Below are 224,959 nucleotides of genomic sequence, written 5' to 3'. Positions count from 1 at the left end.
GATTTGCGTGATTTTGGAACCGCGCGCAAATAGCACGTTGGCACATGAATTGAACTTCCGCCCCACCAGTAGGTGGAGTATTAAACCCCGCCGACCAAGCAGAAAAAAACATTTCAACAAGAGAAGAAGTAGTCGCCAAGGATAGTCATCCGATAGGCATCCATCCCTGCCTGACGGACCTTTCATCTTCTTCTTTGGTAAAAAATGTGTCTTATGCCCCGCGTCCAGACTTGTACCGCCACCTGATGGTGAAGTCAGATACTACAGGACCCTGACGAGTGATATATACCAGGGAAGCATACTAGGGCCTTTATGATTCGATACATTGACAACAACTGCTTTGCTCGTCACTAGTTTGCGTGTTTGTGTCACGTATAAAACAACGATATGACGACCCCACCCACGTTGAGGAACGGCTATCGTAACAGAAAATTATCCAAACTGAGTAGAGTCGAGCCAAGTAGTGTTAGAATTATTGTATTACCGTGCTGTTCATGTCTTGGGCAGAGCTGAACTGGACGTTTCTCCCGGGCCTCCTGCAGTGGAGGAGGAGGACAGGTTCTCTTTTTGTCTCACGCAGTGCATCTTTAATGAACTATGATTATCAAGCTAATTGTACTTCGTGAGACTTAATGATGCAAAGACCACTTCAACACGTCAACATATTGTGCCACAGTGGGGCCCAATCAATAATTATGAAGGGAAAAAAAAGCTTGTGGGAAAGAGGTTGTGCTCTTAGATTGTAACCCACTCTTTAAAGATCACAGTCCAGTTGAAACACAAAAATAAATAATGACAAATGTGTGCATACAACTAACATTGTTTTGAATAGGTAATGTAGCAGTTTTCAAGGGATGAGTTTGATTGCATGGAACAGGATATGAAGGTCCAGAGAAGGTGCATGCAGGTTGCAAACCATTTTGCAGGTGACAGGGATCTCTCACAGGTAAATATTGATCTTGTTTTTCTCGAAGTGCAGTTCATTTGATTGATTATTCCTTTATATACATGTTAAAGGAGTATGTTAGAGAATGGAGTATGTTAGAAATGTATTGTAAGTCACACAGTGACCATGATATGTCACCAGAGATTAAGGAAACACGCTTCAGGGAACGACTAGCTTCACTGATAACAAATGTACAAGTAAAGGTCTTTCTGAAAATGTATTTCATTTAGATGTAATTGATTTCTTGCTTTGAGTATTATTTTGGATACTGTTTTAAACTGAATCCGATCCGTACATTTTAGAGCTTGAAAAAGTAATGAACAATATAAAGTATGTCGTGCTTTCTGATTGAGAACATTATGCCTCGTTTTTCCCACAACGGCAATGCTCCATGCCAACTTCCCTCCAACTTATTTAACGTGTGGTTTCCAACAGATTCTGTGGCCAGGAACTTTTCATGTATGTTTACATTATCAATACTTAGTTATCTATATTTCTCTTGAAACTGAAGGACTGCAAATTCTGTTTATGTTTGCGTTGCGTGTGTGAAAAGTGTAGCTCCTCATAGACCTGTGTTTTGTGCCGTGCAGGGCTGTCTGCTCTCCCACATTTTACATTTTACACATTATACATTAATTGGAGCTAATGATGTGAAACAAACAAGGGGGCGGGGGGGGGGGGGGGCAAACCCGTACTTTGACTCAAGCTGAAGCAGAGGAGCAGTGAAGAGGAATGTCAGTGAATTAGAACGTGAATGAGGGACAATTGTCTACTTCCCCCCCTTTTCAGATACCATGCGCTTGACGTTGATGCCGATGGACAATCGGAGCAATTTAAACATTCATGTATTTTCCAGCCAGGGTGCAGAGGATTTCACTGTAATAAAAGCAATGTGACAGCTTCAGCGGGGCGGGGATGAGGCTGAGGACGGTGAGGAAGGCTGTCTGTCTGATGGTATCACCGCACAGCCAAATGGACACACCGATACACAGATTCTTCAAAAATTGAGTGGTACAAAACTGCAGCTTATCCCCCCCCCCCCCCCCCTCCATCTGCAGCCTCTGTAATCGAGGACCGTCACTAACACACACTGTGTGAGCGCGCACAGTCCTTTGAAAGCTGACCTTCACAATTCTTAAGGACCCACTCACACCCTCTCTCTGCCTGAGAGGCCTTTGGTCAGTGTTAATTACCCCCCCCCCCCACACACACACACACACACACACAGTACCTCCAGCTGCCGACTCATCAGGCCAGCACTTCCATATGGTCCTCCAGGAGGCAGGGAGGCAGGGGGTGGGAACAGTGCTGGATACCTGTGGGACGCTGATTACATAAGCTGCCGCTAATGAGAGAGAGAGAGAGAGAGAGGGAGAGGGGTTGTTTCAAAAAAAATGGCTGCGAGTTCAAACGATCGGAAACAGTGACTTGCACACTTGCAGGGTCACATGCGCGTGCACACCTGCATGCAGCATCACTTTAGTAACACAACACTTTAGCAGGCACACACAGCAGGAGAGGAGTTCCTTGATGAGCCAAGACTAGAGGTTGATGAGAGGAGGCACTGCAGCCTGATTCAGCTGGCTCTGGGTCATCGGAGAGTGTGTTCATTAGCCACATTGTGTGATATTATAATAGCGGCTCATTTGGCGCACACCTCTCAACAACCTCTCACACACACACATTGACTGAAAGGCAATTTTTTTTTTGAAGGCAAAAAAGAAATACATGCTTATTTCTGTCCAATAAGCTAATTTCCATCCCCGCAGAACACATTTATTTCATCAGATTTAATTCATGTTAGAGCTTGATAATGAAATCCTCGCCGAAGTGAGGATCAAAACAGAGATTAATGTGCTGTTCGGGGCTCTCGAGCCCTGCTGTCATGTCATCTGTTATTCTCAGACGAGAGCATCGCGGTAATGTGGTTTAGACCTCACAACAATACTTAATCACAACAAACCACATTAGGTCAAAGGTAATTGTGTTTGCTCGGTATATGCGTGGGCCAATCTGTTTCGCTGCTGCCAATGAAGTGGGGATGGAGAAGAGGGTGGAGGTGGTGGGGGCTTTCCACTTTGGGGCAGGGAGGGAGGGAGGGGGGGGGCAACCAAAATAGTCTTGTTTACCTCCAATGTCTGGCTCCACCTTATCGAGTTAAAAAAGCTGCCGCTGCAACTCAGACTGGCCCTCTGATCGATTTGAGCTCTGATGGCGAGAGGCAGCATGACTGACAGTCTGACAAGGATCTCAGACCAGAGCTGGATAAATGCATGTCCAGTTATTTTCCCGGAGACACCAACGGTTCAGTTTCTCGTCCAGATGAGTTTAAAAAAAAGAAAAAGATTTTATCACTCTGCCATCTGCAGTGGAGTAAACTAGGCATTTTCCACACCGGCGGCGAGGACATTAAAGGGCAGTAAATGTCACATTTGAATTTTGAAGGCTTCGACAATTCATATGAAATGACTCAACATTTAGAAAAAAAACTCATACTTTTATTATCCTGTTGTGCAGCCAAGTCGTTTAAAAAGTGATAGAATCCGAACGTTCACACCCGCACTGTTGCTTACATGGGTCTATAGAAATCCTCTTCAAATCTGTTGAACACAACAGTTATAGGCACCTGATACATTTATCAAACACAAGCCGAACACACCTTTAATCATCAGCTCCAGCGCTAGTTCTTTACAATAGCATAGATTTGCTGTACATATACAGATATTATACTAAAAAGGTGCAGAATGATTCAGTCCGTTTGAATCCCACACAGCATCAGTTTATGTAAGAGTCCTTGTTGATCACATGGGATAGAACTGCGAGGCGGCCTCAGACGACTGGATCTCCACCTGCGCCATCTTGAACTGCGTGCACTGCAGCCATTTGCGCAGAGCGAACGGAGGAGCTCCCGATGTTTGACCCTGGAGACACTGGTGGTTTACCCTGTTCTGGATGGCCTGGAGACGCAACTGCAGCCCCGCTGACAAATGCTAATGAAGGACGGAGGGAACAGTGACAATGTCTTAGTTGGAGATCAAAGGTCAAATAGTTGGCAAATAAGGGCAGAAAACACCAAGGTCTTACCTTAAGGTTTGACTGAATCATGGGCAGCCACATAGGAATTAACTAAAAAAACACATGTGAACATGGAGACGTTGCATTAGTATAATTCTTATGTTGCAAGTAGGATTCAAAACAAATACGGCGTTTATAGCAGACCTTGACAAATATGGTTGAGTTGCACTCCTGCAGGGCTTCCATCAGACTGATGACGTGAAGACACACCATCTCCACCATCTGAGAAAAGCCAATCAAAATGTATTTATTTATTTATAACATTAATTTGCTCAATAAAGCATTTTAGAACACATATTTAGGCAAGGAGAAGACGGAGCACTCACCACTTTATTGTGGGCCATGAGCTGCAGGATGCTCGGTGTAACCCGACTCCAGAACTCTAAACCCGTGAGGATGGCGCTGGAGGAGAACTCTGTCTGGTTCTGGTTCTGCAGCGACGGAGCGGCAGCTGCCTGCTCGCAGTAAATGGTCCACAGTTGGGCAAACATGAAGGCGTGGAACAAAGAGCACATGTGCAACACCGACGTCTGCGGGGATCAAAATCAGAAAAAGAGGTCAGTGAGGTGGAGTATCACATTCATGTATTATTAGAAGAGATTTTTATTTACGGCACCTTCGATTGTTCTGGAAAACCAATGAGTATGACAATTAGATGATCTGCAATGTGGGAGCCAGCATCTAGAGGGATGGGCATGCAGGAGGTGGAGCCCTGGTGCAGGGCACAGTGGGTCAGGGAGCCCAAAAGTAGCCAGGACAGCTGACGGATGTGGGACACGCACTCGATGAATTCTTTTGGCCTGCGGTGAGAAAAATTCAAACTTTAAAATCTAAGATCAGCCCTTTATGATCTCTCACTTATGTCTAATGATATTGTTTCCAACCACTGAAGTGCAAGTCAAGATATAAGAATAAGTCAAGAGATAGAAGTCAATAGCTATATTTGGGACTTTTTTATCAGTGGATACAATTGTATTGTTTAGTTTTAGATGTTTCCTCGCTCTAACACACCTGATTCAAACGGTCAGCTCGTCAGTAAGATCTGCAGAAGCCTGATCACGAGTTGTTCATTTGAATCAGGTGTGTTGAAGCAGTGGAAACTTCAAAAACATGCAGGACAGTGAGATTGAGAAACACTGGTATAGTGAAAGGTTTGCCAGGTATTGTCGGAGAACATTGAAAGCTAATTCAATCCAATAGGAAATCACAATTTAAGAGAGGTAAGAAAGAGGATGTGTTACTTATAGTATATCAAGTGAATGACTGACTGTGTTCTCATTCTTACCCTTGCTGCATGGTGGACGGTGGGTGATAAAGCCAGGGAAGATAACGGACCACAGCTTTGTTATCCCGGTGGTTCCCTTTACTGATCTCCATGGCGGCGACTTGTGCCAAGCCTACTTTCAGGTTCCCCCCGAAAGTGTCTTCATGCAGCGGCTGACAGCAAGCCTTCATATGGCTCTGGATAAAAGAATTTAAAAAACAGTAGTAAAACAAAAACTGTAAACAAAAATAAAAAAAAGACAAAGAAAAAAGATGTAGTGTAGATGTTGTAGCATTGGCAGCAAGACTTACTTTAAGTTTGGTTAGCGTGTGCATATCTGCAATGAAGTCCAGGAGCTCGCTAACGTATTGCCTCATGCATTCCATTGCTGCAGTTGTGCACTAAGGAGAACAAAGGCAGTTTATTCTTTAGAAGGAATCGCACACTGGGTTCTGTCGTTATTTCCTGCTGTTTTATAAGGATGAGTTTAATGTAAGCGACTAAAGTCTCACCCCCTGCAGCGTCGAGATCATGTGCTTTTGGATGATGGTTGATTCTGCGAGCCGTGTGCCAATATCTGCACAAACAAACTGACACGGGCCACATCACAGGTTTTAGTTGAATGCAAAGAGAGAGTGTGTGATATATGTTATTTGTACATTATAAAAGTGTTTGTTTTTTTTTTACCTGGACCAGCAGTAACAAGTTTGTGTCAGGCAGAGGAGACTTGAACTTGAGAGCCTGCAGAAGCTCTAACACCACAATGCGGGACATGTAGAACTTATCTCTCTCCTGGATGCGAGGAGATAGAGAGTGGTGTAAATGTACTGATGCAGCAAGACTGCCTTTTTCTATTATCACTCTCCCTTACTCATGCTGCGAGGAGAGCACAAAACTCAGTAGCCTGAATAGAGGGGGGGGAGGACAGGCAGCCAGGGAGGGAGGGAGGGAGGGGAAGCATGGAGACAGAGAATAGACAGAGAATAGTGAAGCTGAGGAGTAGATTTAGGCCAGTCCAGATCTCTTCTCCCAGAGTCCCAGGCAGCTCAGATGAGGCTGTCAGGCTGCCTTCTCCCTCCCTGAGGACAGGCTGCTCTCTTTGTTCATCCCTTCCACACAAAGCCCAGCTGCCTGTTTACAAACCACACTGTCATCTTCTGGCTTCCACTTTGCCCGTCTCTTTCTCTATGCAGTCATGTTTTCTTATGTTATGCAGAGGCACATCTGAGGGCTCCTCTCTCTCTCTCTCTCTCTCTCTCTCTTTTTCCTCTCTGCTCCTGACATTTCGCACAGTGTCGGCTTGTTATTGTGCGTACCTGTGCGCGGCACGCTCATAATTAAAACTTAATGGAGCGTGTCCGTTTGGTAAAGAGCAAATCATAAGGCCGCTCTTAAGCTCTGGGGACGAGACCCATTATTTTGCAGTGCTACTGTGACAAATGGTGTATGGGTGTGTGACAGACAAACTTCAGCACCTGAACTGTGTGTCCTTAAAAAAAAAAAGCTGAGAATAACTGAAAAAGAATCCTCCCTGTGCTTCACAGCGCTCATGACAGGTTCCCAAAAGCAATCGCTCATCGTGACTCTGGGTTTAGAAAAGCAGATATTATACGGCGAGAAATTAAAGAGGGTGTAGAAAATCAATACTGCAGGAGACATAAAGCATGCGGCGTTGACAGTGGTGGAGCACGGAGGATCCATCTGGCCAAACAGACAGTGCAGACAGCGCTGGCTCCATCTCTGTCTGAGGCAGCCACTCCGAAACACACCATACATCCTCGCCCCTCGCACGCCGACTAATCATGTTAATCAATACTGGCTGATTGCCTACTTAATCATCTGTGACACACGGGCACATTTCTGGCTGACTAGAGAGTCCGGGAAGTAGGTGTAGCGCCCGAAAAGAGTGATGACCGGGAGGGTCTGCGAACAACAGCTCAACATTTTTAAACACTGCAGCTTAAAAGGTTCGACGACATTAATTAACCAGATATCTGTCAACACACGAGTTTTTACCAACATATTAAACTCAACGCTTTACCTATGTGAAATGTTGTTGTGTGATAGATAGATAGATAGATAGATAGATAGATAGATAGATAGATAGATAGATAGATAGATAGATAGATAGATAGATAGATGCTAGTTAGGTAGCTAGCTACCGAGCGAGATGGATGGATGATAGATAGATAGATAGATAGATAGATAGATAGATAGATAGATAGATAGATAGATAGATAGATAGATAGATAGATAGATAGATAGATGGTTTAAACATAGAGAGCGTACCTTGTTGAAGGTTTTGTAACACAGTCCACACAGTTCTACGAGGTAGGAGAGACTGAACGTGCCATACTGAATGACAAAACTCAGCAACTTGGAGAAGGGCTCCAGCAGACTCTGCAAGAACGGAAAGAAGAAACAGCCAAGGTCAGATATTAAAGAGTCATGGATTTGAACAAATGAGGAAGTAAAAACCCTCTCCCCTTGGCTTACCCGGGTTGCATTTGTGGTCGGGATTTTCAGCAGACAAATGATAATCCTCAAACTGGAATCCATCGGGCACTAATGAAATACACAAGTTTTTAAAATTTCGTCTGCAGTGGGGGAAAAAATCGATTTGCGTATACACAAAGTTTGACCTCCCTCAGAATCCAATCAATCACAATTTTTAGAGTCTGTCCTATTGAAGCTGACAAGGGCACACTGCTCGATGCTACTTTTCCTCCAGTCGTAATCACATTAAACCATATCAGACCATGACTGAGTGAAGGGAAGAGTCAATATCTTACCTTCAGAGGAAGCACAGAGGGGAGTTTTGTCAGGAACGTCTGGAACTGGTTGCAAATGGTTGTCCACAGGTTGCTCGGGGAGTCCATGGGGAGAGCCTCCATGAAGGTGGCAATGTTGTCGAGGCAGTGAAGCATTGTGCCCCCTGCTGGCAGACTCTTCTTGTTGTTCAAACCCTGGAGGGCACACAGAGGCATCGACTGTAACTGAGGCTTATATAATGACATTCTATGAGCGAAGATATTTCCATTTAAGTGATCATTTAGTCCTGATCTACCACGATGCTCTTGAGGAGAGGGGGGGGGGGGGGGGGGGGGATTTAGGACACTGAAGCACAGATGATTTGCTTGGATGGGCTCATGCATCACTTGTTTAGCTTTACAATAACCATAAACTTGTACAGTGTTGTGGGGCAAGGCAGGTTTTCTTGCATGCTCTGGTGATTTGTTGTTTTTAGATGGGCTTATGCTCCCCCCCATGTAGCCACGAAAGATTAGGCAAGAGCTCCTCCTGCTGGTTAAAGCACTCAGCGCAGATGAATAAAGGAGAAGCCTACCTCCAGCAGCATGTTGAGGGCAGCAACCGAGCTCAGCTCGTTGAAATCGATCAGGGAAGATGCAAGTGTTCTCAGAAAACTTCCATCTGCCCAAAAAAAAAGAAAAAGGCATGAAAATAGTTTGTTAATAATTTGTCTAATAATTACGTAAAAGAAATAAAGTGCAGGTACACAACACTACCGTATCAAACGTTTGGGGTCACAGATACAATTTTTTTTCAAAGTTTTCCATTAAAGCTCACACTTTTATTAATCAAAAGAGTTGAATAATAAATAAAAAGTTTGCCCTTCAAACTTTGCTTTGGTCAAAGAACCAGCAAAACTGTTTTCAGATGTGCTAACATCATTGCACAAGGGTTTTCAAGGGTTTTCTAATCATCCAATAGTCTTCTAACGCGATTAGCAAACACAATATGCCATTAGAACACTGAAAATGGGCCTCTATACACCTATGTACATATTCCATTTGCAGCTAGAATAGCCGTTTACCACATTAACAATGTATAGAGTGTATTTCTGATTCATTTAATGTTATATTCATTAAAAAAAAAGTGATTTTCCTTCCAAAAATAAGGACATTTCTAAGTGACCCCAAACTTTTGAACGGTAGTGTATATTGAAAAGAGTTTTTTGTTCCGCAGTCACATGAGCAGACCTTTGATGTTGCTCTGGAAGAGTTGGGGCAAGATGCCATTGGGGGCCAGCTGGTGGAACATGCAGCGCAGGAACTGCTTGGCTACACCTGCTACGTTCCCTGGGATCAACATGCTGCAAAAACATCACAGGGCAAATAGTGTTTGACTTGGACAGGCAAGGCACTCACGCTTCACATGAATTATTAACAGTCAATGTCTGAGAGCACTGGGTGTGTGATGGTTTTAATGTCTCATACCTCTCAGCTTGTCCAGAGAAATTGGCACTGGACACCAATCTGAGAAAAAAAAGTTAGAGCAATGGTTGCATGGGTGAGTTATGAAACTTCATTTAAGGGTGAAACGCTGTGTAGAATTGCAGGATCGTCAGTGGAGCGTGGCCCGTACCTGCCCACAGACTGCATGATGTCGAGGAGCATCGGAGCGGCCAAATCAGGGCTGAGGTGGACGAACATGGACAGGACGACCACCGCGAGGCCAAGAGTCTCCTCGTCGTACTCCTCCAGCACGGCCGCACAGTCTCGACACCTGGAGATAGAGACGGAAAGATAAGTTCTTTCATTACACACGTTAACAATGACCAAACAATGCAACAGAAAATAGATTTTATTTTGTATTTTGATTTAAGTCGCAGGGTAGATTGATGTGCTTCAATCTGATGCTAATGAATCGCATGTATCTATGGTTTGATGATCATAGTTAATATTAAGAATTGTAATGTTGTCAGCCACTCTTATTTAATATGTTAAATGGGATTTCCTTCCTTGAAATAGATTCTCTGTTTTCATCTTCTTACATAGATGTATACACAAGTGCAATATAAACATATAATATCCCATGCGCAATCTCTGATAATAATGTAAATATGTAGTCCAGGCTGTATATATTCTGAAAATTGTCTATAATGTACACAATACTTTTTTTATACTCTGAGTGTACCTTTTTCGGTAATGCATGTTTACAATCTATTATCCTTATCTTTACTGTCTTGCTGCTGTAACGATGTAAATTTCCCCACAGCGGGACAAATAAATGACTATTTAATCTGATCTAATGTAATGTACATTGGGGTTGTTTTACATCTTACAAACTACATGTTATAGTAAAATTATGGCTACCTGTCCGACATTGTCGTGGGCTGCTCGTCGATGAACTCTTCAGGCGCGGGAACGAACATGCTCACCGTGCTGGGGGCGGAGAGCAGACTGGTTTTTGTTGGACCTGCAAAACAAGAATATCATTAAAGGAAGGTAGGTCATTTTTCCTTTGCATTGTACTGCATACATTCACTGTTATGTGAATGTATTGCTTTTTTGATTTTGTTGTATTTTGTTGTACGTCTGAAGCACTGGACCTGTTTCCCAGGTGCAGATGTTGTGCGGTGCGCTGGACTGATGCTCCAGCTGTCTCTTCATGAGCTGGCTCATGGTCAGCGCTCCCAGAGAGCCTCGCTTCACCTGACGGTACTGAGCTGCAGGTCAGACACACACAAAACAACACCTTGGTTCAAATACCTACATATATAACTATACTCATCCCAACAACAACAAGGTTGCATATGGTCACATGGAAATAGGGAGGACAGTCAGATGAAAGGAGATGGCCAGGTGTTTACTGTCTTCTGAGGAACTAAACCAATGTATTTGTTTTGTTTGTTTTCTTAAGTAAAACTGATTCAAAAAATGATTAATTCAGTAGTAAAATCTCCAGCTCTGATATACTGCAGATGCGATTGTACACAAGTAATGTATGGAAAAGTTCATCTTCTGTACGGCAACCACACAGTTAGATTGAGGTTCGTGAAGAGATTATGTAACAGAGTATTTGCATCCTACTTGACACTGAAGAGCGGTGGCTTGTTTCAGGAATAGCAGCTTCAAGCGTTGGGGCTGAGGCAGATTCTCGTGGCATTTCCAATGTTGACAGAACTTTGTGATCTGCAAGGCAACACGGGCGAATGATGGGAAGGGCAATCGGCACCAGAATATATGCCATTATATGCCAATAATAATCAGCACTAATGTCTGCCAGCAAGGACGTTTATTTATATATCGTCTGTTTAGTGCTAATCTAATTATTTATTTGGCTTCCTTTAAATGTATTGTATTTGTAGAATGGGCAAAGTGAACACAGAGATAAGAAAACACGGCACAGGACGACGTAACTGACACGTGTTAATTACAACTGCATTTACACTACTGTTGAAAAGTTTGGGGTCACTTAGAATGTCCTTATTTTTGAAGGAAAATCACTTTTTTTCAATGAATATAACATTAAAGGTGCATTATGTAATAAATCTAAAGCAACTGGGCGTAAAATCCTCCTAATATGTCACAGAGACTCAGGAATAATGCATATAACAAACTGAACTCACCAACAACAACAGTACAGCCAAAATATTTGCATTAAAAAAAAACTTTTGCAGACTGCAACCACAGATTGCCAGGTACATCTGAGCTACAATGGCGGAGAAAACGAAACCTAAAAGACCTCGGTATTTTGAATTTGAGTGTGGTAACCGTTTTTGGCCACATTCTTACATATGGCACCTTTAAATGAATCAGAAATACACGCTATACATTGTTAATGTGGTAAAAGCTATGGTATGGTACTAAATGGCACTATTCTAGCTGCAAACATCTGGTTTTAATGGATATATATTTAATATTATAATAATAATAATAATATATTTCTTATCTTGTCAATGTCTTGACTATATTTTGTATTCATTTTGCAACTCTTTTGATGAATAAAAGTGTGACTTTTAATGGAAAACACAATAAAATTGTATAGGTGACCCCAAACTTTTGGTGCAAATCCATTTTGTGAATGCAAATCTGACTTCCAATCTACAAATCATCCACGTGATTTTTCGTCTATTGAGCCATTTTTTTGGAATATTGTGAGGAAATCTAAAATCAGACACTTAGACATCATGTCTACGTGTTATTATTATAATAGCACTGAATCGAGTTGAAAAGTCCTTTTTAAATATATACTATCTGTTAACAGTGATAAATAACTATAAAATGAGATAAACACCAGTAAAGTAAACTATAATAACTATCATATCTCTGTACTGTGTGAGCTAAGTAGAACATTGAGTCCATGTTACATCACAAAATGAGTGCTGGTCACTTAAAGGAGGTCTAATCTGTGGTTTCCTCTTACCGGTGTCTGTGTTCTGCTCACCACCGAGCTTGTCGAACATGTTGAACGTGATGTCCAGGTATTCCCTCTGGATGGCGCTGACCGCTATCTTCCTCTGCTTCCGTTGTCGGGGAACAATTTGTATCTTAAACTCGGCCTCGTCGTTGTCGTCCGCGTTGTCGGCTTTGGGGTCGCTGTCCACGTCGTCGCCCATGTCGTCGTCCTCTTCGTCGTCACCGTACTCTTCTTCGTCGTTGCTGTTGTTGCTCTTGCTTTTCTCTGGCGACGACAGAGGCTCTGCATTGTCTTCTGGGATGTCCAAGAAGATGGTCCTACCAGAGGGACTGGTCCCGGGTCCCATCCCGAGTTTCACCTCTTCGGGGGCCACCGATGTGTCGTCCACTGAGGTGTCCGGAACATGTGGGGTCTTCCTCAGCATGTCTCTTTTCTGCTTCAGGGTCATGGGGCTTTCATGGCAGATGTTCTCCAGTCGGTCAGGAAGATCCAAAGAGGCGCTGGGAGTCACGCCGGTTGTCTTTCTTTCCACGAGTGTTTGCACTGAGCTTCTCTCTGTGGTCTTTTTGTCACCGGAGCAGTCCTCCACACTCACCTGAACCATTGGGGACAACTGTAGGGTGTGACTGCTCACAGGGGAAGCAGAGAGCTTTGGACTCCCATTGAACTTGGAGTTAAGGATAGTGGTAAGGTCAAACTCTTCATCGCTCTCAACAATCCTCAAAGGAGGTAATGGTTCAAACACCAAGGAGTCGCTGTCAGACATCGAGAGCAGCGAGTGTTTCTCTGGAATTGAAGTGCAGTCAGAGGAGAGGTCAATGAGGTCCTGGTCTTCTTTTCCCTGAGCTGATCCCACTGAAGAGCTCTGGTCCAACTTGTCCTCAAATGTCTCCATGCAGCTGAGGCGCACCTCAGGGATGACAGGTTTCAAGATGTCAGAGTGGCCACCTCGAGAGCCTCGTCGGTCTATGGGATCGTTGGCCTCCGCGCGAACCGAGGAGCCGTCTGAAGATCCTTTGCCCTGACGCCTGGTGTGGGACGCGGCCGACGACGGCGGCAGAACCACGGGAGGCACCTGCATGTCGCATCTGTCGATGCAGGACTTGCGTCTGTGCTCGTCGAGGTTGAAGAGGATGGAGTCTGTGTTGGAAATGTCCAGAGACTTCTGCTTGTGCATGGCCTGCAGACGCTTCTTCCTGGTGCTCTCCTCCCGAACACAGTGCAGGATGCTGTCTTGAAGGGCACTGGCTTCACGGTACTCTGACAGCTCAATTTCACCTGATAAAAATAAAAAAAATACCTTTTCTCAGCGAAGGAATCAGGACTTCTTCAACCCCAAGAAAATCCATTGCAATGTAAAACATTCAATTTGTCATGTTATGATATATTTGACCCAGGATAAACCTATGCTTCTTACTTTTTTTGGCATTCAGCTCCACCGGCTGGTACTTCACAGACTTGCTACCACCGATCCTCTTTAGGCGAGCAAAGAAGGTCTGTGACTCCTTGTTAGCGGCACCAGTTGGAGTGTCGTGGACATCTGACTCGTCGAAAACACTGTCCTCTTCTAAAACGGACACATATAAGGAGAATCAACTTCAGCAATGAATTATAAAAATAATTATTTCTAATCTTGTCAATGTCTTATGTCTATTTTCTATTCATTTTGCAACTCTTACGATGAATGAAAGTGTGACTTTTAATGGAAAACACAAGAAACTTTTGAACGGTAGCGTATTTTAAATTGAAATCACTTCAATGTCTCAATTGCAGTTATTTTAAAATTTAAAAATTGCACATCACCTTTTTCCTTCTCACTGTAGCGGCTCATGTTGGAGTTGTCACTGTAGAGGGGTCCGGCCGTGGCATGGGGGCGACAGCTGTGATACTGGGCGTTGAGTGTGTTGATGGTGATGTGGATCAAATGGAGGACCACTTTGCTGCCGTCCATGTCTCGGTAAGGGTACTGTGGATAACAGCAATGTATGTTTGTCATAGTCTTTGCAAAATAATCTGTTTATACACTACCGTTCAAAAGTTTGGGGTCACCTATACAATTTTTTTTAGTTTTTTCCATTAAAACTCAAAATGTTATTCATCCAAAGAGTTCCAAAACGAATAGAAAATATAGTCAAGAAATAATGATTGAACGGTAGTGTAATCACATCTACACCTCGTGTCATTCATCTCATGCAGTTAAATCATACTGATACGTACCTTATAGAGTATAACTAGCAAAGCCTTGAGCCACATCTGTCTGATGTGTGGTTTCAGTGCCCAGAGAGAGCATCGAGGCGGCTGCTGGAAATAGTGTCTCAGCTGGGGACATGTGCAGTACTTCAACACCTGGACCACCAGAGGGAGCAGCTGCTTTCCTAAACTGATGTTATAGTCCATCACCTGGGTGAAGAAGCATTTCAATTCATTAATTTGCAGGTTTTATTTGATATTATCCAACAACACAGAATATCTAAATGAGCTTTTATTTCAGGTACTTGTGCAATTCCAGCGATGAAGGCGTTGAAGCAGGTGGAGGTGCGCATCTTCTGAGGTGCGATCATGAAGCAGCCTTCCTGTTGGTCGTAGCCCAGCAGCACGTACAGGTGACGCTTCACGGTATTGAAAGCCTTGGCACTGCCGAGGTCAGCCTCGGCGCTGCTCTTGTCTTTGGCCATGAATTTCATGAGCACCATGATGAGCTGGTGGACCGTCTGGTGGTCGATGCCAGCGTCCTCAGGGAGCAGGTCTTTGATGATGGAGTCGTCCTCGGGAGACGGGGTCTGGCCTACAAGAGAGCCTGAAGCGTCAGGGTTAAAGTGAGGGTGGAAGCGTGCTGCACACGGGTGAGAGGGATGGGACGAGGTTTGGATGCAGGAGCGGGGGGGGGGGGAGGTAACAGCATAGAGGTGTCAACTCTTTTTTTGTTAATTTCTCTGTGATAAGAGGTGCTGATATCATCGTGCATTATAAGTTCATGGAATATGTAAACAGGGTAAACTAAACATGAAGAGATGATTTTGTTTATGTCCACCTTCCATGTAGAGTAAGGGATGAAAAAAACAATGATTGTCAGTAGAGCTGAAACGATTAATCGATTACTAAATTAATCGTCAACTACTTTTATAATCCATTAATCGGTTTGAAGCTTTTTTTCATGATTAAAACAAGATTTCTGATTGTTTTAGCTTCTTAAATGTGAATATTTTCTTAATTTATTTGCGCCACACAACAAAGAAATCATTCAAACTGAATCATTTTGGTTTGTGGACAATACAAGACATTCGACAACATCGTAATTTCCAGGTTTGAACGTTTTTTAACAAGTTCTGACATTTTATGGACCAAACGATTAATCGAGTAAATAATCGACAGATTAATCGATTACTAAATTAATCGTTAATTGCAGCTCTAACTGTCAACACAGAGCAAACATTGCTTTTTCATGTTTCACGTTAGATGTTCATATATGAGGTCAATGTAAGATAGTAATACTGCACTGTATGTTTCAGATTTTGGATTGGCATTTACCTGGCAGGACTTTGTCTATCATATCTCCCAGTGTCGGGGCAGACTGCTCTTGTCTCGTAAGCCTTAGAGCTAAAAACCACATATGAAGAACACGGTTTAGGAGAATGCACAGGGGGGGAGGTCGCACATCAACACATGCACACGGAAAATCTGTGAGAAGACTGTGAGGCCTTGAAACAAGAAATCTCTCCCAGAAACTTAGATAGTCTTTATATATATAGAGAGAGAGATCCTTCTTTTTAAAACCAAGTATGCAGACAATCAAGCAAAATGAGCACCACATATCAACAAATGAGTGGAGAAACATTAGGGAAATGGGACCAGACTGTAGTCAAATAGTATTTGTAAATAACAAAGGAAAAGAAAGGCTCTTTATTGTCATTATACAACCAGAATGTTTTGATGGTTTAAAAGCTATTTGCAAACACTGTTTGACTACAGACAGTATGAAAGTGACAAATGTTAAGATTCAGAAGTGCTTGACTGATCTGCGCTACTCACGAATCCGGTTGCTCACTGACTCTGGGAACGAAAAGGCCCGTTTAAACTCAGCGGGGTCTCCCCTCACGCTGTCACGCAGCGAACGCACGCTCTTCTGCTGATTTCTGGCAAAGCGAGCGCGCCGTATCTTCCACATGGCCGCGTCGCTGAGGTTGGCCACGTTGGTTCGTACGGCTGTGATGGCTACAAGAGGAGAGGTTATAAAAAAAACGTTGCAGTGCCACAAAAAAAAGTGGTGAAAACAGTGTAGAGATCTGAAGGGAGACAATAGAGATTCTACTCACTTGTGGGGAAAGGGAACTCCTTGTTGCAGTCCAGGTGTAGCTGGGCCTCCAAGGACAAGGTTTCAAAGCGGTTGACAAAAAACTCCCAGCTCAGAGCGGGGACGTCTTTCTTCAGGAAGTGCAGCAGCAGGAGTTTGCTGAGAATGATCGGTCGATCCCTCACGACAGTGTCGAATTGGAAGTCCAGGCACAGACACAGGCCCTAAAAAATACACAGTAATCAAGTAAAGCACACAAAAATTTGAATTAATCAATGGATGAACATGCCTTGTGAGCATAAACTACATAAATACACATCTTTGTGAACATGTACACTTTCCCTATGTGGAAAAGTTTGTAGCCTCTCAATGTTTGAGCTTTTCCTGGATGATAATAACACATTTTTGTTCTCTGTGCTGTGTGACAGTGTGACGCAGAGCACCTGCAGGGCCGGCCTCTTTATGGTGTCCAGGAGCAGTCTCGCTCGGGTGGCCACGGCCGGGTTGACGTCCTCCACGGACGCCAGGAAGCAGCAGAACGCGTGAGCCAGGGAATACTTCAGCAAGTGGTTTTTCGTCACCGCGCCGATGTCCAGGAAGCGACACAGCACAGCCACCTTCTCAACTGGGTTTCCATGAGAAAAAAAAACACAGATTACACAGTAAGCTAAATCATATATAGAAGTCATTATTTTTCTGTATCAACATATTTGGTAAGCATAAACTGTGTGTAGTGTGATGTTGTACATTACACACAATGATCCAATGTGTGAAATAAAATAAGAATGCATTACTCCTTTCAAAAGAATTTCCTTCCCAATTAAAACCTAATCGAAATTAGATGCTTTATTCTGAAATCCATCAACTCTCACCCTTGTTGTGTTGATTGGTAGTGACTAGTGTTGACCATTAGGTGGCAGTGTGGGAGTGACAAGACACGCCAGAGCAGAGAGCCTCAGGAATACAAATGTTTTCATGTAAATTTGTCCTTTTTGACAAAGCGAAAAACCGTTATACATGTATTTATACATGTAATTAACGTATATATATATACTCATGTTCATGATAAAGATTGACAGTGTTTTAACCTGACATTGTGACAGCCTATATTACAAAGTAGACAGATAAAACAACTGAATTTATTCTGTCACGTATTTATTTACACAATAGTCTAATAAATGTGCTCTTTCTGAGATAATATTCCTCATTGTGTGCATTGGGTCAACCATTAATCCATTCCAATCTGCAGTTTCCCTCTATCTATACACAGAGTCAGAGGACCTGTCCTCTGCCTCTGTCTCAAGGTCATAAACCTCCTCTCTGCCAATCACGAGGCGAGAATAACCTGATTAATCCCACAATGGCCCTTTGCTGCTGGTTTGAGCCACACACGGTAACCATGACAACGGAGGGAGCAGTAGTTTAGGTAATGCATTGCGTAAATGGCTCCTCTCATAATTCATTCACCACAATTCGACCGCAGTCACTCACAGTAACACATCACTGAGACTAAAAATAAGACTGGGGATGATTTGGTCACACCAAGATGAGCTTGGTGCTGTGTTTACACCTTAATATGAGGCGAGATAGACTCACCAGCCACTCAATTATTTTATTACTCCAGTGTATGTAGCCCATCTGCTTAGAGGCTGCTTTCAGAGATGGTCTTCTGCATTCCTTAGTTGGAACTGTTGGGAGCTGCTTTGGACTTTCAATCATTTTCAAACTCCATTCTCACCTGAACTCTGGCATTAGTGACATTTTGGCTCAATGCTTAATGATTACTAATAAAGGTGCTTGTATGCTACTTATATATGTTAGTAAGCACCTAGTTAATGGTGAATATGTGTTCCCTAATCTAAAGTGTTACCCAAAAACGGTTGTGCCATTGATATTCTCTGTCTCTCACCTGCTTCAAAACGTATCTTCCAGTCTTTGCTGTTGAAATTGGAGTTGATGTGGTTCCAGAAGATGTCGGCACCGTGAGACAGGGAGAGGGCGTGCAGCAGCAGAGGCACAGCCAGCGAGGCTAACTGGCAAAACTCGGACTTCAGCATGGACCATAGACTGAAACCACACATGAACATCGATAAGTTGCAGATATTTTCATCCACTTCCATCCTTTTTCTGCAGCAGAAATGGAAAAAATATGAGGAAAACACACCAAGGGATGAGCATCTTTTCTTGGATGTACGCCAAAAACTGATGGTGATCCTTGCAGGCGAGGTACAAACACTCTCCGTGGAGACACAGCGTCTTCAGACAGTTCAGCATGTTGAACAAGATGTCAGGCTCTTCAAACTTGGACATTTCCTGGATAGAAAAAGAGATATTGACTCCGCAGTTTGCAAATAAATCCATCCTGTCTGTCCTCTCAGTTACTGAACACAAATACCTGCAAGATGGTGTATATAAGCTTCAGCGACACAGGGAGCTGGTGGTAGGAGAATTTGTTATCAGAGTTGTTCTTCATGGCTGGAAGGAAAAGGTAATGCTTTTTTAAACATGTCACTGTTTGAGTTACTGAGCATTACAACAGTTATTATGAGTTATTATGGTATATACACCGAGGAACTAATTTCTGGCTCTAATGGAGGAAAACTATCTGAGTGTTTTGGGTTTGATATGAACATAATTGCACAAGGTTTTTCAAGGGTTTTCATCATCCAATAGCCTTTTAACGCAATTTGCACACACAATGTACCATTAGAACACTGGAGAGAAATGGGTCTCTATACACATATGTACATATTCCATTAAAAACCAGACGTTTGCAGCTAGAATAGTTGTTTACCACATTAACAATGAATAGAGTGTATTTTTTTAAGTGACCCCAAACGTTTGAACGGTAGTGTAGTTGCAGACAAGTTAGCTCAGGATTAGGGTAAAAAGCTCATGGTGTTTGTCACTTGTTTCCTCCTGTTTTTTTGTGTATTTTAGTGTGCTTATTTTATTCTTTTTTTAATTAATCAAGATCATGTGCAGGACTGAAACATACGTGCGTCATCAGGAGAGTTGTTACTGGTGTTGTTAATGTGCGTGTCCCTCGGGTTTTCTCCTTCCTCGCTTTCATTTTCCGTCCCAATGGAGAAATTTGGCTGAGGCAGGAGCAAAGTTTCCTCCAAACTATCAGTGGGTTCCTGCAGAAGAAGGACATAATTCTTCTCAAAATCTAAGGTACTTAGATGCTTTCTGTCATGCACATTTCAGATTCAAAACAGATGTATATTTAGTGCATTTAAAAATTGTTTCTCACCACCAGGCGTATCTCTTCCTGGGGGGTCAGCCTCTCCAGGAGCTCACAGCCAAGCTGGTAGCACAGGATGCTGGATTGGCACAGGCTGCACTCCAGCGCCTTCTCGTCCTTCTGGCAGGTGTGCGAGCCCCCCCACGGGGCCTGAAAGACATTGTTGATAATGCCGACAATATCCTTTCCCAGGCCACTGTCTAGACCCAGCATCACACCGTCGTCCTGGAGCTCCATCTGGGACAGCATCGGGGAGACGACAGGGGACAAAAAAGTGGGACATATATAAATATAAAGGTCCCACATGTGTCACTTTCCGTTATGTGAGTAAAACAGTTTTCTTATTTGGCTTATTAGTATACACATTTGGCATTTCGGTAATATCATACATGCAAATAGTTTTTTGTAGAATTGTAGAAATATTATCACGAGTCTGCTCAGTCACCTGCTTCAGAATGAGGTCAAACATGAGGATGAAGCAGCCGAGGTTCATGTCATCATCGTCACAGTCCAGATCCAGGGCACAGTGGCCGGTGGCGTGACCCAAGTTTTTGAAGGGGCTGCAGCGCAGGGGGCTGCGGAACGGGCTCCTGAAGGGACTGGGGAACGGGCTGAGGGTGTTGTGCTGCCCGCGGCGTCCTGGATCTGACACCACACTCACCTGAAGGCAAACAGCACATCGTTGTACAGTAAGTAAAACGTATACTAACGTTCAAAAGTTTGGGGTCACTTAGAAATGTCCTTATTTTTGAAGGAAAAGCACTTTTTTCCAATGAATATACTACTATAAATGAATCAGAAATACACTCTATTCATTGTTAATGTGGTAAACGACTATTCTAGCTGCAAACGTCTGGTTTTTAAGGGAATATGTACATAGGTGTATAGAGGCCTATTTCTCTCCAGTTCTAATGGTACATTGTGTTTGCTAATCGCATTAGAAGGATATTGGATGATTAGAAAACCCTTGAAAACCCTTGTGCAATGATGTTAGCACAGCTGAAAACAGTTTTGCCCTTTGGTTCTTTGAACAAAGGGCAAAATGATTATTATAAATAAAAATCATTATTTCTAATCTTGTCAATGTCTTGACTATATTTTCTATTCATTCATTATTCGCAACTCTTTTGATGAATAAAAGTGTTCATATTAAACCCGAAACAGTTATGTTTTCTGATAGTTTTCCTCCATTAGAGCCAGAAATAATGACACATGACGACAGAGTTCCTCGATTATAATTTCAGTGATAACTTTAATCCTTATCCTAAACGGGCCTCTCATCATTTGACACAAATCATTTTAAAAGGTCTATTCACAACTCTTAAGTCATGAGTTGACAGACTGTTTATTATCTTTATTTTTGGGGTAAATTTAGACTGATTAGATGCACATTTTAGTTGTTTTCCTGCTCCAACACACCTGATTCAAATGAATGGCTCGTTGTCAGGCTTCAGCAGAGCTTACTGACGAGCTGACCATTAGAATCAGGTGTGTTTGAGCAGGTTGCGCAGTTGAGTGAGAAAGCCTGAGGTAGAGAGAGACTCATCAGGCTAATCAGGAGAGTCAGAACACCTGAGGAAGCTTTGAATAGGAGGACATCTTGGGCAGGTGAGGCCCTTTTGTCTGTCAGAGCGTCAAGCTGGAGAGATTTGTGTCAATGCTTGAGTGGCAACTGAGACACTATTGGTATGTATATATATATACATATTTTTTTTTTATTAGTTTAATAACATTTGTGATATGCAGTTCTGTACTTTGACATATTTGACATAATATGTAAAATTAGAGTTATTAACCTTACGCTACTGCTGCTTGTTACGTCAAAACTGTCACGAGTTACGAAAAAAAGAAAAAAAATATTATTCTGTGGTAATGGGGCGGGACTAGATAAGCTTTGCTTCTCCCGCTTTCCCTTTCGGTCATTTGTATGAATTTAAATGATGATGTTTGCAGATGTTGATTTAACTGTCATGCCCAAAATAAACAAATCATTCATTCATTCATTCATTTATTAATACATATTTTTACCCCTATAGTGGGTATACTCTGCAAATAGACAATGCACTGTATTAATAAATGGCGTAACTTTTATTTCACTCTTTAGAATTTTGACTTTTCGATTAACTAAGTTAATTTTGTTTCTTTCTAGGATCTCAATCAGTGGCTGAAATTGTACGGAGTTGGTTAGCGTCCTCTGTTGCCTTGTATGCCTGGTCGAGAATGTGAAGACCAGAATAAACTCGACAACATCCATTCAGGTAATGTTGTTTTTGTAATATACAGTACTTTAAGCTGTGATGTGACAAGTGAACTGGAGGGAGAGAACAGTTGAAAAATGGCACTGAGCGATTGCAGTCCCCTTACCCTGCGAGCCCCGGTGTTGCCAGTTATATCGGAGGAATGTGCCTTCTTCTGATTGGCCAGCTCCTTCAAAGAGTTCACGCCATCGGAGAACATCCCGATCAGGAGCTGAATCGGCACCACGATGTCCAGCTCTGACAACACCTTCATCCAGACAAAACACACACAGCATCAGGTCACCACAAATATGAAAAAAACATGTTTTTGCACCAACAGTATAGATATATTTGTTATTGGAACTGAGATTTAATAATATTGTCACCTAAATAATTTATAATGATTGACCCTGAAACACAAACCTTACTTTTAAATTACCTGCACACCACACTGTGTGAAGACAAACATGTAGCCTCAAACTATGCTCCACCTTCCAGTCTGATATGAATGTGACCTATTTACTGAGGGTACATTTAAGGGTATACTCCATCTCATTTGTGACATAAAACTTGAAATAGATCCATGTATACAGCAGGGCAGCAAGCTGTGATCGCATATGCGACGAAAGGGGAGATCGCTCCCGTCTCCCTCAGTGTCATTCAGCGATCCAGGGCTTCACACTCTGTGACAGCCTGTTCAATTCACACTCACTGTGGACAGAACCACAGGATGTGAACGAGACCTGCGAAGATGTGTGTGTTCTTGTACTGTTACTTTTTTAGGAGCGTTTTAGGACCTGAACTGATCTTATCACCTTATCAGGACCAGTAGTCCTTAAGGAGACCAAAACTTGGTCCTCATCTCTGGGGTTAAGTTCTGGTTAAGTTTAGGGCTAAGATTTGAATTGTGTTTGTGTTAAAGTTAGGGATTAGGCTTTGGTTAGCTGTTGAGAGACCTTAAAAGGGAAGATGCATGAACCTGTGTGCATGCGTGTGTGTCTTACATGAAGCCACAGCAAAGCCTGCTCTTGCACGGACGCTGGGTATCCAGAAAATCTGCAGCTGATGAAGCCAAACATTTCCTCCATGGAGAAAGGCAGCGGGCACAGCTCAATATCAAACATTTTGCTGTAGTGAGAAAGAAGATGGAAAATAACTTAAAATAGCTTTGGCAGGGTTGAATACATCTATATAATATTATTATGTGTTCTTATAATCAGTGTGCCAGTTAATTGTGTACAGGGTACACTGAAATTCTACTTTTAACAGACACAGGAACATGTTGCACCTTGTTTGTGAGCAATACAAAAAGTCTATGAAAGGAACTCTGATATGCAAACATTCCCTAAGAAAATCCTGTACATGGATGAAATTGGAAAGAAAACAAAAGGAAACTAAAAGGCAAGAGAAAGAAAAGGTGGATGTACCTGAGCACTTCTCTAAACTCTTTGAGCTGGTGGTCCGGCACCTCGGTGCGGATGGCCTCCAGCCACTCTGGCATAAAGCACTCCCATAGCGGTTGGCTGATGACGTTGTAGGGTATCAGACACAGGATGCGGTTCAGGCCCTCTTTCAACTGGGTCACTGTGTTACATGACTTGTCCCAGTAGCCTCCTACCTGGAGGGAAGTCCAATCATTTTGTAATGAGTGTCAGTTGTCAGTGAGAGCCTGATATTGTTATTTTTCTTCATAGCTGTTACACAGTACAAACATGTGCTAGGTGGCACAATGGATCATGATTTACGACATTTGTATTGTACTTTATTCATCACTTAACCACATAATGTGTGATTAATTACCCTTACCCTGGCAAATTCAGCCGGTTTGGGCAGCAGACACATGACCATGACATCAAAGCGCACTTCGCACACCGTCTTTAGCCACTTGGTGACAAACTGAGGCTTTAGCTTTTCCACCAGGCTTCCGACCTCGTCGTCCATCATGTAGGCAGTGGAGTGAAACCACTGAAAGACCATGCTGACAAGCCGCGCCAGACTCTCTGTGGGTGTGTTCTCGTTGGGGGTGCACAGGCTCACCTGCACACATGTCAGAGTAATCGGTACAGTAAGAGTGACATTCTTATCTCAGCCCTCTCAGTTATTGAAAGACACAGCTGCTTAACAGCCTGCGATTACACACCAGGAACCAGATGCCGAATTGACTGAGGAGACGCTGGTCGTGCTGGTCGTCCTCCTTGTTGTCAAACTCGATGTTGTCCAGAGAATGGTGAGAGGTGGACAAGCCCATCTGACGACGCTTGTTCATCTCAAACTCTCGCTGTTCGGCATGAATTTCTGCCTCTTTGAGAAGACTTTGTGGACACAGAGAGGACGAGAAGAGACGTTGAAAGAGCAGGAAGGACATAAAAGGACGTGACACCACATTAGTGATATAAATCTTCATGTTTTGACTCATATGTCAGTGTAAACACTGTGAATGCACCTTATAACAGCCTCCACGGTGCAAACCAGCTCCTCCGCGCCGCACTCCCGCGTGTTGATAGGAGGGGGCGAGGTCTGGTACAGATGGGTCTCCGCCGCAGCCCCCACCTCGCTGCTGTGATGGTTGACATGGCAACGCTTGCAGTAGCGGACAGGCCGGTTGCCATGGCGCCCGCAGCAGCCGGCTGAGAAGCAGGTGACCACAGCCCTCCTCACATGAGAGCTACAGTTCTACAGTGCAAAGCCAAGAAGGAGGTAGAAATAACGAAGAGGCAGAGGAGGAGGAAGGAGGAGGAGAAGAGATCCTTTTAATTTCTATTTTTGGCAGCAGGCAACAGTAAATCAGCCAATAATGATGAGTCTCTAAAAATATACATATCTCCAGGTCTCAAAAACCAGCTAACTGATCTTATTATTTCCCTCTGCTGTATATACTCGTTCAGCAAAGTTGATCTATGTACATCTGCAGCAACGCAAATGTCTTTATGTGTCCCGGTGGTGTCTCAGGTTTCTAAAAATAAATAGCACGGCACTAGGGGAGCATCCTAATCTGATCAGCCTCTAATCTCATGCCATTAGAGGGATGCAGTGCACCCTATCAAATTAAGATATCTGTCCTCTGATGGTCAGTTCTCATTCTCTTATCCAGCTGTCGGCAACACACAAAAAAAAACCTTTTCAGCTGTTACTGGTGATGTTGTTACTTAAGGTGTCTTCTATCTTCAGTGCTGTGGCGTATTTATAAATAGCTTTTTCTCAGATAAAGAGCACTGTCTAAGTTAATGACGGCTCTGCCATAAAATAAAATAAAACCCACGTGAGCATTTAAAGAGCTCTCAGGAACAGGTGGATCGATGTCTGATAAGAGAGGAAGCTGTTGAATAATAACCAGCATAGTGGCCAGCTGTTTCCCCTGACAACATCAGTCAACTGCTCGGCCTGACGGGAATACCTGAGACTATCTCGGCCTCAGTTTCCCACCTGTGTGTCTCTGGAAACCATTAGGAGGCCGCTGTGCCCTTGGCAGTGCATTCATCAACAATAAACTAACATCGCACACCCAGGAGCTTCATTTCAGTCAATGTGGCCTTTATCAAGTCACTTCAGTAAATTAACTCCACAATGGAGAAAGACTAATAATTTAACTTGCTATGGATCACCGATAAAACTAGTTTTTACAAAATATTTGCAGGATTAATTCAATTTGTTTCCGTTTTCATTGATTAACATGTACAGTTTAATTTAATCCAGCAGTGAAGCTGAGAAGTGAAGCTATACTTATCAGCAATGACAACATAATGTCTGCAAAGGTTTTATTGTTCAAAATAAAGAGAAACATTGCGAAAGATGTAGTGTAATATCATGCAGTAACAGGGAATACATTAATATAAAGTTGCATTTTAAATATCTTACCTTCTTTTGACAAATGGCTGATATCTCTGCTGTACAAAAAAATGGCAAACATGTTCAATTTGAACAGGATAAAATCTGCTTTTAATGTCATCAGTGCATCACATTTTTGTTCCAAAAAAACGCCCTTTTGTTTACTTTGGGTACTGAACATATATTCTAAGTATATTCTAGATAGTCTATATTTGATTTGCAGTTTAAGTGACGGATTGAAACATATACTCAAACACTTTTTTTGTTTGTTTGCTCACCTTGAGGAAGGAGTACATCAACAAGCCATTCAGCATGGTCTCTGAAAAAACGATGAAAGAGGAAGTATATAAACAATGCTTTATTTACAGTCAAGGGTCCCCCTCAAAACACATGTATGCTGTAGGTCAATCTGTTGTACACACACATTTCTTCAGAGGAATGCAATGTGCTCCTGTGAGGAAATAGTTTGTTTTGCTCTTGTTGCTGGTATGACTTCCTGATTGTCCTGCTTCATTTAGCTGCTCCCACTGAGTTCTTGCACTCGTTCATTTGTGTTGTCCCAACATGACTGTGTAACTGCTTGTTGTTCCTGACCTTTCTATTCTAACTAAATCTAAAATCTCATCAGATCATCCACCCGCCTGGCCATAACCTGCTTTTGTGTACTGTGTTATTAACTCAAACCCTAAATGTTACACACTGTAGGACAGAGAAACAATTGCCTGTGTGGTTTTGCGATGATGATCTCATTATCTGAGCGAGGGTTTTATGTAACCATGGTGATGGTGTTTCCCTTGGGTTAAAGAGAGCAGTAATGAGGCAAGCAGTGGGTGATGTATGTTTGGAATGACATCTTATTGAAAGAGGATCTATCAGTTGGAGAAAAATAAGATGTAAGAAACATACATACCCTGCTATCCTCTGGCTGCACTCCTCACATATATAAAGAGGGGGGGGCTTGTCTCCCAGGGCAACCGATAGAGTAGGATCTATACACATCTGCAAAATAATACAGGATTTAAAAGTTAAACCTATATATGCATGTCAATGTTTTATTTTTGTCATTTATAATCAAAAGTACATAAAGTCTCTAATTAAGTAAAAAAAATGCCAAATCTACTATATTTTGTATTTTTTTTATGAATGAAATGCAGTTCCTTAGAGTACATGTGGTACATGCTGTGGTACCGTCTAGTATATCAAGTTATTGCCAGAGAAACCATATAATACCTACATTGTGTGGATGGCTGCGTGCATATGTTACACTGCACTCTTTTGCAACCTGTGCCTGGCCCCTGCGTTAAACTGCGATGCTCGTGGCCTCGATGGTCAGATGGTGCGCTGTAATTTAGTGCGCTCTCACTTGATGCCACCCTATCCTCAAGGGCTGCGCGGGGTCAGTACTTCCAATTACGCCCCCACCCCCTCCCCCCTTTACCCCCTCCGTGCTCTTGGTAATTGAAATCAGGCTCCTGTCCGTGCACCGCCTCGTACTCTATTTGTCAGTTTTGAGTACAGTTGAGTAAAGGCAGACAGAGCAGATAAAGCAGCAGCAGCAGACACTGTGTAACGCAGCACTGAAGCTGATATCATTACCGTTTTCACACAGCTGCCAGGGGCATGGACTGATTTATTTACTGAGGGGGCTCAGGAAAGTAAAAAAATGGCATCTCGCATGGTTGAACTTGGCAAGGCAATCTGGCACATGCTTCATGCATTCCCAATGAGGTGTTCCAGGGAGGCAGTGCACTCTGCTAATCTATCCTCTTTAAGTAGCAAGGTGTTGTGAGCATAAAGAAATGAGGGATCTGTTTTATGCATGGTTTATGTTTAAAAGGCTTCATTTCCGTGCATATATTTAAGACTGAATTCACCTTGACAGCAGGTTTATTGATTGCATTGTGGCATTCGATATGTTGACAGTGGATGGGATTCCAGGCTGATCCAGGAAAAGAGGCAGAACATTTGTTGGTGGAGGAGGAGAAAACGGGAGGAAAAAATGAGGGAGATAAATTAGACCCATGGACAGTTCAAGGACAGATAAAGCAGCAGATGTGACATTAAGAGCATCTGACCAGTGTACTGCAGTCCTCTGTATTCACTGATGGCTCCTGGAGGCTTCAGGTTGGGCCAGTAATGAAATAGCATTTGCACAGCGGGGGGTTTTACTTGGGATGGTCCATATGATATGACATAAAGAAGGTCCTGCATACAAAGTACACACACAACAGTGATTATTGTACAGTGCAAATGATCAGAGACGATAATTAAACACTACCAAATGGAAATCAACAAGTCTAACATTGTTGTTGAAAACATATTTTATATCCATCTGTAAGGACTGATCTGAGTATGAGAGCCAAACTGAAGATGATATAAATATATGTAATATAAAGTCATGATGATATTATGAGAATAAAGTAGAAATATTAAAAAGAAGTCATAATATTAGTATTATTATTACCAGCCATTTCCTCCTCCACATAAGAGATGATTTCCTCCAGGTTTGTGTGATTCTTTCTTCAAAACAGACTCAGTTTCTAGCAAAATCTCCTTATTGTCCTTAATGATAATGTGGGGCTCATGTGCCACACGAATGTCCTTATTTGTGAAGCCAAAACCAAAATATAACCAAAATGCTCTGCGTTCCTCATCTTGATGCCTCATCTAAGATTTTGCTTGAATAATAATTACAACTTCACATAAGATGATACCATTATTCTCATAAGACTATGACTCTATTCACAAAAGATTGAAAACAATATGTCTTTAGTTTGGCTCTAAAACTCTGTTGTAAAGACCAAAACGAAAATGAATAAATATGAAGCTAGTACTAGCTAACCATTAGCTATACACAACGCTGGCTTAAAATTAAAAAGGGTGCAGTTAACAGTAGTTAACTGGATTTATTTCTTCATAAACTAAGTAGAATGTTTTTATTACATTTTATTTTAACTTTTGAATAAAACAGTTTAGCTTTTTGTTGTTTGTTTCTACTGTTTCTGCCAGGCTAACACTGTAGCTTCATACTTAGCTACCATAACTATTCTTATACAGGGTCAAAGGGAGCTATGCAACATTCAGTAAAGAGTCATCATTTTTGGGCAAATTAAATTAAATGATTCAAGATATCTTTATCACTAGATATCTAGAGAAGAAATACCTTCCACACTTCCTGTTTGTGCTTCATCAGACACTCCAGCAATTGACAGTGATAGACTAAAAAGAAGTAGAGACCAACATACTGTAAGTAGAGTGTCATGACTATACAACTTTTCCATGTAGTTCACATTGACATTATTCAAAAGTGACTAACTTTGGTGGTTTACCTGGATTTGTGGTGTACTGCATTGCTATCATTAGCATGGAGGAGGCTGAAAAATTCACATAAGCTGGAACGCCGCCATCTCTTCTAGTGGAACCCACTACAGACGAGCAAGGGAGAAAAGGAACCAAACATCAGCAACTTCGACAATGGTTATGATATTAAAAACATCGGTTTATAATCCAGAGAGTGCATGGTGGCTTTTAAGGCTTAAGTGCCTAGAAGCTGCAATTTCACGGTGTTTTTGTTCATTTATCTAGACATATCACAGATTATAGGTTGGGTTTTATTGTTGCAGGAGGGGATAGTGTTGTGTTATTTATCTTGTGATAGATCGTACTTACATATGGCCATGGGGAGGAAAGATGTGCTCAGGTACTCGATGATGTCTTTGTGCAGGAAAGGGGGGAAAGTGGCTAAAGTGGAGATCATTGTATAGGGCAGAGTGCTGAGAATATCATCACTGAGAAAGGGCAGGAGGCAAGTTGTTGTATAAAATATGGACTGTCCCAGATCTGATGAGAAAGGAAAAAGGCAAAAAAAGACAGAGAGAGATATACAGACACTCATTCAATAAACAGCAAACTACATACAGTATTCACATACTGTATGCAGCCACATGATGCAACGTGAACATTCAGTCATTTCAACAGTTTAAACAGTGGAGGAAAAAAAAAAAAGAGAACATCTGGACTTTGAGCTTCTGGTGTGGGCACAGAGCTTTCTTTAAAAGCCAATGAACTAAAGTTTGCCCTCAGGAAAAGCACAGCAATCTAGTCAAGGAGATGGGTTTCATGCTTTCGAGCTTTTTTTAAACAGTGGTAAAATATTCATGAAAAATAAGAGCACAGACTGTGATGTAGACATCAGCTCGTGGAAAAACAGTGAGGAAATTCTCAAACGTACTCTAAATGCATCAAAAACACATTACATTTAGCTGTGTGCAAGTTTCATTGGACTTATATAATTTGCAACATGACAACAGAAGTGAAACATTTCTCCCACTTTACATAACGAACATGCATTCAAGTATGATACACAGAGGAAAAGGCCTATGTCTGGTGTATCCAATGGCTTATGAACGATTAAGTTGACAGGAATCCAGCGTGCTCCCAATCACCCCATGCATCCCTCAAGATCCTCAGCAGGACTTCTCTCTTCCCGTTACAAAAGAGGCCAAAAAAGCAGCAGTGGCTTCATGCAGGGCCAGACGGCTCTGGGATGATGATGACAAACAGTGGTGCACTGGGCCTTGACTCACCATGCTGACCGTGCTGCAGCAGGGGCACCAGGTCAAGCAGGGTCACGAGGGTCACATAGAGGCCCTGATAGTCCAGAGAGGGGTACTCTGAGAGCTGCGCGTCCCGACTCTGCTGCCCCTGCCCCCCGCGGTCTGATGGGGCATCGCGCAGAACGCTGTAAAGGAGGGAGCGAGTAACTGTAGGGTTGATGGAACTGACTTGTGGTCTTAGAGATGGGGTGAGTGGGAATGGCACAGGAAAAAGACACATGGTCATGGGCACGGCCAAATTGGAAGCTTCCTGGTTCTCCTTCCTGCCTGTGCGGGACAGAATGCTGCTCCGGGGCGGGAGGGGAGGGAGGGTAGGGGAGGGGAACAAGGGAAAAAAAGAGACAACAAAGACACAAAAAAACAGCACATTACATTGAAATGGCACTACAGAGACAGCGTAAATAGAAAAAAACAAACCCAGATAAACCCCACATAGGATGCAGTGTCTCACTATTTGACTCTATCGCTGAAGGCACAGGCAATTTGTCCCTGCTTTGTCTGTTCAGAGTGACTTTAATTCAATTTATTTAGGTTTTTTTTTTGTCTGTCTTTGCACTTGGAAAAAAAAAATAAAAAAACATGAGCACAAACTGATATGATCACTGCATCTCATGCGTATCTGGTGACAAGGAGCAAAAATATAAAAAATGGCATGTTTTCAGTGGCAACCCCATACTTCTCCAAAAAGAGACAGCGCAAGTGACTGTCCCTCAATGGCTGCCGTTGTCCAATCAGTGAGGTGGCTACCATGCACATGGGCCAATGAGCCACACCCTTTTTGTTGTTGTTGTTGTTTTTCAAAAAGAAATTTCCTTGTCTTTGGTGGGGCTGTCAAGGATGGGAGTGACACCAAATTGGTTTGGGAAAATACAGAGGTGACACTTTTGAAACATGCTTCAGCCAGTAATAAACATGTGTGTGAGGTTAGATCCAAATGCTCCGAGGTCACAGCACATGTTTATTGCACCAGAGAAATAATGTCCGTATGCGTACGTTATGATACTGTACCAGTATCATCAGGAGAAATAATGAGATCCAACAGGCATATGGATTCAGGTTTCTAAAATAAATGTAACAACTAATCTACGGTAGAGGAGAAACTATAATGACAAAGGAATAGGTTGTATCAGGGGGAGATGACTGGTAGCATTATGTTTGTGAGCTAATGCAAGATGGACAATTGTGTTTGCTGTCCCTTGGGGGAGGGTGGTGGACATAATCAATTTTAAGAAAGGGGGGAAAACAAAAGCAAAAAGTAGTTGGGTTGAGTGTGGGGTGTCTAGGGAGAAGGAGGGGGGAGGGGTGGCCAGAGAGCATTGCTCTTTTTTTTTTTTTTTACTGCACTTTATTAAATATCTAACTGTTCTAACAAGCAATTGATTGGGATTTATCATGAGAGCCCAGATCATTAATGTTCTTTTTTTTAATTGTTATTATCGTTGTTATTATTGTAAGAAAGGTCACTCAAAAAATAGAGTTAGAACATTATTAGCAAGTGAGAAAGGGGATTTCATAAATCAATATTTTAACATAACATTAGATGCATAATGTTGAGTTTCTACGTCAACAGCAGAATGTAACATGTTCTTGTCTCATCCCCTCAAAGTTATACTCTGCAAGATTTAAGTCAGTGCCGATTGGTTGATAAAGCCCCGCTATACGTCGCAGCGCGTGTGCGCTCAAACAGGACTGTTAGACAACAACAGACCGTATCTCAGAGTATGACTTTTTCACTGCCCATTTCTCATATAGAAAACATCATTAATTTGAACAATGAACATAGACAGTAACACAGAAACGCTCACACGAACATGTACACACGTAATGTGCACACATACATACGCACGTACATTCGCACGAACGAAACGACACGAAAATTACATATACGACACATAAAACACATGTAGAAATGCACTGATACAGACGTATGACACACATTGACTGTCACTGACTATGTGAGTGTCATTAATTCATACGGTAACACAATCAGACTCATAGAATAAACACTTTTTCACGTGTGTGTGTGTGGTGTGGTGTGTGTACATAAAAATATGTCTATATCTGAAACAACAGCTCTCTGTGTTATTCTCATGAGTGATACACTTTGGTATGGAGTCAGTGAGACTCACTGGTGCAGAGAGCTCACTTCAACTTGGAGAAATATCACACAGCTGTGCCTTTAAGGAGGCCTGTCTGTAAATATTCACTGTTTTCTGTTCTAAAATTAGTATATGAACTTAACAAAAACCCTCCTTTGGCTATTTCACCTTTTTTCCTTTCTATGAACATGCCACATGCCTGCTCTGGATTGTTAAGGCTCACTCACTCTCCCTCAGCTTCTTTACATTTTCTCCTTGCACTATTTCCTCACCCTGGGCTTCAGAAAGCACAGGTGTATGAGTAATCTCTCTCTCTGATAGTGGACAGAATGATTTCTGCATATCAGAGGCGAAGAGGCCTGTGCTGTGGGGAAAATCCGTAAGTGCGAACACCATGGCACCGCGATGAGTGATCGCACGGCACTGCCTCTGAGAAACAAACTCGCCATCTGAGTCGCCGCTACCAGACGTGCTTCTTGTAAGCATGTGAGTGGCCGCATGTTTAAAGCAAGATTAACGGTGCTGGTGCTGGTGTAGGACAGCCCTCCAGCAGAGCCACTCTGTGAACATCACTCAGCAAAGGCAGAAGAATATAAAGAGTCACACCGAGGCTGACTAACAGTCTCAAATAGATGACACCCACCAAAAGTGGGTCTTCAGTAATCCCACGCTTTATGTAAATTAGCTAATAACCTAATGCGTGGCTGTAAAAATCAACCACATGACATACAAGCATGTCCTATCTCTATTTTTGGTAACACTTTAGATTAGGGAACACATGTTCACCATGCATATAAGTAGCATACTAGCCCTTTTATAGTACATATAAAACACGTATTAACACCTTATGTAGGAAAAATCTTAATTCATGTTGAAATAGAGGTAGATTGTATGAATATATGTAGAATAAGGTGTTAATACGTGCTTAATGATTACTAATAAAGGGCTAGTATGCTACTTATATATGTTAGTAAGCACCTAGTTAATGGTGAATATGTGTTCCCTAATCTAAAGTGTTACTCTATTTGTATATGCATAGAAGCCTGAAAATGAAAAAGGGAAATGACACCTAATGAGATAAGATGTGTTCAAAATGGCTGCCTTCTTGGTTTGAGGAGGAAATAACATGTTGTTCCTTCCTCGGTCTTTCACAGCACCCAGAGGAGCAGCGTGACCCCTGCATCTGCGGAGCTGGAGGACCTGCCCGCCCCCCCTGCTGGAAAAGACACAATAGCCCACCCCCCCCACTGGAAGAGCTCATCTCAACAGGCCACCGTGGAATCAATAACACAACCCTGTTACTTCATAACTGCTACGGCCTCAAATCAGAACAGGCAAGGCATAAACAGGTACGTGGTCCTAACTTCCTGCTCCCATACTGTCATCTGTTCTCCGAAAAGTGTGCCAGAACAACCTACTGTGTACTGTGAGTAAACTCTCCTGATCGTGACGGGAAGCTAAATGTCAAACATTCTGCAAATCTGTTACTTCACCTGTTGGCTCCAGAGCAGGGTACTTACCTGAGCAGGGTTTGGGAAAAGTATTTCAGTGTGTTTGCAATGTCTGTTCCCGAGGGCACAGGGTAAATATTGTGTTGCACACGGTTGTGATACTCTTGCAAGTATCGTATCTTAGAGGCAACTGGACAAAATAAAGAGCAGAGTAACAAGCAAATCAACACGAGTCAGACTTTAATGGTTAGGAAAAATGTGTACTATATCAATAGAAAAGAGGCAAATATTTGAACATGCATAAAAACACACCGAGCAGCATGCAACATGGACACTCCAATCATCAGTTAAATAAAGACTCTGTGTTCCCATGGCTCTCTGGCCGACACCAGATGACCTTTTTGGTGTAACAGTGAGGTCACATGAGAGCCCTAGAGGAGCCAGTAACCTATTGCTTACAGAAACAGGCTTGTGCACAAAAAGGTTGCCAGTTTAAGTCCCAAGACAAACTGGGGAAAATCAAGAAGGGCTCACACATGTCTTCACAAAATGTCACAGAGAGACATTTCGGAAATCGGTTGCTGCACGTTGATCTGCTCTCTCATAGGTAGAAATTTGATATTTTTTTATTTGTGCCTGGTTAAACAGGAGCTCAATTTAGTTAGAGTGGGTGATCGCTGACCCATTTTCTCCGTGTGTTTAGCTTCCTCTCCGACCTGTAAATAACAAACAACCTATAATTAAATATAACAGCTGCCGACTTGGGCAAATGTGACTATGCTGTCGGACAGAAAGGACTGAATTTTGATTCCATTTTCTTGGGATGTAGGTTATAGTCCAGGGATATATTTGTATATTTTGGTGGTACTGATACATCGAGAACTGAATGGCCTTGGTGCAGGTTTGTGCTCTCTAAGGACCAGGTCTAAGCAAAACTGGATTTGATCCTCTTTACCACCACAATACAGCAAGACTTATTTGCACGACTATTAGCTGTTGCCGTAGAGTAAAATTGCATAACTCTATGATTACCATACTATAGTATTTTACAAAATGCTCTCCTGTGACGCTTGTGAGACATAATAAGGTCACATGGGCGCTCCTTTGTGGTAAGGGGGACCACAAATGAGGTAGAGGTCCACAACAGAGGCATATGAATACAAATCTGCCTATAGGTGCCTGACTTTGCTTAATAAATAAACACAACTAAAAAATAATCATAGTTAAGACAGAAAAATAAATAAAAAAAAGAGTGTATGGAAGTTCAGTGTCAAATTTAAACTGTAATGCAACAGTGTTTTGTTTACTGTTGTCTCTCTATATATATTTACTTTTATTACCATGTACTGTTATTATTTTCCAGATTCCAGACACTAAATTGTACGTGTAGTGTCCTTACCTCCACTGTAAACATCACTGTTGACTTCCATACTATATGGAAGTGTTTTTTTAACATGTTTACTCACGTTTCAGTTGTGGAAAACTAGCTTTGTTTGTTTGTTTGTTTGTTTGTTAGTGAGGAGTTACTTCAAATTCCAATCTCACCTCAAAAAAAATGCATAGGCCCAGCCCTGGTCACCAATACATTATACATACAACAAATGTATAGGAGACATAGAGGTAACAGATGCCAATTTGTGAGTATATGAGTTATTGTTTTATTGTTGCTATTACTAAATGGTCACATGCAAGTTTTTGATCACTATATATTTTGTTTTTGTGTGATTTAAGCGAGCAAAACATGTTTTATTATTTAGTGATGGGTTGAAAGGATGGAGGGGGGGCTGTTTTCCACCTGTTCAACAACAAGCCGATAAGAATGAGGAGGATCTTAGCCATAATATTGATCAATCTAACACACAACACCTTATTTTATTCTGTAAAAAAATAGTCTTTTTAGGTCGACCTTGGCAACAGCAAATAGAACACCCTCCCCTTCTTCTGATCAAGCAGCCACGTCAATCAATCAAATCAAGAAGAAATAAGGAATTAAACATCCAGTAAGGCGACGTGTCTGAACGTGTTCCCCCCCGATTATGTAGACGCGTAAATGGAGACATACGGTGCGTTTCTCCCCGTGTTTCAGTGACTGACGGAGCCTCCAAACCTCTGCAGTGAGAGGAGGAGGAGGACGTGTTGCAACCTGCCTTGGCAACCGCGGTTTCATCACCAAGGACAGCTCCCTTCATTTTTACGCCCCCCCCCCCCCCCCCCCAAAAAAATCTAATTCCCAGTTTCCAAAAAGAACAAAACACCCCCCCATGATAAGACATTGAAAACACCCCCCCACGCAGATATTCACACACACACAAAGCCGTACTCACACTGCTCTGCCTTCGTGGACATCTTGCAGACTCTTGTGGAAACATAAAACCCAGACTGTCAGTTGTTTTAATGTTTTCTTCTTCTTCCTCTTCTTTAATTCCTCCTTGTTTCCCCGGCGTTGCGTTTTCCCTCAGTCGTGAAAAAAGTGAAAAAATCTCCACGCAGCTCAGGCTCGGTTTGAATGTACCACTCACGCTGCGCTGTAGGTTTAAACACTAGGTGGCTTTTTCCAGCGGTGGTGATGGTGCGGTCCTTTTCCCCCCTTCCAGCTTTTAGCGGAATTAAAAACCAGGAGCCATTTCGTGAGTGTGTTATTTTTTTTCATTTTTCGCTATTTGTATTCGTTTCGGTGGCGGAGAGGAGTGATTGTGTAAATCTCCCACGACATACCTTTCCAAATGGACTGATCCGGCTTTGGGGAAAATTGTCATTCAACAATTCCAACAAGCTCGATGATGAATCTCATCTGCTGATGGCTGATTAAAGAAGCAAACAAATACACACCTCGTGATTTTCTTCATATGATTTGTGTTGGAGGCAGAAAATGAAAGGGTGAACGTGCAACAGATGGTTGTTGTCACGTTGTCACAACAATGAAGTGCCTGAAACTCAAAATGACCTGGGGGCCGGTGAACTTCTAGTCTGGTCAGGAGAGGGGGGGGGAGAGATTTAAGAATTCTGAGGAAAAGGTGAACAATATATGTAAATATGTGCACACACAACAACAAAAAACAAAACATTTTTGATGCAAAATTAATCTGTAAACAACAAAAACTAATGTAAATACACTTTAATATTATTGTATGTATGGTGGATTCATATTTTAATGTGATAAATATAACCTAATGTATTATTATTGTTATTATTATTATTATAAACTGTTGTTCAATATTGGTCAGTTTGAACTAATTTTTATGATAATTTCAAAATAAGTGTAGGGCCGCAGGACATCGTATTATTACATATTTACTTCATTTTAGTCTGTTTATGATATTATAATAGATTTATTTTTGCATCATGAACATGTTGTTATTATTGTGAAGTATGCACCATCATGCCGATATCAAAACAAGCACTTTTACTTTGAAATTCTGTGAAATAATATCATGATGAATATCTTTATTGCAATATCATGAGGGGAATAATGTGTTTATTTTTAACTCTAGACCGGCCCGCTCTTGACCAGACTAGATGCTCATTGGCCCCCAGGTCGTTAGGATTGTAAATAAAGTTAAGTATTTTTTGAAATGTTAAAGTGTTGTTTGGTTTAATTTGTATTTTTTTTGTGGAAAACATGACCTTCAGGGCCACTGTACCTTTATCACCCTCGGGCCAAAGAGTAAACTCTGATTAATAAGCCATTTAAAGTCTACTTTAATGTAGTCTGACACCTTGTCTTGTTTACTCGGTGCAGAACTGGAGCAGTGAAAAACCTTTGCCGTTATAGTTGCTGGATTCTGTTCATCACATCTCCACCAACATCCATATTCACCATTATAGTGAACATAAAAAACATCACACACTAGATATTACATTCAGATCTTTATACCGTTTCAGCATCAAACCTAACCAAGGTTTCACTTGCCTTAATGTTTTACATAATGGTTTCAAACGTGTACAATATTGCAGGTGTTATTAGATAGTGACGGTGTATTGTGAGTTGACTGAACGCAGAGGTCATGGCCCTCTCCTCCGGTACTCTGGAAGATGATACATGATCCATCCAGCCGGGGCCAGGAGAGACAGAGCAAGCACACACATGGCAAAGGCAGATTTCTGTAAGAATGTCAGACAGAACAGATACAGACAAAGGTTTATTAACAGACATTTATAGTATTTACAGCATTATATCCCCACCAAAACCTCTGCTGTCAGCAGCAACAGGTAGAATAGGGCTGTGTTGTTTGCATTTTTCTGCCTTTCACTCTGACATGACCTTTCACTGAATAATACAAAAAGCTATATTAGTGTATAACACTTTTAATGTGCAGTAAAGATCCAGGCAGCTGAACAAATGTGCAATAATCATCTGTGCTGGCTACCACTCAGTTATCCTTGCTGAAATATTTTACACATATCAACTACGATTATTACATTTTTAGTTTGTAACCCTTAGTGCTCACCACAGGTGCACCCACGACAAATTGCTGTGGGAATAATACACAACTCCTTATATGGATGGGCATCCTGTGTGTGTCTGTGTGTATAGGTCACATATTCAGACTTTAAAACATTTTTTTTTTTTTTTGCTCTATATTGCACGTTCTTATAACCTCTGTATACTGTATGTTTTGACATAGTAATAGAAAAAAGCAGGTAAAATGCTTTGTTTTCTAAGGCTTAATTTTGACCTTTTCATTGTGTTGACCTTTTCATTGTGCTGTTGACTTACTTATTTACTTATCTATTTATTTTTGAAATGTACCTCTGGGGTTTTAGTTTTGATATTTAGTTTAGTTTAGTTCGGTCACAGGTATATTCACAAATATTTGCAGATACATTTGTGTCGACACATATGAAACACACATTCTTATAAAATAAAAAAAACAGAATTCTGCAGATGAAGAAATAGACAAATTTGACAAATTTTGCCTACTCTGAGTACTGAGTTACCTGTCAGCGTTTGATTTATGAAACAAAAACCCTTAGAATCAAAACAAGAAAGTGAATTTCCAAACACAATATTACTCTGTCTTCATATATGTATAATAGTCAAGGTTTTTTTTTTTTAAACAGTGACAATAAAGTGCTTGAATCTCATGACTCATCGGGTGCTATATCGGCAGCAATCCCCCATTTATATTTCACTCCGATGATAGTCCCTCAGTCCCTCTGCGCTCTGGTATTCTTAACCCGAGCCAAGCTTGGTAAAAGCCCTTGCGTACATCCCAGAGGACAGATCAACAGATTTATAGTGGCATAAACACTGTCCGCTGTGTTTCTGTTCCATCACTGGATCCCTTTTCAGAAAGCCAGTGCTTCTTACTAACTTATGGATAAGAAATAAATAAAACATCTCTCCCATTCTGCAAGCTGAGGGATATGGTGCGCTTCAATTCCTCACATTAGAGGCGATAAAGAGTAGTATGACTGAGCTTTCAAGAGTGACACTGCAGCAGTATTTTTTGCAGAATGCTCACCAACACCATTTAGACAAAGTGCATGCCTGCTTATTAAACGTCTACAGTACAACTACTGACAAAGATAATCAGTCCTACCACTGCCCCAATCTCTTCCTTTGGTGGTTTGCTGCAGATCGTTGACCTGTGACCCTGCTGAACAGCTCTCGTCAACATGGACCTGGTCAGTCCTGGTGCCTGAAGAACAGAGAACATCCTTCTTCTCGGTTCAGTTCACACGGTGCCACTCGTCCACTCTTCCACCAGTAAATGTTTCTGTGGAAAGTTTCTCGACATATACTGTGAGGTATGAACCCAAAAAAAGCACTTCTTTCATCTGATTTCCATCACTTCTCAGGGGAGGAGTCGCTTCCGTGGGCCAAAGACGCTCATGTAAACACTCTGACTCATCAGGACAACATAAATAAATAAAAATAAATGGATAAAGTAACAACCCTCTGCTCCTCTACACCTATATATATATAAAGCAGGGCAGTAGAATGTACATTATTTAGACAATCAATGTTATTATTGTATTTACATTATGTCACATGTGAAGGAGCCACGTTCGTTTCAGTGTATAATGAGAAAACAGGAGCAAAATCAGACAAGGAGCCAAAGTATTTTCTTTCACCAAATAACTTCATCTGCATTCATGCAAAATATCTTCAATTTGAAAAATGAGGTTCATGCATCAGCTCTTGCAGAAAGAGAAAAATGCACATTTCTTGCACAAAACTCTACTGACAAACTGTTCTTAAACTGGACTTAAATGTTTTCATCTTAAGTGTATGTATGTTTTTATTCTGAGTGTCGGACATCCTGGTAAAATTCATTCTTAAAGAAATAAATCCCAAAAACATGTATGCAGAGAGCTGAGGTGAAATTATCAGATAGATAAATAGTAAATCCACATATTTCTTGGATAGAGAGCACAAACCCCTCAAAAACATCCTTATAAAGCCCTTAAATTGAACATCCCACACAAACGAAAATAGCTGCTTAAGCCACTTAAGTGCAGAATTTTAAAAAGCTGCTCAAGTTGTAACCGTTAAATGTTCTATTTTATTTTATTAGATGGTGCATGTTATGATACATGTTTTTAAAAATGCAATGAATCTATATGTATACATATACAAATATAATATTATTTGATTTAAAAAATATTATACTGTATGTAGACTGCACTGTATGAGGTATAGTACATTTATTAGATGTATTGTGTCGCCCTCAACAGGAGGCCAGAAGAACATCAACTGGGGAGCAACCACATTTTTATTCCTTCAAGATTAAATCATCTGATCTCTGATAGTTGTCTAGTTGGTAGTTAGTTTTGTGTTCATCATGGGGATCAGCTCAACTGCAGCACTGTACTGTTTGAACTGCTATAACACAGGCACTGTATATCTATTATGTATTATGATGTCGTCGGCATGATATGAGAATTTCCAGAGGAGGTTATCATTATTTATTATAAGATTCTTTAAGCACATCTTTATGGCTAATATTAATGATGTTGACGTCAGTGATCTCTGTGAAAAAAGGGAATCATGTATAATAGTTATATGACACACATCATTTAAATGTGTATTATAATTGTCCGCTGTTGCAGTGTTTTCTGCCTGCATCGGCAAAGTGAAATGGAACTGAAATTCTCACCCAAACAGCGACAATTCGAGTGGATTTCTGGACACGTACTTTCTGGCGCACTGCCCCTAACACGTCGCTAGAGGGCACTGGCGTGTGCATTATTGCACAATCTGGGTCTTCTTGATGACGGGCCTCTCTTGACCAGTCGGCGCAAAGCCGTTGAAAGCCTGTCAAGTTAACCAGAATAAAGGAATTACTGTCTTTTTTACTTCCTAATTAAAGGTGTACCAGTACGAGAGATTTTACTGTATGTATTATTTGTGTTTTCATTTTATTTGCAAATGCATGATTTTCCCTAACAGCCTTCAATGAAAAAGCAGCACATTATATCCGTGTAATTATTGTATACACTTAGGATCGTGCATCAGGGTAAAGAGAAAAGATTAAAACGTTTTTTTTCTTTTCTATTTTACTTTTTTCCCACTCATCTGGTAAAATATAACTTTAACGATGATGACAAATGATACACAAAATGCATTGAACAACACTTGTGGTCTGTCTCTCTGGCTCCAATCTGTCGTTTTATGAAAATATTATTTTTTCTGAGTTTCTGAGAACAAAGTCGGCTAATGCTGATGATCATAAAAATTGCTAAAAATCATATTTAATGAGAAACATGCGTCTTCCTTTCATTATTTTTAGTGTGTGAGGTGAAAACTTGTCACCACTAATAAAAGGCCTTTATTTTGAAGGTTCTGGCCGGATGTAACATGTGTCACTCTGGCTAGCTTGCAGGGGGGTAGCGCTGGGATAGGCCATAACAACCACCCAGCCAGGCGTTGTGCTACTATGAGGGAAATACCGAACCGAACCGAGAGTAGAAAAAACGGTTCTTGTCTAGATTTTAGTCGAGCTAAATGCTGAAAATCCGGCGAAAAGTCGTGTAAGTGCGACCGCGCGCGCCGTGTTCGGGCTCGGATGTGGACGTTGACGTCGAGCCGTGCGTAATGAGCAGAGTTGGAAAAAGAAGGTGTTGAGCTGCATTTTTTTCTCCCTCTCTCTTTCTGTCAGAGATAACTTGGGTCTGAGTGCTGACTACACTGCGAGGCGACGCGAGGAGAATCGAAGACTCCCAACACTTTCTGGTAAATATATTTCGCCACTCGCTTTCAACAGTTGCATCGCATCCTCCTCCGTGAAAATCGCTCTTTCCGAGGGTTAAAGTCAAAGCGACACAGCGGCAGCAGCAGCGATAGGTAGTAGCCTAGTACCCTAGCCTCTCAGGATATGCTACTAATTACAGGGCTGTACTGAACAGGACTCCGCTTGCTAGGCTGCAGCGAAATATATGGGCAGTATTTCTCGGGGTTTTTTTCAGCCAAAGCGAACAGCCCGCTCGGTTTTTGTTCTGATACGCACTTTTAACCCAGTTTTTATGCCGCGGAGCAGCGATAGTATAGCCCACCAGTCCAGAAGCCCCGAAGAACCCAACAATAGCTCCGCGTTAACGGTAGGCTAACAAAGCCAGAGCAAATGATTGCTTTCTGCTCAGTTCGGTTCACTTATATCTTGTTTGTTGGGACAGGTCGCTGGAAAAGTTGAGTTTGGCTGTGTATGTTCACTGTGTGGACCAAGTCAACATGTTGCTGTTGTATCTCTTGTCAAATAGTTGTGGATTTGATATGCTATGGCAACAGATTTGACTGGCATCTTACCTGTTGTACAGGGTTTATAGAGGTGTATCAGTCGTACAATTTCAAATGTGAATTAATATCTTATATGAAGTAGGGCTGCAATGAGTATATCAGATAACCGGTTTGAATGTGGTTATTTATTCAATACAAACAACGGATTTCAGGTTCTTAAATATACATCATTTCCTCTCTATGTCAGTAGAGTACTGTATTTTATTTTTGAATAAAACATCAGAGGACTTAAACATGTTGTGGTTTGGGAAACAACATTTTTGGAAGCAGAAACTGATTGATTTGTAAAGTAAATATGGGAGATAAAAAATGTGGTCTTCTTCCTTGTTTATTACCATTCGTCTAACTAATCCAGATAACGTTTTTTGTTTGACTGTCTCAAAGAGTTTCCCTTGTAATTTACATCATTGTTGATATCGCCATCTGCTTACATGTTAAGGAGCCATATGCACCGTGATAATCCTGCAGTAATCTCAAATTGTGTGTGTGTGTTTCTTTCTCTTTTGGTTTTGAAAGCCAGTGTGTCCTCATCAGTATTAATGCTTCTTTATTTACCAGGTTAAGTATTTGTGTCAGTGCTGCAGGGGCATATAATGACATGTTATTATTGGTGTTACATGCTCAGACATCTATGACTGGCATGAAACTACGTGAGCTTGCAACTACTTGCCACTGAGTAACTAAATGAGCTGGACTTTGGCCTGAATGCTGTTTACCCTGGCCAGCTGGATGGGGAATTCAACAGGAGCATTGACAGCCCATTTAAAATATGCACTCATTGTTTCCTGAGTTGACATTCATTCTCTGGAGATTGACTGCCAGGTCATGTTTGTTAAGTCATTAGTGTGCACACACTTAACATTTCTTTATTGATACGATGGCCATGTTAAGAACTGGTTTGCAAACAGTCCCAATGAATGCCAGTCATCCATGCAGTCTTTGTCACTTAAGGTATCGTGATATTTTTACTCAGGGGTTTGGAATATGGATACATTTAAACCTATTGAATAATGCATTAGTCACTGTTTTGTCTATGATGACCTCCAGAGCAAAAAGGTAATAGTCATTGTAGGTTGACACAGGCTAATCCAGAGGCTGCCCACCATGAGTCATCATTGTGGGTACTTTTGTTTCCTCTGTGTGTCTCTGTCATTTCAGTCAACGTTTTCAAGCCTTTTCCAATTCCTGTTTTTTCCTGTAGTTTCTCCTGTTAATAACTGATCCGTTATGATTCACTGTTCTGCTGATTGACCTGGTTTGCACTGAAATCACTGAAGGGGTAAACGGTCTGCTCTCCCTCTGAATGTTATTCTCGTCAACTATCATTGAAGATAAATGATGGACTTATATTTTCAGGCAGTCATTTGTTTTCCACCTGCAGTCCACTTGCAAATCTTACTGAGGCATTTGTGCAGACACGTCGATACCGTAGAGGTCACTGTGTTAGAAAGTCCTGGTTTGTGCTCACCGCTGCACTGCTTATTATGACCCTTTTAGAGCGCCTCTGATCGTATCAAATATCCAAAGAGTCCAACAGTCTATAATTACTAGTCTGAAGCTGTATTTCTGGCCAGCTTGGTTCGCAAAGCACTTAATGTCCATCTCTTCCCACAGGTCATTGAACAGGTTTTGTGACTATAAAATATGTTTTAGGTTTATTTACAGCAATTATAGCTGACATAATTTGTTTCTACTATTTAACAAGACTGACTTGCATCTTTCTTTTTCATTGTATGCGAGTCAAGAAAAGAAATTGTCGCTCCTTCTGGGATTAGTTTGACAGGAATTCATGAGATATTAAAATGCCGTCAATGGACTAAAAAAACCCAGATAAGCACTTTATTTTGAAGCTTTGACATATAACATTCGTTTGGTATCATCTTTGTTATTTTAGACAACTACTCATAGGGATACACAGTATTTCATTGCGTCTTCAGTTGCTGCCCTTTCATTAAGGCCTGACTGTGAAATTTGCATAGTGATCGCTAATCTTCAGGAGATTAGGTCATTGAGCATGTCCGTCAAAAGGTGAAGTGGTGATTTCATCATTCCATTCATGGGATACACAGTCTTGCCAAATGAGTGCACAGCAACTATGCTTCTTTGCACCAGTGCAGAATAGCAATGGGCGCAGTAATAATGTTTATAAACTGTCACTGAAATAATCTAAAATGCAAGAAATGAGAAATACTGAATTACGCGCTACACTGCCCAAGAAAATCTTCACATCACTTTTGATTGTTGAAGTCTTGCCATTCCACCCTGGCATCATTAGGTCTTACCCTTTGATTCAGAATGTTGACTTTGTGCCTTTTTATTGGCCGAGCTTTGGTTTTGGGAACGGACTCGTAAAATTCAAAGTGAAACAATGACAACATCTTTCTGGAATTTGGAGTTGCTGACAGAAATCGAGACCCATATACCTTCCTCTTTCCTTTTCTCTCACCATGATGAGGAAACCCACATAAATGATTGATAAAGTGCCCTGACTCCCATTTGAATAATACATTGGTCCTGTTCATGTGCCATTGTCAAGCGGTTTTTGTAGTGTAATGTTCTATGGCAGGCTGAGGCTCTGTCTATTAAACCTCTTTAAATGGCTAATTTTGAAAAATAAAATTAAATAAACCAGACCACTGAGGTGAGGTGGGCAGTTTGAAAGCATGTTTGTGAGTGTATGTGTGTGCAGAGAGAGAGGGAGGGAGTGAGAGAGATAGGTGGGGGCAGGGAGTGTCTCCTGTCACCTCTCATTAGAGACGAATAGTCCAGCTCGGTCAGCGGCTGCCTTCTCCAGTCTGTGGCACTGCCCTTTTCTGCTCCCAGTCTGAACACAACAGAGCCTCTCACTGTTTCAGTCTAAACTGCACAGAAGTATCCTATAATGCTCTGCATCAGAGAGATTATGGCAGATATGCTTCCTATTGACCGGGGGAGAGCCAGGTCTCAAGGAAGTAGCTGTCCTAAATTATGCTGTGTGCTGCAGTTAAATTTGGTTCACTCGTTTGAACGGCTTGAAGAGAGTCTTCCAATCGGGGAGTCAGCATATTGGTTCAATTGATGTGTTGGTTGCTTTGTTTTATTCTGCTGCTGCTGCTGCGTTCCTTTGAGGACCCCCTACTCCTCTACCCACTGTTGTAAACAAGACAGACTATATCTCGGGGGTTTCTTATATTCAAATCTAATTTCTAATTTTGTCCAAATGAATTCCCTTTTTTAAAGCAGTCTAATGAAATAAACATCTACTAACATTTTACAGGGGTGCTCCAGTGTGACACTGCTTGGTGGCTGTGTGTGTGCATGTATGTGTAGAAAAAGGCTGTGGGTTTCACTGAACCCATGGGAGACTTTGGAGTCCTGCTCTACAGGGGCAGACACAATGATTTATTAGTATGGTCGACAGGGAAAAACTACCCTGAGATAAAACAGATCTCCCATCACGCTCCATTTCTCTGTCTGGTTTTACACAGAAAAGAGAAGAAATGTATATGTATACACTCCAGAGCAGTTATGTTCCCAAGTGTCTTAAAATGGCATATTTATGCAATTCTGCCAGAGACATAAGTGGCAGAGAATTATAAAAACTGTACTGTTGGATAAATAGCAGTTAGTAACGAATAGTCTGATCGGCTGACGGTATACTGCGCCTAGTTAACAACATGAATTAACAGCTACTTAAATAATCAAATGTTTTGTCCTCTAGTATTTTTAAAATGGTAGGCAAAATGGACTAATTCTCCATCATGTTTCATGTACTGTACTAAACTATATCAAGATATTGTTAGTTTAAACTCAATATGCCACATTCACAGTAGATATTCTGAGCCGCGGGAAAGCAGAGGCGTTATTAATAACATTAATAACACCTCTGTTTTGTTTAAGTGTGCGTGTACCTCATGACAGTATAACTGTGTGCCAGCTTGCATATCACCGAAACCCTGGAACTGAAATGGCTAAATATAATGTTATGCCCTATTATGAAAATGTTAAACAGCAAAATAACAAACCAGGAATATGTTTCCAGTGAGCTAATAGATGACAAATCAAAGCACTTCATCACATGAATGCAAAAATCCAGTGTTGCCAGGATTAGATGTCCTGCTCACTGCAACATTGACCACAGTGACCCACAGCCATTAAAAGGGAAATCTACTGCCATAAGTCAACACATTCATATCTTCTCACTTTGCCATATTATTCACCTTTGTGAATATGCATATTGTGCATATAGCATTTAAATGTGCAATGAAGACATAACAGTAGTTCAATCTGTCTGTACCAGCTTGAAATAAACAGAGATGCTGCTCGAAAAACCACTTGGAGATAAACTTTTAAAGTAATTTAATTTGAATTTAATATGAAGCTGCTTAACCTAAATTGGTCTGCCCTTAGTCAATGAGTTGCCACAACAATTGCAGTATAATTACACTGATTGACTATGCACTTTAGTTTGCATACATATTCTCTCTCAATAATGGACAGGATTGGCACAAGTGAGAGTGTTTTGTGCCTCTGTACAAACATCAGTTTACATCTGCATTAGATTTATTGTTAACTGCCAGTCAGAGTTTCCTTAGGGCTGAGCAGAGAATGTCTTAGATTATAGATAGGAGCCTGGAAACACAGTCTTCTGATTAAGACTATCTCTCTTTTTTATTTTTAACATGTTTTTGGTATTTCAGTCCTGTAAATTTGCTAAGACGGCAATGATTCATGTTTGCACTGATGTGGCTGAAACATTGGCATGGAATGGCATTAACATGGTATTTGTCTTCTCTCTCATGTTCCTTCTCTTAGGCATGGCAGGCTGGGCCTGGGGCTCTAACGATGCCTCAGTGGACCCGTGCCTTACCCACCATTGAAGACAAAGAGGACGACGTCGTCTGAGCAGAATGACTCGGCGAGAGGGGGCACCCCCAGATAGCAAGTGAAGAGAAGTGAGGATGGGTGCCAATGGATCTAGCTATCCACACTCATGTTCCCCACGCACTGGGGGGAATGCACAGGCCCAGCAGACATTTATAGGTATGTATTTATCACTGATATAAGGAAATGTGATTAGTTGGTTAGTCAATTCTGATATCTGTTAGCATATGATAAAATATCTGCGATCATCCTGAACAATTCTGAAATTAAGGGTGTGTTTCACACCAGCCTTGATTAGAGTGTTTATCCCATTAGCACAGTTTGTGTCACTGTGAAATCTTTATGCGAAACAAGAAACCAGACTCTGGTCTTTGACCTCTTGCAAATTAACTCTTGAGTTGTCCTTCATGGGTGTGAACTCTACTGGAAGCGTAGTATTTATGGCTACAGCCTCAGGGTCTTCATCTACATCAGTCAATAAGGAGAAGGGAGAACCGGGAAGAGAGTCAGTGATGGAAGGAAATGAGAATGCCATGTCCAAGCTCTGTGTCTGGCAGGTCCCATCTCTTCCTCCGCTGCAGGTAAACTAGCATAAAATGCCAGGAGGCCGCCAATGCCAACATGCTGCCAATTCTCGACTGTGGGCAGTAGAAGGCAACACCTGTGGCTCAGGACTATCCTGCCAATACTCTGTGATGTAGAAATGCCCAGGTATTCGTCTTAATAGAAGCCTACAGTTCGTACCAATAACTGAGCAGTAGGTCGGCTCACATTCCTTTTGTTTACAATTTATAGTGCGTTTGAGATTTGCCTAGTATGTGAACTTGAACCGAACCAGCTGAAAAATTACAAAGCAGACTATAAGGTGTGAACGCAACCCAAGTGTCTATGACTACCGTCCTTCTGAACTCAGTTTGGCATGATACTGCCTTGCTATTAACACGTAATAGGGGTCTAGCATAGCCAAAAACCACACTTAAAATTAAATTAATCTGCTTCCATGATAGCTAATGCTGCAAAAGGGGGATATTTTTGTCCACAAGAGCCCTTAAACTGGGTAACTAATTCAAACAAGTAACTCGAGTAACTGCTGTATGGATTTTATGAAGTGTAATGAGAGCACATGCTTAGAAACCTGTGTCCATTATGGGTGGATATCCAAAATCGTATTTCTGTCTTACTTTTCTGTAGACTGGCATAACGACTACACAGAACATCAGATCCTAACAACACTGCAATGCTAGTGACACTACAAAAGACCTTTGTTTGACCTTTGATTGTTTCCCTTGGCCTGTACAGCTGCTCTGAACATTTTGTACCCACTTACACTGGGAAAATCAGCTTGGGCTTGTGTGTTGCTTGTGCTACACACACTGTATGCATTATGCTATACATAATGTATGTCGTATCGTTATGTTGTGTTTTTGATTGGGTGTTGTGGATCAAAGACTATTACTCTGTTAGGAAAGATGCTACAGGACATGTTATTTTTCTCTGTAATCTTCCTGCTTTACAGTCATTAAATGCCTTTCTACAGCCCCCACTGCCAGAGGGTTTTTGATACTGCATCGTAGGTCGACTCAAATAAATCTGTTAACAAAAAATGTCAATTTCAGTTTTTAAAAGACTTTGGTGTGAGGTTTTTAATGTATTAGCCCCTGACACCCTAGCAATTGCTGTGTGCTGAGGTTGCCTGGTTCAGCTATCCTGAGCCACAGATGATTCACGGTGTTAGAATAATTACTATTTGGGTCACACTGATAGAATAGCACAGAGGATCTCCTTGGCAGAACCCCCTTTGACGTATGAATCCTGTCTGTTCGGCCAAAGATAACTGAGATTCAGTGTAATTTGTGGGACCCAAGTATGTGAATGGACTGAAGTTCACTGAGAATTGCTAAACAGGACAAAGTTCTTTATTAGCTAATTGGCACTCTGTGACCCAAAACAAAACAAAGGCCTTATACTTTTTTTCTACTTTTGGACTAGATCCAGATGCAGAGCCAGATCCAATGTGTTCTTGGCCTGACAGAGCTGGCCATACCACAGGGGTGCCAAAGACAGATTGTGTTCCTTGTAGTGTGGCCTCAAGAGTGAAATGGTGTTGGAGCTATGGAGTTTCATGTCTCATCAGATGACCAGGTTTAAAATGAAATGTCTGGAAACGGATATAAGCAGATTATTTTCACTCTTGTGAGTGTTTTATAGGCCTTATTTTCGGCAAAAACATGAAAGTAGACATCCGCCGTTATTTGTGTGAGATGTTTTTTTAGAAGCAATGTTATGTGTGCAGTCAGGGGTTTCTATAGCAGCAGTTGGTTTACGTGGAAGGCTTTAATGGAACGGAAATGTTTTGATCATCTGCTGCAAATAAAATGGGAATGTGGATGCAAAGTGCGATACAAAGTTTTATCCTCCTCCGAGAGACAAGGAAACGAATACCAGAAGTGCCACAAATAAGTTGGAAGTCTGACCCTTAGTTACTTACTTCCCTTTTTAAAAATAAGGTCGATACGGCAACTATAGATCTTGCAAAGCTAACTTGCATGTGTTTTCATTTCAGGGACCTCGTCCTACTCTCAGCAGGGGTATGGCTGGGAATCGAAGCTATATAGCCTGGAGCATGGCCACGAGCGGCCTGCAGATAGGAAGAAGAAGAGCCTTGGTCTAGCAACCCTCAAACGGAGGTTCATCAAAAGGAGGAAGTCCAGCCGCTCAGCAGATCATGCTCGGCAGATGCGGGAACTTTTGTCAGGATGGGACGTTCGTGACACAAACGCCCTGGTGGAGGAGTATGAGGGCACAGCAGCCCTCAAAGAACTGAGCTTCCAGGCCAGCTTGGCACGCGCTGAAGCTCCTAGCTTGCAGCGGGATCTCGCTGCCCTCTACCAGCACAAGTACTGCACAGATGTCGATCTCATTTTCCAAGGGACTTGCTTCCCAGCTCACCGGGCTATTTTGGCTGCCCGCTGCCCTTTTTTCAAGACTCTGCTCTCCTCATCCCCTGGATATGGAGCGGAGGTTCTCATGGATGTTGAGACAGCTGGTATTGATGTACCCATGTTCTCTGCCCTGCTTCACTATTTGTACACTGGGGACTTTGGGGTGGGTGGTGCAGAGGATACCAGGCTCCAGAATGTGGATGTACTGGTGCAGCTCAGTGAGGAGTTTGGTACGCCCAACTCCCTAGAAGCGGATATGAAGGGCTTGTTTGACTACATGTCTTATTATGATGCTCTGCTCAGCTTCTCCTCGGACTCTGAAATGGTCGAGAGTTGTAATGAGAGAGCGGCTGTCGCAGCACCAACAGGGGGCTCAGCAGGCAATGTTGGGCCCATGACCCCAGATGAGGACCTCAGGGCACACAAGGCAATCCTCTCTGCGCGTTCCCCTTTCTTTAGAAACCTTTTGCAGCGACGTATACGCACGGGAGAGGAAATGACTGAGCGTACATTGCAGACACCCACCCGCATAGTGCTGGATGAGTCCATCATTCCACGGAAATATATACAGGTTATTCTCCACTGCATGTACACGGACGCGGTGGAGCTTGGGTTGGTCCTGCGAGGCAGCCCCTCAGCAAGCAGTCTTGGTGAGGTGCAAGCCCTGGTGTCAGGAGGCCGTGGGGCCAGCACACGCACAGAGGAGGCCATGGAGCTCTACCATATTGCTCTGTTCTTGGAGTTTAGCATGCTGGCTCAAGGTAAGTAAAAATCACACACAACACACAGTTGAGAAGCACATTTATTTAATTAATTTTAGGTATGGTGTGACTACAGCATCTACACTTTCACTTTCTACTGTTTGAGAGTATGCGTGGGAAATATGACCTTTGCTGTGTGTGTGTGTATAAAAGAAAAGAACATCTAATAGTGAAACAGCAAGTTGTGACACAAGGAGGACTCCTCCACTCACCCCTCCCTTTTGTTTTGTTAGGGAGTTATGGTGGCCTTCGCATACCAGAAAGGATGTTGTTCTGTTGCCTTGGCTTCTGCCTCAAAACTTGAAATGCACATTCTGTTTTTATTTTTTTATTTAATTTTAAACTTTTGAAAACATCATTATGGGTAGTATTTCTGATTTCTGCCAAGAAAACTTGAGACATGTTGTCAGATTACGCGTCAACTGTGAATTTGACAATATTTATACATGAATGCGTCTATTTTCTTTTTAATACCGGTTCACCTCAGAGGTGTTGGGTTAGGGTTTTTAGGGTTAAAAATAATGCTTTACATAGCTTTTGTCATTTAACTTGTGAAAGTAACAAATATTTTGACAGTAAATGATTCAATATGTTTTGATGTTTGTTTACTTTTCCAGCTGTAATTTGGGAGCACAGTCCAGCAATATGAGGTTTAATAATTTAGTTAAATAGACTTCATTTAGAAATTTCAAAGTTAATTTCTCGGTCCCTGCTGTCATAATTACAGTGTCTGTTTCCATGGGCGCGATAATGCGTTTTAATGTGAAATGGCTGGCAGCAGGATCTTTGTGATTTCAAACCTTGCAAGATTCTGATTCTGTTCTAATCTCTCTAATGTCTCACACTATGCCTTAACACTAAACCCTCTCTTTAAAATTAAATGCATATGTTAGCATATAGGCTGTTGTTAACAGCTTGGTCGGTTAATGGTTGCTCGCGCTGTGGCTGCCACTAGCAGATTGGTACAGGCTGCAGGGTTTGTTTGTGTCTCCAGGGCAGACAGCTTAATGCCTGATACATGCAGTGCATCAGAGTCTTTGTCAACACTTCCTCACTGATCATCTGTTTAGTCCCTGGTCTGTCTTTACTCAGATGACACTGGCTTTTTGCCACTGCCACTGTTTCTGAATGGCCCCAGGAACATACCAAACGTCACAGGCATTGTCTGACATGTGCCAGTGCTCACGTTGTCAATCTCGCCTCGTCCAGAGTAGTGTGTCTTAAGTGCTGTCCAGTTTTCCTAAACGCCTCACAAAGTTCCCCTTGAATCAAAATAACCTTTGCTATATACAGTGCATGAAGCAGCCTATTTCTAGTACACACGAGAAGTCCTGGGAGTCCTCTTGTCCCCTCTGCCTGGACTGTGGATCCATGGAGAGGTTATATGACAATGATCCCACAACCATCTTGAATGTCATTAGGGCCATGAGGAAGATAATTAGTTTGTCAAATATCGAAGTGGTGATATCAGATCCATTATATTATTTATACACTGCCGTGTGCCTGTGTAATGAAATCAAAATGGTTAAATCATCATATTAAAAGCCAGGTTACATTGCTATGAAACATGTCATTTTACTTCCCCCATGGTTGTTTTGATGTAGTATGTATTAGAAGACTGAATGTTTTTCTTATAATTCTCCAGTGATACCACCTCACACTCTGCCTTCCTTTCATTGTCAGATTACGCGTCAACTGTGAATTTGACAATATTTATACATGAATGCGTCTATTTTCTTTTTAATACCGGTTCACCTCAGAGGTGTTGGGTTAGGGTTTTTAGGGTTAAAAATAATGCTTTACATAGCTTTTGTCATTTAACTTGTGAAAGTAACAAATATTTTGACAGTAAATGATTCAATATGTTTTGATGTTTGTTTACTTTTCCAGCTGTAATTTGGGAGCACAGTCCAGCAATATGAGGTTTAATAATTTAGTTAAATAGACTTCATTTAGAAATTTCAAAGTTAATTTCTCGGTCCCTGCTGTCATAATTACAGTGTCTGTTTCCATGGGCGCGATAATGCGTTTTAATGTGAAATGGCTGGCAGCAGGATCTTTGTGATTTCAAACCTTGCAAGATTCTGATTCTGTTCTAATCTCTCTAATGTCTCACACTATGCCTTAACACTAAACCCTCTCTTTAAAATTAAATGCATATGTTAGCATATAGGCTGTTGTTAACAGCTTGGTCGGTTAATGGTTGCTCGCGCTGTGGCTGCCACTAGCAGATTGGTACAGGCTGCAGGGTTTGTTTGTGTCTCCAGGGCAGACAGCTTAATGCCTGATACATGCAGTGCATCAGAGTCTTTGTCAACACTTCCTCACTGATCATCTGTTTAGTCCCTGGTCTGTCTTTACTCAGATGACACTGGCTTTTTGCCACTGCCACTGTTTCTGAATGGCCCCAGGAACATACCAAACGTCACAGGCATTGTCTGACATGTGCCAGTGCTCACGTTGTCAATCTCGCCTCGTCCAGAGTAGTGTGTCTTAAGTGCTGTCCAGTTTTCCTAAACGCCTCACAAAGTTCCCCTTGAATCAAAATAACCTTTGCTATATACAGTGCATGAAGCAGCCTATTTCTAGTACACACGAGAAGTCCTGGGAGTCCTCTTGTCCCCTCTGCCTGGACTGTGGATCCATGGAGAGGTTATATGACAATGATCCCACAACCATCTTGAATGTCATTAGGGCCATGAGGAAGATAATTAGTTTGTCAAATATCGAAGTGGTGATATCAGATCCATTATATTATTTATACACTGCCGTGTGCCTGTGTAATGAAATCAAAATGGTTAAATCATCATATTAAAAGCCAGGTTACATTGCTATGAAACATGTCATTTTACTTCCCCCATGGTTGTTTTGATGTAGTATGTATTAGAAGACTGAATGTTTTTCTTATAATTCTCCAGTGATACCACCTCACACTCTGCCTTCCTTTCATCGGTGGCTGAAAGGCTTTTATTATGAAGCAACTGCAGATAAACAAGACGATGAAGTGTTTAACATTTGTGCATGCTTTGTTAGCAGTTCAATTTCCATTACATTCATTGTGTGAAGTGGGACAAGTGCCAGTACGCCCCTTATCTATATGAGGCGTGTATTACTAAATTATGAACATTTTCAGTGAATAAAAGATACCATAAGATGTTGCACTTTTTGCCAACTTGTATATTATCCTAAGCATTTCCAACAATGATTTAAAGTTTAATGGAATGGTACATTTTATTTAGTGTCCTGTTATTAGCTGTCCTCCAGGACACAATGTGGCAAGAAGATCTTTCTTCTCGTTCTTAAAATAAAAACTTAAGACACTTGACTCTCGCGAGTGGGTAAACATCACGTCATAGTGTACCAATTAGTAAAATTAATTAGTAAAAAAAGAAGTGCTTAAAGCACTGATTATATTTATTCACTATACAAGAAAAGATTAATCACCAAGCAGCAGACCTGTACAAATTGTATACAATACAGTAATGTATGTGGATATTTAAGCCTGCAAATTATTATTACAAAACTTATCTTGCACAGAATCTGTACCAGGCAACTGCTGAATTGTTGTATTGACAAAAGAGCAAAGAGTCATCACCTCGATCTGAATAGCCCTGTACATTAACACTGTGCACACAGCTGGTGTGACACTACACAAGCAGTGGTGTCGCTCTTCGGGTCAGTCTGGAAGCTTAAGCTTGCCAGCAAGCAAATAGTGTCATCCCCACACACCATCACCTCGTCTTCCCTCCCATCCCCCCCTTTCAACAAACCCCCTACTGGAGGGTATTTTTATCCCCTCTCCTCTCTCTCCCACTGTGTTGCACAGCTCGCAACAGTTCCCATGAAACCTCAATGTGGAATGCGGTGAGATGGTTGAGGTTGAGGAGTTTTATCCAAGTCTGTTCTTTTTGTGTATTCTGTAACTTCCTGTTATCATTAACCCCTTTTTGAGATATCTCTTCCACACTTTTATGTTATTCTTTTCTCTTTTACTATGATTCTTAGGCACTACAGAACATCAGATAATTCTGATTAAGAAACATCAAACCATTGGGGACCCCGGTCGCTGAGAAGGATTATGATTGGGGTTTGATACCTTACCTAGTTCACACTCCTTAACTGCTGCCCCCTGGCTGTGTGAAGTTTCAGCCCAGGAACGTTTTTACAGAGCAGTTGAGCTCTCTGTCATTCCTCCTTATTAATTCTCAGTGTGTGTATCCCTTTATGACTCCATCTCACTCAAATGGAAACCAATATTAAAAGCCTTATTAATTTTTCAAGTGCATCACGGCAACAAAAAACAGTTGGTGTGGTTTCAGTGTGTGTGCACTGTAGCATCATCTTTGTGTGCCCACTGGCAGAGCAGTGTTTCCAGTACCCTGCCTTGTGTTTGGAGTAAGTTGACCGAAAGCTTAGTCTATGAATGAGCATCAAACGTAATTTTCATCCACAGGTTTGTTTATAAGCCGTTGAGTGCAGTAGATGTTTAAGTGGCTCTGGAGACTGTACCCTGTAAACACAGAGCTCCAAATAATAACAGCAAGTTAAGATGCATCCGTCCTCTAAAGTTAGACTAGTGTAGTGCTGGTTTTTGCTGTCCCTGCTGTTGTGCTCTTCCCAGTCTGCTATGCTCCAGTAAATGTGGTGTACCTACTGTGGAGACGATTAGAGGTGAATTAGTAATAGGTGTAATGATGATTCAGATATCCAACTCATAATGAAGGTGTTGCATTCCAGACTGGTTGTGGCTATGAATTCTGATGGGCTACTATAAAGTCCAGCTGTTCTCTTTCATGTGTCACTGGTTCTGTATTGCCTGTTTTTGTTTTTGTTTTTTTAAAGGGCAAAGATACAAAAGGCGACAGTTGGAAGCTCACTAAAGCACTCTTTCTAAGACAGACAGCACAGGGATGAGCAGTGGAGATGGAGGCACAGATGTTGCAAATCCATTCCCTCTTCCAGTCTGTTTATAGCAGATAAAAAAGTCAAAAGTGCCTGGGTCCACATTTCAAATTGGTCTGTCATCTTAATGCTGCAGAATTCACATCCATCTTTTAAAACACCATGGGTGTCAGCTTTGCATTTTCTTAGCTTGCTACTACATGTGAACATCCCCAAAATGGGAAGTACATTACATATATTTGTCTGTGCATGTATGTTATAGCTCACATCACATGTGTTAGTTGTGCTGAAGAAGGATAGGAAGTCTCATATTCAAAGGCAAAAGCATCTCTGGAGTCATAGCTCTCAAGTCTGGTTTCCAATATCCCAGAAAGGATGTTCAAAGTGGTGGTTGGGGGGGCTGGTACGCTTAGTTCTTCTAGTTGAAGATAAGAGATTCCCACAGGAGTGTTGCTGCTGGCCCAACTAAGAGCTGATGGACAGGATGGCCTGGAATGAGGAAGTCGGCAAGCTTGTGTTTCATTTCGGAACAGCTTTGGCCAGACGTCAGTCAGTCTGGCGTTATCTCCATGGATGTCCATTTAGGACCGAACATCATTGATCTGACAGAGACTAAGAATAAAAGCCATTGAACGTGGTTGTTTTAGACATCCTGATAGCCAGCCTCTTTTATGTTAATCTGAGTGGATGTGGATACATAATAAAGTCTTAAGAGTGCTCATGTACAGCCAAAGGAGATTTCTGTGGCTTCTTTTGATTCACGCACACATGTGCACATATTTACAAAGCGTGCGTGGATGTGCAGCGCACTCGCAGCACATTTCCCCAAGGCTGTTGTGTGAATGTATCAAGGTTAAGAGGAGGCAGCTTGTGACTGAAACACATCAAGGTATCAAAGGCATTTCTGTGGGTTGGTGTGTTGCAGAGTTAAACCGCTGCCTGCTGTTCTGGTATGTGCTCACTTAGGAAATGCAGTACGGAGGATGTGGGGCCACTAGAATTGGACTCCCTGGGTCAATGAATACAAGTCAAAACTACTGATGATCTTGCTAAAGAATGGCCTCTTATATTCCAAGTTTCCAACATTTGTTTAAATAAATTAATATGAACTGTTTTGTTTTGTTTTTTCAAATGTTACACTGAGGGCTTTTACTTTCTTGGAATTCGAGTAAATGTTGGGGTGTAAATCATCTTTGTCTATTTCCCCGACTCCTTCAGGCTGCGAGGACATAGTTGTGGAAAGCTTGGCTCTGGACTCGCTCGTCCCCATCTTGAAGTGGAGCTCCCAGCCGTATGGATCCAAGTGGGTCCACAGGCAGGCCATGCACTTCCTCTGTGAAGAGTTCAGTCAGGTGGTCTCTTCTGATGTTCTCTATGAGCTTAGTAAAGACCACCTCCTCAGTGCAATTCAGTCCGACTACCTGCAGGTAAGGAAGCAGAACTTGTTAATCTCTTGCCACCCGAAATTCTTTTTTAGGTGTTTTTTGTTGTTGTTTTTGTGGCTCGTGAGATAAACGCACTCGCACACAAACGGATGACACCACAAGTCTCCAGAGTTGACGTTGAACAATTCCCGGAAGAAACATGCCTTCAAAGCCAGAGTCCTAATGAAATCTGTGCTGTCATCTGCTCTGCCAACCTACTTGAGCATCACACCAGATGGTCGAGGGGAAATGTTGTAATCCAACTACTCAAACAAATCAGCCGGGCTTTAGCTATGCACCAGAACATATTGTGTTTTCACCTTAGCCTCATTTAACAGCTTCCCAGTTTTGTCCTTGATGATACCTAACCTTGTCCTGTATCTTGCTTTTTGTCTGTCTCTTTCACTGTACCTTGCTCTCATTCACAGGCGAGTGAACAGGACATTCTCAAGTATGTTGTTAAGTGGGGCGAGCAGCAGCTTATTAAGAGGATGGCAGACAGGGGTAAGATAATACACTCTATAATTACCCTCTGAGCAGCCCCCCTAATGACTCTGAGGAAATTACCCACTCATCAGTGCCTCCAAAATACACTTAAAACCATTACAAAAAGGAGCTAAACTTTAACCTAGAAATATAGTCAGAAGAAGTGGCTCCATATTTGATGTTATGCCTTAACCAAGTAAGAAACTCTAATCTATAGGTTCATTGGACAAAATGCATAGATTCAGGAGTAGCAACCTGCAAAACAAAATGATATCTATTCACAATTTGATCGTCAACTCCATGAACAATGAAAAATAGCCAGCAGGTTCACTTCAGAGCCTTGAAAGCATAATCATTGTTTCATAAATAGGCTACTAAAGGCTTTTCTTGTCCTTATTTACCCAGAGCCCAACTTGTTGAGCGGCACAGCCCATAGCGTGAACAAAAGGGGTGTTAAAAGAAGAGACCTCGATGTGGAGGAGCTCAAAGAGATCCTGTCTCCCCTCCTGCCCTTCATCCGAACTGAGCACATCTTGCCCTCCAGCAGTGACGTCCTCGCTGACGCGGTCAGTACTAATCTGTTTTTTCTTTTTCTTTTTTCAGCTGAAATGTGCTCCTCTCGTCATTTTGACCTGATTAAGCAGATCATTGATCCACAATCTTCCCTCTGTTCACAGCTTAAAAGGGGTTTGATAAGCACCCCTCCCTCAGACATGCTGCCCACAGCTGAGGGAGGAAAAGCCAATTCCTGGTTACGGCAAAAGAATGCGGGTATATACGTGCGTCCCCGCCTGTTCTCTCCGTATGTAGAGGAAGCTAAGGTAAGGCTCATTCACGGTGATAAATTGAGCTTTCAGACAGTGCAGAAAGTAGGGTATTATTTGTCCCATATATCATCAAAGAGAGTCGAGGGTCTGTAAGAGGACAGACTCATTAGTTAGAGTCTTGGGCAAACCTGTGGACCTGTTCACAGCTCAGATGTGCTACAAAAAAACATCTATGTCCAATTGTTGCGATCCATATGCACCATTTTTGACGTAGTTGGTTCTTTCATCTTGAAAGAATTTGATTTCATGTCCATTTGCACACTTTCCTAATAACATTAGCTCTTCCTAGTGCCATGAATATTTATGAACATATCCACAGACCAGGCGGCGTCATGACTAGATTAAGCGTCAGTCAAGTGGAACTAATTTACTAACATTTTCCATGTCCTTGAGTTGTATATAGGACATTTACTTATTTTGGAAATGTTGTTCTCACATGCCCTCGTCTGTCTCTATGTCCTCAGGCTGTACTTGATGAAATGATGGTGGAGCAGACCGACCTGGTGCGTTTGCGATTAGTACGCATGTCCAACGTCCCAGACACGCTCTACATGGTCAACAACGCTGTGCCTCAATGCTGTCACATGATCAACCACCAGCAAATGGCAGGCAGCTCAACAACAGCTCCATCAGTTGTGGCCAATGAAATTCCAGGTAAGAGAATTGTCCGACGGACAATGGTAACACAAATGTGCTCGTGTCAGCGAATGTCTAAGCTGCTCAAGTATTCTGAAACATGAAGCTGCTCTGTGGCCGATTCTGAGCTCCCAGAGTGGCCCAAAATAATATTCTGAATCAATAAGGTACTATATCAACTAACATCAAATAATAAAGAATGTAATTGTGTTGTTTGTGTCTTCGCAGTGCCTCAGCTTTCTGTGGTGAAGGAGATGATCCGAAGGCTACAGGAGCTGAGACACACAGAGCAGGTCCAGAGAGCGTATGCCCTTAACTGTGGGGAAGGAGCCACCGTCAGCTATGAGCTGCAGCTGCGGGTGCTGAGGGAGTTTGGTCTGGCAGACGGAGCCACAGAGTTACTGCAGGTTAGCAGGATGTGGAGAGAACCCATCCCTGGGGATTGGAGGGGAATGAGATTGTCTGTCCTGGCATACTAACAGGGAGGGTGAGGCTGAGGACACAGACCTCAGGAATTCACTAGACACAGGCCTTAAACAAACCCAGGCAGTTAAATCTTTATAAAAAAAAATATCTTAAAATAGGGATTTCTTTGTCAGCTTCACAATGGAAATACAATAGATCCCTTAAGTTTTTATGTTTTTGTCTCTTCAGAACCCGTACAAGTTTTTCCCCGATGAACGGTTTGGAGATGAGAGTCCAATTCTGGCTCTGCGCCAGGTGGGTCGATGTCGGGTAAACAGCAGCCCAGCCATGGATAGCATGTTCTCAGAGCTGGAAGGAATAGCTGGCTTCCACCCACCCCTACCTCCCCCACCTCCCCCTTATTATCCCCCCGCCACACCCAGCCATACTCAGCTCAAGGGTGCTTGGCGACCTCGCGTGCCCATGCCGACCCCCACCCGCTCCTTCTCCTATCCCTGCAACCGCACCCTGATCCAGCGCCATGCAGCTGCCAAGCATGGCAGCTCAGAGTATTCCTCTGTGCCCAGGCCCCAGCCCCCAGACTGCACCAACCCACAGGCCATGGGCCGAGCTTTGCTTTCAGACCAGCAAGCGGTGAGTGTGTATGCAACTTCCTCGAGCCCTTGTCCTGCTTTTCTTTGTTTACATCCTGCTTCATGATTTATGCCTTGGCACATCCGCAGATCAGTGTTCAGGTAACATCACATATTTGTGCTATGTGTTGCAGATGAGCATGGAACCTGTTATGAGGGAGTTCATGCCTGATATTGCACTAGGTGTTTCAGTCATGTCTCTGAGGGAGCAGCACATGGTAGAGATGGACAGAGACGGCCCACACAGCCCCATGGGCCCCCCGGGCCACCATCTGCCTCACGGGCCCTGTCCCGCTGTTCGCCTCAGCCACGGCCATGGTCCTGGACATGGTCACTCTTGCAAGAGACATGCTCCTGAACCCAAGCTGGAGGCTCAAGCCGAGTTTCCCGACCTCTACGACTTCTCCTGTCGACCTGCAACCCCGACGTCCGCTCACCCTTTACCATCCTTTGTAGGACCAGACCTCTACAGCCACAGCTGCAACTCCTCCAGTTCCTATCCGACCTCTTACATTTCAGACTCTCAGTCCCAAGGCCACATGCAAGGGCGGACTGCTCCAGACCCAATACGACTGGATGTCCTTAGTATGACCTCACAGAGGCACGACGGAGTTCTTGCCAGTCCCTCTGGGGTCCAGCCTAGGATGGCACACATCCCAAGAGGGCGATCGAATGAGACAGACCTGACTCATGGCTTGGGTCATCTGCGGTCTCCCAGTGGTAACATGGACAGTTATGAGGAGAGACACATTGGACCTAGAGATGCCCCAGAGGATATGGTTCTTGCTGGAGAATCATCAGGTCCAACTCCCCTCCAGCAACCTCACAGGAACAGTGTCAGTGAGGAGATTGCCAGAGACCGCAGGTCACCCAGCAAGCCTGACTACCCTTATAAGAAATCAGCACTTTAACCCCTGTTGAGGGCCCGGGGGTTGAATTAAGAAAAGGGAAAAAAAGTGATGTGTGGCTGTCATAATAGATGGCTCAGCGCTAAATGTGTGTCTGTGTATTCAGTATGTGTGTTTGACAGGAGCAGGGGAAAAGGGGGGGTAGTCGATGGTTGCTATTTATAGGATCTGTTCTTTTGTCCTACCTCTATCACACCGTGCCATCCATCACACAGTCACAGTATCGAAAGAGTAAAGGTCTTTGCACACCAGACTGTTTTTTTTTTTTGAGAGGGGGTGGGTTTTTGTGCGTATTATTCACACATGAACCTGTAGGTCAATGCAAGCTTTTCACATCGGAGAAATTCACTGATCAGAATGCGTGTTTGTTGATGTTGTTAAATATATTCACACTAGACTAGACTGTTTTTAAACAAACCGTACCTTCCTCAAATCCTTTAATACTAAAGTCTGTCCTGAAGCGGTGACGTGTAAGCTCTCGTCTCTTCTTCTTCGTTGTTGGCTTTTTATCCAGTAACGTTACTGAGCACTCGTTCATCTTCGCTGCACGCTGACACCACCTGTTTCTTTCCATGATGAAATATAGAGGGCGTTATCGAAATTCACCTCCCAAATTATTCACAATTTGGTGCTTTTTATTTGTGTTGCTGTTGATGTGCAAAGGCCTTGAGAGCTGTACGTTGGCTTTCGATGCTTGTAAATGATCAGTCAATCCCGTCGTCTTAAAACGGCCGTTTTAAAACGACGGGATTGACTGATCTCTTGAGTTTGACTGCAAATAAGGGTCCGCTTTTGTGCTGTGTGAATTTTGCATGATGAGGTCAAACCACACTAGATGTAGCTCAGTTATGGTGGTTTAACAAAGACTGTATTCATTAGCTTTGCCGTGCTGATGATCATGTTCGGGACAGAATGAGGGAGACGGCTGTGTGGGAATCTCAATTTACACTCGCAAACAATGGCACACAGGCTGGGACAAGAGTATTGTGATGAAATGATATGTAAATACATCTGGCTGTACTCTTTCCTCCCATGACTTGGATTTTGATTTCTTCCTGTAGCTTGCCTATAGCAACACACACCTGACTAGTTTTTCCTCAACTTGCCGTGATTCTGCAAGTGCTGATGAGTAACAGGCCAAGGCTTGGTCACACAAAGCGGGAATTGGATCTGACAGGAAGTAGGTCATCAGAGCTCGTCATTCTCCGGTAACTCAGTCTGATAATTGTTTCGGGCTTCAACTATCACAGCCTCTCCGTGTTTAGCTTAGAGGCAGGAGCCTGGTGTTTATTCGGAGGAAAGGGAGGGTGCATTGTGGACGAGTCTATTACTGCGATACAGTTGACAATATAATGGTGCCATCGTCGTATAGTGAGGGAGGGGTTTGGAGCAGGAGTTTGTGTGTGCTCACAAGGATAACTTTAATATACACAGGTGTTTAGACAATCTCAGTACTGTACACTCCCATGTTTAGTCAGGTCTGTTTGTATATATCAAGAGAGTCTGAGATGAATAACAGAGCACAGAGTGGTGGTCGGTGTGAGCACCCTCCTGTTCCTTTTTAACCCAATAGCATCAAGTAATCGATTCTAAAGCCTGAATCAGTGCTTGGAATATTCAGTTTATCTACATTTCCTCAATTTAATACGATGTCATAGTATCGCACCGCTCTGTTAATAGCTTATTTGACAGTTCTGTCCACTACAGATTTGTTCACAGCAGAGGTGGATTTCATTTCACATACAGTATACGTTTAAAAAAAAAAAAAAAAAAAAAAAACATTGACGCACCATTTCACCACCTCCACGATAGATTTGTGGACCACCATATTCAGTGTTGATGCTGTCAAATATACCGTATAATATAAGAGCGCCTCAACCCTGTAAGTACATGCATAAACAGCCTGTTACAGCCAGCAGCTGGCACACGACCTCACGTATACGCATCGTTGCACTGTAGGAGCCACCTGTTAATTAGCAGAAGGGGAAAAAAGAACAAATGAATTTCAAAACAAAAGAAGAGAAGTTGGCGATTGCAGGCTCATATCTCCAATGGAAACATGTATATAATGAATTTAGCTCCACTTGTCTTGATGGATTTTTTTTTTTTTTTTATGGTTTCTATCACATTTTAGTGGTTGTTTGAAAGTTTGTGTTTTTACTGTAGTGGACAACACTGTGTACTCGTCTTTATCATGAACTCTCACTACGAATGTGTGGTATATAACGAACAAAAAAGATTGTGTCTTCAGAAATCTATTTTGTTATTAAATGTTGCGCATTTAGAGCAGTCTGTTCAATATCGTAGGTGGTGTGGATTACCATGTTTGTAGTAGAGATGTCCCCGTCCCCTCGTCCCCCTCCCACCTTTTTTCCCCCTTAACTTTATAAGTGACAGGATCTGGGGATAGTAGCGCTCTGCTTAGCAGTGATGAAGTTGCCAAGCAGAAACATTATTTTCCATCGACATTGCTTCATGGGGAAAAAATGCAAAACTCTTGATTCCTCCCCATGTTCATGTTGGGTAGCCGTTTTATTTTCCAGGACAATGTTCCATTGGATTAAAGTCCTTGTTTTGCTTTTTTGCTGTAGAAAAGTCAGTGCCTTCCCCCGCCTGTGGCTGGGCTTTTATTGGAGAAGTGACTTTGATGTCTATGCAAGCTCTTTTCTACCAGCTTTACCAGCCTGCATCAAATAGTTCTTTGAAATCTCATGTAGCTCGTTTTGTGTACAGTGTTATTTAGCACCTTTTGGAAACTGAACCATCTTTAATGTGTGATTGCTTGTGTTGAATTCTAACAGGTACGTTGTACTTGTGTCGTAGAGAAAAAAAAACATGTTTGTAGATTGATATTAAGTTCCATTTAGTTTCACTGAATCTATTTTTCTACTGTCACCTCAAACGGTGCATAGCAGTGGTCAACTTGGGCATCCTTAAAACAAAATAAACTGGTTTGATATTAAGGAATTCACTCGATCTCATTCTGGGTGGTTTGTGCACTGCAAATGTGTTAACTTTATTATGACCATGAGTTCACACGTACAAAATTAAACTTTTTACAATCAAGTCACTGTCAGAAAACATTCAATGTAAACACACTGGTATATATATATATATATACACCAGTAAAAATGACTGAACATGTTCATAAAAATGAACATGGCAGTGTCATAGTCGCCTCATCATGAACAAAGTTTAAGGCATCATGTTAATGGACAAAAACCTGCAACAAAACTCAAAATCCTCAGCCCAGTTAGAAGATCTCGAAGTAGCATTTTTTTTTTCACCATCACCAGAAATCAGTTCACTTTGCACTAATTATTCAAGTTCTTATTCAAAAAGCCCCTTTATTCTAAGGGTTGTCTTGCATATGGCACATTCATTTGTAAGCACCATATGAACCTTGCATATGATGGCAGCAGCGTAGCCTTCCTTGTTACTGGCACCCTGCGTTGACTCTGCTTCTTTTTCTGGCACGCAGTTCCTCGAAGAACTGATGGACCGCTTCGACTGTGACTGTCTGATAGAAACGGGGGGAAAGAAGCGAGTCAGGAAAACCAAAAAAGAAAGAAGTTAATGCTGTCTAAAAAAAGAAGTTAATACTGTCTATGTCGAGATAGAATCAGCATTTCTAACCTTTCCTTCAGCAGCGCACTGATCAATGAGGGCATAAATTGAAGTTGTCAGCTCGTTGAAACCTGAGGGAAGAACGTGATTAATTAGTTTTCATCAAATCTCTCCCTTTTTAAATTTCGCGTCGTATGATTACATCCCAGTTGTAACGCTGTACCCCCCTCCCCCTGTGCTCACCGTAAGCGATCTCCAGCTGCTGCACGCGGTCCATGGAGCTCATCAGCGCCGCGAGCGGGTGCTGCCCAAATGGCTCTTCCAAACCTTTATTCTCGTAGGCCAGGATGGTGTCGGACTGATCCATGAGAAACGGCACCTCAGCAGCCACGTAGGTCCTCTGTGCACAAAAACAGTCATTAAGAATAGATAATCGTACCCTGAGCAGGGTCAATGTGGAAAAACAAAACACAGGCGAGTGACATTCTGGTGACCTTGGCCAAAGCTTATATTATTTGTAACCCACCTTGCAGTTTGTGCAGGTGCAAAGCTCAGAGCGCCAGCTGTAAGGCCAGAACACTGCTCCCTGTCTTGGCCTCTGAAGTCCCTGGACCTGCAGCTCCTTTAGCCTGCAGGCCACACTTTTGCTCACGGCCTTCGCGGCGCCGCCCGTCATTTGCTGGTGGGTCCGTTTGCAAGGTGAACTCCGGTCGGCCGCTTCCTGTGATGTTAATAAAACGGGGAGGACAGAGTGAGTTACTGTTGTCGTCCTGGCAGCAGGGACAGACAATAACACCCGGTGGACTTGGGGGGGGGAAACGAACGTCACTGCGCGGAGGCAGCACAGTGCAGACTCATCTGGGGGAAGTCTCAGGGGGGCGATGAAAATCACCAGTTTACAGTAATCTGTCCTGTGAAGCCTGGCCAAAGCTGTGTTACAGAGCAAGAGAAGCAGCGCCTCTTGGGTCATTCCTCGTCTAATTGCTCAGACCCAGAGGAGGGAGGGAAGGCACAATAACATGAGCGGGAGGCTTCTCTGTGGCCTGTGAGCTCATCTTTACACTCCAGCCCCACCTAGTGGCAGACTTTTGGCAGTAAAAACACAGCAGCAAATCATTACAGTGAACAGCACAAGAGTTATCAAAGAGTTAAAATATTTGAAAGGCAACGCTTCACTTCTTGATTTATATTATTGAAAAAGACAAAGAACTATATCAGGGATTTTTACCCAATAGGTGGTGGAAAAAATGAATTGTTAAATGCTGAAGTAATGTTTTATCAGTGTCCTCAGACTGAACTCTCTCTTCGTCGAGGAAAATACTGATGATACAAGGAGTACTGAATGAGAATAATCTCCCATAAATATATAATTATGTGTTTTTAGCCGTCAGCCATGTGCTATTTTTAACACTGATTTCTTCATTACTCAATTTCTGAATCCTCCATGAGCTCAGTTTAACTCTCCATTGTCCGTTTTTTTCTCAGTTCAACAAGTGGAGTGCAAACACATTTTCCTGTATGTAATGTAATGGTAAGTGTGTACCTCCTGCTTTGCAACACTGGTGGACGGTTCCTCCTCTGCACTCTGACTGCTCTCGTGGGCTTCTTCCATTTCACCTTGTTCCTCCACCTCCTTGTCTGGGTGACTGACGCTGATAACAGGTGGCGCTAGAGGGAAAGAAGAAGAATTTAATGTTAAATGATTAGGTTATAGGCACATTGGTTTAGTTTTGCTGCCTCTGACTAGGGTCACGCATTCCATGTAAAAAAAAATATCCAAAAAAAAACAATTCGTTAAGTTATGTCATATCTTCATACACAAACCACATTTTTAAATTCTAAATGACTAATTTCCTCGCCTGGAATTATCTCAAAATTATCTCAAAACATTTCTGTGGCGTTTCACGACAGAAATATTTTGTTTCTGGTTGTTTCCCTAAATACTCCATCTTAAGTATAAACTCTCTATAAATTCTATTAAAAATGTGCAAGTGAGACAATATAAAAACAACTATAGCTCCCCTATATACAGTATATACAGTACACTTTACTAATGTTTTATTTGACATATAAGTTAAGCTTTTTCTTTTCAGTGCACTGTGTTCACTATCATTGGAACTTTATTTTGAAAACCAGAAATGCCACTGCTCGGTTTGGACCGTTTGACCCATCCCGACCTCTGACAAGCAGCTCAGGAGAATCAGTTACCGGCAAAGTGAGCAGCGTACGTCCATAAGGAGGGAGTCCTGTTCATGCAGGCCTCACACACCATCTCTTGCAGCTCCTCGGGTTCCAAGACATCGCAGCCCAGGTGCTGCAGAAAGGGACAAAACGCACTGGAGTTCAAAATGTGAATCAGAAATGAATTTTTCTTGGTGATAACCTGACATGTGCTCACCCTGCTGTGAAACCAGTCCTCGCAGACGACGCACTGAATCATTTCGTCATCCTCCTGTTGGATAATACGCAGTAACAGATGAGCGAGAGAGAACATGAACAAAGAAATTTATGCATGAGAAATTTGCGAGACGAAACTATACCCTGTCGTCTACGTCTGGGTACGGCCGGTCACACGTGCAGTAGAGGCCACTGAAGTTGTGATTGTAGTGATTTCGGACATTTTCGTCATCTTTGGCCTGTGAAGACAAACGGGAGGAATGACTCTTGTGTACATGCGTGACTCGGATTCAGCCAGAAACGATGATTCTAGGACTCACAGTTATCAGCTGGCATTGGAAATCCCCGAACTTGCTATTTCCACAATCGCAGCGAAAGTTTCTACACAAGGAAATAAAAAAAAACGTTGACTTCAGCAACTCATTTGTATTATCATCAGTATAACATAAAGAGATCGGCATCTTTTATATACCTTTTTGTATACAGTTCAAAAATATCGTGTCCGTCGTGGCATTTATTGGCACAGGCCAGACAAATTCCAGCAGGCTCTGCTGCACTGGGAGTGCAAGTGTTGCAGGCAAACACAGCCTGTCTCTTCACGTAACCCTGCAACGACAAATAAACACATTTAGTTGCCTTTGCAGCAAAAAGACCCAGGTCCACAGTCCAAAAACATGCAGGATGAGGCAAATTGGACACTTTGAATTGATGATAAGTGTGAGTGGATGGCTGTTTGTCTCTGTGTCCCTGTGATGGACTGACAAACTGTCCAGGGTGTACCCCACCTTTTGCCCTATGCCAGCTGAGATTGACACCTTGTGACCCTCATATGGAGGATAGAGCGGTAGATGAGCATTGATTGTCCTATAGTGTTCATATATAAGTAGCATACTAGCCCTTTATTTGTAATCTTTAAGCATGTATTAACACCTTATTCTACATAACCTTATTCTACCACTATTACGACATGAATCAAGATTTTTCATGCATAAGGTGTTAATACATGGTTAAAGGTGCCATATGTAAGAATGTGGCCAAAAACGGTTACTACAGTCAAATTCAAAATATAGAGGTCTTTTAAGTTTAAGTTAGACGGCGGTAGGTGGCGCCACATGACAAAACATGATTTAAAAAAATAAACATGATTTGCAGTCTGCAAAATATTTTTTTTTAGGCAAATATTTTGGCTGTACTGTTGAGTTCAGTTTGTTATATGAACATTATTCTCTCTGTGACATATTAGGAGGATTTTATGGCCAGTTGCTTTAGATTTATTACATAATGCACCTATAACATTTAATAAAGGGCTAGTATGCTACTTATACGCATGTTCGTAAGCACCTAGTTAATGTGTTCCCTAATCTAAAGTGTTACCTGTTTTTCTGTTCTAATCTTTGATGACAGGCCGCTTCCACTACTAAATCTGCTTTAATTGACCTGTATCGTAAAAAATATCTTGATTATTATGATTATGCATCAATGAAATGTCAAATTTTGTATTTATTTGGACACTTTTTTTTAATGTGTATGTTGTTTTATGTGATTGCCCTTGTTTTTGTTGTTCTCTGGTATATAATAACTTAATAAGTGGTGTATAATTATAGAATTTCACAATAGAAAGTAATAAGGGACATATGTATCTATAGATACATATATAGGGGACATTGGTATCGATAAAAGTGCAGTATATGTGTATTCGAGGAGAAACCAGGGTGAATGGATGGTTGCGCAGTGCAGGGGGTTCGTCTTACCCGGGAATAGGAGCAGTTTTGCGCGTCGCTTCCGCCCAGAACACACAGAGCTCTCTCCATCTCCTCCTCGCTGACCACAACATCGTCGAGGACGCAGGAGTCCGCTTTGTTTTCTGCCATTCTGGAGGATAGAAAAGGTTTAAACAACAACACACAAAGACTCCGCTGCGCGACAGTGTTGACAAATCACCACGGTGTCTGTGTTCCGGGCGGGAGTTTGCGCCAAGACCACGTGGAGGAAGTGACGCAGGGTAATGACAAAAGATCAACACAACAAGGAACCTGCAGCACTTTAGGAGGTAGAGATGTGAAGAAGACTGTTGTTATGAATTCATATTACACTTTAAATAAAACGTTCTAAATGATTTTTAAAAAATGTAATATTATACCATATTACAACAAATATTGTTCAGAATAGGTGGCATTAGTTTTTCTCTTATGTGCTATTATTTAAAAATCCCTGTTAAAATGTCAGCCTTCCTTTACTCCACAATTATTTAATTTGGAATAACAAGGACATCCTATATAACACCATTCTCTCTTTATGAAATACTGGTTTCAAAATATTTTATTTGTCTGCTAAATGCTTAAATGTAAATATTTGGCGTCATCACCTCCAGTGTATAATCAAAAGAGTCTTGATGACCTTCTTCTTTTAATCTTCTGTTAAAAATACTGTAAATTATGTTTGTTTGTTTGTTTTTTTTAATCTATGGAATTAAAACTAAAACTGTTCAAATGTTGTTCAGAGTAATCTATTGATTCATTTTGGGAACCATTTTTAGAAAACCACTTTCAATGAATAATGAATTTTAAAAAAAATGTCATGGTAAAAAATGTTCCTTGACTGTTCTTATAAAAAAGCAGCTTGAACTATTCACCACTGTTTCTGTATTTTATAAGTGGAAGATAAGATAAACAGAAACTGAAAACTAATTCTATTAAAACCTACATTTTTAAAAAAAATTAAAAGTGAAAACAAACAAACCTGTGCTGATGGTAGATGGTCCAAAGAAGAACTGTGCCCCCCACAGCCTCCAGCAGTGTCTGTGCTTTTGTTTACTTTCCTTTTTACTGGTTTGTTTTGTTCTGGGTTTTTCAAAACATGGTCATTTTTGGAGCATTCAGAATCTTCCGTTTTTCCGTTTTTCCGTTTGCTATTAATTGTATTTTTACAGATAAACATTATACTCCACATGAGTGGATTAGTACGTCAGAATAATGGTTAAGTTTTGCATTATTGTTAGATAATGGTTAAGTTTTGCATTATTGTTAGATAATAAGTATGAGAAACGTTCTCATTATTATAACAAATTATCTTATTATTATGACAAAATATCTTATTATTATGAGATAATATCGTATAATTATGTGATAGTATCGTATTATTATTATGAGACAGTGTCTTATTATTGTGAGAGTCACTTTTATATGTGATTATAAAACAAAAAGAAAGAAGAAAAAAAATAGAATGCAGGTTACGCTGGTTTTCCAGACGGTGGCGCCACTGTGCCAGAATGTGTGCTCACTGTTGCAGGGTAACAACACACCACTCGTGGGCGCTCTCGTTATGTAAGCTGCAACGTGCCCAAAAAAAAAAGCCCATGAAAGATCACTTCATTGTGCAATAGACATTTGTTTTGTATGAAAACCTGCTCACCGAGCCACGTTTCGTCTTCATCATGTGTGTTCTTGTGCTGAGTAAACACACCGTGAAACACACAGGGAAACACACGGTGAAGAAGTTTCCTGACCACTTTATTCATGACAGTATGAAACAATGTCAGGTAAATGCACAAGAAAGTTCACTATTGTCTCTGATAACAACAATAAACAACAACAAACGATACTTGTTCATATGCAGGATGTGCTTTTAAATATTTTTGAAAGAGGCTTAACAATTTCAAATAAATTAATTTAAAATATATTTAAACAGAAATATTACCAGAAGTCACATTCATGTCCATCAGAACAGGATATGATACAATTTGATTATCACTTATGTACTTTATTCTCATAGTATTACGACTCTTTTCCTCATAATATTACGACTTTATTACTGTAATATGACAAATTTTCCCTCATAATATTACTTTGTCTCATAACATGACGACTTTATTATTGTAATATTAAGACATTTAGTCTCATAATATTATTTTTTTCATAATATTACAACTTTGACAACTATGACAAATTTTCCCTCATAATATTACGACTTTCCTATTCAGTTTGACCCTAATACTAATAGTAATACTACTATTGTCTAGACAATAAATAGACAAGAGCATACATTTGTTTTTGAAATAATGATGATTAATTGATTTGGAAAAAATCTATTCATTGACTGAGTAACTGCAAGTTGGTCGATAAGGAAATCGGGAACGCGCGTGAAATGACGAGAATGAGTGAGTCAGTAGTCGGGAGTGGTACTTTCCGAGGCGCCCGTGAAGGCAGCACCAGTCTCCGGGCTCCTGGGTGTGTGTGTGTGTGAGAGTGTGTGTGTCTGTGTGTAGTCACTTCAGCCTCACAGACTGGGAGCGAAAACACCAGAAACCACAGTCCGCGTGCCTGTCAGCGAGTCCCCGTGTTTGAAAACTTCTGCTCTTCCTCCAGCGCAAGGACAGAATGGGAAACTATCCGAGCTAGTTTCGTGAGGAGGACATACATTCAGAGGGGAACTGTGCTAAAACTACCAGGTTAGTTTAGCTCACCCCACACACACACACACACACACACACAGCTGTATTCGCGGTCATGTCAGTTGTTGCTTCATCTTTTAGCCAAGTAGCCTTTGCGAGTCTCAATGTGTTAACTCGTTTTAACATTTTTGAAGTGATACGACTCGGTTGAGTCATTTCGCGGTTACCAGCCCTACAGTGAGCTAGCTTACGTTTCCTATTTGCGTGCCACCGCTTAGCTAGGTAGACTGTCACTGCCCAGTTAGCGAGCTAACCTTAGTAGCTCGTGTTAGCAAAAGGGTTGTGTTTGTGTGTGTGTTGGGAATTGGTGTTCAACATAAGGACATTAAGGTTTATAAGAGACAAGAACGCTGCCTTTGAGTAATGTCAACATCGCACTCGAGTCTTGCCCCTGGTTGGTTGCTGTGAGACTCATGGTTTTTCACTCGGTGTCGTGTTTTTGTGGGTCCAGTTTGAGCATTCGGTCCACACCATCTAAGTCCAGTGAAGGACCAGGAGCACAGTGGACATGCAGACCTTTCTTAAAGGCCGGAGAGTCGGCTACTGGCTCAGCGAGAAGAAGATGAAGAAGCTGAACTTCCAGGCCTTTGCTGATCTGTGCAGGTATGTGGCCAAAATAAGTCAAAATCTAATTTTATTATTCATTTCATTTGATCAAGTTAATCTCAATGTGCGTCACAGCACTAGATACAAACACTATCTAGTCACTTTGTAAGGCACACCTGGTCCACTCATATCTAATCAGCACAATTCACATTCCAGAAGTAGGCATGGAGACATGATCAAATCAACCTGCTGAAGTTCAAATCAAGATAAATACTACATTGGGTACATGTGTGTATATTTTAATGATGCACCTACATTTTAATATGAGGGGAAAAGTAGTGAATCACTCACCCATCCTAATAGATCCAGAGCAGCATACACAACAAACCAATAAATCAAAGTTGTGGTACATCTAATTTCCTCTGGCAGTTTTTTCCACAGAGTGGGACTGTAATGACTGATTGGGTGCACTCTTCAGATTCAGTTGGGATCATGGGTGTATCTAGGAGTCCAGAGTCTAAAGATCTGAGGGTTTGTACACAGTGAGGCAGGCTTACATGTACAGTACAGACCACTGAGCAGTACTTTGTAAAAAAAAAAATTGACTTTAAGCCAGTGAAGACATCGAAGTATTGAAGTAATAATGTTCCGTTTTTCAGTTAGCCAGAACATCAAGAGCAAATCAGCTTGACATGCATTCACACAGTGGGCCTCAGTGATTAAAAATTCATGCCACAGAGAATTAAGAGGTGAGTTGTCAGAGAGTGACAAACAGGACTAATGATCGTCTCTCCTACTCTTACAGGAAATGGCCCTTTTGCAGTTTTGTTGAGCTTTCTCTTTCACGCAAGGTGCCAGTGATTTTTCTGCTCATGTTTGTTAAGGTTATGCTAAAATGACATCCGATAAGAACTTTGGCTGCTCTAATTACTTTATTTTTTGCTGTAATTTAAAGATATTTGATAAATGCCTCAAGTGAAGGTGGCCATTGAAGGCATCAAGCCCTGAGCTTGCCTTCTGTTATGTTTGTAATGTCTCAAGTCGGTGCTTGTTGAGACGTGGTGCGAGGCGGGAATGTGTGTAGGTTGAACTGCTGATAGTGTTTTAAGGTTCTCTGTAACAGAGCAGGCTGTTTAAACAGGTGTTATTATTTCCTGAAGCTCTAAATGTCATGGCAGGTGTGTGACGAATGAAGAATAACAACATTTAAGTGCTCTTATTCTATAGAGTTAATTTGTTAGTTGTTATTGTGAACATGTGATTTCACATATCAGTCTTCTTGTCTCTCGGTGCGAGATGACGCATTTATCAACAACAAAACATACTTTAGAGCCATAACACAAGTTTGTTCAAGGGTGTGTTTTGTATTGCAGAAAAGATTTGTTCTTGCTTTAGCCAGCTTTATGTGTGTGTTTTTATGTTATAGCTCATCCATCTCCATTAGACCAAAACTAACAAAAAGAGGGCAGTGATTTCTGAACAAACTAGACTTCAGGATGAGTGAACTCTCACTCATTTTCTATAGCTGCTGCACAGCTATAATAATAGCTGTCTGTGTGCTATATGAGGGTTTCAGATTGCTTGAAAACTTCTCAGCTTCTCCCTTTAAGGGTAGTCGCAGCAGATCACCTGCCTCTGTCTTGCTTTATCCCTTATGTCCTCCTCTGTTAAACTAACTGCCCTCATGTCCTCCTTCACATCTATGAACCTTCTCTGTGGTCTTCATCTTTTCCTCCTGCCCGGCAGCTCCACCTCACATCCTTTGTCCAGTATACTCACTGTCCATCCTCTGCACATGACCTAACCATCTCAACCTGGCAAGAATACACCCTGATAGGTCAGAAACATGTAGTGTACATGATGGCAATGTTCACCTTTTCCAAGAGAGTTGTTGCCTGATCAGCCCTGCACTGATTACCACGCTGTAATCCACCAATCATGTAATAATCACATCACAAAATAATCCCTTCACTCCCCTCTCCTCCCAGAGCTTCACTGTGTTCAATACAAAAAACTTTAAGAAGAGTTTCAAGAAAGGGTGTGTGTGTGTGTCAGTCAGTAGATTAGGACGATTGGGTTACATTTATAACCTTCAGACAATAACCACAAATACAAGTACATGTCTCAAAGTGGATTACCTTGTCATGCACATGATCATTGCCACATGGCTGCATTTTCACTCACTTCTCTCTTGTCTTTTGTTCTAGGCCTTTTTTGATATATTTCCTCCTTTTCACAAACAAAAAAGGTCATATTTAAGAGGAAGGAAAAGATGGAACTAAGATAAACTCACATTTGGGGCTCCTCTATGTACGTTTTAGAAATCAATTGTTTTGTCTTAAGACACTGGGCTGTGTCAGTCATTTGTAAGATGTCCAACGGCATGCTGTTTGTGAATTGTGCCAAAGCTTATCAAATACTGAGAAAAGGTTTTATTAGGGTCCGGGGTTACAATGTGTGAAGGACCCTGTTGTAACTGAAGAAGTGATTTCTAAGCATGTCACCTCGATGTTTAGTATACTTTTCTGGCTATATGGTCAAAGATTAACCTTGTGCCAGTTGTAATATGCTCTGGACAATGACCGATCATGTTTTCTCTCTGTTGTCATGTGGCATGGAGCTGACACTGCTCCACTGCCATGTCTTGTGCAGCTGGACTCTAAAAAGGTGCCTGCTGATCAGAGCAGCTGGGAGTTTTTGTCCCTTATGTAGCAATTTACAGTTTCCTCATTAAGTAGACTAAACCTGATTTTAGAAAAGTGCAACACCCTTGAAAATGGTCGTCCCTGGGCTACAGTGAGTGACAGGAAAATATTGTCATGGCAAGGCCACTGCTAACTAGGGCAACAGCACTGATTAGATTTCCTTGAGGGACTGTTTGTTATCTTTCACCCAAACGGTATGATTAATGGAGGAACTTGGATACTTTGATTATTTAAACAACTGTTCACATGCAAATAAGTCATTACATTGATTTTTCTTTTTTTGGAAATGTTGGCAACACCAGCCCAAACCAGTAAATCTGCTTCACCTGGTTGGCCTGACTTACTGCTTACATGTTTTAACATAATCACAATAGTATCTATCATTGTTACTGCTTTAAAAGCCTTGGCCACTCCTAGTCAATCAGTGTGATGTAATAAAAAAAAAAAATAGAGAGAGAGAAGTCATGCCATGTCTTGGGTCACACCTCCATGTCCTTGTGTCAAGCTCAGGCTATAGGCTACCTCTGCGCTGGATCGTATGCTTAATCCCCTTTATTCTTCTAGCTGAAAAACATTATAAGCAAGCAGGCGATTACCATGTCTGAGATGGGACGAAACCAAAGGCCTCATTGACACCACATGAAACACTCCAGCTGCAGTATTAAATATCCACATTGTTGTGAAGAGCTGAATGGCTGCACTGCTGTAACCATGGAGCTGTAACCTCAAAAACAACTGCCCACAACACGCTGTGTTGGTGGTAGTGCTGGACTGATTTAGCCCTCATTGTGAATTGCCTTTAACTAGGAGATGGTTGTTTTGTCCATTCAAGTTTTACTTTAGTTTTTTTTTTTTCTTTCTTCCAAAGGACACTTGACAAGCTAGTTTAACCACAAATATGCTAATGCCCTCTGTTCTACTCTCTGTAAGGGTTCTTGTTTTTCTCTCAGTGGAGAAGTTTGTATTGATAAATACAGCATCTGTAACTCTGAAAAGTTTTTTAAATACTGTGGTTTGTGTATACACCTGTTAACAATGTGGTTCTTCAGCTAAACAGCAAAATACACAAGTGGTTCATTATGTTATAATTGTCACCTTTTCTAACAACTGCACATTTGTCTGGGTCTGATGGTTGCCAAGCAACCACTTTTCATCTGAAGATAAAATTTCTTTGCTGTCTTTGAAAAGCACAATGTTCCCAAGAGGGATTTGGTATTTTGGCTGCCTTGCTATGGGACTCATTTATTGGATCATGATGGTATCATTTATTTTTGACATACAGGTTCTGGAAAGTGTGTAAATCAGCAGCCTGTGTCTTTTTCAGGTGTAAATAGAACTATTGAAATTCCACTATTCTCTAAATTGCATTCATTCCACACCAAACAGTGTTAATGCTTTCAGTGACTGGTAATGTCTGCTTATGACCGATCAACGTCACATTAGGTTTGGTCAATTTAATGAGTTTTATTTTTTTTTCTGTTGCAGGAAACGAGGAATAGAAGTTGTTCAGGTAAGTGGACGACAACAAAGTTCTTTTATTGTAGGTTTTATTCAAATTTAGTGTCTTTTGGTAGAGTTCAAAGTCAAACCACACCATTCACAACATGTACATAAATTGTTCACGTTTGTGCAATTAACTACAACAAGATTGCTGCCTCCTACATATCTTATGGAGCCACTTCACAGTCTTGGTCGTGTCATTTATTTTCCAAGCACCATCAGTCACAGTCTACCAGACCAGATTATGGTCACTGTTGAGCTGTGATGCATCATCTTAACACAATACTTCTGCTCCCAGTCCAAGCAGTCCTAGCTCTGTTGAACCTCAAAGCAGTTAACTTGGGTGTGCATGTGTGTGCGCGCCCAGAGACATATTCTCTCGAATCAAAAAAAATGTATGAATGCATGCAGCTACATAACTTGTAATTATCATCATTTGAATGAGTCATGTGAATGGTCTCTCTCGTGAGTGAGCTCCACTTAAATTTGGGTTGGGTGCTCATGCATGTTCAGGTAAATGCAGGCCTCAGGGAGCCTGCTGTCTTTATTGGAAGACGTACAGCATTCTACACTCTGTGAGTAAACACAGCACATACAGCCACATAGAGGAGCTCAGTGCTCAGAAGTACATATCAGTTAAAGTGGTTTCTGCAATTGAAGAGGAAAGTATCCCAGCCTTTTCTCTATTTTAATGCTGTCTCTTGTCTTCAGGGGAGGTTCTTCTTCCCCTCGCTTTGAGGTTATTATTTTCCTCTCCCTCCATTATCAGCGCACTCAGAAAGAGCCCTGTCGTGGGAATGGTCCCAAAGTAAGCACGGCTTTGTTTCCCACTGTACTCTCAGCCTCTCCTGGGAGAGAGAGCAGATCCTCACAGACCATCAACCCATGGACTTTGAACAGTCCTCCAGCCAGACTACCTGTTGTACACAGAGTTCCTTGCATTCACCAGGGCCTTTCTTAGAATTACGCTGGTTGTCACTGCCGGCTGAGGAAAGCTCAGTTTACCCTGACACCCAGAGGTATTTTTCTGTTCACTCTGGTAATTTGGTAGCTTGGGATGCACCCAATGCCAGTCAGTGCCCGTACCGTCATGACTGTATCACAAGCGAACATAATAGTAGCCTTTGTAATGGGTTGGCCTTGTTATCCAAGTCTGTGTACAAAGCTGTCTTCTCCTATTGCACAGTGGATTCTGTGCACAGCAACACTTTCCTACGAGCAGTTATTTGGACTTTATGGTTTAAAAGCTGTGGTCAGTGTATTGTAATTCCTCCTGTATGATCTATAGTTTGTTGTTGGTTTTGTCCAATCATGCGAAATCACACAATCTTCCTCATCGATTTATGTACCGAAGAAGACAAATCATCCATGTCTTAAGTTTATACTGTGACGTGGGATCCTGTAAACAATATTACTTTTCCATTTGTGTTTTTTTGAAGCTTGAAAGATGTGTGGGAGTTTTGCTGTTACATTGATACATTAAGTGTATTTAACCTTATAGCACTTGATTTATCTCTTCCACTGACCTTGACATACCTTAACTTAACCATGGCTATCCAAGGATAAACTAATCCCAGCCTTTTCATCTTGTAGAAATTATATTGCTTATGTTCTTAACATTAAAATAAAGGTTAATGGACGCATTTGTTTTTTGTCAAAAACAATGGAGCTGCAACTAACGATTATTTTTGTAATCGATTAATCTGTCTATTTTCTCGATTAACCGATGAATCGTTTGGCCTATAAAATGTTAAAAAACATTTAACACGATCAGTGTTTGTCAAAGCTGGAAATGACGATGTTCTCTAATGTCTTGTTTTGTCCACAAACCAAAATGATTCAGTTTGAATGATTTCTTTGTTATGTGGAGCAAAGAAATGGAGAAAATATTTACATTTAAGAAGCTAAAACAATCAGAAATCTTGTTTTAATCATGAAAAAAGCTTCAAATCCATTATCAAAATAGTTGGCGATTAATTTAGTAATCGATTAATAATCGATTCATCGGTTCAGCTCTAATACAGAATAATAGTATAGTATAGTATAATCTTGAATGTTAACATTTTGAACATTCTGAAAATGTTTTTCTATTTTCAGATATGTTACTGACCAATTTAATAACCAATTGTTGAGAACATAATTACAAGATTCATTGGCTGTTGGATACAGGGAAATGACATAATCGATAATTAATGCTGACATGCCACTGAGCTGGTATGTTATTTGCTACACGAGGGTGGGTCATTCAGAGGGTTGACAGTGGTTATGTTACTCTGCGTGAACAGATTTTAACTATATCTGGCTGCCCGCAGGAGGACAGAAGGTTCTTTTGTTTGACATCATGTGATTACATGTTTACCCTTTTGTGACGTTTAACTCAAGTCTTTCTTCAACTACAGTTCATTATTACTCCCACCTATCCTCCAGTTTTTCCTCCTCTGATGTCTCTGTTCCCTCCACTAAGTGATTTTTTACCACATTGTACCGAACCTTAAGGCCTGAACTCATGAAAGCCACCCGTGCTATGCTTGGTATATTCACCGGACTTTATCACAGAGTTACAGTAAATAAAATTAACTCGCTACCTCATCAAATGGCGGTTGTTTGAGTGGGGTGTCCAGGGAAAGTTACTTAGTTATCACTTTTATAATGTGGTTAGTCTTTAGGCATCTCTACATATTTCCTCCTTACAATTGTATCTCGCCCACAAATTGAATCTTTGGAAGCTGACAAGCAAGAAATGACCTTTCAAAGGCTTTAACAATCCTCCTATGCACCGTGATTCAGAGACAGCTGGCTATCATTGGGAAATAGCGTTTAGTCACATACGATAAGGGCCAAAAGAAATGCAGCCATGATTGTGTTTATCAATGTATGATCATCAGTACATTTTCTCTGATTAATTTGACAGAACTGACCTCGTTCGTAAGATAAGATGTGTTTGGCGCATGATGATGATGATGATAAATGAGATATGAAGCAGTTTGACTAAGTCGTCTTCACCATTACTCTATCAACTCGGGCTCCTTTTCTCTGTTATGCTTTAAAGCATACATTTTAACTGAGAGATAATGTTCATACTATGAGTTTTATTGCACTCAACTAGTATTATGATGATAAAAGTAGCAAATAGATTGCCTCGCACGCCACCAGTGAACACACATTAGCCTAATTAGCCCCCCGTTTGACTACATGTGGTTTTTGACTGGAGATTCACCTTTGAGTTGATCCAGTCTCATGTTTTTTTCCATAACTCATGTGAGGTGTGGGCAGCAGCCACATGTTATCTTAGAGACATATGTTTCTTTTATACAAGGGTGTCGAGTGCCACACAGTTTACAAGATAAATCATTCATCACCTCTGTCTGCACTGTACACACAGTCATGCACTGGTTTAGTCTGACTACAAAGCAAATCCAGGTGAGACTTTATCTAGCCAACGGCAATATGGATGAACATATAAAGGAAAAGCAGAGCCACATAGACAAAAACAGAGGACCAGTGTTGAAAACTGAAATACACAATGAGCTTTGTCTTCACTGTTTGCTCAAAATCACCATTCTTGTTCTAAGATTTCCCAGGGGTGTAGCTTGGCTCCAGTGTGAAGCTGCATCAAAAGCTGAAACTATATTGGCTCTGACCTGCCCTGTCCCTCCAGGATCCAGCATGTTTTCTGTCGTGTTCATCAGTGTCACGGCCCACTGCTAGCCCTTAGTCCCACAGGGACACGCAAAGACGTCAGCTGACATTTCTGCTTTTAGCATTTAGCAGGACATCAGTGACTTTACTGCTGGGTTTTTGGGTGAGCTCTAAAGCAGGGTCATTGTAGACTCACACGGAGTGGAGAGCCTCCTCCCCTGTGATGCGTCTTTGCCAGTGGGTGTTGACCCCCATGATGTCGAGTCCTGTTTTTGTTGAGGGGCCAGACTGTGGATGGGCCCTCTGTGTTGTGTAAGCAAGAGATTAAAAGCCTTACCTCACCCGAGTACACACAAAGTCCCATCCACCCAGCCCTGTTATGCTGTCATTGCTGGATCGACAGAAAACCAGAGCGACCGGCTCTGTTTTAGTGACTCGCTGTACCTAACACCTCTGCTGGGGACATGTCACCTTTAGCTGCTCTCAGTAGGTAAGTTGCTTTGATGCAGTAATAGTCTGTCCACAGGTGACAACTCATTATAAGTGTTGACTTTCCAACATAATGCTCTTATGATCATACAGCACGTATGTGTTTAATGCCATATGCTCACGTGTGTGTGTGTGTGTGTACGTGTGTGTGAGCACATGCTCAAACACAAAGCTCCCCATAAACCAGCTGGACTGCTCAGACCTCTATTCAATCCAAGATGGTGTCCTTCTAGTTTTTGCAAATAAGGTTTGAGTTTTACCAGTTGTTGTAATGCTGCAGTCCTCCTGAAATAACATTAGGATTATCCCAAACTGTTGCAATTTCCATGATGTTCAGCAGGATTAAGCAGCTTTTGAAGTTATTATTTTACATTTTGACAGTTAGTTTAAAGACTGAAAAACATTATCAAAGTCTCTCTCATTTTCCTGTGATTGAAAATATCAAGCAACTAACTGTGCTTGCACTGCAAACATTATGCATTATGCATTAGCCTGTATGTTGAAATTTTGTTAAATATGCGATTAAAGAATACTTTTGCCATTTTAAGCTCTACTTTTACAAAAATATGTTGAAATTGAGTTGCATTTTCCTTGAGTTACATATACCTAGACACTGAACATTTTAGGCCTCTTTGACATTTATACATTTTTGCAGCTCGTGTTGGCATGTGACTTTTGTGGGATCTGCTGCAACAAGCAAAAGAAATAGAGCATGGAGGAGAATGAAATCCAACTGCTTTAACATAGGCAAGGGAAAAAAATGCTGCATTCATGTAGCATCATGAACTCTGAAGAGAATAGAGCTTTAACAGTAGACATTGTGTGAACCCGCTAAACATTATTGGGGCTAAACTAAAGGGTTTTTTGTCTCTTTAGTACACATATATGTAGAGACTAAATCCAAATCAACTTACCTTAAATAGGTAAACCGTTCTGTGTAAGTGACATTTTGGGGCAGGGCCAGGTATACTCTAATTAGTCATCTATCTCTCAGACATCCCATAATCATTAACTCGAATGTGGTGGCTCTGACTGCGGCCAACCCTAAACCAACTGAAACTCTGTACAGTTTTACAGTTCTTATATTGATCCACGCCCATTTGAGTGAAGTGTATTGCGTAATGTACGAGCAGCACAAAGACAGTGGGTTTCCTACTGGCTCTGGCTTATTTGAACAGGTGTTGTTGGTGGTGAATGCTGTCTTTTGTCTGGCATGATCCACCTGATCATGCCAGACACTGAAATAACAATTCTCAGTAAAGTGTTAATGTCTGTGCACTGATTTTATTCTCTTAAAATCAGTCTATTCTTTTAATTTTACCCATGAAGTGGTGCACTGTTGAATTGTCAGTGTGATAAACTTATACATTTTTTAGCTAGAGATTTATGATTAGTTTATCTCAAACTATATGTTTCACTACCTCTTTGCCTCATACTCAAGTATAACTTGAAAATTGTCTCTTACACACAATCCTTACTTAAACCCTCGTCTTACCATCTGGTTGTCGCTGTCTCTTTTAATGTTCTCACTTGTATTTGTGTGAGCACAAACGCTGACCCACATAAGTGGTTCTACACTTGGAGAGCTGGCTGGGCGACTTGTAAACTTCGAGGCCAGTGCAGTCAGACTTAGGCTGTGGTGAACTTCAAATGACTACTAATGTTATGTTTTCCCAGAGGCTGTTGAATACGCTTAGTCAGAGGTCAGGCCTTTGAGAGATTGTTTGTAACCTGCAATAAAAGAGGTGACACTAGAAATAAATTATTATGGTGTAATTCAAAAGAAATGCAACAGTGCACTCTAATTGTGCCAAATTGTTGCAATTGTTTTTGTGCTCGCATGACAACAAAAGAGCAGGAAAGAAATGTTTCTTTGAGCAGAAATATTATTAGATGGAGAAAATTCTATTTTGTATGGACAGACTGTTATATAAATGTTTAGGGCACTGGCAGATTAATGTCGTCCTAAAATTATTAAATCTGTCTTCAGAAAATAACACTGGAAAAATAAAGAAATATCAAATTTTTTGAGGACACTTCTCATAATCCTCACTGCACGGTGCATGTATGAGTTCCATCCATCATTTAGCAGGGCGATACCTTAGGTAAATGTTTTTATCTTGCAAATAAGATTACTGATGGGAATAAACAGTTGGTAAAACAGTAACAATCCACCCAAAGGTCACATGTTAAAATAGAAAGCGTTTGTCTTTGTTAACAGAATACAAATAGGGTATAGATGGATAGATGGACAAAAAGTGATGATCACAATAGTTTGACTGCTGACATAGTGATTTATGTAATTGTTAATGAAAGATCAGGGAATCAGATTTATGTTGAGTGTTTTCACTTTTCTATGACATTGATGAATCACAGCAGGTCTCGACATTGTTACTAAAAGCAGTGCACTCTGTTTGAAATCGTCACCTCTTAGAAATAAATGTTTTTCATGGATGATTGCTTAAGGTCTAACATTAATAAATGTAGTAAATCAATGCTTGAGTGTACAAAGGAACCTGTTTGCACTATAATTCTTGACCCATGGTTGTTCTCCTCTCTCCTTAGCTTGACCTCAGCCAGCCTCTGGAGGAGCAGGGTCCTTTGGATGTCATCATCCACAAACTGACTGACCTCATCCTTGAGGCTGACCAGAATGATTCACAGGCCGTGCTGCTCGTGCAAAGAGTACAGGTATGCGCCGTTCGTCTGCCATTGTATCTCCTGCATATTCAAACATAGACAAGGGAATGTGATCACAACGTTTATGTTGACTATCCTCTAGCGCACACACGACCACTTGATAAATGTTTTTTTTGTCATTCTTTGCGTTTTTAATCTTTGAATATTGAAGTTTCCTTTTGACCTGTTGAACAGTTGGTGCAAAACTGATAGATGTATCTTTGTGTTGACCTTATTTTATCACACAATTGGTTTAATCTTGGCCTTCATCGATAAATGAATTTTATCTTCGTTTGTCGTGTAAAATGATGTTGCATATGATCGGTTATTGAATTGTTTATTATTCACTGACTAACTCGAGACAGATTTTTTATATTGTGAGTACATATTGTAGTTCCATGGTTAAAAATAAAGAAAACCATTTTTAGGTCACTATTGACTTATAATACTTTACAGCCCCGTGTTGCATAATATACAAACCACAGTCAGCATACTGTACATGAGATGTGACCCCGAGTAAGATCTTTAGATTCAACATTAAAATCAATACAAATACATGTAGAAACTAATGGATGGTCATTGTTTTTAGCATAGCAACTTTAATGCTCTAAGCGTAAACAGTGATGTAGTTCTATGTCTATAGACATGCATATCTCAGTACAAGGAATCAGACAATGTGTTCAAACAATTGAACTGACCAGACCATGCCATACTATATTTGATCATGTGAAAACATGAGAGCTGTCACTGCAACTTCTCACATGGTCAGCAGGTCAGAGCTCCAAAAGTGGTACTGTGAGCACACTTCACAAAAGTGTTGTCTTTTTGTTAATCTGGCAGCACTATGGATGGTGTGAAAACAATTTCACGCCACCATCTCACTCTCTCTCTATTTAAATGACTCGGAGAAACTGCAATCGTGGTCAGCATCACTCAATCCTGTCGACATGTTTCTAACTGCTCTATTAGCAAGGACAAACAGGATGTCGACGTGAAGCAATCACTTATACAGAAGAACTTTTGTCAATATTAACACATGGCTGCGTACTGCACACACTTTAAAGGTAAACCTCGCTCATTTTAAAACAAATGTGCACACCTCTTTTTTTTAAAGCAACGTAACTTTACCCAGGTAAACTCGCTGGGTAAAGTGCAGAGGTTCGGCTCTTCTTTTTCTGTCCGTAGAATGATTTAAGTTGGATTATTTACGAGCTGTGGCTCAGTCCTGTCTGTACCACTTCAGTCATGGCTACTTACCCAAACACAGCTGTCATCTGTCGTAACATTTCCGATAGAAAATGTAAGTGGTGGCTTTCTAATATCACATAGCTGTGATCACAAATAACCTTTTGTGTGGAGGAGGGAGAGTGCCTTCCTCTCCAAAATAGTTTTATATTTAAAACAAAATGTCAAGCTGGAATGCACTCTGGATGATTCAGTGACCCGAGATGTGAGCCATGCGCACAACAGACATGAGATACACTTGAATATTGGAATAGTGATAGATAATTAGTCTCTGATAGAAAATTATCTCTGATGAAGGTGGATATTTAAGGAAGTTAATTAAGTTGAAGACCTTTGTATCCCTTTTATAAAGAGTTAATAGAAGTAAATTTTACCTTGCTGCTAAAGAAGTCGACATATTTCAGATTCAGACCGATGTGGTGTCTCAATCTTCTGGTTGTGCTTCGTGTAAGTGATAAAATGTATTTCACACTTGCCCGTTACTTGTGTCATCACAGTCAACACATTATAACCTCTACAGACCATATTTATTGAGAAAACACATTTCCTTATGAAAGCGGATATGCTCTGAAAAATGAGCAGATTTTGTATCGCCTTAACACTCACATTAACCTACGTCTGGCTCTTCTCCTCGCTTCAAACCTGCTCGTCTGTCTGTCCGTACTTAACTGAACTTCCTTTGAGATATAGAAAGCAGGTGATGGTCCTTATCAGCGGTGTGTTCCTCTAAACTCCTGGAAGATTAGTTTGGATTTATTTTTTGGCGACAGCCTGTTTGACTTGTATAACAGCTCAGCTCGCTTTGATCAGCTTTGTCCATTAGATCCTGGCAAATCCAAAAGATGGGTTCTTCTTGTCAAGGCAAGGCATTTGTTTACATGCTGCGTGTGCATCAGTCGGTGTACTATAACCCGGGTCAAGTCACAAATGGGCATTTTAATGTGTGTTTAGTTCCATGCAAACATCAATTGACAGTGAAACATAAAAGGAGTAAAATAGGGTGAATTTATTTAATTTAATTTTTATGTAAAATACTGTATAGACATTTAATAAACAGATGTATAACAAGTAGAATAGTATATGTATATCGATAGGACAGTCAACACACCACATAGGGTATTGAAGCCATCTAAGGTGGACTTGTTTTCCTCCACATCAACTCAAAATAAAACTCAATGGTTGGATTATATAAATAGTTATCAGTGGTCACAGTTCAACAAAAGTTTATGAAGAACCGTTAATGGTGAGTCAGAGTTTCTGTTATCCTCATACGTGCTCGTACGTAATAACTCTTGAGGTGTGTGTTCATCATGGGGCTAATAGTTACTTCCTCCTGGATGTAATGATAACTTTTGTTATGATGGAGTTACTCCATCACTGACAGCAGGCAGCATGCATGCGCACGTGCACACACACACACGCAGATACTTTTCCACTCTCCCTCTCTTCCTACTTTCCCGTAAATTATGGGACAAGTCAGAATAGCTTTGGCTTACTCTTACTGTCTCTGGCTCCAACAGAGAATACAGTATTCATGTCAGGTTCAGGATAGGTTTGGACAAAAAATTTGGGTCAGGTTGGGTCATTCTCTCATGCTCGGTTTGTAGTAGAGCCCCACTCTACTGCACACACTAAAAGGTGTATAACTAATGTCTATTTCCATTATCATGCCCAATGCTCAATAATTATTCAGTGTTTTCTTATACAGCCTTTGGATTAATTAATGTTTCAGTCCTCCACACAAACACACACACACACACAGGATTTACTGCTGCTTGCATTGTAAGGTTTGTTTATCTGTCAACTGAATCATGTTCCTTGATGCTCCGGAGCAGATGTTTCATTTTGTGCACCGTGTTGATATTGTGATTAATATCCTTGAATTTATGTGCCAAAAGTGATGTCTACATTTCCATTTTTTCCACCTGTTTTTCATCTCAAGTTTGGCTCGTGTAACATAAACGAACAAGCCATGTGGACACAATAACTTTAAATGATTTAAATGCCTGCGTCTTTGTTTTTCAGGACTATATTGATGCCCACCCTGAGACCATCGTTCTTGACCCCCTACCAGCGATCCGAACTCTGCTGGACCGCTGCAAGTCCTATCAGCTCATCCACAGGATAGAGGGCTGTATGCAAGGTAAGACATTTACAGAACATGGGTCAGTAAGATTTCTGCAAGAGAATCATTTATATAAACAAATTTGGTTAAATCTCAACCACAAATTCAAATCAAATCAATCACAATGAATCAGTGCTGAGGGAGTTACAAAATAGGAAGGAGGAAACTGTGTTCCGTATCTTTATTGTTAGCATTGATTTCCTTGGAAATAACCAGTTTAAATACGTGTCCCTTTTGAGTCATCATTATGTCATAACCAAGAACATTAATAATTAATTCTGCTGTGTAATTTTGACCGAGCCCTATCTCTATCAGTAGAACCATGGGTTCCTATCAGGTAAACATTATTAGTCTCTCGCTCTCTCTCTCTCTCTCTTCCCCTCTCTCTCTTCCCCTTCCAGTCCTTATTGGTATATAAAAGCAGAATTTGTTTGAAATAATAAAATAATAAATTGTAAGAAAAAAACCTTATTTCCATAGAGACAGCCTTCTACATTACTTAATGTTATTAAGAGCAGTTGTGGTAACCGGAGGATCTCTGTCTTTCTTCTTCACCTCAAGAGAAGACACATGGGTAAAATATGAGCGTCTCTCAATTGAATTACGTTAGTTGATGCTTCTGAGCAGATGTTTAATCCTTGCCAGCAAAGCACTATGCTTATAATCATAATTCAAGTGAGACAGCTGATCTCTCTGTCTCATATCTACCTGTTGTAACCCAATATGAACCAGGATTTGTGTATTTTGTCAGCATTGGATCAGAACTGTCTGTTCCGTTTCCCTTCCATTGAATCGGTAATACAAATTAGCCAACATTGTCGTTTGGCTCCAGGCTGAGAAATGCAGTGACGACAGGAGCACATTTTCTGCCCACACACTGTAAACATACCTGTGACTCATCCACGTTTCCTTTTTCCCCCTTACATGGCAGGGAATGTAAACCTTTTAAGCAATACTTAACTGAGTGTCTATGACTGTGTGTGGGGTGTCAGAGCAATGGATCAGAGGAGTGTCGGCCTGTAGGCAGTGTCAATGGCTTCTTAAAATAGGACCACAAAAAGACATCTTTTTGTCCAAACAGGCACGGTTGCTGTTACGCCACAAAGAGCATAAGCTGCGTTTCTCTGTGTCATTAAGTGTATTTGGTTTGAAGACGAGGACGGCTCATTTACTGCATTTATTGGAAGCTTTTTTTTCTCCCCACTCTTCTTCCATTAATGCAAGTGCACTTAGCCCTGCATACCAAACCTCCTTGACAATTGCAGTCAGTTTAGACACACGCGTATAGTGTAAGCCATTATAATCCTTCACCATGCCACCATGATTATGGGAAAAACACTATGTAGCCAAGGGTGAATGTTGTTTCTTCTGTCAGCGTTACAGTCAGAATAAAATTGAGGATAGTGTGACAATGTGGCATCTAAGTCTACCTTGCTTTCTTAGGCACAGGCACTTCCTCCTCCTTATCAGCAGAGGCCATGCAGTCCTGGAGCAGCTGCTAAGGCAACCTAGTACTAAAAGGCCACAGCCTGCCATGCCTCACAGTCTCCATGGCTCAGAATGTGCTCAATAGGAGGAAGCACTCGAGGTGTGCTGGTGCTTTCGGTGATGAAATAAATGTTATTTTATCAGTTGAGTGGTTCCTCAGTGTCACTCGGCCTCAGCCACGTTACCCTTTGTTCTTCTGCAATTAATTGTAAAAATTCTAAACTGGATCACAAGAATTAGGTCATGTTAATGTTTTCTTTAATATAAAATAGCCAGACAAGGGCCACAAGACCACTAATGGGTCAGTGTCACTTCTTCATAGCTTTTTAGGGCTGCGATGTTTTCCCACTTGGTTTTGTGCGTCTTATGTGAGCAAGATCAAGGTACATGTTGCTGAGTGGACTAGAGCTGCAACTAACGATTATTTTCGTAATCAATTAATCTGTAAATGTTTTTCTCAATTAGTCGTTTGGCCTATAAAATGTTAAAAAACGTTGATCAGTGTTTGTCAAACCTGGAAATGATGATGTTCTCGATTGTCTTGTTTTTTCCACAAACCAAAATGATATTATTATACAGAATTCTCAATGCAAACACATTCCGCAAGATCAAACTGAAACTCTCCTGCATTATGGTGATGACAAGTAGTTTACTAACAGTAATCCACACCTCTATAACAACCAGCAGAGCAAATGTCCCATTTATCAAAGTGATCAGATTTGTAAGACCCAAACCGGTCCATTGTGCCAAGTGTCAGACAGGATTGCCCAGTTTGGAGAAGTGATTTTGGAAGAGATGATGGAGGGAATTATCATTGTGAGGAAATAATCAAAAATGTATTTCCAAAATAAACAACTCCGTAATTGTAATTGGAGAGTAAAGCCTTTTAGAGCACGATATTGAGAATTGCATTCCTCTCAGGGCATAGCTGTGCTTTGGAGTTCAATTTAAAATATTGAAAATCCTGCAGACTTGCCTCGGAGGGATGCAGGAAGAGCAATGAGAGAGGATGCTGGGGTTTCTAGGAAACGAGCTCTAAATAGCAACAGTCGAGTCCAGCCTTCCACCTAAACATCACAGCATTGTACGGAGCTTAAGGCAACTTGGCTGTGTGTTGCACTTAATGCAGAGAGAAAGGCCTTTGGTGTTACAACATGCCTGGTGAGGCCTCTCTCTCAGGCACAGAAGTCATTGGAGTTAATGCATTTGCATAGTTATGATGACATACCAAGGACAGATGGTTGGATACAGCAAATGATCCAGTGAGTTAAGAGAAGAAGAGAAAGAGAAAAACAGTGTAACTGGATAATGGCATTTAAAAAGCATTTCATCGCCGAGTCCCATAAACATTGCCCTCGGCACCGCTGGGTCTGCAAGCATGCAGTGTTTAGACAGAGCTAGAGATTCATCCTCCTTACACTTCCCTCCACCCTGCTAATCCATGAAGCATATACTAAAACCAAGCATGCACAAGATCACAAACTTTGCCACACCATTCTCCATCTCTTTATTATAAACTTGGAGCTTGAAATGTTTTCTGCTTGACATGGTTTGGGTATTTTGGTGGCTTTTGTTTTTGACAAAAACTAGTGCCGTCAGTCTTTGGGAACTCAGTGACGTAATGTTTTCCCTTCCAGACTCTTTTCTGAAGGATATTATGCGGCTATTATTGGCCTAATAAAATAACATCAGCATGATGAACGTAGTTGTAGCCCTGAGATGATTGAAGGCTTACCACTCCCAAAAATGGCTATTCCGGTGTTTACTCTACAAGCAAAGGTTACACAGTACAGCCCAAGCGTCTGTCTGTAAAAGTGAGGAGTGTTCTGTCTGTCACCTAAGTGCAAAAAGCCAGAAAAATTCACACCACGTTAGATGTGTTTTGTTCTGCTTCGGTGGTGCAGAGAAAGTTTTTTTCTAGAAGGGAAAACGTTTTGTACTCAAAGCTGGTCAAAGCTCATGTTCTGCTGCTGTGGAGCAATCCTGCATGATGATATGGATATGGGAACACTATGAGACGGTTAATAAATACATAAAGATAGTAGATGGACTAGAGTATGTGGGTTAAGTGGATTAAAAACTATTGCATCAAACAATCAATGAAATGATGAAATCGAGCCTCATAGATGATAAGAAATAGAGACAGTGTATTAGATACTTTATCCTGCAAATAAATGTCTTATAAAAACATTTATGATCTTGCTGACTCTTCGTGATAGTTGTCTTGTTGGATTTGTTTTAAGTTATTTTGCTATTTTCTCATTATATCCGAGTCCTGACTGTGTTGAATGTATTTTCATTTATAAAGCAGGTTATTTGTCGATAATAGAAAGCACTTGATTTCTACACCCCAGTGTCCAGCAGACACCTCAAAACAACACATAATAATGACATGATACAGTCTAATTCCAGTATGACAACATGCTTTGTTTGTTTGTGTGAGTTTTACTGGAACCTGGTTTGCCTTGTGCTTTGCCCCCCCCAAAAAAAGTAATTGTGTGAGTCTGTGTCTGCTGCATTATGTGGCTGTTGTGGGAGCAGTTGAAGTCTGTGGGGCCCCATGCACACCCAGCGTTTAGCACTCAGCACTGGAGCTAATGTCGGCAAATTAGAATTTCCTGACCTCAGCACTAGCGGGGAGCAGAGAGCGCTGCCACTGCTGAGGCCCAGAGCAACAAAGACCGGCATGTTTCTATTGTGTTTTTGTCATTAGCAGTTTGCCAGCTTTTGGTTTGGCTGCCTCGCTGATTTCCTGTGGTGATATCTCCAAGCTGCTCCCGTATCACCCCCCGGGTTCTATTGTACAGGGGAAATTACAGAAGGCAGCACATTAATTTAGATGCGTCCTGAGCCCCTGATATGGTGAAATATGACAGAGCTGCAGGATGTTTTGTTATTTTCAGTCTTATCGGAACTGACTGAGCTGCCACTGCAGGATGTGATGTAAAAAGGCACTGTAGACAAATATGACGAGAAACATGGTGGAGAATTAATGTTCAGGGAGTGCATCAGTTGCAGTTTAGCCTGCTATTGCAACTTGTGTCTGACTCCTACACCTTCTTTTTCCCTAACAACATTATTTATCGATGGCTACATTACTGTTCAAAAGTTTGGGGTCACTGAGAAATGTCCTTATTTTTGAAGGAAAAGCACTTTTTTTCAATGAATATAACATTAAATGAATCATAAATACACTCTATACATTGTTAATGTGGTAAACGACTATTCTAGCTCCAAACGTCAGGTTTTTAATGGAATATGTACATAGGTGTATAGAGGCCCATTTCTCTCCAGTGTTCTAATGGTTCATTGTGTTTGCTAATCGCGTTAGAAGGCTATTGGATGATTAGAAAACCCTTGGCAAAATGATTATTCTCAATAAAATAATTATTTCTTATCTTGTCAATGTCTTTACTATATTTTCTATTCATTTTGCAACTCTTTTGATGAATAAAAGTGTGGCTTTTAATGGAAAACACACAAAAACTGTATCGGTTACCCCAAACTTTTGAACCGTAGTGTATTTGGACATGAAGACGTGACGCTCGAGCTTTCATGGACATTATAAAGCAACATAAACTTGAAACATGCACTGCAGTGAAACCAGGCGATCTGTTTTTGTTTTGAACAAGGTCGTGCTCGACACTTTTTCTCTGTCATTGTTCTTACTGTTAAAGTTTTCAAGACGTCGCTCCATCGCAACTAACCAATCAATCAATCCCTTTTTTTTTGTTCCTTTACTTTTTGATTTTATTAGACAACAGGATTTGCTCTCCTCCATTCATGGTCCTGAACACCGAGTGCAGCCCAGATGTGCTGGAACAGATCAGGAGACAAGGACTCACATTCCCCTTCAGTAAGTATTCTTTCATAATAGATTGACCTTTAGATGAACTTACAGATTGTTAGGCGTTTTTTAAACACGTAGACCAAACTACTCATTTTAGTTTTTTACACACTAAAGATTGATGTCACTTTTAAAGGTACAGTGTGTAGGAATTTGTGAATTTCTCATGGTGAGACTGCAGATTGTAACAAAGGACCTTCACATACCAGAACGGATGTTGTTCTTTTACATTTGTGTGGTCGGCTTCTGCTTTAAAATGCCACAGGCAATGTCACTGGGTTAGTATCAGTCAAAGAAGTGGATAGAGATATTTTTACCCTGCCTTTTTTCACTTTTTCCATTTCATTGGTGCTTTACAGTATTGCATCAAGTTTGACCACCTTGTTAATACTTTGTTTGTTTTCCCACACCTTAATTTCTTCCTCAGTTTGCAAAACACGGGTGGCTCATGGCACCAACTCCCACGAGGTAAGAGGCCACAGGTCACTCACACCCTCCAGTTTACTTTGTGTAAGCAGTAACACTCCTGTCAGGATTGTCGTTTAACTCCAGTTCAAACAACAAAACCAGATAATGTGCTGCAGGAACTTGTGTGTCAGCTGAAGTCAATACCTGTCAGTCCTGCCGCATAGTCTTCATTCCTCCAGACTCATGCAGAGTCGAATGAAGTTAGGTTTTAACTAGCCTTGTGTCCCAGAATGAAGTTATGTGTCTTCTTGTCCACAGATGGCTATCATCTTCAGCGAAGAGGACCTGAAGGACGTGAAGCCTCCATGTGTGATCCAGAGCTTCATCAACCACAACGCAGTGCTCTACAAGGTGTTTGTGGTGGGAGACTCCTACACTGTGGTGGAGAGACCTTCGCTGAAGAACTTCCCTGCTGGACCAGCAGGTGAGGAGACAGACAGAGTGGCAGAGAGGAAGACGGGTAGGGAAGGACTGCCAACAGCCACATAGACTGGTCTGTGGCAAGGCTTCTCCAAATAACCCAATAAAATATCTAATAAAATCACTTTATAGTCCCTGTGATGGGACTTATTCACCCTTGTAAGAGGTGCAGCAAACTGCTTTTGAGGTTTGTCCTGTAGGTGTACGCTGTTGGAAAAAAACACGAGGTGTGCTCTTTTTCTCCATAAACATGTCAAGAGACTTAACCCGTGATGTGGCATTAAATACGAGCTCTCTCTCGCACACAGATGGCTCAGGTATTTACATGTGATCGACTAAATGTTCTCATGCAAAGCAGTCTTGCCACCAGTGCAGTTGTCTGCTTTGTTTATAGTGTGGAATTCTGAGTGGTACAACAGAGCGGCTCGGCCCGCGTCGAACACGCAAAGCGACATCTGTACAGAGTCTGAACTTTAGCGTTGTCCTGTTGTCCAGAGAGTTGAGGAAAATGCTGGATGAGTGAGTGAGCTATGTCGATTCTCCTCATGCACCTATCAGCGTTAAAACTGGCATTGTGTTCCTCCAGCCTCCATCTGTCTAACTTCATTAGCATGACCCTGTGCTAGCTGGGGGGCATATTTATTTGGACAGCGATGGAATTTACTTGTTCCCTCATACCCCCAGCCCCTCGTGTCTCCCTATTACACGCTCCAATGTTAATCATTGCAATGATAACAAAGAAAAACATGAAGCAGACCATCATGTCACATTTATCACTTATTCAAATAAATGCAGTCGCCTGTTACTTTACACTTTAACTTTATAACAAAAGACAATCATTTAGGTCTGGTGTCGCCATGTAACCTACGGAGCTTTGCTGCCACCTACTGCCTCGAATGGGAAACACTAATAGATGCTTGTTTAAGGAAATCATGTGTTCTAAAATATTGTTCTTTCTCTTTCTTTTCAGACAGGAAAGCCATTTTCTTCAACAGCCACAACGTGTCCAAGCCAGAGTCCTCCTCAGACTTGAATTCTGTACGTACAAAACGACTCCGACTTCACGATCTCACAGCAAGTTTGGTTTGCTGATTCAAATTTTCTGTTTCCTTCTCAGAGAGAGAACGTGGAGGGAGTGTCTCAGCCGCCCAGTGACGATGTCATCAGGGAGCTGTCCAGGTCTTTGCGGGAGGCACTGGGCGTGTCACTGTTTGGCATCGATGTCATCATCAATAACCAGACAGGCCAGCACGCCGTCATTGACGTCAATGCATTCCCAGGTATGTGCAGGTGCAGCCTCTCCTCCACAGAGCCGGGTTATTATAGAGTTCATATTTCCTGCTCATCAGGTGGAACATAAGCTCTAGTTTTGACGACAAACTTGTCTGTGGTGACGTGTTTCTCAGGTGACTTCAGGTCCTTTTTTATTTCCTGCTCTCTGAAAACAGAGATATGGTGATGTCATTTTCTTTTGTGCAGCCAGCTGTGTTTGCTCTGTGATCATGACCCAGTTCCACTCTGAGCGTCACACCTGCCTCTGGTCTTAGTATGTGTGTTAACACACCTAAGACCTAAGGCCTGATTTTATGCTGTAGAGAGGGATAGATTTTTTTAAAAATGGTTGAATGAGGTTTGATTTTTTTAACCTCAAACATGCCTGGAGCTAACTCAAGACATGGAGGCTCAAACTCACTGAAAACATGGCTGCCAGAAGGGACACATAGTAAAATGCCCTCCTTATTAAGTGTCATTAAATAGTGTCATCATTAAATAGCAGAGGTGGGAGGAGTACTGAAATGTTCTACTCCAGTAAAAGTACTGGTCTAAATGTGTACTCAAGCTAAAGTAAAAAGTAGCTTGTTTAAAATATACAAGTAAAAGAGTAAAAGTTACTGAGTTACTTTTTAACAAGGTTGTGGTTCTTTCTTGTGTTGTGAAAAAAGGACAAGGGGACACAAACCTAGCATGAATTGTTTTTAATTAAAAGGCAAACCTTTACAAACTAAAGTGCTGAGAAAATAAAACATGTCAACACATCATGTATCAGTCCAAACGGGTCAAAGGTCACAGAATTAGCGCCAAATCACCTGTCCAAAAAGGAAAATTACACATTTTAAAAATACTTTAAAAAGTAAAAATACAAAAAAAAAAACCCTCCTCAATAACAGTAATTCAAGTCATTACTTTCCACCTTTTCCACACATTGTCTATTCAGTGTATAGCAGCTGCAGCACAATCCTCACAGTTTGTCTAAAACATACATGTATCCAGGTTATGAGGGCGTTCCGGAGTTTTTCAATGACCTCCTGAACCACATCAGCAGCGTGCTCCAGAGCCACAACCCCGACTTCACCTCCGCCAGCGAGCAGCCCAAAGCTCTGCCCGCGAACACCACGGTACCCCACAGCGCCATCCCGTCGGCCCCCGGCTGCTGCGGCATGCTGGGCAAAGACGCCGGCGGCAGCCCCTGGATTGTAGAGGGTGACGGCGGCCTGAAGGGCCCGCGTCAGAGACTGGGCTGCAACTCGGCAATGTCCCCCAACTTCCAGCAGCACTGTGTCTCCACGATAGCTACCAAGGCTTCCTCCCAGTGACTGTTCCCCTCACTCCATTTAATGCCCGAACAAAGGAGCGGACGACAGTGGTGACAATATTAATGAATAATAATCATAATAATTATGATGTTAATGACGATAATATATCTAATCAACAAAACCTTTTCCTATATAGTTATTGAAAATGGTGGTGATTGGCTGTAAACCTCTTTTTTTTCTCTCTATCTCTCCCTCTGCCTTTTTGTATTTTTTGGTTTTGTCTAATGAGACTTAACAGTACTGTAATGTGAACTTTTGCCTAATCGCTGATTTATGTTTCTTTCTTGTAATTAATGCAAGGGTCCAGATGAGGTAGCTAAACGGGAATGGCCGAGTCATGATGTGCCACTAAATGTGCAATGTATAGATCCCTTGTATCTCGCGTATACACACACAGGTACGATCACATTGCGACAGACCGTGCCAGTGATGTGTGTCTGAATTCTGGTCGATAACCACTGACTCTTCTGCACAAAGTGAGGCTGAGAAGAGACGACTGGGCATTTGAACACTACAGATCCCCCGGCTGCTTATGTGACGGTGGCCAACCGGCGTCAGGCGACGATTGATTGATAGTGAAAGTGAACGACAAAGTAACTTCAGGCTGTTAGATTCAACAAACGGTAAAACTGTTTACCTTTCAGAGTGCCATCTAATTTACTTTGAGTAGGAAAGCACATTTTTAACAAAAGATAAAAAAACAGAAAGTGAATCTCCATTATCACGTGACCAAGATCTTTTTTAAAAAAATACATATACATATATATATATATATATATATATATATATATATATAGAGGTCTTTGAGTGTTTTGGTGTATGTCGGGTGTTCATCAAACAAACCGCGTCCTTGTTTTGTTTTGTTTCGGAGTCCCAGCTTGAATCTCTCCAGCGCAGGAAGGACGAGAAACACATTCCTTTCTATGTTCTGTGGCCGTTTTCCGAGAATTCCATGATTTTTCTTCCAAATTCCAGTGGGATCCTGAGGTTTTCCCTAACGTCAGGTTTTTTTTTTTTTGTCTTCAGTGTTTTTTGTCTGTAATGTGAGCAAACTACTCACCTGAGACCTACTTGACCTATCAACAGACCTGCTGTCACTTTGTATCACGTTGTTAGGAAATCAGTCATGTCAGTGAGGTCCAGGTAAATTGTCTTTGAGCGCCCACCGATATCGGGTGTTGCTGTTGTTTTCAAAAAAAAAAAGAACAAATTGGGAGTTGGTTGAACTTAATTCTCAGTTTAAATGAAAGTCAAACAGCACTTATTAGGGTCCGAGCACACAAATTGTGAAGGACCCTCTTGAAACTGCTCTGTTTAATATTATGATTATTATTATTATTTTTCTGAGATTTTATGGGGGGGTCGGGTGTTTTATATAAATTAACTGAAAGCATGTGTTTCTGAACAAACAGTGGACATTTACTATGTATGGAATAGTAAAATGCTGAATCTGGTTTTCCGAGGGACAGAGGAACCTGTGGTTGTTGCTGTTGTCTCTCTCTAGCATCTAGTGGGAACAACCACCATCCCTCAGTGCATGCGGTTATCGCGTTCCCCCGAGCCTTTTCATCTTCTCTTGTCCCAGAGAGCTTCTCCGAGCAGTTTTCATTTCCTCGCAGTATCAGCTGTGTATCTGGCTGTTCTCTCGCTTTTGCAACCCCGCAACAAAAGATCACTGCGGCCATCTCACCAGCATCTCTCCGGGACAAAAGAAAACCAATGAGCTATCATATAGTTACACATCATTTCATGGGTGTGACATGGATTTTAATTCCATACACTAAAAGTGTATCCTGAAGGGAAAACAAATGAATTCCACCATGTATTGCGACAGGCTCAGGGGGAAAAGTTCCACATCCTTTTCTCCTCATCTAGGTGTTTCTTCACCCAGAAAAAGGGTGGGGGGAAAGTCGAGAATGCACTCCACTTCAAATTGGAAAGACTGGTATCGATGTACACCACTATACTGTGTCCTATCTCGTGTTCCTAACTGTGCTTCTATATTGGAAATAAATGGTAGTAATGGTTAATCCATATTCTTGATTTTTTTCAACACAGACCTGTAATCCTAACCCCGGTTTCCCTCCTGAATGTTTACTTCTTGGGTGTCTTGTACAGTACGTGTATATATGCCTCGGCTTACATCCCGTACAGTATATTGTTTTGTATCGGTTCTGTAATTGAGAGAAATCCACAATTTTGTGACCCTTTTTTTTAATTAAATGGCCAAAACAAACAGGGCAAAATAAACATGTGAAACATCATCTGTCTCCATGTTGTATTGAGCGCTTGCTTAATTGATCATTTGTAGAGGAAATGGCGATTTAGAAATTCTGCATTACCATGAAGAATCTAAATCTAAATACTTTAATTTCCTTTTTATGAAATGTAAAAGACTGCAATTCTTCACCCAGCCACTAGAGGTTTATTGCTCGAGCATTTATGAATTAGACATTTCATAGAAGTGGAGTCAACAAAAAGACAGACGGACATAAACGTTTCCAAGTAGACCAATTGATTGTATACAAAATAAAAATATATATTCATAATCTTCATAGTCTTCTGTACAAGTAAAAAAAAGACATGCAGATATTTACAAGGACGCCAGACAAAACATTACAGTTACTAATGCTATTTTCAGTTCTATGCTGGGATGTATTCTTTTTAAATGTCCACACAACGTTAGCGAAGTTGTCTGTGATGCGCTGTCGGGTTCGCCAACAGTCCGAGGATGGTCGAGAGACAGTGGAGCTTCTCCTTCACATGCTCCGGCAACTTCTCGTTCTCTTTGTACCTGTGGAGGAAGGTGGAGATGTCACCTACCGACTGACTGACTGACTGACTGGCTGAAGAGCAACAATCCTTCTCACAGTACGTATTCTCATTTTTGATTTATATTTACACCTTTTTTACATTTTCATACCTGGTGATTTTTCCCTCAGGAGATGTGTAGGTGATGCACGAAACCCCCGCCTGGACCACCAGCTGAGAGCCGTCGTTGAACTGCACCCACACCTCCCCGCTCGTGAGCTGCACAAACGAAACACAACTGATCTTTAAAACCACAAAGACAAAAACGGGAAATTTCGTTTATGTAAATCGCCGCGTACCTGCGACGCCCATCCGACGTTGGGCACAAATATCGACTTGACCACTTTTCCTGCGCTTTGTACCAGGTCCTGTCGTAGTGGAGAACTTTTCTTAGTCAAGCTTGCGGTGGTGAAATCAGAGCCATCGTAGGAGATCATCTGAAAAAAACATATTTTAAATATTAGAGATAAATATCACAAAAAAAACGTCTAAATTTAACATTTTACAGTAAAAGTAGAGGAAATCATTTAAATGTAAAGGTTACAGAACACCTGAACTTCTCAAAACACAGTCAGATCTCACATCTAAAACCAATATAACATGTAGAAATTAAAACGATATAGTTAAAAGAGTAGTTTTATATTATAATAAATATAATGTTGATAATAAGTGTACAAAAATAACCTACTTAATGTAGATTAGTTAAATGTACACATTCGTGTGTGACTTACTGAAGGAGTGATCTGTGGAGGACGAGGAGGTGAAGCAGCATCAACAGCCGCTGGGTGCGACGGCAGGGACGACGTGCACGGGGAGTCAGGGTTGGTGGGTCGCCTAGGAGAGATTAATGTAAACAAAACAAACCCTTAGCCTCACAAAATTCAATTAGGAAAAACGCATGACGAGCAATGTGACTCTTCCTCTCACCTGCCAATGGTGATGGGGAAGAACGGGACGTTCTTGGTGCTCCGCTGCTCCTCCGCTGCGATGGCGACCTCTAGTGACAGACACATGCTGTGGCCCTCATCAGACATCTCCACGTACAGCCGACTCTCCGGGCTCAGGCCGCTCAGCCCGGCCTCCCCCTTCACCGTGTACGACTTCCCGCTCTTCTCCACCACTCGCACCAGCTCCGACGTCTTGTGGGTCTTTGCGCCTGCGTAAAATAACGTTCCATGAAAGCTTCACGCGTCCGTCCATCGACTCGGTGAGTCTCCGACATCATTCTAACACATAGTAAACTCACCATCATAAAAGCAAACCTCCAGGTCTGCGTTAGGAGAGTTCTCCATGAGCATGACCTTAGCGTACTTGGTGTAAAGGGTCACTTTTGGGGTCTTGGACTTCACGAGCTGAACAAACTTGGAGGCGTATTGGTATTTCTTCCAGTATTTTTCTGTGACAACAACAAAAAGATATCGATAATTAAAATAATTTTAATTGTAATAATAATTTTTCCTAGTAGTTGGTGGTATTGGGAGTGAGAGGAAAATCATAATAATTACCTGGAAGATCCTCATAGCTGCAAATAAGAATGTCCTCTGGAGGAGCAGGAGGACAGTCCAGGACAGGGAAGCCCTTACCATTGTTAGGCTGGTATATCGTCACCTAGAGGACATGATGAAAACAGAGATGACATAAGTATAACAATAACTAGGACAAGACTTTTCAAGCACCTTCACTGCCCATTTTATAGTGTGTACTCCTATACTGTTTAAAAATACATTACAAAAGATGGTTTTGCTAAAAACAACCAAAATTGTGCTTCTGTAATAGTAAAAAGGCCTTGTTTCAAAATAATTCTATGAATACTCAGCCAGAAAGTCAACGTACAGTTACACTTTCAAGCATTTTATTCATTGTATTGCATTAGATTTGACACACAATAATGTTTCTTCTTCAGACTGAGCTCACCATTGAACCATCGCATGAAATCCGAAGCACTTCTTTGACTCTCTCTTGACCACTGATGCATTTTAACAACTCCATGCAAACCTCGCCCGTGTCCAAGATGCTCACCTGCATGAAAAAAGCAAATGAAATGTAAATGCATGAGACACTTAACAAATAACTCAAAATAAAAGTTAAAAAATTTATCTTACAACAGCGTTTTTGGTCTTTTGTCTGATTGACTTCAGTCTGGACGCACACAGAGGAGGAACCACGTCTTTCAGGGTCTTCTTCTCCTTCTCTGTGCCTGAGGGAAGCTTTAACTCTCTGCCGTGAGGAGGCTGGAAATCCGCTCCGGCTTTGTTCTCCCTGTACGAGTCAGCATTGGAGGGAAACAGCTGGTGCAGGTGGTGCTGGTTGTGTTGCGGCACACCGCGGCCTGTGGGCTTCTCCGTCCAGGAGTTGTGGACCCCTAAAGGTCCTCTGCTGCTGCTGCTGCAGCTGCTGTGTGTGCTGCTGTCTGCTGCTCTGTGTCCTGAGCCTGAGAGAGGAAAGAAGACGTTCATCAGCTGATGGTTTCTAATTGTTTATCAAGTTCAATCATATTTTTATTTACCGTCGTTATTCAGCCAGTTAGTGACTCCCTCCAGGTTTTGAAATTGGGGGTTTGATGTGGATAATGAATACCCAGAACTGAAAAACAAATATGTTAGTCTATATTCAAATGTGCAAAGAAGGATAAACGGATAAATGGAGAGCTCACTTACTTTGCTGACTGTTTAACAGGAGGAGACGGGAGCCTTCCATGTTCTGAAAACGGCATGGAGAAGACCGGTCTTCCTACACCAGTCAGCGCATCTTCTGAGTGACACCTGCCCAGCTCATGACTCGACCCGTGTCCTGACGCACAGGAACCAGAGCGTTCTGAAGATTGAGCTCTCCTCAGGTATCTAGAATTGGGCTGTGCAGTCTCTCCGCCGTGAGCCGCCCTGCTCCTACCCTCTCTGTGAAATCTGTCTTGTGTTTGCCACTGATCTCCGTCCTCATAACAGGCGCTCGCAGGTTGACGTGGAAGACCTGGGATGGGCATCATGCGATTAGGAAGGGCGGGGCCAATCACGTGCCTGGCTCTCCTCTGGAGGCGGCTGCCGCTGCTGGCTGAAGTGGAGGAGGTACACGCCGTGGAGATGGTGGCGATGCCACTGTCCATGGAGCAGTCATCCGCCAACACCAGGTCCTTGGTCCTGACCAGCAGGCTCTGGGTCATGAACGGGTGGTCGAGCACTGCTGAAAGACTGGGCCTGTGGGCAGGGTCCCTCTGAAGCAGCTGATGGATCAGGTCCTGAGCCTCTAAAGAAACATGAGTCGGCATCTCATACTCCCCAAGAACCACTTTGGACAAGGTGTGCTTGACCGTGTCCGTGTCAAATGGAGGGCGCCCCGTCAGGAAGGCATAGAACATGCACCCCAGTGACCACACATCTGACTCCAGGCCGTGAGCGCTGCGAGTGGCCACCTCTGGGGAGATGTAGTTGGGTGTTCCACACATGGTGAAGTGCTTTTCATTCGGGAGTTTGAGCTGCGTCGCCAAGCCAAAGTCTGCGATCTTAATGTTCATGTTGCTGGTCAGCAAAAGGTTGGACAAGGTCAGGTCTCGGTGCAGGATGCCGTGAGTATGTAGATACAGCATTCCTTTCACTATTTGATGCATGAAATGTCTTGCTGAGGAACAAAAAAAAACACCAAAGGTTTTAGAGACTGAATTTTACTTAATGTATTTCTCTTTCTTTGTAAAATTGTTCTGCCTGACCTTCATCCTCAGAGAAAGAGATCTTCCGCTCTTTGAGGTACCGACTCATCTCTCCATTGTGGCACATCTCCACCACCAAGTACACATAGTTGCTGTCCTCAAAGTAGTTGTACAGCTTAAATAAAGGAAAAATAAATGGGATTTAAAACTAAAATATCCAGCAGTTGGACATATACAATTGCTGATGAGTATCAACAGTAAACAGAGCAAATGTTAATCTTCAATCTGTACATAATAACTAACCATGACAACCTGAACGCAACGCTGATGACTAAACACAGACACAGTAAACATGCTGGTTTGAATTCCTTAAAATTAGCTATCCAGTTGTCTTTGAGATCATTTTTTATTGTATATTTTACAGCTCTTTGTCATGTCTAGCAAATGTTACCTCAAGAATTGAAGGATGTTTCAATCGGCAGTGAATCTCCACCTCGTTTGTCACTCGCTGGACCATGCCAGCTTTGTGCATTGCTTTTTTGTCAATCTGCAGATGAGAACAATGGAGATAATTATACACCTGCAGCGTGAAATATGGCACAGATCAGCCGCCCGTTGGTTCAATCTGTTCCCCACGAAGACGCCAAAACCACCGCGACTTCATTTGTGAGGAGACGAGGGACCACGATAATCCCATGGGAGGCAAACAAGGTCTAATAATCCCAACAGTCCCAGTCCACACTGGTGTCTACATTACAGCTAAAGCATGCTACAATTAACTCGTATTGTTCACTAAAAACATAAATGGTGATTGAAGGGGATTCTTACCGTTTTGATCGCAACCTCCAAACCAGTGTTCACCGATTTTGCACGATAAACACATGCAAAGGAGCCTTTGCCAAGGAGTGTGAGGACCTTAAAGTCCTGTGTAAAAAGACAGAAAAAATGGATATTCAGTTGTGCAAATATAGAAATATAATCCAAAGCAGACATGATTATTTAAAAAGCAGGATACCTCTATCCTGTGCTCCTGAGCATAAAATAAAGCCCCCTCCTCATCTCTGCAGGATTTGCAATCATCATTTTTGATTGAAAAGTTTTGATAGAAATAGTGGAGGACTCGATCAAACGTCGTCCCTGTCGCCTGCGACATGCTGGGTGTACAGTTATAATGACGCAAACCAGGCTGCCACAGACCCCCTGAACTTTCCACAGGAGGACAAAATCCTCCCACAACAAACGTTAACTGTCAAACAAACACCCCCAACACCTGACGCTGTCGTATGTCCAACCACAACCCTCAATTATCCCGGCTTTCCTCCCGCTAACCACGGCCACTTGTAGCCGTTTCCAAGCAGCATGTTGGGGATTAACAACAGACTGATGTGCTGCCGAGACACAACACTGTTTGTCCCGAGAGAGAAGGGATAAGGTTACACACCCAGACACAATAACACACAGCGATATAACTACTAATAAACTCACTGTTATAGCTGCAATGATGATAATATAATTATTAAACATAGTTTAAAGTATCCGCCACATTAGGGTTTCTGTTTTGATTTTTGGACAGGTGGAAGTGGACACGACAAGAGATGTCCACGAGACATTTAGTGGGAACATTGATCTACGTTTCAAAATATCCCGTAATAGGACAACACTGGTGTAACCAGATTTTACTGTCCGTCTTAAAACTCAGCACTCATTGCGCCTGATTACGCTTCATCGTTCCGCCCCATAACATTACACACATGTAATGCGCTTGTAACGCGCTGATAACTTATTACGCGACTTTAATTCGCCCAATTGTCCTGAAAATAAACGTGAATACACTGATAATAATAACTAGTTGTTATCTTGCGGTAATAATAAATGTTTCATTGAAGACCGACCGATTTTCGAGACATGAAACGAGCTGTCGCGCAAGATACGGTAAGACTCGCGATATGAGCGATTTAAATGGCGTTTTGTTCCACGTTAGTGAATCACAAACGGGGTGATTTTGTTCAGTGTCAATGCGGAGGGAAACGCAATTTTACTGTGAGATTAATTTCCCATTAATACACTGGCCTTATTTTGTAATATTAACTTACAGCTCCGCTAGCTTACTGGTTTGAAGTTAGCATGTGGGCGTTAGCCCAACAAAAACAACTCACCTCGATTTTATCTCCGATAGAAACACTCATGGTGTCTGTTTTTCTGCGTGCAGATTCATGCGGGAGTGTAATATTGCCCCTCGACCCGCAGCGATCGGTGCGGGAGCCCTCAGAGGGCGAAGGATTGTTTTGGTTGCGTTCCCCTCCAAAACTTTGCAATTTCTTCCATTTTGAAAATATCCGCCCGTTACTCCCCTGCCTACGTCACGGCTGCAACGTCACATGACAACAACTACAACACACCACGCCCCTTTAGAGTGTTCAGACTGTTGGATTTACTCATGGGTGAATAAGAAAATAATAGCAATGTAATATAATATGTACATATATTATATTACATATATATATACGTATGTATATATATATATATATATATATATATATATATATATATATAAATACATATACATATATAAATATATATTTATACATGTATATATGTATTGACATTTTATGTGGGACTAAGATGGAAATACTATTAATGTGTCTCATTTAATATGGAAATGTTTCATGTAATTTTTTATTATTTTTTTTAACTATGGAAGGGGATTAGGGGCCCATATATGATTTTTTGGGGGAAACAGGATTACCAGAACTGGCCCGAATCCTCCTCCGTTGAAACCCAGTATTCATCACTTTTAAAATGAAATGAGACCCAAGCATTGTCCAAAAGCCTTTAATTCCTGTTTGTTTTGTTTTGAATTTACATTTACAGTCTGTCCTTCATATGTATTGAATTAAAATGTTTTATTTTCATTAAGGCTAAATTAATGGGTTTTTTTTATTATTATAATTGTAACAATAGCCTATGTTTCATCTTAATTTGATGTAGAATATTTTCCATTTTAGTCCTTCTATTAGACCCTGAGCATATGATCAAATAATGTCTCATAGATAAATGTATTATTTTGGCATCTTTTAATTCTTGAAATATGAAAACAATGAAAACAAAGATTTGGCGCATCTAAATCTGGGAATGTTGTCTGCTTTGCTTTACTAAAATAGTATTTACATTTTCTAAACAAGGACATCAGTTCACACTCATTCAATGCAAATGTATATAATTTGCACACAAACTATTTCCACAGTAGCAACTATTTTGACTAGCACTTATTATTATTTAATAAGTGAGATGATTTACTGCTGATTCTCGACCGCAAACACAGTGTACAGAAAAGAGTTTCACTTCCAGGTCACAGTTTTTAATCTATTGCATCATTCTTTAATTTATTTAAGTATTTCAAACCTTTGAGAGGTAAAAGCACACTAGTGTCACACATAAGGAGGTAAGGGTGAAAACAAAAAAAATAGCCGGGGGGGGGGGGGGGCATGGAAAAACAAATCCACAAACGCAGCTGGTGAGGGTTGAGAAATGGTCCCAGGTGCCAATGTTTCTACTGTCTACACGATCAGTGGTGGTAAATGCAGTGATGGTGGCAGAGTTCATGTCTCAGACACTGATCTTATTCCAAATCCATCTCTTTTGTTCCAGGCTTTGTCTGCTGGCTTCCCTTTGCATCTCCCTTCCCATCTGCTTTCGGGCCATTATGAGCTCCGATGTCTCGGTCGTTGGCTTCAGCTGGTTCCTCCACTGTGGGCTTAGGTCTGTTAATCACTGTGTTGCATACTCCATCCAGTTCCTGGTGAGAGTTACGGGGTAAATGTAAGCATGTCATCAGATCTCATCATTTCTATTGAAACCACTGATTGCATTTAATCACATACCTGTATTTTGGCAATGATGTCTGCTACTCTAACCACAGGATCTTGAGTTATCGTGAGTTTGTTCTGTGCGTTCATCCTGTTGTTCATCCAGCCCATGCTCTCGGTCACACACTTCTCCACAGAGCTAATTTCCTCTGCATTCAAATGGAGGTATCGCTCATCCTGGGGGGAAAGAAATGATGACATGTGTAAGACATAGTTTTATTACAAGGCAGCATATTACAAAAACGGTACTTACCTTCTGTCTATAGGAGTCTATAAACTTAATGTAGAGTTGCAGTTTCTTCCCCAGCTCCTCAAAAGCTCTCGGCCTGTCCCCGTGCTCTCTGTGCCGATCCTGAATGGGTTGACCCAACCTCTGGAAACCAGTACAGAGTTTTTGATGATGATTATTGACACTTAGATGCATTTTCTAGACCCACAAGCAAACTTAGGCCCATGTTTTTGGTGTTAAAGCATCCTTAGCCTCAGTAGAGCCAAGTATTTGATCGAGCTTCTGCTAGTAGTGTGCAAAATCTCATATGAAACATATGAAAAGTAACCTTGAGTGCATCGAGCTTCTCCTCATAGACTTGTTTGGGTTGGTCCTCCCCTTCCTCGTACAGCCAGTTCTCCGTGTCCTCCAGCATCAGTGTCACCCGATTACTGTCCTGTAATCAAGTGCCAAAAAACACGGTGCATTTATTCATCATATACGTACTAGCAGTGATTACATCAGGGTGACTAACTCGTGCACTTACATCCTCCGTGATATACTTTTCATAGATGCCACAAAGTTTGTCGCGCAGGTCGTACACATATTCCTCCACAGCATTTTTAGCATCGTTTAGCTCTTTCACCAGTTTGTCCTGTATAATCATCTGACGCTGTGATGGGGGAAAGGACACATGAAAATAAAACAAATGGTTACAATCACAAAAATAACAAAGTGTGTTGAAGTCTACACCAGGGTTCCACTTGATAAATAGATCATATACAGGTCAAATGATCTATTTTATTTTAACTAGCATGTGCCAAAAGGTTTTGAGATCTAAAACAGTCACATTTTCATTCTGTTAACTAAGTCCAGGAACATAATTTCTAGCATATGTAACAGGATATTTCTGAAAAAGCACACATTAGACCAGTTACCAGTGCAAGAATGAAATAACAATTGTAGCGCACAGCATATATCAAGCTTGAATTCCTGTTCCTGGTCAGCATTTCAATTAGACCATGACTCAGCTTTTCCCAAACACCAGCCAAACAGCACTTACTTCATACTCCACAAAGTTGTTAAGAACGTCGCTGTCGAGCTGTCGAATGGTTCTGCCTGCGATGGGCAAATCAATACTCTTCACTTTGACTTTGGTCTTGCTCCCCCCTGCTGCTGTGTCCTGCTTTTCCCCAGAAGCACCGTCCTGCATGGAGAAAACAGAACGCCAATTCCACTGTTACATCTACTGCAAAACAACTTTCCACACTGTCTGATACAAACAGGGAATCGCAGGATCCTATTATGTTATTGTCTTTATTTAAAAATGAAAATAATAATAATAAAAAAGGCCCACTGACCTTACAGCTGGAGCTGTTTTCCTCATTCTGTTGTTCCCCCTGGCTTTGGCCTTCCTGGTCCACCTGCATTTTGGTCTGAGACAACATACATTTAGATAATGTTTTATTTCAACCAGGTTACTTGTAAATAGCACATGTGATACAAATGACATAATACAAATACACAAGTATAATGCTGCGTTCCAGAGCCCATCCAAACCAGTTGGACGTGGGACTTATCCTACCTCCAACGGGAAAAAGTGCACTGGAATGCCTGTCGAAGTGGGACCTCCTACTCGCTGTCTGGGCTGATCGACCTACCCCGACTTCACCAAAATGACGTTGGAGAATAATGGCGGCTCCCATGGAGTCACATGAATAGGCTTTAAACTTATGAGTTGAGTTATTTTAGACACAACAATTTTATCACAACTTGTTTTTCATGTTATGGCGTGAAATTAGGTGTGCGGTTGTTGTTATCTGTTAGCATGAAGATATGTAGGGCTACGGTAAAAGTATACTCATGACGTTATATGTATCGCTTTTACATATACGGCTTGCTTGTTTATGTAAGTAGACTGAATTGCTGACAGTCAAAATGCCTCTTCAAACATAAATCTAAAGCGCCGTGATCGTCCATGTTTTCTAACATTCGACTTCAATTTCTGGAACGCTTTGAAGTAGGAGCTAGTACCATTCAGGTAGGATAAGTCCCACATCCCATTTGTTTGGATGGGTTCTGGAACGCAGCATAAATATGTGAATACCTGATCCTCTGCTCTGCCGTCATTCTGCACCATAGGCTCACAGTCGATTTGCATGTCCTCTCCTTCTCCCTTCTGCTTCTCGATCAGAGCCGCGCTCGACACGCTGAAGATGCCGTGGACGTTGACGCGCACTTTGACCTTGACTTTAGAACTGTCGCCGTCCGGTTGAGGAACCACGTTCTGCACTGAAAAACATCCTGGCAATGATGGAAGACAAAAACAGCATGTTAGCCCACTAACAGACAGACAGACAGACAGACAGACAGACAGAGGGGCTGTTGATGGCAAATTACGAATTGAAACCCAACCTGAGAGTGCACGCCCCTAACACGTTTATATTCACAAACAGGAGCCATCTGTACTAAGAACACTAAGTACTGTCATGGCTTTAGATCCCTAAGGGACTAAGCCACAACGGGCCACCCAGAAAAACACACATTTGCACAGGTTAACTCTCAGGCTGATATTTGGAATTAAAAGACAGATATCATCATAATGATCCATCCTAAACTCTGGAAATTATGCACAGGCTTAAGGAGCAGTAGTCAGAGTCACTTGCGGGAAAGAAACCAGTACCAATTCTTTGATCAGGGTACGGGAGATTTGCAGGGCTGCTGTAGAAGGCTTCAAGGTCAAAGGGCTCCTTCTTGTGGAAGGTGATTACTTTGGAAAATGGAGCCACGTGGTTCTTACTGAACACCTCACACTCTCTGTAAAAAAAAAATGATGTAGCAAAATAAAAAGCAAAGTCAGGCTGTAGAAGGTCCACATGATCAGCAAATACTGTATCATCAAGCGAGGTGACCTAGTTTTTCTTCTTAGTACAGGAATTACTACTGCATGAAAACACATATGTCTTTACCCCAGTCCCTCCCCGTCCGTTGGCGACTTCCAGCGAAGAGTAATAGGAAAGGGAACCACGTCGGTGATGGAGAACTCGCGCACCTTAAATGCTGGGGACAAAATTGCACACTGCACACGCGTGCAATAAGCGCACACACGTTTATTACACTGCAGTGCAAAGAAGCACACATTAGTCGCTTTAGTGTCGAGGAGTATTAATCATACCTGCAGGGCACAGCCTCGTGCTACAGCTTCGTCTGCATTGAGCGTGGTACTTATGTCTTTGCCAAAGAACTTGGCAATCCTCTCTTTGATGGCTGGCATTCTCGTTGCTCCTCCGACTACCTCTACTGCATAGATGTCATCTCGGCTCAGCTCTGCAACACAACAAGACTTAGCTGATTCTTTCATTGTATATTAAGCCACACTAGAGGATAATTGTCAACAATTCCCCCCCCCCCATCTGGCCCAATCATTGGTGTCTTCTGATTTTAGGCTGGTTTATCTGGCCAAAAACAGCATGAAAACACATGTCTTTTCGCTACAGGATAGCAGCATGACGGGTTAACATACAGGATTTTAACAACATCGTACAAACCAGTCTTCCCGATTTCAAAGTATTAAAAATGTTTTATGTCTACGACTGAACAGCTCTTGACTGGATCTTCTCAGGATCAAAAACGTTGAAAATCGGTTACAAAGTTGCTTCTGTGGTCTCCCACGTTTTTTAAAATCGTGTCAGATTTGAAAATCCTCTAGTGTGCGGCAGGCTTTACGAATAAATAAAAAATCTAATAATAAGCAAATCTGAGAAACTTACTTGATTGCTCAAGAACTGCTTTCAGTGGCATTTCGACCCTCATCAGGTATTGAGCGCATATTTCTTCAAAATGGCACCTGTAGGTTTACAAGTGAGGAAAATTAGCTGCAAAGTGAACACAAAGGATGAACGCGGACGTTTAGAAGAGAAAACTTTTCCGTACTTGTTCATCCTGCCGGAGACATCAATGTCATTCATGAGACACTCTATGTTGAGGGGCAAGTCCGAGGAGTTAGCGCTCATGAGCTTCTTCAGTTTCTCGCACTCCTGCTGGAGCTGCAGCATCGCTCTTGATTTGTCCCTCACGTTCAGCTTGTACTTGCCCTTAAACTCTTCGCAGAAGTAATCGACCAAGGCCTCGTCGAAACAGCGCCCACCGAGGTAGGGGTCAAAGGCTGTGGCGAGGACCTGACAGAGCACACAGATTAGCGTCAAGGTTGTAGACAAACTGATGGATTTAAGAGGAAAACATTGAGATGCTAACCTTGAGTTTGCCTTTGTTGAAGGCTGTGATTGAGACCTGGAGGGATGAATGTCCCATGTCCACAAACACCACATTTCTAGGACGTTCTTCTGGTGTAGGAAGGTCCTGTTTGTAGATCCCGTACGCCAAAGCCACTTTTCATAAAAGATTTTTAAAAAACAATTAAAAGTGCTGAGGTTTACGATTATGACACGTTTCCTTTTTTACGATTTAACCAAAAACACTGACCCGCAGTGGTGTCGTTGATTAGCCGTAAACAGTTCAGCCCCGCGATCTGAGTCGCGTCAAACACCGACCGTCTCTCCGCATCTGTGAAGAAACTCGGGACCTGTGTAAAGCAGAGCACAGATCAAATGTTTCACTGAGCCGCTTTGTTGAATAACGTTGACCCTCTTTCCGTCCTCCATCACTCACAGAGATGACACAGTCCACCACCGGCTTCTTCAGCGCGCTCTCCGACGTCTCCTTCAGCTTGGTGAGGAGCATCCCTGTGATCTGCTCAACCGTGAACACTTTTTCCTCATCCAGATAACGCACCTGCAAACAGGATAACGGTCAGCATCTAAGGTGAGCCATGACCGCAGAAAAACGATCACTGTCAGAAAACAAACATGCTATACCTTAATCCCTGTGTTTCCATTGGCCAGTTTATGTAAGCTGTAAGGCAGTTTGGGCTTTTCCACTTGAACAAATGGGTCATCAAATGCTCTGCCGTGGAACTTTTTGAATCCGTGGACTGTATTTTTGAAGTTTATGATAATCTGTGAAAATACGAAGATACATTTTGTCACCTCAATGAGAGACTGACTCGCGGTGAGTGAATTCTCATTCCAACAGGCAAGGTTGCTTTTATTACAGAAATGAGACGAGCTGCTTACTTGACTCTTTGCCGCATTTCCAATCATGCGGTTTTTGGAGGCCAGCGATACACAAGCCCTTGATGGAAGACATGAGGAAAATGAGGAGGGCTTACAACAGTAATAGTCCTGTAACAGACAACTGTGACGGAATGACAAATCTGAGGAAGAGCCACAAAAACTAGGACAGTGAAGTGGTACAGTTCACCTTGTAAAGTAAGCTCTCCCTGCTCAAAACATTGAGTTTCTTATTCGCACAGGCTGCAAGGATACATTTCCCACGTCACTCTTCACCTTGCAACAAAAATCATCCATCATCACTTAAAGGTGCAATGCACATTTTCTTCCCCTACGGCCTTCAAGCTTGAGTGAGAAAATATCCCAATCTGAACTCACGCATTTCTCAGTAACGTAACATAATGATAGGTATGTAGATCAATATTTAAAGGTGCCATATGTAAGAATGTGGCCAAAAACGGTTACTACACTCAAATTCAAAATACCGAGGTCTTTTGGGTTTCGTTTTCTGACGTAACTGGCAACCCGTGGTTGCGCGGCAGCTGAGACTCTACTGACTGCAATGATTGGTAGACGGCGGTAGGTGGCGCCACATGCCAAAACATGATTTCAAAACATAAACTTGATTTGCAGTCTGCAAAATGTTTTTTTTAATTCAAATATTTTGTCTGTACTGTTGTTGCTGGTGAGTTCAGTTTGTTATATGAACATTATTCCTGAGTCTCTGTGACATATAAGGAGGATTTTACGGCCAGTTGCTTTAGATTTATTACATAATGCACCTTTAAACTAACAAATTAAATTAAATTGACTTTATGCACTCTGTACTCCATGTAATCTTTTGTTTTCTTCGGTTAGACAGATATTGTGATGTATCACGCAATATGATAGTCTCGCGATATATCGATTGACTATCACAGAACCGTTGTATCGTGATATTATTGATATCACTGACCATGCGTCACGTATCATGAGGTCCCCTATAATCCCCACCCCATAATAGATAGATGTTTCTGTGCACTTAAATCTTGCAACTGTTTACAACAGAAACAAAACGACTTACAGCAAAGGTTAGGTGCTAGCTAAAGGAGAAACAGAGCTGCCACATTCATCGTTTTAGGTAAATTTGGTTTATTTGACTTTGTTTTAGTGTACTACCGAGTGCAAGTTTTAGCAAGCTTTATCATATTATATTATTTTACTGATTAAGTTGTATGTTTATTATCATTTGACAATTGTTATTGTGTGTAATGTAGTCTCGCTTGTAGTTGTGATGTGTGGCCATAAACTCTACATACGGCACATCAGTTGCATTATCTGTTATAATTTGATTATTTAATGGAAAAATTGAAAATGACATAACAATAAATACACAATCTCCTGGTTCTTCAGCAGAGCTGCTACATGCAACTTCACCAATAGATGTTGCTAAAGTCTACACACTGTACCTTTAAAAAAAAAACACACGCACACATCAGCAATTCAAATTAAACAATAGCCAGTAAGTTGTGCTAATACTTGTGCTACATTACACCCTGACTTCTTTGAGTGCAACTTTGAGGCGCAGTTGTCAGGAGAAAAGGTAAATGTTTTTGACCCAGTAATTACAGGCCTCATCATCATCATCAACATCATCATCATCCCTGTCTCCTCTGTCTGTTCCATCACTGCGTAACAAGCTCACAGACCAAACCACAAACACACCGGTGCTGCTGCTGTCAGTGTCGATACTCACGGAGTGCATCTGTCACTGTATTCATTGGCAACGGTCTCGATGCCTCCGCTCCTGGCCACAGCGATGTAACAGTTTTGGAAACCCAGGTCAATGCCGACCACTGACATGACTGACTCGTTGAGCCGCTCGTCACTTCTCCTCCCCCAAGTTCTTGCTCCGCGTCGACCGCACCTGACACCTACTGTACGAGGAGATTATTGACACAAAGATGGCCGTGGACTCTGGGGTGACACGTTAATTCAGAGTATGTGTGTGTGTACGAGGCAGCGAGCCGAGAGTGCGCGGACTGACTGAATTACTAGCTGTTATGTAACTCGAGCTGTTTATAGCAAACTCATTCAGAGTAAATCCCCGGCAGCGGTGACGATGATGATGATGATGTCCGAGGCGAAGTTGCCCGAACGTCATCCAGCGGCTCTGACAGAGTGATGCTTCTTGGTCCCGCCCCCTCGCGTCTCTGATTGGCTTCCTCGCACACACCGGCCTTTCGTGATTGGTGCGGAAACTAATCAATACCAGAAGAATCTAGAACCCGCTGGAAAAGCAGCTGACCGTAGACTGCGTAACGAACTGCACGAGCGGCACGGGTTCACTTTTGCCCTCAATTTACTCAAGATACTACGGCCGCTTGTATATGAAATGTATGTTTTATATGTGTCTTGTAAGTCTTGAATTAACTTTTCAGATACGCACAGTGTCATATTCTATCATAACTTCAAAAACTTCATAGCGAATGACGTCACATTTTCCTTTAAGGTTTAAGCTATATGGCTAATTCCATTTAGAACCGTGAAGGGCACCAGCATTGCTAGGATAGAATAGGATAAAACGGTAGATTAATTATTTTCAAAATATTTTATGCAACCTGGATTATTATTTTATTTTTTTGCAATGTCACATTTCATAAAATACCCAGTGTGCTCATAAAAATGAAGCTATAAACATTGTAGAAGTTTTATATTTTCTTTCTTTTAATATCAAACAGTTTTTGTAACATGCCTCAAAAATAGTGATTTGAACGGGTTTCAATTAGCACAAGGTGTGCGTTGGTGTGATCATTTATTTAAACAATAAAACAATACATGAAAAAAACATTGAGAACCTGTCACACTTTTTTTTTTACAATATGCATTTAAAAAAATTACATATTATTAGAAGATGTGCACCAATCAAAAAGTAGGAAGGATTAAGGAATGAGGATGAGAATGGAGGAGAACTTTGCACTCCTGGCCCTTGGATGTATTTAGTTTTCCTCCTCACTTAAACACTTGCTTCCTTGCTGAGGATACGAGGTTACTGGCTGATCCTGCATGTTGGTACGCGGACTGAAGTTCAGGGCTTGACAGCAGAAACAGGAAGTACTAGTAGTTGGACGAACAGAGCTAACCAGCTAGTTCCAGCCAGGTCGGTCATCTCGTCATTTAACTCCATAGTCAGGATGGGGCTGTTCGGCAGATCACACGATAAACCACCAAAAGACCTGGTAAGTATCGACAGACCGCTGACGAGCGTGTCACCTTCGTCCGCAGCAAAGAAAACACAGGTGCTTTTAGCTAACCTTGCTAACGTTAGCATAGCTGTTGCTGTTTTTTACGAATCGTTTAGCTCGATACAACAAGCAGTAGACTCGTCGTTATACTAACACTGCCGCGTGTAACGTGTCACGTTCGTCACTACGCCTTATAAACCGATTAGTAGATCGTACTTTAGTGTGTTCACCGGGGGGCTAGCTAGTTAGCATGCACGCTAGCATACACAGTGTAAACAAACCCTGATTTTGTTCGCTCACGCTGACTCACCGGCCACTTTATTAGGTACATACTATACTTTTACTACAGGTGTGGCACCCTGTGTGGTCTTCTGTTTCTGTGGCCCCCTCCTGTAACTCTCATGCATCATTATTTATGGAAATTTGTGTCAATTTTGAACAAATTTGTCCTCTTGATGTGGCCATCTTTTTGGCTGTTTGTGCACATGCAACAACTTTTTTTGCAACATATTAATGAATAAAAACATATTTATCATATTTTTAAGCCATTGACAAAAATAAACACTTCATAAACTATCATAAAAACATTACTGGTTAATATTATTTTCTGAAACAACTTCTGCGCTGCTTAAAACTGCCAAACATTTAGTCATTTGGGGGATTTTAACCATTTAAATGTCAGTTTGATTTCTCCATGTTACTGTTGTGTTATTTGCCATATAACAAATGGGTGGATGGAGTCTTCTTTGATGTGTATTAAGTTCTTGTCTTTGATGACTTAATAGATTATTGATCCCAATAGTGCATCAAAGTCAATATTTTGGGTAGTCGTCGACACATCCACTGAAAATCCCCCACCCACCCAACATGTGTAATAAGGAAAGTAACACTATTTAAAATCTTCAAAATAATTCAATGTTAGTTTTGCACAGGGCTAAAGTTGTGTGATTTGAGCAGAAAAAGTCCCACCGTTCCATTCTGATTCTCAGGTTGAACTTCAGCTCTTAATCCTGACCATGGTTACATGTGTAAATGCATTGAGTTGTTGCCAGCCATGTGATTTGTTTATTAGATATTTATAAATATAATATATATATATGTATATATATATATATACATATATATATATATATATAAAATATAATATCGAGGTGGACAGTACACACTTTCACTGGTAAGGTCGCATCAACACAATACTTGAATAACACGGTGTGTCATTGCAGGTCCAAGAGTGGACTCAGAAAATCAGGAAGGAAACGAGAGTGATTGACAGACAGATTCGAGGTAAGATACTGTCATCAGCATCAGACCACACCACAAAACAACTAAACATAGATAAAAACAGTGTCAATTACCTATTTGAAGTTGCTGCTGAATTATTTTATTTTACTTCTAGAAGAACGGTATTACACTTAGAGGTAGTGACTTCCTTAAGCATATATAAAAACCTCTGTATTGTTGATAACGGCAACCCTCTTTGTTTCAGATATTCAAAGGGAAGAGGAAAAAGTTAAACGATCCATCAAAGATGCAGCTAAAAAGGGCCAGAAGGACGTGTGTATTATCCTTGCCAAGGAGATGATTCAGTCAAAACGAGCCATCACAAAACTCTACGCTTCCAAAGCACACATGAACTCTGTGCTCCTCAGTATGAGGAATCAGCTTGGTGAGCTTTGGAGAGTATAGTAGCCAAGAAATTAGACAGGAGCATATTTAAATGTCATCAGCAATGAAGGAAATGTGTTTGCATGTCAGTGATGGAGACGTACTTGTGCATTTCTAGCTGTACTTCGTGTAGCTGGGGCTCTGGAGAAGAGCACAGAGGTCATGAAAGCCATGCAGAACCTTGTCAAAGTCCCTGAAATCCAGGCCACCATGAGGGAGCTGTCAAAGGAGATGATGAAGGTCAGTATTCACACTTCAATTACTTCAAGAAATGTAACTCCACAGCTGAAAAACAATATGCCGGGGAAACTTATTAAACCACGGCACCATATATGCCTATTCGTATTTCAGGCTGGCATCATTGAAGAAATGCTGGAAGACACGTTTGAGAGCATGGAAGACGGAGAAGAGATGGAGGAAGCAGCAGAGGCAGAAGTTGACAAGATCCTCTTTGAGATCACAGCAGGTAAAAGATTTGTTCAGGATCATCGCTTCTTTGTTTTAAAAAGAAGGTTTTGGTATCTAAATCATTTAAGTGTTTGAATCTGAACCGCAGCTTACATGATGCTATGAATTAGTAATGCTGTGTCTTGACTGTCTGCTTTGTCAGGTGCTCTTGGCAAAGCACCAAGCAAAGTCAACGATGCCCTGCCTGAAGTGGAGCCTGCAGGAGCCACGGCTGCCTCAGATGAGGAATCAGAGGAGGACATTGAAGAGATGCAATCCAGACTGGCAGCTCTGAGGAGCTAAGGTGATCTGTGACTGCTGTATTAATGTCAGATTGGTCACTCCATAAAGGACGCAGTTAGAATTTCGGTGCAGGGTTTACAGGGCTGAGATTACGCTTATTTCATCGTATCATTTTGGATTAACTTTCATCTTTGAAAGTTTGTTTTTTAAAAATCTCATTTGGTCTTCTAAGCCAGAGGAAAGGATGTTTTTGCTTTTTTCTTTCATCATCAGGGTGTGATCCTTTGTTAAGTCTTTACTACCCAAAGTCAAATGGAAGGTTTAAGAAAGTGTATATAATGTAAAGTAGGAAAAGCCTGCTGTGCCTACAGTGCTTCATCATATTCTTCTCCTGTCCTTAATTGTGGAATGGTAGACGTAAAGATACTTGGGTAATAATGATCCAAACAAATAATTGAAAAGCTGCTCTTGGTATTCACACGCCGCACGAGTCACATCAGAGTAAATTATTATTCAGCAGTAGTTTAAATCCCAGAATATGTTTGGGTTTACCAGTGCTTTGTCTGTATAATTTGAAACACTAATGGAGATCGGTGGATATATCTTTTGATTGTTTATTTTCTGTACAGTCAAAATGTGTCTTTTCTGTATTTGGTCAGACACAGGAAATACACTCATCAGAAAACTGCACACGTACTACCATAACCCATTCTTAGCTTGTTAAAAGTGTTGTGTCATTATTGAGTTCCTTCTCAGTGGGAAGATGCTCATGCAGAGGAAATTAAGACTTAGTGCCGAAGGGAATGTATCATGGAAGCGTCGTGTGTATACTTTTTTTTTTAATGTGAACATGGTGGGGAGATACAAATAACAGAATAAACTTTTAAGAAAAGAATTTGCCAAGAAGAACGCTGGTTTCTGCTCTCAGTATTGACCGCACTAACTCGCTCCACATTTTGTCATTGCATAAATATTTGCTCATCAGGAATGAGCTTTTTGGGAAATGGGAACAGCCCAGTCAGCAGATCAGAAACTGCACCGCACTGACAATCTAATGACATCAGTCAGGTAGATTAAACCGTTTGCTCAGCAGCTCTTAATTCAAAAGGAGTACAACTGTTGACTACAAGAACCATGGAAAATAATAAACAATAAAATGAGGTGTGGGTCAAATCAAACAGTCCTAAGCTAGTGGTTTAAATGCAACACTGTGTAGTCGGGTTTTATTGTATTTTCTAAAAGAAGGAGCATCAATGTAAATCACATAATTTGCCCAAACAAGCAAACTTCAGGAAACCCTTATTTTTCAAGCCATTCCCCGTTCTTTGCATTTGACAAAAGGATTTGATTTCCACTCGCCAACCCTGCCTCAGCAGCTTTTGTTGTTCTGTAACAAAATCTTGCCCCTGTTTTCATGCTTTGGTATGTAGGCCAGAGGCTGGCACAGAGAAGGTGCTGTTGTTATTGTGCCTGGTGTGCACAGGTAGAGCTGACCAAAGGCTGAGAATTTATAATGCCAAGCCTGGACATTTAAATTCAGAAGTTTTCCCAAATGAGAGACTTATCTGAGCAGATGACTTGAATTCATCATGTAAATGTTGTGTTTATTTTAAAGTCTTGCTCAATGTTAACTGGGTTACAACATTAAAAATCGACTTTTTAAAGAACAATGACACAATGACTATTATTTTAAAGATAAACAATGCCACGTAAGGCAGTCCTGCACTACATTATATGTCACCAAATCTGCAGATGACAGATTTAAGTAAAACCTTTTTAATAATAATCAAAATAGCTTCCAGGGCTCCTTGCTCCACATGTACATATTTCGTTAGTTTAAAAAAAAACCAAAAAAAAACCGATAACTAACTGAAACTAAATTGTGTGTTTCCAAAACTAAAACTAACTATAATGGTGCATGAAGTGGATTAAATGTGTCTCTGCCTGCTATTTTTAAAGGTTTTGCTTGAGACTGCCTTATCATTCATTCATCCATTCATTCATTCATACATAATAAAATGTTTTTAATTTGTTTTTGTGGCACATAAGGCTGTGGGTTGAGTTGGTTCATTGAAGCAAATCTCGCCTCGCGTCTTTTAATTTTGCTCACCTGTCACAGTAACTTTTGCACTTCAGTCTACTTTGTTGTTATATTTGATACAGGCATGGTTGTTCATTTGTCCTAATACAGTTTTTTAAAATTTCATCTTTTTGTCATCTCTGGGTTTTTATGACCCAATATTTATTATGAAGATAAAGATAGTCCTTTATTTGGCAGGGGGGGGGGATTTACATTGTCACAGCAGCAAAGACAGCAAAGATAATAAATAATAAACATGCATGTACAATACATACAATACAAAGATATTAACAATTTCAAAAAAAAAAAATTATATTATAGTTTCCAGAATAAACAAGGAATAAACATGAGGTGTTGTAAACTAGACTTGAAGAGCAGTGCAACACTGCCATCTATAGGTGACAGCGCGTAGTGCTCCGCTCATCACGTTGCTGTTTTTGCCTGCTGTTGCTGTTGCGTCCGGACGCAGCCGTCGCCTGGACGCTCCTGCTCCTGTCATCTGGAGGAAACTCCTCCCCGCAGACAGCGCGTCCTGTCGGTCGCCTCTCCAGCGCAATGGTCTCCTGGATAATCTCTAGACTTGTGGTGTAAGTCGTATTCTTTTGTTATTATCGTCATTATTACTGTTGTTGTTGTTGTTATGATCATGTATGTGCATGTGTTCGGTGTCAGAGTGGAACAATGGTGGTCGATGCAGGTGTTCGACGCGCTCGGCACAACAAGCTGTGCGCTTTTTACGAGCCCCCCTCCCTTGGTTTGGTGTAATGTGTAAGCAGAAGACGCAGAAGACGCGGGCGTCAGCCTCAGATTTGTCTTATTAATCTTTGACTTCCACAACACTGTGTGGATTCCTCGGGATTGTACTTTGCCATATTTACAAAGCAGGGAGCGCTGAGCTGGGCCTGTGCAGCTTTTACTCTGTGTGTGTGTTTATCAAGTGGCTTTGACAGACAAAGAGCTGACGTGTTTTTTGTGGCTGAAAAAAATCCACGATCACGCGTGAGGTGATACTCATATGAGTCAGCTCCAGAAATCAGAGGCGGTTGTTGTGTCTTTTCAGAGAGGCTTAAATGTCAGTGAAGTGTCGGCAGGAGCGGGCTGTTGATGTCCCACATTGAAAAGGGACCAAAAACAATAGGGATGGGTCAGCCTATACTCGGGTTACAAAGCAGCACTTATTCATGTAATAATGCGCGAATGAATGCACATCCGAAATCGAAATGCAATTTGAACAATAACACCGCACTAATCAAGAGTAGGTGACTGCTATTTTTAACCCTCCACAAAGTATGAATCAGCGCCATCAGGCTGGAGTGGACCAGCAGCAGGCCCAACCTCAAAATAGTGAGGCAAATAAATTTAGATGACAGGATCTTGTTACATAAATCGTATCCTTTCTGAGCTCCTGATGATTTAACACGTTTTTTTTTAAATATATATATATATAGTTTAATAGTATGTGCAGTCTCTTAAGATAAGGGTGGCTCGCAGCTGATAAGGGTTTATTTTAAGTGCCTTTTTTTAAAAACTCTTTGAGTGAGCAGGATGAGCTGGTCAGGCCTGAGCTGCATGTGCAACATGATGTGGCTTCTGTAACATGATCAGGTCACACTCTCAGCTGTTGCTCCGGCCTGTGCCACTTCAACAGGGTGCTGGGCTGTGTCTGCGAAGACACAGGTGTCTGTCAACACAGGAATAGAAATGTGCACATGCGAAGTCGTGTTGGTTCAATTCAGTTAGTTTCAATTGTTTAAGGGGGAAAAAAAGCTGCTGTGCACAGAGGCGATTCTACAGTCTGTAGGGGCCCTAGGCAAAAATTCCCAGGGGGCCCTTCCTTCCAACCAGTGTTCATCACCATTTTGTTATGAATAATCTGACATCAATGAAAAATGTATGACTTCAAAATATATATTTTTTTCAAAATGAATGAAATAACATGGAAAAACCGTAATTAAAAAGTATGTGAAAATATAAATGCTGTAAATAGCTTTTAAAAAACTATATAAACTTAACGTAAATAACTCACACTATAAAACAATATAAATATATAGAACAATAAAATACTGTAAAAAAAACACATATATAAACTGAGTAAAAAAGATATGCATTACACTGCAAATAATCCTCTTCATTTTCCAACTTGCAGAATGACAACTTCACACAGGTTAAAGTGAGGTGGGGCCCCTTTAGGGAGGTTTCCTACTGAGATGTCATTGCAAATTGTTTTTTAAGGGGGACGGGGAGGCGGCTGGTCACTGCACATTTCAGTAAAAAACAGCCCTCGGGCTCCGAGTGTCGGGGGCCCCCTATCGGCTCGGGGCCCCAAGCAGTTGCCTGCCTTACCTGTTCACAAGCAGCGCCTCTGGCTGTGCATTTACCTGGATCTCACCTGTCGGCCTGTTTTGTCGTGTCATATGTGGATTATATATAAAATGTGTATGTGTATAAAATAAACTATGGATAGAATGGATGGATGTCTTTCAGCTCATTTTAACCTGATGGTTATGGTTTTGTCTCCCAGACTCGTGTTTGGTACACTATATCCTGCTTACTCGTCGTATAAAGCTGTGAAATCGAAAGATGTGAAAGAATATGTGAGTATATACATGTTTTTTTTTTCTTCTCTAAATGTGATAAAGGTGTCGTCTTGTGTTAACAAATCTTCCACTGTCGCAGGTGAAATGGATGATGTACTGGATAATATTTGCCCTCTTCACAACCGTGGAAGTGTTTACAGACATGTTTCTTTGTTGGTAAGCGACCTTTAACACAGTTATCCTGCTGACTTTTATGGTTTTAAGACATGTTAAACATTGTAACATGGCATTAAAGTTGAGCTGCCGGTCTGTTGTGTGTCTGTTGCAGGCTTCCTTTCTACTATGAGCTGAAGATAGCTTTTGTGGTGTGGCTGTTGTCCCCGTACACGAAAGGCTCCAGTGTGCTATACAGGAAGTTTGTTCATCCCACACTTTCCTCAAAAGAAAAGGTGAAACCCCTTCCCTTTGTTGTCGTAAATCAAGGAAATGCTTAAGGGGGAAATATTCAGTCTGAGCGAAGTTAAGTCTGCATGGCTTTTTGTGACTAATTAAATTTTTTTTTGCTTTGCTACAGTCTAGGAAACAGGGAACAACAGTGCTGTTGTGCCGATTCACTTTTGCACTCAAGCTGTTTTTTTTAAAAAAAGTGTATGTTTGACAAGGGAGTGGAGTTATCTTCGGTTAGGTCACAGTTGTCTTCCTGCTCCTTCTTAAACAACACATTATTCCTGAAAAAAAAAGGATATAATGCAATCAATCAATTCAAAATGCATTTGTCAACACGGCGTCACGCGAATAACACAGTGAGAGATAATACGCTCACCGTGATTTTTTGCTTCCTTTGTTTCAGGACATTGATGACTACATCTGTCAAGCCAAGGACAAAAGCTACGATACGCTGGTTCACTATGGGAGAAGAGGGCTGAATGTTGCCGCCACAGCTGCAGTCATGGCGGCGTCGAAGGTACCGCACACTCTGGACATTTGTTTCAGTCACCTGGGGCTTTATCTTCGTAAATAATGCCGCTTTTCCACTACACGGTCCCGCCTCGGCACGGCTCGACTCTTTGTGTTTTGGCTGGTTTTCCTTTACTGCGCTCAACGTGGGGGAAGTCATCACAGCACGGCTGCGTGAAACTGCTGTGATTTAGTTTTATACGCGACACGCACAAACTAGTGACTTGTAAAGCAGTTGTTTTCGATGTACTGAATCATTAGAATCAGTTAATTAATTAAGATTCGTTCACTACTTCGCTCGCGATCGCAGGCTTTCAGCAGTGCTGTCACTAAATACACCATACTTAAATTAAATATTGAGATTTCCGTGCTAAATGTTAGAGATTAATGCATGCTTTCAGGCTTTTAACTCATCTACAGTTCAGCATTGTTCGGTTTGATTCCCGAGTCAGATGTCGTGCTCATGCCTCTTCCAGTGACGACACTCACTGACCAATCAGTGGCCGGCAGTCTGACGACGTCACGCATACTTTCGGCTCAGCTCTCTTGGAATCTCACCAGAGCAGGTGCTAAAAAAAAGTACCAGGTACTATCGCTAATGGAAAAGCACTATAGCCATGCCGTGCCGAGGCGAGCCATGTCGCCCCGGGGACCATGTTGTGGAAAAGACGCATAACAAGAGTTTCAAGCCTGTAATTCGGTTTACTTTCTATACAATCTGTTGATGTTGACATTTAAATAAAGATGTGTTGTTGTCTTTTTGTCCGTGTCTAAGGGCCAAGGAGTCCTTTCAGACAGACTGAGGAGTTTCAGCATGCAGGATCTGTCTTCCTTCCAGTCTGACACGGATAACAGCGGCTCTGGCACGACACAGCCCACAGCAGCAGCAGCAGCAGCAGCAGCAGCAGCAGGAGGAGGAGGAGGAGGAGGAGGAGGAGGACAACATCGAACCAGATCTATGATGCGTAGCAAGTCAGAAAGCTACAGCAAAGGTAAGGAGAGTGAGCTGCTCTCATCACAAGAGCATGGATAAGACTAGAGTTGTTTGGTACATGACTGATGAACCTAAGGCATCTCTGAAAGCCATGTTTTATTGCGTTTATCATCTGATTTAATAGTGGAACACCACAATGAGATGGATTATTGTTCCATAAGATCTGTTTTGTCTCCCCTGATGATAGCTTAAGGCCGAAACACATCATTACATGTGTATTTTTAAAAGGTCAATTTGAATTTTTGACGTACAGAAACATTATGAACACACTTAACAAGGCCAAAAAAAATAAATGACTCACAGTGCCATTGGTGTTATTCATCTCTCAAAGCACAGTGATGGCTGCTTTTCAAACACACATCTAAGCTGCTCCTTCATTAAAGTCACTTTAAAGACTTTTGTTTCCATGTTTCCATCCCTCATATTAAGTTGATTTAAAATGATTTGACCATTCAGCGCAGTGTCACTATCTTGTAAGAGCAGGCTCTGTTTGCTCTGGGTCGGACCAGATTATCACGCATATCTTTGTCTTCCTGTTCATCATGACATATATTGTTCAGTACCTCTTCGTCCCTGCGTGGCCTCCCAACCTTTATCCCCCTGCTTTCCTGTTTGGAGACGACGGCGAGGCCTCGCGGCGCTGCCAGACTTAACTAACCCATCCTGTGATAAAGCTCACATGTTGCTGCGGGGACTTGTTCCTCCTTTAACATCACGTGGACACAGTTGTTGTTTGTCTCGGATAGATGGTGAAAATTACTCCATAGTAGATTAAACTAGAGATATATCTGTGTATTTAAAGTAGTATTAAGTGTTGCACACTTAAAGATAAGATAGACCTGTATTAGACCAGTTTTATTTTCCCATCTGTGGATGTACAATATAGAAAAATATCGACAATAATACTATAAAAAGGTAACACAAATAGGTAAAATAGGTGCATGTGTGCATTTGCTGGGGGACTATTTTCAGATGTAGATTAATCAAGTGGCAACTGGCTGAAACATGATTCATGACACCCTCCCCCTTTAGAAGCCTCCAGAATCAGGAGTTGGCTGCTGGACTCATGTTGACGTTCAGAGGAGTTACCTGCAGCCAGGCTCCATTATTATTGGACGAGTTCACCTGTCAATCACACTGTGATCCAATCCACTCATATGTGCTGTGCCTTATGGTCTGTTTTCCTCTGAATGGGAACATTATTTTGAAAATTGACATTGTGTGCTATTGTTGAAGACCTGAAACTAGTGGTTCAGACTATTAAGTGTTTACTAATGTTAAATAAAGTGAGAAATGGTGGCTATTCAATACGGTCACTTCCTGTCTGACTTGAGGAAACCGGAATGGATTGTTTAAGTCTATGAAATTCATACAGTGTTGATCTATAATCGTGGATCTAGTCTTCTGGTTTGCCAGTTGAAGCTAATCAGGAAGTGCTGTTGTATCTCTCTTCATGTTATGTTGTGGTATTTGATGTTTAAATGAGACTCTAAATGCCTCGAAACCAAATTGATCCTCGGGGGAATAATAAAGACACCTTGAATCTTTGAAGAATATATTGACTAGCCACCAGGGGGCGACTCTGCAGGTTGTAAAAACATAACTGTCTGAAAAAATGAAATTCTCACTTGATTTCAATTAACATTTTCTGGAGGAGTTAATGTCAGTGTTGTAAACTTGCTTCCCATTTAGAGGAAAAGAGACAATAAAGCACAGCACGAATGAGTGTGATTGACAGCTGGTGTCACAGCGTCAGCTTTAAAATGGGTCCAGTTTTATCACAGTGAAGGAATGCTGCTCATTGATTTTTTTTTTAATCATGTTGTGACACTAATGGGTCTCTATTATGTCACAGAAATCATCATATTCTCCATAAGATAGAATAAAAAAGATGCAATATTTAAACAAATAATCTGCTTTTTAACATATATTATGTGTTGGCTTTGTGCTGTTGCTTTGCATTACATATAAAAAATGTCACATAATTCTGCACAGAACAGGGAGCCATGAGAGCAGCTTTGTCGTGCTTTGTTTGTGCTAACACAAAAACAATTGTTTCTGCCTATGGTGCTCTGTGGTCGTGCTTTAAACTTTCCTAATTCATTGACCAAAATCAATTACACATAAAAAATGCATTTGGCTGATGATCAGAGTCAGGATTAATTGTGCAAGCTGCTCATCCCTTCCACCGACCCCTTTTTTCTCATGGTGCAGGACAGGATTTTGACATAGCTGAGTTTGAGGTGTTGGGGTTAGACCAGTGGGACTCCAAGGAGTCGCTGTCCCAGACCGTTTCACCCTCCGAGTCCGAGTCGGCACCAATTACGCCCTATCTGACACCGGCGTCCACACCCTCTCCACCACCTCCCACTCCACCGGTGACGGAGCGGTCTGAGGGGGTGGGGAAAGAGGGGCGGGCCGCCATGAGCTCTCCACAGCTCAGGCTGATTAAGAGGAAAGCTCCTGAGGTACACACCGCCCTCTTCAGAGTGGCTGCACAGCTGCTGCCTGATTCTAACTGCCCCCCCCCCCCCTCCCCTTGAGAGTGACGCACTGATTCTTTCATTCTCACGCCTGTGTGGCTAAATACATCACCGTGGATCAGCTGCACTCATGCAAATGTGGAGAGTCCCGTGTGCTGCTCACAGAGGTTTTTCTGCACTGAAGAAGCTGAATCGTGCACTAACTGTGGTGGAATTTTGTGTTTTTGTGTGTGATTTTTTTTTGAAACGACTCACTTTGTCTTTTGCGAGTGTGGCATGGGGGAAAGGTGTCCAAAACACGGCTGGTTTTCCACGTCAATTCAACACACGCTTGAGCACTGCATCCAGATATAAGTCCCTTATGTCAGTGTGACAGACATTAAAGCAACAAAGCTTCTACTCAGCGCTGCACGTGAATATTAATACATCCTTTGTGGCCTGAGGCTGAGCACTACACAGCCATGCTTTGGAAATCAGAAAGTATTGAGACATGTGTGGACATGTATAGTTGGTTTGGGGTAGACGGACCCGAAAAGGAGTTGGCAGAAGTATACATTTACATGCATCTACCCTCATTCCTATTACACACAACTACATGTATAAATGACTTTATCCCCATCACCAAATATTTACATATTTACAGTGTTTTATACAGAGTTCTTAATGTAACACGACCGTTTCCATTACTGTCCTGGATTAAACTGCTGTTCTTCATCTTTATGTGTATTTAAAATGTCTATGTTGTATATTCTCTAACTGATTTATGTGTTTAACTCTGCTTTAATTCATCTCTTAGACTGTTCCATAATTTAAATTAACCCTTTTTACACTGCGTTGTTAAGTTTAGTTTCCCTCTTCAGTGATATCCATCCCCCTTGTCTCTCTGAAAACAATGCCTTTATTTTGAAATGAATTCCAGAATAATAATGTGTGTGCATTATTATAAGCTGACTAAACACCACCTCTCTCTCTCTCTCTCTGCTTTCCTCCTCCTCCCCTTTCCCTTCCAGCCTCCTCTTAGAGTCTTAAGGCCTCTCACGAGATCCAGGAGCGCTCTCTCTTCGAACAATGAAGCCATGTGAAACTGTCCTCAAACATAATCCAGCTGCCTTTGCTGCAAGAAGTAAAAAAAAAAAAAGAGAAAAATACTGAATGGCCAAAAGCTACATGACTGAAGCAGCCCTGCTTTGGAATAAGGTATTACCAAAGTGACCTACGATGCCCCTTCTCTCTCTCTCTATAGTAAAGTGTATAGCGCGTGGCTCATGATAGAGGTTTTTGTGAGACCCAGTAGGGAAACGTGAGTGAATGAGCTCCATGCTGATAGACACTTTAAGTTTGTGGCTTCCTGAATATGTATTTATGTACAGTTTGAGTGAACGTCGTTTCTCTGATTTGATCATTTTTTATATATATATATATCAGGTTTGGGACGGACAACTGCATGTGTCTCCCCCCCGGTCATTGTTAGTCCACAGAATGTGCTGTCACTGAGTCCTGCAGCTGGTGTTAGAGAATCACATGGTCACACCCCACAGAATGTGTTACAAGCCAAGGATCAAGTCATCTTTTTTTCTTTTTTTCTTTTTTTTTTAACTTTCAGTTATGTTCTACTCTCGCTGTTTCTGGAGATTCCTCCAAACGACAACAATTTACTTTGTGAAAAGTCGGTCAGGCAGCAGTTGCTGTTATTTACCTCAATTTTAAAGCCTTACAGAAAAAGACTTCATGTCCTCGTTCTCGTCAAAACAATCATGTTTGCACTATGTTTAGAAATATAAATTACTGCCCTCAATACTACAAAAAAGTTATCATATTTAAGTGGATGATTATCATTAGCAATTTCAGCATTATTATTATTATTATTATTATTATTATTATTAGTTAGTTCCTTTGTGGTGAATAAACATTTGTGTTATAGGTATTTACATAAGATAAGTCATCTTTATTTCTCGAGAACCAAAGTGCTTTACAGATGTAAAGGCACAGCAACATAAAAGGTATCAGAAAAATAGTGACATTAAAAAAGCAAAATGGTAAAAACTACACAGAAGTGTCCGGATTGACTATATTTATCCTGAAGTGAGGGCTCAGGAAGTGATTTAAGGCAGATTTAATATCCATAAATTTCACATATAAAAGAAAGAGATGTTTTCTGAGTGACGCCAAATGTTTTTTGACAATCTTCGGGTTAGTTTCTTTAAAACAAACACCTTGTCATGTGTTTTTAAAGTAAAATAGGATCCTCTCCCTTAATGCTGTAGCATAAAATAAATAGAATCGATATTCACTTTATGTAATCTATGTAATTATGGTTATTATTGTTTTTATTTCTATGGTTGCAATCACTGTGTAGTGTTCTGTTAACTGAGCGACACTAAACCCAATGATCCTCACTAGAGAGAGAGAGACTCTGGCTGCAGCAGGTTTACAATATTACGTTCTATGATTCTGTTTTCATCTTGTACTTAATTACACTGAGCCCACGACGCCACCTTTGACACAAGCTATAACTGTGTCTGTTTTAAATGGATTCATGCAGTCGACTTTCCCAGCGCTGTATCCGTGTCATTTCCGGTGCGTTGAAGTTTGAAACAAGAGCTTCTCAGGTACAGCCGTTCTGTTTACACGTCGTTCACTCTGTCGTCTTTCTTTTACATAACTTGTATTTCAGCTTCTGTAGTATCCGTGCTCGTGTCGGGAGATGATTTTTTTTTTTCTTCCATTAAAACTCATGCAAAGTAAAACTGAAATATAAGATCATTATAAGACTTGTGTACTTGTGCGTAGACGGGCGAGCTCATCGTTGCATGTTTGTTCATTTGTATGAAAATGGAATTTCTTATGTAATTTAAGTGTGAATCTGTTTAGCAAAAACATTTACACAAAATCATCTTTTGTCATTTTCAACAGAAAGAGAGTGAAATGACAAAGTTGGCAAAGTCTTATTTACTGTCAAGTAAGCCACTGTGACTTCAGTCATGAAGTGACACTTTAAGTTTTCCTCAGCAGTTCTGTTCTGGCAGGCCAGAATGTCATTATACGACTTATATTTAAACTCGACTGCGAAATATAAACTAACAATGGCAGTGATGTGTGTAAAAAAAAACAACAACAATGTATCCAAAACTGTTCATGATCAAATATTTGTGGACGATGCCATTTTTTTTCTTGAATAAAAAATGATAAATAAAGAAAGAAAACGCCACATGTATCCCAAATAAAAGACGGTTACTTAAAAAACTGTATATGAAAGGACAGAAGTAGCCAGTTGTTTTTTGTCATCTAAAAAGGAGAAATGCCGAGGTAATAAAGAATGTGAACTCTAATTCATAAAGAAAAGTATATACAGTGCTGAGTCAATTTATTAGACCACATGTCATTAACATTAGAAAATACAACTTGTTTAAAACTAAAAATAACAAACTGAATTCACCATTTTATAGCCACATTTGAGCTGGCTCACTGAGCTTCTCTGAGAAATTAATCATTCAACCACTAAAACTATTTTTTCTTTTCCAGGAATGTAAGTAACTATAATTTGACATGTTATGGGTGGTGTTCTAATACATTTGTTAAGCACTGTATATTAAATGTTGAACTTGTATGTCTTTTCATTTTGTAGTAAAAAAAGAAAAGAAGAGAAAAATCAGAGACATTTGATTTTATTGTGTATGTTACAGCATTACATTATATTCTAACAAAACAAGACGCCTGTGCTTAAATTAGACTTCGAGGTTGACCCGGTCGTGGTACTTCAGGTACGGATCATTGAGATACCAGTTCCTCCTCTTCCAAAAAGACGTTGTCATTTTATTCATAAGCTTGCTCTGCGTTTTGTTACAGAACACGATCTCCCTCAGGCGATTTCTCCTGGCAGGAGATTTCTTCCACAGCTTCTTCTTGTGTCCAGCCTATGTGGAAAAAAACAAAAAAAACAGATGGTTGAAATATTGCATCGAAGAGTCCAGTGATTATAGTGGTCAACAGTCATACAAACATACTTTGCTTCTGATCCAAAGTCCACAGTGCAGCCTCATGAACCTCTGCGTGACCGATTTTACCGATTTCCTTTTTCCCTTCCTCAGGCTGTAGTACGTCAGACTCCTGCTCGACTGTAGAGTCAGACAGGGAACAAGAGCCGACACCCTGCAACAACACAGAGACACATAGCCGTCTTCTTTTTTTTCTAAACACCCAACGATCCCAAACATCAGAACAGAATAGAGGACAGTTTAAAACACTGCCGTGAGAAGCTGTTTCCTGTGTTAAATAAATGGGGTTGTTCTGGGTGAAAACTATTATGAAAGGACAATCAGGGTTCAGATTAGGGCTAAAACAATTAATGGATTAATAAATCACCACCTACTTTGACAACAGCCTAATCAGTTTTCGTGAGATGTTTTATAACTAATAAGTTCTAAGTAATAATGTTTTTTATTTTGTTTGCTTATCTACAACCATATTGAGTGTCTTTAGTATCTAAGGCAGATCAGGGAAGCAGTCTGTTGTGGCAACGCCAGAAGCCGCAGCTTTTCGATTTAGCTCCTCCACGTCAAGGAGGTAGTTTGGGTATCAGGGTTATGATGCCTTCTGGAAGCCTCCCTGAGGAGGTGTTTCCAACAGGTTCTTCTGGGAGGAGATCTTGGGGCTGACCCAGTACACGTTGGAGGGATTATATCCCTCAGCTAGCCTGGGAACACCTTCACCTTGGGATCCCCTACAGAGGAGCTGACGGAAGTGGCGACCCGAAACCAAATAAGTGGAAGACTACGACAACTTTCAAGGAGTTCTATGGTGATTATATTATAATATTAGAATTTCCATCACACTCTTACTTGTTTTCTTTAATTAATGTGTTTTATCTCCTAAACATTTTAATGCTTGTAAATAATAAAAATAAAAGGGGCTGGATTCATTTTAAAGCCTGTTAATACAGCACTTTAATTAGATTTACTTTCTTACTTAAACGTCTGATTTGCTTACTCTTAACCACCCGTTTTGGCCTGAAGTTAATGAGAGACTGTGCTTTCTTCATGTTCGATAATAGTTTTTGTTTGAGTGAATTTAATGGGTTTGTTATGTTTATAGCTACGTCTTTACCTTTGTAGGATGCTGCACCGCGGTGTCAAACACCCTGCAGCCCGCAGAGGAGCGCGGACAGCGGCTGCGGCGGAGCTCCACAGACACGGAGGAGGAGGAGGAGGCTGGAGGAGGCTGGAGAGCTGACGGAGCTGCGGTGTCCCCGCACGCAGAGCCGCAGAGAGCGGCCTGAGCAGCGCTGACACATGAAGGACAACGCCAAGTGAGAAACATGCATCACATACAGTTCAGCTAAAGTCTTCATTTTACCTGCACAACATACGTGTTCGGTAAATTAAAAACACCGAATTCCTATTATTTACTGACGCAGAGGAACTATTTAGAGAGTGAAATATAACAGTATTAACATGTAAAATTGTTTATACTCACAGGGCAACCTTTTCGCCAGGGTGGCGGCCATGTTTTCCTGTTGAACTAAGTACGGCGGCCTGTAAGAACAAACTCTTCTTTTCTACGAATGGGTTGATTGGCGGCTTAGATGGACAATACTGCCACTTACTGGACTGGAGTAAAAACGAATGGTTATATTAACCATAATGGGTATTATAATTATACGTTAGCTTTATTTGTAAACCACCTCTACAAAAACAGTTGCACAGCAAATTTGAACTTTATAATAAAATACAAAGCATAGCAATGAGACCAAAAAAAAAAAATCCTATTCATGGTTAATATTCAATGGAATTGTTTTTTTTTTTAATCATCATAAAAGTACTTAATGTTGTCATTATTTTCTTGGACAATAATATATCAAATCCCTGAGTTCTGTGATTTTTGATTATTAGCATACAGTATATCAATGAATGGAACGTCAACATTTTATTTGATTTATATAAGGGAAATTAGGCAAAAACAATATGATTCCTGTAACAACACATGTAAACTAATAGCAATAAAATAAACCATTAAATTGATACTTTTAACCTCTAATGACGTCATTATACTTTTCCGTTTACTGTATTCACTATCGTTGGTTTTGCCTTTTATTTATAGTTCGAATTTCATATATTTATGTTTTTGTTGTTATGTTTTGTGATTTGCAGTAGTGCTTAATTTGCATTTGTGTTTTGTTTGGTTTTTGTTGGTGTTTTCGTCCTAATTTGTGGTGGTGATTTGCACGTCAGGACCACCGTAGAAATGTCTACGTGGAACACAAAGAAATATATGTAATTCGAACTATAAATAAAAGGCAAAACCAAGGATAGTGAATACAGTAAACTGAAAAGTATAATGATGTCATTAAAGGTTAAAATGATCAATTTAATTGCTATTAGTTTATGTGTTGTTTTTGCCTGATTTCCCTTATATAAATCAAATCAAATGTTGATTTTCCATTCACTGATATACTGTATGCTATTAATCAAAAATCATAGAACTTACGTCACTTCCGTTATACTTCCAACATGCCACAGACAGAATTTTCGCTGTAACACCCTCTTCTGCCCATTATTGTACATACACTGTATCAGCACAACGAAGTTTGTTTCTCATAGCCCAGATTTAAGTATTTTATTTGTGCTTTTTAATCTGTTTAATGTTTTGAAGTGGAAAATTACTATAGAACAAATAACTCAAATATACTATCCGGTAAATGGAAGTGATCCCACATGACTCTTACACACTTGATTTGTGACCACAGTGACATTACCAGGCTTAATTGACTGATATTAGATTTGTTCCTTGATGTGAGTCAGATGGAATTGTTTTTAAATTCCTGGTCTGTTTTTATCATGAAAACAGTACAACTTCATAGAAATGTTTCTTTTAATGAATTTATACGGTAGGGAAAAAATTATATCAAATAACTTAGACATCAGGCTCAATTCAATACTTTGTCTTTCAAAACATACAAATACAATCTTTAAAAAAGCAGAAAAATGTTAAGCAAAGGTATCAGTAAGTAAAACTAAAGACATTTACTTTTCAGAAACGTACACACAAAATTCAGTTTACACCTCACTGTCACGGAGGAGCTACAAGGTTAATGGATTCACTCACAAGTCCACAACAACACGAGTGCAAAGTAAATCAATTACCTTTGTAAAAAAAAAAAGAGAGAGAGTAATTCCCATGTAATTTTCACCATTCCAGAATACCTCCCATAATCCAATAACCTACCTTATCTCTGAGTAGAACAACTGATACAGTGTTAAACTACAAGAATTTACACAATAAAGAACTTCTGTGTCCCACAAAAAAAAAAGAGCTGATGGATCGTCAAAGTGCTTAGACACGGTCGAGAATTTTACCATATCTGCGTTTTCTTCCGTGTCTTTAGAGAAGATCTGCCTTCAGTTTGTTGTACAACCACTCGCATAATTTCTGTGGGAAAATCTGCACCGAGGTCCTTCAGTTCACCAGCCGGCGTATACAGGCTCTGCATCACAGGGGATCCCGTAGTATCGACCTTGAGGTCGCTCTTTGCATAGCAACGGCGCCCGAGCTACAGTCAGCTCTCCGTCAGTGTCTCTCTGTCGACGTACGATCACTAAAATGATGAAGAGTAAGGCCACTGGACGAGGAGAGAGGAAAAACCCAGAGAGATTACAGGAAGTAATCGTCTGCACGTGTTCTAATGAGATACACACACGTATTGATATAAGGCATGATTCTTGTTTTGGTTGATTATATCTTGTTTGTGCATATAATGTATTTGCAGTGTAAGGACAAATGCATAATTTGTTTTTAAAAAATAGTTTTAAAACTTTCCACGAGGACAGATTAGTAAACTAAATGAAAGAAATCAGTGTCATGCATCGCTGACGTGCACAGAGTTATTAAGTTAATAACTCCAGCCTGGACATTTGATATCGTCTTTCAAACCTCTTCTTAAAACACATCACATGGCTTTTGCTTAAGGGTTGGTACACAAAAATGTATTGTCTTATTTGTTGTGTATTATTTAAAAAAATAGATTATGTATTTATAAAATGTTATTGTCATTACTAGAAGTAGTAGTAGTAGTATTACAGTGTGGAGTGGAAATTACTTAAAAAACAGGTGCTTTCCTTTCTGTACCGGTCTGGATTTAGGTAGAATATGGGTCAATTCTGCAAATTCAGAGGGCTTTTATTTTGTAATGCCACATCAGAATGCTCCGATATTTTGTGAAGGTCACCCTGAGGTTTTTATGACAGTTTTTAAAATTGCACACTCTTATGAAATATCTCTAAATTCAAAAGTCTGTGTTATGATTAATTCCCCTAAACATGAATAGCACCTGTAGTTACTTTTAAAGTGCATCCAATAAAGTCCTCTTCACAAATAGTTTTGAATGCGCAGCAGCGCTGCTACTTACCTCCGCCTCCAATAACCAACAGAGCAATTGTGACAGGAGCCAGTTCACAACTGTCCCCTGCTTTCCTGAAGAAGGTCTCCATGCAGTAACCTGGAGCCGAGCTGCCTTCTGGACAAAAGGCGTCACTCGGACAAAGAACTGGGTTCACGTCGGGACTCTGAGAGAAAGAGTAAAGTAGTCTAAACCTGGACTTGTCATGGGATGTGCAGATTGTGGAGGTGTGCAGCACTCACAGGACAGTAGTGGTTCTCCGGGCAGACATCGCAGCTTTCCTGACCCCAGTGGATCTGGAAGAAGCCGCTGCCGCAGATCTGACACATGGTTTGGTGCGGAGTTTTGTGCATGCCTGTCGGAAAAAAAAACAACCCATATACACTCCTGAACAGAATCTTAAGTGGGAAAATGACAAGTATTCACATTTTGTGCTGGTGGATCGTAACCAGACTGTAAGCAGAGCTTCAAAAGCAAAAAAAGAAGTAGAAACCAGAGCAAGAAACAAAAACATTGAGTAGGCAATTTATTAAAAAATTAAAAACTGCATTTAAACTCAAAGAGGCTGTTCATCAGCTGATCAAAAGTTTAAGACCATAGTCTCAAAAAGTGAAAAACAGAAGTGTCAAAAAAAACGTTCTTGTTGATAACTTAAAAAATTGTTTTGGCACGCTCGATGCAAGTGTTTCCAGGAGGCTGGTGGGAACATTTCTCCACGTGGTGAAGATGGTTTCACAAAGGGAATCCACGGTCTAGAACTTCCCTTGCCATCCATCCCCAAATATTCTCAATGGGATTTGAATCAGGGGAACATGGGTGGTCCCAAAGAGTGGCGTTATTCTGCTGGAAGAAGTCCTTCGCCAGGAAGGCATTGTGAACTGCAGCATTGTCCTGTTGAAAGACCCAGTCATCACCACACAGACGAGGGCCCTCAGTAAAGACAGATGCCCGCTCCAACATCTCCACATCACAAGCCACAGATGGGCACCCCTGCACAACCTGTAACTCCGCTGAAGGAAAAAGCTCCTCAGAAAACATCTGCATCTGTCATGCCAGTAACATTGGAAGCCATCAGGACCATCCAGGGAAAATCAGTTTTCACCAGATAGTGAAACTTTCTTCCACCTTCCAATGTCCCATGTTTGGTGCTCCCCTGCAAAGTGCAAACTGGCAAGTTTGTGGCCTTTGAAGACTTTTTTGTTGTTGTTTAAGCCATTATGTCGCAGATGCCGTCTAATGGTTATTGGGCTACAGTCAGCATCAGTTATGGCCTTAATTAATAATTAATTATAATTAAATTGACTTTTTAAACTGTTGATGATCTGATGTACAGCCTCTGTGAGTGTAAATGCAGTTTTCAATAAATTGCCTACTCTATTTTTTTTCCATCTCTTTCTCATGTTTCTTCTTTTAGCATTTTGAAGCTCTGCTTACAATCTGGTTAGGATCCACCAGCTTCAGGTTTGCGTGGTGTTGCGTGAGCTACCTGGTCGACACGGTGTGCAGTCTTTAGCGGACGTCTGCAGAGCCTCTGTTCCTCCAGGACACACCTGGCAACGTGCACAAGCAGAGGAGCTGTGGAGTGATGTCAGACAGAGTCAGATATATATATATATATATATACATATGTATATGTATAGTGCTAAACAAATGTATTAGACCACCACATAGTTGCCCTAATACATTTTTAATGTTTCAGTAACAGTTAAAACACCAGTATGTAGAAGCTCTTTAACCAAAATTATATTTAAAAAAAATAAAAAAAATAATAATAAATAAATAGTAAAGCATATTATTATTACTTCCTGATGAATGTGTCCAATTATAGTTATTTACTTCCATTCCTGAAGAGAAAATGTTGTTTTAGTGGTTGAATGTTGCTTTTGATTAATTTCTGACTTTTCATAGAAGAAGCCCAGTGAGTCTGCTCAAAGTTGAGTATAAAAAGGTGAATTTAGTTCTCTGGTCTAATAAATCTGTTAAGCAGAGTCCATAGATGGAGCCACTAAGAGCTGTTGTGTGACTGCATCGCATAATGTGATTTCATAATACTCAGTATATCGCAATATCGTGATAACATCGTGTCGTGACTTAAGTATTGTGATAACATCGTGTCATGGTGTCTCTGGCAAGTCCCACCCCGAGTAGATATAGATATAGACAAAGACATAGATAGAGGCAAAGACATAGATATCGACATACAGTAGATAAAGGTATAGACGAAGACAGACATAGATATGGATATAGACATAGATATAGAGGAAGACATAGATCTAGACATATAGATATAGACAAAGACATAGATATAGACAAAGTCCTCTAAAGTAATGGAAACCAGACTTTGTGTGTGTGCCTACACTGGCAAGCAGAAGCATGGGATATAAAAGCATGTGATGTTTTTTTGGATTAGTGATTTTTGCAACCAGAGATAGACATACAGTAGTGAGGAGTTTCACCCACACACTGTCAAAACAATGCCTTACTTGCAAAAAGTCCCTCTGACACATGGCGTGCATGACGTGGAACTCAGCTGTGATGTGAAGAAACCTGAAAGCAACAGACAACAGTTTTTTTATTGTATGAAATCAGTCAAATTATTTTGGCAGCAAGCAAACTAGGATTGATTTTGAGTGTGACGTTCTCTCACACACACACACACACCTGGTGAACAGCCTGTGCAGCTGTCAGCACCAGTGTTATTGTTGAAGGATCCAGCAGGACACGGGTGACATAATGGACTTCCGGTTAAACTGTGTAGTAGAGGTAGAAAATACATGTAAAAATAGACAATGAAGTATCAGTCAAAGTGGAAAAATTAACTTTGCCGTAATCGTACTTGGTGTAGGAACCACGGCTGCAGGGCAGACACTGCTGCTGTCCCGCAAGTGGCTGATAGAAACCTTTGGAACACGAGAGGCAGGCGCCAGGAAATAGACACAGCCCGGGGTCAGGACAGCACGCACACAGCAGGGTGTCTACAGGAGGCACAGAGAGCGAGAGACAGAGAGACAAAATGCGACCAGATGTCCTGTAATTAAGTGCTTTTGTCCATTTTTCCAGAATAACTCCAATATCTGGCAGTTATTTACAATTTGCTGCATGTTAAAATACAGTTTTAAAGGTGCCATATGTAAGAATGTGGCCAAAAACGGTTACTACACTCAAATTCAAAATACAGAGGTCTTTCAGGTTTCATTTTCTGACGTAACTGGCAACCCGAGGTTGCTCGGCAGCTGAGACTCTACTGACTGCAATGATTGGTAGACGGCGGTAGGTGGCGCCACATGCCAAAACATGATTTCAAAACATAAACATGATTTGCATTCTGCAAAAGATTTTTTTTAATGCAAATATTTTGGCTGTACTGTTGTTGTTGGTGAGTTCAGTTTGTTATATGAACATTATTCCTGAGTCTCTGTGACATATTAGGAGGATTTTATGGCCAGTTGCTTTAGATTTATTACATAATGCACCTTTAACAATTTAAAATGTAGGGAAAAAAAATTGGAAATTTGGACCAGTATGAAACAAATTTACAATAATATTTGTTTGTCTTTGTCTCTCAGTGTGCAAAAACAGGCCAAAAAATGGAAACATCTCAGCTTTCAGAAACTGCTGCAATTTTTCCCCAATAGCGCAACTCACGTAACTACAGTCATGCAAAGTGGCAACGTGTCATCAGCGATATGCTCTGTGTTAAAGGGTTAAATAGGTTATGTGCATGGAAAAGATTTCAGAATCATGGAAACCTCTGTTTCCTAGAACCTTGGAAAATAAGCTTTTTCCTCAGCCTCTCAGTTGGGGCCAAGCAGGAGCTGAGGCCACTTGCCAGAGTGCAGCCACTGAAAAGTCGTACAAATGTTGTTTCAAACCGCTGTTCATGTGATGCTGATTAAGCCTCTCGGCTCAAAGCTCCACAACAAACTTAGAATAGCAATATTTAGATCGTATGTTGCCCCGGCAACATTCCCACACTGACTACACAGGAAGTGATTCATTTTATGTCTGTCAAGACGGACAGCAACTGAAAACCAATACACAAAAATGTTCAAAAATGAATTTTTCTGTTGAACTGATCGTTCAGGAGTTTGATGGGATAAACACCCTCCCTGCACAGCTGGAGTACACCCACATACACTGTGATAGTTTTGTACGGTGGCCTGGAAGTGCAAACCATTATTGAAATGGTTCAAACACTTTTACAAATCCTGGAACACCTTCACGTTAGTCTCATGCTGGTCACTGGTTTCATGTTTTTTGTTTTCAAAGATGTAAATTTGTTTCAACCTCTTCATTTGTTTTTTGGGATGTGTAAAAGTGTTTCACATTCTGTAATGATGGTTTGCCACTTCGATGCCACTTCCAGGCCACCGTAGTTTTGGCTCGACAGACACAGGGACATTTTTTAGCACGGCAAAGAAAAGGATTGTTTACTTTTTGTGCCGTTTCTGTGTTTGTGGACAGAGTCACTGAACAAAATGAAAATGTTTCCATGATCAAACAAAGTTGCAACTGTCTGCAGCTCTGAACTGAGAGAGGGTCTTGTTTCAGTCTGGCCCCCCCCCCCCAAAAAAAAGGCCCTAGAAACGCCTCTGTCAATAATCCATCCCCCCCCCCCTCCCCATATAAAAGTCAGATGACACGCTCGTTGACTCACTGTTGTCGTATTGCGATCCTGGCGCACAAGGCTGACAAGTAGTAGTGTTGAATGCAAAGCAGCTCGGGGTCGTGCTGCTGAGAATCACGGGGGTGAGAGTCAGACTGGTCACATTCTCGATGAACGCGGTGGTGTTCATCACAGCGGGGGGAAGTGTGCTCTGACTCCTCACCAGGCCTGGAAGAGAGGTACACTGACAGTTTAGAGTCTGACAGTCTGTGACAGTGGACACACGTGTTGTAATATTTAAGTATTCATGTATTGTGTGATTAAAAACCCAACAAAAGATTTTCACCCTTAGTGCTCACACGGCACACTACACAACTCCTTATGTTATAAAAAAACATATAAAATTAATTTATTAATTTAAGACAAAAACTAAGCGCACTTTCACTACAATTTCAGTTAGTTTTTATCAACACAGTTAGTTATCATTATAACTCTAGTTTTTTTCTAGTGTTTTTTTATTTTCATATCAGCTAGCTAAAATGTTTCTTTCAATTTTAGTTTTCGCTATTTTGTTAGTTTGCCGATAACTATAATAACCTCATGTGCAACAATTTGATTTGCTGAGAATGTACAGTAATTTCGACAAAAGGGATGATTGGAATCACGGGGTCAGCCTGAGCGGTGCAAACATATGTCTCTATACCGCCATTTATATGTTAATGTGATTTATTTCAGTACATAAATTAATCTCATTTGAACGATCTAACTAGTTGTCTTCTCATCAAGTAGGAGGGTGTTGCTGGCTTTTAGGAAAGCCAAGAAGCTGCGATGGCTCCTTATCCAAGTACACGACCTGCGAAACAGAAGTCCTTCTTGATTTTAAAAAATGTTTTCCCTGCTAAAAACCTTATAATAGTTGTGCATTTTAGCACAACCCCAAAACACATGACAGTGGTTGTGGCTCTGCAGAGCCAGAGGTTCTCCAGCATGAAGTCTGACTCTTTTCAAACTCACATGACCTGCGGGCCACTGGGTGTCTTTTCTTCTTGAACGTGTTAAACTAATTTGAACCTGTAGTAATTCTAATTATACCCAGAATATTACTTTATTGACATTGGTGTGCTACCCTGAAGCTAAAAACAAGTTAGAAAAAAGAAACGGTAAAAAAAACAACATTACTGTAATATTATCTCGTCATGACCACACTACTACCATTGTTTATGCATATACATATATAAAATTCACACCTGTCTCTCTGTGTTGTTGTGAAATCTTTAGGTCACGCCCCAAAAAATCACACACACACACACACACGCACGCACACACACACACACAACACACACACACACACACACGTGAAGAACACAGCATACATTGTGGTTGTAATCACATTAGCCGTGTATTAAGTGCTTTCCTGAGTACGAGCCATCCTGTTCATGAAATGTAATTAGTCAGAGAGGAGAGGAGAGGAGAGGAGAGGAGAGGAGAGGGGGGTCATGTGATTCCACTGGTTCCGTCTCCTCTGGTTTGGTTCTCATCATGCATGTTGTCATACTGACACTGAACCTGAATCACATATACACCCTCCCTGGCCTGTATGGAGATTAGATTATATACTGTATTATACACACATTTACTTACGTTGCTGTAATTGAGTAGGTTTTTTGGTGTACTTGTACTTTTAAAAATGTTGTAATTTGACTTTTACTTAAGTATGTTTATGTTTATGGAAGTTACACAGTAAAACAATGTTGGCCTGATTTGAAGAAAACACATTTAGGCAGGGATTGATGAGAACATCATGTGCTTATGTATTTTATTTTGCCAGCACTTTAATTTGTAAAGGTTCGCTCTTAATTAAAAACAATTCATGAGAGATTTTTCCCCTTGTCCTTTCTGCACAACACTTGAAAGAACCCCAGTAAATTTTAAACAAGCTACTTTAACTTTTTTTTTTTTACTTTAACTTATTACATTTTTAGACCAGTACTTTTATTATTATTTTGCCCACTTGGTCAAATGAAGAATAAACTTAAAATAACAATGATGCTGCTGTGTTTTGTTTAATTCACATTCTATTACAGAGTGTTTCAGATTTTTTCAGATCTTTTACTCATCAAACTTGACTGAAACACAGTCAGTATGTGTCAATTTTGTTAATTCTTTCCGACCCAACTTGTTGCGGGAATGAGACATGTACATCAGATACACGGTCTGATGACCGAATAACACATTTAACTCTGGAAATTAGTTTGTTTGTTTTTTTTAGTATTTTTTTTGTATTTTTTGGGGTGAAGTGGCCCTTTAAATAAAATGGTATCAAAATAGTGGTACTTTTCCTTGAGTAGAATATTTCAGTACTCTTTCCACTTCTGCGTAGTACAATACATGCATTTACAATGCATTTACAGTGTTGTGTACTTTTGTTTTCAAAGCCGAAAAAGTCGCTTGGTAATGAATCATCTGCTTGTTATGAAAGCCTCTGTAATAATAAAGCTCACAGTGTGTGCAGTTATAGAAGAGATTAGTACTCACCTATGAAACATGCGGCAGCTATGACAGGCAGAAGCTTATTCCTCCACTCCATCCTCCACATTTGCTCGAGCATGACAAACCAAACAGTGTCAGTCTACAGCAGCATCTCATCCCTGACTCTTGTCTCTGTCACTACAGTGAACGTCTGCGCAGCACTGGGTTTTTTTTTTATTTTACTGCTCCCATCAGTGTCATATGACAAAATACAACATCATGTGATTTTGCTTTGGAGGAAAAAAAAAAAAAAAACCGGGGGCAGATCTGAGCGCTTGTCATTACGCTCAACAGCCAGCAGGAGCGCTACTGCACCTTGTATAGTGGACATGATCTGACATGTCTGCAGTTTGAAAATGTTATATATTGTTTAAAAACAAGTTTATGATTACTATTGATTCACTGATAATGTGTATTTTAAAGGGTCATATGACACTATACTCAGTGTTCTTACACAGTGGCGTGCACAGACTTTTTGAAGGGCAGGGGTCTAAAAGAAAAAAAAAAGGGCATGCGTTTTTGCCTCCCAAGAGGGCACTTTAGCACGTTTTGGGTCCAAAGAGGGCAGTTTATCATGTTTTCACCAGCCATGGGGGGGCAGTTTAGTGTGTTTTGCCAACCAAGAAAGCACTTTAGCACACAATTTGGCTCCCAAGAAGGCCAAAATGTGTGCATATTTTTTAATGCAAATATTTTGTCTGTACTGTTGTTGTTGGTGAGTTCAGTTTGTTATATGAACATTGTTCCTGAGTCTCTGTGACATATTAGGAGGATTTTATGGCCAGTTGCTTTAGATTTATTATATAATGCACCTTTAACCTAACTTTTTTTTTAAATGTCCCCATAATGTGACTGTGTAAACAGATTTATGTCCCCACAACATAAGGAATACTAAATAAATGCCAGCATAAAGACCAGGTTTTGGTTTCCATGAGGTCCTGACAAGAGTAATGTTTATGCCATAAAAGACAACACAGAGAGAGAGGGGAAATGAAAATGGCAAAGCACTAGTAAAGATGATAGAAAATACAGGTAGATGTATACTACTGATGATATCAACAATGTATTTATTATTACAGTTATCATTTTTTATCAGTTTCCTCCGTTTTTACACACACTGAGCACAGTTCCTTTGGTCTCATTTAAATATCATAGCTTTTAAATCTTTCAACACACATACATTGGACACACTTTGTTCACCCCCAAACACTGTGACCATCAAAACCCCTGATCAACAATTAGATCATCGATTAAATGCCATTTTGAGACAAAAAAAATCTTATCAGAATTATGTGCAATGTTCAGTTTTGTGTGTAAAAAAATGGGGGAAACTGTTATTTACTGTTAAAAATTATCTACAGTAAAATCACAAGAGCAGTTTAACGTATGTTTCCCGCACCTAAAATTTGTACATATGTAATATAACAGTCATTTCCATAACATTTTAATATTTTTGGAGAGGTAAACCAGCCACTTCCAACACTTTGTTCTGGAGCATCCTGTTTTCTAAGAAGCCTCCTGGTCCTGGATATGACGCTCTAAACTCCACTGCAGCTCCTTCCAGCTTTTCTTCGTGTTTGTCTGGTAAAACAAGAAATAGTGAGATGAATAGATGTATATAATAATAATCACAATGTTTCCTGAGACTCAAATAGAAAAAACCATCCAAAAACACAAAGTAAAAGTTGCGAGAAACAAAAATAAGAAAAGTACAGATAGGTGAATTTTGTACTCAAGTACAGTCACAAAGTATTTGTACTTTGTTACACAGTGTTGCAGTGTAGGTAAGGTACCTCTTGTACAGGAGTTGTTTTTGAGATGTGCCGAATGTTTGTGGCTTTGCTTCGGTCAACGTCTTTCAGTCTTTGCCTCTCCTGCCGTAACTCCTCGTGCTGCTTCCTGAGGGCCAGGATCTTCTCGCTTGGCATGGTGTACTGCTTATTTTTGCTTTTCATGGATTTCTCCTCCTCCCTCCTGCAACATGCCCAAAAAATAGGATTACTATCTGTGGGGTGCATTTGTGCATTTTTGCATGTTGGTTCTTCTTCCTCTGGCATCATTTTCCCTCTGCCTCAAACATTTCTTCCTAACCTGGTGATGGCAGCTTGTGCCATCTCTTTCCAGTAGAGGTCGTTGTTCTCCATGCGCTCCAAATGCAGACGCTTCTTGGTCTCCTTCACCTCCAGGATTTGCTTGCGTTTCTCATGCACCTCCGCGTCCTGGATCACCTTCAGGCGAGACAGTCGCTCCTTCAGCTCAGCCATGGACATCTCTCCCAGCAGCTGATGTCCGGCAGTCTGGCATGGAGCAACAGTTTGAGAGACAGTATTAGAAAAGCACGTGTGAAATGTAAGGCACCCTCCTTTCCTTTTGACTCACCTCAGTTTCATCAAAATAGTTTATTCTAATGTGAGGCATCGCCTCCATGATGCGGATTTCGCGGATGATTTCAAATCTTCTGCTCATCTCGGCCTGTGCGTCCTCCAGTGCTTGTTGAAGGAGCTCTTGAGTTTGCCCCGAGACTTCTTTCACTGTGAGATTGGCATGAAACGACAGGAAAGACAATCAGGAAAAAGAAAATACTAGCCTACTGTTGATTGCCACACCTGCTCAGACTGTGACAAGTGTAATGCAGCTTTCTAATATACAGTACGTTTTAAAATTCATGCACAACAATAATAACTAGGGGTCCGTGCTGTCATGGGTGCCCCACACAAGTCGGGCCAAGATGGACGCCAAATTCACAATGGCCGACTTCCTGTTGAGGAGAGGTCATGGTCCCAATAGAATTTTTTGTTCATCCTGGGCTGAACCACATACCCATCAAATTTTGTGAACTAATTTTCAGCCTGTTCCATATGAGATTGACCTGAGGGGTAGCGCCACCTACTGAGCCATTTTACATTGTTTTTTTTGCACTTCCATTATTTTATCAATTTTTTTCACCAGTTATGATTTGCGTGCCAATCTTTGTCCATTTTCATGTACCGTTAGGGGTCAAATTAGAGATTCTTGAATAAAATAATAGGACGTACCTATACTTTGTTTGAATTTCTGTATCTTCTCTTTGGCTGCTTTTGAGTTCTTGTGTCCCTCTGCCACTTGTTGCACTAAGTCTCGAATTTCTTTTTCCTCCTGCAGCCTCTTGTCTGCATATTTCCTCATCATCTCGGCTGTCTGACAAAGCACAACAAAGCAAAGCCGTAACAAAAACACATTTACCATGCATAATTGCAAATTACAAAGTCTGGTCTGCAGAGAGAACAAACATATATACGCCGTACTGTGACTTAATGTACAGTGTAATCCTCTGTAAACTAACAATAGGGTATTTCTCACACCTCTTCTTTCATCAGCTGAGCAGACTTCTGGTTACGCTCCATGACGAGAGCGCGAGCACGGACCGCAGCGTCATAGCTGATGTGTCCCTCCAGGCGCCTGCACTCGATCCTCTCCAGCTCATCCTGGAGGTCCTTCTCGCGCATCTCCTTCTGCCACTGGTAGAAAGACGAGGCCTCGAGTGCCCCTTTGGCCAAATGCTCCAGTCTGTGTCACATGTAAATATTTAGTTCAAAAACATGCAGAATGTAACCTAAAAAGCCTCACTTCCCCTCTCAGAAATGTCTTGACCCACAAAAATATGTCAAGGGAGGTTAAGACTGAGACGGAAGCCTACCTCTGCAGTTCCTTCTCCCTCAGACGGTTTCGTAGCGCCTCCTGCCTCAGTGCAGCTGCACTGTTGAGCTTGACAGGACAGCTGCTGGTCTAACGGCATCAGAAAAACACACACGTTAACGTGATGGACGGAAAATAGAGATATAGTCAGACCTCACCTTACTACTGGGAGGAAGTCCCGAGGAGTAGAATTGGAACTTGTGCTTTGAAGCCAGCTCTTCTTGTATCTGCGACATCACTTGCTGTAGAGAAGACACAGCCGATCAGAATAAAAATAAATGCTGCACGTGCGAGGGCTTAAAAATGCAAGGTAAAAGCAACATATCACAGAAAAACAGGCCTTACCACGGTGCGTTCAGACTTCTGTGGATTTCCGACTCGGAACAGTTTTGTGTTCGCCTCGTACATCAGCTCCTTTGGTAAAAGACAGATTGCCATTACGGTGGAATGTATAATGTTAAAATACATCAAATCAGCACATAAAATGTGTTGTTAATAACATTAGATATATTGTTTTGAAACTAAATTTGAATGTTTTAACTGGATTTTTTAAATATAGTACTTTTTGCTCAGGTGCATTTATATAGTTGGTGAAATTGCCGATTGGTTGTGCTGGAAAACAAGGATACAAGACACACATAAGCAGCCTAAATGCTCCGTGTTCTAAGGGTTAACATGGTTTTCTGTTGTAGTATAGCGGCCGTTTTGTGTGTAAACGCACACATTGTGTACCTCCGTTCTTTGATGGTTCTTTTGTTTCATCTCCTCTATTATTCTCGCCTCCTTCGGGGCTTGGTATGTGCTTTGTGGAACCTTAAACAAAAAGAAAAAAAGGATTCTCTGCATTATGACCCAGCTCTACATTCCCCCTTAAGGATATAGTGTAGGTTTAGACAGTAATGTAAACTCACCGGTTTGCTCTTTTCCTGCAGTGGGATGAGTTCAGGCATAGGTAGAGGTCGTGCTTTTGGTTTGGTGAGAGAGAACTCCTGGGGCTTGGTGATTTTGACTGGAGGTTTTTTGACTCGACTCATACAAGACATTCTGACTGCAAGATGGTCCACGAGAATATGAATATCAGCGTGCCGTCTAAAAGACAAACAGACATTTGTCTTAATATGAAATGTGTTAGTCAGAGATGGAATGTCTTACTGTCTTACTTCAGCAGAGGAACAATCCAGTGTTTCTCCACATAGCTGGCGTCGTAGATTTTATTCCACTCCTCTTGTATCCACGTGGTGAGGTTTGTGGAGAAGAAATTCAGGAACTGCAACAACAGTGACACAGCGGAGCTCTGATTGATGTTTGTTTACAACACACAGTGACAGAGTGAGACGCGTGCTCATTCAAACGTCACTTACCGTGTACATCTTCTTGGCGTCCAGAGATTTGATGATGTCGCTAAAGCACTGAAATCCAATGTCGTTCAGGACAAACGTGGCGAGGTAACAGATAACTGGAGATATTTGAAATGGGAGGGATGAAAGTGTTGTTTTAACTCAGTCTGACAGAAATCAAAAAAAAATTCTGATTCATTCTTCATGACTGACTGACCCACAAACTGGCTGCGATCACGTCTGGATATCCATGTGAAATTCTGGCCGTAGAAGACGTCCACAACGGCGTCCAGTACCTTTTTGTACTCGGAACATCCAACGATGACATCGAGTATGAACGTCTTATCCTGAGCATCCACGTTCTGCAACAAATAACACACGTTTAAGTGTTGTATTCATCTCTCACATAAACTAAAAGTGACTTTTTTCCTTTCTGTTTTGCTACTTATATCTGTCATAATGACTGTGAAGCAAGGTTATAATAGTTTATTTTGTTTTTGTATAATTGTTTTGTTATATGTATTTGCCAGGTGCAATATGCAAAAATATTGAGTCATAAAACCCAGCAAAAGATGCCATTTTAAAAGTGAATTAGGACAAATGAACAACCTCGCAGTGTTTGATATGACAGTCAGTGCGTTCACATGCATGTTAAAAGTCCGATTTTAGTCAGACTAAGACAATAATTTGGTTTTCTTAATGTCATGCTTTTTCCTTGTGTGCATGTGTCTGAATGCTGAGCATGAGCTGGGTTGCAGGTGTGCATGTTTGAGTGAAGAGGCGAATCCTGCGAGCTGATTGGTCCAGCACAGGAGGAATCTGAATAAGAGGCTTGAACATCCCTGCTGCAGTGGACATCCTCAAACCTCTGCCAGCAGACATTTTGTATAAGGTGCTGTTTGGAAAGCAGCACATGCTGAAAATGACCGCAACATTTTGTCCCCTTTAGCTTCAAACAAGGTTTGGAGGAAAAAAAATGTGAATTTTTAGAGTCACTTTTAGCACATTTACAACAATTTTTGTTAACTTGGACATTTGTCTGATGCTAAATATAAATCGAAGTGTTAAATCTTTCAGGTAAAACTAAATATTTTTTGCTAATGTGCAAATTCACACTGCCAGTAACTGGAACTACCAAAATAAAAGCTCAACAAGGTCAGGCTGTGTTTATAGCATCAAATACGGAATTAAAACCACCTTAGTGGGGGAAATGAACACTTGAACATGCATTATTGTGATGACTACCTGAAATAACAAGAAACCTGAAATTAGTCATTTTCAAAATGTGGTTTGTGTATTAAGATGTGATGTATTTAGTTTGGCAGCAACGTTTATCAAACTATTATTGCGTCATATTACACAACCCACGTTTTTGATTTCTAAATGACTAATTTCTTGTGTGAAATGATCTTGAAACTGTGTTCCGGGACACAGAAAAATATATATTTTTTTTCCTCTGCTGCAGTGTTCTGGCGTAAAACGGATGGAGCAAGAACACTTGTAAACATGTTTCTTTTGGTAGTCGTCACAAATGTATGTTCAAGTGTCCCTTTCCTCCTTCTTGGGAGTTGGGAAGAGGGAGTCTGATTATTCATGTTGCGATCTGGCTTTTCCCCTAGGCCTGGTCGTAACACATAAACAAGTTCAAATGGAGCTAGTCTTAGTCGGACTAACATACCTGGACAATGTGATTCATAGTCCAATTACTCATCGTGTATACACATACTCTGACTCTATTTCAGTTAAAGGTGCCATATGTAAGAATGTGGCCAAAAACGGTTACTACATTCAAATTCAAAATACCGAGGTCTTTTAGGTTTCGTTTTCTGACGTAACTGGCAACCCGTGGTTGCTCGGCAGCTGAGACTCTACTGACTGCAATGATTGGTAGACGGCGGTAGGTGGCGCCACATGCCAAAACATGATTTCAAAACATAAACATGATTTGCAGTCTGCAAAATATTTTATTTAATGCAAATATTTTGGCTGTACTGTTGTTGTTGGTGAGTTCAGTTTGTTATATGAACGTTATTCCTGAGTGTGACATATTAGGAGGATTTTATGTCCAGTTGCTTTAGATGTATTACATAATGCACCTTTAACGGAAACGTTTTGATTTAAATGTTTTTTTTCAATTATGATAACCTTACTAAAACAATGACATTATAAAATGACCTACCTGCAGGTCTTCTGAGGCATTTTTAATGAAGTCATCCAAACACTGTTTGCTCGTGCTGAACTTATCAAGCAACGCAATGGCTGTCTTGATAAGTGATTGTTGTTCTTGATGTTTTAAGGCAGCAGACATCCATAATGTAGCAGCACTGCTCTCCTTTGCCTCCTCTCCATTTGACACATACCTCAGTGTCATTTTATGATATCAGTATCTACAGAAAATATTAAGTTTTGTTGAATTGTCTTTTACAGCAGTTGCATTACTGCTCTCCTTCTGGACTCTTAGTCTCTCTCCTCTTTCCTCGGCCTCCTCCTCTTCTTCTCCTCCTTCCTTTCGTTTCAAAAGTTCCTTCAAAATGTTCTTCCACCCATTTGTTCCCTTTCTCTGTCCCTGTTTTTCAATAAAGTTGGGTCAATCCACTATCCATCCGCACTGACTTTGATGTTTGGTGATGACAGAATTAAGAGAGATTCACTAACAGCTTGTTTTCGACGCCGTTGCCATGTTCATTCGTTGCTAGGCAATACTGGTGGTAAACATACATGCATCGCAGCTCGAAAACACCCATTTTAACTCCTCCCAAGTGCAGCAACGTCAACAACAGTGAATTATAGTTATGCTTTCTGTTGTCATCGTGCTGTTTTTAATAAAACACTTTTAAAAAACATCAATGATTTGAAATGAACACCGATCCTTTGTTTTGTTTCCCCCCCCCAACAAAAAATGATGACGTATCGCATAGGAACGTCTACGCGAGACAGACGCTGCGTTCACGCGCCGTCGGAAACGCTGCAACACTAAACGCTGCGTGTACACAAATTGTCTAGTTGTCTTTATCATTTTGAGAGAACTTTACAAGTGAATGGTAATTTAAACAATAAGCATTCACCTTGAACTTTGTGTAAAACCATGACAAACTTGAATTATCACAATGTAATAAATTGTTGGTTGTTTATATGGCTCTAAGTATTATTATTATACATTTTTATAAGCGTAGCTAGATAGGTAGACAATTTAGCCCTTGCCAAAAGTACATTTAAAATGCTATTGTATGGCCACGAAACCTAACAGTTATATAAGGAAATACTACAAAACTCACGTATCTGTACTTTACTTTGTAATTCATATTTCAAGTAACTTTTACTCCACCACATTTCCAAATTAATGTGTTCTTTTACTCCACTATATTTCCCCGAACTATCTTTCTTAGTTGTTTACGACCAAAACAAATCAGAATAAGAAGAGTTGGTAATGGTTTTATATATTTATAGTTTCTAGTGTTGATGAGCTTGATGATCTTCTTCGGTGGGAATACAGTTACTTTACAGTAGTACAGCAAATTATATACTTTCAAGACTTTTACTTAAGCAATATTATCAAAAAGTGACTTCAACTTCTCCCAAACTAATTTCTGGTAAGATGCTTTTACTCTTTTAGGTACTTTATACAAGACTGAGTGTATTCACTTTCTGTTCACTAAATATTACACACTCTTCTGGCTCTTTAATGGTCTGTTTTGTGGGATCTCCGGTGGAATCTCGGTTGGACGTACAGTAATTATGAGCCGCACGTGAAGGCATCACTGCCTGGGAAAATGGGAGGTGAGTGTTTTGTCAACGTGACTGTCATCGAGTGAACGCTCCGGGGGCAGAGAAAAGCCGAGCCTTCGCTCCTCCTCCTCCACTTTACGTCGTCGGGACCTGGGGAAGTGGCCGGACGGGGGAGACAGTCAGGCAGCCGAGCCCAGGATTCTGGGGGGGAACGATGGGAATACAAGTCACAGTGTTTGTACTCCTCCTCTGTGCAGTGCTTCCACACAGGTACCAGAACGTACAGGACAAGTCGTCGCATTGTGTGTGTTTGTCCGTTTCTCTGTAGTGGAAGCCCGCAGCAGCAGCGCGAGCTAGCTTAGCAGACTCCCGCTGGCAGTGCCAGACACCCAGGTACAGGAGGAGAGGAGGAGGGGGTCGCTGACAAAGAAAGGTGGCGAGGGAACGATGAACCGCTTCCGAAAGTGGCTCTACAAGCCCAAGGTAAGTTATCTTGAATTGACGTGGACTCTACGTCATTTTTTTTTTTAAATGTCGAGCTTTGGATACAGCTAACACTAAGAGCCAGTGAATGTGGCTGCTAGCCTGGTTAGTTCACACACTGGCACACATCTGCTAGTGTTAGCCTGTGTACCTGATGTTACTGTACCAGACAACAGCAGCAGCAGCCTCAGCCTCAGCCTCTTTGTTGTTGTTGATGCTTTTGTTTGCAAGCTGAGCCAACAATGGCACAGCTTCATTCATACATACTGATGTATACTGACAGACACCCGGCTCTCCTCAGATGACATTCATTTATTTTAAATAATTGCTTTGTTTCAGTATTGCATCATAATAATTACACAATAACGATAGCAATAACACACAATACATTAGATTATTGTCTAACAATTATAACCACATTATTCTAAATGAATATATATTCTGTTTAAATGTTTCATGTTATTTTTTTGACTTGACTGAGTCAAAGAAAAATGTGTTTTGTTTTTGGTAGAATTTGTTTTGGAGCTAAAAGAATAATTTCCAACCCAAAGCGGTTGGGAGTAGATGTATTAAGGAGTTAGAGCAGCATTGTAGCAGCAGACACACAGCAATATAAACACTATCTAATATTTAAATATGAATTGTAGTATAATTTGAAATATTTTATGTATATTTATTTTTATTTCACTCTTGAAAATAATATTAAAAAACAATACAAATAAACAAAAACAATGTCATTCATTAGTAATCATTAAGCACGTATTAACACCTTATTCTACATAATCTTATTCTACCTCTATTATGACATTAATTTAGATTTTTCGCATATAAGGTGTTCATTTATGCTTAATATTTAATAAGTATACTACTTATATGCATGTTAGTAAGCACCTAGTTAATGGTGAATATGTGTTCCTTAATCTAAAGTGTTAGCAACACTCTACAAAACCTGTAAAAATAAATAAATAAAACAAACTAGTGAGACTGATATAAATAGCAATACTATTTTAATCATCCTTCTTAAAATGCTAATTGATTCATCTGTGTTCAGTTAACAATGTCTTAATAAAATAACACATAAAAGCATAGTTTTAGCTTGTTAAGTGTGTTTGGACAAATGTAAATGTGGCAATCTGTCTAAGGCTGAACAATTCATTGCAAATGTTATCAATAAAATCACAATATGGCCTGCTGCAATTTTCAAATTGCAACGTCGCAATAATTCTTAAATCTAAAATTGTCTACAAAAAAATTGCAATTAGATATTTATTAACAAAGCTGGAAGGGAATCTGTGGGTGATCCGCTGTGCTGTGCAGGGAGCAGCCGAAAGACTCACACACACATATTTATTAAAACATGTGTCATTATTGATTAATCCGCATTTTTCCCCCCTCAATTACTTATAAAATAAATATTTAGATCTATGAAATATTAAGAAAAAAAAATGCTGCGGCGTATTCACTGTTTGGTTTTTGTCTAATAGAGTCCATAGAAGAAGTCAGTGAAAAGTAGCAAAGGTTGCCATGTCAGAATCATATTGAAAGTTTGGTATTTTAATAAAAAATTAATGCCTGATTGAAGTACTCGTTCATTGTGTTGTGAACTGGTTCACTGCTGCTGTATTGGAGGAATTTAATGCCACCAAAACGCATCAAATCAGATGCTGTCCGGGCTCCCTTGGCAACATCATCACTTTTGGAGTGAGAGCTTGTTGTGGATGTTCTGTAATTTTTTTTAATCAGGCATCACACAGTGAGGGAACAGGGCTGACACAGCAGAGGACGTATTGAAGGCTCAGTGGCCTTGTTAAATCAACATTTAATATGTGTCATCCGCATCACTTTTTAGGATGACTGACTGCCAATGTTTTTTTCTTGGGGGAGTCCACTCTTGTTAACTTGTTGGTTTTAGGGAGAGCAGAATTGTAAGCTACTGCATACGCCCACAGAACTGTATAAAGCAGGTTGTAAATGATCGATATACAGTAATTTATTTGTGCTGCATCATCACAAGGCATCAGCGTTTCTGTAGTCATACTGTATATAAATAAAGAGTCACAGCTTTCCTGGCCATTATGGATTGAGAAACTCTTATCGGGTTTGCATTCTAGAATAGTCTGAGCTGTGGAGTTTGTAAATTTAATTAGGGGTTTACAGTCTATACGAGTTCCTCACCCTGTCTGTTACCCATGCTTCACTGGAAGTTCACTGTTCACTGGGAAATTTGTCAGCGCAAATATTCCATTTAAAGCACTCCACAAAATGATGCATACCACTTACACCACACTGTATTCTAATGTGTCCTCTTATGGAGGATTGAAAGAAAGTGGTTATAATTAGGAACAGAGCATTTACATACATATATTAACATTTTTTGCAACACCGAAGGATGACACTGAGCTGGATCATTGGATGGGATTTGATCCAAAAACATTAAATAAACTTTAAATATTATGTGACTCCTTCACTATAGCCATGTGTTCATCATGGTACATTTCAGGTTTGGTACAGTACGGTACACTTTGGAACGGTAAAGCCCTTTTATTGTACATTATATCCTTAAAGTATATTGACATAACTGCATAATAGCTGACCTTGCTTTGAAATTGTTGTACGTGTTAAGTCTCCAGAGCGGTTAATAGAAACTGAGGAAACAGTTCCACAGACAGCCTTATAAACAAGATGTTGACTGTGGTGCAGTCAGTGTTTTCATTCTTGGCATAGAAAATAGAAGTTTTATACTCTATATATTAGAGGTCAGCCTTTCCAGCAATGGAAGACTGAGCAGAGTTGCCGTATCAACTATAATTGGAGTTTTTGCAACAGCAGTGTAAGACAAGGCTTAGTTGAAATGCATCTGATTATATATTATCCTCCCTCTGTTCACCACACACGCACACCTGCGTCATTCCCCTTTTCTCTATTAGACCGCGTTTGCCATCGCAGCATTTTTGTGGTCTGTTGTTGGGGTTTGGCCCAAGTGTTTGGGGTTCACCAGAGTATTGTTGTGTTCACGAATGACTACTGGTGCTGAAGCTATTACATCATTACATCAGTGCGTTTTCTGCCAAATCACGGTCATGGCAGGAATCAACACAATTACACATGAGTCTGTGGGATTTAAATGGCCAGCTCTGTCTCAGAGGAGTGACGAGAAGAGTGCTGAAAGCCGAGGTAATTGTCACAAATCAGTACGAAAAGAAACGGTAATGGAAGGGTTCATGCTCCTGTTACTGAGAAGCAGCTCAGATAGCCAATAGTTTTACTTTTGTACTAAGAGGAATTATTTCTGTGATTGAAATAGTTGCCCAAACTGCATATTTTGGCATTCACTGTTGAACACAGCGTGAGGGCATTGTCATTTTGCATCAGCAGTGAGCGCTTTATTATTGAACTCTGTTCTCCACGAGATAGAAAAGTGATGAATCAGCATGTTCCCTTGACTGAAGCAAAGCTATTCATATTTCCAGAGCTGCTCTTTACCAACACAGATACGTCCCTGTGAGGAGAACTTTTATTTGCCCCTGCTACACAGGACATGATAATATATACATGTATATTCTGCCCGGCAATGTCATCACAGTGCAAGACTTGATTGTCCTGGTCTTCCTTAAGGCTGTTATGGAATGGTAGTAATGGTTCACTCATTAACAGTAAGGAACCTAACATTAGGTTGCGCTATTCCACATTCCTTTTAGTCCTTAAACTGGTTTATCCATTTTTATTTGTTGATGTTAATATTTATTTTACCTTACATTGTCGTTCAAAAGTTTGGGGTCACCCATACAATTCTTTTTGTTTTCAAATAAATGGTCCACTTTTATTCATCAAAAGAGTTGCAAAATAAATAGAAAATATAGTCAAGACATTGACAAGATTAGAAATAATGATTTTTTATTCCAAATAATAATGTTGCCCTTTCGTCAAAGAACCAGCAAAAGTGTTTTCAGCTGTGCTAACATCATTGCACAAGGGTTTTCAAGGGTTTTCTAATCCTCCAATAGCCTTCTAACGTGATTAGCAAACACAATGTACCGTTAGAACACTTGAGAGATGGTTGCTGGAAATGGGCCTCTATGTACATATTCCATTAAAAACCGTTTGCAGCTAGAATAGTCATTTACCACATTAACAATTTATAGAGTGTATTTCTGATTCATTTAATGTTATATTCATTTTAAAAAGTGCTTTTCCCTCAAAAATAAGGACATTTCTAAGTGACCCCAAACTTTTGAACAGTAGTGGATCTCTACAAACTTGCGACAAAGTGTTGTTGTTTTTGGCCGCTTGTTGCAATTATAAAGGGGAAAGATTTAGATGGATAAAGAAGTAATGGGAGAAGTAATTTTGGTTCATTGCACTTCCTTGTATTGTCAAACAAAGACCAGACCTGGCTCAGGTTTCTCAGCTGCCAAGATGGCCACTCGTCTACTCACCTCTCATTCATCAGCTGCAAACTTAGTGAGTGACGGATGGCAAGAGAGAGGTAGATGTCAAGAGGCTAAACCTGTGTTCCGTTGTGGCTGTTGTTCCATCAGGCATTCAGGAACTGACCTTCAGCTCCACACCGACTCATCCGTCAGCGTGATGGGGCTCACAGCTCACATCAGGCTGCATGCTCTTGCCTCCATCTACAGTGCAGGATGCTTCTAATTTGTCTTTTTATTTCCACCTCCCCCTGCCGGGCAGTTTAGTGCGTGGGTACCCGATACTTTCCTCACTCCTCCTTATCAGAATGTCAGATATCACTGTGTGCGTGTAACAATGTACACTGTTGGCAAGTGTAAGAACATACGTAACACTGATGCCTTATTACTCTGATAAGGTCATCCAGCATTTGATAGTTCACTTGTGAGCTCGACACCACAAAGCAATTATTTCCGGGCTTTAAAAAGCCGCCTCACGACCGCTTTTCAATATTTTTCTCTCAATTTTCGAATTCCAGCTCAACAGTTATCCATTTTATTGTATTGTAATTTGTGCATGTGCAGTTTTTTTTGTTCCCAAGTTAATATGTTAACCGCATTTAACGCAAAGTTTTTATTAAAACACGTCTGTTTTTAATGAGAAAAACTGTCACAGTTCATTCACTAACTGGTGAATTATAGCTGGGATTTTCCTCAGTGGTGATGGAGGGACAGACAAACATACTTTATTGATCCCAAAACAGGGAACTTATTATACTTATTGTTATTCTTAAATTGTGAAATGATTACTGAATAGAGCTGAAACAATTCTAATCGGTTTGAAGCGTTTTTTCATGATTAAAACAAGATTTCTGGTTGTTTTAGCTTCTTAAATGTGAATATTTTCGTTGTTTCCTTGCTCCACATAACAAAAAAATCATTCAAACTGAATCATTTTGGTTTGTGGACAATAACAAGACATTCAAGAACATCGTCATTTCCAGGTTTGACAAACACGGATCAATGTTTTTTAAAAAAATTTGACCAAACGATTACTGGTAATCGAGAAAATAATCGACTAGGAAAATAATCGTTAGTTGCAGCTCTATTGCTGATTACGACTTTCTGGTTTTGCCATTGTAGCTCTTGCTTTCTTGTTTATTTTAGCGATCTTGTTGATTTATCACTGCACTGACTTGTTTGTGTACACTGCTAACACGCAAGAAGAAGAAGAACCAAGAGAAAGTGGAGCGATTTGGTGCTTGTCTCTGTCCCATTCTGCTTACCCACCAGCCATGGGATAATTGATTTGGTGTCAGCTGCCTGGATTTAGAGAGCTGACCTGAGTGCAGATTGAAACAGGTCGGGTGATTGAAGGCCTTTTAAAATTCATCGCAGGATTGGGGGATCAGGGTCCGCTGTCCGAGATGTGGGAAAGCGATGATTAAAGGAAAGCAGCTGTGGGAGAAGAGTGATATGTAAAGGTACCATATAGGCTGCACTCATTTGTTTTTACACCTCATTATTTATTGGTGATAATCGCTACCCACTTTTACCCATCCTTTTTCAAATTCCTCTCTTAGTTGTCACTGACGATATACGTCAAACGTGGATCCAAGGGACTCCTTTGTCTATACTAGTGTAAATGTCACCTTCCTGCTCTCAGGAGAATGACAGTAGAAGTAGAAGACGAGGAGAACAAGAGGGGGGCCTGTAATTTTAGGATTAGATTTGGCCTTGGTTGCAGTTGGCAGGATAAAAGATAAGATAAAAGCATATCAATCTGTAGCAGCACGAGGTCAGGACAGGTGCCTTAGTTAGGTCGTGTTAGTGCATTTTGACTGTATTATGTTATTTAGTTGGTCTTTATTTTGCTTCTTCTTTCCAACCCGTACTGTAACATGATGGAAACACAGCATCAGTCACTGTTAATTAATTGCCCTGAAAGGTTTCTGGACTACAGTGGTTGTGAGCTGTTGGGCGAAAGTGCATGGAGGGATCGTGACAATGCATATAAGTTTGCTTGGCTTGAGTTGAATTTTTTGTTCGGTATGGCTGTATTTTCAATCACTGGTGTTTTTGTGTAAAGATGTCCACTCGCGCTTTAAGAACAACAGTTTTGTAAATCTTAAATATTGCCCTCACCTCTGTCACTTCAGTGTTGCAGCCATTTCTGGTGATTTATAGCATAAGAACATCCTGGCAGTTGGTGTGAAGAGAGGTGTTCCCCCACTTGTTGCCGAATCATATGCCAGTCAGTCCAAATGCCAGATTAAGGAAAGTCCCAGAGAAGGGACAAGCACACAGATTATGCCATCTGTCTCCTCTGAATAAACGGAGTCAGAAGACTGAGTTAAGTCAGACTTGTTAAAACCATTATTTTGTTGTGTGTGCATTTGAATTCAGTTGAATACAGTTAGATCTGATCACGTGAGTGGACATATTTTAACCCACAAATATCTACAGATGTATTAGTTTTGAGTTATAGGCACGTGATTGCTGAGCGTGATTTAACGGGCACAACTATTTAACAGAAAATCCAACACCCTAAAGTGTTTCCAGAACGATTTTAAAGCTGTTGTTGTTCCTGCCTGAGAGATCCCATCAATAACTTGACACTGGGGTTGAGGAGAGAAAAGTCCTGATGCAAGCTGCGCACGAAACAAATGACTCGACACAAGCGAACCTGCTGGAGCACGGCATTGCGTTGAAAGATTATGCTTTAATTCTGCCAACTTAATATCAATAATGGTTGAGGAAGAAGTTTCCTTGTTTGTTACCAAAATGATTGGCTCGCTCTCGCTCGGGCTTTTATGCTGAGTCCTGAATAATGAATGAGGTGATGAACTGTATCCGGCAGCTTTTTGGTCAGTCTGCCAACTGACTGGGTGAAGCAGAGTGAGCTGGTTCCCCCAACAATATTTGCCTCTGATCATTGGAAGGCAGCCAGCAGGCAGCAATTTGAGCCTGGAATAGAGTATAGAGGGCAGGGGCAAGGTTTCTTATAAGTCCCTTAAGTGGGCTCATTGGATGTGCACTCATGCTATGGACGTTGGTGAAGAATTATCCCAGCAGCGTCTATCATCATATCAGCACAGTCTGAATACTCCACAATAAGTAACTCAAGGAGAAATATGCATGAGAAAAAATGAAAATGTTGACCGTACAGTTTCAGCGCGGTTCACCTGTTATCGATTCGACGTTAAACAACGGGAACAGAATTTTCCCTCAGTCATTGTGAAATGATGTGACGTGAGGTGGCTTAACGGTAATTGTCACTCTGTGTGAACGTACGGGGAGCTTAATAGTCTGAAATGATGGGTTTCTGACCGCAGTGCATAGAGACTTTAAGTTATCTGAGCGCGAGAGAGAGAGAGAGAGGTCACCCAGGACAACTGACAGCAGGAGTATAACAGGAGAGTGGTGCACCACAGGGGACAAGAGCTGAATCTGCTGAATCATTTCCTCACTTGTGCAAGGTAGAGCTGTCATTGTTGAAAATGACACAAGACGAGGAGTCAGTGATTGGTGTTGTTGTTTTTTTTGCCACTTTTAAAACCTGAACTTTAAGTATTGTCTTTGTAATGTAAGCAGATGTTTCTGCAGATAGTTTGCCTTTTCATCTTTTCAGAGCAGAGTCTATTACAGACTCATAGTCCATATAACTTGGTAAATGTTGCCCGCACAGAGCAGTAGTGTGAGTGTTTTATGACTCTCACAGACAGCTGCCATGTTGCTATCCTTCTAACCAAAGCTATCAGCTGGGTGTAATTTGATCGTATCGTACTTAAAGTGATAGCTCAACCACAATGAAAATACGACTTCCAGCTGTGACACAAGGGATAACAGATTTTAGCCACTTAACAAAAGACACAATGATTAAAACCTACACCCGCTTAAGTCCACAATATTTTAAGTCTGCCACTTGATCTCATTGTTAGGCAGCCATGGGCCATGTTTTCATTATAGCATGATATTAAGTGGAGTTGGTGGGGTGCCTGTGGCCCGCAGGCTGCCAGTTTGACGCCTCTGCTTTAAAGTGTGTGCAGAGCAAATGCGGAGAATCTCCTCTTCAAACATGTTGGAAAATAGTGGCTGAGAACAAATTAGCAACACATGTGGAGTAAAGGATTATGAAGTAAGACTGAAAACTGTTTCTCTCCAGTCTTCTTGAGGATTTTCATTGGATATTTCCTCGCAAAATGTTGGAGATTAACGCACATTTTGAGGATTTATTTTGACCACGTAGTGGAAAAGCGGCAGTAGTTGGCATAATTCCTCCTGTGGCATTCATTCTTCGTCTACTGCTTTATTCTCCACATTAGGGTCGCAGGGCTGCTGGTGCCAATCCCAGCTGACATCGGGTGAAATGTCCTGTGAGAAAAGGCCGTGTCACCTGTTTGCTTTTCACTTCTGGTTTCAACTCCTCGCACTTTTTTGTTTCCTTATATCTATTAAAAGATCATTCCCTTGACAACCAAATATCTCGAGCAAGCAACTCAGGCAACTACTGCCTATCAAGTAGTAAAGTAGTAAGTAAATCATTGTGTCTCGAACATTGCCTGCCTTTGAGTTTTGCCCTCTGATACAATCCTGCAGGAATGTTCCCTCTTGTGTGAGGAATGCAGCAGTAGGAGGCTATAGGATGGCATCTGTCTCAAATGCTTCTTCTTTCGTTCCTCTGACGGTCTGTACGCGTCTGAAAAAGAATACCATCACTCTCTGTTTTCTTGTTATGCCTTAACAAGAAAAGGGTCTTTCACTGTCTCCCACTCCTGTTTCCTGTTTGGCTCCCTTTTTTTTATAGAGAGTCACTCACTACTTTGTCGTTTTGACTAGGGATATTGTTTCATTCATAGATTTAGGACAGAGAATGTAGACGGTGAAATTACCTCATTGCCTCCTTATTCATTTCCCATTAGCCTACACATTAACCCAGTTAAATGTTTGTCCAGCATCGTATTATTATACTGTCTGTGGCTGTCTGTTCCCAGTCTTCACACACCATTTCTGCTGTATGTAGAGCACGTAAGTGACCTTGTTAAAAGACTGTGAAACATTTACTATATCTGTCTGCGAATGGAGCTTCTGTGTAGCCTGATTTACCTGTGGTGCCTGGATTTTTGTGCATTGCTCTATGTAATGTATCCCGTAAACAAGACTAGAGCTGCAACTAACCATTATTTTTCGTAATCGATTAATCTGTCGATTATTTTCTAGATTAATCATTTGGTGCCTTAAATGTCAGAAAAAAAAAAAAAAAACGTTGTTCAGTGTTTGTCAAACCTGGAAATTACGATGTTCTCGAACATGATTCAGTTTTAATAATTTATTTGTTATGTGGAACAAAGAAACAACGAAAATATCCACATTTAAGAAGCTAAAACAACCAGAAATCTTGTTTTAATAATGAAAAAAAGGTTGAAACTGAATAATCGGTTATCAAACTGCGGCAGCTGTGGCCTAGTGGTTAGGGCTTCAAGCTTGAGACCGGAGGGTAGCCGGTTTGAACCCCGAAGCTGAATTCGCAGCTGAAGTGCCATTGATTAATAAGGGAATCTTAAATCTTAAATCAAAATAGTTGCCGATTAGTTTAGTAGCAGCAATATCACTGACTTTTCTCTGTGAGATCCAGACTGAGAAGTTTCCACTGCCATGTAGTGGAAAAGCGGCAAAAGTTATGGTTTTATGATTTATCAGGATGTATCTGTTCTGTCTAGAGAATGAAAAAGGCTGCCCAGGGTTGCTGTGAATCACCCAGCTGTAGCTTTGATTTAGCTGTGGGCAGAAGACCAACATATCACACCTTTAAAGGACCATATCAGCAATTATCACCCGACGAAATTACATTTTAAGTGCGATATGCTTCGTCCTACAAACAACCTTCGACATTGAGAGTAGTTTTTTCCCCAGCTCACAGAAATCATGCGACAACTATCCTCGGTTTTGTCTCTGCGTTGTCTCCTCGCAGTTTGTTACATTATTAATGAGAGGGAGAGTGAGGCGACGGCACCGTGTATTATATTCGGAGAGAGAAGGCGAGGGCCGACTGGGAAATCTTCACACAACAGGAAGCACGTGAAAACTTGAGGGAAAAAGGTCCCGTGAGAGGTTTTTTTTCGGTAAATACAAACAGAAATATTTGACTTCGTGAAATGCACTTTCAGACATTAGATGCCCTGCAGCAGAATGAGTCAGTTTATCAGTGTAATTTACCTCGTCCTCCAGTCTGCACAGTCACGCTGCCCCTATATAATCTCCTGTACCGTCATTGGGTCCTTGTGGTTTGTTGTTGCTGATGCATATTGGCCTGTGGTAGACATTTTTTCAGAACCGTTAACATTTTGATAACAAGAACCCTTCTCAGGACGACGTTAGTGTCTTGATTTCAAATTTGTTTCTTGATTATTCTATAAAATCTGCGCTGGTCGAAAGCAGCAATTCAGATGATGAACTATTCTGTTTACATTTACGCTAACTTGTGTGTTGTGGCTACACGTGCTTCAATCAGCAGTGCGGTGATTTGCTGTGCTGAGGGGAGCACGGTGTGAGATAATGACACAAATCCTCCACCAGGGTCAGACTTTCTAATTACACCCACTCTTCTGGGGAGCTATCGCCTTGTATTAACCTCTGTTAACTCCACTTCTCAGGTTGGAGTTGAATCTTTTGTTTATTTGCCCTTAAAATGCCCTAACTTGATGATTTTCAGTATGTTGCCCGTGTGTTTCAGCTCTGTTGCCTTGCGTTGACACTGTCTGCCTTAGTGTCTATTTGCCTGAGCTGAGGGTTCATGTCACTGAAGCAGCAGATGACACCATGCAATACACCTCGTAACACCATAGTGCTGTAGTGACACAGTGCTGTTTTAACTGGGAGGCTTGGTTGAGCAAAATCCGTAAATTCATGTGTTGACTTGTCCAAAACTTTGAGCATCAAGCTGTGCAGTCTTTGGTCTTACAGCTGTTCATTCTTGACCCTGAACTTCCCTCACACTCAGCTACAAATACAACACACACACACACAAAGACCAGTTGGCCTGATGGCCTGATGAAAAGAGATATTTGTGTTGTTACCAGATTTCATAAATGCTTCTTTTTTTTCACCACATAAGATGCTACAGCATTTACAGTCAAATAAAACTCAAAATAATTAGATTTTGTCCCAGTCATTGTCTGATAACACTGCAGTGAGCAATGAGTTATCCTGGCTTGGCCTGTACTTTGACTAGAGTTAAGCAGATTTTTGCTTTGATATTGTGTTACACCCTCTACAAATCTTTGTCTCTGCATTCTTACTATTGTGTTGTTCCTCAATGTAAAAAAAACAACACCCGTGTGCTTCCTTGTTTCTGTGTAGAGGACGGACCCTCAGCTCCTGGCCCAGTTCTACTACGCTGATGAAGAGCTGAACCAGGTGGCCACTGAACTGGACAGCCTCGACGGCAGGAAGGACCCTCAGAGATGCACCCTGCTGGTCAACCAGTTCCGATCATGTCAGGTCAGTTGGGTAGAAATGAACGTGTTTAAAGTTATCATCCGTACAAGGCTTAAAAGCTGTCTGTGAATATCCTCAAACCTTTGTCAAATGAGTTCACGCAATACTCTTCGTACCACACGACTCCCGCTGTATAGCATGTTTTATGTCTGTGGTGACATTCCTATGCTGCATACAGAGTAAAGAGTTTTATGTCACGACCGAGCAGGCGAGGTGGAAGAAGCTTCATGATGCGGCAGCAGCAGCTGAAAACACCAAGCACTGCTTTAAACTTGGATGTTTACACAGACATATTTTCTTCCCGATCACGATTTTAGCTGCTCATCCGAAAAGCAAGTGCTGTCTGATGGGGCAAATCACAGTTGCTGCTGTTTCCTGCACCATGCAGCTCCACTTGAGTTCCACTTGGTGGCCTTGCTTCTTTCTCTCTTATCGCACTGTCACTGTGGGCGTGGTTAGGTCATAATATAGACCATAGGGTCATAGAGACCCCATTATGTTTTCGTTTTCATTTCACACAGTCACCTGGGCTGACCTTTCTTTTATGACTGAAATCTGAAGAAAGACACCGCTCTTATCATTGCCACCATGTCGGATGCAAGCGCGGTGATTACGACTATTGCTTTACCAGACATTGTTTGGCCTGGTTCTTGTGTCAAACAGTTCCCTTGATAAGGTGAGATTAGTGGACTTTGTTTTGAAGCAGCACATGGACACACACACACACGCACGCACTGATAATGAGGGGTCATGTGTCATGTAGGTCATTATATGAGAGCTGCTTCTTAAGACAGAGGTGTTTTAACTGTTGAAGTAGTTCATACTTTTGAACAAGAATTTATTTAAAGGAGACATATCATGTAAAATCAACTTTTTAATCATTTTAATACTTATATTTAGGACTCTGGAGGCCCTATGAGTAGGCAGAGTGTGAAAAAAGATGACTCACTCATGTTTTTGTGGTCCGCCTCAGTCTAAGTACAAGAGATAAAACATGCAATGTTCACGTCCGTGCTCATTGTGACATCACAATATGCAAATTCCTGGAATTGTTGTCTCACGGAGCTCTGCTTTTTCCCTAAAATAAAATGCCAGAGTGCAGGTGAGGGCAATAGTATCCAGAAGAGTCAGCAAAGTGTTCTATTCTTGGCTGCACAGTGCAGCACAGAGTTCTACACAAGCTTCCAGCCTCAGAGGATTTACGTGTCCTGGATTTACTAGTTTCCTGTGTCTCATTTGCATTTAAAGAGACAGGCACTCGATTCCGAGCGTTCTTAACAGGGCTGTTTTGGCAGGGTGATTTAACTGCTATGGTGCTTCATCCTTAAAAGTATTTTGACCAAAGCATGTCACAGACATAACTATTGAATGAAACACAAATTGAGAATCTTATGGTGGGTACATGCAGTAAATTATGACATATAGTGACACAAATTATAGTTTTATATATTCGTATGAGGTCAGGGGAGGATAGGAGCTTTAAAGGTGACGCTGCACATGAGCGATGGCTGCCTTGCTGCATCGTGCTGTGAGAGCTGGAGGTGGTCATTTGGCCCGTTGTGTCTTAGCCACCCCCACTGCTATAGCACTCAGGGGAGAGCCACTTAATAAGGTCATTGCTCAATCCCCGACTGTTCTGTCTCTTTTTCCTCGATACTTGTCTCTGTAAATCTGTCACCATTTTTACCGCCGCGCTTTCTTTCTCTAATTATTCGTTTGCTCCCTTTTTTAGTATATACCCTGTTTTTCTACCGCTTTATCCTCCACATGAGGGTCGCGGGGGTGCTGTGCCAATCTCAGCGGACATAGGGCAATAGGTGGGGGACAGTTCGCCAGTCCATCACAGGGCCACATAATAGAGACAAACAACCATCCACTCTCACTCTCACACCAGTGTTCAATTTACCTAATCCCCATTTTGCATGTTTTTGGACTGTGGGAGGAAACCGGAGAACCCATGCACACATAGGCCCTTGTTTCCGACCTGTCGCATATCCGGGTCTTCTTGCTGCAAAGGCAAGAGTCACCGTGTGGCCCTATACTCTGTTTTATTTTAAATAATCTTTTCAACATTGTCATGTTGTCATGTTAAGGCATCGAGGAAAACCTGGACACTTGATATGACAAGAATGTGCTTTATCTCAGTCTCCGATTCATCACTGCATGAGCTGCTGTAAGAAAGTATTAAAGCAAACTCTTGGTACTTAGAATTTTGGAGAACGAATTGAGCAGCATTGTATCGCGGAGCCTTGAGGCCCCAAGAATAGAAGGCAAGTGCACTTGAACGTGTCACGCAGCTATCATGGGCCTCTGTGTGGTGGCATTGCCTTTGTTACAGTGAGGCAAGCATATGTGCTTGAGATGGACAGAGATAGAGACAGATGGTATACACAGGAGACAGAACAAGGTAAAGGGTCATGGATAGACGGTGAAAAGAGCGAGAGAATGTCGGTCTTTTGACAGACATGAGCATCACACCTCAGCTACTATCCCTGGATGATTGGAACGGGCCGTACTAAAGGTTATCACTGGTCTCCCCTACCGGGAGACGCTCACAGACAGGGGGGCGGTGATCAAACTGGACCGAGACGCATGCACACAGCACACAGCCATAAAGGACTCTGTGGTTAAGCTCTGCCTCTCAAAGCTTTTTAATCTTTCTCCTCGGGGTGAGCAGAGAAAGACGCAGTGCTGTGCCTGACAAGATTACAGTGCACAGTGCGGCTATGGTTGAGTGAAAGGCTCATTGTAAGTCATTGTTATGGCTGCTGTACATGCCAGCAGCACATAAGTCTTCCTCAGCTCTTGCTGTGTGTGACGCTGCATTTTCACTGCTGGAATTATGCGCTTTAGTTTTATATTTTTATTGAGGCCCACAATTGTCTAATGTACTTGTCCAATAATTTTCATTCTGCTTCTGATCCGTGGTCTTTAAATTCTGCAGTGCAATTACTTAAAATGCGCATTATTAAACAATGTCAGTTAAAAATTAAACTTGAAAACTGCTTTTTTGAAACAGATTTCTTACCCCTCTGACTCGTTTGCTCATTTTCTTTTTCTGACACTCTCGTGCTCATCTGCAGGACAGTGTGTTGAACATCATCAATCAGATCATGGATGAATGTATCGCCAACGACCGGGCCAACAGAGACTTCTGTGTCAAGTTCCCAGAGGAGATTCGTCATGACAACCTGGCGGGGCAGCTGTGGTTTGGGGCCGAGGTAGTGTATTCCCTCCAGCGTCAGTGTGAAGGAAAACAAATGAACACACAAGTCTTACACATGCATAGATGTACACTTTTAAAACTGTGGTGTTTCCGCTGTTTAATCGTCTGTGTGAAAACGTATCATGCATATATCGTGTGTGTGTGCAGTGTTTGGCTGCCGGCTCCATCATCATGAACAGGGAGATCGAGAGCATCGCTATGAGACCTCTGGCTAAGGATCTCACTCGCAGCCTGGAGGAGGTTCGGAACATCACCAGAGACCAGGCCCTGAGAGACCTCAACTTGTACACAGACCGCATGAAAGACGCATTGCGACATTTTGACAGCCTTTTCGCTGAGTTTGAGCTCAGGTAAACGAAGGAGCGGGGCGTTTAATGGCAATCGTATCAACAAGATGAAACCACATTTATCACTCTCTCAATTATTTTTGGTGCACAGTTTGCAAGAAAAAAAGCCAACGAAAGATGCTGCAATTGTCATTATATTCCTCTTCCTGCTCTTCCTTTGCCAGTTATGTGTCAGCCATGGTGCCTGTGAAGTCTCCCAAAGAATACTATATACAGCAGGAGGTGATTGTGCTCTTCTGTGAGACAGTGGAGAGGTGAGTAGACGGAAACATATACACTACCGTTCAAAAGTTTGGGGTCACTTAGAAATGTCCTTATTTTTTCAAGGAAAAGCGCTTGTTTTTTCAATGAATATAACATTAAATGAATCAGAAATACACTCTATACATTGTTAATGTGGTAAACGACTATTTTAGCTGCAAACGTCTGTTTTTTAATGGAATATGTACATAGGCTCATAGCTGAAATTATTAATCGATGAATCAACTACTTTGATAATCGATTAATCGGTTTGAAGCTTTTTCCTCTATTAAAACAAGATTTCTGATCGTTTTAGCTTGTTAAATGTGAATATTTTCTTCGTTCCTTTGCTCCACATAACAAAGAAATCATTTAAACTGAATCATTATTGGTTTGTGGACAAAACAAGACTTACGAGAACATCGTCGTTTCCAGGTTTGACAAACACTGATCAACGTTTTCTGACATTTTATGGACCAAACGATTAATCATAAAATAATTGACAGATTAATCATAAAATAATTGACTGATTAATTTTTTAATACATTTTTTTATTACTAAAATAAATAATCGTTAGTTGCAGCACTACATAGGTGTATAGAGGTCCATTTCCAGCAACTATCTCTACCGCTTTTTAATAGTACATTGTGTTTGCTAATCACGTTAGAAGGCTATTGGATGATTAGAAAACCCTTGTTCAATGATGTTAGAACAGCTGAAAACAGTTTTGCTGGTTCTTTGATGAAAGGGCAAAATTATTATTTTGAATAAAAATCATTATTTGTAATTATGTCAATGTCTTGACTATATTTTCTGTTCATGACCCTAAACCTTTGAACGGTAGTGTATACATTTCATTCAACCAGAGACTATATGCAGAGATAATGTCTTGTCTTTTTTCATCATGTGTCTTTTTCTGTCTGTTGTCTCAGGGCCCTAAAACTGGGCTACCTCACGCAGGACATGATCGATGACTATGAACCTGCACTAATGTTTACAATTCCCAGACTAGCCATTGTGTGGTAAGTGTTGCCCATCCTCTCTATTCTTCTGCCTCTTTCTTTGTTTTCGACTCTTTTCCACCCGCTCACAGAATTTTAAACATATTTTTAGTGGGCTGGTTGTGTATTCAGAGGGGCCTCTCAACCTACACCGAAAATCAGAGGACATGTCTGAGCTCTTCCGACCTTTTCGCACTTTATTAAAGAAAATCAGGTACAGTACAACTTCACAAAATTATTCTTTTCTTTTTTTTGCATTAAGTTTAAGCTCCATTGTGATGCCTTTACAGAGATCTGCTGCAGACGTTGACTGAAGAGGAGCTGGTGACGCTAGAGAGGAACCTTTGTATCTCTCAGGACTTGGAGTTGTCCACAGGCCAGGGGCTGGCGACAAACGGTGCACCAGCACCAGTCCAAGAAAACCAGTCATCCTGCAGTCACGGTAATGACACTTCCAAGGGGGAGAGCGAGGTGGAGCAGGAGCATCTGGCTCTGTATGTGTGTCCCAGCCAGGAGGAGGAGCTGACGGAAGTGGGAAAGGGCTGGGAGGAGGTGGAGACTGAAAAGGGAGAGGAGGAGCAGGAGCATGGCCTACTGTGTGAGGAGGCAGAGGAGGCTGAGCTGGCCTGTTCCATGCAGTACGATGAGGAGGAACTGGAGCAGCTCAACATGATGGTGTACCTCGTAGGCGATGAGATGTCCACTCTGCTGTCGCCTCCCAGTCAGGGTCAGTCCCCAGCTCGCACTCCCAAAAGAGGAGAGGCTGGAGGCTCCAGTGGGGCGTCCAGCACTGATGCGTCTCCCCGCAGGCTTCTGGTGGGCCGCGGAAGGACACGTGTCAATGTAGAGGAGGAGGACAGGGTTTTCTTCATGGAGGACTTGGAAGCAGCAGGAGACAACATCACCAGCATCTCAAGAGAGGCATGTAGTTGCGTCGCATCGCCTTTTAAAGCACCAGAGTCTGCTCCTATTGTGCAACGGAAGCAGGGACCACGGCCAGACTCTGTCAGGAATGGCTGGTACACTGAGACCCCGTCAGAGCAGCCATGTCCTCAGCCGCGTGGCCAGAACGTGCTTTGTCATCACGCAAAGCTCCCGCCATGCACCACCGGTCCAGGCTCCGAGCCTCTGCCTTACACTAACGGGTGGGAGATGGGTTTGGAGGGCACGGCTTCTGAGACTGCAGAGGTCACCGGCCATCGTATGGGCGGCATGAAGCTGTCTGCGACAGTCATCTTCAACCCGGGCTCCCCGAGCTTGACGGAGTTGGCCGTGGACAAGCTGTTGCTGCCACGGCCCGCTCCCTCTGACATTGAGACCTGTAGCCCCCTGGTGGCCACTCACTGCCTTCTTAACTCGTGTGTCTGTTGCGGGAGCTGCGAGGACGGCCATGACGACGTGCTAACCACTGAGACCACTGGACTGGGCTTGGGACTCGGCCTGGGGTTGGACAAACACTCCAAGGCAGCAGCCCCCTCCAGCACCGTCATCCAGTCCTCTGCTTGCCGATTGCCCCTGCGAGGTCACGAGCCTCACAGTAAGGGCGAGCTCGCCCAGGTGACTCCCCCGTCCTCCTGCAGCCCTGCAGATCCTCTGGAAGAGGATTTTAACTCCCAGTTCTACGAGAAGTGCCTGGTGTTGGCTCCCGGGCCTGGGCATGCTGCACACGACTGTAGCTCGAGCAGAGATGAACAATCCCCATGCAACCACCAGCTGAGGACTGACAAGAGGCAGCAGGCCAGTGGACTCCGGCAGAGGGATAAGGAGACGGATAAAGACAAGACAGGAAGTAAAGAGAAGGACACCAAAGGGGACAGCAGGAGGAGCTCCAGGTGTGCTTGTATTTCTTTATTTGCAGTTAATTTGAACAGATTTTTCTCTCATCATATTTACTTTCTGATGTATTAGCTCCATACATCAACATAAAAATTATATATTTACCACATTTCATCACAATTTTTTAAATGATTGTGTTTGCTTTCATGTTTTAATGTTTCTCAATTCTTGCTGCCTTCAGTTGCCTTAATTAGATACATTTATTGTTTTTATTTTATTTTTTATTTTGCCATTTTCATCGTTTATTTGGGTGTTGTTGTTTTTTGTAGTTTTCAGAACTCTCCCCTCAGCTCTGTGTCAGCTAGTGACTGTGAAAGTGTGTCGGTCACCACATGTAGTCTGTCGAGCAGTGCTTATACGCCCAGGTAAATCCTCTCTTAATAAAACAGTGTCATATGTTTGTCCTGCTCACACTCTGGTGGTGGGTAATTACAAAAAGACAAAATAATAGACTTAATGTGGAAGATTTGAAAAAATAATAATAATTTAAAAAAATGGTTCCATTTGTTTTCAGCTTGTTATTCCAGTATTTGTTCAGATTCAGCATTCAGTCACTTATTTTCTAATGAGCTCCAGTTGAAGCTGTAGATAAAATATTATCTATCCTCTCAGACTGTATTAAGCATTTGCTGCTCAGTGAATTGAATATTTAGGAAACGGAGTATTTGTTTTCTATCACTGTCTTCACACCATGTTCTTCATCCATTTGTCATTTTATTTAGGTAAAATCGAAAAATTCAGTGTATATGACCTGTCCAGCGTGTATCGCGCTTTTCGCCCTACGTCAGCTGGGATCCCACAAATGAATATATTCAGTGTGTTAAGTCGTGGGTGTATATTTGGTAAAGATGAAATCACTGTTTTTCTCACTTCCTCTAGCCCCGTGAGCAGCCTGACTCCCAGCTCGTCAGAAGACCTGGACCAGCAAGAGGTCCAGCTGGCTCTTGAAGGTGCCAAGTTGGCCGCCAGGAACAAGATCCGATCACGCTTCCACAGCAGCAGTGACCTCATCCACCGTCTCTTCGTTTGTATATCAGGTAAAGCATATCCCTCTCTCTCTGACAGGAAAAGTCATACATGGAGAGGTGGAGTCATGTAATTTTGCCACAGGTCTGTATTATTAATGACCAATTTACACGGGATAAGAAATCTCAGTAAAACTACCACAATTGTGGTAAATAACTCACACATCAACAGCAGCTCAATCCATGCTTGAAAATCCACGGAAAACTACTTGTACATGGAAGTTGACCGTAATATTTACGCACATAATGTCTATTCACATGGGGTTGATATTCCCTGGGCATTCAGACGGCACTAAAATCACTGAGAAGCACTGGTAATAATTACTTTACCTTCACCACCTCACCTAAAACTTATCCTGTTCGAATATGGCTTTTGTAACACTCATTCCCTCTCTCTCTTTCTGACTCTATTGTCTCACTTGATTTCACATTGTGTGTCTGCAGGTGTCGCTGATCAGCTGCAGACCAACTATGCCAGTGACCTTCGCAGCATTCTCAAGACTCTTTTTGAAGTCATGGCAACCAAATGTGAGGAGGGAGAAGACGAGAAGAAAGGTAAAGGACATGCATAAGACGCGTTGTCTTTACATTATATATTATTCATTTTATTATGATACAGAAGTGGGCACAACGGGATGTGATATACTTTATTGTGTGCCACTTTATTTAAGGCACAAAGGACACCTAATAAAATGGAGGGAGTGGCACCTGATGTGCTCTGCTGATGCAAAATGTCTTCTGCATACCTGGGCTGTAAAACAGTTATTGTATTATAAAGGTCATTATGGTTATTTTAGTTCCCACCACTTTAACCACTGCCATGTGCTGGGTATACTTTCATCGCTTATGTCTGTAAAATCACCTTTTTTTCCATTTCAATACTCGGTTTGAATTCATTCTTGATCATGTCTACATGCCTACACATGAATAATATATTTGCATTGCAGCAGAACAAGTGTACCTTTTTATAAAGACACCGGTGAGTGTCGGTTCAACTGAAGTAATGGATCCATGGTCGAGTGCTTCTCATTGACCCAGATGCTGCCTCATTAATTTACATGCCTGTTCTCTCAAAATAGGAAATTGTCTCATGAGGGGGTCGGGAAAGTGTGACCCCACTCAAAATTCATTCAGTGAAATTGCTAAAAAAAAAACAAAAAAACAATCTGATGTAGTAAAAGTGAACAATTCACCCAATTCTGCTTTAATTAGATGATTTCACATTAAGTATAATTTATTGACTCACCACTTGTGTTTCTTGTCCTGTGGTGTCCAGCAGGTCCTGTTCTGCGCAGTGCCGTGCTGGAGGATTGCGCTCTCTGTCAGGAGACCATTTCTTCTTCAGAGCTGGCAGCCAAGGCACGTGAGGGCCAGTTTGAAGGTCAGCTAACCTGCAACCTACCACACACTTGAGTGTAGCAATAATGTGTGTAACCCACTTATTTTGCCCTGCTGATAGAAGCAAGTTTGCTTCTCTGTGTTTGACGGTTTCTCGTTTGGCTCCATGTAGACCCTCCTGACTGGGTCCCTGATGAAGCCTGCAGCTCCTGCATTGCCTGCAAGGCACCGTTCACTGTTATCCGCAGGAAGCATCACTGTAGGAGCTGTGGAAAGGTATGATTGCTCTCCTCAGAGGTTATAATAGTTTTGATTTTTATTTAGTTTTTACTTTTTGTTTTTAAAATTTGTTTAAATTAGTTTTTAAAGCGGGTTTGCTGGTTTTTATTGTTTTTTTTCTTAGTTTAATGCATTTTTTTGTAATATGGAGTATTTGCCAGGTACATTATGCAAAAACTTACCACACACTTGAGTGTAGCAATAATGTGTTTAACCCACTTATTTTGCCCTGCTGATAGAAGCAGGTTTGTTTCTCTGTGTTTGACGGTTTAAATTAGTTTTTAAAGCGGGTTTGCTGGTTTTTATTGTTTTTTTTCTTAGTTTTTATGCGTTTTTTTGTAATATGGAGTATTTGCCAGGTACATTATGCAAAAAGGTCATAATAAGTATTGTGTCATAAAAACCCAGCAACATATGCCATTTTAAAAATGTATTGGAACAGATGAACAACCATCTCTGAATCAAACAGTCTACAACAGTGTTTCTCACTGAGAAACCCTGGTCTGCAAGTAACTGTGCATTATACTGCTGGGGTTGGTTGCAGTTGGTGTGAAAGGTAAAAAATCAAATAGCCAACATGACGAAAGACACATTTTTATTTCAGTCAACGAAAATGTTCAGTTTTGGTTTCCGTTATTTCGTTAATGATAATAATCTTGCTCTCCTCCTGTCTGAGGAAGTCCAGTTTGCAGTAGTTGTTGCTGAAACAGACAACTCTACACTTACACATGGTGAATAAAGACATTGTATACTTCATTTCAGATCTTCTGCTCTCGCTGCTCCTCCCACTCTGCACCGCTGCCCCGATACGGCCAGGTGAAGCCCGTCCGGGTTTGCACACACTGCTACATGTTCCATGTCACGCCCTTCTATAGCGACAAGGCCGGCATCTGACCCTATTTTATATGACAGAAAGCTCTCTCCGTCCGGCATGACAAGATCATATGCAACAGATAAAGTAAATGCCACACTACTCTGGTCTTCATTACTCCTGATAAGGAAGGCTTCAGAGTGATGACTGGAGCCGCTTGTGAGCGATACCGGCGCCTCAGTGGGAACCACAGGGATGATTTTTGTGCCCAGCTAACACAAATCATTCACAAATGCCTGTGTGATTAGAGGGTTGCAAAAAAAAAGAAAAAGAAAGGGAATGAATGGGCAATAACATATTTTGGCATTGTGCAAGGAGTGTTCTGTAGATTTTGTTCACAAAATGGGAACAAACTACTTTTTTTTTTGTTGCTTTAGGTGTAAATTAAAGGACTTGTGACATATTTTCTTATGCTTTAGCGAGCTTCCTACATTTGTGCCAGAGCTCCCTTGGGACTCGGATTACTCCTTAAAAGAATGTAAGTCATGATAACCATGTAAATAAGGATCATTCTGGTAACAGCTACAGATTGGGAATTTGAAGCCAATTTTCAGGCCCAGTGAAGCAACCACTGAAAACAGATGCTTTTATATTGGGAATCCTTCATGTTTTAATGTCAATGAATGTGTAATTCTGTACCACTTTGAAAAACGGGGTCTAGATTCCAACAGGACTGACTGTTCAGCTTTTGGCGCTAATGGGCTGTGCCCGTTGCATTTACAGTTGCACCATGGCATGTTTAGTTTTTCCTTTGGACTCTGCTGCACACCCGATGGATAAAAGGGATTCCTTTGTCATCACTATCAGGTCTTGAAGGCCCCCTAGTGGAGAGTTGACCTCTCTGCATGCAGTGCTGTAATCACCTCGATGCGAGCAACACGCTTTGAATCGTAGTCCTTCTCAGGGGCCGGCCTTCAGACATTTTTACCATATTGCCCTGATGGTTTTCCCTTCCTCACACTTATTTATAGTGCAATATAACACCTAACTGCAGTGGCTCTGCACTCTTAAGAAGTTGTTTTCTCTTTTAAATTGTAGTTTTCAGGCCATTCCTGAAGAGAAAAGCTGTGCCGATTTTTGTTTACACTAAATTATTATTTTCTATTGTTGGTCTGAAACAGACGTTTGGTTCCCAGACTGACGACATTTACATCGGACTTCCTTTTTGCTCTTCAATCTGCTTCCATTGCATTGAAAAACAAAGTATCTTCCATGCTCTCAACATATTACACTTGTTTCATGTGAATGGTCTTGAGACGGAGCAGCGTCACTGTTTGTATCACGTTACGTCCATTCTGCTCTGACTTAAAGCAGGCTTCTCAGGCAGTACATCATCAGAAACTACTGTTGGATAAAAGCTTGTTTTCACCGAAGAACGTGCAAAATCACTTCTTTTATAAAGAACAAAAACAATGTATGCTATGATTGCTTTTGTGAGGAAAAAGAAGAAGAAAACATGGAATCATTATCACAAGGGGCAGGATATCCTATTATTATTATTATTATTATTTTTATTTCAGAGCTTGGTCTTATTTTGTAAAATTCCAGTACATGTCCATGAGCAGAGCTGTGTAAAAATATTCATCAAACAAATAATGTTATATAGTTTTAAATGCAATGTATATTGAAATAAATTACTTTTTCCTGATTAAAAAAAACAACAAAAACAAATGATTGTATGTGCTTTTACAGCAGTACTGCTTGACATATTTGTAGTTTGCATAGTTGATTTCTAAAAACTAGTTGGTATTTGTTTCCAAACACTTGAGTATATTCTTGAATATTTACTGTAAATATGAGAACTGTAACTGTTTTTTCAGACCTGAGTCGGTGGCGTGGGCCACACTCTGATGAGCAACACTCTGCTGAACTGAGTTTTCTGAGTTTTGTGTGGGAGCCGGAGTGACGCACTGCTACATTCAACATTTCCATATTGTTTAAAAGTCACTGCAATGTTTTGGTTTTTTTTTACTCAGAGGGGGTTAGAGAGTCTTACTCACCCAGAAAAAACTGTTAATGTCATGACTTTCTAAAGTTTGAAGAACCAGTACATAGTGGGTGGGAATGTGAGTGTCAATTCAGTGTCCAATTTACCTAATCCCTATATTGCATATTTTAGGACCGTGGAATGACACCAGAGAACCTGGACCGCCTTATAGGTCCACTTGTTTGGATTTGGCAGAAGTTTAAATTTTACAAGTGTGCAAATCACCAATTCCTTTAAGGAAAAAAAGGCATCTTCACTCATAATTGTGCTGCTGTACATTTAAAAAAAGAAAGAAAGAAAAAAGTTTCTAGTAAGGATGTATTGAGAAATTGCTGTGATTTCATTTTTCACAGCAGCCTACCTGCGGTCCACTAGGTGGCAGCACGTGCATATGATGTGGTACGCTGTCTTCAGTTTACGTTCATATATATGTATATTATATATATGTTTTACTATATATAACATGTATTTCAAATGTGACTTCAGGAGCAATTAATTAATTTTAAAGTCAGTTTTGATAATTAATGCGGGGGGGTTGAGTATGTGATGTGGGGATTATAACCATACAGGAGTTACACTTCATTTAAATACTTAAAAAAACACATTTAATAGTTATAATATATGGCAAGACAAACAAACAAACAAACAAGGTAGGGGCAGTATAGTCCAAAAAGGGTGCAGATAGCGCCCTCTAGTTGACAAAAGGCAGTCCCGTTAGTCACAAAGCTTGGCCATCCGTGGACCTTACTTTGTGTTTATGCTCCCGAGCCATTATATTAGGTACACCTGAGAGAGAAATGTGATTTTTAGTGAAGAAAAACAGTATTTTCCCCTACTTTTTAAGGCTTAAAGTTGCATGTCTGGACCTCGGAGTAAAAACAGTGAATATATTGTGTATTTTGTGTGATACTGACCATTTGTCCGTCCATTGTTTAAGCCTTGAAAACTCAAATTCTGTTTTTTTCAACAGATCAGCACTTTATAGTCCAATAACCTCTTTTGTGGACATGGAATATTGTAGTTTTTATGAAAACAAGAAGAATTTTACTTTGAAAAAGTACTTTGACTGCTGGTGTCCAACAGACAGACAGCGGCTCTGTGTGTGTGATTAAAGTTAGTGCGCGTGCGAGTGGTGCGCGTGCGACCTCTGTCCTCGGCCTCTGATTGGTCCACAGCTGTGTGTGTGTGAGAGAGAGACGGAGTGAGAGCGCTGTGCACTGGGAAAGTCACTTCATGGACACAACGGACTACCACAGAGCCAGCTCCACTCACCGTTTCTCTCTCCCCGCTGTAACTTGTTGTCAGAGAAGTTGTTGTTTTTTGTCCGGCGTTTGAACTCGCTGTTCGGGCGCGTGTTGCTGGCGCGTGCGCGCGCGCGTGTGTGTGTGTTGTAGATGTCGGTGAGCAGCAGCAGCAGCAGCAGTCGTCGTCGACCACTGTCACTTTTGATTCATGGACTCAACACGGACTTCAGCTAAACGCGTTTCTGCCAAGAGGCTCAGACGAGGTTGACTTCATTCATTCGCTGTCCAGGTACGTGACAGTCACGACGTTTCACTCCTTTTTTTAAACACTTTCCCTAAACCTTCTGTTTAGAGACACACGTGAGACGCACTAAGTTGGAGAAATGTGACAGCGAGCTAATAAAGTGAGGGGGGGAAAGGGAGACGGTTACATGTAAGAGTTAGCTTTGCTGTTCGTTTTTTAGCCGTTTACATTTGAGTTCAACCAGCAACTAACTTTACTGTTTATCAATATTATTTCATTTTATACTCATTCGCTTTCCTCGGTAGCTGTTAAAAATGGTACATTACATATGGACGTGAATTAAAGGTAGACATATAAACTGTTGTGTTATAGATAGATGACAACACGTTTACATCTCGTCACGTGTTTGTAAAGGTGTACATTATATGTACCTACCCCATTCATATTATACACTCAATTTAAAGACTGCTTTATGCCCTCACAAAATGTACAACACAAGAATACGTCTGGCTTTAAACACGACCATTTCAGTCCTGATTAAACTGCTTTTATGTTTTAAACTGATTTATGTTTTTACTCTGCTTTAATTGTTGATTAATCTGCCCATTATTACCCCAGTTATTATCTTGGTAATTGGCCTATTACTTATTTATTATGATGACACTTTTTTTTGCTCTCAGAAACGTGATGAATACGTTTAGTGCACTTTATTTTTCATCCAAAAGTTTATTTGACAATGTGGTTATTATTACTTTATTCAAAGTATATACATGCACAAACACAACATTGGCGAGACAAGACCGTGAGTGTTTTTAAATGAATGGTTATTTAAGTGAAGCAAGTGCATGTATCACATATTTATTGAGATGGAGGGAAAAGCCATAGAAAAATCCTTATTGGTCAACGTCGGATATGCTTTGAGCAAACACACTTTGAGACGTCACACATACACAGTAATTGCTTTGAATGTTTTACCCCTGATGTGTGAAACGTTTCTCTGCTCAACAGAAAAGTATTTGTTCAGTTTGAACCCGTTTCTTCAACTTGCCTTCAGGAGCAAAAACCTATCTATTTTTACTTACCTGACGTATATCAATATAGTTGTTGCTATAGGCAGATTTGGAAATAAATCTTCTATTGTGGTGACATTGTTCTAGCCTTAGGAACCATTAAAAAGCAAGAAAACGTTTTTCAGTAACAAGGAACCACTTTGTAAACTTGTGTACGATCTTTTTTTGTCATTCTTTAGAACATGGATGTCTTTGCGTTCCCTTAAACCTGTGGCCGTGTGTCTTTCAGATTAAAGGAACATGAAGTCGTCTTTGGACGGCATGAATGTCCTGAAGATTGTGTTGTTCGTCTTCGAGGCCGCCCTACTGACAGATTGCGCGAGAGGTGAGAGCTGCTTCACACACTTGCTTCCTCCCTCATGTTTAAAACATGAAAGGTGACACCAGACTAGTCACGTTGACTGCTTGGTTTCTTGTGAGCATGAAGAGAGCCTCAGTTGGCTCTTAATGGTTTCTCACCAAGAAGAAGACGGAAAACTAAAATGTAAAAAAACAAAAAAATCTGAGAGAGAGCCCAAAATCAACACAGGGCAGGGGGGAGCGAGAGAGGGCAGGACTGCCCCTACCCACAGTTTGTGTGCTTTTCAGTCTTGGCTGCATATGTGTGTCTGTGTGTGTGTGTGTGTGTGTGTGTGTTCACATTCAATTCAGCTGAACCAAACAAACATCATCCATCAGCTTCCCAGGGTGCAAGAACACAAGTTGGTGTAAGAGTCCAGCTCTCCCGCGGCTGGTCAAGGGAACTGCCTCACATCACAGCATCTCTGTGTGTGTGTGTGTGTGTGTGTGTGTGTGTGTGTGTGTGTGTGTGTGTGTGTGTGTGTGTGTGTGTGTGTGTGTGTGTGTGTGTGTGTGTGTGTGTGCGTGTGCGTGCACACTCATGACCAAAACACTGAGAGGAGAGTGGGAGACCTCAGCCTCACCGCAACTCACTGCACTGTTTGTTGTGCCAGTATCAATACTTTATATAAAGTCAACCTACAGTCAGCGTGTCAACAGGCTTGTGAGTAACTGTTGAGGCAATTGCTATGATTTCATCCGCCGCCATCCCGGACTACTGCACCGTGTCTGATGCGATCCAGTAGCATGATTGAAAGAGTGAGCCAAAAGTTGAAACTCTTAGAAGCTCTTTGACTTAAACGAAAGTAATCTGAAAGCCAAGTCTGAAAGCCAGTCTCATTTTCCCGTAAGATCTTGCAATGGGAAAACACGCAGCCCTCCATAGCCTTCTGTTCATCCTCCAGGTCAACGTAGACGTTAACTCGAGGCGTCGGGTAGGTAGAATTCCTGCATGTTGCTCTCAGGGCTTGAGGTAGAGCAGGTGATGGTGATGGTGATGGTGGGGTTGGCGGCAGTTTAGAGGTGGAGATTAGATCGGCGGGTCTGTATACAATGCCTCATTCACAGCATGGCAGTCGTGCCTTACCAAAAGTAAACAAGACGTGAAGGATAAATAAGATTAGACTGGCAATTTTGTATGTTTACAGATGAACAGATGTCAGTGAAGCAGACAGCCAAAGGGGAATCTGATGGTATGTTGGAGAGCGGAGGTCTGATGGCTCTGAACTCACTCTGTGTCAGACTAAAAGGAAGAAGTTAACAGACTGTTGGTCATAGTTTTACTGAGAATTGGTTGCAGATGCACAGACGGATAGACACATTACAGTTGTGGGGTTGGCAGTCGGTCTGAGTGAGATGATTCTGAATGATGCTTGACAACGTGTGAAGTGTACATACTTTATTCCACAGGCCTGTCAGCAGAAGCACAGTGATGCCGTGTTGCAGTTCAAATGCAATCGCTTTCCTCTGACACACTGTAAAATACAGTCAGGGGTTTTTTTGACTCCAAACGTGTGCTTTTATAGCAAAACGAAGGCCAGAGAGGCTGTAAAAGTGTGCCCGTAAATATTTAACAGCATCTTTTGACAAATTTAAATTAAATTTGAAAGGACATGCCATTTTTGAATTAGGCGTTACTGCTCTGTCTACATGTAAACAAATTCAGACAGAAAACAACATGTTTGGGTGAACAAATTTTAAGCCTGTTGCTGTCAATCGTTAGGTGACATCTGACCCAGGACCCCGGCTCTTGTATGACACACACACATGGCCCGCCCTCTCCCCACTCAAATTTGCGACTGGCCAAGCAAGAATTATTTCTTAAGAAGCCCCCCCCCCCCAACCCACCGACACCCGGAACCCCCGGCACTTCCTCCAAACCCAGTGACTTCTTTCCTCCCCCCCTGGTGCTCTGCCACCCCCAGCAGCTGAAGGAGGTGCTCAGTGATGTGTCCCAGCAGAGCCTCTAATGTGGTGACAGGCCCGGGGACCGCCGGGCTCCACTAACTGAGGAATGCAGCCGTCTGGACATATGGATCTGCAGAAATGCACCCTGGGAGAAACAGAGAGGCACCAGGTGTCCCTGTTACGCACCCACAACTAGCAAACAATGATCTCTCACACACACACACTTAACAATTGTGTTTTCATGCATGTTAATTAAAAGCATGAAATGCAATTGCACAAGTGCACACAAGTACATTTACGTGTTCAAAAATCTGCTGTAGCTTCAACACACAGAGCCATCTGGTGAAGTTTAGCGCATGCAAACTGCTCTGCAACGAAAAATGCAAATGCAAACTGCTCTGCAATGGAAAAATAAATACATTTTATAGCGGAGTTACGTCATAGTTTCATTACAAGAAGGTACTATGAGATAAATAGTATGCCAAGGGCTCTTAAAATCACAAGGCCTTTTGGCGCATAGACAGGAATCCATTTCCTTCAACCTTAATGAGGCTAGTTTCTCACTAACCAAAGGCCCCAAAGTCCTCTTACTAAAAAAAAAAATAGCTGCTGAATAGTAAGAAGGTGTTACGGGGTGATTTTGGATTGCAGGCCAAGCTTATGAGTACTTGTGGGGGGGCTGTGCTGAATAAGGTCTGCTGTACTCTTCAGCTCACACTTTAATGCTCTATCTAGTCATTGTAAACTAAATGACATTACTTTGTGTGTGTTATGTTGTGTTTTTCTGCCTGAAGTCAGCAAACTCAAGGAAAGTCAAACACCACACACCTTTTACCTCAGCTCTAATCAGCGCAGCTATCCTAACACCTTCAGCCTTGTGTTGTGTATTTATCCAACCAGACAACTAGCACCTTTCTTACTTTTCTCGTTGCCTCTCTTTGCGTTTCCTCCCATTTATCACCAGTGTAAAGTTGAAGGAAGTGAGTTAAGTTAATGTTCTGTCGTTAAAACAAGGCATGAGCTGACCTTTACTCCCACCCAGCCTTTCTTGGCTGGATGTAGCCCCTATTTACAGAGTCTGGGTCCACTGGTGGAGAACAATGGACGGATTATTACATGCGGTTGTCCCCCAGGTTGAGCAGGGCAGCAGTAATTTATTTTAAACACTCTCCATCCCTTCGCGCTTACAGCAGACCGGGGACCCGCTTTACTGAGGTGCTGCCATTTAGAGGTGCGTGAGAAGAAGTTACGAGACTGAATGAGCACTTTCATGCGCCTGAATATATGTGTGTGTTTTATTAAGCAGGCTGGAATTACCCTGAGAAAAGTCATGATAATGAGACATCTAAGGAGCACAGAGCAATTTGGAAAACCTCAGAGGTATACCAACCACGATTCTTGCTCCACCACCTCCTTCTCCTTTTAAACCAGGTGGAAATAATATTCTCCCTGTTGTGATGCTTCTGTTTCTATCACGGAAATAATGTTACCACCACTACGACAATCGGTGTTCCTCATCTATCAGCGCATAGTGCTGACCCTGACAGTTCAGGAGGAAACATTCGCAGGGTGGAATGTGTCAGACTTCACCCCTCAACAGGGGAAAGAAAAGAAAGGGCTGTAGCTGTGATAAGTAGTCATAATGGAGGTCAGTTGATGTTTGTTTTAGCAGGGTCATATAATCCCTGCGAGCAACACTCCCCTCATTCACTGACCTTAATGGCCACTTCAATTAGCATTCATGTGGAATTTCAACAAGGTATTGTCTGCTTTCACTATTTGTCACTGTCAGCTGTATGCTAATGCTCCAAGCTACATGAGGGGAATTTAATTTAATCCTTTTTTCGCATGTTTTTAAAGAAAATCCCACTGACTCATATGTCTGTGTGTGTGTGTGTGTGTACAATGCTGATTAGTTTGTTTGGGCAATTGGCTGCCGGGGTGTTTTCAGACCACACACTCTCTTCCTGCCGGCTGAATGGATTTGGGCTCCGTTAAATAGAATTCCTTTTGCTCCTGTTAACTTTCACAAAACCCATGGCGTGGTTTACAAAGTGCACATAAAGGTGTTGTTTTGTCACCATTCAAATATTAATCAAACCTTTTCTTCTCCCTGGTTTGACTTCTCTTGTTTAAGCAGACATGTTGATAAAGAGTTGTTGTTAATTGACAGCTGTTTGATGTTAAATAAGCATCTGGTGATACTTGACAGTTCAGACTCCACACTTCAGGCTGCTGTGTTACACCCTTGGCCAGAAGGAGAGAGGACTAAGCGACTGGAAGCGAGCCTGTAGGAGGGGGTGAGGGTCCGCCTCTCTGGAACCTTACAAGTGACCTTACAATAACATTTCAGTCCCACAGTTGGATGTGTTTGTCTTGCGCAACCCCTTTTTCTAAGCCTCCTTCATTTCTCCAGTCCAGCTCTCTCTTTTTCTTTTGAGGAGCCAAGTCAAGAGAGAGAGACCCACCTCCCTCCTCCTCCACCAGCCTTTCCTTTTGTGCCCCACAGCTGTCCGCTCAGTCACTTCTGAAAGCAAAATGATGAGATTCCTATTGCTCCGCTCTTTCACCCCTCAACAGGAGAGGCTGTTTTTGGTTCACTATAGATTGTAACTTGTTGATTTACGATTTGATCTACGAGTGTGCACTCAGCAGCAGGTTTCGCTTTTCTTCTCCCTGCTTCTCTAGGTCTTTCCCGTACCACTGGCTCCCTGTTGCGTCTCTTTCGCCCCCAGCAGCGAAAACATGTGCCACAACAATCTTTTGTTGTTTGCACAATTGTACAGTATCCACTGTTTTTATAGGAAGTTGGTCCTCAGGATGTGGCTCAGACTGAGCAGGTTTGGACAAGTCCAACAGTTGTCATTTTGATGTTCGTGAATAAAAGGCTGATTTGAAGGGCAGAAATATTATCTGTCCCATCTTCTTGTACTGTACGTGCTTGTTTGCTGTACTTGCCACAGCCTGCTTGTGCCACTGAAGTCTCATACTGACATATCACAATACCATATCAGGCAGCCATGAGGTACCTGTTGCATATAATTTCAAGATATGTTTCCTCATCATCAGGTCTTTCATTGTTTTCCCTCTGTTTATGCTAAGAAAGCACTTCTTAGTCATCTTTGTAATACAAAAGTAGACTTGTTTTCTGATACTCCCTCTTTACTCTGGGGGTTTCAAACACACACACGCGCACATGCAGAGTAAAGCAATGGCTGGATAACGTGCTCTGAATGAGGCCTCCTTTGCTTTTGACACACATGCCCTCTGTCCCTCCTCTCAGTTCACCTCCAATGAGCTTCAATGAGACCCCACATGGCTGAGTGGCTTTTTCGCTTCCACTTTGTTTTTCATTAGGGGCGACCCCAGGAATTCTTACTGTATTGTCCTCATTGACTGAAGTTATAAAGAGTCTGGTCTGGGCAATTGCTTGTCACAGAACCTCAAAATAGGAGTTTGCATTGCCAGCAATACAGGCTGTCGTGATGGAATTTGTTTGCTCCCATTTTTGGCAGCAGCACTCTCAAGGCATGAAGCGGAGTCGCGGATGCAAAGAGGCCCTGATTTTTCATTCAGGGGACCCATGTTGAAAGGAAAAATTTGTCCCTGCTTTGACTTTGAGAGAGGAAAAACCATTTCAAGAGCAAAAAGTGTAATCGGTCATATTTTATAGCTGAGCTACTGCTATTCCAGACTGGAATTCTTCTGCATTATGCAGTGAAACTGATTTGATTTCCTTATGCACTGAGACTCGAGTTTGGACCTTGGATCAGCCCCCAGCCTTGTCAGGCTTGGCAGACTGGAGGACTTCTATATTCATACACTGTCTAGGTTGACAAAAAGACAAACTTGACTCATAATATCAACAAGTTGACTATGGAGATGACATACAGTGCGTTAACATGCATTTTAAAAGTCCGATTTTAGTCAGACTATGACAATACTTTGGTTTTCTTAATGTCATGTGAACAAGTTAGTCAGACTAAAATCTAATCTAATCTTAATCGGACTAACATACCTGGATAATGTGATTCATAGTCCGATTCATAGTCATTTAATACTTGCATGCAAAACCCTGTGTTCTGCACGGTGGACCTGCCAGTCTGATTTGTGTGGACCCTGATCAAGTTTTTTACAATCTGAATGAGAAAAAGGTATTTTCTGTAATGACATGAAATCGTCTTAGATGTGGCTTGGCACACAGTATACAGCTGAGACTCATTCGTGCCTATTTGTAAAATGAATAAAATATGCAGCATAAAATTAGTTGCATGTAAGGTGGCATAGTGTAGACTCCACTTCGTTTCCACCAAGTGGTGCAGCACAGTTCAGCTTTGCCATGGTACTATTTGGAATAGTACAGCCTGATCTGACACAGCGTTTGCACCATGGGGTGTGTGGGCAGGATACGTAAATGATGTAGCTATTTTCATTAGATGCACCAGCCACACAAATAGCATAACATAATACCAATGCAACCCAGTGTACCTCACAAATGAATTAGACAAAAAAGAAGAAGGTTACACAATAAACAAAGAGCAACTGTAGAAGACATCCAGCATCCATGTTGTTCCTTCTTGGCATGTGATTTACCAAGCTTTGTTTGAGACTATGTTGCAGGTTGCACGGAAAAATGCTGCTGTTTTTCTCTACCAACAACAGACTGCAATTTATGCACCTTCACCCTGCAGTAGCCAGACCACTGTGCTTGGCACCTCAACAGGGTACCAAGAAGTGGGATGTTATGGATCGGTTATTTTGGTACTCTGCTCAACGCTTGGAAATGCGAATGGGGTGACGTACTTTACTGAAACAAACTGTACCACTTGTGTGAATGTTCTTAATTGCCTATTGTTTGTTTCAGACGTTTATAGCAGTGGTAATTGAGGAGTTGCGGAAAATGTTTTTCTTGTCCAGTGGGACTTGTGGCCTGAGAAACTGGAAAGACTTGTGCAGGGCTTACTTTCAACCGTTGGATAGAGAGTATTGACATTATAGTTGGGTTTTGCACGTTATTTTACTTGCTTGACGAATTATATGGGGGATTTATTCTTGACAGTGATTTAGTTGAACCAGAATGTGATGTTAAAGGTGAGCACAGATTTAATGATTGATTGGAATTGTGAACATGTCCTTCCTAAGGTCAAAGCCTCTGAGTTTTCTCAGGCTGGCTTTCTGCGTGTTCAGATACCTGAAGCCCCCCAACCTGCTCCACCATCTGCCCATTGAAGTAATTGTACCTTGACTGAAAAGTTGACAATATGGAGGTTCAGTGGTGTAACAGCAGGTTATCTATTCTGGCCACCTGCCATCAGCTTTTATACATGTCACCTTGAAAAAAAGGACTGTTGCAGTTCTGTGTGGACAGTTCATTAACAAAGAAAGAGAGCGCTAGACTGGCAGACAGACAGGATAGAGGGCAGTGACCTTTGTGCAGGCGAGTAGGAAGGTGAACTGGGAAAGCACTGAACAAATTGTCACTGTGAAAGGGTGAGTACCACATGGTAATGACAGGCTCAACAGCTCCACGTTGACAGATTGATTTCAGACAATATTCCTGGATTGTCAAGAGGCCCCATTGCTGTCAGTGAGAGCTTTGCCAGTTCCTCCACCCCTTGGCCTGTCTCGCCCTGCTGTCCCCCCCCTTCACCTCTGTCTCACCCGCCTTTCTCTTTTCCTCACCCACCCGTCTGCTCCTCTCTGAATCGCTCCATTCTGCCCAAACTCTCTTGCTACATCACAGCCTGTCATTGGCCAATCCTGAAAAGACCGTGATAACAAAGGCACTGGTGTAAAACCAGTTCCCAGTGTCATGGCTGATCCTTTGACTGTAGTACAGGCACTCAGCAACTGACTCGGCTATCTTCACCATCATTATCATCATCGTCTTCATGAGATGTGACCACAAGAGACACACTCGTTGGTCTGTTGGTGACAGCATGTCTGTCATAAAATGACCATGTTTACAGGCTCTTTGATGGTCTAATGTTATTCGTATGTCAGCATAACATCAGACCAGCACTGAGCAACTACGACTTCCCCGTAATAAGAACATCTGTATCTCATTCAGCACCTTCGGACCGGACTCCGACTGTGTCAGTTGTACACAATTAGCTGGTTGGAGTTGTTGTTTTTTTCCCACTGTGGAATGCAGGAAGGTTGAAGGAGGAGGCATGCTGGGAGTGGTGGGATGCACCTCACTGTTGACAGATAGAGGCCATGAAACGACTACAACAGAGTTCTTTTCAGAGGTAACAGTGTAATAGAGTCTCCAGAGTATCTTGTCTTGTAACAAGAGCAAAGGCCGGCATCAGAGCTTGTGAATGATCTTCTTTTAAAAAAAAATATTAAAAAATAGGTTCTCATATGGCTGATTGTGCTTCTGAACATTAAACATTTAAAAGAAAAAAGGTAATTAAAGTAATTGTATTGAAATTCAGGTATTTAGTATCAAATCTATATTTGAATGATTAATTGAAAATCAAAGCTATTAGTTATGTATGACCCTTATCATTGCTCGTGGTCCTAGTTTACTATGATCAATGAGCTGATATTCCAAACCCACACAACTTGAAGCGACAGTGTGCAGTGTTTTCTACCTCTGTTTGTGCTCTGTGTACAGAAATGAGGTAACATAATTTGAATGGCACTTCCTTCCATCTGAAAAGAGGCTCTGTCAACCAAAACTGTCAGAGCTGACTGAGGGAATGTTTGTGTGTATATAAACAGGACAATAAGCATTTATCCTGTCAAACTGCTATGAACAACCAGGATTTTTTAACAGTAGAATTTACTTCTGAAACATCTGAAATTATGTTTAAACTCACTCAAAACTTGTGTTTAAAACCTGTCTTGGTATGTAAGACAGGTGCCCTAACATTTATCTTGGAAGAGCATGCAGTTTAAACCTAAGCTAAAGCTGCAGGCTTCAATTCTCTTTGCTACCAGAGGTGGGTGGGTAATAGTAATGATGACATTTTGCTGTCTATACTTGCTTCATCTGCGTGAGACGTAGTAGAGAGTAAAAGACGTGACACAGATGGTCCAGAGCAGTGTGTAACATGTGTAAGTATTCACACAACATCCTACTCGGTGCCAAGTGGTTGGTCAATCTCCAAATGTAAGACAAGACAGTAATAGACAGGTGCTTGTTGGTGCCCGGCTCTGTGCTGCAGAGAGAAAAGTCTGTCTCAGTGTGTCATATTGCCGAGTCTGAGCCCGGGCCAGGGAGTGGGGTGTGAGATTGTTGGGATTCCTGGTTACTGCCGCCTGGCCCACCTAATCCCTGTTCACTCCCCCATGCAGCCCTCCTCTGCTCATGAGCTGCGTGTTAAAGGAGGCCTCTCTGCCATCTTAGCCTCTGCTCCCTGCCACTCTCTAAATCAACTCTTCTCTCTTTAACCTTCATCCCACTTCTCCATCGTTGGCTTCAATCTCTCTCCCTCTCTCTCTTGCTGTCCCCGTCTGTCACTGTATCTGGCCTTTCTCTCTCCTCCGAGTCTTTGTCCTTTTGCCTCTTCCCTGATAAGTGGCCCTAAGCACACACTCAGCCCCTGTGTGCGCACCAGGCCTTAGCCTAATGGAGTGAGATAAAGTGACGAGAGTGCCACTCACTGTGTGCTCTATGTGACTGGGCAAGACCAGTGAATTGTTGACTCTCAGCTCCATAGTTATGCAACTGGATTAGGGTCAGTCTATTTTGAAAGAAAGTTAATTTCTTTGGTTGTCCTTTGCCTTTTTTCAGTTAAAGCATAATGGCTGTAAATCTAACTAGAAACATATGATCACTTTATAAATTGATAAAAGAAAGACCAAAACCAGGTTGACACAATATATATTATCTTAACAAAACTTTTCACAAATATTTGATTAAAAAATGTACGTTTAAAGTAGACTTGATTGTGAAATTACTAAGTTTGATTTGATAGTGATTATTTACAGTAGCAGACGTTTGATGACACCAGATAAATAACATTGTCCTACCCATAAGTACATTTGTATAAATTAATGATTATTTGGTTTTTGTAGCCTCAGAATAAGCTATGTATATATATATACATATACACACCCACGTTGGGCAAGGGCCTTGCTTTAGGTTGCCATGTTTCTACAACAGCCCAAACAGAGCCTGCATTTTGCATTATGAAGCATCCTTTCTGGTATGTAAATGAAAAGGGGAAGGTAGATCGAGCCTGTTTGTGCTTCACTCTACAGTTGTACCCTTACAGTACATGTCACTTACAATTCTTACACACTGGACCTTTAACTAAAAGCCTAAGAAACCGACTCCTGTAAAGTTGTCCAATTTCTGTGCTGTGTTTGAGCAGGTAGCACACACTGGAAAGCAGGCTATGAACTGTTCCACTGCAACTTGTATGAAGTATCCAGTAATAAGACAAAACAGCCACTCCATAAACATCATATGAAAGGCCTCCATTAATTCAGGTCAAAGACTTTCCATAAGGTAGACTCGATACTTTTCCGTGCTTGTAGAAGTCTGGAAAAGTACAGATGCCTGACCCTGAACTAAAAGAGATCTTTCACATAATCGGAGTATCAGTAAATTATACACTGTAGGATTTCTGTTTTTCTAGGAAAGTTAAGGAGCAGCCTGGTTTGAGACTTGTATTGTCATGACCAGAATTTAGAAACATTGATGAATAATTATATATAACTGATTTATTGTGGGTGCAGCCGGGATTTTCGTTGCACTCATTGCTGATGATAGCAGGAAAGAGATCATGCGCCCGCACACACATGCTCCTTTTCTCTGACAGAGGTAGCTGGGGCTGGGTGAAGGCAGTCAACTTTAACAAAATATAGCAGCTTAGAGTTCAAAGGCTCCACAGCAGGGGCCATTAAGGGTAGGCCATGTGATGGAGATGTTTCCAGAAGCTTTATGACGCTGGAGTAATTTCTCACTGTTTCTTTGCCATTTCTTTTGATGAGGGGTCAGCAGGAGCCCGTTGTTCTGGAGCCACTAGTGAAGGAGGCAGATGCGGATTCACTTTTAACAAGCTGCACTGTTATTCCAGTGAGTCTGCTTCAATCAGATAGACCAGCGAGAGCATCTTATCCTCTTTTACTCCTTTAATTTTTGTTCCAGGCCCCTCCTGCTGTTTCTCTAGTCCCTCATGTCACCCAATAGCTCCTCCTGTACCATTCCCACCACCAAAGAAGTTGCTATTCAGCCCACATCAGATGGTAACGAAGAAAGAGCCATTGTCCTGACTGGTCTCACCCCACTCTTATCTATTGATTGGAAAGGCGGGAGGAAAAATAGCAGGTATTGATTGCCTCATTGGGTGAAGTTGAAAAGCGTCTGAAAGGGTAAGAAAAGACGGTGTTGTTCACCCTCCGCTGCCCCGCTGCTGTCAGAACAGCCCCTACCACCACTCCACTCATATCCCATCCCCTTTCACCCTGTCACTAGTACCCACCCCTCCTCTTCCTCACTTCACCTTGCCTCCTTTCTTGACTTGCCAAGGTGACTCTCCCCCTTCTCTCACTGTTTTACGCTGATTTTTATCTCTTCTTGTGAAATGTATAGCCGAGCGCAGCAGCAGGCTCAGAACAGAAGCTCTGGCCTTTCACACACTCCCTGAGCTGTAGTGTCGCCTTCACCCAACTTCTCTGGTCTCAAGTGAAGTCACAAACTCTGGATTTGGTTTCTAGCTTTAATGTTTTGTTTTGCCCATTTTTTTTTTTACATTTCTTTTCTGCTCTCTTGTGTTCTTTGATCTCTAGCTTTTTTTCCTCCAACCCTTTTGAAGATTTGTATTATACGTGTTCTCCTAAGATGTATGATCGAGTATTTCCCTGCAGCAGAGGCTCCATTAAACCTGTTGCTGTCTGCTCTTGTAAGGTCTACTGAACTAACACAGTGTTGCTGAGTAAGATGAGGTATTCTCCAGCTTCTATCTGTCTCTCTGCTTCTTATCCTCTATATAAATACTGCATATTGAAGACACATTCACTTGGATCAGTGTTTATCTAAGCAATGAATCACTACAGTCTGGCAAAAGCCTTTTGATGTGTAAGAATTTCTTGCGTTTGGCTGGAGATTAAGGCCCGGTCCCTTTTAAAAGAAGATGTTTACATGTGTGTTTGAATTGCTGCGAGCTGTATTGGGCAGACGGTGTTGCATGCATTGTCAAGTAAGTCTCATTGTCGTTGGTTAAGTTCCAGGTGTTCACTGTTGGTGCTGCTGTCAGCAGCCAAGTCGGCCTTTTATTGACATGTTTGTAAAGACTAAGACAACCCAAAGCGCTTTGAATGGGAGGGGAAAAAAATGCTTGTACACATCATTACAAATCCACAGGTGTTTTATAAAAGAGAAAATAAATGAGGAAGGAGGTGCCAGCACATGTGATCATTGCTCAATCCTGGCAGCTTTTGTAGTCTGTGTTTCCCTTTCATTTACATTCTGACATTTCTGAACATATTCATTTCCACGGATGCCTGCACGCTGTATCAACACTTCATTACCTTGCTCACAGATTTGTAAAAATGGCTATATTTAGTCTGAATCTCAAGAATGCCTCTTATTGAATGTGCCCCTTTCTCTTAAAAATAATCCATCACCAAATTGAGCAAAGAAAAACAGAGCTAATTCTGTGAGTCGCCAGGCGTCCTCCTCCTTTTCCTGTGCTATGAAAGATTCCATTCACACATGGAGCTGCACTATAATAAGTAGCACTGTGCCACTGCGGCACTATGGGGAAGCCCATATGGGCTTGTATACCATTTTCCATTTACAGAGCAGCTAACAATTCGAACAATTTGTGTAAACACCATGAAATGTGCAGCAGTTTGTCAAAAATCTGGCAGATGCCCATTCATCACAGTGCCTGTAAACCATAATGGTAAGTTCAGCAACCGCTGGAGAGCCTCCGAAGACTGGAGTTAACACAACAGAGAAAAGTGCGGCCACAGTAAAAGAATGATTGTGATTACATGTTGCATTTTGCGCGTCTTGAACTGTGCATCTCACAGTCAAACAGATAAGAAAATAATTCCCCTTTTCTCAAAGCTGGATTGACCACAGAAGGCCTCTGTGTGTTTTCAGCTTTCAACTCCAAGATTAAGAGAACCTGTCCTTGAGAGAGGAAGAGGAGGTGGAGGAGGAGAGTCCCTGTTGAAGGAAAGGATGGTGGTCATGCACACAGCACAAATACTTATTAAGTTATTCAGATGATGTCCTTGATTTCAGCACCTCTTCATGTCTTGTTTTTCAAAAGAACTTCAAAAGGTTTTTTTTTCTTCAAGAGCGGAGATGGAGGGAGGAAATCAGTCGTTACACATTCCTTGTGCTTGAAGCACCAGCCAAAGCTTTTTAGTTTATCAAGCCAGAACGCTCAGGAGCCTAAGCATGAGCTTATAAGCCAAATTCAAGACCTTCATCACAGTTAAAGGGACAGTTCGTTATTTTGGTGCTTTTATTATCTATTTATTTTATTTGTTCATTTATAATTCTGTTTGCTTGCTTATGTTTTTAGTGAACGGCAGTTTAAATGAGCATAATGTTGTAGTTTTTTTCAGCAGAAATAAGAATCGAGCAGAGAAGTTTAGCAGTTTAGCACCTTTCTTTCAGATGTTACCCTGAGAGGTGTTTACATTCTCATGAAATATTTTTTGTTTGACAGACGCCGGAACCATGTCGGCTCAATGTGTTTTGACACTTTGCATCATCTCAACCTTTGACGTGAATCAGGCCTTGTTTTGTATTCCGAGTCACCTCCATTAATCCGGAAGAAACATGCTGCTGAGTGGCTCTTGGGACCATAACTCAGAAACGATAACTGAAGCCTGTTTGTTCACGATTTGGCAGAGACATATTTGTGTTTTTACACGGCAGCTTAGTCTTTAAAGATCAACTCAGTCCATATGAGCCCCAGAAGCAGCAGCAGCAGGCCAACGCTGTTACCGGCTTGTGGTCCTAAATCAGAGTCTGCAGAGTAGAAACAGTGAGCCCCTCTGTTCTGCCTTCCTTTTAGGTGAGGAGAGAGAAATGGGCCGTCTGACAACAGCCAAAAACACAGCAGTTGCGTTTTCTCCACAGACATAAACAATGACACTTCCAATTTCCTGTGCATGATGTGGGCCAAGAAAGGCCATCCACAATGTGGAAGTAGAAACCCCAGCACAACATAGTATATGTGTGGTTACCTCTTTAGGACTTTTTCTGGCATACAAACTGACCTTATCAGGACCAGTTAAGTATATATATATGTATGTATATGTATATATGTGTGGGTGTTTGAGGTCAGCAGTCTACATGTTTTTTTTTTACTACCACTTAGTTACATCTGTTTGCAATGTGATGGATTAAACAACCAGATGGAGTTACCTGTGTCACCTCCTCCACTGTGGCTTCATCAGTATAATGAACTTGTTGTTTACCATATGTGTGAAATGCACCGGAGGAATGTGTGTGTGTGTTTGACCGTGTGTGTGTATGTGTGGAGAGAGGCCATGTGTACTTACCCTCCCCATTGTTTTTACTGCTACCAGACCAGCCATTTGTTCTGAGGCACAGACCGTGCTCTGTGTACCTTTGACGGCCGTTGCGGCAGCTATAGGGTTTTGTTTGCGTTTTCTCCCCCCTTTTCCCCAATCTCCTGTTTCTCTTCGATGTCGAGCCATCTCAGTGATTCAGAGTTCTGATTCAGGTCTCCTAACACATCACACGGTGTTTCGACCCACTTCACTTCACCAGATCTGAGGGCGCAGACCTGAGCCAATTACGAGCAGGGAGAACAGGCTGCTGTCCATCTCACTGTGACCCGCCCCCCTCATTGCTTTGATCTCGACGCAAAAAAACAGAGCCAGAACACTTTACCCTCTCCGTTTAAGCAGTGGCTGATGGGGCTTGACCAATTATTACAATCTGGTTTCAACATATCTGGGTGATCAGAAAAAAAGATGACAAATTACATCTTCTAATTCTAATTTGTTTCTCAGCCTGTTTTTAGTTGGGAAAATCAGGGTTCAAACTTTATTTTATGTGCTGATTTCAATACACTGTCCAAAATATTCTGGAATTTGTCCTCTTACAATAATTACTATTTATGATCTTATTACTATTTATTTTATTATGTTTTATACTCTTTTTTTTTTAAGGTACAGTATATTTACAATTATTGAAAGTAAAAGAGTGATAAGGATTTAACCTGTGATAAGAGGTTGCAAGTACATTGCTTTGTTTTTGGGATTATAGGAGTAATTTTATTGTTGTTTCTGTTATGAGATGGAATCCATGGAAATTACTGGTGTCCAGTCATGTTTTAATAACACTATGCAGATTAATTCAAGCATACAATATGAGCTGTTTTCGAATGTCACATTGTATGCATGGGTTAAGAATTTACCTTTATGGTGTATGTGTGTCTTCAGGACCTCCAAGGGTTTCAGACAAGGTTGCTCACAGACAGTCCGCTCGCCTTGGGAGTGCCATTAAGCTACCATGTCCGGTGGAAGGAGACCCTCCACCCCTAATCATGTGGACCAAAGATGGGCGCAACATCCACAGCGGCTGGATCCGTTTCCGTATCCTTCGCATGGGCCTGAAGATCAAGGAGGTGGAGGCCGAGGACACGGGCACCTACATCTGCAAAGCTACCAACGGCTTTGGTAGCGTCAACATCAACTTCACCCTCATCGTCATTGGTGAGTGCAGATGGAGTAAAACCTGTTTCTTTGTTGATCCTGAAGATGAGATCATTTGTTTTTGTGAAGTGCTTTCAGCTCAATTCAGTCATAAAATGTGAAATCACCTGCACTGCAACTCAAAACAGACACTGTGTGTGTGAGAATATACTGTTAGATCATCACATCACCCTCCTCTGTGATGTTGTAAGGACACGGTTGTAACATTTGCCTGCAGTCAAATATCTCACCGCAGTTCAAATGTTAAAAGACAGCATCACTCTCAGAGGTCAAAGTCTTAAACAAGTGGATTTATGGAGATTTAGTGCTTGATCCGCTCATCTATTGTGTTACTGCCCCCTACCTCTCCGTGCCCAAAGTCAACAGGGGTGGGATATTGTTTCATACTATTTCATCCTCTGTGACTCAACTGGATCTCCAGCTCTTCCTCTTCCTGAGGCTACACTCTGTGCAGGCTGGAGCTCCACATCCCCACAGAAAGAAACACATTCATTGTTAATAGTGCCGGTCGGTCGTCAGACACTGCTCCTGAATGGGGCCTGGGGAATGAATCACACTCCACTGACTGTATCGCTCATTTGTGCTTGTGCATACAGTGCATTTCCTCTGCTCTGGAGCGGAGCGTGATGAATGAGCAGAGTGGAGCGTGAAGGCTGTGTTTAGTCTAATTACTCTAAGATGCCTAATTAGGGCCAGAGTCTGCAGCCTCTCTCATCGGAGGAGGAGACACAGCCCGGCCTTGTGACAGCTGTGCTTCAGAGGAAGAGCCATAATCAGGCAGATGTGGAAAACACAGGGCACTTCAGAAAACAGCAACCGTTGTAATAAACCGGGCTCATGTGATGGGAATAGACGGGACTAAAGTTTATTTTAGTCTCCCTCAATATGAAGTTGTCATTGAGTTCAAAGAGAGGGTGTCTGCTGATTGTGCTAAAATGAAAGGCTGGGGGATTGAGGCAACGAGCCAACTGTAATATCAAGGTTAATGCTACAGTTGTGCTATATATTATCTCAGTCAGACATGGGTATGTGTGTCTGCATTGTACTCACAGGGCATTTAAAATAGATCATATTCAGGATCAATTATGTCATGAATAACCCAGTGCTGTCATTTTATTTTTGATGTTTTGATTGAATACTGTGTTTGCCTGTAATGATTTTGCACTCCAGATGCCGTCCAGATTGAAACTTAAAAGCAGCAAAAAATACACTGGCCAATTGGTTACAAGCGCAAAAAGCTTGGGATTTTGTGGGAGGGTTTTTGAGTTGTTAAGAAAACATAGATGCATGGCAGTGTGTAGATTTCAGGGATGCAAGAGTAGAAATAACATGGACTTGTGTCTGACTCATCTGCTTTTAAATGAGCAACTGTTAAACTTCAACTAAATATAAATTAATAATGTTCATCAGTATATTCTGGTGATTGTGAGTGCACTTACACATATACACAAGGTATTACACAAGTCATTCATTCATGGCTTAGAGCTTTATACACCGTAAAAATACGGAATACGGAAATCTTTAGGCTGTGAGAAGGAGTTTATTAGAAGGAGTTTGAATAAACATAACCAAATAGAAATAAAGGAAAAGGTTTTCCTGAGCGCCATGTTCTTTAAACATATGAGACAGATTATTTTTTTAAATGAAGTATTTGTTTCTGCAGCACAGACTAATACTGAACATGCACATGGATTTTATTATTGGATTTAAATGTTGATTTAAAGCTGGGAGATAAAGAGGAATACTTTAGATAAATGCAGGCCAAACTACACACACACACAGATAACCCTCTCCCTGCGGTGTGTTTATGTGACAGAAAATTTTGTCTGTTGTAATGCGACAAAGTGAGAATGAAGACTTTACTGAAAACACTGAGAGCTCATCAGCTCAACCTGACTGCAGGCGTCACTCTACTCTCATGCAGAATTTTCTCTTTTTTTTTTTACTGGAAATAATTTCTTGGAAGCACATTTCTATGAGATTCCTATCACAAGTGTTTTTGCCCTGAATGGAGGTACATATAAAGTTCCTGGCCACAGTCTCAGTCCTGATCTGGATTGTTTTATTTCCCTTTTGTCCTCTGGTGGTTGTATGTGACTCTCCTCCCTCCTTCCTCTTTTATGCTCTCTTATCCATCGGCCATAAGACTACGGCAGGCCGTCATACAGTGTTTGTTTATACACTCACTCCGTGTGTTCCATAGTCAGCAATTATCATGAGCCACACTTCCCGTCAAGGTCGAATCAGCCAATTATTCAGTTTAATAGAATGCAGTTAACCTGCTGAGAGCTGTACTATGGTTGTCAAAGAAGATCAGAGGAGAGATTTATTTGTTTGAAACAAATGAGGGGTAGCTCCCAGCAAATCTCTATATATACAATATCCATCATCCCTCAGTTTGTTGTTTTTAAATGGAACACCAAGTGAAAAAGTACTAGGACAAACCGCTTTCATCGCTGGTTCTGTGGTAAAGGAGCTCAATGTGTGCATAACGTTTTTCAACAGTGCATGAAACACAGCACAGAAAGCAGAAGAAAGACACTAAGATGAAGATGCAACAAAAACTTGAAGTGGGAGTGGTGGAGAGAGAGAGAGTGAGTGAGGGGTTTTTCAGGGTGATGTAAGGAGGAGGTGGGAGAGATAGCCCTCTTCCCATCTGCCAGTGGACAGCCTGTCCTCCCAGGAGCTATCTGAAGAATCTGGTCAGCCGGTGCAATATGGCGCCTTCTCAATCCCTCCAGCTGGTTGTTTGGGCCCTGTTTAGGGTGGTCTCCTGACAACTGGTCCCCTTCAGCTCCCAGCACCACACCAGGATAGTCCAGCACAAGCACCAGCTTCTCCGTCCCCAGCTGCTCACGCTGCAGCAGTCTTCATATTAGCATTAACGTGGGATTGTCATATTAACATTTACAGGGTCGTATTTTAATGTTTATGTCTGCGTAGATATAACAGGGCTAATACAGGGGCTGGCAGGACTTGTTATTTCTACATGAAGACGTTGGCTCTCGTAGCACATTTTTCATTTTTGCTCCTCTCCAGAGACTTTGTCAGGCCAACAGTTGTATAAACTGCCTTGTGTGTGTGTGTGTGTGTGTGTGTGTGTGTGTGTGTGTGTGTGTGTGTGTGTGTGTGTGTGTGTGTGTGTGTGTGTGTGTGTGTGTGTGTGTGTGTGTGTGTGTGTGTGTGTGTGTGTGTGTGTGTGTGTGTGCGTGCGTGCGTGCGTGCGTGCGTGCGTGCGTGTGTGACTGATCACATGTGGTAGATGTTTGAGATTGTCAGAGTGTGATGCAAGGCCACTACACATCACTTTCCCTGGACATTACACTGTCCCCAACAACATCTGGAGCTCATTGTGACCCCCGAATCTTCAGGCCTTTTTCCTGCGATGCAGCTGGCACAGGAGGCGAGTGGATAGAGTGTGTAGTGACTTGTTTCCTGTGGCTGGATTTGTGAATGAAGTGGGAGGGGATGGCGTCAGACCCCTAAACACTGTGGCGAGACTATGAATGGATGAGAGTTATATGGAAGCAGGACGGCTGCATTTTTAAACAACTTGATAGTTTTTCTTGAGTTATTTACTTGCATTAGCAAGCACTTGAATGCCAGCCCTTGTAATTGAATTTCCGTTTGCATAATGAACCTTTGATTTCATACAGTATGTAAAGTATAAAGACCTTTTTGATCATTGATTGCATAATAAGTTGCAGATTTTACTCACTTCTCAGCACAGCCCTCACTATTTCGAGGCCTTCCAGCCTTCCTCTGTGTTTGTTGATTATTTTGGTTGTCATCATATTGCAGCCATGAGATGTCTTAGCTCGCCCATGTCTGCAGCCTATAGTGCGATAACATCGTGTAAAGACAATAGTGGAGACAGAACTGATGTATAAAAGGTACCATTGTTCCCGAAAATCACCAACGAGCAGAGAGGAAATAGATTCAGAGGAGAGAGAGAAAAAAAAGTCAAAAAGAAAACCCCGGCAGTGTGGGACCATGTTCTGTTTGGATTGGGAGGTTCAGGAACCAGGAGGAATGTTGAGAGCCCAAGTGAGCAACAGAGAAATATTTCTTCCAGTGGAGGCTGTTTTTTAAAGGAATGGGTTATTATAGTTGGCCAGTTAAACCCTTTCAAATAGCCATGACATCATGGCTGGGCTTGGTGCTGCAGGGGACAAACAATGGAGGGTTTGTACCCAGAGAACCCGAGAGAGCTGTGAGCGTTTCGGGGGTGGTGGTGGGGCGGGGGGGCACTCGAAGGGAGGCAGAACGAGGGGGTTAGAAGTCACATCTGGTCTCTTTACCTGACCCAATCAAACCCTGAGAGGGAATCAACTGTGCCAAAATGCATCGAGAAAAATCCGACACAAGGCCAGACTGGAGCAGAAATAACATTGAGACACGAAAAGGTAGAGATCCTGTCTGGTAGTTTTCCCTCTTTCAGCGTTTTTGAAACATACAAACCTGGCCTTATTCTAACATAGTGGTATCTTTCTCAGGCTTGAAATGCTGAGCATAACTTAAACAGCTGTATATAATGTGAGTATTATATTAATCATTTAACAACAGCCCTTCTTCAGTAATCATCAGCTTAATGCCCCCCCCTCCCTCCTACAGAGTGGCACATATTGGCGAGGAACCTGATCTGCCCCGTTAATTCATCAATGCTGAACTCCAACAGTTGATACGGATCACACACCGATTATTAAGTTTCACTCATTATATTTCCTCTAAGCCCCCGTCTTAGCGCCGCTGCATGATGTCAGCCAATGACATAAACTCCACAGCTGTCTTCTGGAACTGGGCTTATGAAAACCGATCGTATTACTTCCAAAATGCTTGCAGCATTTGGGAGCAGCGACCCGGTCCAGAGGAGCCTATCTCTAAATGCCAGATTTGTTCAAATGGAGCCTAGAATGCTTTGCAAGCGACTGCCTGGAGTTGAGTCGCTGCCATCAGAGCTGTGACCATTACACTGTCAAAAAATTAAAAACAGGATAGTAATGGAAAGTCAAAACAGGCTTTAAGGTAGCCAGTTAACTCACTCTGAATATATCTCTCTCTGGCATTGATCTGGCTCTATAATTTAAAAAATACATCTCCAGTTAAGTTATTTCAGAAACATGTGGCTCGTGATGAATTATTACTCTAAGCTGCTTCAGATGGAGTACAAGGCAAACACTAGTTTCTTTTTCTAGTGATAGAGATTTGACAGCTCAACAAAAAGCCAATGATAAATTATGGACGGTGCACAGTAAGACACAGATCTGTCAAATAAACACTTTATACAGATTATTATAATGTGTGTAATTTTCTGTTTAAATGCAAAAATATCAGACATACAGATTCTGTACTACACTGAGTACTGTTTTCACCTTTTTAGTTCATCGCAAAAAGACTTTGCACCTCTGTTTTTTATTCATTTATTTATTTTTATTTTTAATTTTAACAGATGACTCCAGTTCTGATAAAACTGGACCTGGAGCAGCTGACGGAGCAGAGTCTGAGCTGGGCATCGATGGCTTGACAGACAAATTTGGTAAGAGCTCTAAGTGTTTGTTTCAATGCTGCAGTGGGAAATTGCTTAAAAATAAATATAATTTTTATAATAATAATAATAATGTTTTAGTCTATTAACTACAAATCCTATACACCTTTACTTCTAATTGCAAAGCATGTTGTTGTGTTTTTTGGATTTTAAGTAACGCTATTGTTTCTTGGTTGTGCTGAATGAGGTGAAAAGTCTGAATAGTGTTGAATAGTGATGAAAAGTAATTAACTTTTAGTTTTCTACAATTTGATTTTGAAATCATATAGAGATCAATAAAAAATATACCTTAAACTTTTAAACTGTGATTTATAAGAAAATTAAATCAACATGGTCCTATGGTCCTGAAAACTGAAAAACAAATTAATTGTTTTCTTCTCTCCCACTGAAGTACGTCCTCGCTTCACCCAGCCCGCTAAGATGAGGAAGAGGGTCATCGCTCGTCCTGTCGGCAGCTCCGTGCGGCTCAAATGCACGGCCAGTGGGAACCCACGGCCGGACGTCATGTGGCTGAAGGATGACAGGCCGCTGACGGGGCGGGAGGTCGGCGAGGGACGTCAGAAAAAGTGGACTCTGAGTCTGAAGAACCTGGTGCCAGAAAACAGCGGCAGATACACCTGCAGGGTCTCCAATCGAGCTGGAGAAATCAATGCCACGTACAAAGTTGAGGTCATACGTGAGTATTCCGCATACCAAACACGGTCAAATGGAAATACTAATGCAAGCACATGATACAAATGAATCTTAAGTGATTCCTGATGTTTGACATGCTCTTTTGTACATTGCTGTGTAATCACCATAATAGTTGGTCTGATTTCAACCGAGGAATAACTGAAACCTTAAAAAAAACATCTCTCAGATCTACCTACCCTCGGTTCGTATCCATGATGACTATGCTTGTGTAATTATGTATATGAGAAGCATATTGAAGAAGCTGACTCCAGGCTGTGTGTGTGTAGTTGAACATGTATTTGTTACCTTTTTAGGACCTTTTCTGGCATAAACACTGACTTGTAGTCTTTTAGGAGGCGAAAACATGGTCCTAATGAGGCAGAGCTTCATTTCTGAGGAACTTGGTCTTTAGATTTGAATTGTTCTGCACTAACTGGTTATGGTTAAGTTTAGGGATAATGCTTTGTTTAGCCTGTAAAGTCAATGCAGTTTCTTTCTTTCTGTGTTGCAGTTTTTTGCACTTTTCTGGCACAAACACTGACCTCGTCAGGACCAGTAGTCATTTTGAGAAACAAAGCCCAGCCCTAATAAGGCAGAACCTCATTTCTCAGGCTCTGGTTAATGTTAGGATTATGATTTGAATTGCTAAATTGTTAGGTTAATTGTTTAGTTGGGCTGTCTAAATGAATGCAGTGTCTTTGCAAGGATGATTGTGCAAACTGTTGTGTGTTTGTGTGTGTGACTGAGAGACAGAGAGAGAGAGAGGGAGAGAGAGGTCCAACTCATAGACCCTTCACCCAATCTGGAGCTGATTAAGGCCCAGCTGTCTGCCAGACACCCCCCTCCCCATGAGAAATGTGTGCTGTACAACCAGGAGCAAAGAAAGAGAGGAAACTAATCACACATACTTCTTGTGTTACATGTGGTCTTCCTCCTTCTCTGTCAATTATAGGTTCTAAGCCTGAGGCTAATAACGGTACAGACATCCTCTTAGACCTCTTCTCTCCAGGCTGTCATATCAGAAGGTGTGTGTGTGTGTTTGCGTGTGTCATGACAGCTTTTCACTGTGTGTCTATGCAGAAAGGACAAACTCCAAGCCGGTTTTGACAGGCACTCACCCCGTCAACACGACAGTGGACTACGGAGGCACCACATCGTTCCAGTGCAAAGTGAGGAGTGACGTTAAGCCTGTGATTCAGTGGCTCAAACGCGTGGAGACTAACGAGGAGAGCCGCTACAACTCCACCATCGAGGTGGGGGACCACCGGTTTGTGGTGCTGCCCACGGGCGAGGTGTGGTCGAGGCCCGACGGCTCCTACCTCAACAAGCTGCTTATCACGCGTGCCAAAGAGGAGGACGCCGGCATGTACATCTGCTTAGGGGCCAACACCATGGGCTACAGCTTCCGCAGCGCCTTCCTCACTGTGCTGCCAGGTGAGGCTCACACAGTCACGCTGCAATCAACAGCCAGATGATTCACATTAGTGCACAAAACACAGACAGCGATAGATGACACAACACTCAAAAACAACATTGCACGTTGATTTGTCAGAGTAAAAGTGTCACTATCAGCAGTCGCACAGATGGAGAGATTGCCTCAGGTCATCTGTTGTATATGAAACATGCGACTGAGCAGGACAGAGAACGATGATCCCAAAACATAAATATTTTTATAACCTGCGGAGGAAACTCTCAAAAACAAATGAGCAGCGATACTGCCTACAGCAGTGTTCAGTAGATGTTCATTTTAGATTTCATTTATCATTCATTTTAAGTAGCTTGTCATGTTATGAACATGGAAGATTGAGCTCAAAATCTGTTTAACATTTAAAACATAGAGCATTTAGGCTGCTTTTTGCCAATACTATGTTAAAATGTATACACAGAGGCGATAAGAATGTGCAGTATACAGTCATATCCTTTAGACAATCTATAGGCAATCTGATGAAAGTAATTCATTTATTGTCACCAAATATTAACATATCTGAACAAAAGGTACAAAAGATATTAAAAATCAGATTGAATGAAGTTCACTTCACTCGTTTTTAAGAACAAAAATCAAAGAAAAACTGCCTATTTTTGTGACTTTTGCACAATTATCCCTAATACATAAAATACATTTAAAATGAATCAAAACTTTGAAGATGAAAAATGCATTTTGTAAAGCCTGAAGATGTGACCTATAAACACACACCACCAGGATGGCCATGTAAGGAATTGTGTATTATTCCCGCGGCAATTTACCAAGACTAATGGTTAAATGTTGAAACATCTTTGGTTGTTTTCTGAACTAAACAATGACATGAATCCATAATGAAGGAAGTCAGAGCTTATTTAAAATATTTGTGGTCATTTCTCTCTTTTGATTCACTCCTTTTTTGCAGACACAAAGCCTCCCGTCCCACCCATCTTCCCACCAGCCTCCAGCTCCCTGCCCTGGCCTGTCATCATTGGCATTCCCGCTGGAATAGTGTTCATCTTTGGCACAGTGCTGCTGTGGTTCTGCCAGAGCAGAAAACACTGTCCTCCTCCCAGCGCTCCCGCCACAGCAGCAGCAGCAGCGGCACAGGTCTCCCACCGGCTGCCGTATCGAGAGCGGGACAGAGGCTGTGTGGCTGCTTCTTCTTCTTCGAGCCCGGAGAAAGACTGCGTGAGCTCCATGAACTATGAGGAGTATCTGGCACAGCAGCAGCTACTCCTCAATCAGGGTGGACCAACAATACCCCCTAAAATATATCCCAAAATCTACACAGACATTCACACGCACACTCACTCCCATGTGGACGGGAAAGTGCATCAGCATCAACACATCCATTTTCAGTGTTAGCCTCAGTGCCAGCTACTTTCCATTAACTGCTCTGGTGTCTCAGAGGGAGATTGAATTGTTGACAGAACAGCAGTGTCAAATACCTGGCGTTACACCTAATAATAATAATAGTAATCATAATGATAATACAAAGGGACTCTGAAACAGTGGCCAGTGACACACCTGGTGTTCTTGAATCCTGTCTTCCATATATGGTGCTTTTTCACCACTAAAACCCATTAATCCTTGTTGTGCACATGAGACGAAAAAAGAAAAAATGGACAAGGAGATCTTGAGCTTGTGAGTTGTACTGTTAAGACTAACGGGACAGTCTACCTCCTCAGCAGCTGATTTATTTTTGCATTTTTCTACTTGAGGTTTGGCAGAAAATGGGAGGTATTTTACCTTTCACATCATCAGCTGTTGGAGCGCAGAGGTTTTTGTAAGTCCTGCGTGGTGATGAAGACATAAAAAAAGAAAATGGTACCCAAGATTTACAAAAGGGCTGGTTTTATGCTCCTACTCAGGTATTCCTTTTGTTGTTTTAAGATGCATAATGTTTCGGATTGCTGACCACTATCCTTTATGTTACCATTCTCCATCCCTCACTTATGCACCATGTTTAAAAGTGATATAGAGTAGGCTGGTTACACGTTTATATAGCCTGTTTGTAGCGTGTGCGAAACATGCCTAAGGACTACATTAAAGGCTGCATTGGGATGGAAAGACCTGTGACTGTCGTTTAGCTCCTGTAGGTCGGCTCCCATCGCTCGTCAGTTGCATGTTGAGATGAACCAGCAGAGGATGAGTCTGCTGCTTCGACCGCCGCCGTATCCACCCCCACAGTATATGAAGCTGTAGTCATTCATAATCAAAGTGAGTCACAAATATTTAATTTATTTTGCTAAAAAAATGTACCAAAAGTTTATTTTTCAAAGTAAGGTGTTTTACATATCTGTGTAATGTTATTAAAGTATACTGTTGTTGTATAGTGCATTTTGAGTACTCTTTAAATCACATGTGTATTTATATTGTAATGAATCTCCAGCATCTTCTGGAGGACGCCGTGAACGTTCTTCAAAGTCTGTGATTTGAAGACAAAAGGCATAAAAGTCCTTGTGAACATCTTCAGTGACAGTTCCCGTCCTGAAGAATTGGGTGCTGTGGTGGTGGTTGTGGAGCCCAGACAGGTCAGCTTTCTTCTTTTTGTGCCAGGTGAAGTGTCTGCTGAGGGTGACACAGAGGGCAGCCAGCAGCAGGACAGAAGTTACCTGGGCTGAATGACTGAATAGATTCAGCAGAGACACAAGAGCAGCCTCACAGTCCTTTTTAGATGAGTGATGGCCTCTGCAAGACTACACCCAAAGACCAGCATCTTTTCTCCATTTAAGTGAATCAGCCCTCTCTGCCTCCCCCCCTGGTCTGCATTCAACTCTGATCTAGGTAGGATTTCCTTTCACCATTTAGCAGCGTATTGTCCTGCTCTGGGAGTGATTTGACAGGAGCCTGCGTTTGCTCAGGAAAGAAGGGGAGCATTGTATCGGACAAGCTCTAGTTTTGTTGGAAACGAGGATGAGCTGTGGCTCCAGACGGAGAGGCGAAGTGTATCGTGTGTTTAAACGACACAGAACAAAACATTTTATACTTCAGCCATGTTGGTACCACTGGTAATATTAAGTCAAGTTACAAATAATGCAACACTGCCCCCTAGTGCTGGAAAAACACCAATCATGCAGGAGTTAAATCATCATCATCTTTATTAACAGTATTACAGTATTTTTAAGAACATTGAAAAAGACGTGAAACATTGGACAAACAAGGAAAAAAGTAGTCAGGAATCAAAAGATTATTTACAAACAAGCCTAAACTCTCTGGACTTTGGTGATAAGTTCATCACAAAGTTTGGTCAGCTCTTGGACCTCCTTTTCCTGAGAAAAAAAAAAGAAAGAAAGAGGTGAGACGAGAGAATACTAAATATTCCATATAAAAGATTTTACAGCTAAACACGCTAAACTTACCTTTTGGTCCAGACACTGATCTAGTGACTGCACCTTCAGCTGTTCTCTGCGCAGCTGGGCTTGTAGAGCCGAAACCTCAGCCTTGTACCTGGACTGTACCACTGTGATTTCCGAGTTTGCGCTGAGGACGAACGATAAATTAGTCGAGTCACTGCAAGTATATTTAATTTAAGTCTTAACAAAACAGAGTCTGGTTTCTTACCAGGCAATTTTCTCATCCGCGTGGGCTTTGAGGGTCTGGTAGCGCTGCTCCTCCTTTTTGATCCGAGTTATGTAGTTCTGAGCTCCAGCTTTCAGGTTCTCTTCATTCTGGGGGAAACGGGCACACAAAAAACAATTTTTAAAACACCGAACTCACCACAGCTTTGGCTAAATCACGATATGCGCTCGGTGTTTGTGGTAGGGATGTAACCTTTTTGTAGCCCTCGATGATATCCTTGTACTTCTGCAGTCTGTTGAACAGCTCAGAGCAAGATCTCTCCATAGAGTTCAGGTCACTGGCCACCTGCTCCTTCTCCAGCAGAGCCTCATCGAGCCTCACCTGTGCCACTTCTTTGTCCTTCTCCTGATCATCTGAAGAGCAACAGAAAAACAAGACAATTTTTTTTAGTCCCCATTCCCTGCAAAAAAAACCCCCCATAAATATATAAACTTGTGAACACATTTTAAACTTACCCTTCAGTTTTGCCACCAGAAGCTCATATTCTGCAAGCCTTTTCCTGCAGAGAAAAATAACAAAAATGTTTTAAAAACACTTCATCACTAAAAAAAAAAAAAAAAAAAAAAAAAACAGACAAAAACACACACCTCATTTCTTGACCGTCGTCGAGTAGATCTTTATACTTTGCACACCATTTCTCCTCGTTTTCCTTTCCCTTTTTGAGAGAATAAATAACGTTACAGACAGTTTATTGTGGTTGATTAAATATTGTTAGGCTTTTTGAGTTTTCAGCTGTGAATATTTAGTAGTTTCTTTGTTCCTTTATGTCAGTATACTGTGAAAATCACAAAAGAGTGTCATTTAAGCAGGACGTACTTCTGCCCGGACTCTGGCGACGATTGCGTCCATGTCTTTCTGACTGTACTTCAGCACTTCAATAATGGCTTCCTCTGTGTTTGCTAGTTGTGGGAAAGGAGGGACGAGGTTCTTGAGGATTGGAGACTGGAAGACAGTTAACAGGAATCAGTTTAGGATGTGAAGCTACAGTGTTTTCCGGATTCACAGTCGTATTGGTTTAAGAGCGGCTTACTGGAGATGCAGCGTCGATCAGTTTGAAATCGCAGTCACGTGGCCGATATGTTGCCTCTCTTTCTGTCGTCTGTGGAGCGTCAAGTCTGAAATATATACGTAAATTGATTCAAGTGGTTATACATAAGGAGTTTCAGTTGCCTATACATGCAGCAGCAAGTAAAAGTGAAAACATAAGTACGTTATACCGTGAGGCAAAGGCAGCAGGACGAGGGACGTGGGTCAGGCTAGCAGAGGCAGCGGACTTCTTTGGACTCTCTCGGAGGAGCGGGTCGAATTTAAGATACAAGGATTGTTTCCTCAGCGCAGATTCCTTGAACTGTCGACAGAAATGTTAGTATTTAAATAGCTTTGGGTCATACAGTTAAGATTTATTTAACAAACGTGAAGTAAGCACTCACATCGCTGGATCCAAACTGTTCAAGGTAGTCGATTTGTCCATCAAAATCGTTGGCCATGACTAGAGACAAAAATCTGAGGTTAACTTTAATAATATTAGCTCTCAGTTTACCGATCACCCCGTTTCATTAATTTTGCTCCATAGAGAACAATCTCACTTCAATGGACTCAAGGTGAACCTTTTTAAAACTGTGCAACTCCAGGTGAAAAGGTTCAAACATTTATACGTTTTTTTTAGCGTGAAATATGAATATGCTTCCATAAAAAAAGAGAGAGCGAAGCTTTTACATTCAAAAGCCTTGCTTTGTAGAGGCTGCCGAGTTTAAAAGTGGACAGAGTTGTGGAAGAGTGTTTACATGCTTGGTTTGCAAAGGCCACAGGAGTTTTATGATGCTTTTGGGAAAGGGATGCATGAGAGGTAGAGTCTTCCATTTGCTGCACTCTGTTAAACCATTAGATGTCACTAATTCTTGAACAATGGGCCTTTTAGGCAATAAAAATTAATTTTTTTTCCTTTACACCGACTGCAGTTTTGGCCAGAGATACTTACAAACTGTTCCAGGAACAAAGCTGTCAGTAAAATCCAACAGCGTAGCCTCTGACTTCAGCTCAGGTTGACGCAATCCGGAAAGCTCGGGAAGACTCGGCGCAGTTCCTATGTCATGATCGGGGTCAGCAAGTCTGGGTTCATCGCTGCAAAAAAAAAAAAAAAAATAACATTGAGGAAAAATAAAGCACTGTTGCCAAGTCAAAGTGTGCACTGTAAATAAATGCTTTGCATACAAAGATAAAAAACAAACACATACCATGCTGGTGGTGACACAGCTTCCTTCTCTATTTGCTCTGGAATGGCAGCTTCCACACGCACAGGGCTTAGTTTCTTGCTGCTCTTGGGAGAATTGTCCATGTTTGCTTTTGTTCCAAATGGGTTGAAGTTTGGGTCATCAAATTTGTCAATGTCAAATGAGTACGAGCCTTTAGGGACGGGGATTTCATCGCTGGCATCGGGCTTCGCCAAAGTCTCTTTTGGTGTTTTGACGGCGTCAGGTGCTGGATTCGCTTCTTTAGATTTCACACCAGGTGGCCTCTTGCCAAATTTCTTGGGCGGTCGCCTCTGTTTAACCTCACCTCCATCGTCAAAATTGAACTCAAGTTTGATTGGACCTTCCTTGACAGGGGCAACAACTGGCTGGGATTCAGCAGCTGGAGCCTTGGCTGTGTTCGTGGATATTGGCACCACTGTGGCGATTGGTTTCGCCTCAGGCTGAACAGGCAACTTTTGAGCCACCACTTCAGGGACATCAAAAGTATCTGCACGTTTCACTTCCTGCAGTTGTGGCTCCTCGACAGGTTCATTATCGTCTCGCAATTTTCTTTCAAGCACGGGTGAATTCTGGATTTTAGGGCCACCACATTGGAAAGGGTCAACTGAATCAAGGTTGTCAAAATCCAAGTTATACAAGCCTTTGGCAGGCAGTGGGGCATCTTCCACAAAGCTGCCCGATGCTTTGTCTACATCGGTGTTTGAAGGTGTGAGAGTGTGTTGTTCTACGTCCGGTGTGGCAGTGCGCGAGTCTTGCTCTTCAACTGTTGTGACGGCTGCCACTGTGACCACGCTGCTCTCTGTGGAGCTGATGTTGGCGGAGACGTCAACCAGTGACGCAGAGAAAGGAAGCGTCTCATCCAAGGCTGGTGCCATGTCGGATTGCTCCTCCACATTATTCTCTGGTTTTGTGTGTTGAGTCACACTTTGATCTGCAGGAGGGCTTGTCACAGTTGGTCGTGCAGGAGACAGAAGCATCTTATTAGAGCACTGAAAAGGATTCATAGCATCGAGGTTGTCAAAATCCACTTGATAACCTCCTTTGCTTTGTATTGGCATGTCGTCATCAGGATAGGACGACGCTTTTGTGGAAAAGGTTCAGGGGTTGCGAATTAATTTTTCAGCTTTAAAAAAAATTTGAATTAAAAAAAGAGACATTCAAGTTTAATCATTTCGATAAATTACCAGTGTCCTGCTGTGGCAAAGTCCTTGTTTTCTCCAGATTTACAGGCTCCATTGCTTTGGTACACTCATCCACACTAGTCATCTTCATGGACTTACTTGGAGATACAAATCTCTTTGTCACAGGGTCTCTCCTCGGAGTCTGAAAACAAACCTGCACATGACAGAAATCGATGAAACATTAATTAGAATGTCCAGTCATTCAAACAGATTTGCCAGTCTTTTTTCTCAAGGTGATTCAATACCTTTGACCCCTTCGGCACAGTCTTACTGGGCAGGTTCTCAGTCTGACGCAGGATGGAGGGCCTTCCAGTCAGCTGATCCAGGGCAAATATGTCGTTATTTGAGCTGTTGTGTTTTCCTCCAGGGCAGAACCCACGATTCTCGTCATTCACTTCGACTGAACTCATCCTGTGAAAGCAGAAAGATGAACTGGGTTGACTTATCTGCACTCTGAGGGAGGCGTCGACCTGAAAAGCTGCACGCGGCTGATAAGAGACATTTGGTGATGGAGTTTTCTGACGGCGCTTGCAAAACATTATCTCCACTGAAGTATGTGACGCAAACACAACAGCATCAGGACAAATGTGATTCCACCATTATTAACTTAGTAGTAGTATTTGCAGAGTAAAAATGTGGAAAAGTAAGGGCATATAGATACTGAAGCATGATCACTTGAGTTAATTTTGTTGTTGGCCTGTGTGAGCTTATTGCAAACACTGAGGCATAATAAAACATTTTCTTGCAGCTAGACTGCAGCATAAAATTCAAAATAATAAAATACAGTACACAGTCTCTCCACCAGAGAGCAGTGTCTTTGACTTGGGAGTTCAGTTCTTGCCTAGTCATCATTGATTGTTCTGCCCAACATTTAAATTGTCACACTCTTGTCAGGTGGTCCGTGAAGTTTCCAGAATAATCCAACAAAAAGTAAACACATTTATTTTGTGGACAACACAAGACATCCGAGGAAGGTAGTACTTACATATACATATTCACATACCTATCTAAGTAGGTGAATGTGTATGCATGTATGTGGATAAAATGGAATTATGATATATGTGACGTCATTTTGATTATTTAAAACGGAATTACCATATTTGTGACCTCATTTTGACAATTTCAAACAATTACGTATATCTGTGATGTCATGGTGACTAATTAAAACGGAATTACCGATAATTGTGGCGTCGCTTGGACTAGTTAAAACGGAACGTAACTGTCGTCAGTGAATATTATGTCCAGCTCTTGGTTGTGTTCGATTGGACGTGTGCAGCAGCTTAGTAAAGATTAAAAGACAAGTAACTGTTCAGGAGGACTTAGTAACCAACAGAATTTTGGCAAAAAAATTACTCAAAACAGGTTCGAGGTTACTTTACACTAACCGACGGTGAAAGTCACGCGCACAGTTACATTAGCATGCGCTATAATAGCCACGTCGCTGTCAAGAGAATTAACGTTTGGACCCTGTAAAATTACGGTAAATGGAAAAATTCGTTATTACGTTTAGAAAATGACAGTATTGTATTTGCGAGGCGTATACGAGATAAATGATCACTCATTGTTCCCCACCTACCTCAAACAAATTGGAACGCAGTTGGCAGAGAGTGTCGAGGAGCTACACGCCTGGTCGAGGAAAAGCGACCCTTTGATTCACTCTTGCCTCCTCTCCTCTGTTTGTCAACCGTTTGGAATTTAAAAGTCTTGAACTGCACCAATGAAATCGCGGGCAGCGTTCAAAGCAAACGCGCTTCCGCGTTGAGCGGCAAATCACGATGAAGAGTCGATATGCGGCTGCGCGGAAACTCCAAAGACGATACAAACAACAAGATGGTAAGCGCATTTAAAACAAAATGACGTCTATCCTCCATCAAAGGCTGAACCTTTTTTCTTCTTGAAATTGTCTCTATTATTTTTCAAAATGTCTCCATAACTACAACATAAATTTCATATTCATAAATCAAAATTATTATTATTATTATTATAAATACGCATTTTGTTTTCTTATGTCCCCCATACTTATTTTTTGTATACGTATTTTTTATTGTAATAGGCTTTGTTATTGTCTTTATCTATTTATTCATTTCATACTGTGTAATCTGTTGGTCAATCTTTAATAATAATAATAAAAAAATACAATACAACACAAACTTGATTTGAGCCCGGAAACGCATCTTTGACATGACCTCGAGTTATTGCCTTTTTGCTCCAGTAGATGTCGCTGTGTAAACTGTAGTCTGTAGTGTTAAAAAGCAAAGAAGAAGAACCTACTTGGAGGATCTGCCCGCCAATTTTAAAGGATGTAAACAGACTCCTAGTTCCTACCCACGATCGAGCGGCTATGACGGCGGCTAATTTCTCCGCATAACAGCGAATATTTATCTGTCAGAGATGAATGTATATGGAAAAGGTAGCGCATTAAACATGTCTCTAACACTACTCTATTTTTATTTCGCTATTGCGAAACCCAGTCGTAGTTTTTCAGCAGCGTAAACGATGCTAGTCCGTGTTGTTGGCTAATCACTTACAGTTGTGTCGTATTATATTTTTTTACAGGGTCTGGCGATTCAAGCCACCTCGCTGCCAGGTAACGTGTCTTTTTGTGGATTTTCGGGGGAGGGGGGGTCTGGGATAATATGCTACGTTGCTAACGGTAACTTTACGACAAGGGTACACTATAGTTGCACTATAGTTTTGCTGCTTGTACTGAGGACAGTGTGCTACGTGGGAAGCAAGCTACAGTCCCCTACAACTTAACTTAAAGGGGTAGTTTTGTAGTAATGCAGAGACAGTTCGGATAAGGGAAGACAGTAGACAGTAGAATTGCACGTCTGTCAAACCTGGGAGGGGGGGTCTCTCCTCTGAGATTTCTACCATTTCCCCACAGTACACTGGTTTTTGTGAAATTTTCCCTCTAAGGGCAGGGTGTCTCTTGCTTGTTCAGACTGTAAAGCCCTTCTATGCAAACTGTGTATGTGATGTTGGGCTATAAAAGGCAATGCACGTTTATTCTTTATTAGAAATACCACAGCAGCAGCATTAAATATATAAATGGCATAATAAAACACAGCAAAACCATTTAGAAAGGTAAAAGAAAGAGGAGATTACATATATGTAAAGAAACTAAAAGTTCCAGTTGTGGCTGAGGTGCAGCAGTGATAATATTTTATATTTATTTAAAAATGCAGTGGCAAATGGGTAGGTTTTCAGGCTAGATTGAATTTTTAATTTTCATTTACCAGACTGCACTGCTCTGGGAGTTTATTCCAGATATTTGGGGCATAAATGCTGAAGGCAGCTTCCCCATGTTTAGTCCTGACTCTGGGGACACAGAGCAAACCTGACCCAGATGAGAAAGTTGTTGATCTTTTATATAAATAGACTTGACTTGAACATTGTTTTTGCTGTGAATGGGGAGAGCAAAGAAAATATGCTGTTTATCTGCTGTTCTTGTTAGCAGCGAAACGATCTGTGTGTAATTTGTTTTCTGGTTATCTCCCTCTCCAAATAGGCAGTGAGCTGAGTCATCTGGTTCTTTTTTGTTTGTGTTTTACATTTCACATGTTTTAATATTCTTTTCTGTTTTTGCAGTGGTGACAGTGATTCCATCAAAGTTTTTGTGCGAGTGCGACCTCTGACCCAGGGCCTTGGGCTGACCACAGATGGAGATCAGAGTCTGTGTCTCACAGTCACCTCCCCAAACACCATCCGTCTGCTCTCAAAACCTGAGCCGAGAACCTTTACCTACGATTATGTTGCTGATATGGACACATCTCAGGTTGGTAGCATATAGTTATTCACCAACAACATACAGTTATACAACATACAGTACAACTGACCTGGGGCCTGTTGCATGGAAGTAGAAATCCAGGATGTCCGAGAAAGCTGACCATAACCTGTGCTACTAGGTAAATTCTGGCTTCAACTGTTGCACAATCGTCAAACCAAAATGAGAAGGTGCGGCTTGGTCAAGTCAGGTGTAGCTTATCCTGGTAATACCTCTGACAATGCGAACACCAGTCTTTATGAAATCCATATAAGCATAATAATGACTATAAGAAATGTAATCCCTATATTCACTATAATCACTATATATATTTTCATGCAGTTGTATTAAACGGAGGTAAAACACACAAGAAGTTCATGTCTAACTGCAAAATACAATCGGAGTGATTGATGACTGAACAAATTGAGCAGCAGGATTAACAAATCCTTGTTTACCAGCCTAACCACACAGAATACATCGCCATGGTAACTTGTGCAACCAACTTGAGGCTCATCTCAGCCAGGATAAATGACATATCCCAGCTTAATTTCTTATCGTAGTTTTGTGCAACAGGTCCCTGGTTGAACCAGCTCAAATGATTAATAATAACCTGATTGTGGTTTATTTGTTATTCTTTGACAGGACTCTGTTTTCTCCAGTGTGGCTAAGAATATAGTTGAGTCTTGCATGAATGGGTACAATGGTACCATATTTGCCTAGTAAGTGGTCTTCGTCATTTTTTGCTGTATGAAATGTCGAACAATATTTCATGAAGCACAACCACATGACATTCCTCTTGTTTCTGCAGTGGACAAACTGGCTCAGGGAAAACGTTCACCATGCTTGGTATGCATTCAGTGTATTCATTTGTACATTAAGCACTATATACATTCTTTTACGTGAAATTGTCAATTAAATAAAGGTGACACTGACTCTTCAATCTCTCACTCCAGGGCCATCTGAGTTGGATAATTTCACAGACGAACTCCGGGGGGTTATTCCTCGATGTTTTGAGTACCTGTTTTTTCTCATCAACAGAGAAGTGGAAAAGGTGAGCATGCATCATGTCATGTCAAATAAGTGTTGTGCTTATTTTCCATCTATCTATTTTAATGAACAATTTATCTCCCGCTCTCTTTTTCAAAAGTCCCCCCAGTCCAAGAGCTTCCTCTGCAAATGTTCCTTCATTGAGATCTACAATGAACAGATTTATGATCTCCTGGACACAGCCTCGGCCAGTCTCTTCCTCAGGGAGAACATCAAGAAGGGCATGTTTGTTGAGGGAGCTGTGGAAAAGTTTGTCAACTCTGCTGCTGAAGCGTATCAGGTCAGTATCTCTTACCTGTTGTAGAGATGAAACACACAGTTCCTATGCACGTTGTATCTAACTTCACCATGTAAGAGTCTGAAATTCTTGACAAAAATAAGGTAATAAGATAATATTGAGCTGTAGAAAATGCACAGAACTTGTTATTGAAACTCATTAGGTGCTGTCTATGGGCTGGCGTAACCGACGAGTGGCCTCCACCTCGATGAACCGTGAATCTTCGAGATCTCATGCAGTGTTTACCATGACTTTGGAGTCCAAAGAGTGCATCAATGAAGTGGTGAACATCCGAATGTCTCAGCTGAACCTGGTGGATCTGGCAGGATCTGAGAGACAGAAAGACACACACACAGAAGGCTCTAGACTCAAGGTGATGCTTTATTTGTGTACACTTTCACACCAAAGTGCTATGTGCACAGCTTCCGTTCCCGCTAACAGCTGTTGTCTGCACTGCATCTCTTTCCAGGAGGCGAGCAGTATCAATCGCTCTCTTATGTGCCTTGGTCAGGTGATCATGGCACTGGTGGATGTGTCCAATGGGAAGAACCGACACATCTGCTACAGGGATTCTAAACTCACCTTCTTGCTCAGGGTGATGATTATCTGTCAAAATGTATTGACATGCATTTTATGTGCATGTACAATTGTGTTTTCTGAGCTTGTTCAAACTGTATAATTCAACTTTCATTAAGAAATTATATGTACAGCAGCTTCATTAATTGGTTAATGGTAAAATCGTGAAATGAGTTTGATTTGCTTGGAGATTTATTTTTTAAGCCATAATGCCCAGCCCTAGGTATGTGTTTTGAATTGAATTTCAAACCATATAACTATGGCTTAAATTAGAAGTAGAATTAGTATTATTAAATACAAAAAATGTGTATTGTAATATAATTTGTTGCCATAACAATTTTCTTCATTGTTTTTTCAGGACTCTCTTGGAGGAAATGCAAAGACTTTCATCATAGCCAATGTCCATCCTGGTTCAAAGTGTTTTGGTGAAACATTGTCGACCTTGCATTTTGCCCAGAGAGCAAAGCTGATCAAGAATAAGGTATTTCGTCAAAGAAAACTGTACAAGTACCAGTACAAACTAGACATCAGCTTGTGGTAATTTTAGAATACTTTCAGAACACGATTGTTTTGTTTTGGTCAGGCCATCATCAATGAGGATACACAGGGAAATGTGAGGCAGTTACAGGCTGAGGTGAAGAAGCTCAAAGAACAGCTCGCACAGGCGCTCGTCTCTCAGGCAGTGGATTATGGTCGAGATATAGCCCCAGGAGGACCTGAACTCACCATGGGTAACGAAACATCACATTTAAAGTGGAGCATAAATTGGGCAGCTTTTTAAATAATGACATTCTATTTTTGTTTTAACAAGTGTATATTGTCTTTTCTCTCACCAAGACCAGTCCATGGAAATTCAACATGACTTGTCTTATAAGCCGAGGTTTATGGCAGCTGTTCGTTTGTGGAGGAAGCGAGAAGAGGAGAAGAGGGTATGGAAAATGTGTTATTGTCAGTTATAGTTGTGTGGTTGAGGAAACACTGATGCTGTTGAACTTACAATTGTGTTTGACTCCACTCAGATTCTCCTTCATAAGGTGGCTCAGTTGGAGGAGGCTTGGGCACAAAAAGACAAGTTCATTCATTCCAGCCGAATGATTCTCAGGTTCAAAGAAGACCACATCTCCCGCCTTGAGGCAAAATTGAAGGCAGCACAAAACCTGTGGACAGACAAAGAGGCTCAGGGTCTGATTGACCGGCTGAAAGAAGAAATGAAGATCTTGAAAGATCAGGTAATTAAAAAGATATGCCTTTCACTCACAGTCTGCATAAAAAGTAGTAAAAAGGACCTTAGTTTCACACACTCATCTTATCAAGCCATTATGTTTAATAGGTTTCTTTGAACATCTTTAATCGTCTGATTCTCTCTTTCAAAATCCTCTGTACATTTTTTCTTCTCGAGTTTAAATTCATTACCCATTTTTTGTTTTCACTACTGCTCTCCAGTTTGAACATCACCCAAAGATGACTCGATATGCAGCCGAGAACTTCAGCCTCAGACAGGAGAACCGGCATCTACGTTCTCTTGAATCTGTGGTGACCGCTGAAGAAGTTATGGCCGAAGTCGCTGCTGAACTGGAGATTGTTTTCCAGGCGGCTCTCCAGTCCGAAACAGTCGCAGGGAGTAAGAGAATTATAATGAGTGAGAAGGTCCCTTCAATTTAAATGATTCTTCAACATCTATGTAATCTCTGATGTTGCTCTACAGCTTTGGGAACGTCCTCAACCCTCAGGGCTGCAGATGGTGTTTCAACAGCTACAATCGAGAAGCTGAAGGCTCAGCTGCTTCAGAAACAGTCTGACTGGATGGCTTCTCTTCAGGCCTTTGAGGAGTACAAAGAAGTCACCAAGTAAGGATTCACATTCACTGAAGAGGGAGCCAAATTAACATGGATATTATACAGAAAACCATAGCAGATGTTTTGGAACAAACTTTTCTGAAAGGTCGAAATTCAAGCCAAGAACATTTGCCATCCTTGAAATCCAATCACGGTAACACCGTTGAAAGCACAGAGTGTACTGTACAGACACAGTGTGTGTTTCATGGGCAACCATTCTTGTCAATAACTCCCCTGCCCTGTAGAATCCACTATTCATTTACATTATTATTATTTTTATTATTATTATTATTATGATTATTAGTAATCATAATAATAATAATAATAATATTATAGCACAGCTTTCATTTCCAGCTTGAGAAAAAAGCTGTTTACACCACTGATGTTCATTGGATGGATTTTGTTTTTATTAATGACGGAGACTTTTTGAGACACATGTTGAGGATGTTAATGTGGTTTTTGGGTGATGCTGTGTGTTCAAGAAAACAGATGTCTCAGTTGGAGTCTGAAAAAAGATACCTGGACAAGTCGAACAGGCATCTGGAAAACATTTTGGAAGCGACAAATGCTTACAAAATACAGGAGGTCTCTGAGCTGAACAGAATTCATGTTGAAACTATAAAGGTGAGGAGAGATGTTCACGCTTTCCACGCAAACTATAAACATGTGAATTGAAATGTGTTCAAATTAGTTTTCTTTTTCTTCAAAATATCTCTATAATCAGATTCTCACCACGCCTACAAAAGCGTACAACTTGCGTTCCCGCCTCGTACCTCTCTCCAGTCCAGAGCACCTGAATGGGACAAGCACCACAACGGATGAGATTTGGGAGGAGCAACCTCCTTCAGACATGGCTGAGATGGCGCTAACAGATGAACTGCGCCAAGTGCAGGTAAAGCAGTGTGAGCTTCACCACACTCGGATGTATTTATTTATTACAATACATAATATCATTAACTGCTCTTACTACTACTACTACTGTTTCACCAGGATCAAGCCAGTCGTGTTCAGTCCCAGTTGAACGACGAGGAACTGAGGAACAGCAAGCTGTTGCAGCAAATTGCAAAACTTGAAGAGCAGATTGCTGTGATGTCACAAGAGTCCGGCCAAAAGGATGAGGTGGATAATTTCCATATGTTCTTATTTACAGTTTTGTCTTATTGATGTTTAACGTTATGTCTTTGTAACTTTTTTGCGACATGTTTTGCAGCAACTTTCTGCTGAGAGAGCGAACAGAAACAAAGGTCAGCTGGATCTGCAACAAACAATTGAAGAGCTGCAACAAAATCTTCAGTCTGAACAACAAGCTGCACAAGGTGAGTCACCGATGTCTGACCTGTGTTGTTAATACATAATTGGTTGGGACAAGAGTGCCGGAGGTGATGACACTCACTTTCCTTCAGTTCTGAGGAGCGAGATTCGCGATCTACGCGTGGTGCTGCAGTCGTCCGATAAGGAGCTGGCCACCGTGAAGAGCCAGTTAAAAGACGACCAGAGCGAGCAGCAGAGAGAGATGAGCCAGCTCTCCAGCAGCCAGATCAGTACACAGCTCCAACTTGACAAAGTCCAGTAAGCACACACAAGTGTCATACATTCAGTGTATTGTGTGAACTGTTGTGTCAAACGTATCAACAGCGACCGTGTCTTTATTCCAGGCTGGAGTGGGAGCAGCTTCTGGAGCAGCATCGGGCGCTTCAGGATTTGTTTGACCAGCTACAAGCTGAGTCCAAATTTGAGGCTGATCAGGTGAGACAGCAGCTGCAGGACCGGCAGCAGGAGGTTGACCAACTTAAAGCACAACTCAAGGTCAGTGTAATCATTTTCACTCCTAAAATGTAAGCTGTGGGGCCTGCATCATTGTCTATATACTTTATCTGTCCCTATCAAATAAATAATAATATTAATATTTTAACTTCGTCTTTCACTCCAGGAATTGAATAATTCTCTGCAAAACGAGCAAGAGCACACAAGCACCGTGATCTCACAGCTGAGAGAAAACAAAGAAAGCACATCAAAGTGAGTTGTGCACGGTCTATCTGTCATGTAAGGAGTGTTGTCTTTTCATTATTTGGTTAAATTAATATGAGTGACCCCGATGTGTGCCCTTAGAGAACTCATTGAAACTATGGAGCAGAATGCAAAGCTCAGAAAACAAGTCTTGGACCTGACGGCACAAAATCAACAACAGGCAAGTTTAAGGAACAGTTTACATATTTGACGGGTTAATCTTTTTGGCCTAACAGCAATTAGACCTTGGTCACGAATCAGGGTTTTTTCATTTCTGTTTGAAGGAATCTAAGCTTCTCGATCTTGAGCAAAATCTGACGTCCAGCAGCCAAATCATAAAAGGCTTGGAGCAAAATACTGAACAGGATAAAGTAAGATTTAGTGAATGATTGTCTCCCATTTCTTATTTATATAGTTTAAATGTAACCGCAGTATAAAAGCTAAGATCATAAATGCCTCTTGTTTTGTCCTATAGGATGTTGTTCTCGATCTGATGAATCAAACCAGAGACCTGCGCAGTGAGCTGAACCAGACCGTTACTAATCTGTCAGGAGAAATCAAAGATATCACAGTATGGTCCCTTTTCCTTCCTCCTTCCTCCATCTTAAGTAACTTAATAATTTCCTTTATTTTACCACATCATCATGTTTGACTGTTTTTAATTATGTCTTTCCTCTTCTAGGCCAAATACAATGATGTGTGCCTTGAAAGAGAGGATTTCAGGGAGCAAAATGTCAAGATGCAGACAGAAATCTGTGACCTTAAAGAAACATTAGAGAGATGTGTGGTATCCAACAAGATAGAGGTACTGCTTTGTTCACGTATTTTGCTTTTTTGTAGATTAACCACAGGTCAAATAATGTTATAACATGAGTCACTTAGCATAATAAAGACTGCAATGTTCACATTGTGTTGTAATGTAGGTTGAAGTGCTGCAGGAGGAGGTGACTTATGCAGCTGAGGAGGTCGAGAGACTCACTAAGGTTTTAGATGAGCAGAACAGCCTTCTCCAAGCATCTCAAGCGCAAGCAGAACAGAAGGGTGTCATGATCGAGAATCTGCAGCAGAAGGTGACATTTAACATTCTCGGTGCACACCAAATTAAAAAAATGAAATGAAGTACTAGTTAATACATCATTTATACCAGGTTCTACAACAGCAAGAGGCTGTAGAGAAAACTATCAGAAGTGGATGTTTCAAACCTCTCGTTGAAGTGACACCTAAATCCTTACCTCGGGTAAAATATGCCTTCAAAATTCCCACATGACTTATTCCTTTTAATATGTGGCATCGTGTTTCAAGGTTGTATTTTTTCCTCTGCTTGTAAAGACTCCTCGTACTCCAGGCAGCTTCAGCAGAGATCTGACCCAGGTCCTGGAGAGCCAGGAGAGGGAGCTGGAGAACCGACGCTCCTCCATGATGTCCATGGAGATTCTTTTAACAGAGCTGAATGCGGAGAGGGCTGCCAAGAATGATGAGATCCAAAGGCTGAAGGTAATTCATATTTTTATGTAAACATCAAAATGACCTATAGCCATGTATTTATTTTTTTTAAAAAAATTCTAGTCGACCATTCTACTATTTTTACTGCCGTTTCTGGAACACCTAATATTATTTTGAATAGATATTTCAAAAGAAGCACATTTATTCAATTTTAATGATATAATCCTAATCTGTACTGACTCACTGCAGGCGCAGCTTTCGGAGAAAGAGATGGTTCGACTGGAAATCCAGGGCTTGCTTGACAAGTTTTATACCAAGCAGAATCCGCTGACGCAGAACAGAAATAACAGGTTGAGTTTATTCGTTCAGTTCTTCTGCCACACATGTGCATCAGATCTCCTGCTGTGGATGACAAAAAGAAAATAAACGCTATCTTGTCATTTCATCAGGGATGAGTTAAACGATGCCATTAAAGACTCCATTCTTAAAGAGCTCCAGGAGGAGAGAGCAGGAAAGGTCTGCATCCATTTATTTGGTTTATCCTTTTTTTTTGTTATTATTCAAATGAAAAGTTCATTTGATACATGTTTCTTTGTTGATTAACAGAGCACCATAATGCAGAAGCTGACTAATACTCAGAAAAGGTAAGTGTCCCCCCAGGAAAGAGTAGATTAATTCATGTTTTTTTTATTACATATTAATCCTGCCGATAATTATTTCATCACCCTCTGCTTTTGTTGTGTTGCTGATCAGGCTCCAGGAACAGGAGTCCATGTTGGCTCAGTCTCAGACCTGCGTTCAAGAGCTGACCACTGAGCTGAGGAACCGCTGTTTGGAGCTGAGAGAGCTGAGCCAGAGGATACAGGATGAGGAGAAATTTATCCAGGTCAGAATGACACTGGCAAAACACCCATTTCACTAAAACACTTCTCGGTGTAATTTAGCTTTCAGGTACTACGTAGGTGCACAGCGACAGATAACACGATTAGATTGTATATAGTACAGTCTCTAGGTGGCAGTATAGGCTCTTGGTAGATGGTGGCTCAGATGTCAAAATGTAATCTTTGAATATTACCTGAACACACAGTGATATTGTGTGATGTTTACTCGCATCCACACTGGTTGAACATAATTTTACACACTGCAGATATTAGTACTATTAGTACTACTACTAAATTACTACTAAAGTATACTACTGTGGTATACTTGTTATTTAACTCTAAAATGTTATAGTGAGTTGATTTTAATCCTGAGCAAAACATCTCTTCATAAATTGAAAAAAGTCCTGTGCATATTCATGTTCCCCTAAAGAAGTTAACAAAAACATTTTTAAAGTAAAAAAACAATCGGGCGATGTAAAATAATTCCAAAGACGAAGACTAACAATTCATTGGTTCAGTACTTTTATTTGAGCAGTAGTGTGATATTTAAACAATTTAAAAACAATGACTGAACCGTATGACAAAAACGTTGACAAGCATTGACCAAACTTAAAATTATTTTGTATTTTACAGGAGAACGAGGTTCTTCGTAAGCAGAATGAAAAGCTGTCGGAGGAGAACGGCAAACTTGTCGGGCACAAGAACCACAAGCAGAAGATTGAATATCTGGTGAAGCTCAAAAAGGACAACACCAAACTTCAAGAGGTAATTGATGCTTCCACTGCTCGTGGATGTTGTTTGTGTCACTGCACTTTGCGTAAATCAATCTTGTGTAAATCTTTTGTTTTTAAAGGAAAACGAAAAGCTTCGAACAGAGATGAGCTTGATGCGAGACAACAGTGGATTTCCGCTGCTGGAGATGACCTAAAATTCTTCATTCATATTCATATTCATATTCATATTCATATTATTTGAGTGACAAAACCGAATTTTTAAAGAACGTTTTACTGTTGGTTATAAAGATACTCTGATTCATGTATGGTTTTTACATGTGATGTATGTTCATATTATTACACGTATTTTTTTTATTTTTTTTTATCCAGGTTTTTTTTTCACATAGAAATTACAACATGCTAAATAACATCTTAATGTGAAAACATTATTTTTTGGGTGCTAACTCCTGATGCTGTGATGGTGATTGTTAGCTGACCGTGATTTTGTATTGTATTGTGATGTGCTGTCTTCTTCTTTTTATTTTATTTGTTTAGCATAATGAACTTTGAGCATACTGTAATTAAAAAGTATTTGTCTACCTCTAATTGGCTTTTATTTGCTATATTATAGCCGATGCTAATTTTCCTGAACATTCATTCACTGCTAAAACTAGCACAAATGTATGAAAGGTACAATGGAGGCCAAATTAGGGCCAAACTTTCTTTGTTTGGCCCTAATACTCTGCCCACCTGCTCCTGAACAGTTGTTTTTCCCACTTTTTTTCTCCAGGCTGGCCCCCTCTTGACCAGACTAGACGTTCATTGGTCCCCGGTTCATTTGACTTTGGCACCCCTGGTACCATTTACAATGCACATACTCCACACAGCAAGGTGCAGACTGGGATGTGATCTGGCAATCTTCTTGCTGTGAGGTAACAATTATAGCCACGTTCCACCAACAGTCCAATAATGTATTCATTTGTTAATGAACAATAGCTTTAATTTAATTTAATTTAATTTAATTTAATTTAATTTAGAGTTTATATAATTGATGACTTGTCAGTTTGAGTGCCTCAAGGTTTCTGCTTGAGATGTTTCAGCTTCTTAAATATGACAAAAATTATGAAGGCAATAATTTTTTGTAGTGATTTTTTTCCCCCAACCAAATAAGGCAAAGATTGTCACTTTTCTGGTTCACCGACAGGGGGCGAAGTGGCGAAGTTCACTTTGGCTGATTGGCACGCGCTTCGGTCTGAACCAGCTCAACAGTGAATGCATATGCTAACTTTCCAGAAATTTCGACTGGATTAAAAACTTCTCAACATGAAGAAAACGTTCACCGCCGACCAGATAGCGAACTGGTTCACTTCTGGGACCACGTTTACAAAAATTAACATCACGGAAAAAGCGGCAGAGAAAAACGTGGATGAGCCTGCAAAAGAGTCCAGGTGAGATGGCTAATCGTCAGCTAGCTTCATTTTAGCTTAGCAGGTGCTCGTTAGCTAAGCAGGTGCTATTTAAGCAGTATTGGAATAATTGTGAAAAAAAAACTTACGCTAGAAAATTTGTGGAAACGAGCTCATTACAATATTTGTGAGAGATATTTTGAGACGTTTTGGTTTGTGACATAATTATTTATGTTAAAGTTTAAGTTAACTGTCTATGGGACTATATTTGTGTCAGTATTTTCAAACAACACTTTTCACGAAGCAAGCTACATTTTTTAAGAAGCTAATATTGATTTAATCATTCAAAAATACAAACTTTTTGAATGATTAAATCAATGTTTTATTTACTTAGTAAAAAGTGTTTGCTTCGTGAAAAGTGTTTTTTGAAAATATTGACACAATTCCATAACTGTCCGCCATGTTAGATTATTATAAAAAAAATTTTTTAATGGAGCATTACCACATTCCACCATCAAAATATGAAATATTATTAATTTATTATCTTTTCTGTATGATGGTTAACATAGTAAACGGGTCAGTGAATTACATACTTGAATGTCCTGACATTGTCACCAAAAAGTAAACACTATATACATTTTGTAAATGTAGGAGAGTTGTTAATGAATGTCATTCTGTTTGTTATAATGAAGATTTGCTTGGATGGTTTGTAAGAAATTGGTTTAAAGGCTATACATGTAACTAGTACACAAATTCCCACTTAAGAAGTGATGAATTTCAAAAAGCAAGCAAGCAAAATATACATATAAAATGTTTAGTTGCACGCTTTGGCATATCTAAAACTAATACAGATAACCATTTTCTTAATAACATAGTACTATCACAGTGCAGTGCTGTATGCTCCTTTGGGTCCAAGAGATATTGGATAGTAACATGAAAGGTCCCAGTCCCTTTTGATTGTGAAAGAATTACTGTGCCACGTGGCGCGGTCCACATATCCAGAGATTGTTGGGATCTCTTCCTTCGAGTGGTTGCCACAGTTGGCAACAATTGGTGTAACAAACCTCTGCTTCATTTTATAACGACTGGTCCAAGACTCCATTGATTGTAGCTGCGTTGGCTGCACTGAGACGTTGTCCTGTTTGTCGGAGTGCGTTTGGTTCAGGAAGTCTCTCAGCACCTGCTTAAAGACCGACGTCAGCTCCCAGGGCCTTATGTTGTTTGTGGCAAGCAACTCACGAAACCTGTGCAAGAATGACACAAATATAATTAAGTGAAAACCTTTTGAAAGTATACATGTTTGTCTCTGTCCCAAAATTTCAGTTGGTACTTTTTAATCACTATCACAAAATGAGATACCTGTGTGCTCTTCCAGCTATTGAGTCATTTCTATTTTCAAGAACAATTACATATTCCTGCATATGTTATTTTTGTACTTTGTGGAAATGGGACAACTAATATAGTTAAAGTTATTCTTTGTTAATGTGTTTACATAAACACATTCTAGTGAGTGTTACGGGCAATAATCTCACAGAACAACTCAAACTAAAAAACATTTGTTAGTATAGTTATTGCTAACTTGGAGTTTATGAGAGATAACCCTGGCACGTTCACATCCTCCTTTGCCTGCCTCTGTGAGAGTAACACATAAATGGCTTTGTTGGCATGCCCCCTATTTAACACCTGGAAAGGATGGTGGCTGTGTGAACAGGTGGAATCTGGCCGCACAGCAACTCCAGTTGGTATAGGTCTGATGTTGGGATCACGGTGTGTAACCGAGGATACTTATGAAAACAGTGGAGACCCAGAGAGCTGTTGGCCAGCCTGTACTCTCGTTCCACTTCCCTCGCCAGTTGCTCACGCTGCTCCACGTGCCACAGGAGCTCTCTGATCAACATGCAGTTGGGAACAACAGCCGAGGTCTTGAAAGGTGACGCATCATTGCGAGTCTGCACTTTTGTCTCACGTGACCATTTCATCCAGCTGAACAGGGACATGGCAGTAACTGTAGATGGCAAAGAAAACAAAGCATGGATGATTTGTTATTCTGAGTCCTGAAGACACTGAAGCATTTGATAATAATGGATATCAGCCACAAAATTATTGCTTGTTTATTGAAATGTATATTGTGACAAACTGAGCAAGAGGTGTTTTTTTAAATGATGGATTGAACACAGCTCCTGCCTGAGATTCTAGAAAGACTTCACAGCTGTTAGGATCAGAGGTCAGCCTCACCTGACATAACTTGTGACGTTGCAAAAATTGCTTCTCTCGTTTTAGTTCCATTCATGTTCCAAAAATAATCAACACTTACACAACTGTCGACCCTCCATTATGTGCATGTCTCACACATCAAACTAACATCCAGCAAATAACTTAAAGGAAATATTTGTACTTACTCCAAGCACCACCGATGCTTTGATGAAATGCTTGAAATATAAACGTCCTTGTCTCAGTTGCTGTTCTTTATGGTCCTCAGTTTCAGTTGCTCTGAAAAGTCCATCAATTTTATGTCAACAGCAAGTCTTGTAGTGTCTAAGCAATGTTCCTCCTTGTGTTACAGTTATTGTCTCGTTCCTCTGCTGCCTCTTCTGTGTTCACTCCTCTATGCAGTGTGCAGTTTTATTGTCAGGTCAGCAGCTTTGAAGCTTGCATGATATGTTTGCGTCCCAACAAAAATAAAAAAAGCAGAGTGCAAGAGTTCATGCATGCGCACAGGCAGTGTATGGTGCATTTGAGGTCCTCTGTCAGTGTTTGTGCCGGCTACACTGATAAAATCCTTCCCCCCCACTTAGAGAAAGGGAGAATCAGTCACAGTGAGGAATGCTCTTCAGG

The 224,959-nt window shown here is 41.3% G+C and overlaps 16 protein-coding genes across 17 annotated transcripts in view; 8 read left to right on the top strand and 8 right to left on the bottom strand.

Moving 5' to 3' along the window:
- Window positions 1–3,747: 3,747 nt before the first annotated feature.
- Window positions 3,748–36,561, bottom strand: unc79 (unc-79 homolog, NALCN channel complex subunit; the record flags this gene model as incomplete). Its single annotated transcript, XM_083906839.1, is given in 52 exon segments — window positions 3,748–3,936; window positions 4,031–4,072; window positions 4,166–4,243; window positions 4,348–4,551; window positions 4,638–4,821; window positions 5,307–5,482; window positions 5,597–5,686; window positions 5,798–5,875; window positions 5,973–6,077; window positions 7,575–7,685; window positions 7,782–7,850; window positions 8,078–8,251; window positions 8,632–8,717; window positions 9,287–9,399; window positions 9,524–9,562; window positions 9,672–9,812; window positions 10,403–10,509; window positions 10,512–10,604; window positions 10,607–10,755; window positions 11,120–11,221; window positions 12,456–13,727; window positions 13,867–14,016; window positions 14,253–14,415; window positions 14,667–14,849; window positions 14,945–15,234; window positions 15,978–16,046; window positions 16,479–16,661; window positions 16,763–16,964; window positions 17,184–17,365; window positions 18,650–18,807; window positions 18,905–19,053; window positions 19,136–19,215; window positions 19,739–19,880; window positions 19,997–20,224; window positions 20,433–20,648; window positions 22,352–22,492; window positions 23,229–23,352; window positions 23,652–23,842; window positions 24,031–24,261; window positions 24,365–24,536; window positions 24,668–24,897; window positions 26,080–26,108; window positions 26,328–26,368; window positions 26,960–27,048; window positions 27,924–27,988; window positions 28,125–28,254; window positions 29,213–29,268; window positions 29,379–29,474; window positions 29,719–29,889; window positions 30,636–30,949; window positions 34,285–34,405; window positions 36,540–36,561. Coding segments are annotated over 52 exon segments (8,220 nt in total).
- A 5,515-nt stretch (window positions 36,562–42,076) lies between these two features.
- Window positions 42,077–64,674, top strand: btbd7 (BTB (POZ) domain containing 7). Of its 2 annotated transcripts, none has more exons than XM_083909910.1 (11): window positions 42,077–42,394; window positions 47,750–47,977; window positions 50,382–51,521; window positions 57,642–57,850; window positions 58,276–58,351; window positions 58,739–58,899; window positions 59,011–59,154; window positions 59,625–59,814; window positions 60,025–60,203; window positions 60,451–60,516; window positions 60,989–64,674. In XM_083909910.1, exons 2-11 carry the CDS (start codon window positions 47,896–47,898, stop codon window positions 61,763–61,765), a joined length of 3,024 nt encoding a protein of 1,007 aa, XP_083766036.1. In that variant the 5' UTR covers window positions 42,077–42,394; window positions 47,750–47,895; the 3' UTR covers window positions 61,766–64,674. The 2 variants fall into 2 exon arrangements, with proteins under 2 accessions (XP_083766036.1, XP_083766035.1); XM_083909909.1 differs by having other exon boundaries at window positions 60,451–60,855.
- A 524-nt stretch (window positions 64,675–65,198) lies between these two features.
- Window positions 65,199–69,597, bottom strand: LOC310944208 (putative E3 ubiquitin-protein ligase UBR7; the record flags this gene model as incomplete). The annotated part of the gene is made up of 11 exons (XM_083909916.1): window positions 65,199–65,282; window positions 65,399–65,460; window positions 65,573–65,729; window positions 65,856–66,050; window positions 66,873–66,997; window positions 67,538–67,643; window positions 67,728–67,781; window positions 67,870–67,965; window positions 68,047–68,107; window positions 68,199–68,332; window positions 69,478–69,597. The coding sequence occupies 11 exons, from the start codon at window positions 69,595–69,597 to the stop codon at window positions 65,199–65,201; spliced, it is 1,194 nt and encodes a 397-aa protein (XP_083766042.1).
- Window positions 69,598–72,066: 2,469 nt separating this feature from the next.
- On the top strand, window positions 72,067–95,953 carry LOC310944206 (inositol-tetrakisphosphate 1-kinase-like). The gene is made up of 11 exons (XM_083909914.1): window positions 72,067–72,173; window positions 72,628–72,779; window positions 76,913–76,937; window positions 83,621–83,746; window positions 87,005–87,122; window positions 92,350–92,448; window positions 92,867–92,907; window positions 93,166–93,331; window positions 94,298–94,365; window positions 94,445–94,607; window positions 95,599–95,953. Exons 2-11 carry the CDS (start codon window positions 72,685–72,687, stop codon window positions 95,919–95,921), a joined length of 1,224 nt encoding a protein of 407 aa, XP_083766040.1. The 5' UTR covers window positions 72,067–72,173; window positions 72,628–72,684; the 3' UTR covers window positions 95,922–95,953.
- A 2,628-nt stretch (window positions 95,954–98,581) lies between these two features.
- Window positions 98,582–104,558, bottom strand: plk4 (polo-like kinase 4; the record flags this gene model as incomplete). The annotated part of the gene is made up of 15 exons (XM_083909912.1): window positions 98,582–98,715; window positions 98,845–98,951; window positions 99,032–99,169; window positions 99,464–99,566; window positions 99,660–99,888; window positions 99,979–100,128; window positions 100,238–100,340; window positions 100,647–100,751; window positions 100,835–101,163; window positions 101,239–101,315; window positions 101,390–102,344; window positions 102,433–102,547; window positions 102,824–102,919; window positions 103,201–103,296; window positions 104,529–104,558. The coding sequence occupies 15 exons, from the start codon at window positions 104,556–104,558 to the stop codon at window positions 98,604–98,606; spliced, it is 2,745 nt and encodes a 914-aa protein (XP_083766038.1). The 3' UTR covers window positions 98,582–98,603.
- Window positions 104,559–105,991: 1,433 nt separating this feature from the next.
- Window positions 105,992–113,417, bottom strand: hspa4l (heat shock protein 4 like; the record flags this gene model as incomplete). The annotated part of the gene is made up of 19 exons (XM_083906823.1): window positions 105,992–106,168; window positions 106,254–106,415; window positions 106,492–106,611; window positions 106,796–106,903; window positions 106,994–107,119; window positions 107,510–107,653; window positions 107,808–107,882; window positions 108,554–108,750; window positions 109,130–109,263; window positions 109,416–109,525; window positions 109,622–109,773; window positions 110,217–110,293; window positions 110,380–110,624; window positions 110,701–110,834; window positions 110,929–111,028; window positions 111,115–111,237; window positions 111,321–111,461; window positions 111,579–111,636; window positions 113,311–113,417. 19 exons carry the CDS (start codon window positions 113,415–113,417, stop codon window positions 105,992–105,994), a joined length of 2,490 nt encoding a protein of 829 aa, XP_083762949.1.
- Window positions 113,418–114,651: 1,234 nt separating this feature from the next.
- chmp3 (charged multivesicular body protein 3) lies at window positions 114,652–119,160 on the top strand. Its single transcript, XM_083909923.1, has 6 exons — window positions 114,652–114,793; window positions 116,023–116,083; window positions 116,286–116,465; window positions 116,583–116,704; window positions 116,816–116,930; window positions 117,075–119,160. The coding sequence occupies exons 1-6, from the start codon at window positions 114,749–114,751 to the stop codon at window positions 117,212–117,214; spliced, it is 663 nt and encodes a 220-aa protein (XP_083766049.1). The 5' UTR covers window positions 114,652–114,748; the 3' UTR covers window positions 117,215–119,160.
- Window positions 119,161–119,700: 540 nt separating this feature from the next.
- On the top strand, window positions 119,701–129,758 carry reep1 (receptor accessory protein 1). The gene is made up of 8 exons (XM_083909921.1): window positions 119,701–119,821; window positions 121,756–121,828; window positions 121,911–121,987; window positions 122,100–122,220; window positions 122,622–122,735; window positions 123,504–123,720; window positions 125,937–126,190; window positions 127,216–129,758. The coding sequence occupies exons 1-8, from the start codon at window positions 119,790–119,792 to the stop codon at window positions 127,285–127,287; spliced, it is 960 nt and encodes a 319-aa protein (XP_083766047.1). The 5' UTR covers window positions 119,701–119,789; the 3' UTR covers window positions 127,288–129,758.
- A 116-nt stretch (window positions 129,759–129,874) lies between these two features.
- mrpl35 (mitochondrial ribosomal protein L35) lies at window positions 129,875–131,725 on the bottom strand. The gene is made up of 4 exons (XM_083909961.1): window positions 131,678–131,725; window positions 131,309–131,486; window positions 130,210–130,354; window positions 129,875–130,119 (listed from the first exon to the last, which is right to left on the bottom strand). Exons 1-4 carry the CDS (start codon window positions 131,706–131,708, stop codon window positions 129,931–129,933), a joined length of 543 nt encoding a protein of 180 aa, XP_083766087.1. The 5' UTR covers window positions 131,709–131,725; the 3' UTR covers window positions 129,875–129,930.
- A 1,937-nt stretch (window positions 131,726–133,662) lies between these two features.
- Window positions 133,663–149,115, bottom strand: cfap99 (cilia and flagella associated protein 99; the record flags this gene model as incomplete). Its single annotated transcript, XM_083906812.1, has 22 exons — window positions 133,663–133,820; window positions 134,607–134,763; window positions 134,840–134,952; window positions 136,084–136,147; window positions 137,081–137,144; window positions 137,434–137,572; window positions 139,255–139,431; window positions 141,375–141,417; window positions 143,526–143,706; window positions 143,824–144,029; window positions 144,112–144,263; window positions 144,768–144,909; window positions 145,074–145,278; window positions 145,409–145,497; window positions 145,566–145,649; window positions 145,753–145,821; window positions 146,140–146,220; window positions 146,319–146,496; window positions 146,568–146,674; window positions 146,769–146,863; window positions 146,962–147,106; window positions 148,924–149,115. 22 exons carry the CDS (start codon window positions 149,113–149,115, stop codon window positions 133,663–133,665), a joined length of 2,841 nt encoding a protein of 946 aa, XP_083762938.1.
- Window positions 149,116–162,738: 13,623 nt separating this feature from the next.
- On the top strand, window positions 162,739–173,329 carry zfyve28 (zinc finger, FYVE domain containing 28). Its single transcript, XM_083908563.1, has 13 exons — window positions 162,739–162,859; window positions 165,940–166,077; window positions 166,230–166,432; window positions 166,594–166,683; window positions 167,602–167,691; window positions 167,783–167,884; window positions 167,961–169,502; window positions 169,776–169,871; window positions 170,386–170,543; window positions 170,976–171,086; window positions 171,808–171,912; window positions 172,042–172,145; window positions 172,911–173,329. Exons 2-13 carry the CDS (start codon window positions 165,970–165,972, stop codon window positions 173,040–173,042), a joined length of 2,841 nt encoding a protein of 946 aa, XP_083764689.1. The 5' UTR covers window positions 162,739–162,859; window positions 165,940–165,969; the 3' UTR covers window positions 173,043–173,329.
- Window positions 173,330–176,523: 3,194 nt separating this feature from the next.
- LOC310944503 (fibroblast growth factor receptor-like 1) lies at window positions 176,524–202,611 on the top strand. The gene is made up of 7 exons (XM_083910303.1): window positions 176,524–176,539; window positions 177,794–177,889; window positions 193,207–193,479; window positions 198,929–199,015; window positions 199,416–199,700; window positions 200,777–201,130; window positions 202,081–202,611. The coding sequence occupies exons 2-7, from the start codon at window positions 177,805–177,807 to the stop codon at window positions 202,521–202,523; spliced, it is 1,527 nt and encodes a 508-aa protein (XP_083766429.1). The 5' UTR covers window positions 176,524–176,539; window positions 177,794–177,804; the 3' UTR covers window positions 202,524–202,611.
- Window positions 202,612–204,303: 1,692 nt separating this feature from the next.
- On the bottom strand, window positions 204,304–208,583 carry tacc3 (transforming, acidic coiled-coil containing protein 3; the record flags this gene model as incomplete). Its single annotated transcript, XM_083906801.1, is given in 15 exon segments — window positions 204,304–204,430; window positions 204,521–204,641; window positions 204,723–204,829; window positions 204,933–205,093; window positions 205,196–205,239; window positions 205,328–205,395; window positions 205,557–205,682; window positions 205,771–205,855; window positions 205,958–206,088; window positions 206,171–206,229; window positions 206,719–206,861; window positions 206,975–208,073; window positions 208,148–208,166; window positions 208,169–208,327; window positions 208,419–208,583. Coding segments are annotated over 15 exon segments (2,553 nt in total). The 3' UTR covers window positions 204,304–204,364.
- Window positions 208,584–209,948: 1,365 nt separating this feature from the next.
- Window positions 209,949–220,933, top strand: kif15 (kinesin family member 15; the record flags this gene model as incomplete). The annotated part of the gene is made up of 35 exons (XM_083906790.1): window positions 209,949–210,006; window positions 210,730–210,760; window positions 211,765–211,951; window positions 212,582–212,658; window positions 212,748–212,785; window positions 212,893–212,990; window positions 213,087–213,266; window positions 213,427–213,636; window positions 213,733–213,858; window positions 214,198–214,320; window positions 214,423–214,570; window positions 214,677–214,768; window positions 214,859–215,068; window positions 215,283–215,460; window positions 215,545–215,686; window positions 216,157–216,298; window positions 216,399–216,566; window positions 216,665–216,793; window positions 216,885–216,990; window positions 217,078–217,243; window positions 217,330–217,480; window positions 217,605–217,690; window positions 217,784–217,862; window positions 217,966–218,052; window positions 218,157–218,252; window positions 218,364–218,486; window positions 218,605–218,751; window positions 218,829–218,918; window positions 219,011–219,175; window positions 219,374–219,474; window positions 219,574–219,640; window positions 219,731–219,768; window positions 219,878–220,010; window positions 220,639–220,770; window positions 220,859–220,933. The coding sequence occupies 35 exons, from the start codon at window positions 209,949–209,951 to the stop codon at window positions 220,931–220,933; spliced, it is 4,179 nt and encodes a 1,392-aa protein (XP_083762916.1).
- A 1,108-nt stretch (window positions 220,934–222,041) lies between these two features.
- Window positions 222,042–224,959, top strand: part of tdrd9 (tudor domain containing 9) — a gene marked incomplete at both ends in the record, with an annotated part of 18,246 nt that continues 15,328 nt past the window's right edge. The window contains one exon of the mRNA XM_083906779.1: window positions 222,042–222,166. Coding sequence (XP_083762905.1) covers window positions 222,042–222,166 — 125 coding nt within the window. The remainder of the gene's footprint in view (window positions 222,167–224,959) is intronic.
- On the bottom strand, window positions 223,005–224,121 carry rd3l (RD3 like; the record flags this gene model as incomplete). Its single annotated transcript, XM_083904240.1, has 2 exons — window positions 223,005–223,368; window positions 223,808–224,121. 2 exons carry the CDS (start codon window positions 224,119–224,121, stop codon window positions 223,005–223,007), a joined length of 678 nt encoding a protein of 225 aa, XP_083760366.1.

Source organism: Microchirus variegatus, assembly GCF_963457635.1.
Source record: "Microchirus variegatus genome assembly, chromosome: 2".
Lineage (NCBI taxonomy): Eukaryota > Metazoa > Chordata > Actinopteri > Pleuronectiformes > Soleidae > Microchirus > Microchirus variegatus.
The sequence above is the reverse complement of the archived record's forward strand: the minus strand, read 5'-3'. Positions and strand labels throughout refer to the sequence as shown.

Bases quoted from the DNA above. Each gene is read 5' to 3' on its own strand.
- btbd7 (XM_083909909.1), top strand. From the start codon at position 47,896: ATGGGTGCCAATGGATCTAGCTATCCACACTCATGTTCCCCACGCACT. The intron at 51,522-57,641 runs GTAAGTAAAAAT...CGACTCCTTCAG, and splicing joins GTTTAGCATGCTGGCTCAAG to GCTGCGAGGACATAGTTGTG. The intron at 57,851-58,275 runs GTAAGGAAGCAG...TCTCATTCACAG, and splicing joins TTCAGTCCGACTACCTGCAG to GCGAGTGAACAGGACATTCT.
- LOC310944206 (XM_083909914.1), top strand. From the start codon at position 72,685: ATGCAGACCTTTCTTAAAGGCCGGAGAGTCGGCTACTGGCTCAGCGAG. The intron at 76,938-83,620 runs GTAAGTGGACGA...CTCTCTCCTTAG, and splicing joins GAGGAATAGAAGTTGTTCAG to CTTGACCTCAGCCAGCCTCT. The intron at 94,608-95,598 runs GTATGTGCAGGT...ACATGTATCCAG, and splicing joins TGACGTCAATGCATTCCCAG to GTTATGAGGGCGTTCCGGAG.
- chmp3 (XM_083909923.1), top strand. From the start codon at position 114,749: ATGGGGCTGTTCGGCAGATCACACGATAAACCACCAAAAGACCTG. The intron at 114,794-116,022 runs GTAAGTATCGAC...GTGTCATTGCAG, and splicing joins ATAAACCACCAAAAGACCTG to GTCCAAGAGTGGACTCAGAA. The intron at 116,466-116,582 runs GTGAGCTTTGGA...GTGCATTTCTAG, and splicing joins CAGTATGAGGAATCAGCTTG to CTGTACTTCGTGTAGCTGGG.
- reep1 (XM_083909921.1), top strand. From the start codon at position 119,790: ATGGTCTCCTGGATAATCTCTAGACTTGTGGT. The intron at 121,988-122,099 runs GTAAGCGACCTT...TGTCTGTTGCAG, and splicing joins ACAGACATGTTTCTTTGTTG to GCTTCCTTTCTACTATGAGC. The intron at 122,736-123,503 runs GTACCGCACACT...TCCGTGTCTAAG, and splicing joins CAGTCATGGCGGCGTCGAAG to GGCCAAGGAGTCCTTTCAGA.
- mrpl35 (XM_083909961.1), bottom strand. From the start codon at position 131,708: ATGGCCGCCACCCTGGCGAAAAGGTTGCCCT. The intron at 131,487-131,677 runs GTGAGTATAAAC...TTCATGTGTCAG, and splicing joins CCTGGCGAAAAGGTTGCCCT to CGCTGCTCAGGCCGCTCTCT. The intron at 130,355-131,308 runs GTAAAGACGTAG...GTGTTGTTGCAG, and splicing joins CGGTGCAGCATCCTACAAAG to GGTGTCGGCTCTTGTTCCCT.
- zfyve28 (XM_083908563.1), top strand. From the start codon at position 165,970: ATGGATGAATGTATCGCCAACGACCGGGCCAACAGAGACTTCTGTGTC. The intron at 169,503-169,775 runs GTGTGCTTGTAT...TGTTTTTTGTAG, and splicing joins GACAGCAGGAGGAGCTCCAG to TTTTCAGAACTCTCCCCTCA. The intron at 170,544-170,975 runs GTAAAGCATATC...GTGTGTCTGCAG, and splicing joins TCTCTTCGTTTGTATATCAG to GTGTCGCTGATCAGCTGCAG.
- LOC310944503 (XM_083910303.1), top strand. From the start codon at position 177,805: ATGAAGTCGTCTTTGGACGGCATGAATGTCCTGAAGATTGTGTTGTTC. The intron at 177,890-193,206 runs GTGAGAGCTGCT...GTGTGTCTTCAG, and splicing joins ACTGACAGATTGCGCGAGAG to GACCTCCAAGGGTTTCAGAC. The intron at 201,131-202,080 runs GTGAGGCTCACA...CCTTTTTTGCAG, and splicing joins CTTCCTCACTGTGCTGCCAG to ACACAAAGCCTCCCGTCCCA.